This window comes from Drosophila persimilis, unplaced genomic scaffold (genome assembly GCF_003286085.1).
Source record: "Drosophila persimilis strain 14011-0111.01,24,50 unplaced genomic scaffold, DperRS2 tig00000191-arrow-pilon, whole genome shotgun sequence".
In the NCBI taxonomy this organism is placed as follows: Eukaryota; Metazoa; Arthropoda; class Insecta; order Diptera; family Drosophilidae; genus Drosophila; species Drosophila persimilis.
Genome location: NW_020825298.1, coordinates 1794981 through 2048810, shown reverse-complemented (window position 1 = coordinate 2048810; position 253830 = coordinate 1794981). Strand labels below are relative to the sequence as shown.

At 44.2% G+C, this 253830-nt stretch overlaps 29 protein-coding genes and 3 long non-coding RNA genes across 43 annotated transcripts; 17 read left to right on the top strand and 15 right to left on the bottom strand.

The window, feature by feature from the left end:
• Positions 1–16484: 16484 nt before the first annotated feature.
• LOC6595657 (casein kinase I) lies at positions 16485–17468 on the top strand. The gene has a single exon (XM_002020743.1). The coding sequence runs from the start codon at positions 16485–16487 to the stop codon at positions 17466–17468; it is 984 nt and encodes a 327-aa protein (XP_002020779.1).
• Positions 17469–18560: 1092 nt separating this feature from the next.
• On the top strand, positions 18561–20005 carry LOC6595658 (casein kinase I). Its single transcript, XM_002020744.2, has one exon. It carries the CDS (start codon positions 18674–18676, stop codon positions 19796–19798), a length of 1125 nt encoding a protein of 374 aa, XP_002020780.1. The 5' UTR covers positions 18561–18673; the 3' UTR covers positions 19799–20005.
• Positions 20006–41337: 21332 nt separating this feature from the next.
• LOC6595659 (cilia- and flagella-associated protein 91) lies at positions 41338–44693 on the top strand. Its single transcript, XM_002020745.2, has 3 exons — positions 41338–41592; positions 41666–41906; positions 41979–44693. The coding sequence occupies exons 1-3, from the start codon at positions 41373–41375 to the stop codon at positions 44674–44676; spliced, it is 3159 nt and encodes a 1052-aa protein (XP_002020781.2). The 5' UTR covers positions 41338–41372; the 3' UTR covers positions 44677–44693.
• Positions 44694–45216: 523 nt separating this feature from the next.
• On the top strand, positions 45217–48484 carry LOC6595660 (cilia- and flagella-associated protein 91). The gene is made up of 3 exons (XM_002020746.2): positions 45217–45546; positions 45604–45841; positions 45904–48484. Exons 1-3 carry the CDS (start codon positions 45258–45260, stop codon positions 48392–48394), a joined length of 3018 nt encoding a protein of 1005 aa, XP_002020782.1. The 5' UTR covers positions 45217–45257; the 3' UTR covers positions 48395–48484.
• Positions 48485–48690: 206 nt separating this feature from the next.
• On the bottom strand, positions 48691–77051 carry LOC6595661 (dynein heavy chain 7, axonemal). 2 transcript variants are annotated; one of them, XM_026988117.1, is made up of 24 exons: positions 76819–77051; positions 72594–73137; positions 72313–72537; positions 70001–70163; positions 69700–69933; positions 68061–69640; positions 67861–67983; positions 67486–67639; positions 66112–67407; positions 65607–66053; positions 65438–65551; positions 63863–65376; positions 62996–63782; positions 62741–62923; positions 62320–62666; positions 61414–62253; positions 60986–61351; positions 57072–57359; positions 56594–57009; positions 56354–56532; positions 53951–55327; positions 53220–53469; positions 49440–49591; positions 48691–49301 (listed from the first exon to the last, which is right to left on the bottom strand). In XM_026988117.1, the coding sequence occupies exons 2-24, from the start codon at positions 73127–73129 to the stop codon at positions 48795–48797; spliced, it is 12078 nt and encodes a 4025-aa protein (XP_026843918.1). In that variant the 5' UTR covers positions 73130–73137; positions 76819–77051; the 3' UTR covers positions 48691–48794. The 2 variants fall into 2 exon arrangements, with proteins under 2 accessions (XP_026843918.1, XP_002020783.2); XM_002020747.2 differs by lacking the exon at positions 76819–77051 and adding an exon at positions 73391–73445.
• On the top strand, positions 49714–53218 carry LOC6595662. Its single transcript, XM_026988118.1, has 3 exons — positions 49714–50080; positions 50159–50396; positions 50455–53218. The coding sequence occupies exons 1-3, from the start codon at positions 49810–49812 to the stop codon at positions 53147–53149; spliced, it is 3204 nt and encodes a 1067-aa protein (XP_026843919.1). The 5' UTR covers positions 49714–49809; the 3' UTR covers positions 53150–53218.
• On the top strand, positions 73521–74914 carry LOC6595663 (elongation factor Ts, mitochondrial). The gene is made up of 3 exons (XM_002020749.2): positions 73521–73846; positions 73920–74168; positions 74236–74914. The coding sequence occupies exons 1-3, from the start codon at positions 73673–73675 to the stop codon at positions 74764–74766; spliced, it is 954 nt and encodes a 317-aa protein (XP_002020785.1). The 5' UTR covers positions 73521–73672; the 3' UTR covers positions 74767–74914.
• On the top strand, positions 75461–76323 carry LOC6595383. Its single transcript, XM_002020750.2, has one exon. The coding sequence runs from the start codon at positions 75474–75476 to the stop codon at positions 76215–76217; it is 744 nt and encodes a 247-aa protein (XP_002020786.1). The 5' UTR covers positions 75461–75473; the 3' UTR covers positions 76218–76323.
• A 404-nt stretch (positions 77052–77455) lies between the features above and the next one.
• Positions 77456–89462, top strand: LOC6595384 (villin-like protein quail). 2 transcript variants are annotated; one of them, XM_026988869.1, is made up of 7 exons: positions 77456–77823; positions 86366–86575; positions 86633–86835; positions 86898–87810; positions 87878–88897; positions 88951–89151; positions 89215–89462. In XM_026988869.1, exons 1-7 carry the CDS (start codon positions 77797–77799, stop codon positions 89326–89328), a joined length of 2688 nt encoding a protein of 895 aa, XP_026844670.1. In that variant the 5' UTR covers positions 77456–77796; the 3' UTR covers positions 89329–89462. The 2 variants fall into 2 exon arrangements, with proteins under 2 accessions (XP_026844670.1, XP_026844669.1); XM_026988868.1 differs by lacking the exon at positions 77456–77823 and adding an exon at positions 83473–83713.
• On the bottom strand, positions 89394–89887 carry LOC113565767. Its single transcript, XR_003408778.1, has 2 exons — positions 89637–89887; positions 89394–89566 (listed from the first exon to the last, which is right to left on the bottom strand). It is a non-coding gene; the product is annotated as an uncharacterized LOC113565767 (long non-coding RNA).
• Positions 89888–90239: 352 nt separating this feature from the next.
• On the bottom strand, positions 90240–90649 carry LOC113565687. The gene is made up of 2 exons (XM_026988480.1): positions 90451–90649; positions 90240–90326 (listed from the first exon to the last, which is right to left on the bottom strand). Exons 1-2 carry the CDS (start codon positions 90509–90511, stop codon positions 90295–90297), a joined length of 93 nt encoding a protein of 30 aa, XP_026844281.1. The 5' UTR covers positions 90512–90649; the 3' UTR covers positions 90240–90294.
• Positions 90650–90738: 89 nt separating this feature from the next.
• On the bottom strand, positions 90739–91761 carry LOC6595385 (mitochondrial inner membrane protease ATP23 homolog). Its single transcript, XM_002020752.2, has 2 exons — positions 91063–91761; positions 90739–90993 (listed from the first exon to the last, which is right to left on the bottom strand). Exons 1-2 carry the CDS (start codon positions 91726–91728, stop codon positions 90793–90795), a joined length of 867 nt encoding a protein of 288 aa, XP_002020788.1. The 5' UTR covers positions 91729–91761; the 3' UTR covers positions 90739–90792.
• A 706-nt stretch (positions 91762–92467) lies between these two features.
• Positions 92468–94503, top strand: LOC6595386 (glucosidase 2 subunit beta). Its single transcript, XM_002020753.2, has 2 exons — positions 92468–93542; positions 93614–94503. Exons 1-2 carry the CDS (start codon positions 92525–92527, stop codon positions 94249–94251), a joined length of 1656 nt encoding a protein of 551 aa, XP_002020789.1. The 5' UTR covers positions 92468–92524; the 3' UTR covers positions 94252–94503.
• On the bottom strand, positions 94478–95039 carry LOC6595387 (ragulator complex protein LAMTOR3 homolog). Its single transcript, XM_002020754.2, has 2 exons — positions 94955–95039; positions 94478–94884 (listed from the first exon to the last, which is right to left on the bottom strand). Exons 1-2 carry the CDS (start codon positions 94996–94998, stop codon positions 94542–94544), a joined length of 387 nt encoding a protein of 128 aa, XP_002020790.1. The 5' UTR covers positions 94999–95039; the 3' UTR covers positions 94478–94541.
• A 173-nt stretch (positions 95040–95212) lies between these two features.
• Positions 95213–97708, top strand: LOC6595388 (conserved oligomeric Golgi complex subunit 5). Its single transcript, XM_002020755.2, has 3 exons — positions 95213–95875; positions 95930–97012; positions 97069–97708. Exons 1-3 carry the CDS (start codon positions 95270–95272, stop codon positions 97645–97647), a joined length of 2268 nt encoding a protein of 755 aa, XP_002020791.1. The 5' UTR covers positions 95213–95269; the 3' UTR covers positions 97648–97708.
• Positions 97709–100313: 2605 nt separating this feature from the next.
• Positions 100314–101501, top strand: LOC6595389 (small glutamine-rich tetratricopeptide repeat-containing protein beta). The gene has a single exon (XM_002020756.2). The coding sequence runs from the start codon at positions 100337–100339 to the stop codon at positions 101399–101401; it is 1065 nt and encodes a 354-aa protein (XP_002020792.1). The 5' UTR covers positions 100314–100336; the 3' UTR covers positions 101402–101501.
• A 344-nt stretch (positions 101502–101845) lies between these two features.
• On the bottom strand, positions 101846–104687 carry LOC6595390 (apoptosis inhibitor 5 homolog). Its single transcript, XM_002020757.2, has 7 exons — positions 104590–104687; positions 104321–104482; positions 103717–104250; positions 103453–103653; positions 103185–103387; positions 102931–103117; positions 101846–102863 (listed from the first exon to the last, which is right to left on the bottom strand). The coding sequence occupies exons 1-7, from the start codon at positions 104656–104658 to the stop codon at positions 102627–102629; spliced, it is 1593 nt and encodes a 530-aa protein (XP_002020793.1). The 5' UTR covers positions 104659–104687; the 3' UTR covers positions 101846–102626.
• A 1306-nt stretch (positions 104688–105993) lies between these two features.
• LOC6595391 (zinc finger protein 239) lies at positions 105994–107303 on the bottom strand. 2 transcript variants are annotated; one of them, XM_026988551.1, is made up of 2 exons: positions 107238–107303; positions 105994–107153 (listed from the first exon to the last, which is right to left on the bottom strand). In XM_026988551.1, exon 2 carries the CDS (start codon positions 107147–107149, stop codon positions 106025–106027), a length of 1125 nt encoding a protein of 374 aa, XP_026844352.1. In that variant the 5' UTR covers positions 107150–107153; positions 107238–107303; the 3' UTR covers positions 105994–106024. The 2 variants fall into 2 exon arrangements, with proteins under 2 accessions (XP_026844352.1, XP_026844351.1); XM_026988550.1 differs by lacking the exon at positions 107238–107303 and adding an exon at positions 107208–107225.
• A 685-nt stretch (positions 107304–107988) lies between these two features.
• Positions 107989–112385, bottom strand: LOC6595392 (gastrula zinc finger protein XlCGF57.1). 3 transcript variants are annotated; one of them, XM_026988949.1, is made up of 3 exons: positions 112333–112385; positions 111947–112251; positions 107989–109617 (listed from the first exon to the last, which is right to left on the bottom strand). In XM_026988949.1, exons 2-3 carry the CDS (start codon positions 112245–112247, stop codon positions 108317–108319), a joined length of 1602 nt encoding a protein of 533 aa, XP_026844750.1. In that variant the 5' UTR covers positions 112248–112251; positions 112333–112385; the 3' UTR covers positions 107989–108316. The 3 variants fall into 3 exon arrangements, with proteins under 3 accessions (XP_026844750.1, XP_026844751.1, XP_002020795.2); XM_026988950.1 differs by lacking the exon at positions 112333–112385 and having other exon boundaries at positions 112135–112184; XM_002020759.2 differs by lacking the exons at positions 111947–112251; positions 112333–112385 and adding an exon at positions 109714–109869.
• Positions 112386–113283: 898 nt separating this feature from the next.
• Positions 113284–116926, bottom strand: LOC6595395 (zinc finger protein 501). 3 transcript variants are annotated; one of them, XM_026988951.1, is made up of 3 exons: positions 116854–116917; positions 116684–116800; positions 113284–114824 (listed from the first exon to the last, which is right to left on the bottom strand). In XM_026988951.1, coding segments are annotated over exons 1-3 (1410 nt in total). In that variant the 5' UTR covers positions 116856–116917; the 3' UTR covers positions 113284–113533. The 3 variants fall into 3 exon arrangements, with proteins under 3 accessions (XP_026844752.1, XP_026844753.1, XP_002020798.2); XM_026988952.1 differs by lacking the exon at positions 116854–116917 and having other exon boundaries at positions 116684–116830; XM_002020762.2 differs by lacking the exon at positions 113284–114824 and having other exon boundaries at positions 115375–116800; positions 116854–116926.
• A 598-nt stretch (positions 116927–117524) lies between these two features.
• LOC6595396 (gastrula zinc finger protein XlCGF57.1) lies at positions 117525–119458 on the bottom strand. 2 transcript variants are annotated; one of them, XM_026988948.1, is made up of 2 exons: positions 119407–119458; positions 117525–119336 (listed from the first exon to the last, which is right to left on the bottom strand). In XM_026988948.1, the coding sequence occupies exon 2, from the start codon at positions 119319–119321 to the stop codon at positions 117621–117623; it is 1701 nt and encodes a 566-aa protein (XP_026844749.1). In that variant the 5' UTR covers positions 119322–119336; positions 119407–119458; the 3' UTR covers positions 117525–117620. The 2 variants fall into 2 exon arrangements, with proteins under 2 accessions (XP_026844749.1, XP_026844748.1); XM_026988947.1 differs by having other exon boundaries at positions 117525–119325.
• A 1169-nt stretch (positions 119459–120627) lies between these two features.
• Positions 120628–122327, bottom strand: LOC6595397 (gastrula zinc finger protein XlCGF52.1). Of its 2 annotated transcripts, none has more exons than XM_026988953.1 (2): positions 122268–122327; positions 120628–122197 (listed from the first exon to the last, which is right to left on the bottom strand). In XM_026988953.1, the coding sequence occupies exon 2, from the start codon at positions 122180–122182 to the stop codon at positions 120887–120889; it is 1296 nt and encodes a 431-aa protein (XP_026844754.1). In that variant the 5' UTR covers positions 122183–122197; positions 122268–122327; the 3' UTR covers positions 120628–120886. The 2 variants fall into 2 exon arrangements, with proteins under 2 accessions (XP_026844754.1, XP_026844755.1); XM_026988954.1 differs by having other exon boundaries at positions 120628–122186; positions 122268–122284.
• A 627-nt stretch (positions 122328–122954) lies between these two features.
• Positions 122955–124256, bottom strand: LOC6595365 (zinc finger protein 501). The gene is made up of 2 exons (XM_002020765.2): positions 124214–124256; positions 122955–124143 (listed from the first exon to the last, which is right to left on the bottom strand). The coding sequence occupies exon 2, from the start codon at positions 124126–124128 to the stop codon at positions 123109–123111; it is 1020 nt and encodes a 339-aa protein (XP_002020801.1). The 5' UTR covers positions 124129–124143; positions 124214–124256; the 3' UTR covers positions 122955–123108.
• Positions 124091–126093, bottom strand: LOC6595366 (zinc finger protein 501). The gene is made up of 3 exons (XM_002020766.2): positions 126076–126093; positions 124976–125991; positions 124091–124132 (listed from the first exon to the last, which is right to left on the bottom strand). Exon 2 carries the CDS (start codon positions 125985–125987, stop codon positions 125007–125009), a length of 981 nt encoding a protein of 326 aa, XP_002020802.2. The 5' UTR covers positions 125988–125991; positions 126076–126093; the 3' UTR covers positions 124091–124132; positions 124976–125006.
• Positions 126094–128743: 2650 nt separating this feature from the next.
• LOC6595367 (protein bicaudal D) lies at positions 128744–146412 on the top strand. Its single transcript, XM_002020767.2, has 8 exons — positions 128744–129732; positions 142811–143176; positions 143243–143380; positions 143442–144289; positions 144354–144571; positions 144634–144888; positions 144951–145125; positions 145441–146412. The coding sequence occupies exons 1-8, from the start codon at positions 129511–129513 to the stop codon at positions 145556–145558; spliced, it is 2340 nt and encodes a 779-aa protein (XP_002020803.1). The 5' UTR covers positions 128744–129510; the 3' UTR covers positions 145559–146412.
• Positions 135416–149015, bottom strand: LOC6595368 (UDP-glucuronosyltransferase). Of its 2 annotated transcripts, XM_002020768.2 has the most exons (6): positions 148903–149015; positions 148799–148848; positions 141940–142202; positions 137007–137156; positions 136865–136952; positions 135416–136796 (listed from the first exon to the last, which is right to left on the bottom strand). In XM_002020768.2, exons 3-6 carry the CDS (start codon positions 141961–141963, stop codon positions 135460–135462), a joined length of 1599 nt encoding a protein of 532 aa, XP_002020804.1. In that variant the 5' UTR covers positions 141964–142202; positions 148799–148848; positions 148903–149015; the 3' UTR covers positions 135416–135459. The 2 variants fall into 2 exon arrangements, with proteins under 2 accessions (XP_002020804.1, XP_026844459.1); XM_026988658.1 differs by lacking the exons at positions 141940–142202; positions 148799–148848; positions 148903–149015 and adding an exon at positions 137305–137470.
• A 111-nt stretch (positions 149016–149126) lies between these two features.
• LOC113565717 lies at positions 149127–149986 on the top strand. The gene is made up of 2 exons (XR_003408739.1): positions 149127–149490; positions 149567–149986. It is a non-coding gene; the product is annotated as an uncharacterized LOC113565717 (long non-coding RNA).
• Positions 149987–156154: 6168 nt separating this feature from the next.
• LOC113565716 lies at positions 156155–157234 on the top strand. Its single transcript, XR_003408738.1, has 2 exons — positions 156155–156738; positions 156815–157234. It is a non-coding gene; the product is annotated as an uncharacterized LOC113565716 (long non-coding RNA).
• Positions 157235–169378: 12144 nt separating this feature from the next.
• LOC6595369 lies at positions 169379–175130 on the top strand. The gene is made up of 3 exons (XM_002020769.2): positions 169379–169459; positions 171716–171851; positions 174084–175130. Exons 2-3 carry the CDS (start codon positions 171716–171718, stop codon positions 174644–174646), a joined length of 699 nt encoding a protein of 232 aa, XP_002020805.1. The 5' UTR covers positions 169379–169459; the 3' UTR covers positions 174647–175130.
• LOC6595370 (U2 small nuclear ribonucleoprotein auxiliary factor 35 kDa subunit-related protein 2) lies at positions 175131–176913 on the bottom strand. 2 transcript variants are annotated; one of them, XM_026988623.1, is made up of 4 exons: positions 176066–176913; positions 175901–176004; positions 175630–175786; positions 175131–175565 (listed from the first exon to the last, which is right to left on the bottom strand). In XM_026988623.1, exons 1-4 carry the CDS (start codon positions 176893–176895, stop codon positions 175151–175153), a joined length of 1506 nt encoding a protein of 501 aa, XP_026844424.1. In that variant the 5' UTR covers positions 176896–176913; the 3' UTR covers positions 175131–175150. The 2 variants fall into 2 exon arrangements, with proteins under 2 accessions (XP_026844424.1, XP_026844425.1); XM_026988624.1 differs by lacking the exon at positions 175131–175565 and having other exon boundaries at positions 175729–175756; positions 175876–176004.
• A 2505-nt stretch (positions 176914–179418) lies between these two features.
• On the top strand, positions 179419–246831 carry LOC6595371 (limbic system-associated membrane protein). The gene is made up of 7 exons (XM_002020771.2): positions 179419–179805; positions 243529–243723; positions 244256–244366; positions 244457–244597; positions 244703–244855; positions 245467–245961; positions 246029–246831. Exons 1-7 carry the CDS (start codon positions 179763–179765, stop codon positions 246247–246249), a joined length of 1359 nt encoding a protein of 452 aa, XP_002020807.1. The 5' UTR covers positions 179419–179762; the 3' UTR covers positions 246250–246831.
• A 1030-nt stretch (positions 246832–247861) lies between these two features.
• On the top strand, positions 247862–249749 carry LOC6595374. Its single transcript, XM_026988782.1, has 3 exons — positions 247862–247919; positions 247979–248115; positions 248172–249749. Exon 3 carries the CDS (start codon positions 249185–249187, stop codon positions 249674–249676), a length of 492 nt encoding a protein of 163 aa, XP_026844583.1. The 5' UTR covers positions 247862–247919; positions 247979–248115; positions 248172–249184; the 3' UTR covers positions 249677–249749.
• Positions 249750–253830: the final 4081 nt, after the last annotated feature.

Here is a 253830-nt window from a genome sequence, read left to right as displayed (position 1 = left end):
GCATAAAATATTAGATGGTGCAGTGCAATTGTTGCCATTCCCCGTTGCGGGCGTTGCATTGTCTCTACTCGTGTGCAGATGTGGCACCCGCTCGACGTGGCTCGACGTGGGTCGACGTGGGCGTGTGGGCCAGTCAGCCTATATTTTCCGCCATTGTAACCGCCACCCAGCGTGAGCCCACACTCTGGCTGAACCACCATGGCCGCTTGTCTCTTGTTCGTGCTGTCGCATTACTCTTCCGCATTTGCTACCACTTTTCTTTATCTCCACTGAACAGAAGCAGGCAGCAGGCAGCACCAGAAGCAGCACTAGCTGCTCTTTGGCCTCACAGCACCCTTGACTGGGTGTCGTGGGCCTGGTCCTGGGACTGGTCCTGGGACTGGGGCTCCTCCATCCAACACAGAATTCAATATCTCGTGTTACATTTCATTGCATGCCCCCAGATTTATTGTAGCGTAATGGAAAACGTTGCCTGAAAGCTGTGTCTGTGCGAAATTCTCCTTTTCGTGTTATTAGAATAGGATACACAAGAATCCGAATCCGAATCCGAGTCCGCATCCTCATCCGCATCCGAATCCCGGGCATGTCCATGTCTAGGCAGCTGAACAATGGTGTAAGCTTTTTTAGCTTAGCTTGCGATTCCATTCCCCTTTTATTCGTCTGCTTTTAATGGTCTCTGGGCTAAATTTTATGATTTTCGTAGCTTTTCTTCTCCGGCTGCGGGCTTTGCCGGTTTATTGTTTCGAGTATGACACATGAATGTATATATCTTTATGACATTTATAAAGCCAGGAGATTTCAGTTTGTTACGCTTCTGATTGCCTAAGCATTGGCATTGGTCCATCGGTCTGTGTACAACCTATGTATCCTCGATGGCCTTCCGCCCGATTGATTAGGCAACTAACTGAGAATAATGTTCATTTTGCAAGTGGGTTTTCTCTTTGAAATAGAAGATTTTTCAATTGCAATTTCCCTGTTCTGCTCGGGCGGAAAATTGTAATTTTCCCTTGCACAAATATTTGATTTATTTCGTGAGCGAAATGAATAGTCTTCAAGGCGAACCCTGCACTCAGCTTCCCCGGCCGTAATCCGAGCCCGAATCGAATGCAATTTCCATTCGATGCAAGCCGAGAATTTACTTTTAGCCAAACTCTTCATTATTCTGCAATTCATGCTCGCATATCCTTTTGTGCTGCTGCACACTTGTGAGGCATCTTAATTATAGGCTCACACACACACACACACACACACACACACTCGCATGCGGAAACATGCAAAAAGGATACTTTTTCGCATGCAGCCACAAAATGCAATATCCTTTTGAATGCATGTGCGTGTGTGTGTGTGTGTGTGTGTGGATTTATATATTTTCAATTTCCGCTTTTATGAGTGTTGCAGAAGCGAACATTTTCATAGACGAGCAAATCAAATGGTCTCGACAGGGGCCAGCTCCATAATAAACGGCAATAGCTACGACTAGGCAGGATTTGATATACGAGTGGTGGGGGGGGGACAAACACAGCTGCACATATGCTCCAGGATGGTACGCCATTGGCGGTTGAAGTGCTCGCACAGACGAAGACGAAGACACACCACACACTCCTAAACCAAGGCCCATCCCCATCCCCATCCGCATCCCCATCCCCATTTAGATGGAAATGCATTGAACTGCTTATGCAAATGCCAATCAAAATGCGGTTGCCTGCTGCAGGCAGCCGCCCAGGGGGCTGGAGGCACAGGCATAACTGCTCGCAGGATGCGGCCCAGCCCAAGCCCTTCGAATATTTCGCATGGCAGGAGCTTGAAAACGCTGAGCCAGTCATCGGCTTAGAGACTGCCCAGAAATTGTTCCTAATGTGATTGGATACAAGCATGCAGAAATTATTCCCTTTCAAGACAAACAAAGTTGTTTTAATTATTTTAACTTCGCTTCGAGAAATTGCTAAACGGCTTAACTAATGGAAAGTCCTAGACTTTTAAATGACTTTAATGAGCTCTTTCTAGAACCATTCATTTTCCTCTTAGGCAACCAAATGAAGTCTCAAACTTTTGAGTCGTTGTAAAATCCCATTTGATCTTCTTGGATGAATCGTTTCAATCGATTCAGTGGTTACTTTCTCTTCAAGTGTCAGTTGAAGGCGATTCTCGACAAGCTTTCATTGCCGTTTCATCAAAATTAGGAAGAAAATTCAGCACTCAAGGAAAAGTTCTTCTAAGAATATTATTTGTGCAGATTTTATAGCGCAATAAGCAACCATTTCCCATGAGTGCTACTTGCTGGAAATTCTAGGAAATTGTGGCTTTAATCAAGTCTACACATTTTTCGTAGAATCCGTGTAATCATTCCACTTGGTGCCCCGCCTGGAGGAAGGTCTAGGGCTCTGCCTTTCGCCAATTTAAACTTCATCGAGCACTCTATGCACTTCAGGGCACCAATATCAAAGAATTCACTTTAGTTGAGAGGCCCGCCCTGCTGGAAAGTCGAATGGCTTTTATGGGTTACCTTATTTTCAAATTTAAACCTCTCTCAGCTCCTTTATGAGTATCCCCCCGAATATATTGCAACAATTTCGCTTGATTGGAGGCCCAGGACCCCATTCCATGCAAATAATCTCACGAGTAATCCGCATTGAACAGTTATTAAGTTTTCGCAACCCAAAACCATCCTCCAAGGGAAAACATAAGCTAAAACCCGAGCAGGGATATGGGGTATACACAAAGGACCCAGCCGAACCGAGCCGAACCGACGCTGAACGGATCTAAGCGCCTGGAGGCAGGCAAACAGGACGAAAACAGAGCCCAAGCCCCAAATGCCTCAGCATTTAATGCATACATACGTATGCGAGCATATGCGAAGTGGAACGCACACGGGCGGATGCCCAGCGGAGCGGCGGAACCCCAGCACCGGGCACTGGGAGGTGGAGACGGTGGAGACGTGGAGTGCTACGGCTTGCCTTCATTTTCATGCAGGCGAAATTTGCATGCCAAAGCGTTGAGGCCACCAAAAAAAACAAAAATGAATGAAAAAAAAAAGGAAACAACAACAACTGGAGTAGAAAGCCCCTCAGGCCCTCGGGCCCTTGGGCGGGCGCATGCACAAGCATGTGAGGAGCGGAGCTCAGAAGCGCGTAGAAAAGCGCAAAAATAGAAAAGAACAAATTGCACATACATATGTATATCTGCGGGCACGTGTGTGTGTGTGCACTAGAGGGTGTGGATGTGTGCGTAAGTGAGTGAGTGAGCGGGGGTGTGGGTGTGGCTGTGGGTGTCGCATGAGTAAGTAAAGTACTTACAGCCGCACCACCCCTTCACTTAGCAGCCCAACTAAATCTCAGCACTCTGGAGAGCACGCCCATGTTATTTTTACATATTTATAATCAGTTCACTCTCGATACCCTGCGGAAAGGGTTTAAGGATTCTAAGGAGTTGCTTGGAAAGGAGCGAAGTAACTATTTCAATATCCCTTAAAGAATACTTTATCAGAAACCTTCCATAAAAATAATGGTTCGAAAAACGTAGTTTTTATGTGCAATGTTGCGTTAAAAGAAACTTTATAACAATTTCAATTCTATATATTTTTGGACCATTCGGACGATTCGGACCACTTTATCATACTGCGATAACATCAACGATTGTTCCAAAACCGAATCCAAGTAAGAACAACCCCTTTTCAGTAGATAATACAGCAAATTCTTGGATCTTGCAGTCGAAAATGTACATAAATATATTTACACATCTCTCTACTTAAAAAAGTTCTGGTCGTCGTGGTCCCGATATTTTATTTTGGGTCGTTTTAGGCCCGATCTTTTATTAAAGAAAAAATGTGGGAAAGAATATTTGACCGCCCTAGTATATATATATATACATATGTACATATATATATGCATCAATAAAATAAATCCAGACGAGATCAATATCGGCAGACTATTTGAAATATCTTCTATAGGAAAAAATCGTTAAAAAATAAAGATTTTGGGGGAAACAATGTTGTGTCTTAGAAAGTCCCAAAAATATTAAAGTTTCAAGCTTCATACATATACAATTTTACCCATGCAACTTGGCGAAACCTTAATCGAATGACTATACGAAAGACTATACGAATGACTCCTAAGTAACTTCTTTTTCAAGGGTATCTAAAACATCGACTATGGAAAGTTGTCCTTCCTTTCGTTGTTTTCGTTGCATTTTTGCATGCCGTTTTCTGCCAGCTCAGAGATTTTTTCTATTAAATTTCCTTTCTCTCGTGTTTTTCCTTTAACTAAGAGGCACTCTGTGTAAAAAATTGCAAATTTCCTACTTACCAAGTTTGCTCGAAGCTGCTCCTTTTTCTTTGTCAACTTGGATGCTTGACAGCGTCATTCGTTTCGCTTTATGAGTTGGGCGGCAGGTGGAAATGGGGAGATGAGGTTAATGCAACGTGCCACCTGGCGTTGTCCTTGTCGCCACGTCGTGCATTTTCATCCTGTCTGGTCGCCTTTCCGGGCGCTCCCACTCCGGCTCCTGCAGGGACAGGACCCTCACTAAGCCACGTCTAATGCATATTTGTGCGACGGCTTTTGCATGTAGCTGACGTTAAATTAATTTCCGCTAAAGAAATTATAATCTGGCATCCTGCTTTTCCTCCTCCACCTCCTGCACTCAGCTTATTGGCATATTTAAGATGGCATGCGCATCCCCCAAGTTATTCGAGAAATTTTAATAAGGATTTCAAATTGAATGGAAAGGAAGGGCGGGAAGGGCGGGAAGGGACGGGGATCACTTTTTCATAAAGGAAACTTTATATAAAAGTTTGTAAGTATTTATTATTAGATATACTTCAAGAAGAGATTGGGAATGTGGAGGAACTACCTCGTTGACTACAGGATGGTGCCGTCTTTATGTGTTTAAGGTGAATTTTCTTTCATCAACTCTTTTATAAAGAGATTAACTTTTCGCTTCTAAATCTTGTAAATTCTTAGGAATTAAAAGTTGTAAACTCTCCTAATAAAATATATAAATATCAATTCAAATAATATGAAGACTGATATAATAGACAAAAGTTACACACACTGGAATTAATAAGGAATTCAACCAATCTCCAGATGGGAGAGATATCTAGAGAGGAAACTAAATCCATATCCAGTTACTGTTTCTTATGATATAAAACACTTTGTTAATCCAAAAGTTCTGCAGAAAATCCTTATTTTATACAGGCTTCTTCTGGATTTTCCTGGATTGTTCCTTGTTAAACTTTTATTCACATTTTCTTAAACACTTTTGGCGTCGTTTGCTGTTTTTGATAGTAGAGTTTCGTCCGCTCTTGGCATTCACCGCGTGCCTTATGGTCGAAATACATATAGGCCTACAGTGGATACCAGGAGAAAAACGTACCAAACGACGAGCACTGAGAAAAATGGATCCCCCATACAAGGCGGGACCACGGGAATATCCTTTTGCGCGCTGCCCCGAAATGTGACCGCATGAGGTCATCAAACGAACCCGAACCGGTTTGATGTCTCAAGTTCCCACAGTCTTTGACGTTTGCACTAGATCCGAGGCGGTTGAAGGTTGAGGGAGATCCTTGGTGGGGAGCGCGATCTGCTCGATGCCGAAGACGCGATCGAACTGCCCGAATTGGCGAATGTGCCACGATACAAAACCCTGATGCCGGCCAGGGCCTTAAGTACTCACGATCGCCGCCGGGATGTCTGTGCGGCCCGCCTCCGTTTAGGGGTTGAACGGTTGGGAGATTCGTCCTCGTTTCGGTAACAGGATCACGCTCACGCTCGTGCGCTCTCTCTTTGTGCGCTCCGAAATCCGGTTTCGGATCGGATCGGATCGGCTCGGTTCGGTTCGGGCCAGCAGAACAGCTGCCTCCTGCCTGCCGGCCCATCCCCCCTTCGAGCCTGCCGGGAATACGTATATCTTGGTCGTAGAACATTCGAGTGCGCCCGGCGTTATTGTTGTGCTCGCTGATTTCACGATTATCTTCATCGGTGTATCTGTGTGTGTGTCGTATCTGCTTCTGTGAGCGGCGTATCTGCATCTGTGTCTGTGTGCCTGTTTGTGTATCCTTTTTGCGTTGCTTTTTTATTGCCATTGGCGTCTACGTCACTGGAAATGCATTTTTATATCCTGTTTATTCGCTGTGATTTCCTCACCTCCTGCCCCAGCCCCGGCCCCTGAAGGTGGCAGCTGTGGTCCTTGGTCCTGCTGTAAAGGTGAATGCGCTCGGGGATCCGGCTGCTTTGTCCCGACGTGAACTTTGATTTTGTTTATTGTCGCATTTTGTGTGCTCTTTTTGTTAAGTTGCAGCATTCGGTTATTGTGCTGATTGTTCAACTTTCACAAAGACAAATTGGTAAAAGTTTAAGCTTGATTTAAGTTGGAGATCCGTTTCAAAAAGAAAGGAGAGTCATATGAATGAGAGCTGAAGGTGGACTGAGGGTGAAATAAAGCCATAATTTCTTAGAAAGATAACAGATTGAATCTAAGCTAATTTTATTGATACATTTCTCCCATTCAAAATAAATGTTTATTACAAATCTTAAATCCTGAAACCAAAAGCAAAACGATCCCCCTTTACAAATAATATTTTTTTAAATTTTCGTATCAAAAAATATATAGATCCTGTATCATAGAACTAACAAGCTATTGGTGTCATCATGAATATCTTAAGATGTATCTAAAATTTAATAAAAAGTTCCGAAATATGGCTTATCTAGAAGATTGCCAAATTAGTTTATATAGACAAAAAATGTACATTCCGAATAGATTATTCCCTTCAGTAATTTTCTAAAAAATACTCGTAATTTTCTTGGTTAATCTCTAAACATCCCTAAAACATGAACCACTCAAATCATTAGTAAATGCATTAGTTAATATGGATATTAATTACTAATCCCTAATTCCCCCAACTATAAAACCAACAACCGCGTTTGCGATCCATAACCCGCGTCCCAGTGCCCGTCCCAGTCCCCGCCTCCATCAGAAATACAAAAAATCAGTCACACGACCCCTAAAGAAATCCGGCCTGCATCTGGAAAATGCTCAGCAGAGAAAAGCCGAGAGTGTGAGCGGGAAGGGAGGGGTGGCTGCAGGCCAGCAGAGGGGTATGGGTACGGGTATGGGTTGCCGATGGGGATGGAAAAACAAGATGCATTGTCCGCATTGTTGTCAACGAGAGCAGCTGATCGACAAACGGCACAGGACAAACAGCAGACCAACTGGCAATCTGAATAGGCCCGAAACTGAATAGAAAACTGAAAGGCGAGAGCCGAAAGCCGAGAGCCGGCCCATGGCCCATGGCCCGTGGCCCGTGACACACATTTGCAGCAGTCGTGAGTGGGGACAAAGGAAATGCTGGAAAAACGCTGCCCCTGAGCGTTTTCCGTGCACAAAAATTGGCGCCCAAAAACGGCAACAATGAAAATTGCATGAAATCAGCTGTTGAAAGCGAGGCAGCTGCCGCATGCCGCATGCCGCTGAAAGGATGCACAGAAAAACAGCTGAGGACCCGCCGCCTCCCCTCCAATATTGATTCTGTACCGTGTCACAGTTGCAGATATTTAAATTTCACTTCTCCTGTCAGCCACGTCTCATATTTTAGCTGTGGGCTGCTCGATTTTTTATTGATTGCCCGCCAGAGACCCAGTTGCTCCATTGAGCATGAGATCTGCCTCTGGGCTGAGAAAATATCTCACCAGAGCGAACGACGTGTGAGCGATGGGCTTCTATAGATGTGGAATGTGCACGGGCCTGGCTGCACTCAACGAAGAGGGTACGTGGATTTTGGCATAAGATTTGAAAAGATTTTATCCTAGGGAGGGCCTAAAATAATATAACAAAGCTCTACAGACTCTATACAAGCCAAGCCATAGCTGAAATGGGAATAATATTCGGGATAAATGATAAAGAAAATTTAGATTTATGATTTTAGAAGTTTATTGAGCGGCCATTGGATCTTAAACAAATTTGAGTTTAATTCGAACGCAAATTCATTGGAATAATATGATGTATATAAACTCTATTCCGTAAACATGATAGAGAGTTGGAGGACCTAGTATATCGAGTATATCCCTCCAGGAAGTTCAAGTTCAGTTCCTGAGAGATTTGGTATTGAAAGCTGACTATCTTTATAAACTTTTCTCTCTCTTTTCTCTTTCATGGAAACTTTTGAACTCTTATCGCACTTCCGAAGAACTACCTTTTAAATAAAATATAATCTTGTCGTTTTCCTTTGTAAGTCATTGCCTTAAACATGACCCACTAAAGATAATCATTAGTTGATTCTTCCTCCAAAGGGAGTTCAGAGCTCATGGTCTATGTCCCATAAAGTGTATGCCCCTCTTCGGCCATAACTAATGAGCTATACTCTCCATTTCAGCTGAGTTTCGCTGGCACAGAAATGGTCCTTTTATGGCAGAGCCAGCTATAGCAGCCATCTGCGCCGTCTAAGGTCTGTCCCGTCCTGCTCCGTCCTGCTCCGTCCTGTTCCGTCCCGCACTGCTCTGGGCTGTCTGCCCCACTGTCATTCTATTTCAATGCCTGACAATTAGCTGGCTTTATTCTTGTTGTTGTTGTTGTTGCTGTTGCTGCTGTTGCTGCTGTTGCTGTCCTGTCGTCGCTGTCGCATTGCTGCCACATGAGCACTTAAGCATGATTTTAATGTCAATGGTTGCGCTGAGGCTGCCGCTGCTGCATGCCCCGGGAAGCTTCTCTTTTTTATTGCCTCAGACAGGAGCAGGACAGAAGCCGGGCACAGGGAAAGGATAGTTGCATTTGCGGCAGTTTGTTTGCAAGCAAAGAAGATGAAAGTGTTAGAGGTCATAGCACTCTTTTTATAGGTTCTTTTTTTAAAGCTATTATATGAGCAATGCTGATGTCAGGGCTGCTGTGGGTTTCTTTTTTTTTTGCAGGTTTGAAAGGAAGTGAACAAGTTTTCTATGGCGAGATTATGGCCTGCTAATGGAGGGGGCTAACAGGGTGGGCAATTTAAGTGTGTTAAGGTTACCCAGAAGGATTGAAAGGCACTACAGATATTCATGAATTGGTCCTCCTAGGAACGTCTGTATCTGCGGCGACATATCTTTAATATTGAAATGTGTACAATCAAGAGAAGAGAAAATCCCTAATAGAGAAGATATTTTCTCGTTATCCTTTATTATCAGTACTGATTATGAACAGATTTGGCTTCTTTATGTGCAGGTTTTCCTTTTTTACTGACGTTTGCTCCAACGATCCCCTCTAGCCTGACGGTTGCTCCCCCTCAATTACCCTTAAAATCCATCAAAAAACGAAAGGCAGATACTTGAAAAACTTGAACAACTTTGTTCTCAAAGCAAACTGAATGAAACTATTTTCCACCTGCACGAAAAGTGCACGAAAACCATTTGGACCACGCACAAAGCTAAGCCCTAACAAGTGCAGACAACAAAAAAGCAGCCCGAATGAACCCCGGAGATGGTAGAGCACCACTCGTACGAAAACAGAGGGTAGAGGGGAGAGGGGAGAAAGGGTATAAAAATGTGTGCAAAAAAGGCAGCCAACAAATTTGTATGCCAGCGAAGCGTAAGAGATAGCGAAGAGCGGACTGAATCAACTTGTGTCTGTGTATCTGTGTATCTGTGTGAGAGCCTGCTTTGGATGGCTCTGACATGGCTTTAAGGTATCTGTGGCTGTGTGCGACTGCTCTGGTCCGTGTCTGCGGGTGTCGGCGAGAGTAAAGCATAAAACACAAGCAGCTCGGAGCTCGTAGCTCGCATTTTATGCAAAGCACGTTTCACTCCTTTTTTTTGCACCCAAGCAAAAAGTTCTTTAGCGGAGGATATACTCGTTCAGCGAGTGCGAGTGAGGACTCTGCGGAGGGAGGGCGGCGGGCGGAGGGCCAAGGCGAGACGCTCTCTGGGAGACACATAAAAATGTCATTTCCTTCCGCTCGCGTACGCCGCCGCTCCGTGCAACCTGCCCATAAATGCTCCCATATGAGCAAACCCTCGAAAAAACTGCCCCTACAAATCATCGACAGTCGGGCGGAGCACCCAAGCATCCTTCTGCATCCATCAGATCCTGAGCTCGTCAGAAATTCGCGTGGCGAAAAAAGTTTTTTGGGTGCGGTCCTTGACATCGCGTACGACGCATGACACTCATCTGTGTGTGTGTCTGTGTGTGTGCCTGTGTGTGGGTGGAAGTGTGTTTGTGTGTGTGTGTGTGCTTTTTCGGATGGCATGCCTCTGGGTGGGTGCTTGAGATTCGCAGGGTTGCCATCCGTTTGCGGCTTCTCGTTTCGAATTCACGATGAACTCGATTTTACGACAGGACCAGGACCCCATTGCCTCCATTCTCCATTCTCCATCCTCCATCCATGGACCAGGGCAAGGCAAGGCAGGAGCTCGGCAGACGATGGCCATGCCGATGTTGATGCCGGCTCTGTCCTTGCCGGTTCTGTTCTGGTAGTTCTGGTAGTTTCAACCCAACGCCCTCGCAGAGCACACGGTGTGCGGTGCTATGCTGTGCTGTGCTCTGCTGTGCTGTGGTGTGGGTTCCCTGGCCTCAGGAATATTTGATGAGTTGTACAATTTCAGCTCGTTGAAACTTTTCTGTTTGCAGTTTTCTGCTTTTCTTGGTCTTGTTCTAGTATTCCCCCCCTCAGCCCCCTCAGCCCACTCTCTTCCTTCCCTTTTGAGGTTACATTTGATTTGTACTTTCAGCAGAAAATTGTGTTTGCCCCCGCAATTTGCTGAAATAACATTTCGCTTAGGTCATTAGTAGGAGATCTCCTTCAATTAATCATTTTTATGGGGAAATTTAAATAAGACTATGGTATCTATGGGGGTTATTCCACCACGTCAATAAAATAAATATGTAATAAAATATAATATAAATATATAACAAAAATAATACAAAATATAAATTCCATTAAATTCTTAAATGGTCTAATATCTTATCTACTATTGTTACCAATTTAAAACTACATTTCTTAAAATGAACTGAAACAAATAAAACACTAGGAATATGGATCCTTATCATCTGATAGGGGCATTCAGGAGAGGTCAAATTTGTTGGTTCAATGGTGATTTTTGGTTGATAATATACTTTGTCCTTTCAACAACTTTTCTCCTTATTTTGACCTTGATTATAAGCCTAATCCCTCATAAAAAATATATTTTATTTTTACAAGTGTCCCAACCACAAAACTAAGTTTAGATTAAAAACTATCTAATATCCGCAGGCCCAAATCTCTCTTATTTTATCTTAAATTGTTGCTTATCTTCTTGATCGTCAAAACTTGGCTTAAACTAAACTAAAATTGAATAATTCATAGAAAATATTTGGTGGATACTCACTCAAGCTATTGTTGTACATTTTGATCATATTATTCATGATCATAGTTAGGATCTTGGGATCTTGTGAGTATTTACGATACGATTAACATTTAGGCAACAACGACAATTACAACATGGACAACAGTGACAACATTGACAACATTGACAACATTGACATTGACATTGACATCGAAACGACACCAAAAATGTGCATGACAAATAGTAGACGTAGTAGTAGCATATTCCATTACAACATCAAGTACATACCCCAGTGATTTTTACATAACGCGCACTTTTCAGAACGGATTTTGAGTTAAATATTTAATCATTTATGGTGGCATTGGGCCACTGCTTGGCGGCCTTGGGCCTTTGTACACTTTTATATCAACTTATGTTAGAATTATTTGCACAGCATTTTCACTTTTCGTTTGGATTCGCTTTTCATACGGTTTTCCTTTTGCGTCGAGGGTCGGGGGTCGGAGGTCGAGTGGAGGTTTGGGCAAAAAATATGTGGCTGTATCGGTCTCCGAAAATTAAAATTAATCATTCGGCGGTCGCTCCTTTGTTCTTTGTTGTCTGTCTGACTGTCTTTCTGTCTGTCCGTCTGTCCGTCCGTCTGTCCGTCTGTCTGTCTGTCTGTGTGTCCGGGTACCATGCTGCGGATAGTTAATAGCTTTTATCTCTTCGTTACATGGTGCCTGCTCCTCGATTTATGGTGTATGTGTGTCCTGAATGTTGTGAGTAGTGGTTGCGGCAGTTGCAGGCAGCTCCTGGCGGCAGATGGTGCCAGGATACAACGCTCTTCTGTGGCTCAGATTCGCTCAGCACTCGGCTGAGCGCGTGTCTACGGGTAAGCGCAGCACCAAGCGCACTAGTTGACGCCTAAACGTCTACTACGAAATGCGTTTGTTGTAGCGAACCCCAATTTCGAAAAATTCCAAATGGCGGTACACACACACATGCATACAGTGATGCTCGGTGGCTGGGAGTGCACCCATACAGATGTATCTGAGCAGAGCAGAGCAGGGCAGAGCAGCAACTGCGCAGCATCCGCCTCGGCTCTCCGTCTGAGTCAGAGTCAGAGTCTCGGTCTCGGTCTCCGGTCGCTGCTTTGTGATTTATGTACAAAATGGCAAAAAGCAAAAACAAAATAATACAAAATACGCTCGCACACACACACACACACACACACACACAGATACAGCTCGGCCACTCTCACAGATGCAGCATCCTTCTCTCACAAATGCAAACGCAGCCTCTGCCGCGTCGACTTAATCCCAACAGTGTCCTGCTTCAAGGGGTGTGGTGTGGCCACCCCCTGGCCAGCATCAGCCCGAGCACCAGCACCCGGGCACGGTTCTCTTTATTACATAGTTACTTATGTACTCCGCTGGCCTCTGTGTGGGTATGCGTGTCCGTGTGTCCGTGTATCCGTGTATCTGTGTGCTTGGCGTATATATAGACAGACTGTTGCTGCCGGCTTTCTCGTTGAGGCCGAGCTTTTTTGAGTGAGAGAGAGATTTGAGTGGAATTTGAGAAGCACTCGGCATTGTTTTATGATTTTTGACTATCACACTCCAATTATGGATGCTTAACATGTGATTTTAGTGGGGATTCAAAGGAAAGTCCTTGAAAAGAAACATATATATATAATATATAGGCCTCCAAGAGACCAAAAATGTGGTGATAATTCGTAGGGTCTTAATAAATCCATGTATCGTTCGATATATCGCACTCAAACTCCCAAAAATTGTCCATGAACTATGCTGCTTCACACCTCGGATCATCCCCCAGCCACGACGATCCCCTCTGCCACTGCCCATTCATTCTTGAGCCCAAGGACCTCCCAAGGCTCTACCAAGACCCAGATGAATGAACAAACTTTTGCTCAAAGCTCCTCCGCCCCCGAAAAGGAGCTTTAGTCCGGACTCACTCGAAAAAGCGTTTTTTATGTACGTGGCGCTCGGAAGAGCTGGAGGAAAGTTTTTGGTATCTGGCTTTTACCTACAAAACACCAAGGTGAGAGAAAACTCTGCCGGCAGAGATAACAGCAGCAGCAGAGCCATCAGAAGTAGCAGCCACGGCAGCAGCAGCAGAGGTATAATAAAAATCCATTTTTATAGTCCCGACTGAGCCCGTGGACCCAGCGACTGTTGCCTGTGGGACGTTGGGCAGAAACAACCCCCCACAGATAGGGAGAGCAAAAAAAACACAGATTTTGTGGAGTGGAATGGGAAGGGTGGAAGGGTGGAAGGGGCTGATATTGGTGGTGAATGGTGGCGACGGTGGCGACGGTGGCGATGGTGGTGGTGGTTCCCAAAAAATGTATGAAATTTTACTGCCTGCCAACGTCAAAACGAACCTCAGGCTCGCTGCCACAGCCTCTGTGGCTGCAGCAGAATCTGTGGCTGCCTCCTCTGCTGCGCTGCCGAGGTTGTTGTTGTTGTTGTTGTGGAGTGCCTCCGAACGAGCGCGTGGAATGTTGCCATATGCCGTCATATGTATGTACATCTACTCTCCACTTAGATTCTACATAGATGTGCGGAACGGTGTGTGTTGTTTGCGTACGTACTACGTTTGGTACAGTCGCCTGGCAGCAGCGGCAGCGGCAGCGGCTGCGACTGCGACGCGGACAGCAGCAGAAGCAGCGGCAGCGGCAGCAGCAGCGGCAGCAGCAGCGGCAGCGACAGCAATAATGTCCGTCCGATCTGCTCAGACGAACAGACTTTTGACTGTGCGACGGGGTAACCACTTTTTTGTGCCTCACGATACTCAGGCTTGCTGTTGTTGTTGTTGCTGTTGATGTTGCTCTTCTTTGATTGCAAAAAAACAGGGTGCCCTCAAGGATTTTAAACGATTAGGATTGGAGTTTTTGAGCTGATGAAAACTGAAAACTTTCCAGAAGGAAACTTCTTAGCAAGTCCATCTTTTGATGGCCACAATGATGTGCTGAAGATCCACATATCGCACCACTATAGAAATCTGATATTTCTGTTGCTTAAAGATTAGATACGTACCTTGCGGCACCCTGTACCTGGCCATATTTAAGTTTAACAAGTGTGTAAGCACATAAACATAGAAATGGAATTAAGTTTGCATAGCAAAAGAAAATAAACTGCTAAAATTATAATAACACGTCGGGGAGGCGGCAGCGGGGGCACGGGTGCGGGCTTTAAAATTGAAACTAGTGTAAAGCAAAAAAGAGACCAAATTACACACACCTACACGGCACACAACGGAGGGGACGGAGCGATGGAGCGACGGAGCGACAGGCGAACATTGACAGTGACAGGGGACGACCAGGCGAGCAGACCGAAGGAGCCAAAAGGCAGGTGGGGGGAAGCGAGAGGGGAGAGGGGAACATGGTATGTAATTTATAATATCCTTTGTCCTCTGCCGGCTTTTGTGCTCTGTGAAAAGTGAAAATGTATCTCTTTGTGTGTGTGAGCGTGTACCACACATACATGCGCGCGGGCTGAGAGCCGTGTGGTGTGTGTGTGTGTCCTCACAGATACAGTCACTTTGGTTCGCACTGGCGGAGATAGAACTGCTTTGGTCCACAACAGAACACCGATATAGCTACAAATTCGTTGCTCCACACAAAAACACTGTCACTGCCACAAACACGGCTGCAAATTCTTTGGTTCACAGTTGCAGATACACAGATACAGATACAGGCTCACTAGTGCCCCAGCGCTTTTTACTTTTAGCGTGGATTTTTCCCCGTTTCGCCGTTTCGCCGTTTGTGCCGGGCAAATAGTTAAAACTAAAATAAATTTAGTTGTTGTGAGCGACACACACACACACACTCACAGACACGAATACAGTCGTACACAGACAAGGGGGACCAGTAGAGAGACAGACAAAAGATAGCAGCGACGCCATCTTTGCTTTGCTCTCGCGCTGATAAGTATGCTACGCTTGTTTGGAGGCTCCTAGCCCCCGCCCCCGCTCCCGCCCCCGCTCCCGCCCCCGCCACCGCCCACGCTCCTGCTTCCATTTCGACTGCCGTTGCACGAAATCTCATTATATTTGTTTTATTTTATTTGGTGCCACGTCTTCGTCGTTTGCAGCAGCTTCTTTGCTACTTTTGGTTCTCCTTCGCTTTTGGCTTTTATGTCTATTTCCTATGCTTTTGTGGCGGAGGGGGGGGGGGGGGGGGGGGGAGTACTTTGGTGTGCACGTAACTAACTTCTGGCCATGCCCAGGACACTTGCAGGTCCTTGGCAGTGTCCCTGGCTCACATTGTCATCTACTTACTTACTACTTAATGCGTGCTTAGTTATTGTTTTAGTGTGGCCTTTTGTCTCAAAATTATTAACAATGGACGTTGCCTGACAACCGCCCGCCTTCCGCAATCCGCCGACTCGGGTGGAGCTGGCTTTCGATGGGTCTGGCTCTGGACTGCTTCCACTCGGGGCTTCCAGGAGAAAGACCCACGGTAATAGCATTTAATGCACCTGCACACACACACACACACTTGCAGTTAAGTTGCTTTGTTCCCCGCACTGGCATTGTCTGCCACACGCACACACTTGAGAGACGCCATCATCATCAACATCATCATCGCCATCGTGGGGCTGGTGCTGGTGCTGGTGGCGGCCATCGTTATCATGATTGTAAGCGGCTTTATAAATGCTTCATTTTACGTGTGTTTGTTCATTATTTATTTACCTTTAGTAGCGCTTAATTTTCACTCACTGCCGTCGCACTCTTCTGCCGCTGCACACCTGTTTCGCTCCCCTTACGTCCCCCTGCCATCCGTGAGCCTTTAGTTAAATTGCCAAATGTAAAGCTAATGATCTAATTTCATATTTATATCCCGGCTATTTTCATTATAATGATGCTGCATTAAAATATTGTATTTTACATTGAAACTTTCAATATTTAATTCCCGTTTTATGGTCTTGAATATTGAATGATTCCAGGGGGGCGACCTTTAGCTGTAGATTTAAACTGTGTTTTGATGCTTTCCACATTAAAGATGCCAACAACCAGGTAGCATTTGAAATTCTGGGATTGTTACAAGTTTAGAAGTGAAACAACATTGAATTCAACGACAAAATCAATTAGTACAATTTCGAGAATAAAACCCACGGAAATTACATTTAATAACAAACACTTCCGGCACCTATTAGTTCGTATAAAGCAGTCGTTTGTCCTGTGATCCTGTGAGTGGCCATGGAGAGCCGATTGGTGGGCGGCAAGTACCGGGCGATCGAGCGAATCGGTGGGGGAGCCTTTGGCGAGGTATACAGTGGCATTTGCGTGGAGGACAACACCGAGGTGGCCATCAAGATTGAGCCACACGATTCGAAGAGCCAGCAGCTGGCGAACGAGGCCAAAGTGTGCCAGAAGTTGGGCGACAGTCGAGGGTTTCCCACCTTCTTTTACTACGGCAGCGAGCAGAACTTCAAGGTCATGGTGGTAGAGCTCCTGGGGCCATCGCTGTACGATCTCTACCTCAAGTGCAGCCGCCACTTTTCCCTGAAGACCATCCTGATGCTCGCCAGCCAGATGATGGCACGGCTGGAGGCCATCCACGCCATCGGATACATCCATCGCGACGTCAAGCCGGAGAACTTCCTGATGGGACGGGGCGACAAGTGCAACAAGGTGTTTCTGATCGACTTTGGAATGTCGCATCCTTACAGGGATTTCGCCACGAACAAGCATATCAACTATTCCCCGACGTGCTCTATATTTGGCACCTTGCGCTTTTTATCCGTCCGTGCCCAGAACGGCAACGAGCAGTCGCGTCGCGATGACCTGGAGTCCCTCATGTACTGCCTGATATACTTCTATAAGGGCCTGCCGTGGATCGGGCTCTCCGCCGCCAGCGACAAGCAGAAGACTGAGATGGTCGCAGAGATGAAGAGGAGCACGAAGATCGACGATCTGTGCGGCGGGTTTCCACCCATGATCGCCATGCTCATGAAGTACATCCGCAACCTGCGCTTCGAGGACGAACCCGACTACGTGTACATGCGCATGATGCTCCGCGTCCTCTCTCTGGATCTGGCCCACGTGTACGACCTCAGATTCGATTGGACCCAGCTGGAGGAGCAGCAAAACAGAGACCATGAGTCAACGGAACCAGAATCCACGGTACAGTCTTCCTCTGTCTACAGGTCTTGCCTCAACAGCCCAGATGTAGGGGTTTGACTATTGAACGCAGGGTTTGAATCGATTCCGGAACATTAAACACAGATTACGATTCAACTTTGTTTTGTTTTGAGAGAAGAAGTTTTCAAGGACACATTCCCGTTTGTCTTAGGGCTAGCAATGGGTTTCCACACAATAAAATTCCATACAACTAAAAAATTAGTGTACTATCGGAAGCGCTGTGAGGCGCGGCAAGGGCCGCGGCTCGACCCGGCCAGTGTATAAGTGATTTAAGTAACATATAACATATATATTTTATACCTAAATTTCCAGGAGCACGCTCTATCTCTCTCTCTCTCTATGCGGAGGGGGACCTCTCGCCGATGTCTTTGAATTCTGCTCGCAGGTCTCATGAGAGATGGGAAAAAATGGAGAGAGCAAGAGTGGAACCACCACCACTAGTTATGCTCCAATGTTAGTTGTTGCACTCCGTTTATACTCTTTCCTGTTTTCCTCTACTGCCGCTACATCTGTCCCTCTCTCTTTCTCTCCCTTCTCACAGCAGCAGCAGACATTATTACTCGCTCTCCTCCGCCAGAGGGCGAACACTGCACGAGGAAGAGTGTGTGGGAGTGATGGAGAGGGAGAGTAAGCACATGGAAGGAGAGTAGCCACTGCAATTTCTTTTGTTTCGATCTGATCCAGCAAAGATTCAGCATTCTTCTCGATAATGTAATTTTCTATGATTCCCCGTTTGGATGCCATAATTATTCATTCTTTGGGGTGGTGGAAGGAGTCGGGGCGAAGTGCTGCTGTACACTTGTAACAGCGTGGTATCACAGGAGTCTACACCCAAAATTTGGTTCTAAGAAGACATAGTTATATCGATACATGATGATTTAGATGAAGTGGGGCCTTTGTGGGGCCCGGAAACGCTTCCTTTTGGAGTGAGACTTTTAGGCCTTTCATTGGAAATATCCCCAAGAAATGTCTCTCCTCTCCAATAGTGTGGCTAGACTCCTACTAGCCCAGTATACTACTTCTTTGATTACGAATATAGTGACCAGAGCTCCCCCACTCACAAGTTGATGCCCAAAAAAAACAAAAATAGAGCAAAGCTTGACAGCCAGAGCCATGTGTTAAATGTCAAAATCCGTACAAGTACAAAATTATTTCCAAATAAAAAAGGCCAGAGCTCAGTAGATTGCAATTCAGTCGGCGAGCGAGCTGTGGCTAAAGAAAAAAAGAATTCAGACGAAACCGAGATGAAGTCTCAGACACAAGCACCGATGGAGGACAGCACTCCCTCTGGACGCAACCGAAAGCCGTCGCTGCACTTGGACAACCAGCTGGTCGGCGGCAAGTACCGGGTGGTGAAGCGCATCGGGTCGGGCTCCTTTGGCGACATCTACCTGGGGGTCTGCTTGAAGGACGCCTCCGAGGTGGCCATCAAGGTGGAGAGAAACGAGGCCAAGTATCCGCAGCTGGCGTACGAGGCGAAGGTGTACCAGAAGCTGGCCAAGAACCCGGGGTTTCCCACCCTCAAGCACTTCGGCTGCGAGCAGCACTTCAAGGCCATGGTGATCGAGCTGCTGGGACCCTCGCTGGAGGAGCTATTTTCCTCGTGCAAGCGCCGCTTCTCACTGAAGACGGTGCTGATGGTCGCCGATCAGCTGCTGTCCCGTCTGGAGAACCTCCACTCCATCGGATTCATCCACCGCGACATCAAGCCGGACAACTTCCTGATGGGCACGGGCAAGCAGGCCCACAAGCTGTTCCTCATCGACTTTGGTCTGTCCAAGCGATACCTGGACGCCGAGTCGCTCCTGCACATACCCTTCCGCAAGGATCGCAACTTGACGGGCACCGTGCGCTACGCGTCCGTCAACGCCCAGAAGGGGATCGAGCAGTCGCGGCGCGACGATCTGGAGTCGATGTGCCACTGCCTGATGTACTTCAATCTGGGCAAGCTGCCGTGGCAGGGCATCACCGCCGCCAACAAGAAGCAGAAGTACGAGATGATTCTGGAGAAGAAGAGCGGCACCAAGATCGAGGAGCTCTGCAAGGCGTTCCCCTCCGAGTTCGCCGTGTTCATGAAGTACGTCCGCAGCATGCGCTTCAACGAGGATCCCGACTACAACTACATGCGACAGCTGTTCCGCCTCCTATCGCGCTCCCTGAACTACCAGTACGACAACGTGTTCGACTGGTCGCTGCTGAAGCAGCAGAAGCTGGAGCGGCAGCGCGAGCGCGACCAGGAGCGGGCACGCGGGATCACCGGGGCGCGTCTGTCGCAGGCCAAGAAGGGCGACCACTTGCCGCTTGGCTCCGGGCGCAAGTTCAGCCACTGTGCCGTGGGCGATCGCTCGACAACCTGCATCAGAAAGTGATTGTGGGCGGGGACGCCAGACACTGCCTTCCCAGACACTCTCAAAATTAGTTCTTACGTAGATACAGTATTTTCATTTAAAAGTTCAATTGTTCGGGACCCTTGACACGAGTGTTGGAGGAGCTTGAGGCTGGCAATCGGTGGACACTTGATTCAACTGTGTTTTCTTATTTATATTCCGCATTAAAGCTAATCGAAGTAGGCTGCAGTTGTCGTTGAAAGTTGAAAGTTGAAAGGGAAACCATCTGAATATTGGATGGTAAGTATTCATGCTGCTCCCCGCTCCATGGGGAACACCTCTCTGGGTTTTCCATTAAGATGAAAGTCCCCCTGGGTTTTCCGTGGAAAGGGAACTTAATAAACTGTCAAATTGTCATGTAAACGGGACAGGGCTGCCAACCCAACCGAAAGTTTTCCACCTCGAAAGGAAGTCGCCGGACTGGCCCGGAGGCCAGAGTGCCGGGTTTATTTACGCTACTTATTTATTGAGTAGCGAGCAGCGGACAGGATAGTGGAGTGCAACCACAACATTCCCGAGCTATGGGAACACCAACTATGGTGGTTTCACAGTGGAAACCCCACCCCACAAAAGTTCCCACTGCACACGCCGAAACCCGGCAAAATGCAGTTCTGCCAACCGCAAAGACCATTTTATTAGTTCCTCTAGCGCGGCTTCCATTTTTGTGGCAGCGGAAATAAGTGGAAAAGTTGGGTACACTTTACCTCTCATTTTTCCATTTCTATATTTATTTGATGTACTCAGTTCTGTTACTGCTACAAAGGCTTGTCTTAAAGACGGGGTGGCGACACGGCACCTGCCGCCAAATTAAATTCCCAGAGGACCATAGCAAAACGGGAGAAAAACTACATGGCCATGGCTAGGGTTATGGCTCTGACTCTGGCTATGACAGACTGGAAACTTCAATAATTTATGATGCAGCAGCGGAGGAAGCGACGGAATCATTTTGCCATTCGGAGTAATTTTTCTTCTTTCTCTCTGATTCTCTCTGTTGCAGAGGGAAAACTTTTCCCGGCAAACAGAAAACATAATTAAGTGTTGTCTTGAGTTGGGTGCATAGTTGACATGACAAACAGTTGATGAACAACAGAGCAACAGAACGCGAGAGAAAGGAGAAAGGGCACTGGAAAAACGGGAAAAATTGCAAATTCCATTGGGGAAAATCGCACTAGAATTGTGGCTAATAAAGCGGCTTGACGAGTGGCAAGTGCAAAACAAAATGCCAGACAACTGTGAGAGGTCCTGCCTGTCCTGCGCTGTCTGGGCCGCTCCTCGTCTTGGCGGCGACACCTTTCGCGGGCCCTGACAATGACAGCTGCTATGTGAGCGTATGATGAATCGCTCCACTGACAGCCGACTTGAATGGTATGGTAATTTTGATGGAAACACCTTCCTCCCTGCCACCTGCCACCTGCCACCTGCCACCTGCCACCCGCTGACACCTGTGTCCTGAATGGGCGAACGGGTACAGTCCCGTTCAGTAATGTAATTGCACATTTCGTTTCGTTTCGTTTCGTTGTGTGAATGCAAAAGGGAGGTGTTTATTTAATTGGCCGAATGAATGGTGACTACGTGTATGCCATTTGCTTATTCAAAGTTTGTCCAATTGGATGTGACAATTTCCAGTACTTGCCTTCCCCTCCCTTCTTCCCTTTCCATCCCTTTCCAAATGGAAAATAGTTAGCCATGACTAAAATAAGTGAGTGGAAGGTGCAGAATACAAATGGAAATGGACTCAAATCGAAACTTGCGAAAGGGCTGCGAATGTGAAATGTGAAATGTGAGCAGAATGCAATGACATTGAAGAAGCAGACGAAAACGTAATTTAAACTTTTCCATGCCCCACACAAAAGGCACAAGGAGAGTGGAGAGTACAGAGAGACCTTAAATAAGAAACGTGAAGAAATGTATTCCACAAGGTAAATGGGAAATATGGGAATCGTATAGGAAAGTCGCATATCTTTACGCTCTTCTTGTCGATCGCTGAATCAATCGCATATCTAACTTATCTTCACTGTAAAGCTCTCAGCGGGGCCCCACATGGTAGATGCAGTGGGTAGTGGCTGAGTTTCTCATTGCTGTCCTTGCGCATGATTTTCGAGGTTCTAAGGGAGACAGGCACGTACTCGGCTCTCGTATTCGCCAGCCCGACGCCTTCCTTAGCTAGTACGTCCGCCGTCTCGTTTCCTTCGATGCCCTGGTGGCTGGGAACCCAGTAGATCCGCACTGACTCTGTCGTGCTTAGGGTATCTAGTGCCTCCCTGCTCGCCAAGACACTTCTGGAACTGACCCCGGACGACTGCAAGGATCTTATCGCCGAGAGAAGCGACCTCCGCTGCTTTCCTGATGGCAAAAAGCTTATATGACAGCCTTATCTCAGGGTCTGTACAGTATAGGCCCGCTCCTACACCTCCGTCCTCCCTCCATCTTGGATCCGTCCGTATATATATGGAGGTGCTCAGTGCTCAGCTGTAAAGTATCGCATAAGACTTAATGGTTATGTGTTAATATCGGGGATCGATCAGGGTATCGGTAAAGGTACTACGGGTACTCCTAAGGCGTTGCCCTACATAGTATAATCGAAAGACGATAGCACGCCCCGTAAAATACTTAGTTAAGTGGATGGAGCAGACATTTGTATGGGTATCGCAGCGGAAGTACCTCTCAAGGGCACAGAATGGACCGCATGGCTGTGTTTTTTAGTGCAATATTTCACATTTCGCGAATGGATTATAGATTGATTTTTTCAATAAATATAAAACAAGTCCATTCGCGCAGGAGATTTATGAAAGAACAAAGCTCTTTTAAATTGATGGGTTCGTGTCGGATCCAAGCGGCGGCGAATAATGCTTTTTAAATGTGCAGAAATCCATTTTAATGAATTTCCGGATTAGATTCGCAGCGGCCATCCATTGTTGTGCCGTTCGGCCCGCTTAATTCCCTCGAAAGTGTTGAGCTGAAAAATTGCAAAACTAATCTATTCGACAACTTGCGGTGGAAACTACATACCTTCCTCGAACCGCATCCTCATCCTCATCCGCATCCGCATCTGAATCCGAATCCGAATCCGAATCCGTTCAGCGTTCGGGTAGACCATTAACATCAGCAGTGAACTAGTGGAAGTGCAGGAGGTGGTGGGGGGGGGGGTGGAAAAAGTTGTTGTGAAAGCTGGAAAACGTGAAACGCAATGAGATAATACACAACCAGAAGCACCGCAGAGTAGAGTGCCGGCAACTCTTAACTTCCAGCGGCAGCCTCAAAGTTTTCACTCAAATAATTGCTTTTACCTTGCACTAATAGATGGGGATTTCCACAGGCAACCCGGGCAGCACCCCTTTTATCTGCACAATAATCCTTTTGCCAGGACAAGTCGCAAGGTAGACGAAAAACCCTAAGAAGTAGCGCGAATTCTGTTAGTTTTTTGCTTGGCTCCCACAACAGAGGAGCTTCCTCTGCTCCCATGCTCCGCTGCTCCCCTGCTCCTCTGCTCCACTCCTTCTTTGTGCCATTTTCGGTTTCACATGCAGCCCGAATTATTTATCAAGTGCTTTCTCCGAGAAGAAGAAAGTAATTACGTGCAATGTGGCGTATGCGCAATGTTCAATGCCATTTTCCGAAAAGACATGGCAGAGACATGAAAATTAATTAGTTTACCAACAGCAGCGATTGCCTTTGTCCTGGTCCCGGCTTTTGTGTGTGCGGAGCTCTGTTCGAGGAATCGATTTTCGAGCACAGGTGCTCGGCGGCTCGGGCGTAGACCTTAAGCAGATTTCACTGTCTGTTGGTCGAAAAGTGTACGGAATGAAAATGAAAAGCCCATCAAAGTGGCCGCAAAGCAGAGCGGGGAAAGGGAGAAAGGTGGAAAGGGATGCCGAAAATAATGCCTCATGCTGTCTAAACAAAAGGCAGAGCAGGCTTTGGGCCATGGGATAGACACACAGGAATCGAATGTCATTAAAAGGCGACTGGCGGATGGACGGCCACAATGGGGGGGCTCGAAGCATCATGTTGAGAGCTCATTAAAACGAATACGAATTTAATGGTACTTAAAGCGGAAATTGCCTGGCAAGTTTCCGCCGTGGTAAGCACACAAGCGGCAGCAGCATCACTCATAGACACTCAGGCTGAGTGAGAGACAGTGGGAGAAAGGTGGAGAGCACAAGAGCACAAGAGAGAACTAACTCTGGAGAAGCCAAGCAGCCAAGCAGCCACGCCAGCCCAAGTCAAGCCAGTAGCCAACTTAGATCGAAGTGCCTGGACCAAAGCAGAGGCACAAGAAAGCTTTTACGAGCTGAAAAACTATTAGTGGCAGCAACAGCAACAGCAACAACTAGACCCACAATAGAGGCAACACTCTGGCAACAAATCCAGACAACAAACACACCCACCTGGAACACCTGAAAGCCGAGCACCCTGCTCACCTACGAGTGGGCGGCTATCGTTTTATTCCTCCCCGCTCTGTCAGGGTTTTCCTTTTTCTATGCAACGCTTTTTGTGTGCTAAATGAAGCCATCGCACACACGAACAAAGCCGGTCGGTGACTGCAGGGAAAAACAAAACAAAATTCAGAGGAAAACCTAAGTAAACAGATTCCTGGCGATGGCAATGAAGCCGGGATGCCCTCACAGGTCTGAACTTTGTGCAAATACAAACAGGTTAATTAAACTAATTTGTGAGAAGCAGAGGATCTCCACAGCTCACTCATAGCAAGAAAATTCAGCAAAAATTCAGAAAAGTTGTGTAGACATCCTGCAGCTGGGAGTTTTTATTAGGCTTATACTTTCCCATGGATATTTTTCCTTACTTACCCGAAAGAGTGTGCCGATAACAATATAAAAAGGGAAATTTTCCAGCAATGCTGACCGTGCAAAAGCGCCGAGCGCCGAGCACCGAGCACCGAGCACCGAGCACCGAGCACCGAGCAGCAACAGTGTGAAAAACGGCGACGCCATTTTGAGACTCACAAAAGTATGCATTAATTGAATGTTTGTTAGCCTGCCACAGGAGCATCCGCAGCGGTGGTACAGTAACGCCGGTCTGGCCCGGTCTGCCCTCCCCCTGCCTCTGCCCTCTGCTCCGCACACAAAAACCATATGCACAGGGCATATGCAGGCAACAAAATGTTTCAGCATTCGCCGTACATAGTCGTACTCCCACTTGTAGATGGCACCCATAATGGCAATACCATTCCATGTAGTTTGGGTTTTCAATTTAGGCTTTTGGCCAGCTGAATTGCCGAAAGAGTAGGCGGAGCAGAATGCAAAGGGAAAACATATGAGAGCCAGCAAATGGAGACCACGTCCCTTCGAGCTTTGGCTTTCATCTGCCAGCCATTCCGATTAGTTTAGGAGGCCTCTAGGGGCAGGGATACCCAGTATTGAGAGGAAGGGAAGAGCAAAGGAAGGAAAATCGATCAAAAAAGGCAACCTTTCGTTGATCCTCATAGCTCATCGATTCTCGTTCATATTCCACTTTGTCCCTTTCTTATGGCTTTCCCACTGCCCAGAACACTCCACGGTTACAGGGTATCGAACATATACTGCCCTATTTCACCTATTTTTTGCCCATTACGGTTTAGGTTACCTGTCTCGAATCGAACCCAAGCGTACAGAATTTTCTGCATCAGTCAGCCAAAAAGTTGCATCGATATGAGGGATCGAACGGGGGACGGGACGGGACGGGAGGGGACGCCACGGGGCCCTTTTGTTTGGAGCTGTAACATTTTGCTTGTCTAGGCAGCTTTGACTGCCAAATCAACGATATGAAATTTTCCATTTGCCATGAATTGTGTGCAGATTTACGGGGCAGGCGGCAGAGGGGGGGGGGGGGGGGGGGGGGGGGCCCTGATAACTTCTGCCATCCATCTTCTGGCAGCAGAATGCATTTCCTTTCGTGAGGAATACACAATTCATAACGGGAATACACGTGCAAGCGAATTAGGGAAAAATAAAGCTCTTGGCGATTCCCATCCCCCCATCCCCATGTCCAGGAGCAAGAAGGAGCCATGCCGCTCCCCTGGAATTAACTACCGCCCAAAGGACGAACCATTCACATGGCAACCGCCAGAACATACACAACCGACTTTCAAGTGCACTTAGTTGCCAAAAAGTTAATAAAAATAAGTGCCTCTTGGCCGTTGCCGAGGGCCTTGGTGGAGACGAACCCAGGGTCCTGGGTCCACGGTCGGGGGTTGTGCGAAGTGCCCGACTGACTTGGACTTCTGCTAGTTACTGGCACGGACCGGCATTAGTAATTTAGATTGCTGGCGAATAACTTTTGCCAGCTGCAAACCGTTACTGTCCGTGTCCACGTCCGTGTCCACCTCCGTGTCCGTGCTCTTGTCCGTGCCCAGTGTGCGTTCTTCTCGAGGCGCCAGCATTTGTTAACTTAAAGCTCAAGACACGAGGAATACCAGAGAGAAGCTACCGAAATCGTAATAACAATTTCGGAAGCCCTCGAAGGCGGTCGGGCGGAAATTTTCATGCCACGCAGGATGTCGGCCAGCCATTGACAATAATTGTTGTTGTTCGGCAACAAAAATGTTTGCCAAAGAAGAAAAATAAAGTTGAAACTAGCCAAATGTCGGGGAGAATCTCGTTAAAGTATGCAAATAAATAGGAGTTTCTGAATTGCCTTCTTGGGGTTCATTTTCGGTCGGCATCCGTTTTGGAAGAATGTTTTTAGATTTTATAGTTGAGCCCAAAGCGGAAGCTTTCGATGTACAACTTTTTGGCAGTCCATAAAATGTTTTTTGAGAACAGCACAGAATAGAAACCATAATTGAGAAATTGGAAAAGTTCCAAAGTTTGACAAAAATTTAATGGGAGAGAGTTCTTAAGCTATAGACAAAATTATGGAACTATATATATCTTAAATGAAGCAGAGGCCAAGCTCTCGATGGTGGAAACCAAAATATCCTGATATTTCTATATTTTGAACCAAAGAAAGAAGAGAACTCTTTAAAATATACCCTTAAATCCTTGCAGAATACTTGGAAATTATTTTGAGACTAAACCCTAATAAAATATAAATAATATAACAATTAAAGAAGCTAATTACGCTGACTTTATGGCACATTCTTAACATATAAAATGTTAACGGCACAGCGCAAATTTATGTGTGGAAGGGACAGGATACGGGCAGAGGCAGGGGCACGGCATCCAAGAATTTAATTTACTTAGGGCAAATGTGGCAACTAGAGAGGAGAAGAAAGGAGAAGAGACCAGAAGAGAAGAGTGCACAAGTCAGCAGCTAAGACCTGGTAATCGCATTTCTAATTAAGTGCAAATTTCTAGCACACGCAGCATCCAGAGCCTTCGTCCTGGAAAATTGTGTTGTCGCCTAGTTTATTTCTTTCTTTTTTTTTTTGTCCTTCGCAAGCTGAATTTAATTAAATTTCCACACTTCAAAGCGCTGGCAATGTGTAAAATGTCCTCAAACCGTGTTTCACCCCAAACCGAAGCCGAAACCGAAGCCAAAGCCAAAGCCAAAAACCCCAAACGAAAACGAGAAAAGCCAACTTGAAAAAGAAATAGAAAAGACGATGGATGGGTGTGGTGGGGTGGGGAGGAGTGGGCTGGGGTGGGGTGGCTGTTAGACAGAAGAAAAAAATGGTTATAATAAAAAGGAAATCTTAATTTTTCGTCCTTCGTTATTTGCGCTTCCTTCAGGTTACGAATTCCTGCAGTGACTCTGCCTCATTTGGCGCCTTTCTCCCTAATTTTCCTTCGTTTCCTCCTTTTCCCTAGATTCCTTTTTCTCTCCTTGCCTTGATTCATTTTTTCCTAGGTTCCTCCGCTCTCCGTTCCCCGCTCTCTCTTTGTCTTTTGCTTTGCTGGTTTGCTTTAGCTTCCCGTACTAATTAATTTCGATTCATTGAACACTTTTACAAGAAATTGCACACCCACTCAGAGTGGGGGTCTATCTGGGTGCCACAATGTATCTACTAGTACGTGCCGCATTCCCCGTTCCACGCCTGTTCCCTGCTCGCATTCGCATTTCGATTTCGATTGCCATTGCCATTGCCGTTGCCGTTGCATTACTTTTCACCGGGAGCACGGCAGCCTTGCTTCATCTTCCTTTGGCCATTTTCCCCCTCCGGTGAGTGCTTCCCTTTGCCAGGGTTTTCACTTGCAGCAGAGGCAGCAGAAGGCAGCAGAAGGACCGGCACCATCAAAGGCGGTCTCTGAATGCCTCAACAAATGAGCGTTTCAAATTGTTGCCAACAAATTTGCTGCCATTGAAGAAATTGCTTTCTACTTCTGTGCGAAAAAGTGAGGGGCCAAAGGAAAGCTCCCCAACAATGGCGCCCTGCACTTCCCGCCCCCCTGACCTGTGTAGGTGTGTATTTTTTGCGCGAACACTTTCCTACTCCTACATTTTCCCTGTTGGCCTTATCGATGTGTCAATTAAATGGTTTTAGTGTAATACATGTGCTAGAGCTGGCATTAAGCTCGAGTATACACATCCCCGGCCTGTCAGGGATCTCACGGGCTTAGCCCAACCGACCGAGACAGTCGCTATCGCTCTCTGACATTTCGAATGGGAAAAATGGAAAATAATACCAAGAAATTGGCAGGACTAAGCCGCATAAATCAATTAGAGATAGCTGCAAGATACTCGACCCCAATGATCAACACGAATACTTGGAAGTACCAATTAAATGGCCTTCAATTAAAAACTAACGCTTCTGAAGAGCTTTAAACTTCAACTCTCCTTTTTGCCAAACTTAATTTATTTTGCATAATTATTAGCGCGGAAATTGTGCTGAAATTTCATTTTAGAGCACGAGGTGTTTGCTCATATGATTGTCGGCTGTCGGCTGTCGGCTGTGGGTTTCATTAGCTGGCTGCATATTTATTCTGGTGGAAAGTCCAAATTAGTAACCGTAATATAATTACCATAAAGTTTACTCTTCTTTTCGCAGAATCTCCAATTGGGTTCGTTTTCCAGTCACACCCCCATTTTCCCCCCCGAACACCCGCCGACGCCCACGCTGCTTAATTGAAGTTTCTCCCCCAAACTTTAATTTGGGGGAAAAAATGAAAAGAAAAATTTAAATAGCAAACATGCCGGCGCAAAATTTCTGCACCCAAAACTTTACATTAACCGAGAAGCCCCCGGAAAACCTCAGACCCAAAGGCCCGTGCCCGAACGGAGGGAAACCCAGACACAGGCATCCATAGAAAAGTATGCTCGCAATACGAGAATGTAATAAAATGGCGAAACCCCACAAATGCAAATTAAAATAAGGAGAAGAGCAAAAAAAAGGGGGGAAAAAATGTATATAATGCAAACTATGTTTTACTGTTTATTAAAATTCAATCTATTCATATTTTGTAGGAATTCGTTCGTGTTTCCTATGCAAATTCCTATTAGAATAGTTAGCTTATTAAAAATAGTTTATTTGCATGAACACGGGAAGGTTTTCTCACGGAAATCAGACCAGATATTTATTCCACATACATAAATTTAATCATACGATTGATTTTCCCCAAGCCCAAAGGGAAAAGCCTCTCACTCATAAATAAGAACCAAGGAATATCCTGCTAATTCTGAAAGGCTTCATTACATGATAGAGACATTCTGTCCATAGAAAATGGCATAATACCCTTGACAGGAGCGTAGTATTGTGGCACACAAAAAGAGAGAGCGAAACATCGCCGTGGCCGCCTGCACGAAAAATGTATTAAATTTTTAGCATGCTCATTAAAAAAATATTAAAATGAAATTTCTATGGTTACCGCTCGACGCGAACACACACGCATGCACTGGCACACACACGCACACACTGGCACACACTGGCACACAAATAATGCCCACGTGTATTGTAAAAAATAAAAATATAAAAGAAAATAAAATAAAATGGGAAATTGTCTGGCTGATGGCAAAAACACGAGCTGGGCCACCCCCCCACGCCCCGCCTCGTCAGTTGTTTTGGTCTGGCAGAAGGGTGAACACGAGACCACATTAAAATTGGCATCACACACACACACACACACACACACATACAGAGGGGCATTAAAACAACGCCGTGCTGCCCCTGCAACCCCCAGTTTTGGGCAAGTGGAAAAAGATATCACAACATGAATAGTAGGCTAGAAGCACAGCCGAAGATTTGAATACACTTTAAAGAATATACTTTTAGTTCCTATGGAAGATCTCCTATGGATCTATGGATCTGCTCATAGCTTCCCCACGATCTGTGGTCCAAGAAGTGCGATTTTTCCGACAAATGATCAGGAATACTTGGGATACTTTTTGGGATCTTCTCTGCCTTGCACCCACCTGGTCAAAATAATGAAACTCCCTGCCAGGGTGCCACAGAGAGACCAAGTGGTAACCGCGGGCTGGAGGCTGGAGGCTGGAGGCTGAAGCAACGATATGTGAATATCAAGATTTAATTTAAAGTTAACTAAGTAAGATTAAGCTTTACCCACGCTCAAACACATATGTACTTGTGCACACACAGATAGAGCTACAGCTACAGACACAGATACAGATAGACAGTACAGCGGGAGAGAGGGAGAGAGAGAGAGAGAGCCAGTTGCAGGGTGCAAATGTGTAAGGAGAGAAGTCCCGGAGAGATGGGGTGGTGTGGTGCGGTGTGGTGCGGTCCTATGTGATGTTATGGTCGTGTGGATATGGGGTGTGGGCTGGGATGGGTCCCTTGTATCAAGTAGAGCAGAAACTCTTAATAAAGCAATTGCCTCTGGCAGTCAAAAAGTAAACGTCGACGTTGTGCAGCAACGTGATTACAGGAGCAGTCGGGTGTGGAGAGAGTCATGGGTGTGGAATGGATCTGTGGGACCAGCTTTTCGGTCCAGGGCCACGACCTCAAAAGTATGTGTGTGTGCGTGTGTGTCTGCCTCCCACCCTCCTATCGCTCCTTTCTGGCTATGTACGAGTGGGAGTGGGAGTGCGAGTGGGAGTGCGGGTATGGTCTGCACTGAAATACCTTTTAAATATTTTTTCCCAACTTCTTCTGGCTTTTGCTGCAGCCCTGACAAAGACCGAGTGGGTGGCGGCCCTGGTAGTGATAGTGATGGTGCTGATGGACCGAACATAGGGCTGGATAGGGCTGTGCAGGGCTGTGCAGGGGTGTGTGGACTGCAGCAGCTGCAGATGAAGCTTACTTACGTCCAGAAATATCAACTAACCAGAATACATAATAATATATTGAATAGAGAGAGAGAGAGAGAGAGAGAGCTAGAGAGCACTGGAGGAAATATGAAACGCCAGACGAACCATAACGAGAGTATGAACTGAATTTAATTAGCTCCAGAAGTAGGGATTGCATTGCACAGTGGTCCACACAGTGGGCATTGAGGGCGAGGGCGGGGCATTAAATAGGGGAGTATGCTTACGGATATCTGTATCATTGTATCCAAATCATTTCGAGTCTATCCCACTGTCCCACTGAAAGCCAGAGCTGCTCAAAGAATGCCGTGCATAGAAAGATATTTGCAGCTTCCACCCTTTTCCGCTTTCATTGAAAATTCTTCAAAATCCTTTCCAGTCCATCCCATCGTCATGGCTGTTGCATGGTTGCCTGGCGAAACAGAATCTCTGCAGCTAAAGGCATATTATATAGCAAATCGGAGCCACAGTGGCAGCGGCAGCATATTATTTGCAGTCACCAGAACTTGGACACATGAAATACATCTGTAACAAGCGGCGGAAAGCAACTCTTGGCAGTAAAGGGCCACCCGCCGAAAGAAAGCGAACTCTTTGAGCCATCTTACCCAGTCATTGTGAAGCTCAGGAGCATATTGACTGTGCAACAGTCCCAGAAAGTCCCCTAAGGGAAACTTCTTCCTGCAGAGATACTAAAATGTATTCCCCGTTTAGTGGGTATCCTTTAGTCGGTACGGAGTGCCCATTTCTATGGCATTCTTTACTTATTTGAAATCTAGTTTTGCATACGATGGGCAGGGATGGGGTTGGGGGGGCGTATCTAACCAGTTCGAATGGCTAAAGGATTGGGCAAGGGTTGGAATCGGTCTGCATTTGATGATGCTGCGTCCCTCACTGCGGAGGGTGCGGTGGGTGCGGAGGGTGCGGAGGGTGTCGGCGGTATCCTGGTGACAGTTGTCAGATACATAGAGCCATTTCGCCGTGGGCCTTAATAGAGCTTGGGTTACTCGATTGGGTTCGGTATTGCACTCACTCTGTTTTTCTCTGTTATTCCCCCCCAGTGCGCCGCCCCTGGCTCTTTGTGCCTTGTCAAACGGAAATTTCATATGATTTTCAATGCTTCGCGCTTCGTAAAAGTGTAGCCTTGGCAACAAAACACGGTCCAAAGAGTAGGCAGTGGTTGGGGCTTTAAAGGCCTTAAGTTCCCCTTTTCCTCGACAGGAAGTATTCTCCAGAGCTGTGGGCTCTTGATTAATGTATCGTCGAAGCTCTGGCAGAAAAAATAAAAGTGAGGAAGCATTTTTGGCACTCCTCCGAATTTGCATGACAAAGTTAGTTCGTTTAAAGTTTTAGCATAAATTTGTCATCCGAAATGACATACAAAAACGAACAGAATATAATTATAGGAAGGTATGCATGTGTCTTTATAGAGAACGTTTTGATCTTTCGCTTCATGGGGTCAGGGTGTTTTTTTTCACAGACGACATTATGATTCATCTGAATAGGATTTTCGTTCCGCTTGCCTAAACAGATCACACTTCAAAAATTATTGCCAATGTTATGGATAATATGTTCATACATGGCTGGCTTTTGGGAAATGCAACGGCATGAATATTTAATCAAAATAAATAGCATTAATTTTCATATTTAATGAAGCAACACTTCATTTAAAACGCACCACAGGTGTGGTGGGAGCGAGTTTGCTTGCCATTAAAAAGGTGAGCACTTTTCATTAATGCTGCATAGCAACTTGCCTCATTATGATGCAGAAATACGGAAATACAGCAATACAGAAATACAGCAATACAGAAATAAAAATACAAGCACAAACACACAAATCCGCCGCCAACGAAACCAATTAAAAAAAAAGAATAAAATAAAATAAAAACATTGAACGCATAATACACAATACTATCCATATACCATATACCATATACCATGTTCCACATATACATATGTACACCCGTACATATGTAAATATATGCGTACACCCGGGAGCAATAAACGCATACGCAATTTAATTGCGCACAAAATGGCTACCAGGACAGACGAGGCATAAAAAAATAATGCAAAAAAAAACCAGAACGAAAATTACATAAAATAAAATAAAACACCAAAAATCTCGTTTTTCAATAGCGTAATAATTAATATAAAATAAAGTCCGGATGTGCCTGAGGAAGGAAGGGAAGGACGTGTGCGCATATATCATTCGGGGGCATATTATTAAACGGCGGATGTTTCAAGTCTGGCATTTGTTGGGGAGTGTAATATTTGTACCCATGGCAGTGCACTTAATAATCCTCAGAGGTGAGGTGGTACTCCTATCCAAAAAGGGAACCGGGCGCCTATTTATATTCTTTAATAGACTAAAACCATCTTAGAAAAAGGAAGGACAGCAAGAGTTTAAAGCGCTTAAAATGATACCCAGCTTTGCCTTCTTTTTTCCTTTTTTTGAAGTCCGATAGTCAGCTTGTCAAGGCCTCCGCCCCCTAATGCCCCTTAGTTTCCATAAACAACCGGATAATCTTGAGCAGATTTAATATTCCTGTTTTTGCTGTGATAAATGTGGCAACATTTAATGGGGCTCTCTCGCAGATTTCAATTAAATAAATGCCACGACTATTTAGTGCGTTCAATCCGCTTTTATAGGCGGGCATTAGCCCGGCCCGAAGCCATCTACTCTCTCCATAAGGCTTTCTGCTTATTAAGAAATATCTTTCTGGGGGTGTGTGCGGGGCAGGACCTTTTCTGCCAGCCTGCGGCGCCAGTGTGCAATGTTTTTCCTCATTTTCATATTGCTCTTTACCGGCTCATCATAATATTGCCCCAGAAGCACCCATTCCAGCCTCAGCTTCAGCTTCGGGACCAGCACGAAGGAGCGGGCAGGGCCAGGCACAGTGCGCCAAAGGCCATTCTTCAGTGTCAAATCCAACGCACGGTCTTGTGCCCCCAACCGGTCTCTCCCTTGTGTTACTTGGAGGCATACGTTTTTAATGCGTGTCGCTCACATTTTATGAGCTGTCACAAAGCACAAGGAGCCCAGAGAGGAAAAACAAAAAAAAACCCTCGAGAGGAGTGCCTCGACATTGGGATACCCGGTAGTTGGTGGAGGCCAGTGACAGGGCAGGGTAAAAGGCGACATTCGAAAGGGTAATTCCGAAGAAATTTCCACTGTAGTATCTATGAGTTTTCTCAAGGGTATTCCCCCATAAGATAGTCTCGATTGTTGCATCTATTGAGCAAAAAAACCATCTAACCCTCCTGCTCCGTGATCACTGGATATAATAAACAAGAAGGAAGTGCGCACTCACGCAGCTGTGACCAGCATCGCAAATAAATGAAAAAAGTTAGCCAAATAAACAAAAAAGCAAAAAAGGGAAACATGAGCACCAAAATGTAGGTGGAAAAGTTATGCACTTTCCCCCAAAAAAAACCCACTCCACTCCACACCACTCCCCACCACTCCATTTGGACCTCCCTCGTCCTGTTCGACCAACTGCGGCTCTTATTTAATTAAATGTCAAATGCTGGCCGACAGTTCGTTTGATTTGAACAACATTTGGCGGCTTTACCCGACTGGACTGGCCCCGAACATATTTGATTTATTCCATTTCGTTTGTCTGTCAGTATTCGAAACGAGCACTGAATGCGCGTTTACGTGTAATTTGATTTTTTCCATGGAAAAGTGAAGGGGAGAATAAATGGAAAATGTGTCAAATTTGTAAGTAGTTCATTGTTCGGCCCAAAAGGTAAGACCACCATTTCAAACGGTGGAATACTGGAATAATGGCTGTATAAATGTGCACAAATATCACGCATACGCCATGATGGCCTCGACTAGAACCGTTCATCCAGGCATCGCTTTGCCATGCACGGATTTAATTATCAACTAATTAATTTGCACACCCAAACCCTGTCCATCCGGGCACAATATTCCCCGCAAACGAATTAGTTTTCAATTTCAAATACATATTCGAGTACGAGTACACGAGTAAGCGAGTACACGAGTATATGTGTGCTTGCTCGTTTATTCGCATCCATCCAAGTGCAGTGCTCACGGCCCCTCTGGCAATCATTTGTGCAGACATATGTATGCATGCAGGGGGGGGGAGTGGGGAGGGGGCAGTGTGCTGTCAGAAATTCGTTTTGCAATTTGTTCATTTTCCATTTAACCTCTTTTGTGGCGCATTTTCCACTTCAAAGCGCAGGAAATGTCCTGTGCAATTATTTGCATTGAAATGATTGTATTTTTCATTCATTTCATACTTCTGCAGACCTCGGTGCTGGTTTTTTTCTGCCAGTTTATTATCACATGAATGGCAAAAGTAATTTTCTAGTTAATTTGTAATGTAATGAGACATTCGCTGGCACAAGGAGCAGCCACATGAAATGTCCAAAAGCATGGCCAGAGCAGCGGCAGCTGTTCCAGCGGAATGTTTTCAAATAATCTTGCTAATATGTGACTACATTTAATTAACCGCGTTTTCCGAGCAAGAGCGCATCCCCCTCCTGCCCCTGCTGCAGGGGCTGCGGCATGACATCAAAGGCATTCGCCCCCCACACCCACTAATTAGACGTGCCCTGACATACGCCAAATTATCAATAATGCACAGCAATTCGCCTGTGTTCGTGGTTCTGTTTGTCCTCCTGGTCGTCCTCCCAAGCTCCACGTTCTGTTCTGTTCTTGCACGTTATGTTGGCTCTTCGGTTGATTAACCAAGGAGCTCGCAGCGGTTGTTGCTTTAATTAACACTAAGCGAAACCAGTCACATTCGATCGAGTCAAATCAATTCGATTGTTAACGCTGTGGTGTATGCCCTTTATTTTCCCATTCCGATTGCCTTTCCCATTCCCTGAATCCATCCAAGTAATTAGTGTAATGCACTGGAGGTTAACTAAATGTGGCTGCCACAAATGGAAGATGAAGACTTTCTGTATACACACGAGTACCGTCAACCAGCTGTCAGCTCGGTTTGAACAGCTTGTCCGCACTTCCCTCAGCCTAAGCTCCTTGGAGCCCATCTTAGATGGAAATATTCCGAAAAAAAACATCAAACAAATGCGATAATTGGAAAAACCTCCATCAAAATATCAACACACTTCTGTCGCTTTTCATTTTAAAGTAAACACAACTTGATCGACAGGGAAAAATGTGTGTAATTGCATTGTATTTGTGTTTGGGCTTTGACCAACTCCAAACAAGTTGTTGCTTGGGCCTGCGGTGGACTAAACAATTTTCCAAACTAATACCCCGCTGGGAGCCCTGGGAACACTGGGAGCTCAACCACACATGCGAGCGTACGTAGAATGCCCCACAAAAATGGTCGAGAGAGTCGAGGGGAGAGTACGAGTACGAATGAATGAACCGTATGAAACGTGGCAGAAAAAACCGAAATCCCAAAAATCCCTTGATTTATTTCTAATACCCATACACACACACACACCCGGGCACACGCACACACATGCAGAAGGCAGAAATATCCTGGTAAATAGAGCAAGTGAAAAGTTCTACCGCACAACAACAACAACAGCAACAACAACCAAAGAAAAGAAAGAAGAAAAACGCAACAACAAGAGGGAAAACTTTAGCATTTCCCTGAGGAACTAAATTGTGCCACCGGCGGTTTGTTTGCTTCCTTTCAACCGGGGCGGGTCCTTTCTCCGAAGCTCCGAAGCTCCGTATCTCCTCCTCTGTTGTGCCTACTCCAAAGGCCTCGAACCACTCAAGGATCTGTGGCACGGACACGGAGACGGTGGCAGAGCGGCAGGCGGGCATGCAAAGTGAAGTAAAGCTAAACGAAAGTGCCTCAATTTAAGTTGTAAGCTGATTTGCCAGACCGTAATATGGCCGCCCCTAACACACTCAGACCATTCAGAAACCCATGTGTATATATGTATGTACATGTGTATGTATCCTCGCACTCCTCTGCTGTGCACATATGTGCCTGGGCCCAAGGAGTACATGAGGCAGTCGCCATTGAAGTAGAAAAACTTTTTGGTCGGAGCAGCAACAGAAAATGCTCCAAATTAAGGCAAAACTTTTGGCAAGTATTCCCTTTTTTGTCGATGCCATTGGACGGAGAGCATCATGCATTTGTAATGAACTTGGATGAGTGCGCAAAATAAAGGGAATACATAAATATTATTACAGATTGCCACTTTGCTGGGCAGCCAACAAAAGGGATACACTCGTTTGGGGCGAGGGCTTTCCTTGACATTTCCATATTGTGAATGGTAGAACACGTTCGTTAGCCAAGCGAGGAGGACTTTTTGCATTCTCATCTCAACCTGTTCAAGGACTCCTGTATCCTGCACAAGGGTGGGGGTATGATCACTTATTAGAGAAATGCTCTCGAGTCTACAAAACTGTTCATGGGTACTTCATTTTCATTAGTCAAATATGGAAAACTATATGGAACTGTCATTGCCTTGTCTCACATCTTAAATATCGCACAATTTAACAAACGGTACGAGTAGATGGGGCCAGCCTCAGCCGACTCTATGAAGAGGATCAAGTATTCCCCACAATGCACACGGACTTCCTCTATTATAGACTCCAAACGAAGGGGGGGGGCAGAGTTAAGTGGAGCCTTCTTGTGTTTGAGCGGGCTGTTTTGGTCTGATTTTGACACAAATCCCTTTGGTGCTAAAGCAATTTATGCGGTCTCAAGGCAAGGCAAATGGTATAGGACTAACCGCCGACTACTACCGCCACTAGACTCCCTAACAAACACACTCAAGATGTGCGCTCTGAATGCGAGAATAGTTTTTCCGTATCCCAGGGAGTGAGAAAAGAGGGATTACCGGGAAGGAAGGAAGGATGTGGAAGGTCTGGGTCGGGGTCGGGGTCTGAATCGGGCTCCGAGCAACCCCCATGCACTTGGCTGGGCTTTGGTTATGGCTGGTTGGTTATGGTTAGATTGGTTGCTTCGCTGGATGCTGCATAAGTGCAATTTTATGTTCTGGCCCCGAAAAGTTCCTTCGCAGTAGTTGATAAATGGCTCACCGACGATGGTCGGCCCCCGACGGAAAAATGTTATGGAATTCTCAAAGCCAAATCCCCTCCATTCCCAGCAACAAAGCATAAAAAAGGCAAAAATGTAAATTTTCCTGCATAAATCTAACAATTTTCAAACATATGTATACGTGTGTACGTACGAGTATGTCCCATTTCGAAAATAACCGAGAGGGGAAGGGAAGGAGGGGAAAAAAGGGCAAACAAAACCACATGCCACGCCTAACAAGCCGCCAACACCACCGCCTACCTTTGTGAGTGGTACATGGCCGCAGATAAACCGCCCAAAAGTAATGCCAAAACATTTCGTGTCATAAATTTTACGACATAAGCGCGAAAAGCAAAACAACACAAAAGCCAACAACCCAAAAAATGGAAGGACAAAGGAAATTGGAAATAGGAAATGTCTAGCGTCAAGAGGGCGAAGAAGCAATGCCCTTAGGGGGATATTTATAGTACTCGTATAGAGTATAATGATATTCGATCTTGGTCATTGACTGAAAAACATATTAGTTTGCCTACGCTAGCCATAGACGGAGCTGTTTTTGAAACATTTGTCTACCGTCTCTGAGCATCGTTAGAAAACTTATAGTACCCCTAATGGTAGGGCATAAAATACAAGCAATGTGCATTACAATAAATATTGATTTACAATTTTTTGCGCTTAGAACATTAATTTATCTGAATTCAGAGGCGTCGCTATAAAAGGATCAACAAAAAGAGGATAAATAAGTGATGATAAAAGCACCAAAATTATGAGTATAGAAAGTAGAGTATCAAAATCAATACTTAATTGGATTTTAATAAAGTTCGAATTGGTCTTACTTAGCTACAAATTCCCCACAAATTTGATTACATTCCGAACGCATTTTATTAGCAGCCCCTCCCCGCCTAAGCATCTGCCTGCGGGAGGCCTATAAAAGCCTCTCCACTGATATTTAGCTGTTTCGGATGGGCTCTGCAGGGCTATAAATTAATTTAAGTGCCTGAAAATATTTTTGATAACATAAAATCAAACCGAGCGAGATCCCTTTCCCGTTGGCCTGCTGGTCGTGCTGTGCCGTTGCGGTTCAGCCCTGGAAATTTAAACGGCCTGGCCATTAAGCGGGCCGAGCTGGATGTAGTTTAATGGCTTTATTTCGGGGGAATGGGTGGGACAGGGTTCAGACGGCTGTTTCCCAATACTCGGCCGCACTTTGGCCAATTCTATTGGTCTTCTGCTTGAAGATTTAATTAAAAAAGTCGAGAGCATGCAAACGAAGTTTTTTAAAGGGAGTGGAAGGCAAGATTCGGCTGGCATAAGCCAGAACTTCTTGAGGGCTGGTGGCATACCCGCCACAAAGGATGCGCCAAAGGCAGTCAACAGTGACGGGCAGAGGCAGCGCCAGGCAGCGCAAGGCAAGGCAAACTTGGGAAAACTTATTCTTGGGAGCATCGTTATCATCGCCCATCATCAGGCCCGACAGATACAATAACAACAGCAACAGCAAAGGCAACAGCAAAGGCAACGGCAAAGGCAATGCCAGAGAGAAAAGATATGACAGCCACTCGTCGTCTTCGATTCCTTCGTTAGCAATACTTTTAAAGTAAATTGCGGCAAAAAGGAGAAGCCTTCAAAAGGAACGGGGAGTGGGGGCAGCACGGAAGCTCTCCCGCACACGTTACGGCACTTTGCCTCCACTCCACTCCGATCCGTTCCGTTCCACGCTTCGTTTGGCTCTGATTTTTCGCTGCTCGTCATGGTCATGATGGTTTTTGCTTGGAAAATTAATTGCATGCAAATATTGACAGAGCGAAAGTAAATATAATTTCATTGTTTACTCATAAATACGCATTATTTGGAAAATGAAAATAGAAAAGCGCCTTCCCTAAGGCTGAACGGAAAAATGGGAAAAATAAATGAAGAAAGAAAGGAAGTGGGGAAAAATCTAATTGCTGCTAACCGAAGATGGGAGTATACTTTTCAGAAAAGGTATATAAATATAAAAAATTACCAGTAGACCTACCTGGTGAGCGGCAAAGACTTCTCACATGGACAATACTTGAAGTTAAAACAGAGATTCGATCCCACTGGAAGGGTATCCTTTGTACAGGTTTGGAATATAAAATCACGATTTTCCGGGGTGGATTTTGTGCGGAGATAGGCTGGATTTTGACAGTTGCTCGGTTAATCGGTTTAAACATTTCGTGAAAATGCTGCTGCCTAATTAGCATCATTATTTTTGATGGGGTCACGCAGGCAGCAAAAAATACTACAGCCGGAAGGCCGTAGGAGGAGGACGGGGTGCCAAACCTGGACCTGATAAATAGGCAAATGCTTAGCAAAGGTAATTAATGGGAAAGTGCAAGCAAGATGGAGCTAGACTGAGATAAAAACGAGGCCCTCCAGTGATAATTAATGTGCCTTCTAAACACGAACATGAGACTCCGAATGGCACCGTGGAGGAGGTTATCGCTATCGCCAGAGCTGATATCAAATTGAAGCCAATTAAAAGTTACCAGTCTGTGAAGCTGCCAAAAGGCAGTCGGAAACGGGTCAGGTCCGACCAGATTTCATCTGATACCTCTTCTTGTTGTGGCTGGCTCTTGGCTTTTGAACAAAACTTTCACGAGCAAAAATAGCATTAAATTGCACACAAAAGAACTCTCAATGCTTAAGACCAAGACCCGCCGGCCGGGGGCCAAAACAACAATTTACGCTCTCCAACTTGTTCGAGTGTTGCGCTTAATCGTCAAAAACACTTCTTATCGAAGAGCATTTCCCACTCTCCCAAAGCCAACTTTGCTCATAAATTATTACACAAAATTAGTTGCACACCAGCAGAGGAAAAGGACGATGGAAGAATACAGGAGAAAGGAGATGAAGAGTGCAGGGAGAAACATCTCAAAGGACTTAACAAATTTAAAGCTCGAGGAAGAACATGAAATATGGCTGGGCCAGGACAAAAAGCTAAATAATCACAGACATGTAGGATAATAAATGATTAACGTCCTGTCGAGACTCTGGGTGGGGCCTGGGAGGTCGTTTGTATATATCTAGGTATGGCATCTCCCTCCTCCGCTCGAGGATTGACGAGATTGCCGCCAAAATGTTGGCCAACTCAATGTTTTTAAATTGATATTGATGAGCTTTGCCCATTAGGCAGGGCCTTGCAGTACCAAATTTACCCTTTTGCGGAATATAATTCAATTATAATTGAGAAACATTTACCAATGATTTTGAGGACAAACAAAATAAAAGATACTTCATTGCAAATAGTGCCATCGTTACAGTAAATATCCCAAATCAAGTAGACTACATCAACAACTTTTAAACGAGATCTGTCTTATTATTTAAACCTCCAACACCAGATATATCAACCTGATAATATGTCAGCTCAGAGGGAGCTTCACCGAAGAAAGCGAATGCTTCATTTCCTGCAGGAAGAAAGAGAAACGAGGGGAAATAATAGAAGCCCATCGTCTCCACTCAGAATAGAAAGGGAGCAGAGTCCGAAACTCAGCCAACATGCCACATTCAAGAATCGAGATCCCGCACATCTTAAGGGCGATTACAGTGGAAGCAGCCAGAGCCTATCATCATGTCTGATCACGAGGTCTCCGCTGCGGCCACGATTGAAAAGCGGTAGGTACGGAAGGATATGATATCGAAAAGGGTTTGCTAATCCCATTTCTCGTGTGCTTTGGTCTTCCTATAGGTGCCAACAACCCAGCGGAGCGGTCCACCGGCAGATTGCCACGCACAGACAGTGAGTGCCTGTTCAAGGCACCGGGAATCGACTTTCTCACAGAAAAGGATACTAATACAACAACCCATGAGGTCAAGCTGGATTCCTCGGTTTATCCTCGGAAAACACCTTTAAGGAACAAGTGCGACTTTTTTCCAAAATACGTGTACAACCGTCCATTCAAGGAGCAGGCAACCCAAACGCTCTACAGGTAACGCTCAATACTAAACGGGGACCTATGTAGGTCTTTGTAGCTAAAACTTGTACTCCTTCTGATTCCCAGGGAAGCCTCGGCACAAACCTTGGCCTATTTGCCGGAGACTGAGGACAAGGAGATAGATGAGCATCTGGAGCTTTTCAGACTGGCTTCAGCTCTTCCTGGCGATAAGCCCCCGGGACTCTATGAGGTAGAAGTCTTGGAACGATCCCGCAAGCGTTGGGCATTTAACAAGGCACTGAACACAAACCTAAAGAGGCAACTGCAAGAAGCCCGAGAATTGGCCATGGAAACGAAGTACAAATCCATACTGGAGGCCTTCGAATGGGAGAGTTGGATCGAGCGGGAGGAGTGCATACAGGAGTGTCAGAAGAGGCGTCTGGAAATCGTTATAAAGATGTTCGACAAGCGCGAGAAGGAGATGCATTTATCATCCAAAAAGCGCATTGAAATGGCTTGCGAAGGTATCGCGGAGCGCCGCCAAGCTGCTCTTCATAAGAACGAGATAGAGTATCAGCGAGGCAAACGCCGGCTCGAAATACAACTCGCAAAGACATCCCGGAAATGGCAAAGGCAGAGTCCCCTGTATTCCTTGGGATCACCGTGCTCCGAGTTCTATGGACCACTAATCAGACACGGTGTAGATCCGGCACGTCGTCACTTTATAGGCGCTAACCGCAAAGCCTTCGATATTAGGATGGACGACCTGGAGAAGCGCGTGAAGATGAACAACGTGACGTGTCCGTTCCGAAAACTGAAGGAATTGTCCAAGCCCAGAGAGTATGTTAAGGAGTATGAACAGAACTTCTGCTCTGAAAAAAAATTACAAAAGCTTTACGACTCCTTGACGGCATTACGAAAGCAGCAATACGAACACAAAAATCCTCCCAAGAGTCTGAAGAAACGACACAAACCACGCGTTCATTCAGTTGATGCACGCATGAGCTCTTTTTCAGGCTCGACCACTATGTTCTACAATCCTAAAAAGTCAAGGATGGAGCAACCGCAAACGGGGCATACAGTTGAACTTGATCGATCGAGTGCACTCGCCAAGAGCTTACAAGACGATAGGAGGCAAGTAGACTTAGAGTATCTTTTGCAAAAGTACGAGGGTACCTATATTGGTTGGATTATGCAGTTCCTCTCTGAGGAAATGGGGCGGCTGAAGGAACAGCGAAGGCTCCACTTCTTTACCATTTTGGCCCAAAAGGAGAGATGGCGGCGCGAAGCGAATGAAGCAGGATTGCGGCAGAAGGAGAATGAACTGAGAAGGGTATACGACGAGCTGTTCCAGAAGTGCAACCCTGCCAACAAACAAGTTAGCAATGAGTATCTCAAAAGGATTCTTACAACAGATTTGATCCACATAGCAGACCATGAGGCCACTAAAACGGTGACGGGTCTTGCAAAAGACATTGATGCCGATATCGAGCGTTGGTTGGAGAGCTTCAAGCTCATTCAGACGCCACTAACCTATGCTCCACTGCGTCTCATGCTACGTGACATGGTCTCCCCAGACATAAATGCTGCTCTCGATCGTCATGAGAAGGCTCTTATCGCTAATTATATTGTTGAGGACGTGATATTTGGCAGAGTGTGGGAGGAGCTAGAACCATTCGACATATCCACCACCCTGACTAGCGACTTCATTGATCGCCTCATCGACAACGATCTCTATCTATTCTCCACGGACAGCGAAAGTGACACACCGCAGAAAACTTCAAGCTACGAGGCTAAGGCTATTATACGAAAGCTTATCCGCCAGGCAGTTCCCGGACAGCGCTGGAAAGATGAAATCGAACGCATTGTGCACGAGAACCAAAACGATCTATTCGATGATGTCTTCGCAGCAATCATGAACAAGATTGAGAATCCACCACCGGTGCGACCATCCCAGTTAATCGAAGTCGGCCCAATGCTATCGCACACTGTCATTAAAACGGAGGATAATATTCGAGCCATGGAGATTTTAGAGTTCGAGGCCATGAGAGATCAAATCCATACACAGTATTCGGAGGAACTCAAAACAACAATCCTATCCCTATTCAAAAAAATTACGGTGGATCATATTACCAAAAAATTGGAGACCGACGAACTATTTACTGAAGATGAGACCATTCCAATGGGCGAAGACGTATTCATGAAGTCACAGAGCTACGGACCTCCAGAATCTGATCCGAAATTAGATTCTGACCTATACAGCATTATGGGGATTGTTGATATTTGTAAAGAGAAGAACTTTAATTTGCTCAAAGGAACCGGGCATCCCAAATTGGAATACAAACTGAATGACTATATTTTTCCATCGCAAATAGTCGTCTGCGAAAAAGATGATGTAGAGGAACATGAGATAGAGATGGGGATGGAGATGGACATAACGGGTGAGACAGACATAGTGACTGAAACGGAGATGACAGTGAAGGAGGAAATGGCGATATCAATTGAAGACAAAATATCGATTGGTTTAGAGGAAGAGATGAAGATGGAGGCAAAGATAGATGTGCAAATGGGTAGAAAGATGGTGGAAAAGGTAGAGTCGCCGAAAATTAACAATCCTAGTCTGACTGAAAAAACCTCCGAATACGATGAAGAAAACTATGAAATAGAGTCTATTGATAATATCGAAGCCTCAATAGAATCGGATCATAATCTCATTAAGAACCTCATCGAAAAAGCTCAAGAAGAAGATGAACTGGATACGTCGTCTCTATCTAAGAATTTGTTAAAAAAGAACAGCTTTGAAATAACTGCATTAGTTGGTTAACTTTTATTCATATTTTAGTACAGTTACAGTTCGAATATATATGTATTTTTCTACTAATTAATACACACAATGAAATGACTTTTAATAGTTCATAGGTTTTTTTTTCATAAGATAGTATGTATTAAGTAAATATTTAGATACACTTCTAATAGTGCTTATAATCTAATAGTGTACAAAATTAGATTTCTCTAGCTCTTATAGTCTCTGAGATCTAGGCGCTCATCGGGACGGACAGAGCTATATAGACTCAGTCGGAAACGTTACACTCATCCACATCCAAAATAGATTTTCATATTCCCTTCTTGCTCGTTCATTAATCGGGGTCTAACAGCACAGCGGTTGCTGGCGATTTCCTCCCACTGCCTGATCTACTTACAAGCCAAATGTTTAGATTACCTCCGAATACTCGATGCAGAAAGTCGGTAGCACAGCTGCCAAGAGAATTTTACCTAGTATGCTGGTTGAAAAACATTCAACTCAATCACGAATCAGACATCAAACATCAAACATCTAAACATTCACGATATATCTCACATTACAATAGACAATAGTTTACCCAGTAATTAGGGAGCCACACAGAAATGCCAGAGCAGAAGAAACGAACCTTAAGGGAGCTTCGAGGCCATCGGGTGCTCCATGACAATCACCAGACCGGACCAACCCGTTTCGATAGTGCACAACATTTACGCCAACCCGTTCCTCAAAAGGAGCAATTGCCAAGTCACACCAAACGGGTCACTTTTGGCAACAAACTAGGCAATGGAGGTAATGACCAACCACCGAAGGCCAAAAAAGGTTTCATGCAAGCTGGAAAGGGCCTCACATCAGGTCTGATCACGATGTCACCGGTGGGCCAACGATTACAGGCCGGTGGGTGTAAGATCAACATTTTATTCTTCCATTTATTCTTCATCCCTTAATATGTAGGTGCCAACAATCCTGGCGAAAGGTCGGTGAAAAGATTGCCTCGTACAGACAGCGAATGCCAGTTCAAGGCACCGGGTATCGATTTTCTAACATCACGGGATACTAATATAACAACCCATGAGATCAAAATGCGTCCTTCGGCGACTTTGATTGGGATTGATTCTACCAAATGCGATTTCTTCCCGAAATTTGTGGACAAGCGACCATTCAAGGAACAGGGAACACAAACGCTCTATAGGTAAGCCTATATGACTTTGACCATTATTTCTAGATGAGAGCATTACTCTGTCTGATTCCCAGGGAATCCTCTGCACAAACGGTGGCCTATTTGCCAGAGATCATGAACAAAGAGATGGATGAGCATCTAGAGCTGTTTACCCTACCGGCTTTGCTGCCTGGAGACAAGCCACCGGGACTGCATGAAGTCGAGATCCTTGAGCGTGCCCGCAAGCGCTGGGCCTTCAATAAGGCAGTGAAGACAAACTTTATGAAACAATTGCATGAGGCTCGGGAGTTGACAATGCAAACCAAATACAAGCACATACTGGAAGCTTTTGAATGGGAGAGTTGGATCGTGCGGGAGGAGTACATACAGGAGTGTCAGAGGATGCGCCTCGAGATCGTTATAAAAATGTTCGACAGGCGCGAGAAGGAGATGCATTTAGCATCCAAAAAACGCATTGAAATGGCTTGCGAGCGCATCGAGATGCGCCGTCAAGCTGGTCTTCACAAGAACGAGATAGAGTATCAGCGAAGTAAGCGCCGGCTCGATATACAACTCGCAAAGACATCCCGGAAATGGCAAAAGCAGAGTCCCCTGTATTCTTTGGGATCACCGTGCTCCGAGTTCTATGGACCACTAATCAGACACGGTGTAGATCCGGCACGTCGGAGTTTCTTAGGCACTAACCGCAAAGCCTTCGATATTAGGATGGACGACCTGGAGAAGCGCGTGAACATGAACAACGTGACGTGTCCATTCCGAAAACTCAAGGAATGGTCCAAGCCCAAAGAGTATGTTAAGGCGTATGAACAGAACTTCTGCAATGACAAAAATTTGCAAAAGCTATACGAGTCCTTGAAGGGCTTGAGAACGCAGTCGACTATGGAAAACCGGACCGAACCGAAGTGTCGTAAGAAAAGAAAGCAATTGACCTCGGATAAGTACGAGAAATATCCAAGTTACACCCACATAGATTTCTATCAGGCAGCGCCAAAACAGATTCAACCGCCAGAGCCGACGCAGACGCCCGGTCGTCTTCCAACAAGAAGAGGCACATTGTATGCAAAGCACTTGGAGTCTCAGAGAAGAAACGAAGCTTTTGAGAATTTACTGAAAACGTACGAAGGCACTTATATTGGTGGCATCATGCAGTTCCTCTCTGAGGAAATGGGGCGGCTGAAGGAATATCGAAAGCTCCACTTCTTTACCATGTTGGCCCAAAGGGAGAGATGGCGACGCGAAGCGGGTGAAGCAGGATTGCGGCAGAAGGAGAATGAACTGAGAAAGCTATACGAAGAATTGTTCCAGAAGAGTATTGGGGCACACTATCAGGTCAGCAATAAATATCTCAGCGCGCTTTTAACAACAGATATGAGCCACATAGCAGAGAGCGAGGCCGCTCTAACGGTGACCGGGCAGGCCAAGCAAATCGATTTAGATATCCAGCGATGGCTAGAGAGCTTCAAGCTCATTCAGACGCCACTAACCTATGCTCCACTGCGTCTCATGCTACGTGACATGGTCTCACCAGACATGGATGCTGCTCTTGATCGTCATGAGAAGGCTCTTATCGCTAATTATATTGTTGAGGACGTAATATTTGGCAGAGTGTGGGAGGAGCTAGAACCATTCGACATATCCACCACCCTGACTAGCGACTTCATTGATCGCCTCATCGACAACGATCTCTACTTATTCTCCACGGACAGCGAAAGTGACTCACCGCAGAAAACTTCAAGCTACGAGGCTAAGGCTATTATACGAAAGCTTATCCGCCAGGCAGTTCCCGGACAGCGCTGGAAAGATGAAATCGAACGCATTGTGCACGAGAACCAAAACGATCTATTCGATGATGTCTTCGCAGAAATCATGAATAAAATCGATAATCCTCCACCGGTGAAATCGTCTGACCTAATTAGTGTCCATTCGTGTCAATCTCAGGGTCACATTTCGAAGACTGACAATTTTCGATCGTTGTGTAATAATGACCTCACAATGTTCCAAAACTCATTGCCAAATTCTGAATTGGAGCGCATTCAAATACTATCTCTACAAAAAAAAATTGAAAAGGACAATGTTACCGCTGGGTTGAAGACCTTCGATAAGTACCATGGAGATGACAATGCACCTGAACAATTGGATATGTTTATAAAATCAGAGGTGTTTAACATCATTAATGACTCACAGGAAAACGTACCAGAGGATGTGTTCGGCGTCACTGGAGTGTTAGATCTAAGCAAGGAGAAGGACTTTAAGATGCTTAAGCATGCCAAAGAAGAATTAGAAGTAGAAGTAGAGTTTCATGTCCTACCGGTCAATTTTTTGGAAGACCCTAGCAGTCTCCAGGAGGCGGTCTTCGAGGAAGAAGAAGGTATATATAAAGAAGAGGAAGATATGTCCGATAAGACTGATTCTAGAGCTCACGCGACACCGGAAGACTTTAGTCTTCCCTTTACCTCTCAAGAAGGCACTGAAAATGTGGAAGATGAATATTTTCCCAAGGAAGAAGCCGCCTCGGTAACCGCTGAGACAATCGTGGCGAATTCTCAAATATTTAAGTTCAGATGATTTTTAAATTTCGTGACAGTTATTATTAATTTCCATGAAAATGGTACTTTGTCTTTAATTCCATACATGTGCAGTGGTTGTAGTGGAATAAAAAAATACGTTATAATTAAAAATTAAGAAAGTATACAAAATAATTTTTAATATAGATTGTTAATACCGAGCTGCATACCCCAACAATACTGCTACAATGATTGGTCCTTCCAAATAACAGACTTTCTAATTGGAATCCTTTGACTTAGGATATACCCCAGTAGGAATCCCGAGCAATAACCAACCGAGAAATTACACTGTCAATGTATATAACTAAACACTTGACTTTTACTTTTATTGCAGCTTCCAAAGGCACTTTCTAAGACATAGATGTAGAAAATATATAATTTAATCAAATATATCTGGAATATTAGAAACTCAGCTGACAGAGCAGCGCCGTGCCACGATTAATCCAGTGGGACGTAGGGGTATTTGGATTGCAGAGCAGCAGCATGGCCACCACAAAGTTGGTACTGTGTCCCGTGGTGGAGAGGACACCGCGGCGTTCGGCTGTCTTGTAGAGCGGACACAGATAGTTGTGACGCTCGGGGAGATCGGTCCGCTTAAGGGGCTTCAGCCATATCAAGGGCATGGGGTCGAACAGTTCCCTTGGACGCGACTCGGCCAAATATTTGGCCGTGCGATCCCAACGGGCACCCTCCAGGTAAATCCCATACACAAACACTCCATCGGCGGGTGCAGTGATACCCTTGATTTGGTTCTCCTCCAGCGAGAGCACCTCGTAGTCAAAGGCAAGCAGATCTATGGAAATGACATACTTTCGTGCATAGTTCTGCTGGGCGCCAGTGAGGAAGGCCTGGGTGAAGAAGAATCCAGACAGCCAGAAGGTGGAGGGAGCGCCATGGTCGTACCAGTGCTGAAATGGATGGAACACATATGTTTATTTCAGGTACCCGTTATCCGTACCAGGGCACCTCTTATCGATTGGCGCAGCAAACAAATGTCGGCTCCCTAGCAGCGCCTCCGTTGCTAACTGGCAAAATGCTTCGCTTACCTGCAGGAATTCCAGGCGATGTAGAAAGTCGGTTACGTAGCTGCCGAGTGGCTTCAGGCTGGGATACGATTTACCAGCCCACATTGCTGGTATCTTCGCTATCAGGACAGACTTGTAGACGGCCTCCACAGCGGCAGACATCACCACCAAACCTGCATTGAATGGAAAAAGCACCAGTTATCATAATACAGTAGGCTGTTCACGAAACATATGGCATATGCCAAATGGAAAACTGGAAATTAAATTAGTATAAATAACACGTCAATCCCCAAACACTTAAACAATACACCATAAAATAATCGTGTGTTGCGGAAAAATTTCGCGGTGACCCTACAAAGATAGGTAGATAGATAGATAGGTCTCATTCAAAATGCCAGCACATGAAAAGAAACTGAACGGGGCCCAAAAACAAATGGGCCTCCTCGAAGAAAAAGAGAAACGAAATACAATTACAAAGGTGGATGCTTCCACATATTCACCTGGACGCCAAAGGAAGCAGTCGCCAGGGCAGACCAAACGGGTCACATTCAGAAAGCAAAGGTCTCATGGAGAGTCGCCACAGATCCCAAAAGACGCCTGCCTTCAGGGACTTACATCTTGTTTGATCACAAGGTCTTCATTGGATCGTCGACTACCGGCCGGTAAGTGCAAAACGGAAGCAGAAATGTTTTCTCTTGATCACTATTTGAACCTTCACACATTCTTGATACCCCCTGCAGGTGCTAACAACCCGGCCGATCGGTCTACTGGTAAACTGCCTCGTACAGACAGTGAATGCCACTTCAAGGCACCGGGAATTGACTTTCTCATAGAACGAAATACAGATGTAACTTCTCACGAAGTCAAGATGAGTCCCTCGGTGCCTGTGGTGAAGAATTTAAAGAACAAATGCGATTTCTTCCCGAAATATGTGGACAAGCGGCCATTCAAGGAGCAGGGAACCCAAACGCTCTATAGGTAAGCCGAGGGAAAGTCTATATTTCTAGATGATAGCATTATACTGTCTGATTCCCAGGGAGTCCTCTGCACAAACGGTAGCCTATTTGCCAGAGATCATGGACAAGGAGATAGATGAGCATCTGGAGCTATTTTGCCTACCGTCTTTGCTGCCTGGAGATAAGCCACCGGGACTCCATGAAGTCGAGATCCTTGAGCGTGCCCGCAAGCGCTGGGCCTTCAATAAGGCAGTGAAGACAAACTTTATGAAACAATTGCATGCGGCTCGGGAGTTGACAATGCAAACCAAATACAAGCACATACTGGAAGCTTTTGAATGGGAGAGTTGGATCGAGCGGGAGGAGTACATACAGGAGTGTCAGATGATGCGACTGGAGATCGTCATAAAGATGTTCGACAAGCGCGAGAAGGAGATGCATTTAGCATCCAAGACGCGCATTGAAATCGCTTGCGAACGAATCGAGAAACGCAGGCAGGAGGGTCTGCACAAAAACAAGATGGAGTATCTGCGTGGCAAGCATCGTCTCGAAAGCCAGCGTAATCCCACGTCCCAAAAGTGGAAGAGGCAGACTCCTATGTATGCTTTGGGATCACCGTGCTCCGAGTTCTATGGACCACTCATTAGACACGGTGTTGATCCGGCGCGTCGCAGCTTTGTTGGCACCAATAGCAAGGCCTTCGACATGAGAATTGACGATCTGGAGAAGCGAGTGAACATGCAGAAACTACAGTGTCCGTTCAGAAAGCTCAAGGAATGGTCAAAGCCTAAAGAGAGTATCAAGGAGCACGAACAGAACTTCTGCTCTGATAAAAATTTGCAAAAGCTCTACGACTCCTTGAAGGGCTTGAGAACAATGGCGCGGAAGGAGAAGTCACAACCAAAATGTCTCAAGAAACGACTGATACCCAATGCTGAGAGAAAATCCTCGATACATTATGATTTTGAATACCAAGATCCAACTGCCACATACGGCACCAAGCGAATCGCCAAGGAAGATTCCTCAGAGATCCTATCGCCAAACCAATCCTCCTCTCCCTATAAAGTTAAGTCTTCTTCACCAGCACTAAGCTCAGTGTTCAGCAAGCGGATGCGAGATGAGAGAAGCAGTCAGGAACTAGAGAAGCTATTGCACACGTACGAAGGTACCCACATTGGTTGGGTCATGGAGTTCCTAACCGAAGAGGCGGGACGATTGAAGGAGCTCCGAAAGCTCCACCTATTAGCCATGCTGGTCCAGAAAGAGCGATGGAGACGTGAGGCGGGCGAGGCAGGGCTTCGGCAGAAGGAGAACGAAATGCGAAAGCTCTATGAAGAATTGTTCCAGAAGTGCAATGTGGCCAACAGAGAAGTTAGCGATAAGTATCTCAATACCATTCTTACAACAGATATGAGCCACATAGCTGAAAATGACGCTGCTGAAACCGTGACCGATCTTGCAAAAGTTATTGATGCCGATATCGAGCGTTGGTTGGAGAGCTTCAAGCTCATTCAGACGCCACTAACCTATGCTCCACTGCGTGTCATGCTACGTGACATGGTCTCCCCAGACATGAGTGCTGCTCTCGATCGTCATGAGAAGGCTCTTATCGCTAATTATATTGTTGAGGACGTAATATTTGGCAGAGTGTGGGAGGAGCTAGAACCATTCGACATATCCACCACCCTGACTAGCGACTTCATTGATCGCCTCATCGACAACGATCTCTATCTATTCTCCACGGACAGCGAAAGTGACACACCGCAGAAAACATCAAGCTACGAGGCAAAGGCTATTATACGAAAGCTTATCCGCCAGGCAGTCCCCGGACAACGTTGGAAAGATGAAACCGAACGCATTGTGCACGAGAACCAAAACGATCTATTCGATGATGTCTTCGCAGAAATCATGAACAAGATCGAGAATCCACTACCGGTTTTACCCTCTCAATTGATACCTTTACATAGTATCGTATCAAACCGTAGAATCCGCCTAACGGACGACATTCGTAAGTTAGAAAATATTGACTATCGGGCAATCAGAGATCAGCCGTCACTGCCAGACACAGAACTGCTCCGGATTCAGTTGCTAAACTTGTTTAAGAGAATGACAAACGACAAGATCACCAGGGAATTGGAAACCGTTGACAAATACTATGAGGATGACCACGTCCAAGAAGATCCCGATGTACATATACAAACTCAGATTTTGCACAGCCCTCTCATCAAATCAAGTGAGGTTCGCGAAGAGAATTCCGTAAAATTGGTGGAGGATGAGTTTGAAGAAGAATCTGAAGGATGGATTGAAACAGAGTCTGAATTTTCGGCTCAAGTTGAGGGTCATTTTGAGCCTTATTATTATATGTCTGAAGCCGATGATGAGCTGGAAATTGAACATTTTGAATACGACACATATAATGAAGAAGTAGAAGAAGAACATTTATCTCCCAAAGAAGAGGTGCCAGAACTTGATGGCTCGACAATAAAAAAGAAGTCCCAGGTTAAGATTATTACCCTAGAAGATGACGAGAATCTCAACAAAACACCGATACAGCTTCTCGATCCGAAAGAACATGAGGCTGACCTTAGGCCCGGCGGGTCCGTCTTCAAAACCAGCTTCAACACATCGGCTAGCCGTGTGGCAAGTGAATACAATTTGATTGAAACCATAGAACACCGAAGCTCAGATCAAATTCTCCCCACAAAGCCAACCACCTCCCATGAAGTTGAAAAGGCTACCTCAGATACTGGGTCGAACCGTTCGCGGCGTAAATAAGGCGCAAAGATGTTCTGGTTCACGTGTTTAAAAAAATTTGGAAATAAATTTTCGAATTGCGTAAACTTACCCTTGATTCCCTTTCTCAGTGTAATTAAACTCGTGCGGATGGTGTTCAGCAGGACATTGAAGCGCACCATTTCCTGCACCAGCACAGTATTCATGCTCTGATGGTATATGGTAGGATACTTGAGCAGGGCCGCATCTCGATCGAAGAGCTTGGGTAGTTTATCCAGAATATCGGTGGCCACATTGGTCACCACCTCCTCGGGTGTGAGGGCTTTCGAGTCTTCCTTGTCATCGGCAGAGGCACTCGTATCCTTCAGGGGCAATGGGTACAGGGCAAGGAAGGGGGGACTTGTGGGATAAGTGGGTAGGGATAGGTTCTCGGGAAAGCGTTTACTAAGCAGTTCTACATAGACCCTTTGTGTTTTCTCCAGTTTCTATAATGCGGCATGTTGGCGGAGCGGAATAAGCAAAAATATCCATAAGGAAGCAAGCTTCTATCAAGCATTAGCTGGCACTTACACGTCTCTCATAGAGGTCCTGTTTCGAATGCAATGCGGCAATTAAAGCGTTAAATTTATTACATTTTGAACTTAAGGAAATACTTTGAAGAAGCTTACCCAACGATCCTTTTTTTGGCAAGCAGGAATGTGTATAAAAAAGCAATGTAGGAGTGTTTCATAACAAAAGTATACAAATCGTATGTAAATGAGAGGACATACGAATGTTCTAAGCCCCAATTTCAAGTATAAAAACTATGCAATTCTCTAAAAGCATGATCAGAAATGGACTTACCTGTGTCAGCAGAGTGTGCGAGAGCAACATGTCCGTCTCCTTTTGGTCCCTCATAATGTCCGCATTGGCGTGGAAGCCAAAGATGGCCGGTGACGAGATCTGTGGCAGCTCTCGGGTATAGGTCATATACAAATCGACCTCCTTGAACACGGGGATATAGTACAACTCTGAGTCGTCCAGATAGTATGGCTTCTCCAGGTCGATCACCGCGGGGCAGTAGTAAAGGTCCAGTATGGTCTTGAGGGTACGGCGATCCCAGTCGTCGGTGACACGACCTCCATAGTTACACTCGCCCGTGAGATAGCGCAGAGCATCGTAGTTTACCGACTCGTACTGGTTGAGGAACATGCGCAACTGCATCAGGGATATGCGTAGATCGGTCTCGTTGAACTCGTAAGGTATGTTCCAGCCGATCGGACCGAAGGTGCGGCGCTCCTGGATCACAGCATGGAAAAAGCAGAGCGAGTAGATCAGCTGCTTGAAGATTCGCGGCTGGGTGCAGGACTCGTACCACTCCGGGTCACTGATCGGATCGCTTAACATCGACCGGAGAATGTTAGAGCGCAGACCCTTGGGCGGTTCGTTGGTCATTTTTATGCCATTCTGCAGCACCACCACCGGGAAATGATCGGCCGGATATGAGGTAAGCCATAGACGAAAGTCCGGATGCGTCGAGTCTGGCAGCAAGTTCTCGCAGATCTTTTCCAGCATGGGCATAAAACTAGCTGCCAAATGGCAGTTCTGCAGAACCACCCAGTTGCCCATTTTGACACCCTCATCGATCATCTTCATGGCAATGGGTCCCTGGCCCTGGCCCAGGGACAGAGAGAACAGACGGTTCGTGCCGAAGCCCTGATCCTCGGCAAACTTCAGCAGCGTGGCCGTGGGGTCGGAGCCAGGAGTCAGAATGAAAATCAGGGGTACACAGCAGTGCGAGTCACCGAACGAGGCCATCAAATCGAATTGCGGTGGGTCGACAAACTTGGCACCCAGCTGTCCAGACACAAAGTTAAGTACGGCTGGCACCAGTTTATCCGGTCGAAAGACCCGCAGCAGCAACAGCTTCTGGAAGACGGAGATGCGCTTGCTCCAGGCAGCGGGTATGTCCTTATTGTCCTGAGGCGTTTTTGAATCGAAAAACATTTTCCAACTGCTCGGATTCGCAACCAAATCCTCGCGTAAGCCCTTAAAGTTGGGCAAATTGGTCAGCCGGCAGACCTCATCCCAGTTCTGGACGCCCAGCCAGGAGGTGGGATTCTTGTGCGGATTCTCCAGACCAATGCCTCCAGTCAGCAGGAACATCCATTCGGCATTGTCAATCAAGTTATCGTGCTTCATCAGGTTGATGTTCAATATAAGCGAGAACAACAGCTTATCCTGTGCAAAGGCCAAGACATTTCATAAAAAACGAAAAAAACGAGAACTCAAGTCAGGGATGTCAGGATGGGATGTGTGAGTGGGGTCGCTCAGGCTCAGGGTCATCGTTTGGGGCTCGCTCTCGCATTAAATGGGTTACAGCAAGCCAAAAAGGTTGCCCTCTGAAATCAAAGCATTTTCCGAACCAACCCAAGCGGCGATGACGCTTCTCTGATAGCAATTTTGTTCTCCTCGTTTTTTACTTTTTGCAAAAGAAAATTAAAAGGCCGGGATCAAAGGTTAGCTCATGGCTGGGTCGCGACAGGAGCCGTGGAGCCAGTGGAAGGTTAAGGTATAGGGAAAGGGCATGGCATAATTGACTGAAAACAGCATAAAGCTAGCTAGAACTTGTTTGGATTATTATTTCCCTTATTTCCTCTTTTTTTCTTCCACTTTCCTTTGGCAAGGTACATCCTTTGATTGCAGCAGCAACGTAATAATGTTATTCGAGCAGCTCAAAAGTTGCACGGTGGGCGAGGTAGAGATGGTCTTTGGTTATTAGAATCACAAATTAGTTTCAAAAAGTATGGAAAAATGGAAAGGATAGTATAGGTAGTTGAGTGATGGAGTTAGCAGCACTTTTCTGGGGTTAATCAGGAGAGCCACAGATAGATAATTTCCTATTTCCTACAATCTACATTTTTGTCCTTCAATCAGAAGTTAACATCCACGGTGGCTGCAATTGCAGCCGCTGCCTTTCATTGTCAGTTGAAGTGGCATCAAGTACTATGTACTTGGAAGTAAAAGTACTTAAATATTATTTAAAACCAAGTCAAGGCAAGTCAAGTCAAGTAGAGCACGAAGCTCAGCCGCAAAGCAACTGATACGCAACGCAAAGGAATACGCTTCAAATGTCACATTATTAGATTATGCGCAATTACGGAGCTAACGAGGCTAAAGGCTACAGCCAACGGATACCAACCAACGGATGGACGGATAGACGGCTGGAAGGCTTGACGATAATTGGCATTAGCCATGGGCACTCACACGCTCGAACAGACTGCGACAGATGTTGACATACAGGCTGTAGGTGAAATGATTCCGCAAGTCCTGCAGACGGGCCACGATGTCGTCCACCTTCTCCGTGTTGTCGATGGAGGCCATGTACAGGTTGACAAACCAAACCAAACTGTACTGGTACATGGGATCGATGTTGGCCAATTCCACTGAAATACAAGAAGACTGTAAGACAGATTGATTACATATACAGTAGATGGAATGGATTACCTATTGTAAAGAACAAGATTGTGGAGTGCTCGGCTATTGGTACATAGCTCAACCGGGCTATATCAATCTGCTTTTCGGTGGCTTCCGTGATAATCTGCTTCTCACTGATGTCATTGGCCAAGGCCTTGGCCGAGCTCAATATCTGTACGGCCGTCTCGTCTTCCAAGATATTATCAGCAGAAGAGAGCACTTCGAGGATCTGGTCTTCAGTCTCCTTCAACATGCGCTTGTTCTCAGCTCCCTGGACAATTAGATTGTTCTTCTCCGCCTCCAAGTCGGGACGTTCTCGGGCCACCGTAATGCCCAGCAATTGATCCTGCAATCCCTGTGTGGTAATCATGAAATTTAGTAGGGTTACCTTAACAGCCACCTCGGGTAGATAATGCGGATTTCGCAGCTTCGTTGTCATATAGAATCTGAAATAAAGAATCATTTTAATGTTGCATATTGGGAGGAGCCAATCGAATTCCGTATCCACCTAAAACTATGATTATACTCAATCACAGAGTCGCCCAACTTGATGCAGAGAGTACCACCCTGCTTGAAGAGCTGCTTCAGCAGCACCGACTCCAAAATGGGATCCAACTCTTCGCCAATATTCTCCAGCAGCACTGGCAGACCGAATTGAATGGCATTCTCCATGACGCGAGTGTAATCGGGCTGATTGAGACGTATCACACAGAGCTTATTGTTCTTCTCATAGTTTTTAATCCATTTGTTGGCCTGGCCCTGGGGATCAATCATCAGTGGCCAGCGACGTGCATTCCTGTAACACACACACAAAATCAATGAATGAACACACGTATAATCTCGTATCTAAACACGCACTTTAAATGATATTACAAATGCAGGCAATTTGTCAACATGCACCCAGCATGGACTCCAACGAGCCCATCATTTTGTTGGAAGTTGGAATATTAAAAAGGAAAATACCGCATAAATACACATTCAATATTTACGTCAATAATTCATAAGCGTAAATAATTCTATAGAAATGTTTTTGCTCGCATTATGTGGAGATGTACTCGTGGGCGGGTGGAGGTGGATGTGGATGTGGAGGTGGAGGGGTCTGTCGTGCGGGTTTTGTGGGTTTTGCAATGGAAGCAAACCTCTGGCTTCAAATATGCCAATACATCATGCAAACGCAAACGTTAAGCCACAGACAGAACTATATTACAAAAGGAGCGTAGTCGCCTTTAGGCTTCCAAGGGGGTTTTGGACAGTTTCAAAAAGAGATACCCATTTAATGTTCTTACTAATTCCTTTTGTTTTTATAACATGTCATGAAGCTTCCTATCTATCTTTAGCTAGAAAATTAACTGTAATTTCCTAATGTACATTAGAAAATATTTTATGGGATTGCACATTTATCTTCTCTATATTCGAGAGCTTTTTTATGATGTTTCAAAATATGAGCCCACGAAATACACAAAGTATAAAGCACTATCCGATTGGTTGCTATAAAATGTTTCGAAATATTACCTCAATAAACATACTGAAAATATTTGAAATTTTAAAATAATGATTGGAAGACACTTAACACCCCAACGGGGGGTTTTGGGGCGCCCCTGAATGATATATGCATCTATGTATATACATATATACAAATATATATATTTATGGATATGTGTGCATACGGCGATTGTGGTTGTTTGTGTGTGTGTTTGGAACACTGCATATAGAGAGAGGGAGCTATTGCGATAACTCAGAGCCGGAGTGGCAAAAACGAAGAGGGGAATGGGAACGGGCACTGGCTGTGGCTGTGGCAGTGGCATATAGAGAGTGAGATAGAGCGAGAAAAACAACAATAACTTGCAGCAGTGGCAACGTTGATGGCAACAGCGACGGCAGCGGCCAACACATGACAAATTCACACCGAATACAAATTGCTCGTGCGAATGAATGAACATTTTTGTAAATTGAAAACTTGATGAATGAAAAATATTTGATGGAAAAACAAAAGAGCAATGTCCCGGCACCGGTCCTGGTGCCGTTGCTGTTGCCGCTGCCGCTGCCGGTAGGAGTCCTAGGCCGCTGCCTGTTTCCCGTACGGGGACCCACGATAACAAAAATTTTAACAAATTTTATACAACGAATTCCAGCTCCAAACTCCTATACAATAGAACCCCATAGAAGTGGGACGGTCTGTGCAATGGGCAGGCAGTTGCCATATGAAAAATTGCTAAAGTTCAGAGCACACCACCCGTGGGACCAGCTAGAGATACGGTTTTTAACTGTTTGTCACAGAATAAAAAGGAAGTTTGCACGAAAAATAGTTGTGAACACAGTCAAATATGCCATTCAACTGCATCCAGCATTGCAAATCTGTGCAGAATCCGTTGATTGGTGTTGGGGAATTTCACTGTTGCAATAAAACCCAAAAAGGGAATCAATATTTAAAAAAAAAACCTTATCAAATTCAGTAGCGAGAGTTGATAGCTATAGGAATTGTTATGGATTGCATACTTTGGGGAGAGATAAATATGTTACAGCTTTAAATTTTGTTGATAATTCAATACAATTAGGTAAGCCTTCCACTCTCATAGTTTAAAGATTTGCAGCACTTTTCAGCTCACTTTCCGATTGCTGCTATCCATTTATCCAACACTAACGACGCAGTCAGGAGCAAACCATGTTCTCACTTCAAGCTCATTACGCATTCTGTAAGGTCTAGAACATGGCGACCCAAAGCGAAGGTCTACAAATTGTTTTTCCCTTTTTCAAATTAACATTATTTAATCAAAGACATGCCTCCCAAACCTACGCATAGAGGCATGACCCGAAAAACCTGTTCTACACCTGATACCCAATATACGAACATAGCATTTTATGATGCTGACGAGAGAAAGCTGGAGAGGTAGATGTAGAGGTATAGGCTGAGTCAGAGGAAAAGACTGGGGCAAAGAGGTCACCATATGTGCTACGTGTCACCCGGAATATTAAGCAAATGAATGTTAATAGTAAAGACAACACAAGGAACCCAGTGAGTTCTATCGAACACCCCAGCCATCCCAACCCTCCTGGCTCTCGGCATATTTGCCAAATACAAATACAAATTTCTCTATACGAGTATGTACTATACACATAGACCAAGGCCCCGAAACTACAGTGTAAGTCCCAAAGGATGTGCAATCGTCTGCTGCTGCTGCTGCTACCCCTGGGTCGATGTAAAAATTAAACCTAATCCGCTCTGGGCGCACATTAATCAATTGCTTATAGAGGGAGAGTGGTCCTGAAGCTGAAGCTGAGGCAGCCCGCATGCCCCGGCGGTCGCGTTCACTCACTCACTTCTGGGGCCCTCAGGTATTTTCGGGCATGCTCCAAATTACTTTGAACACTTTCATGGAAAGCGGCTGCCGAAGCAGCAGCCAGGAATTTCCTTTATTAAATCGACCAGCGACAGGACGAGAGACGGAAGACGAAAGAAGAAAGACGAAAGACTGGAGATGTGGAGTGGCATTTGGCCCTGCTCCCTGACCTCAGAGAAACCCACCAGATGCGTAATACACGCATCAAACATGAAATTTCTGCTCTGCCTCCATCCCCCTTGCAGCTTCTTGTGCCCTTTGTACCTTGAGCTACAACCACCAGGCTACTGGCTGGCTGCTGGCTGCTGGCTGATGGCTGCTGGATGGCGTGTCCTGGCAACGACTCGTTCTGGCCACATGCGGGTGCACCCTCCCTAACAACACCTACCTACCCCCAGCTACTGTTCCCAGTTCCCATTTGAGACCGCGTTTGCTTTCGCGTTCCGGTTCCCCTTCCCCTTCCAGTTCTAGTGCCACTGCCACGGCTACCGTGCAGCATCCGGTGCTGTTCTCACACTCACAATCGCAACGTCTGCACGAGGCGTATCTTTAATTTTCCTAATATGCGTGAATTCTAACGTTTTATGTTTCGTAATTAGAAAAGAGGCAAAACAAAAACTCCAGCTTCGTGTCTCTGACAGGCAGCCCAGCGCATTGGAGGAATGAAGCACGAGGCAGGGCAGGCCCCATAATTACCGTGTCAGGTTGTTTAATTGATGCGAACAGAAGACAGAGGGGAGGGATGGGATTAGGATTAGATGCTAGATGTTGTCATAACTTGGAGTAGTAAAAAGAAACTTCAACTACAAGAAAATCCTCTGGTGCACTTTAACAAAATATGACATGAAATCGAACATTGTTTCATGGTGGTGTTCCACAGTACGACTTACATCTGTCAAAATTGTTTTAAGACACAAACAAGTAATTGAATCAACGAAGAGGGCTCTTCCTCGTAACACTTCTACACTACGACTAAATGTTTGATTGTATTACCCTAAGAAACAATAAAAGTCCTTCAATTTCGGCAACGAAAGCCACTAATACTCTTCCATATCGACTCAATAGAATTGTAAGTTCTACTCACTTCATCATGATGGCACTCTCAATGGAGAACGCATCCGTGGGCAGGCCACAGATATTCCAGAAACGAATCTCCACCGGTTCGCCCAGGACAACAGCCAGCTGGAAATCGGGTGAGCAGACGACGCCATAATTGATGCACTTAACGACCCATTTCTTGATTTGTTTGACTCTAAAATCGATGGTGAAAGGCCCTAGATAGGCCACCACCCCAGAGGAGATCAGCACATCGCCGGTAACGCTCTTGAAGCTACCCTGCAGCATCTTGGCCGTCTCCGACCAACGAGTGCGTTCGCCACCCAAGCCAGAGATGAGCTCCTGGGCGCGCTGTAGTTTCTTAGTACAAGCCTCATGCTCGGCCAACAGAACGCTAGAAAAGAGAGTGAGACCATCAAAATGAATCAATAGAAATCGATAGATTCCACTACTTACCCATACTGCCTAAGCTGCTCGTCGAGAATCTTCTGAATAGCCGCCAGATTGGCCTCAACTCTGGCCAATTGTGCCAATTTTTCGTTGAGCGTCTTCATGGCCGCATCATAGGTAGCTTCGGCCTCGGCCAGGGCTATCTTCTTGGGCGCCACAATCTTGGCCACAACATCGTACTTGGACAAGGCAATGACCCATCGACACAGGCCCTCGCAGGCTGTGGAGGCCGTCTTAATCTTATCCGGATCGAACGCCTCATTGTTGAGGATGCGCTGGTGCAGCTTCTTCATCACCTCCAGCGGAATGTTATCTTTGTCGAAGTTGAGAAGACTGTCCAGGAATTTCATGTCGCTGAGCACTCGCTTGGAGGGACCCCAGTAGTCCTCCACAGTGCCCAAGCCACTCGGATTGGGCACCTTGTCCGGCTTAACATCTTTGAGAATGCAAACGGCCTCCATGACAATTCGCACGCCAATGGGCGGACTCTTCATTGTCTTGACCACAGCAATGTCCGCCGTGGTTAGAGTATTCAGGGCGGCCAGAGCTGAATTCAAAATGGGCAGGGCCTCGCCCAATTTGGCGTCGCACTCGTCCTTAATCGTTTGAGCAATAGCCGCCTGCTCCTTGGCCGACTCTTCGTCCTGTTTGACAATCTCCCTCTGTTCGGCTGCAATGTTACTGTCTGCCGTCACTTTTGCCACTTGCTCGGCCACGATTTCAGAGGCTTCTTTCAATTTGGGCTCGAGCGCCTGCAGTTGCTCCTGCATTACACCCACTTGCTGGGCGGCAATGTCCAGTTGGGAGATGCCTGTCAAGTAGCGATTGCGATTGGTTGTGATGTTGCTGAAAAAGAGAGAAGATTACATTCAAGATTTCATTCAGAACTGAATTTCAATAAGTTCCAGTTACTTTCTCTTCTGACTGAGGAGAGACTTGAATGTTTGGATCAGCTCCAAATACGAAGTGGGGGTCACGTAGTTGTATCTGTGCAGTCTGGAAAAGAACTTCTCGGATAGCAGCTGCGTGGAGGTATGGAACTCCATGCACATATCAATGGCTGTGCTTCGCTCCAGGGCAGTCAGATCCTCGGTGGCGAGGAAACGCGTCGATACAGCCAGCAGGGCATCCTCCGGCCAGGATTGGAACCAATCGATGGTACAGCAATTGACAATAGAAGGGAACTTACGAATACGATTGCGCAGGGCCTCGCCAATGGGGGACATGGCCAGCACAATATGCAGCTGATCTTTACAAGTCTAAGGAGGAATTTCAGGTGGGAAAATTAGTTTGAAAAGCAGATATTTGGTTACAGCTCGTTCTGTGATCCCACCGTAACAAAGAAATTGAATAGAGCCACGGGACTGCCATCAGTTTGGACAGCCTTATCGCGTTGCTTATCGATCTGTGCCATCTTCTCGACCACCTCGATCTTCTCTTCGTTGGTAAACAGATTGGGAACCTCACCCGAGTTGAGCAGATTGTTGATGTCCTCCAAGAACGATTCATCCTTGATCTATAAAGAGTCTAAGCGGGTTAGAGAAACCAAGCCCCAGGGAGAGAGCAGTCCACAGCCAATTGTTCCCACCTGTACGTCCGTAAAGAGAAAGACACCGTGCATCTCGGATGCCCCAATTTTGCGTAAGATTGTCTTGATATCCTCGTGATACTCATAGGGACCATACAATCGAGTAATTTCCACTTGAAATAGCTCATAGTCGCATATATGCGAAGCCAGACGAGTCAAGCTCTGGCGTCCGGAGCCGCCGACCCCAATGAGCAGAGCATGACTACGTGGCTGCTTTATGATGCGGCATATGCGCGACAAATGCTCGATGGCGAAGCGGAAAAGCACCAGATTCATGGGTTTCTTCGACATGTTGTTGTACTCCACCAGATAGGCCTCCACCACATTGCGCAACTCCTCCAGGTCCTGCACCTCAACATAGTTCTTGGTATCCGCTTTCGGATTGGTGAAGTCACAGTAAATCAGCTGACGGAAGTCGGACTCCTCCAATTTCTTGCCTTTGCTCACAAGCCGCCCGAACAGCTTCGAGGCATCAATGTTGAAAGCGTTCATCACAGTGGTGCAAACGTTCTCAAACAACCAGCTACGATCGGCATCCTCCACCAGCCGATCCCCATAGACCCGCAATACCTCGTGCACCCACAGACGACGCATCGAGTTCATGTCCTCCGTGGCCTCGGGCACCGACAGTAGCACACCCTGTATGACCCTAGAGAAATCTCGCAGGTTGAACAGATAGTGCGACTTGGCCGGTGTGGGCAGCAGATTAAGCTTGGCATCATTGTAAATGGTCAGCGTGGCACTCACAATCTCATCTATACAGGGATCGAATTCTTTGGAGAAGCCCCTAAAGTCAGGCAGGAAATATAATCAAGGTAAAGCATGAGTATTCCTGAATCAAATATCATTTATAACTTATAATCTCACCTGGTATCCAAATGCCAGAGTACAATCTTGCTAAAGATCGTGGTCATGATCTCGTTGTTGAAGTCATCGATAGACACCACATTGAAGAATCGCTGGAATCGTTGTGTCACTGTATTGCCCGTCGAAGGCGGTCCCATGGCCGTAATCATTTGCAGATCTATCAGCTTCATGGGCACTATGTTCTTCCGGTCGTACCACATCATGTGATCGAGCATCATGCGAAGCAGCTCGATAGGAGGCTGGGCCCCGTAGTTCTCTTTGAGCGGCATGGAAACATCATCCACGAAGATCACAAAGCGCTTATTGAGCGGAGGACCGAATACACCCTTTCGCCGTTTGTCCAGCTTGGACATGATAATGTCCTGGGTCTGATTGGCCGAAGTCTGGGCTGAAAAGCTGATCAACAGCGGCTTGTAGACATTCAAGTCCATTCTTTTCAGCATGTAATCGATCACATATACACTCTTGCCCGTTCCCGTGGGTCCCACTAGCATCAGGGGCTTGGCGTGACGCACCAGCAGATCTAGAATGGCCCCAATGCGAATACTTTCGTTGGTTTGTATAATGATCTGATTGACGGGTATGTCCCGAGGAATGGGCGGAGCCGAGTTCACGTCGTCCTGCCAGGGCTTCCACTTGCCTTTTCCCTCTTTAATATAGCGATAATCGAAGACAGATCCCTGCTTTGGTATAGGGAAAATAAAAGGCTTTGCCAGCACATCCACATAGAGATCGGGTGTGACACCATAAAGGTCATACAGGCTCTGCGGGAACGTCTTCTCCATTAGAGCCCGAAAGACGATGTTGAACTTCTCCCGGCTGGGGGCATCCAGTGATCCGCCGAGCGACCAAACGGCTGAGAATAAGAATATTCCCTCGAGTTGGGCTCGGAAGTCCAGGTCCGATATATTGGTCACGTATTTCTCGTCCTTGAAGTCATCGATGAAGCACTCGAAAAAGTTCATGAGGCTCACCATAAGATTGGCATCCGAAGTCGGTGCTATCTCCTTCAGACCCTTTCGCACGATGTATAGCAAGATAGGACAGAAGCGCGAGATCATGGTGGAGATCAACTGCTTGCTGACCGTGTGAAAGGCGGCCGGCAAGGTATTCTTCCACGAAGCCACCAACGGCTCCCAACCCAGGGAGCTGGGCTCCAAGTAGATCATTCCACAACGCGACACTGTGGCCGGTGAGGCCACCTCCAAGTCCATGGGTTCGAATATCAGATTTGTGCTATTCGACAGTTGGATAATCTCGCCGGACATCAGGCACAGCTTCTTGTTGTCATCGAGTACAGTGTTCATGTTCTCGATCCAAATGGCATCCACTGGCCCGTCGAAGATCAGCCACTTTCGGTCGGGAGAATCAGACACAGCGAATATGCGATAATTGACGGCTAGAATGCCATCGCTCCACTCGTGGGAGACTGCATCGAACTGTCCGTAAAGTTGACCCATGGTAATGGCCTTCGGATTGATGACCGTATATATGGCTTTATTTTCGGAACCATCCTATGAAGTTTCGGGGAAATTGAATGCAACATATAATTTAAATCAATATTTGCGCCCTTACCTTTTTCTCCATGCACTCCAGAGCCTCTGCTAGGACACGATATGTCGTAGACTTTCCTCCAAATGGATAGCCCACCAGCATAAGTCCGTGCCGCACCACAATCATTTCATAGAGCTGTCAAAGACGGAAGAAGAATATATAGAAGAATACTTCAGTCTTGTTCACCCACCTGTTGGACCTTCTCCAGGACAAATGGAGTGCACTGTTTGTTCTGCCTTTCGCATGCCCATTGGGTGCACTCATTAAAGAGGACGTAATCGGCTTCCGGCAATGTTACCCCCGGGAACAAATCAGATGTGATGCCCTGGAACAGGGGAATGTCCTGATTGAGGAACTTTGGCAAGTTGACATCTTTGATAGAGCGAAGGACGAGTATGTCCTCGTTCTCATTGCGATATCGTAGTTTTAGAGCGCCCGCTGCCTTCAGCACCGACTTCACAGCCCGCATGCCATAATCGTAGTGACATTGAGTACTCAACTGCTCGGAGCACAGACGATAGGTGGCCACAATCTTCACAGACAGAGGTTTCGCCGTGAGGAAGCCATAGGAGTAGAGTTCTATCTCAGAGATGAGAGCGTAGTCCGGTACCATCATAGCCACAGAACGGAAGAGTGCCTAAACAGAAAAGAAGAAATTTAAACCAAGAAAACTCAAATCGAAAGATAAACCCTACCTTTAGGTTATCAGGCAATTCGGAACGACCAGCATAGCCAGGATTCATTGTGATGAACACGGCGCAAGTGGGATCCAGGGTCAGGGTGGTACCCTCAAACACCAAAGTGGGACTGCCAGAGTTGATGCCCCGCTGGATGGTCATAATTTGCTGGGCCACGACCGACAACACCTCGAGATCGATGCGATTGAACTCGTCGAAGCAAGACCAGGCACCACAAGAGGCCAGACCCTTGAAGAACTTGCCGAGAGCCAGGTAATCCAGGCCGTCCGAGCAGTTGAAGACCACACACTGCTTTGCCACGGCCTTGGCCAGATCCTTGGTGGTCTCTGTTTTGCCAGTGCCCGCAGGACCTTCGGGGGCACCACCCAAATGGAGATTCAGGGCTGCAAACAGGGTGCGATAGCAACGATCCGTCAGTGGGGTGACGACGAGTCGGGTGGTGTTGCCCAAATACTCATAGCCGTATGGCAGCGAGCAGTTTATCATCCTCGTGTCCAGGTTATTTTCCTCCCAGTAGTATCGCAGCTGGCACAGCCACTGGAAGTCCTGTAGATCCTCCACCTCCTTGTCCACGATGTCTGCCAAGACATCTCGAGCATGCACATCCAGCACCACAAGGGCGCCCAGTGTGATGCGGTTCTGTGTGTTTAGATCGCCGCGGACCAGATCGACGATCTTGTTGATTTGCTGGATGCATTTTTGCAGATATTTGGCCAGGTTCCCCTTCGGGTCGTCACTCTCGAAGCACTCGGTGATCTCCAGCGTCCAGTAGGTCAGCGATATGGACTGCACACACTGACCCGGCCAGGTGAGCACCCACACATTGCGCACAATCTTCAGGTAGCTGTAGAAGGCCTCGGACATCTTGTGGTGTATGCTCTTCTTCATATCGATCTCCAGTTCCAGCAGCCACTTCTCGACTTGACCGCGAGCCTTGGACGTTGAGATGACGTCCACCAGGACCACTTCCTCACGCTCCGAGGAGCGCATGGCCGTCACATCCAATTCCTCGGTGAAGTTCAGCGTGGCAATGCCCTCGAAGCACTTCTTCAGATGTGGCTGGACGCGTGTAGGGTCCTTCGTCTCCGAGAGTATCTCCAGTAGCTCGTCGTTCGACAGGAAGAAGAAACGCGGGAAGTACAGACGCTTCTTCTCCAAATAGGCATTCAGCCCCTTCTGGATAATCTCCAGCAAGCTGTATGCCTTCTTCAGCTTGTCATTCATCTTGTCGATTTGCACAACGGTCATGACGCGTGGATCCGAGGCCACCTGCTTCATCAGCTCCTTCCATATCTACAAGACAACCACAACCACAAAGAAAAGCAGTGGGATGCCAAAGTCTCTTAGGGATGGGGCACGGCGCACACTCACCTTATCCACGGCACTAAAGCGTCGCCCCTCCTCGGGCATCTGTTGCTGAATGTCCGGACTACTGAATATGGGCTCCAAGTACATCCAAGTCGACTGCACCCGCAGCCATTCGTCCAGGATCTCCTGCAGCAGCATGAGTTTGGCCTCCCACTTCCTGCAAAAGGCCAACAATGGTTAGCATGTGTGACTTGTGTGCCTCTGGCATTGACAGCTCAATAAATAGATGGAGAAGTTAGAGAAGAGTAGCGACAGGCCACGGCGACACTCTGATTGCACTGCAACACTCTTACACACCCAGGGGTAAGAATATTAACATTTTGTGGAATATAATAAGTACCTCCTTAATAGAGCTCACAGAACCTCAAACATACTTACAGTATATCCGCCTCAAATGGCTTGATGTAGGGTGAACTCTTCATCGTCTGCGTCTTGATGATTTGATCGTCCAGCAGTATTTGTATGTCATCCACGGAAGACAGCTTAAAGGTTCCGGAGTCCCTGTGGGAGACATTTCAATTACAGTAACATGGACATGAACATAGTGCCTCCCTGCCCCTCCCTGCCACTGTGGTTACCTGTATGGCGAAATGGTAAACTCAACGCCCTCCCATTCGTTGACCATCTTGGCCATGGCTTTCTCCAGATTGTTCTCTTTGGTGGCACTCTCCGAAATGGCCTCGAACTTGGGCACATACTCATCCAGCTGGTATTCGATAATCTTCTCGAGCGTCAGCTCCGGCGACACCTTAATGGGGAAGCCAATAATCTCGGACACTTGCTCCCAATGACGGGCCTTCATGCCCGGATTGCCCAATGTATTGATGATCGGCATGTGCTCACGGAAGGCCTCAATCTGCTCCTTAACGTCGAGTATCAATTGCATTGTGGTGGGATGATCTCCCATTTGCTTCTCAAGCTTCTGGATGATACGATGGAAGTTGGACACATCGGTATCGATCTCGTCGGGATCGAAGGATCCCACTTGGGAGTGCATCCAAAGGTCATATTTGTCCATAAAGTCTTGGCCGGCGTCAAAGAGATTCTTGTAGGGCTTCAATTGATCGTGGGCCTTCTTGCGCATCGGATACTGCGAGAGATCCCAGCCATAGGAAGTTTCCTCCTCGTTGATCTGATCGATAGTCTCCATGGCCTGAACCAGACGCTGATCCAGTAGGCTGGCCCTCTTCTTGTACCGCTGCAGCTGTTTGATGTCGCCCCATGTGTCGTAGGTCTGCACCTGCTCGTAGTAGTTCTGCAGTTCGCGCCGGAACAGGTCGATGCGCTTCTTCAGCAGCTCCTGGTACTCGATCATCTTCTCGGCTATGATGGCGCGGTGCTGCTCGAATACGGAGGGCAGCTTCAGGTACCACTGGAAGGAGTTGCTGTTGTTCTTGATCTCCAGCGGGGAGTATAGCGTATGATCCATTAGCCACAAAATTTCCCCCATATTGACCTTCAGACGGGCCTCCATCTCGGGCACGAGATTCTCCTCTGCATGCACTACATAAGCCTTCAATTCCATAAGCTCTGCGGTGTCTTTCGGCACAGTCAAGGCCTTCTTTGCGATGGCATCGTATTCCTTGCCCAATCGGGAGATTCTCTGCTGCTGATCGGTCACCATTCGGGTGAGTAGCTCGTTCTGCAGCTGCCTCGCCAGTGTCTCAAGATGCAGAATGAACTTCTCGCGATGAAACTCGTACAGGCCCATGCGTATAACGCTCCACACTTCCCTAGCAATGCGATCCTCCTTCTCTTTGTACTCGTATACCATTTCTGCATACTGATCGAAGGTGGCTTCGCCTTCCATAAAGTTGGCCACACGCTCCGCGTCGATTCCATTAATGAGATCGATGAACTGATCAAAGTCCTGCAGCCGCAGCTCGGGCCCAATACGCTGTTCCTCCAAAAGGGAACAAATCCGGTTCTTTGTGTCCTGCACTATACTATCCGGCACGGCGGGCGTGAGGAACATCTTCTTGGATATCACCAGATCCGTGTAGAGCTTGCTTTCAATCCGTGGCAACATGGTGACACTCATCACAATCGAATCGATGACACGTAGCAATTCGCTTTGGATCTTCGAAAAGCCCGGATTAAAGCTGATGGTATCCTCATCGCTAAGCATCACAGAGATTTCAAAGCCAGGATTTAGATGCTGTCGAGGGGATGGCACTTCATTAATCTATTAAACCTTACGAATTGCTCTTTACTCACCCCGAAATCGCAAACAAAGTCGGCATAGGCCTTCAGACTCCTGATGCAGATGTCCTCCAGCTGCTGGGTCATCAGTGCCGCCACGCAGTTGAAGAAACGCTTCACCAGGGTCACTCTTCTGATATCCGGCAACTGTCCGCGCTTGCTGGCCTTCAGCAGAGTCGAGTGTATCTCCCCATACCATGTCTCATCCAGCATGGTCTTTACTGTATCTATATAAGTTCCACATTGGTACTGCCAGGCGAAAAAACGGAACCAATTTGAAGGTGGATTGTTACGGTAATCCCTGCTCTAATCTTACCGCAAATCCGAACAATGTGTATGGGCCCTCAGCCTTGCTAAGCTCCTGAATGTCGACCAAAGTTTTGTTGATATATTTCACGCTCCACAGCTCCAAAATGCTGGCCACACTTCGATGTATGCTGAACAGCGTTTTCATCAGTCGATTGCGGTTCTCATCATAGCTGGAGGAGATAGGACGAGAGCGTGGCGTTAGTTGGCTATGCAAATTATCTGCTATCGTCTTCGCTAAAACTTTTCACTCGAGGTACTTCGTCACAGCCCATTAAGCATGGCAGGGAACCACAACCATTCCACAGCACCCACGCAACCACGCAACCCAGACGCCAGAGGCATTCTTAATGATGCCAAATGCTCAAAGGGCCATAAATTACCGAAGCGAACCTCACACGGCTGCGGGGCTTCCACACATATACATCGATATGCCGTCGCCCAATTTGCCAAGCGACCCACTTAGGAGCGCCTGATAATGGTATTATGACATTAGACTTTGCTATAGCTAATAATATGAAACAATACATACATATATACAAAGATATCTAATATAAAGATGAGGTATGAAATGGGCTAAACCGATTGCACATAAAATTATAAATTATTTATCCATTTCTCGCTCTCTGATGCGAAGGCAAAGACCATTCTGTGAGAATCGGCTTACACGCACACATTCAAACTCGCTGGTGCAAAGAGGCGAGAAAAGAGCTCCCAGAGGTCTAAAAGTTCTGTTGAGACATTTCGCTTTTATGAAGTGATACAGTTCATCTATGTTTATAAAGTATGGTTAGTGGTTAGATGCTATCGATCTACCTGTCATCTCGTTTCAGAACACTTGCACATCGCTAGCCGACACAACTATAAACTATACCCTCAAAATGCGGTGATGTATCCCACAAGAACCGCCCAGCCACACTTCCACCCACCCCAAGCGGCTTACTACTCAGTGTCAGAAACAAGTTCAATTCATTTTTAAGCATATCCTTTTTGCAATTTATGTCTCGCCCCCGTGCTCCCGTGCTCCTGCTCCTGACCAAATCCCAACCCAAAAACTCGCAGCAAGCAGCATCTTCCATCTTCTCTGGGCTTCCCTCCTTCCGCCTCCCCTCCTCCAGCAACTTCCAGTCAGCTTACTGTTGCTCATCAAATGTCAAACCAATACACAGGAGGACTTAACTTTCTGTTGCCGCTGCTTTTGCTTTTGTTTGAAATACCCTTGACGAGGTATTGATGCATTTTACAAGAAGTTTGCAACGAACGGAAGGACCTATGTGCGACCCCATTGTGGTTATTCCTTATCCATCATCAAACTCGTATTTCTTAGTTTTAAATCTGTCTAATCCGTCTGAAACTTGACACGGAGTCTTAATCTTAATCGGAATCGTCAATTGTAAGCTGTGGTTAAGATCCACGGATCTCTAAGAGTATCTCATGGTTCGACCCCCTTTTCTAGCCTTTCTTTAAATTTGTTGTTGCCTTGGCCCTGATGCTGTGGTGCTGCTTTTTCCATTTCCGTGGCATTGTAGTTGAAAAAGTGCGGTTAAAAAGTTTTTGGCACGCCGCAAAGCGATTTCTCGCGTTTTCCCCATTGCAAGAAGCTTTTAATAATGTCGCGCGACTTTCGTTATTTTCACTCCCAGAGAGAGGCAGAAGGCAGGATCTCCGGGCAACTTTGTCAGCGTCAGCGTCTCTGTCACTGCCGGCGCAAATTGAGATGAGGTTATTTTCATAAGATTTCGCGCGTTGCCGCAACTCAAAGGGCGGCAATTCATTTCATAAAAATCCGATTGGGATTTTAATCCACAATGAAGCCAGCCAGCACACTTCCACACATGTGGGTGGTATCCAGATCCGGATCCGGTGTGCTCGAGTGTTTGTGTGGATGTGTGGATGTAATTGCATGTCAATTGCACGCTTCTTTTCGGAAAAGGGGAAGCCCCAACGCTCGCATTCAATTATGGCAACTTTTTCTTTCATTTCTACTTTTTTTTGTGTGGCTCATTGTAAGCGCACGATTTACTTGCGGCTGGTGCGGGTGCTGCTGGGTATGGGTATAATTTATTTTAATTAAAAAAATGAATCTCGCATTTTCAGAGGAAGGTCGAAGTTCATTTTCGATTCTCAATTCATGGCGAAAACTTATGAAATGAAAATAAAAGCTTTAGGCTTTTTAATCAGAAGAGATTATAGATCTTTGTTCATTTCAAATATGATGATTTCCGATTTATGATGGGGAAATCTGGATTTATATTTCATATTTGGCATCGAAAAATGGTGCTTACCTTCTTTTTTTCCTTATAATTACGAAAGAAAACTCACCGAAAACGCCAATGATTTGTCAAAAGCTTCACTTCACGACGCTCTGGGGTTTCCAAAAATTTAGTGGCACCCTCTTTTGTCAGCCGATCGAGAGCCGTGTGACGTAGCACGTAGTCAACGACGGCCTTCTTCATGGCAAACACATAGTCCGCACGCACCTCGGCAATGTTCTCATTCAGAGCTGTTTGCCATTTGTTCAGGAACGCCGGCACCAGGTCCGTAATCCTGCAAAGAAATATGGGTACAAAGGGAATGATATATTTCGAAACAGATTCTCGCACCTCTTGAGGATCTTTCGGCTGAGCGGCGACACATGGATGGTGTCGATGCCATGCTTGATGTAGTAATAGTAGCGCAGGGTCTCCTTCTCGTCCTTGTCGGGAAAGGGTATCTGACACTCGCCCACATGCTCCGCGTCCTGATCATCGTCCATGTGCAGAATCAACTCGACCAGTTTCCGGCGGAATAGCTCGCGCTCCACCCGCATCAGCATGTAGTTGGCTTTGCCTTTCCGCTCAGTCTCCGCTTTCTTCTCCTCCCGCTTGCGCCGTGCACGCTTTTTGGGGCAGAGTATGCTTTCGGGCAGCTCGGAGAGCATTTTCCCATCCAGTAGCCCACTCGTGCACTCCGGCATATTCAGTTCGTACCAGAGGCGCCGGGATTTGTACTCGGGATTGGCCTTCGACTGGAGGATACTCTGCAGCACATCCGGCTTTGGCCGGGTGTAGAGCATTTTGGACTTTTCGCATATGCGGCGGGCGCCGCAAATGGACGTAAAGCTGGGTATATCCCTGTTGGGATTTTGTCGGTTCTGCATGTTGCGGTCTGTAACAAGAAGCGAATTTGAATTTACATTTTAATTATAACCGGTTCATGAGGAAAGTGGTGGTTGTAGTCTTCGCTAGTTGCTGGGTGGCAACGCCGGCTTGCAATAGTATCGATAGCAATCAGCTGTCGAACACATGATACCCGGCTGCTGCCTTGCCACCACTAACACCCACAAAATTGTGCAACCCGGAAAATTATAAATTTCTTTTTAAAATTACTTCACTTAGTTTAGGTTAAAACATCGACTTACCAGTCGTAATTCTATTGCAGCACACAAAATTGTTTATTTAGTACGCGCCGCAACGCGATTTTTTCGGCTTTTATTTTATCCGAGCATACGAGAACGTGTTGAAAACAAATGCAAATGCCACACGTTTCCTGTTTATTTTGAATTGATTTTGGAAAAGTCGGAAAAACAAGCAACCGGCGTTGCCCATAGCAGCAGCCGGCCCAGAGCAACAAGTCACCCCATACCATACCCCTAGGTCTCTACCAGAAAAAAAGTAAAAGAAAAATCAAATAAAAACCTGCAATGTTGCTACAAAAGTTCTACATGCGTGCCCTGCACACCACGCGAATGGTGTATGCCAGTGGATCAGGCGCCGGCCTGGAGAAGAGTGCCCTGTCCGCCCTACGCAAGAAGACCGGCTACACATTCGCCAACTGCAAGAAGGCCCTGGAGTTGCATAACAACGATGTCAGTGAGGTGAGTGCCCAATCATCCAGAACTCTATTCTCGCAGAGATTTTAATACCAGTCTCTCTCGCTTTTTGGAACAGGCGGAGAAATGGCTGCATGCACAGGCACAGAGTCTCGGCTGGACCAAGGCAACGAAAATGGCAGATCGTGCCACTGCCCAGGGCCTCGTTGGGGTTCTTGTACGCGGCAATCTGGGCGCTATGGTGGAACTCAACTGTGAGACCGATTTTGTGGCACGCAATGATGTCTTCAAGCGCTTCGTGGACCATGTCGCACGGATCTGCCTGCAATACACGGAAGCTATCGAATTTGACGGAGATCTCTGGAAGGTAATTATACATTCCTGTTTTTTGTTCATCTTTCGTTTGCTAACACTTCGAACCTCTATTTTATCAGCTTGGTTACGAATCAGAGGCTTTGAGGAATCTTCCTACGGATAAAGGCCGCAATTTGGGCGATCATTTGGCCCTACTTATTGGCGCCGTGGGGGAGAATGCCACCATCAAGCGAGCCATCTGCTTTAAGGCCAAACATGACATTAATTTGTGCGGCTATGCACATCCAGCACCCACCAATGTGGGCACCACTGACGACACCACACAAGTGGGCAAATACGGTACCATTATGGCATTCCGTTCCGACATTAAGTATCCGGACTATGAGTTCCAAAAAAGCATTTGCCAGCAAATTGTGGGCCTGAAGCCAAAGAAGATTGGTGAATACGACAAGGACAAGCCGGTCGAGAACAAGGACGACGAGACGTGCCTCATTCATCAGGAGTATCTGTTGGACGCGGACAGAACTGTCGGAGAAATTCTCAAGGAGCACGAGACCACTGTTGTCGACTATCATCGGTACGAGTGCGGCGAGGCGACCAAGGGCAATCTCGACGAAATTCTTCGCTCCCGAGAGCAGAGTAGCAATTAAATAGATCTAAAACCAGACGACTGTAGCATACAACATTGTTATACACCAAACATAACATTACACACACAAACCATGATTGTTAGACCGAAATTCTGGACAAAATTTGCATGCTGAGTAAGAACAATAACTACCACGAACCCAAAGTGTACTTTGAATACCATGAGTCATGGCAAAAAATTGGGGTAACATGCTGGCGTGCGCCTGCGCAACACGGGAAGCACGCTTGAGCGCCTTCCGGCGGCAGCAGCAGCACTAGCAGCAGAAGACTGGACAGTAGAATGAACTGTTTATGAACGTATTTTGTTCCGTAGCCGGTAATTATCAGCACGTCAGCCAAAAAGGGGAAAAGAGCCAAACAGGTATTGGACGATCCTGGACGTGGACCGCCACCACAAGTTCAATGAGCCCTTCAGGTCACGTGTGGCGTTCATATGAAGCTGGAAATCAATGTTATATGAATTTAGAATCTCTTGATGTACAAACAAGAATTCCATGGCTGGATAAAGTTGGATACGATTCTATGCAATATAATAGCGTTGTGTCATTTGCCATTTGTGTCATTGCCAGCTTGAATCTGAAGCGTATTTCGCAACATTTTTTCCGAAATGTCAAATTTTTTCAGTCGGGTACGATTTCTTTCACATTTCATTTAGTCTGCTCGAACTGAAAGATAAAATTACGCATAATTTACGAGAAATACGAAAAATATGGACCTAGAATCGTTTCGCTCAAAGTATAGCGATCTAACAGTCACCGCTTTGCCTCCTGGCGGAAAGAAGAAGGAATCAACGAAGGCCAACGAAGAGGACATCAAGATGGCAACTGTGGAGGAAAAACCGCCACGCGTTGAGATTACTCGTGTATCATCTGGTAATGGCACTGCATACGGACCCCCCACATCAACTTTTTTAGGCGGTTCCTCATCGTCCTCTGCTGGCGGACCAGCACACGGACCTAGCTCTGGAGTATTTGCATCGAACCACCGCGGCGGTTCTATATTGGAACCATCCCCATCGACCCCTGCTGACGGGTCTGGCTCCTTGCGCACCCGATCGCGGCAGCAGACTGCCGCCGCCTTGGCCTACGCCTGCGAGTACAAGCAGGTGATGGCTAAACTGGATTACACGAAGTTCATGCAGGCCAAGCTGAAGCAGCTGTCCGCATCGCAGGGCCAAAATAACGCCGGAGCAGCTCACAATAGTGTGATGACATCGGAGAAAATCGTCGTTGCCGACGAGGATGTCCAAGGGAACATTGTGGACACATTTGACAATCTTGTGTCCGTTGTGGGGAAGATGAAGGCCGTTTTGAACCCCACCGTCATGGGGATGCGGTTCGCCTCGGAGCGTATGCTGCATGAGATAACCAATGCCCGTGTCGTGGTCAAGACGGGTCAAATAATTCTAAAGCGCGAAGAACTGGATACTTCAGTTACTCCCTCCGACGAGTGACGTCATCCGGTGCAGGTTCACCGCCACTCGTTTTACGACATTTTTCAGTGAGTGCCATACTAAAAGAACAATAAAACAATAACAAAACGCGGGGAGTTCTGGGAACCCTCAGTCAGCACATGAAAAGAGTTTGGTTTGTGTATAGATGGTAATGTCTCTGGAGCGCAGTGGCCGGCATTTTGACACTAGCGAGCAGCGGAGCGCAAAACTTGTCCCTCATGAATGGTTTATTTTGTAAGGGGAATTGGGTTGGGGTCGCCTCCATGGTACCCTTGGTTGGAGTGGTATTCCATTCCAAATGTAGATACCTAGCTTATATTGGTCTCTTGTTTTGCATACATTCACAACAGACATTCCTACAGCTGTTATAACATAAGAATCTGCTAAAATCGCTGAAATTAGTGTTCGCAGCCGTCGAAGAATTGAAGCACTATTTGTGACAGCATTCGATAATCAACTGGACGCATATAAACATACGTATCTCTCACTCTTACTGCATTGTTTTCACATAAAGGCTGTCTCTGCTTCAGCAGCTAGTCTAATGTCATACAGGGTGGTAGGGGCACAAGGTGGCAGGGCAGCGGCAGAAATGTTGACTTACCTCATTGGGGGCATATTTTAGGCAAAAATAGTGCCACGCTTCTTCGACTTTCTTTAAGTGTAGTGCCATACTACCACAATGCCAAATATCGATGGGCAGGGATACGATTACACGTTTACTGCACTCCTGAAAAACGCATAAATTTCAACAAAAGCAAGCCGAAACTTTTCACAAAAGTACACTTAACTTTGCATTCCACTTGCCTAATATACCCACTGCCCGGCCACATCCGCACCTGGAAAGGGTCACCACTCCACTCACTGACGCCAGCGTCGTTGCCCCAGCCTGCTGCCTTGCCATGCGATCGCGCCGCTTCAATTGAAGTTTTCCAGTTCGGGGGCTTCAGTCGTAAGCCGACTTTTCACGGGGTTAAAGCCAGATCTGTAGCGACCGGATCGCACGCACAGTACTAATACCTGGCTTCACTTCACTCCTGCGCGGGAACAGCTGCGCTGCCTTATTTACCGCTGGCTTTTGCTTCCGGTTTGCAAATACATACGTAATTCGGGTTAATTTGTTTGGAAAGTGCGGCAAATAGTTTTTGAGTTTTTCATATTTTTGCAAGCCACAAAAAGTTATTAACGAAACGCCGGGCGGTAATTGCAGAGTGAAAAAACAAAACACAAACAGACTCCCGGGCTCTTTCACTCTTTGGTGTGTTTCCCAGTCTCTCTCTCTCGGCTAAACGGTAAACTGCCAGAAGTGGCCAGAGCGAATAAGGAAAAAGACGACAAAAGCAAAGTGGGAGAAGAAGGCGCCGAAAGCAAATCAGCGAAAACAGCCAAATAGAGCGCGCAGCCAGCAGAAGAAGGTGACAGCAATAAACGAAGCAAATGTGTAAGTGCGAAACAATTAAAATTGTTTGATTTAAAGTTGCAAAGCGCCGGCGCAAGAGTACAAGAAAACCGAAGCTGCATTAGTGTTGCTGCATATCGCAGAGATCTGCGTCGCGGGAGCCGCAACAAATTGGACAACAAAATGCCGCCGTTTAATTTCATCAAGCAGGTGAGGAGTGTGAACAGGTAGCATTTAAATGTTTGGTGTGAACAGTAGCACTTAAATGTTTCAATTTGCATTTTGCATACGAGTGTGCGCGCATACGAGTGTGTGGATGCATTTATTGCGCGTCAAGTCGCATGTCAACATGGAAAATTAATTAACCTTTATGTGGTCACTAGATTAACAGACATTTGTTGGCAAACTGCAACGATGATTGCAGTGGGTATCGATACCAAGAAATATCCCAACAAAATGTTTTCTATCTAATTTCATTGGAAAAACTATGTTAGTTTATGAGTGTAATGCAAATTAGCATAGAAAATGTATTAACCTTTATGTTGTAACTAGAATAAGACGCCTTGGTAAGACTGGCAGATGACTGATTACACGCATGAATATGTGTGTAGGTTCCGATACCAAGCTCATCCATGGAGTAATATGTTTTCCCAGCTAAACGCAGTGGAAATACTAGATTCTATTAGGATTTTGATATTGATCCAGCATTTTGCGAGCATTCCAGATTCAGACTTGACAGAAACAATCGCCCTCTGTAGATTCGTACAGTCAGCCAGTACAAGAAAGCATCTGCGCAGAGAAACGTTGCTTCTGTCCAGATCAGGAAAAACTAGGTAAACTCTTGCCCCCTATAGAATGCCCCATGGCTCAAAAGACCCCGTTATGGTTCAAAGTGTCTGTTTGTGAAATCTCCTTCCGAAAATTACTTCTGGTATGCAAATAAAACTGGTATATATTTATGTTCCCATAGGGTCAGTCTGCGTACATCCTATGGAGGAAAATTGTTTTTATTTGATACATCTCAAGCTCAAGTTCTTTCTTTTCTGCGTATAGAAATCGTTTTGCAATTATGTACTATTTCATGATTACATCTCGCTATCGTTTCCACTGAAACTCCAACCAATTAATTAGAATACGCGTAGCACTAGTCTACCGATAAAAGTAGAACAGCACTGACAAACGAATGCGTCAAAGCCACGAAAGATAGTAGATAGAAGTTGACACATTATTCTCCACAATCAATCATAATGGATCCCAGTGAACGACAAGCGACAGACAAGAAACGTGTCTAATTGGCCGAAATTCAAAAGCAAATAATAGGGGAAACGAAGCCATAGGCTTGTCTGTGGATGTGAATCAGTTTGAATAGAAAACAGATTTATCCAAATCAGGGGCCCAGCTGGAGATGAAATAAGACAACCGAAAAGAGATTTTCTGTAATTAAGTTTGCCTCTTCAGATGCTCGGCTCACAGATGGCTTCCGGTGATTAAATGTCAGAAACAAGACCAACGGAGGTACCCCAGAACCACGAATAAACACACGGCATCCCATGCTGGGAACAAAGAAAGGAAAAGGCCCAAAACAAACCATAAAGGTGGGAACAATTTCTACGCAAACCCATACCATACCCATAAAGAATACCCCTGCCCCACCCCACCCATCGGAGCTTTCTTCTTTCTCCACTAATTTGAGGCACCACAAACATCGTTTGTCTGAGACTTGGTCCGATCTTGGACTTACCAAACAAATTCAAATGGGTCAACGGACAGTGTTTAAGAAGCTGCAGACCAACCCGGGGGGGAATACTATGATTATATTACGAGTGGTTTTTGGGGGCTCTGCCTAATGAATTTCCAAGCATTAAGGCAACATTTTGTTTAATTTTCGTGGCTTTTCCTCACCGTGTGATAATTAAGATGAATGACCCCGAGTCTATGGCTGGTTAGAAAGTTATTGCACCACATTTTATGGATAGTTCGGGCTCCACATTTTGGGGCTTATCTCATCTCAAGAGCAGCTGAACCCGAACCGAGAGTCTGGCCTGGCCCATACATATTTGCATTTTTTAGTATTTAACGCGAGGTTAATTGCATGTTAACCAACAGTTAAATAACAGTTATTCGTGCAGCTGCCGCGTTTGTTTATGGCCCCCAAAATGTTCATCCAAAATTGTTCAGCTTCCATCGCAATTGTTGTCCCGGCCTTTTCTCCGCAATTGTCTCTTTCTTTTTTTTTAATGAAGAAATTATTTTGAACTTTTCGTGTTACTCCGTGGCTTCACCCACACCTCTGCCAATGGCCTCTGGCGTGGGAAGCTGTCGACTGCGACTGACTACCGCGTCTCGTTTTATTCACTCGATGCCAGATCGTTATTACGAATGGCAAAGGAAATCCAAGCCAAACAAAAAGTACAGCTAAAAAACCAACATTTGCGGCGGCAATTTTGTGAAATTTCGCAGGAAAATCCATTCGGGCTTCGCCTTTCAAAATCCATTTTGATTAATGATCGCCATTTGTTCCATGTTATCATCGTTAATTAACCATTTATTAATGCTAAATCAAATGCATCGCCAGCCCAAACACCTGTTATTGTTATTGATATTGCCGTTTTGCTTTACCATTCTACATGGCCGCAGTGTTTTGTCAGTGGCCTCATAAAAGGCCACCAGACGGGGAAACAGCGACGTGGCCATTGGATGCACTTCGAAGAATTTTTAAGATTGAACAGATAATTTATACATATGCATAAGTAATGCCACAGTTCCATTCTTATCATTCAGGGTTTACTCGTGAATGCGGTACGTTTTTGTCGAGGCACTCGATATTTCGAATGTGCCGAATGGTCGGTCTATGAGAAATTTTCACAGCGAATCCACGACATTTGAAAAATGTGTCTATATGTATCCTATGATGTATGTTCCCAAAAACACATTCCCAAAACTATTTATATTTGATCAATTGCTGATACGCTTTCTACGTTGCAGGCAAATCTTCCTACAAACCTATCACTACCCCAGTCCCAGTCCCAGTCCCAAAGGAAGAGCATCCCATTCCCATGACGGAGAACACCATATTTTGTAAAGTCAGCTGGCTTTGTGGTCTGGAATCGCTGGCAATTAATGTGGGCTGCTGTTTTCCAGCCCGAAGACCGGCCGACGAAGACAAACTGCAAAAAGAAGCTGCAGCAGCAGCATGTTTGCCATAGTTTTGCCATCTTCAGAGCCAGAGTCTGCTGCATCTTCCATGGCTAATGAAAAGACAGCAAAAGAGCATCAGAGACTCGCGGCAGGGAAGGGGAGGCAGAAACAAATCGGCACAATCACCGCTAGCGGGGATCCATCCAATCCAGCAGACGGAGAAGGAATACTGAAAAAGAAATAAAGCAGTCTGAAGCGGTACATTGCTGGCCCGTTTCCCGGTTGCAGCTTGCAGTTTGCAGCTACAGATGTGGCAAATGCCACAAGTCAATGTTGCATTGTGCCTGCTTTGTGTGCTGGCTTTTTTATTAGTCTCAAAGTTTACGTAAATGTCGCGTGTGTTGTGCCACAGACAAACACACACAAAACGCTCTTAATGGGCTTGGGGTTTCACAGCAAACAATCAAACTGTTTCAGGCGTTCGCCTTTTGTGTTCGCCTTTTATTTGGTAAAAGGAAAAGTCAATTGTTTGGACGGGGCGTCGTTTGTCTTTTGCAAGTTGACGTGTGTAATTATCATAAATTTTAAAATTGTAAAATTGCATTTCCATCCATGCTAAAAGTCGCACATTTTCAGTCAGTCCTGGAAAATGCTCTTTGCATTTCGAATCGTATCTCACATTTCGCAATCCGCAATCCGCATTTTACATTTACATTTTTACATTTGCTTTCATTTTTTCCAGTTCACGCCTCAACCTCAACGGTTGATTGAACTTGTCAGAGATTTTGAGTCGGAAAAACATGAGGCATGGTTCATGACGGAGAAAGAAAGAGTTACCTGCGATTGTTTTGGTTTTTGTTTTGTGTTTTGAAAGGCACTGCATTGTCTGTTGCCCCGAGATACTGATACTTACAGTGTTCTCCCGTCAGCCTGGAAGGAGGGCCCATTAGTGTCGTTCACGCTTTGGAAGACACACACTTTGGAAAACCATTACCATACATTTTCGGGGGCCTTCACAGAGATGAACACACAAGTACAAGTACAAGTCCAAGTATGAAAATGTTGAACAAATCACTGGCAAAATACTCGTAGTTGGTCGAAATAATTTGACTACTTTCCTCGCTCGACTCCAATTGAGGCCCGTTGGCTGTTAATGATTGTGCCACACAAATGCCACAATCCGCCTGTCTGCCACTCAAAACATAAATCATAAAAGTGAAGACTCAAGGCAGTCAAGCGAGGCAGCAGTTGACAAAAGGCAGAAGGAGGAAACCCACGAGATGCAAATCGACGGACGGGTGTCTGCTGCATCGATGTTTGACGCTTCCCTCCCTCTCTCTCTTTGTGCTTGATTGCCTCTAGAGAATGTCAATGCAACATCGGAGTGTGGATGGAGACAGCTAGGCAAGAAAATAAAGCAGGCGAGTTTCAGAAGTAGAAGATGGGATACTCTTTGAAGGAGGAACCCACTAAAACTCGTGGAAATACTATGTGGAAATATTAGTTACAGTAGGAAATGGAAAACATTCTCGTACATTGAAATGTTTTCAGTGAACACTCTTCCAGGGAATGTCTGAGAATGGGTCTACAAAATTTAACCACCTTTCTTCTTCAGAAGAAGTGGAAGCCCACTTATTCCAGGAATACACTGGAGTATAATTTTATAGCTAAATATCGTATAACAACATTTTGCACCAATTGATAGCATCATTCCTATTCCACACTAAAGTTTGAGTAGGTACCAATTGTACCAATGGAATATCTTGAAATATTCATATACATGATGCGTATTTGCATATAGATCAAAATCTACACTTACAAAATCTACATATTTCACCCCAAGACGAATACTCTCAAGCCCTAGATCCTCCTCTTGTGGTCACTCAACCGAAAGAAGTAGAAAATCGTTTAAAGAACCCAAGTAACCGACTCATAAAGACTAGTGTGTCTGTCCACACATGGCTAATGGAAAGAATTAGCAAAAGACCAGCAAAGAATTTGCTTAGACCCTTTTGCCAACTCTTCCGTGTGGCCTTTTGCCCGCAGCCAAGTTCCAAGTTCCGTTGGCTTAACGCTGGCCCAGACCCAAACCCAAACCCAACCCCAACCCCAGACTCGGAGCCCCGCAACTTGGCTCAAACCGGGGTGGCAGGCGACAGTAAACCGCAACAAAATGCGCTGCGCTTTCTGCTTTTCTTCATTTCGCAGTCTCGGACAGCGAGAGACAGAGGCCACCGACAATATAACTGATAATTTTCATTCATGTTCCAGTACCGAAGTCACAGCCGATTTCTGAGTCACAGTCACCGCTTCCCACCTGTTCGGCCGCTCGGGGCCCCTCTCGAATGCGGCTGCTCTGCTGCTGGCCCGGCCATAAACTTGGAGTGCCGCATTTTGCGTCGACCAGTCTGCATTTGGCTTTCTGCCTAGCAAGTCGTGCAGCCACATCTTGAAGATCTACGTCTACGGGTATTCGCGTCTGATCAGAACTCTGAACCGGGGAAAAGGCTCTCCACGCGAGTGAGTGCGCTCTCAGATCGGCCATAGGCCAGGGCACTAAGCTCAGGAAAATCGAATCGAATGGGATTTTCTTTTACTGTCTTTTCGATTCTTTATCGGATCTATCGTAAAATTTGTTGATTCAAAATTTTCAAAGTCAGATAAAATACAAAAAATACAGAATTCTGAGTTGTGTGGTGCTGTGCTTCGTGAAATTTCTATTGATCGCTTTCGATCGATCGGTCGGTCGGTGTCCGTCGCGACATTCGCTTTTCAAAAGGATTTCACTTTGAGCTCGCTGCCAACAGAGCCGGCAATTGGAATTGCCATCAATTTGTGAGCCAAAACTAGTTCAAGGCTGCCTCCGATCGTCTCCGAGCAACAGTTCCAATCTGCAAGCTTCTTCTCTGGGTCGGTCTTCGGTCTGTCCAAAATGGAGCTATCGCTGTCACCAAAAGAAACGGTAACTACAGGCTTTTCATTATGCATACAACAGTCCAGTCTTCCCTTGTCTCTCTCTCTCTCTCTCTCTCTCTTTGCATTCGTTCACTCTTTTACATTTTCCTCCGTCTTCCATTGCGTCGTGGGTCTGTTTTAGCCAGTTTTCCGTTTTCCAGCTGTTAATTACGAGCTGACAATTATTTGTTTGGCCATTACCATCATTTTGGTTCCTGATTATGATGCTCATATCTTTGGAGATCTATAGTAGAGATTGGAGAACAGGAATTGAATGATGATATCTGTATTTTATGAGGAGATTATTGTATTATTGAGCTTTGATTGGGTTTTCACTTTTATCTTTACATTTTCTGTAGCTTTACCGATTTTTTTGTATTAATGAACATTGAGCTCTGAGTAGAACAGGAACAAGGCATTTGTATTTTATTATGTCTATAGCTGATCTGTCTATAACACATTTAATTTCCATAATAGTCTGTAAGCTTTCACATGGTTTCATAATTCCTTTACTACATTATTACAACCATCAAAACCCATGTTTTTGCGGAGGCCCACCTACACCTACATTCTTCTCTTGTATCCGATTTATTTTATTTATGACTCTACCTGCAGTGTCCCTATGTTTGCAAGATTGTAGATACTAAAAGATTCCGCGATTTCCCTTTCATTATGGACTCACTTTACATTGACTTTAGGCATCTTTCCAAACAAAAATTTAACTTTGCTTTGAACTTTCTTGTTTTTTTCTTCCTTTTTCATACAACGCATCTTCTAAAGCAAGCAATTAACCATTTTAGGGTTCATTTCTCAAACTAATGGCTTGTATTCCTCTTCAGAGATCTATGAGAATATTATATTAAATTGTTGGCATTCTGCTGAGAACATTTCTTGGACGCTGGGCATCAACCAAACTTTCATGGCTTTCCATGCAGATGTCGCTAATTGGTGGCTGTGAAAGTCTCTCTTTGGGGGCAATGTCTTCGCAAAGACAAAAGCAACAAAAAATATACCTATAATTTCCTATATGTATCTGGAAGAAAGAGATTCCGTTGTACCAGTTTTTGTGGTTGTGGTGCCATGACAAATGTCGTTTAGCTGTCAACACACGCAGTGCAGATCGATCAATCTTGATGATGATCGTTGGAAAACCTGGTTAACCCATCCACAGCCCCCACCCAAAGCAATCCATCCCGAGTTATTTTCCCATTTGCAGACAATAATTAAAATGTTTCCATGCTGCACATTTTATACATTGCTTATTTATGAGAAGCGAACGACAAGATGCGTGGGCCGAAGGCATTGATACCCTTGCAAGATCAAACATTGCACAGAGCATCAACTTGTATCATGTGCAATGCTTAAGCCAGATAAACACACATTTTATAAATGCACATGACTGCTACGAAACGGCTGCCATCCCTTCGTTCTCCACATCGGAATACCCTCTCCTAGAGTATAACACAAACTAAAGCCAACAATTATGATTGTGATTTTCATGAAATGTCGCTATGGTGGGGCAGAATTCACTGCCAGGCGGAGCATGAACTTGTTTTTGGTCTCTGAACACGAGAGCTGTAATCAAATGATTGTGGCTTAGAGGTGTACCCCCAAATGGAATGGTGGTTCAGAGTCAAAGCATTAATTACTCAACGGCCACCTAATGACCCCCAACCGTTAGCCAAGATCGAGATGAAAATGCAGACGCCCCAAACCCCAAAACCCCAGCCCAGCCCCCAGTGCTCTCAACCACTTTCCACTTAGCTGCGTTCCATAAATACAATAAAACAACAAAAATTAATCTTCGAAACAAAAACTGGCCTGAAACCGCACCATAGACGCCGGCCGCCGCGCACCACACAAATGTGGTTCAGTTTTCACTATCACTTGGCCACCAGCTCTCAAAGATGCAGAGGAGAGGCAATCGGACGCAATCTGTTCAGCCGCCAGATGCAGAGCACTTCCCCAAGACCTGTCCAAGTGGGTTGTTATTGTCGGGTTTTCTTTTCTTTTGGTGTGGTGCGGAGTGGCGTGGTGTGCAGATCCTTGGCGTCTGTTTTGAGGCTTTTTCGAAAATTGTCTCATGTCAGTGACAATTGGAGGCCATTTGAAAGGTGTTTTAATGTCGATCGAAAATGCTGTTCGAGTGGCCCGTCATCCCAGGCATTGTCCACCTTTGGCGATGTGCGGTGAAAATATAGAATGGTAATTGCAGATGAAATTTCATCAAATCAAAACCTGCTCACATCGAAGAGAGTCGAGTAACGCTACGTGTTTGGGATTGAACTTCAAACTGAAGCAAGAAATAAGAGAAGTTTTAGTGAAGAGCTGAGACGAGTTCTGCGATCTAGCACGTTTGAATACATGTATATTATTTAAAGCGTACAAGATGTGAGACTTAAGATTTATATTTCCTTAGTGTTAACTGACAATTCCATCTAGTTATTTCGTCTTACTAAAAACTGAGCCAATTTCGAATGCATTATTATTTTAGAGCAGTATTGCAGCAAATATAAACCAGTAGGAACGTTTAAGTCCGTTCACGGGTATTTTTACGAGTGCTGCCGATGGCGAAAAAGAGTATACACCACTACAAACACTTCTAAATCGAATTTATAAAAACTGTATAAAATAAAACCCCTCTCTTAAATTTTTTTAGGAGGTCCGTCCGAACACCATACCGGATCCAAAAGTAGATGCCACCTTCCGTAGAGTGGCCAAAAATGCAATTACCTTTTCCTTGTGGAAAATTGATGAGGATCGCCTAGAGGCCGTTGCCCGTTCACAGTACGGAACGTTCTACGACAACAGCGCCTACATAATATACGCAGCCAATCTGGTGGGGCACTATGCCAATCATGAGACCATCGTAGGTAGCCCCAAATATCCACATTAATGGTCGTTCTAATAGGATTTTGCACTTTAGACACGCGAACAGAAGCCCAATGTGGTGCTGGAACGATACATACACTATTGGTTGGGCGGAAATGTCAGCGAACAGAATCGTTCCAATGTGATGCACAAGATTCAAGAGCTGGACTCGTATCTGGGCAATGCGGCGGCCATCTACCGCGAGACACAGAACCATGAGAGTCCGCGTTTTTTGTCCTATTTCAAAAAAGGATATGAGTAAGCCCATCTATGATAGAGATTCCCAGTCATAATGATCTCTAATCCCAAATCCCTTTCAGTATTCTTTCGGGAGCTTTGATCAACTCTCCACAGAGGCCACGCCTGTATCAGTTGCGTGCACGGAAATGGCTGCGTTCCATTGAGTTGGCCACCATCGAGTGGTCGCACTTTAACTCGGACTACATAATGGTTCTGCAAACGGAGACCACGACATTCGTCTGGATCGGACGTTCCAGTTCGGGCATCGAGCGGCGCGGCGCCTTGTCCTGGGTGCAGAGGCAGACTAGCGGCTGTCCCATTGTCATTGTGGATGATGGCTACGAACAGGCCATGACAGCGCCACAGAAGGAGCTGTGGAACGCACTGCTGCCGCTGCATAAGCGAATGGTCTGCCAGGCCAGCCAGCTGGTCACCGACTATACGGACTGCAGCAGCAACAAACTCCGCATCTACAAATGCAATCTGCGTGGACGTTTGCATCTGGATCAGTTGGATGTGGGCTTGCCGGCCAAGGATGATCTAAGCGATGCCCATGGGGTCTACCTATTGGATAACTATGGCCAGAGCGTTTGGCTCTGGGTGGGTGCCCAGGCCCCGCAGGCGGAAGCACTCTCAGCCATGGGCAATGGCCGTGCCTTTGTCAAGAAGAAGAAGTATCCGGACAACACTTTGGTGGTCCGCGTCGTAGAGGGCCATGAGCCGGTTGAGTTTAAGCGTCTGTTCTCCAACTGGTTGAATGTGTGGCAGGAGAATACACGTGGCCACAAGCCGGTGTCCACAAAGTTCGGCAAACTGGATGCCCATTCGCTGTGCGAGCGTCCCAAGATGGCAGCGGACACACAGCTGGTAGACGATGGCAGGGGAGAGCGAGTGGTGTATCGAGTGTTAGGAGACCAGGTGCAGGAGCTGCCAGTCTCAAAGACGGTGGTCTTCACCACCAATGCCAGCTATGTGGTCAAGTACAGTGTGCAGGTAAATATCCACTGCACTCCATTCTTAAATCAGCTTTGAAACTAGGACATTCTTTCTCCATCTGCAGTGCGCAACTGTTGTGCCGGCAGATCTGGCTTCGGTGGGAATTCAGAACATCATCTATCAGTGGAACGGCTCGGAGGCCTCGGCTGAATCCATTGCCACTGCGAATAAAATTGCCATGGTCGCATTTGAGGCGCTCAAGGAACCCGGAATGCTAGTCCAACTCTACGAGTTCGATGAGCCACCGCATTTCCTGCAGATCTTCGACGGCAAGCTCATCATCATGCGGGGACAGCGCAGCGACATACTGTACAGCAACAACAACAACGGGGACCTCAAGACCAATGTGATGCTAGAGACATTCCTGCTGAAGGTCTACGGAGACGCCAGCTACAATTCCAAGGCAGTGGAAGAGCACCCGCTCTCCTCGATCACCTCCAAAGATTGCTACGTGATCAAGACGAGCCATGTGTGGGTCTGGTGTGGCCAGAGCAGCACTGGAGATGCCCGCGAGATGGCCAAGTCGGTGGGTGCTCTCATGGGAGAGTACACCCTGATCCTCGAGGGCAAGGAGAGCAAAGAGTTCTGGCAGTCAGTGGCCATGTACTTCAACCAGGCACTCGTCATCAATGGCCATGTCAACTCCTGCGGTAGCAGCACCACCAGCAGCAGCAGTGGCGCCGGAAGCATGTGCAACGGAAGCTCCAACGGTGGCAACGTCTCCCCCATATTGAGCAACAATTGCTATCTCAACACTTGCGTGCCGTCTAAGCCAAGACCACCGGTGCAGCTGTTTCTTGTCTGGTGGCAGCAGAACTCCTTGCGCTACGAGGAGATCATTGGCTTTGAGCAGCAGGATCTCAGTGCGGATTGCACCTACATACTGGACACTGGCACCCTCACGTATGTCTGGCTGGGGGCCCAGGCCCAGCAGCAGGAAAAATACACGTCCATTGCACAGTGCTATGTCCAGAATGCCCCGTTCGGGCGACGCTCGGCCACAGCCTTGGCCGTGGTGCGGCAGTATCAGGAGCCAAATGTGTTTAAGGGCTTTTTCGAATCCTGGCAGAATAACTACGGAAAGGTAAGCTTTAGATATCTCAACTATTCCAGAAATAAAATCAGATTTTGTTGCAGAACTTCCTGTCCTACGAGCAAATGCGCAAGGAGCTGGGTAGCAGCACAGCTCCCAGTAATATTAGCGCAGTCAATGGCACCACTCCGCTCATTTTGGACGATAGACAAAAGGATTTTGATGGGCATAAGAAGTACCCATTGCCGGTGCTGACTCAGGAGATGGATATGCTGCCGTCCGAGATTAATCCGCTCAAGCGAGAGGTCTGTTCCAGTACTCAAATCAACCAGAAACATCCCCATTGAAACTTCCTTTTCTCCCTCCAGGTGCACCTCACTCATGATGATTTTGTTTCTGTTTTCAAAATGTCTTTCTACGATTTCGATGAGCTGCCCAAATGGAAGAAGACCGAGCTGAAAAAACAGTACAGATTGTTTTAAGTCAACGCGCCGATTGAGTGTATCCGTGTATCGAGTGCGCACTGTACATAATCCACATGAATGAATAGTAAAACATATTTGGAGCAATTTATGTTACATACTATACACACTTTACGTAGATATAATAAAGAAAACTCTTTGAATTTCACAAGAACGAGAAATATAAATCAAGTGAACTGCTAGAACCATCAGGTGGTTTCCACCTCCTCGGAATCCGGCTCATCCCCGCTGTCCGAACCTGGTCAAACAGAGAATTTCATCATTTCACAGATCGTAAATTTCCACACATTATAATCCCCACAACTTACTGGGAAACAAAAGCCCGAAAATGAACTCGAAAATTCCACCAAGTAGATCCCAAAACATTTTCGATCTGCTGTGCTCAACGTTTTGTAACTAAGTGCAAAGACATTACGGATCGGAAACGATTTTGAGTTTGATTTTGATTTCATGTGGCCCAGACCCCATTTAATGAGCCGCGACCAAAAACGGAAGAGTAATTCGGGCTTAATTCCTAGCCAAAGCGATTGCATGATCTAGGTCAATCATGGCCTATTGAAAAGCATTTAAGTGGTCATATCAAATTTATTTGTTTGGTTTCATCATGTTCTTCAGATTCAATTTCAATTTTAGTCGTAATAGTAATCACCAAAGTAATCCTCGTCCGCTTTAAGAAATAAGGTATTACTAATTACAATTCCAACTACAGTTAGAGATACTACGCAAATTACTCACTTATATCGGAGAAGAATAAATCGTTGAGGAAAGCCAGAAATATTTCAATAAGCTCACAGCAATCCATGGTGTATGATATAATTCTGGATACTTGCGGGATTTTGTATTTATAGTAGATAAACGTTGAAGGTTAATGCTTTGGATGACCATTATTAGGAGTAATTTAATAAATGTTATAATATTCATTTTAGCATTTTATTGTGGGACATTTTTATAATGATTCCTATCGCACTAAGAGTTGTAATCGTCATCGCTGCTTTCAGCTGGAAATTCAGAAATGTTTGGAAATGGTTTTAGTGTATGTCGAATCAGGAAAATCGAATGTTACTAGTGTTGATTTTATATATTACTTATCCAGTTCCTCTTCTCCTATATCCTCCAACTTACAGCCGAATAATACGTCTCCAATGAACTCCAATATCATTCCAATTATTTCACAATTCTCCATCACTTCGCCGTTATGATTTACAAACTTTTACTAAACCTTAGAGCCCTCAACAATGGTTTTATATACAATTTGGTCATACATTTGGCCTTATAGTATGTACTATATGTATATACGATTATCTGTTTTGAACTTGGTACATTTCCATGGCTAATCGTACATACTTCATTTAATGGCAATCCATTTCGCTATAAATACAATTATTTTGGTTCAGCATGATATTCCAAACGTTTAAAGATTAAAACATAGTTTTATTAAAAACAAACACATCCATTACAGCCATTTCAATAAACGTCATAGCCGTACATGGGTCCCTCCATGTAGGCTTTCTGTTGGTCCGTGGAATTGCGACGGATTCTTCTGCCGATGGGCTCTAGATCCGCATAGCACTTGGGAAAAACCCGCTCCACAGCCGCAATGGCATCTGATTTACTTATATTCCGCACAGCCAGCACAGAGGCCAAGGCCTTGGTCTTGACGCAGTTCTAGGGATCATAATAGATCAGGATAAAACGATTTTGCATACGAATTTACTTTGAAATTGATTCACCCACCTGATGCGCCTCTTTTACGTTAAAGGGTGAGGCATCGCCCTGGAACATGGCACTCAAAAAAGAGCAATGCGCCAGATTGGCCGCTCGGATCTCCGTACACGCCAGGTGATCTACATTTCGGAAGTCCAGATCGTTGTTGCAGTAATCGAACATGTGTATCATTTCATGCGTAAGCACGCCATGCACCATGCTTTTGTTCTTGGCCATATTCTGGCAGACCACAATCTGATTCAACTTTGGATCGTAGCCACCAGTCACGGAAGGATCACACACCTCGCAGGAGATGTGCCGACGCAGGTCGATGGGGCACCCGGAACTCTTCAGTGCTCCCATCATTAGTTTGACCAGTGGACCGTTCTTCACACACCAATAGACATTCTGTTCACATTTATAGCGATCAATGTTCTCCTGACCTTCCATACCAAAGAGGATGCGTGTCCACTTGGGCTTGAAGGTTACGCCGCGTCGCTCCGGATACAGATCATAGCCCCAATCCTTACTCTCATTGCTGGGCGTTTGGTCGTTGGAGAGGTTGGCGTCCTGAACATCCTGGGAATCGATTGCAACGACGGGTGGAGTTGGTGGCTTTGCCTTTGTGTCAGTGGGCGTTTCAATATCTATAGGCGTGGGCGCTTCTTTGGCCCACACTTTTGTCAGAAAATCCATAGTTTAGAGGATTTCTAAATCTCCAATTGGTTGAATAACAAACCGGCAGCTGATTTGGTCAGCGATACCAGACCGCTACAAAATTAAATAGAAGGGGCTTAAGAGTGCTAAGTTCGTTTTTCATCATACGCGGCGCTATATTGTTGTTGAGGAAACAAATTTGAGGAAAAAACAATCCAAGTAATCGCCGTAGCAGGAAAACAAGTCAAGCATTTAAAATACGCCAGTCAAGTAGAAAATTGATTCATTAATCGGATAAAATTATGCGGGCAGGGCTGAGAGATCTATCTAGCCAGTAATACTTGACGGAATATCAAAAACGAGGAATACGTATAATAGAAATTGAATTCATCAGTATATTTTAAAATGAGGCGGTATAATTTGGTATATTTCAGAGAGTCGGCACCAGTGCTGCCGACTTTTTATCGGAAAAATTGTGTTTCTAACTTGAAGAAAACGAAAAAAAGCTGAAAATTATTAAACCATTTATTATATTTGAAATCAATTTTGGAATATTTTCAACTTTAAGGTAATCCAAAATTTTGTTAATTAAATTTTAACGGAAAAAGGTTCTTTCTTTTTGTGTAACATGTGGCAAAATCAAAAGATCCAGAATTCCCGCTTCCCGCAATTCACAAATTTTTCCCGCATTTGGTCTTCACAAAAAGCCAGATCTAACGGGAAAAAAGCTTAATCGGCAGCACTGGTCGGCACTGCTGCCGGCATTTATTATAGCAAATACCACGTAAGATTACCATTCCACACTCATACATTAGTCCCAATCACACAAAGTAATATGCACCGTGCAATAAGCCAGCAGTTGTTAGCGATATTGGCAGCGATATTAGCTTTAAGTGTGATTCTGTGTGTAGCCACCGAAGTTCCACGCCCCCGCGGAGTATCTCTAATTAAGGCAGCGCTGTATCAGCCTCGAGGGGGCGACAATAGCTGGACCTGCTTGGATGGCAGCAAAACGATTCCTTTTGTACAGGTGAACGATGACTACTGCGACTGTCCCGACGGGAGCGATGAGCCAGGCACATCCGCCTGCGCGCAGGGCCAATTTCACTGCCTCAACAAGGGCCACGAGTCTGTGGACATTCCCAGCTCGCGTGTCCAGGATGGCGTGTGTGACTGCTGCGACGGCAGCGATGAGTCACAGGTGGTTGGGTGTGCAAACACCTGTGCGGAGTTGGGCGCTGCAGCTGCCATCCAGCGCAGGAATCAAGCAGAGCTCCACAGGCAGGGTGCTGAGAAGCGACTGGAGATGATTGCACGGGGTAGACAACTGAGAGCAGATAGGGAAACACGCCGAATGGAGCTGGAGCGACGTATTAAGGATCAGGAGGCTCTGAAATCCGAGAAGCAGCAGATTAAGATCAACGCCGAGGCCTTGGAAAGCGATGCTCTGGAGGTCTTCAAGGAGCAACAACGGGAGCTGGATGCGGATACCGTTCAGGCCGAAGAGGAACCCCAGCAAATGCGCCACGAAGCTTCGCTCAGCTTTGCGGTGTACGATATTAACAAAGATGGCTTCGTGGAGGTCACCGAACTGATGGTGGACATCAATCTCGACCGCGATCGCAACGGCGTGGTCACCGTAGAAGAGGCCAAGTACTTCTTGGATGAACGTGAGCGAGTGGATCTAGATGCCTTCGTCACCCTGGCCTGGCCACGCATCAAGCCCTTGAAAATGCTGGCCGAGGGTCTGTTCCAGCCCCCGCATGCGGAAGAGCAGGTTCCTCCAGTCGGAGAAGTGCCAGTTGAGGCGACCACTGAAGGAGTCCAGCCAACGCCGCCCCAGCCCACCGAAGGTAGGAAGATTTTCACTTGAAAATTATCACCATCGTTAGACATTTTTATCTAATCAGAATTAAATTTACAGAACAAGTCGACATGGAAGATAGCACGGATGGGGAGGCTGATGAAGAAGGCGACGAAGATCAGTACGATGACGAGGATGGAGACGTGGGTGTGGGGGAAGCCTCGCCGGAAGTGGAAGCTCCTGCACCGCCTATTTACGATCCAGAGACACAGCGTCTCGTAGAACAGGCCAATGAGGCCCGCAATGCCCTGGACGAGGTTGAGCGTAACATACGCGAGATCGAACAGGAAGTCAAGGAGATTGATGAGCAGAGTTCCAAAGACTACGGCCCGCAAGAAGAATGGGCAGTGCTGGACGGCGAATGCTATAACTTTGAGGATCGTGAATACGTTTACACTTTGTGTCCGTTCGACAGGGCCTCGCAGAAGCCCCGAAACGGTGGAGCCGAGACAACCCTCGGTCGCTGGGAACAATGGATTGGCGAGGGTTACAAGTACTCAAAGCAGAAATACGGCAATGGAGCCGCCTGCTGGAACGGCCCCCAGCGGTCGGCCATTATCGACATTAGATGCGCTCTGGAGCCACGTATCACGTCAGTTGGCGAGCCCAATCGCTGCGAGTACTACTTTGAGTTTGAGACACCAGCCGCCTGCGATAGCGAAGCTCAACAGGCGGAGAACGTGCACGACGAACTTTGAGAACACGATGGAACGCAAATGTGTCGATAGCCCGAAAAGATCAGAGATTTGAAGAGGATTGTATTTTAGTTGTAGAGAGTGGATTCTTTTGAAATATCATATTTGTCGCGATCATTCCCATGCTGAAAGGAGCGAGGGCGGCCAAGCGCGGGCGAACGTCATTAAGAAATATAGTGAAATCATTCAGTCTATGCATTTAAGCAAAACTTAAGAAAACATGTTTCAATTTGAATAAAGTGTAAACAGTTAGTATTTTTAAAAGATATTTTAGTTATTTAGTAAATCTGTGTCTATGCGTGTGTCTGTGACTCGGTGACGGCCTGCTTGATGTCCTCTAGATAGCCGTCCACCTGCTGCTCCAGGGCGAGAATGTGCCCCGTATTGCAGTTTTCCGCCCCAACAAAGGTCAGGATCAATGGCAGCTTGTTCATTTGGACCACTTGATAGTTGGAATACATCGATATGATGGTCTTGTTGCGACCCAAGCCCAGCTTGCTGGCCTGATCGCAGGCTGTCGTGAATGTGGGTATAAACGAGGGCATCAGGGCGAAATCCACATTCTTCTCCTGACCCACACGGAGGAGGGGAACGCCGTCACGATCTGTTATCTGTATGACGTGCAGCCCGCTGACCCTGCAGTGAGGAGAGGCGGATAATGATACATGTCGTTTCAGCAATGATACATTACTGATGCGGGACATACTTCTCCAGAAGGCCATTGAAGTACGTCTTAATGTCGTCCGACATGGATAATGAGCAAAATGGCGACGGAGAAGACTTAAAACTGTTAACTTAACTTTTTTTTCAACATTCACAGCTATTTACACAAAACAAACCAAGAAACAGCTGATCCAACTATCGATATACATTATACATATATAATATTTAATATATCGGTAAGAGACCGCGGACTGCTGCGTGGAAAATAGTTTTTTTTTTACTTTTCTTAAATTCTTAGCGTTCGAAAACGGGTTAAAGTAGTCATCTAGTAGTCCCTTAGCTTCAGGTAACTTCCACTATGGTGACAGGAGATCCCGGGGCCACAAAGCCCACATCTTCAGCCGGTTCAGATGATGACGACTACACATCATCCATGTCCCACCTCACCATCGGCCAGCAGATACAAGAGCTGTCCAAGCGGCTGCAAAACACCACTGAGGAACTGCATCAGCAAGTGCGTGACAAGCACGGAGCGCTGCTACAGCAGGCCACCCATGCAGGACGCTTTGATGCTGCTCTCAATACGCTAGCGGAGGAAGTGCAGCGGGTACGAGAGACCGGACATCGCCTCAAGGGCCAAGTGGATACGCAATACCAATTGGTGGAGAATCAAACTCAAGTGCTGGGTCGCCTTCATGATGTCAGCCATTTACTGCGCTCGGCCGGGACGCTTCTTGCCCTGACGGCCAAATTAAAGAGCACCAAAGATGTGCTACGTCAGGCGGAGCTCCATTTCGAGCTGGCGCAGCTAATAGATGACAAGGACCTGAAGGACATTGAGTTTGTGCAAAAGGAGCGTGCTTTTGTAATCAGCTCGGGCCAGAAGATTCGGAATCTAACGCAGATGCAGTTGGTTACTGGACTCCAGGAGCGCAATCAAAATCAAGTGGTTAATGCATTGAAGGTGGGTATTGAAACAGTATTGGTGGACCTGCAGATAATCATTGTTTAATTTTAGATCTTCATGAACTTCAATACACTGGAGAAATCCCTTGAGAACCTGTTGGCCACATTCATAGCCGACATGGAGCAATCCCTCAAGGAGTGTTTTGCCGGAAACGACATTTCGGTGCTCAACAAGTCGCCCACGCAAGGAACTGGCAGCTCCACGGTTAAACCTGCTGCATCCCGTGGCCCAGGCAAGACGCCACAGTTGACTACAACGCAAAATTTCCGAGCAAAATTCTGGAAATCTTTGCACTGGCTTCTGTACGACGAGCTCTACGAAAGTTGCACCCAGATCAAACTGCTCAAAGCGGCTCTGGAGCAGATTAATCAGTTTGGTTACACTTCCGAGTCCTCGGATCAATACATACCCCGGCGCTTTTGGCAGAAAGTGCAACAGTTGCTGCGAAAATCCTTCGATGAGTGCTCACAACATGTCACCCAGACCCTGCAGGAGGGTCTGTCCAAGTTGCTGACTTCGGCACGCGGCCTGGAGCAGCGTCTAAATGGAGAATTCAAGTTTGAGAACGAACTATTTGCTCCACTGGAGGTGGGCTACGTGAGCAAGTGCGCTGCCAACATGAAGGCTTGCCTGGCCGGCGTTGATTTGCCAGGAAATGAGACAGTGGACAACTTTATACGCGTGGCTTCCACTGAGCTGAGTGCTGCCTTGATTGATGGGCGTCTGACAAATTCGATAGCGAATGTCTTTATCGCCTGTGGCAAGGAACTGTGCACCAAACTGGAGGCGCAAATCAAATTAGGTGCCGACTCCAAGCAGGTGGTGGACCTGCCCAATCTTCAGCAGCAGCAGAATACTACGCTGGCAAATGTTCTGTATTACTACAAAGATTCAGTACGACGCATGCTGAGCGATCTGCAAGTGCAGTTCGAAAAGACCCCAGGAACGGCTAGGGACAATATTTTCCGCTCCCTGGAGCAGGCAGATTTGCTTATTGGAACCATTTTGCAGCAGATTATGGAATCAATCATTACAACTATAAGCATAATTATCCTGAGCATGCATCGTGAGCCGGGGCTAAACTCGGAGAGGCTGTCCACCACGGGTCCCTCAATGTACATGAAGGAATTGCAAGTGAGTAATCCTTAGATTTGTAATTTTCCTTCTGCTAAAAAATCGTTTGATTGAAGGAGTTTGTCAGCCGTTCCTGGTCGAATCACATTGCCCTTTTCGATGATAAGCCCATGACGACGAAATGTGGCCACGAGTTGGCAAAGCGTTGCATAGAGCTCTTCCTACACAATGTCTGCATTTTGCGTCCCCTGAGCAGAGCGGGAAGGCAGCGGCTAAAGCAGGATTGCCAGCATATGGATCAGGGTCTAAGGCCGCTCTGTGCCAATCTTGCCGAACTTGGCAAGCCCTCGCGACTTTTGCGCGCCATGTCTCTGCTTATCGTTCAGAGCCCGCAAGAGCTGGTGAAGCAAACGATCGGAGAAGATTCTCTGGTTCCCAGTTACATTGTGCTGCTGCTCCTATTTGGCCACGCCGGAGCGGACCTTCAGTCGCCACACACCACCGCCAATTGGTCAAATGAACGTCTGATCGAGTGGTTGGATGGACATACGGCGGAAAGGGAGAAATTGGAGCTGATATCGGGGGCACTACAAAGATATAGGGATAATGCCAGGCGCAAGAATATTCAACAATATGACGAGGTCTATCCCATGATGGTGGATTATTTTGAACAGGCCCTGAAGGCTATTCCATAATTATTCTTTATAGATCGTAAAATATTTAAAATAAATTATGTTCATAACACCCTTTTAAAAATCTCTTGAAATCACTTCATAAAATCAGCAGCAAGCAGGCAAGCACAACAAAAATGGAGGGTATCATTCAAAAAAGTGCCAGCCGGCTAGGAAAATTCAATAATGCAGACAAATGTATCCTTTTATATTATTAAGACTAAGCTATAAAGGAAAGCATGATATCATAATATATAGTGGATATATTTTTAAATATATCTTCCTTCACAGAGGACTTATGTACTTATGATTTCCCCCCGCCAGATGGTATCCTATCGTCATTCTTCGACCTGGCCATCGAAAACGACTATGGCAACCAAGGGAGGAGCTACGCGGCCTAGACTCTAAATAGATCTCTGTGTTGTTAGGTTTAAGGATATAGATAGTACGGGTAGATACAAATGTTTTCCATTTGTTTATTTATTAATACTAAGCAAAGTTATGATAAATACAAATGTTAAAAAATAATCCTTGCTGTATTCCGTTTCGGGGAAACTATCCCGATTAAAAAAAAGGCGTGGCCCAGATCGGTTCGCAAATAGCGCAAAAAACTAAATATAGTTGATTGAGGAAAATGTCCTTGATCCTTGATAAGGACTCCATTAACTCAGGGACATTTTTTCGATCACAGGAAAGTATCGCATGTCCAGATCGGGCAACAAATTGCCGAGAAATCTAAATATGTATGGTTTAGGTTTTTGGAGTCCTTACCGAAGGATAAAAGAAAATTTTTCTGATCATGGCGGGCCAATTCACCGCCGATCAGGCCTCAAATAACGGAGAAAACATAACGGGTTTGTAATTTATTATTTTTTAATATGTAGTTCAAGAAATCACCGATAGAGACGACACCGTACAAAAAAAAAACTCGCGTCAATTGGCTGGGAATACCAGAGGAACATAAATCAGCAGAAGGTAGCTGATTTCTTTAATTTTAAGTGCCCCAAAAGTATGCTACACTGTTTTTTGCATTTGCTACAGTTGCTTGCCACTGATTTCTGTTCGCCTGGTATTCCAGCCATTTGACGCGAGTTCTTTTTGTACGGTGTCGCCTCTATCGGTGACTTCTTGAACTACATATTAAAAATAAAAATTACAAAACCGTTATGTTTTCTCGGTTATTTGAGGCCCGAACGGGACATGCGACGGCTTCCTGTGATCGGAAAAATGCCCCTGATTTTAGGAAGTCCTTTTCAAGGACCAAGGATCAAGGATATTTTCTGCAGACATATATATCTTGTTTTCTCCCTTATTTGTGGCCCGATCGGGGCGTGTCATGGCTTCCTCTGATCGGAAAAATGTCCCTGATTTAATGGAGTCCTTATAAAGGACCAAGGATCAAGGATATTTTCTACAGACATATATATCTTGTTTTCTCCCTTATTTGTGGCCGTATCGGGGCGTGTCATTGCTTCCTGTGTTCGGAAAAATGTCCCTGATTTAATGGAGCCCTTATCAAGGATCAAGGATCAAGGATATTTTCTCCAGACATATATATCTTGCTTCCTCCCTTAGTTGTGGACCAATCGGGGCGTGTCATGGCTTTCGTGATCGGAAAAATGTCCCTGATTGTTATTTAAGGACTCCAACAACCCCAACCTTACATATATTTCATTTTTTCGTCTATTTTTTGGTAAAAATGTTGTTGGAAAAAATTTCCCTGATTTAATGGACCCTTATCAAGGATCAAGGAAACTTTCCTTAATAAAAAATATCAAATTTTCTCCGCTATCTGTGAACCGATCTGGGCGTGCCCGCCCTTTTTTATCGGGATAGTTTCCCCGAAACAGGATACAGCAAGGATGATTTCTTAACATTTTTATTTATCAGTATAAATAAATAAACAAGTGGAAAAAATGTGTATCTACTATCTAAATGAGCGCGTATATCCTTAAACATGAGAACAACAGGATATGTCTAGAGTCTAGCCCGCGTAGCTCCTCCCTTGACGATGGCCTTTTACGATCGGATCTTGCAGGGTGTGCGGTTCTGTCCTGCTGGGATAGGACTGTGTCTGTCTCAAATACGCCTCGGTAATGCTTGGATAGGTCTTCGGATACAACTCGGCTTGCGGCAAAGCATCTTCAAAGTCCTCTGTGAAGAAAGATATAGTATTTAAAAATATATCCAAAGTTATATACTGAATTACTTACGCGTTTTGCAGGGGAAGCCCAGCGTTTGATTCGATGGCGTTTTAATGGGGGGTTGCTGACATTATTTCTAGTGGGCTTGTAGTGGGCACCAACAATTACGCCAGGAGCACATCCCTTGGACCTCCCGAAATGACAAGGAGCTACGGCGGAATCACCCGCGGAGGAGGTACCGACGCAGAGGTGACTGGAAAGTCGGAGAAAACAGCGGACCCAAAAGGCCCAGTGTTCAGGTGCCGGTGGGCAGATCAGCAGATCAGGTGAAAGATACCGTAGTTTATTTTGTTAATAGTTAAAAGTTAGGATGTATTATTTTCCACGGTTCCACGTTTTTACATCGGTATATTCTGGTATATTTTGAAAAAGAGACGGTATATTTCGGTATATTTCTGAGGTTAGACGGTATATTTTTTTCGATATGCCAGAGTGACATGCCAACATAATTTTTTTCCAAATTACCGATTTAACCAAATAAAAACTAAAAGTTTAATAATTTCAACAAGATGCCAGACGCCGTGCAGCAAAGTTTTGTCCGTTCCTTCATAGACTATTTGAAGAAGCAGCTGGATCTGATGTCCCCCGATCAGAGCGAGAGCATTGAGGTGGCCATCCAGTGCCTGCAGGCGGCATTTGATGTTGGCGAAGAGGAAACGGAGGCCGAGCAAATCGAAGCCACCGCACAGAGCACAACGAGTTCACAGCCCGGCACAGATGCAGCTGCTACAAGTAGCAGCACATCCTCCACCACTGCCGTGAACACCAAGAATATCGACATGTTCGAGCTCTTCCAGTCGCTGTACATTGAACGCAATCCAGAGTCCCTGGCGCTGGCCGAGTCAATCAAGAACGAGGGCAACCGCCTGATGAAGGAGTGTAAGTACAACGAGGCCCTGCTGCAGTACAACCGCGCCATCACCTTCGACCCCAAGAACCCGATATTCTACTGCAACCGCGCTGCTGCCCACATCCGTCTGGGTGACAACGAGCGCGCTGTCACCGACTGCAAGTCATCCCTTCTCTACAACAACAACTACAGCAAGGCTTATAGCCGCCTGGGCGTCGCCTACTCGAACATGGGAAAGTTCAACGAGGCGGAGCAGGCCTACCGCAAGGCCATTGAATTGGAGCCGGAAAATCTCGATTACAGGAACAACCTGGAAGTGAACCGCAATTCACGCAATCAGCCCCCGCAACTTTCGCACCTAACCGACGGCCTGAACGCAATGCTGGCTAATCCCACGATCCGCAATCTGTTCAGTAGCGCCGAGATTGACCTCACGCAGCTGCAATCGATGACCCAGAATCCCATGGTAATGAACACTATTGGCCAACTGTTTGCCACCATGGGCACCCCAGGCGTCGGCGGAGGACCCGCTGCTCCCGGTGGGGCTGGCCCTGGCGGTGACGGTGGTGGCGCCGCTCCACAGATCCCACCCATGCCCAACGATATGATGCAGCTGTTCCAAGCCTTCGCCAGCCAACTGGTGGGGCCCCAGAACCCAGGCGCCGGCAATCCCAATGCTGGTAACGGAGAACAGCCGGGCAACCAGCCGCCCCCGAGCATCTGAAAAACAAACTATAATTACTGTATTTTTAATGTTTAAAAAGTTTCGATTACACATAACATACATATACATAAATATATATTTTTATTGATGGTAATAAATATATACCTACAAAAATATGATTTTATCAGAGAAACATAGAACTTTCTCGAACATTTCTTCGATGAGAAACTTTTTCCATGGAGATTACATAATTCAGCGGATAATATTACTTATTCATCCCTCTGCCAAACATAAATATATTCCTTCTAGAAAATATAAATGGCCGAAGCATTTGATACCCTTCCCAATATATCGTTCTTGCTTTCATTTGAAAATTTAGTTGAAGAAACACATTACCTAAACTGCACCTTGTTTTCTTCTGTGCTTTGCAAACATAGGCTGAAAATCATAATACCCTCGCCAAAGGGCTGGCAATAAAACGGCTTTGATTTTTGTAAGTGTTCGTTCTTTAATGTTGCTTTTATTGGATTCAAAAAATTTATATTTTGCGGTTTGCAGCTCTCTAAGTGGTACAATTATTGATTATATGTTAAATAAAAACTAATAATTATGCACGTATTGCTTGTAAAAGAAACAAAAGCCGGTTCAAAAAACTCCGTGGCACACAAATAGAATTGGTTGCAATGCCTCGTTGGAGAACAAAGAATCGAGTTTCAAGATTATGCGGTTATTGTTATTTATGTGGCTTTAATTATGGATTACGTTTAATTAAGTTTATAGTTTGATTTTGCAAGAATTCTTTTGGCTGGCTCTATTTTTAAATCTTATAATAGACAGAATCGAGTTGGTGGAGCGTGATGTAATTTGAAACAAGAGCAACGTACGCACGAGTAATGATAATGAGAAGAATGAACGTGGAGCTTGGCGGTTTTTAAAGATTTTATAGCCAAAAATCTTTCACAAAACAATAAAAGCAATGCGAGCTAGTGTTGAATTTTTTTTAAAAATGTTGCTTGCCCTTACACTCCGGGGAAAATTGTGCAATTCTGTAACAAACCAAAGGGAGAAAGTTAATTGGAAAACTGACATTACTTACCAGCCGCCGCCAAGAGAAGTCGATTCGTTTGCTTTTGTTTTGTTGTAGTAGACCCTGGCCTAAAGTCAGGACTATTGAAGTTGTTTTATTGTGGACGAAGATTTGGGATATTCTAATCTCTGGTAATTGATTTTAGTTTTAGGACTAGGAAAGACAATCCATGCAGAAAGGTGCAGAGTGGCTGGTGCTTCAATATCTGTTGTAGCGTCGATTCCTGTAACCACCGCCACCGCCACGCTGCCTCCCGCGGTTATTGTTGCCGTAGTTTGGATTAACTTTGTGCGAGTATTTTCCAGATGGTGGCGAATAAAATTTCTGATCGTTGGATGGTCGCGACTTCTTCTCTACGTCCTGGTCTTTCTCCTTGCCGTTGGCTTCGGGTTTCTCCCCGAATGTGATGGGTGCATGTCGTTTGCCCAGCTTGTTCTGGATATAAACAGAAAGTTTGAAGTTTTTTGATCTACAGAATCATATAAATTGTTCATATTCTTACAGCTTTTGGCACAATCCAGGATAATACAATATCATGCTTGAATATGGGTGGTGAATGGAACAAATCGCGTATCAATACATTGATATTTGATGTTGTTTTCAGCGCCGTTTGCTTCAGTTGATTCTCCTCTGTCTTCAACTCCTCGGCTGATTTTCCCTTTAAAGCCTCCTCTAGTTTTTTAATATACCTGCCAAAAGATAAGGAAAATTGGTATTCATTCTATTGATTATGTCTGTATCGAGTGTGATGCCTACCCCTGTGTTCCCCTGGCTAGATATTGCAATCTAGCACGAAAGTCTTTCAGTTTCTCAGCGTCTTCTACAAAACTTAAATTAGTTGGATGTTTCTTGCCAAGCGTGTGCAGTGCATAGAGCAGGCATTCGGCATGCGAAAACTCAAACGAGGGTGGCACATCTACCAGATCCACCTCGCTCAGCTTGGGCAATGGCATGTACTCCTGTAAAATCATCAAAAGGCGTTAAAAATTAAATAATTTGGATGAAGTATGTTTGAAATACCAACCAGTAATACATTATAGACATTATTGATGCGTTCGTTAGCATTCTCGAGCTTGTCCGTGTTGGTTATCATCTCGGCAAATACTTTAAGCAATCTTAATTGGATTTGATCTTGTGACACTGCTGTGGCGATCATGTTCCATGTCGGAATAGGCAACAGTTTGTCGCAGACATGGGCAACGAAAGCAGTCGATTTGATAGTTTTCTATGGGTAGCATAAAGAAGAGGTTTAGATTTGTGGATACTTAATGCAAGTCCCTTTACTCACCGAAAAGTATGGTGCAGCAGCAGTGGCACATTGAACGAAACGTTCCACAACCTCATCATCTACAGCAATGATATCTGTATCTGTGTTATTGAGCTCTGCCTGTTCCGTTGCCAGCTTGACAAGCTCGGCGTGTCCGGTAATGGTGTTGCCCAGTTTTGTGGCACCCAAAATGGTCATACACAAATGAAACTCATCGGCCGTGACATCCTGCAGGGCCTTCTTGATCTCCTCGACAATGTATTCTTCAATTTCCTTGGTTATAACAGTGGGACCCATGGTCAACAACTTGGTTGAAATAAACTTGAAGCAGCGCTCTCTTGTGGGCTCATCGCCCGTGTTGATTTGTTGGAATATACCGGTTACAACGCTCTTTGTGTCCATTTTGATGATACTTAGCAGTGAATTGTTCACTTGCTGCAGCTCTGTGGCATCGTCCAGTATCAGCAGCTGAGCGAGAGTGTCGGCCACGCGCGTAGTCGCATCCGGATTTCCCTGACATAATTTGGGCAAATCTTTAATGGCCTGACGGCGAATCTGGAAAATATGCCATAACATAACATAATGAAGTTAATCGAGAACGAGGAGAGCTCATGTGCGTGCAAACCTGGTTGTCATCATCTTCGCAAAGATCGAACTGTGCATCAATAGCTGTTTCGGCCAAATCGGGGAAGTGCTTAAAAAAGTTTCCAATAAATTGCGATGCCAAGCGCTTCTCCTTTGACGAGCCTTTTACAGCCTTCAGTATTTCCTTATACTCATCCACGTGCTGTAATGAAATGCAAGAACATAACATATTTATTTCTCGCCAAATTCCACATAGCAACTACAGTTGTAGTGCCGCGTCTTTCAGCAATGGCGGACCGAGCCGCGTACCTCAGAAATTTTATCGCCCGCCTCGGACAATATCTCGTAGCATTTGTAAAGTCGCTCTATGTTGTCCATCTTTCTTAATCAATATACTTCAATAATCACAACAAAATTACACTTTTGCAGTCACTTTTTCACAGATAAACGAATTTTATAAGCGACAAAGTCCCCACTCCACTTTTTTAATTCCAAAATGGTGAGCAGATTGTCGATAAAATATAATCCAGAAATATACCAAAATATACCGTCCAATTTTAAAAACATACCGTAAATATACTGACGAATTCAAGTTCTGTTCTAAATATTCCTCGATTCTAATATTCCGTCAAATATTACTAGCTAAATAGATCTCTCAGCGCTGCCCACATAATTTTATCCGAATAATGAATCAATTTTCTACTTGACTAGATCTTTTTAAATACTTTACTTGTTTTCTTGCTACGACGATTGTTGTTTTTGCTCCTCAACAACAATATAGCGTCTCGTTATGATGAAAAACCGAACTTAGCCCACTCCACAGCCCTCTATTTCAATAGTTTAACTACTTCAGGTAAATGGCTGAAAATACTTACGATTGTAACTTATTGTTGTAGATTCCTGCCATCTTTCATCTGAACTTAAAAATAACAGCACTAACTTTCACCTGAACTGCGCTAAAATTATTAAATGTTCATTATTTTCGGTGAAAAATTGAAATACCCCTATCGCTTATAACAGGTTAATCGTTCTCCGTCAAGGATTGAAAACCATATTGCTCAATTTTGATGTTCCGTCGAATATTATAAGCTAGATAGAACATTTAGCTATGCCCACATAGTTTTATACGATTGATGAATCAATTTTCTACTTAACTGCCTTACTCTTATTACTTGCTTTTATTGGATTTTGCGTAAAAAAGGGTTTTAGAAAAAATAGAGAAACAATTTCTCAATTTTGGTATTCCGTTGAATAATGCTGACTACCTAAAACCCTCTGATCTACAAGATTAGCTAATTTTAAGTACTTCTTTTCATTATATTGTGTCTAATACAAAGTTGAAACAAGATCAACAAAAACAGTATGTATGGTGACAACAGTGAGTATGGAATGTACTGCGAGGACGATTTGGTAGCGAAAAACCTGCGAATGGAAGTTTCTATACCCTATCTTCCTTAATATACATTTAATAATTAAATGTAATATATTGATGAAATTTATCAAATATGCCATTATACACCAATATAGCGTACATATACCGTCTGCTCAATTTTCAACTCAAAAAATACCGTTTCGATAGCAATACCGAAAAAGGTACTTTCGATCTATAAACTGGATGGTAGCGCTTTTTTTGATTTGCTTCATATTCATTAATGATGTTTCCAAAGCTCAGCTAAATATGATAAAGTATAAACATTTTTTTTTTTGCTAGATATGTTTTAATTATGAGGTAATTAAAAAATCTTTACACAGGTTCATTATATAGGGTTGCAGCAGGAGAAATTGTAGTGTCGACACTCAGCGTGCTTGCGGATATGTTGTCGAGGGTTTCGGAAAGAGGGAAGGATGACACGTTCTTTGTGTGAATAAGGGTATGTCTTTTAAGAATACCTTTGAGTTTAAAAGATTCGGGGCAGTAGGAACATTTGTAGGGCCGTTCATCTGAGTGCGTCCTGATGTGAGTCAAGAGATTTCCTCTCTTGCTAAAAGATTTCGAGCAATACGAACACTGGTGTGGCGAGAGTTCACCTGTGTGAGTACGGGTGTGCATTTGAAGATAGTAGTTTTGATTAAATGACTTAGGACAGAGAGTGCACTTATATGGTCGCTCCCCGGTGTGTGTTCGGATGTGTACCTGGAGGTCGGAATTTTGTATAAAGGACTTCGAGCAGAGCGAACATTTGTAGGGTCGATAACCAGTGTGCGTTCGAATATGACTCTGAAGAATGTCAGATCGAGTAAAGGACTTGGAGCAGTAAGTGCACTTGTAGGGTCGCTCCCCCGTGTGGGTGCGGTTGTGTACTTGGAGATGGGACTTTTGTTGAAATGACTTTGTACAGTGAGAGCATTGATATGGTCGATCACCTGTGTGATTTCGGGTATGTGATTCAAGATTGGATTTTTGGATGAAAGACTTTGAGCAGTGTGAACATTGGTAGGGTCGTTCATTTGTATGCATTTGTACGTGTCTCTGCAGATGGAATTTTTGTTTGAAACTCATCGGACAATGAGGACATTTGAACATCATGGCATCGGCTTTAAAATGGTTTGACCGCTCACTTCCACTAGCTGACATTTGCCATTTCTCGTCTTCCAGATTATAGCATAAATCTTCTTCTATATCGTCCTCCATCACTGGGAAATATAGTTGATGGCTCTGCTCATAGGTTTTTATAAGATTGAATGCATTTACAGCATCCTCAAGGCAAGGCGGACATATGTTCTCTGATAGTAAATCGCCTCGCCTTACCTCGTACCCAGTACACTGTGCTATCATGTCAGCAATGCAAGTGTCCCATGTGTGTGTCTCATCAAAAATGTTTGCGAGTGCTCCGGAGTTTCCCATGCAAACTCTGCACATTTCCTCCATTGTCCTGCAAGTAAATGAATCGTAAATAAAGGGAGTCTAGGAACGCAACATTACTTGCGGGAATCGAGTCGACATAACAATAACCAACCAAATTGTGCGGCTTCTTCGAATTTCTAATGTTTCCTTGCTCCAATTTGTTTTGTTTCAAGAAAATTTTTACGAAAACTGTGCTGTTAGGCGCCAAAAACATCTGTTGTAATATTATGTTAGCGGAATAATTCGTATGGGCTGGTTCTTTTAAAATATGGGTATGCCTGAAAATGAATTAGATTGGCTTGGTATTAATATTGCCTTCCTGCTTCGCAACTGTGTTGTAGCGTTCTGTGGACCTCTCAAAATTCTATTCACAAATTCGCTGTTAACGGGTCAGTTTATTGGTAAGTGGAAAGCTGCCACGATTACGCCAATTTTTAAGAGAGGTACCAAAAATCTCATTTCCAATTATAGACCAATTGCCAAACTCAGCAATGTTTCAAAACTTCTAGAGCGAATCATTGCCAGAAAGATCACCTTCCTCATGAAATCGTACATTAGCCCAAATCAGCATGGTTTTATGCCGGGTAGATCAACAACCACTAATCTCATTGCTTTCAGTAATTTCTGCACTCGTGTCTTTGAAATGCACTCTCAAGTCGACGTTGTGTATACTGACTTTGCTAAAGCCTTTGACAAAGTCTCCCACTGTGCTTTAATAGCCAAGCTGCATCGGTTGTGGATTCATTCCTGCCTGCTCAGTTGGTTTAGGTCGTATCTTGAGCGGCGAGATTATGTCGTATTGATAAATGGAAAGCCTTCGGACCCATTCTTGGAAAAAAATTAAAATCTACTACAAGTCGGACTTAGAGATGATTTCTTGTAAGATTTATTATATACGTATATAATTCCATAAATTAATTTTCTTCATACATGTATGTTATGTATTTATTCTTTAAATCGAAACTGTTCAGAATAATAAATCTAATCTATTATTTTTCCATATTCTATTGTATTGTGTTTGTTATATGTAGTCAGCTTAGGTTGAAATTGTGACGGATCTTTTTTGAGGATCCCAATTGTTGACCATCTAGATAAAGTAGTTCCTCAGTACCGTCCTAAAGTACCTTAATTAGCGTTGTATCCCATTCAAATAGTTTCAATAATTCACTCGCATTCGAATCTTCGAAGTCTTTAAAGAGGTTCCGGTTCATCTTTGAAGGGTAAGAACTCGTAGGGTTCAGGAATGACACATAAGTCATTGTTTGTGTGGGTAAGGATGTGCTTTGTGTAGCTTTTGTTTTTGTGTTTAAATGACTTGGAGCAGTAGGAGCATTTGAAGGGTAGCTCCCCCGTGTGGGTACGACTGTGTCTTTGGAGATGATATTTCTGTTTAAATGACTTCGAGCATTGAGAGCATTGGTAGGGTCGATCCCCTAAGTGAGTACGGATGTGTGCGACAAGCTTAGATTTGCGTAAGAAGGACATTGAGCAATCGCTGCATTTGTAGGGTCGTTCATCCGTGTGCATTTTGTCATCGCTTGTGTGAGTAAGGATGTGTTTTGTGTAGCTTTTGTTTTTGTATCTAAATGACTTGGAGCAGAAGGAGCATTTGAAGGGTAGCTCCCCCGTGTGGGTACGAATGTGTCCTTGGAGATGAGAGTTTTGTTGAAATGACTTCGAGCAGTGAGGGCATTTGTGGGGTCGATCCCCTGTGTGAATACGGATGTGTGCATCAAGTTTTGATTTGTGTAGAAAGGACCTTGAGCAATCGCTGCATTTGAAGGGTAGATCATCCGTGTGCATTCGAATGTGAACTCGTAGGCTTTCTGGAAAGGTAAACAGTTTGGAACAGTGAGGACACTTGTAAGATTCTTCTGTCTCCTTCGAGTGCGTGCGGATATGCACTGTGAGGTGCTTGGATTGGGCATAGGCCTTAGGGCAGTGAGTACACTTAAACGGTCGCTCTCCCGTATGAGTACGGATGTGTTTTTCGAGCTCGTAGTTATGCTTAAAAAATTTTCCGCATTGGGAACATAGGAAGGTTCGATCATCTGTGTGGGTACGCATGTGTTCTGTGAGATAGGATTTTTGTTGAAAGGATTTTGTGCATTCAGAGCATTTGAAGGGTCGTTCACTCGAGTGCGTACGGATGTGTCTTTCAAGATTTGATTTTTGCGGGAAGGTTTTCGAGCATAACGAGCATTCGTAGGGTCTTTCACCAGTGTGGCTACGCATGTGTATTGTAAGATCGCATTCTCGTGGATAGGACTTCGAGCATTCGGAGCATTGGTAGGGTCGCTCGCCGATATGTGAACGGATGTGAACCGAAAGTGTTCCAGCCTGGGCAAAGCACTTAGAGCAGTGCTTACACTTATAGGGCTTCTTTTCAGTGTGCTTACGGATGTGCAATTCAAATTCGTCTTTGTCCAAAAATCCTTTTAAGCAAATCTCGCACATTATATCGCTCCAATCTTTATTAGGTTCCATTTTTCCTGTAAATAAATATATATAAATAAATAAATATATAATATAAATAAACATAGTTCAGGACGCACAATAGCGAATTTAGGCGAACATAAACAACGTACCAAATTGTGCAGCTTTTCTGTATTTAATTTTATCTTTTTATGGATTTGTATTACCTCGCGCCCCTTGAGTGACGTGAGATTATTTGGTCGCCCGCCTCCGCGAAGGTGGAAATTACCAAGTCAAGGAATAGTAGATGTTAGCATTTGACATCAATCATTAAGTTCATTAACTCTTGGTACGCGCTGACGTTGTTTTTTTTTTCAAAGAACTTGTAAATATCATTATATTTTCTTAGAGATGGGAAGTTTTTCCCTGCTGTGATGTACTTGATACGATTAAAAATAGTCGATACTATCGCAAATAGCACACATGTTACTTGGAACAGTCGAACTTCCATACGACGCTTTCTATATAACGAATTTATTTCCAGAATACTGATTTTTTGTACATGCTTTTTGACAAATGTGTGCCTATTTAATGCGTTAGCGCTGAGCAGTCTTTTGCTTCTTTTTTATGGGCATGAAAATCACTAATAATCGGCACTTTGTAGAAGCTGGTGTAACACCGATGTATGCGGACATCGATGCTTTCGATGTTCTGATAGAAAAACATCGATGAAACACCTATGTTTTTAAAATTTTCCGTTCAGATTAGGCCATAGTGGGTATGAAATGAATATACTAATAAATTGTGAAATACACTTGTAACAGTGTCTGGATACACAGAAGTCTGGATAGAAAATTTGGATGCTCTAGCTCTTATAGTCTTTGAGATATAGGTGCTCATGAAGACGGACAGACCGACATGGCTATTGATGCTGATCAAGAATATATATACTTAATGGGGTCGGAAATGCTTATAATTTAATATAATTTTCTAAATCTAAAATACTCCTACACTCTTTGAGTATCGGGTTTAAAAACAAGGGTGCCCACAGCCGGTAACATGACGGCGCAATCACAATAAAAATCACTTTTTCTATATTGTGCTCACAGCCACTACACAAATGCATATATTTATTTCGTTATCAACACGAATACTGCGTATTCTCAACAAAGACGACTCACAATACTAATATCAGTTCCCTAGTTCCTTCTGTGAATACTTAAATTACCGTTGTATTCCCTTTGAATAGTTTTACTAATTCTCTCGCATTCGAACGTGAGCCCAAAAGTTTAATTTGTTTGATCTGAGCATAAAGATGCAATTTTTAAAATCTTTAAGGAACTTCAAGATCAAACTTGAAACATTTTTTTACAAATGTGATCTAAAAGAGTGCTGGAATGGCACACTTGTCGTTCTTTGTGTGAGTAAGAATATGTCTCTGGTAGCTTTTGTTTTTGTATTTAAATGACCTGGAGCAGTGGGAACATTTGTAGGGTAGCTCCCCCGTGTGCGTCCGACTGTGTACTTGGAGATGGGCGTTTTGTTGAAATGACTTCGAGCAGTGAGAGCATTTGTACGGTCGATCCCCTGTGTGAGTACGGATGTGTGCATCAAGTTTGGATTTTTGTAAGAAAGACTTTGAGCAGTTGGTGCATTTGTAGGGTCGTTCATCTGTGTGCATTCGAATGTGAGCCCTTAGGTGTTCGGGCAAACGAAACAATTTTGAACAGTGAGGACATTGGTGAGGTCGTTCATTCGTGTGTGTTCGGATATGAGCTGCGAGATAATCCGATCGGACAAAGCCTTTAGAACAGAGACTACATTTATACGGTCGCTCCCCCGTGTGTGTACGGATGTGTACTTGAAGATCGAAATTTTGCGTAAAAGACTTTCCACATTGGGAACATAGGAAGGGTCGTTCACCCGTGTGCGTACGGATGTGTAATTTAAGTTCGTAGTTTTTTATAAAAGACTTAAGGCAGTGGGAACATTGGTAGGGCCTTTCGCCGGTATGTGTACGAATGTGGTCTCTGAGATGTGTACGTTGAGAAAAAGATCTGGTACAGTGGGTGCATTGGTAGGGTCGCTCACCGGTATGCACACGAATATGATCCCGAAGAGTTCCGGCAAGGGAAAAGGACGAAGAACAGTAACTACATTGATAAGGTCTCTCCCCAGTATGAATACGGGTGTGTAATTTGAGTTCGTCTTTGTGAAAAAAGTCTTTTGAGCAAGCGGAGCATTGGTAGCGTCGTTTACTCGTATGAGATTTTATGTGTCTATATAAGTTGGATTTGTGCTTATACCCATTCGGACAATGGGGACACTTAAACCGAATATTCAAATCCTCATCAGCTTTATATATTTGTTCATTGGTGGCAAAATCAGACTGCACGCTTTCACTACCTGACATTTTCCAGTCTTCGTCTTCAAGATTATCATAGATGGCTTCTTCTATATCCTCTTCCATCACTGGGAAATAGAGTTTATGGCTCTGCACACAGAGTTTTTTAAGATTGAAGGCATTTACAGCATCCTCTAGGCAAGGCGGGCATATTTTTTCTGGCAGTGAATCCCCTCGCCTAACCACGTACCCGGTACACTGGGCTATCATGTCAGCAATGCAAGTGTCCCATTTTTGTGTCTCATCAAAAATGTTTGTGAGTGCTCCGGATCTGTCCATGCAAACTCTGCATATCTCCTCCATTGTGCTGCAAAAAACGAAGTTTAAATAAACGGAATTTAAAAACACACAATTACGAATTGAGGCGAATAAAAAACAAAAAACGAACCAAGTCGTGTGGCTTTTATAATTTGCAAATATTTTTTTTCGTCACAAATTTGTTGTGTTGACCACAGAGCATACGGATAGTGCTGTTAAGCGCAAAGTGTAAAACAGATGATTGCTTTTATGTGCTGTTAGGCGCGAATGAAATCGGAGGACTGTATAAATATTTTATTATCGAAGTTAATTATTTTGAATATAGTGTTTTTATAAACTATTCGTTTGCACAAATCAGAACTAAATTATTTTATTTTCATTCCAAAAAACCTCTTGAACAAAGGATGTCTTTCTGTGAATTTAGATTCATTAACATGCACAAAACCACCGCATTTGAATTTGGCTTGGGACAGGTCAAGAACAAGATTAGCAGTTTTAAGAACTTGAGAGTAATCATAAACACATAGTCATTTTGGTATTTAAAAGTGATACGATCTCGCATACATAGCCCGCAATTAGGGACTCTTCTTAAATCTTTTGGTTATTGATGCCTACGGTTCGGTAGAGATCCTAATCCGGACAGGCAGCTATGTTTTAGCTCCTTTGGATAGCAAAAGTAGAGCTTTTGTCACCTTAAATTGACTTTTGACGAGTCCTGACTGGGCTTTTGGCATTGAATGGATAGTCGCGTCCTTCTTGGTATATGGATAATAGGGTATGCGCTAATCAGCATCCTGGGAACTATCTCTGACAGATTTTACGAAGTGGATAGATTCTTCCGTATCTGTCATCCCCCGTCAATAACACTGTATAGTTTATAAGCCAAATCCCGATGAGTGCATGGTCTGGGGGCATCACATAGCATAAGAAAAATATGCTGGCCATCGTCCATAACATCACCATCGACCTGTGCCATATATAATATATAATGTTATGCAAGCCTTTGCTGATAGATGGCCCACTCCAAATCGGATTCCGAGCCCCAAATCAAATACGACAAATACAAATAATGGACAATAGATTACTACAGACCAATCGCGAGATGAATTTGTATTTAAATTAGTACAATACATTTTTGTCTTTTCGGGAATAACTAAAGTTAAATAAATTATCGAATCGTTCTGCATTGTATGATGAGGGGATCCGTTATCAGTATCTTCAGCTGCACACTCTAGTGTGCGCTAGACCTAAAGGTCGTGGTTTAGGTGTTGTATAGATTTTATGTCGAAGAGTGGCTAAATGAAGAATTACATTTTTCCCTTTTTTACACGTTAACGGTCATTTTTTGTGTGAGTTCGGGTGTGCTTTTGAAGATAAGAGTTTTGTTTAAATGTCTTTGGGCAGTAAGAACACGTGTAGAGTTTCTCCTCAGTGTGGGTAAGGATGTGTTCGGTGAGATGGTGTTTTTGCTTGAATGACTTGAAGCAGTGAGTGCACGAGTAGGGTCGATCACCTGTGTGAATACGGGTATGTATTTGCAGATGGTGGTTTTGTTTAAAGGACTTTTCGCAGTAAGAACACTGGTACAGCTGTTCTCCAGTGTGCGTACGAGTGTGCACATTGAGGCCAGATTTTTGCTTAAATGATTTTGAGCAGTGAGTGCATTGAAAAGGTCGATCTCCGGAATGACTTCGGATGTGCGCTTTGAGGGTGTTATGTTGTGTAAACGCCTTTGAACATTGACTGCACTGATACGGTCGCTCCCCAGTATGCGTACGAATGTGTAATTTGAGTTCGTATTTTTGTATAAACGACTTTGAGCACTCGGAGCATTTGTAGGCTCGTTCGCCGGTATGTGTACGGACGTGCACCCCAAGAGTTCCAGCTTGGGAAAAGGTCTTGGGGCAGTGCGAACACTTATACGGTCTTTCTCCTGTGTGAGTACGTACATGTGTTTCCAAATGCTGTTTTTTGTTAAAAGACATCGTACAGAAAGAGCAATTGAAGCGTTGATCACCTGTATGTGAGCGGATGTGATCGCTTAGAACTCCGGCTCGCGAAAAAGTCATCGAACAGTGATTACATTTATATGGTCGCTCCCCAGTGTGAATACGGGTGTGTTCAATGAGATGGGATTTTTGTTGAAACGATTTAGGGCAGTCGGAACACTTATATGGTCGGTCCCCTATGTGCGTACGGATGTGATGTTGTAGGCTTGACTTTCTTATGTATGACTTCGGGCAGTGACTACATTTAAACAGAAGAGCCGCATCCTTATCATGAATATTTTCAGTGCCGGAACAATCGGACTGCTCGCCTTCATGACCTGAAATCTCAGAATCCTCGTCTTCAATGTTTTCACAGAGATCTTCTATATCCTCCTCCATCACTGGGAAATAAATTTGATGGCTTTGCTCACAGGTTTTTATAAGATTGAATGCATTTACAGCATCCTCAAGGCAAGGCGGGCATATGTTTTCAGGCAGTAAATCGCCTCGCCTTACTTCGTACCCAGTACACTGTGCTATCATGTCAGCGATGCAATCTGTGTGTGTCTCATCAAAAATGTTTGTGAATGCTCCGGAGTTACCCATACAAACTCTGCACATTTCCTCCATTGTCCTGCAAGTAAATTAATTTTAATGTGAACTATGTGGAGTATCATACGCACAAGCAACAAAATTCTACGGGCTTTATAAAAACTACATTGCTAGGCACAAATTGTTTTGTTTTGAGAAAATGAGAAACAAAATGTGCTGTTACGCGCGAATAACATCTGTAGGACCATGCAATCGAATATTCGGAGATTTTAGATCGGGTAAGAATATGGGTAGTCGTTAAAGTTATTTGGGAATGTTTTGGATTAATAAAAACGGAAACGAAAGCATCTGCATCTAAACCTTTCGCCCGTCTTTTGTAGGTTACGATTGAATCAATCCGTCTACAGATCTGTGGATATATGCAAGGATCTTGAGCGGGAAGATTTGACGGATTTTGACCTTCTCGAGCCACCTTGTCCACCAGTAGCCATAATGCTTTGCAGGCCTTTAAATCTGGCAAGCGGGTCTTTGCACACCCAACTCGGAGCCACTGCCCATTACGACAGATGAAAGGAAGGGGAAATAAACAATCTTGGTAAGAGTATCCTGTTGAAATGAAACCAATTTGTAAGTATTTGTAATATAATGAATTTGCATTTCAAATTAACAATATATTTTTTGGACTTTCGAAAATCAACTTCTTTGATTTTTTCTTAGCAATATAATGTTTATGTCCGTTCTTAACCGTTCATACACCACGAATGTTCTCTCGAATAGTAAAGGTATAATTGTGTTTTCGAAGATCGACTGACTTTAAGGGACTTTCCGTCATAAGCACGCTGCTACAGCTGTTTTCCAAAATGGGTTTTCATGTGCGCTTTGAGAATATTAGGTTGTGTAAATGCCTTTGAACATTGATTGCACTCATACGGTCGCTCCCCAGTGTGCACTCGCATGTGCAGCTTAAGTTCGTGTTTGTATATAAACGACATTGAGCATTCGGAGCATTTATTGGGTCGATCCCCTGTGTGAGTACGGGTGTGTGCATCAAGTCTGCATTTTTGTGCGAAAGATTTCGAGCAGAAGGAGCAATTCAAGGGTTGATCACCTGTGTGCGTACGGATGTGTAATTTGAGTTCATGTTTATGTATATACGACTTTGGACAGTCGGAGCATTTGTAGGGTCGATCCCCTGTGTGAGTACGGGTGTGTGCATCAAGTCTGCATTTTTGTGCGAAAGATTTTGTGCAGAAGGAGCATTTATAGGGTCGATCACCTGTGTGTGTCCCGATGTGTAATTTGAGTTCGTGTTTGTGTTTAAACGACTTTGAGCAGTCGTCGCATTTGTAGGGCCGATCCCCAGTGTGAGCACGGGTGTGTATATCAAACGTGGATTTTTGTGGGAAGGACTTTGAACAGTAGGAGCATTTGTAGGGTTGATCCCCTGTGTGCGTACCGATGTGTACTTTGAGTTCGGCTTTTAGTATAAACGACTTTGAACAGTACGAGCATTTGTAGGGTCGATCCCCTGTGTGAGTACGGGTGTGTGCATCAAGTCTGAATTTTTGTGGGAAGGATTTCGAGCAGAAGGAGCATTTGTAGGGCCGATCACCTGTGTGCGTACGGATGTGATATTGGAGACTGGATTTTCGCATATAGGACTTCGGGCATTGAGGACATTTGAACCGAGCGTCCGCATCCTTATCATCTTGATGTATTTTTTCATCGCCAGAAAAATCCGACTGCTCGCCTCTACTACCTGAAATTTCTGTGTTCTCATCTTCATGATTATCAGAGAGGTCTTTATCCGTTTCCCTCAGTGTGAAATATAGTTTATGGCTCTGTTCACAGGTGGTCTTAAGACTGAATGCACTCACTGCATCCTCAAGGCAGGTCGGACATATGTTTTCTGGTAGTGAATCCCCTCGCCTAACCACGTACCCGGTACACTGGGCTATCATGTCAGCAATGGAAATGTCCCATGTTTGTGCCTCGTCGAATATGTTTGTGAGTGCTCCGGAGTTTCCCATGCAAACTCTGCACGTTTCCTCCATTGTCCTGAATGTAAATGAATCTTAATAAACGGAATACAACGATATTTATATACATACATGGGAAATCAGAAAAATCAAACCCACAAGCAGCAAAATTATGAATGATTCCTTGGCGTGAATTGTTTTTGTTTTACTAAAATAAATACACGAAATGTACTGTTAGGCGCAAATGCATCTAATCGAATGTATTATCGAATGTAACAAAATGTTTAGTCCTCTAATTTATTTTTTCTTTAGACTAATTTGTTGTTAAAAAATGTAATTCAGATTTTTGCATTCTAGTTCTAGCATTTATTCTAGTTGAGGCATCTCAATTTTGTGTTCACCAAAAATGCTTAATTGAGATTTGGAACATATAATCACTCTCATAGGGTGATAACAACGCACAATATCAAACGTACAATCTATTTTAAAAATTTGTAAATAGATAATTCTTAATTAGGGCAGTTGAGATATTTTCTCGATGCCCAGTTGGTAATGAAACTCTTGAGTAACGAACAAAATTCGTTTGAAAAGTACACAAATATCATACAATTTTATGTCTTTTAAAAATACTTCTTACAAAAAGTTTTTTTTTGTATCCTATTTGTAAAATTATTTTATTGGGATTAAAATTTAAACCGGTTTATAAAGGCCCCATATAATATGAAAAACAGAGTGGTGAACATTGTTCATCTTCGCCAAAAGCAAAAACATTGAAACAGATTCATCCGCCAGCGATTTTTCAATATCTTTATACATCATTTTAATGCAGAATTTTCGCAGTAAAGATAGTGGAAATAATTGAACATACCAAGCCTTTGTTCAAAAAAAGCTTAAAAATCTTATTCTACACCTTCCATTTTCAGTGTTCTTATGGAAGTGATCTCGAAAAGTGCCGGAATGGCATACTTGTCACTCCTTGTGTGAGTAATTACGTGTCTCTGGTAGCTATTATTTTTATATCTAAATGTCTTTGAGCAGTGGGTACACTTGAATGGGCGCTCCCCTGTGTGAGAACGTATGTGCACTTGGAGATTCGATTTTTCTTGAAATGATTTCGAGCATTGTGAGCATTGGTGGGGTCGTTCATCCGTATGCGTACGGGTATGTCTTTTAAGATTGGATTTTTCTCTAAAGCATTTCGAGCAGTGGGAGCATTTGTAAGGTCGCGTGTGAGTACGGATGTGTGCCTCAAGTTGGGATTTTTGTAGAAAGGACTGTGAGCAGTCACTGCATTTGTACGGTCGTTCGCCGGTATGCATAAGGGTGTGTTTTTGAAGTTGGGATATTTGTTGAAACAGCGTTGAACAGTCGGTGCATTTGTAGGGTCGTTCATCCGTGTGCGTACTGATATGTCGCCGGAGAGATCCGGTTCGAGTAAAGGACTTTGAGCATTGGGTACACTTGTACGGTCGCTCCCCCGTGTGTTTACGCATGTGTATCTGGAGATGAGATTTTTCTGTAAACGACTTCGGGCAGTGAGTGCACTTGTGGGGTCGGTCAGTTGTGTGCCATCGACGGATATGAGCCTGGAGATTTGTGGCGATGGAAAAACACTTGGAGCAGTCGGAACACTTGTAAGGTCTCTCCCCCGTGTGGATACGATTATGTCTTTTAAGATTAGATTTTCGCTGAAATGACTTTGGGCAGTGCTGACATTGGTAGGGCTGTTCCCCTGTGTGAACCCGGATGTGTACTTTGAGTTCGCTTTGAGTAATAAAGGACTTTGAGCAGTCAGAACACTTATAAGCTCTCTCCGCAGTGTGGGTACGACAGTGTCTTTGGAGAATCGATTTTAGCTTAAATGACTTTGAGCAGTGGGGGCATTGGTAGGGCTCTTCCACTGTGTGAACACGGATGTGTTCTTTGAGTTCGTTTTCAGTTTTAAAGGAGTTTAAGCAGTCGGAGCACTTGTAGGGTTGTCCGTCGATATGAGTAAGAAAGTGCCGCTTCAGTGCGCTCATGGTTACGAATGACTTTGAGCAGTGGACACATTTGTTGTGTCGCTCCTCCGTGTGATAACACATGTGACTTTGAAGACTTGATTTTCGATTAAACGACTTTGAACAGTGACAGCATTGGTAGGATTGTTTGTCCGTGTGCATACGGATGTGATTTTGCAAATTGCATTTCCGTTTAAAAGACTTCGAGCAGTGAGTACACTTAAACAGAAGATCCACATCCTTATCACCTTTACATATTTTTTCATCAGTTTCCAAAATCGTCGCTTTTTTTCTGCTTATTGACATGTTCCAGTCGTTCTGTTCAAAATTATCACAGAGATCTGTTTTCACATCCTCTTCCATCACTGGAAAATATAGTCGATGGCTCTGCTCGCAGGATTTCTTAAGATTGAATGCACTCACTGCATCCTCAAGGCAAGGCGGGCATATTTTTTCTGGCAGTGAATCCCCTCGCCTAACCACGTAACCGGTACACTGGGCTATCATGTCAGCAATGCAAGTGTCCCATTTTTGTGTCTCATCAAAAATGTTTGCGAGTGCTCCGGATTTGACCATGCAAACTCTGCACATCTCCTCCATTTTCCTGCAAATAAACTAATGTCAAATAAGCGGATGTCAGTACGCGCAATAACGAATTGACGGGAATATAAATCAAACAACAAACCAAGTTATGGCTTTTATAAATTGCAAATGTTTTTTCTTCACAAATTTGTTGTGTTGACCACAGAACATACGGATAGTGCTGTTAAGCGCAAAGTTAAAACAGATGACTGCTTTTCTGTGCTGTTATGCGCGAACGAAATCGGAGTACTGTATAAATATTTTGTTATCGAATTTAATTATTTTGGAAATAGTGTTTTTATAAATGATTCGATTGAATTACAAGTTTTTTTGGAACACATTATTTGAATTACACTCCAATAAACCTTTTCGAACAAAGGATGTCTTTCTGTGGATAAAGATGGGTTATACGCACATCCCTACCGCCTGGGTTTTCGTACCAGGCGCTTTTGATTTTTGGCTTGAGGCAGGTCAAGAACGAGATTATCAATTGGGATACATAGTCATATTGATATTTACAAGTGATATGAACTCGTATCCTTTCCCCGCAGTTAAACACGTTTTTTCACTTCAGCTCGAAACGCAGTATCCAATAGGTGCCGTGCCCTGAATTCTCCTACAATCTTTTATTAAGGAAGGCCAAGGGTCGGTGAAGATCCTAGCCTTGGCAGGTAGCTATGTATTAGCTCATTTGGATAGCTGAAAAGGGCTTTGAACATTAGCACAAATTTTGTCACCTTCAATTGTCTTTTACCTTTTCTTTTCTTGTAAGCTATTTGGGCTCTGAGTCTCACCTACAATGAGCCAATTCACGCATCGTATACTCTCTGTACCTATGGCATTGATTTGATTTTCGCCTTCTTCTTGATATCTGAATAATACCCCGGTATGCTCCAATCAGCATTTCGCAAACTATTTGTGGCAGATTCTACGATGTAAGTGGATCGATTTATAAGTATCTGTCATCGCCTGACAAAAACAGTGTATTTCATTCGATAGATCATCAGGAATACGCTGCTGCCAAATACCGACGTGTGCAATGTCTGTGGGCATCACAGAACATAAGCTATATATTCTGGCCATCGTCCTTAACTTCACCATCGCCCTGTACCATTGGGGACTTTTTTCCAGGTATAATATGTTATGCAAGCCTTTGCTGAGGGATGTCCCACTCCAAACTGCGCTGAGCTGAAAACTTAAAAAGCTCTCCCAGATCAGCTTTGATCGAGCATGCCTCAGCAAGCGAGGTGATGATATCTACCATCATTATTTCGTTACTATGGAAACTATAGGATGATATAATTATGTTATGTACAAACATGTGTATAATTACAGAAATAGGATTTTTGGGCTGATTATCTTTAACAACAAAGAAGTTTTTCATAGAACAACTTTTTTATGTATGTACTCTTAGATCGAAATGTCCGACTCGCCAGATTCCGCCAAACTATTAGGAAATCCGTAAAATATAACACTGTGTATGCCATATTTCGTTGAGATAGTTTAAAAACTCAGAATGGTTTAATAGAAAAAGAAGGACGAATAGCTATAAGATCAGAATGAAGAATAACATTTATCCAATTTTAACACTTTTTTGTGTGAGTTTGGGTGTGTCTTTGAAGATAAGAGTTTTGTTTAAACGTCTTTGGGCAGTAAGAACACGTGTAGAGTTTCTCCTCAGTGTGGGTAAGGATGTGTTCGGTGAGATGGTGCTTTTGCTTGAATGACTTCAAGCAATGAGAGCACGAGTAGGGTCGATCACCTGTGTGAGTACGGGTATGAAGTTCAAAATGGTGGCTTCGTGTAAAGGACTTTTCGCAGTAAGGACATTGGTACAGCTGTTCTCCAGTGTGTGTACGAGTGTGCACACTGAGGGCAGATTTTTTCTTAAATGATTTGGAGCAGTGAGAGCATTGGAAAGGTCGATCTTCGGAGTGAGTTCGGATGTGCGCTTGGAGGTTGTTATGTTGTGCAAACGCCTTTGAACATTGACTGCACTGATACGGTCGCTCCCCAGTGTGCGTACGAATATGTAATTTAAGTTCGTATTTTTGTATAAACGACTTTGAGCACTCGGAGCATTTGTAGGCTCTTTCGCCGGTATGTGTACGGACGTGAACCCCGAGAGTTCCAGCTTGGGTAAAGGATTTAGAGCAGTGCGAACACTTATACGGCCTCTCTCCTGTGTGAGTGCGTGAATGTGTTTCCAACTGGTGTTTGTAGTTAAATGACATCGTACAGAAAGAGCAATTGAAGCGTTGATCACCTGTATGCGATCGGATGTGATCGCTAAGGGCTCCGGCTCGTGAAAAGGTCATCGTACAGTGATTACATTGAAATGGTCGCTCCCCAGTGTGAATACGGGTATGATGGATGAGATGTGATTTTTGTATAAAAGACTTTGAGCAGTGGGAGCATTGGTAGGGTCGTTCATTCGTATGCAATTTTGTGTGCCGCTTTAGATTGTATTTATGCGAATAGCTTTTCGGACAACGAGAACATTTGAATGGAAGATCCATATCCATATCATCTTTATAAATTTGTTCGTCGTTTTCAAAATTTCTTGACTGCTCTTTACCTGAAACTTCCGAGTCCTCGTATTCAAGATTATTTAAGAAGCTATATTCCATATCCTCCTCAAGCATTGAGAAATATCGTTGATGGCTCTGCTCACAGATTTTTTTAAGATTGAAGGCATTTACAGCATCCTCTAGGCAAGGCGGGCATATTTTTTCTGGCAGTGAATCCCCTCGCCTAACCACGTACCCGGTACACTGGGCTATCATGTCAGCAATGCAAGTGTCCCATTTTTGTGTCTCATCAAAAATGTTTGCGAGTGCTCCGGATTTGACCATGCAAACTCTGCACATCTCCTCCATTTTCCTGCAAATAAACTAATGTCAAAGAAACGGATGTCAGTACGCGCAATAACGAATTGACGGGAATATAAATCAAACAACAAACCAAGTTATGGCTTTTATAATTTGCAATGTTTTTTCTTCACAAATTTGTTGTGTTGACCACAGAGCATACGGATAGTGCTGTTAAGCGCAAAGTTAAAACAGATGACTGCTTTTCTGTGCTGTTATGCGCGAACGAAATCGGAGTACTGTATAAATATTTTGTTATCGAATTTAATTATTTTGGTAACAGTGTTTTTAATAATAAAAAACCTAATATTTATTATTATAGGTTTTGACCTTAAAGCCAATGAACGTCTTCGAAGAAAGGATTCCTTACTGTGGATTAAGATTTGTTAATATGTACAACACCACAGCCTGGGATTTCGTACCAATCCAAAAAAGAAAGGAAGGGAATCCTTTGGCGCATCACATTATCTAGTGGAAGTACCTGGGAGCAAAGACTAGTTAGTGGATCGGCAGCATAGATAAATACATGATCATATTGGTGTTTACAAGTGAAAAGACTTCCATTCCGCTCTTAAATGCATTCTTGCCTTAAGGTTCAAATATCGTCGAGTGCAAGGTCTGAGGCGAACATTACAGAACTGCAGTAGTAAATGCTGCTACTTTGTTTAAGCCAACAACTAGGGACAAATATGTATATCCGGCTATAATGCTATGATGGCCTAATACGACAGATGAAAATAATGGAAAATATCCACGACCAAACATAACGCTTCAAATGAAATCAATTTCAGATTAATTGTATTGTATTTAAAATTATCAATACATTTTTGGGACTTTCAGTCAATTTGCTTACATGTCTTCGGCTATCGCAATCATGTGACGAATCTCTGCTCATTATACGTGTGTGCTCTTGGAGACCTAACGTTATCGTTTCTTCATTTTGGAATTGCAGTCGAAACAATAGAAGGGCTATCTATCTGGTGGTGCATCCATTTGGAACACGCGTGACTGCGAATGTGTTTTCGAAGATAAGACTTTTGCTTAAAGGTGTTTGTGCAGTAAGAGCACGTATAACGTTTTTCCTCAGTGTGAGTAAGGATGTGTTCGCTGAGATGGTGTTTTTGGTTGAATGACTTCGAACATTGAGAGCACGAGAAGGGTCGTTCTCCCGTGTGAGTGCGTACATGTGTTATCCAAATCTGTTTGTTGTTAAAAGGCATCATACAGTATGAGCACTGATAGCGCTGATCACCAGTATGCGAGCGGATGTGATCGCTTAGAACTCCGGCTCGGGAAAAGGTCATCGAACAATGACTACATTTATATGGTCGCTCCCCAGTGTGAATACGGGTGTGATCAATGAGATGTGATTTTTGTTGAAAGGATTTCGAGCAGTCGGAACACGTATAGCGCCGATCTCCTGTGTGAATACGGGTGTGTGCATCAAGTCTGCATTTGTGTGGAAAAGATTTCGAGCAGAAGGAGCATTTGTAGGGTCGATCATCTGTGTGCGTTCTGATGTGATGTGGCAGACATGATTTTCGCCTATAGGATTTCGGACAATGAGGACATTTGAACCGATAAACCTCATCCACATCATCTTTTTGTATCATTTCATCGGCTTTACAGTTTTTCGACTGCTCATTTCCACAAGTCAAAATTTCAAAGTCCTCGTCTTCCAGATTATCATAGCGATCTTCTCCTACATCTGGCTCCATCACTGGAAAATATAGTCGATGGCTCTGCTCGCAGGATTTCTTAAGATTGAATGCACTCACTGCATCCTCAAGGCAAGGCGGGCATATTTTTTCTGGCAGTGAATCCCCTCGCCTAACCACGTAACCGGTACACTGGGCTATCATGTCAGCAATGCAAGTGTCCCATTTTTGTGTCTCATCAAAAATGTTTGCGAGTGCTCCGGATTTGACCATGCAAACTCTGCACATCTCCTCCATTTTCCTGCAAATAAACTAATGTCAAATAAGCGGATGTCAGTACGCGCAATAACGAATTGACGGGAATATAAATCAAACAACAAACCAAGTTATGGCTTTTATAAATTGCAAATGTTTTTTCTTCACAAATTTGTTGTGTTGACCACAGAACATACGGATAGTGCTGTTAAGCGCAAAGTTAAAACAGATGACTGCTTTTCTGTGCTGTTATGCGCGAACGAAATCGGAGTACTGTATAAATATTTTGTTATCGAATTTAATTATTTTGGAAATAGTGTTTTTATAAATGATTCGATTGAATTACAAGTTTTTTTGGAACACATTATTTGAATTACACTCCAATAAACCTTTTCGAACAAAGGATGTCTTTCTGTGGATAAAGATGGGTTATACGCACATCCCTACCGCCTGGGTTTTCGTACCAGGCGCTTTTGATTTTTGGCTTGAGGCAGGTCAAGAACGAGATTATCAATTGGGATACATAGTCATATTGATATTTACAAGTGATATGAACTCGTATCCTTTCCCCGCAGTTAAACACGTTTTATCACTTTAGTTCGAAACGCAGTGGTGGAGTTCATAGCCCTGCCAGGCAGCTATGTATTGCTTATTTGGATAGCTTTAAACATTAGCACACATTTTATTACCTTGAATTGGTTTTAACTTTTTTTTTATGAAAGCAATTTTGGCGGTGACTTGTACAAGCCCACTAACAGCCAACTGTATAAGTTTGAACACAAGTACTCAGGTCCGGCTATTTAAAACTAAAATTGAGCTAAATCAGCCCAGCCGTTCTGAATTGACGATATCCCATACATTTATATAGAATAGATGGATTAACAAATACCTTTTTGGGATCCCAATTATGTGACGAATCGCTATTCATGACGGGTGTGTGCTCGAGGAGATCGTACATTATCAGTATCTTCAATTTCATCTTTAAATGTAATTTGGAATTGCGAAGCATCCATTTGGATCACGTGATTGCGCGTATGTTTTCCAAGAGAAGACTTTTGCCTAAAATTCTTTGTGCAGTAAGAGCAGGTGTATAGTTTTTCTTCAGCGTGAGTAAGGATGTGTTCGCTGAGATGGTGTTTTTGCTTGAATGACTTCGAGCAGTGAATGCACAAGTGGGGTCTCTCTCCCGTGTGGATACGACTGTGTCTTTTGAGATTAGATTGCCGCTGGAATGACTTTGGGCAGTGGTCGCATTGGTAGGGCTGTTCCCCTGTGTGAACACGGATGTGTACTGTGAGTTCGCATTGACTTATAAAGGACTTGGAGCAGTCAGTACACTTGTACGGTCGCTCCCCAGTGTGAGTCCAGACGTGTAGCTTGAGTTTGTCTTTTCGTTTAAATGACTTCGAGCAAAGAGTGCACTTATGCGGTCGCTCCTCTGTGTGAGTGCGGATGTGTCTGGTGTGTTGGTATTTTTTTTGAAAGGTTTTTGGGCAGTCGGGGCACTTGTAGGGTCGTTCTAGATAATCCGTTTTATCGGCATCATTATGACGTATTTTTACATCGGTTTCAAATGGGATTGATTGCTCAGTTTCACTATCTGACGGTTCCCAGACCTCGCCGTTCAGATTATCACAGCAGCTATCTTCTATATCCTTCTCCACCACCGGGAAATAAATTTGATGGCTTTGCTCACAGGTTTTTATAAGATTAAATGCATTTACAGCATCCTCAAGGCAAGGCGGACATATGTTCTCTGATAGTAAATCGCCTCGCCTTACCTCGTACCCAGTACACTGTGCTATCATGTCAGCAATGCAAGTGTCCCATGTGTGTGTCTCTTCAAAAATGTTTGCGAGTGCTCCGGAGTTTCCCATGCAAACTCTGCACGTTTCCTCCATTGTCCTGCAAGTAAATGAATCGTAAATAAAGGGAATCTAGGAACGCAACATTACTTGCGGGAATCGAGTCGACATAACAACAACCAACCAAATTGTGCGGCTTCTCCGAATTTCTGTTTCCTTGCTAAAATTGTTTTGTTTTGAGAAAAGTATAAGAAAACTGTGCTGTTAGCGCCAAAAATATCTGTTATGTTATCGGAATAACTCGTAGGGGTTGTTGCAGAATATGGGTATGCCTGAAAAGGAAATAGATTTGCTTGGAATTGAAATTTTTGTATATGACTGTGGTACTTTTATGGTAAAGATACAACAGAGACTCAGTCTGGATTTTGATAAAATATATAATAGAAAGAATGTTGAAATCATGATATGATATGAAAATTTATGGGCGAAATTATTGGGAAACGAGCCAAACCCAAAACCTTCCATAATTTATCCCAGTGGATTGCAGTTAAATCCTTGTCGCGCATTCACTTTTAACAAATTTATATTATTTATTATTATGGGTTTGAGACAATGTTGGTCATCTCAAGCTCCAACATACGCAGAAACTAGTCAGTCTGTGTTTCAAATTATTTCAACGATATTTTGCGGCTTATTGTCTTCTTGCAGAGACCAAGAATAAGTATCAGATATATATACAAGATACTAGTAATATTCATGAATATGTCTAAAACATATCAATTGGAGAAAAGGTCATTACAAATAACGTTTTATCTTCATATAAAATTAACGAAATAGGGTATAAAAATGCCTATACACGCATCATGTCTTCAAATACCAGCAGCATTGTGACTGTTTTTTTGTTGAGCTATTTTGTTTATGCCTTGTTTTTGTTAAAATACACTAAAAGCAAGGACTAAAAACTGGCCAGTCAAGTAGAAAATTGATTCATTAATCGTATTAAATTATGTGGGCATGGCTAAATATTCTATATAGCTTGTAATATGCGACGGAATATGAAAAACGAGGAATATGTAAAATGGAACTCGAATTCGTCAGTATATTTACAGTATATTTTGGTATATTTCTAAGGGTCATACTGTAGAAATACTGGTTTTCGCCGCGCTCCCATGGTATTTTTGTCAATTTCATCAATCTATTAATTTAATTTTCAATTTTATATAAAAATCCAATAAATGCAAGTATTTCGAATAGACCAATCATGTATAGAATTGATTTATCAATCGTACAAAATTGAGTGGGCATGGCTAAATGTTCCATATAGATAGTATTATTCAACGGAACAAAGAATATGAGGAATTGGTCGTTTTTTTGAATCGAATTTGAATTCGCCGCAGTTCGCTTTAGCAACAATGAGTCCCATTCCATACACAAACATGTTGCTAACATACCCTGGGGGAAATGGATGTTATAGAATTGAGGAAAAAGGGTATACAAAGGCCTATACAAGCGTTATGTCTTCAAATTCCAGCGACATTGCAACTGTTTTTTTGTTGAACTATTTTGCTTAAACCTTGTTTAGTCAAAATACAATAAAAGCAAGGACTAAAAACTGGCCAGTTAAGTAGAAAATTTATTCATTAATCGTATAAAATTATGTGGGCAGAGATAAAGGCCCGGTTGACAACATTTAAATCCTTGTCGCTCACATTCAAAAAAGTTCGATTTGGCGCGCACCACTCGGTATTTTTTTCAAATGAGACCGTATATACTGTAGAAACTGGTTTTCGCCGCGCTCCCTGAGGTGTTTTTTAGTGCTAAATGGTATTTTTGTCATCTATTAATTTAATTTTCAATGTTATATAGAAATCCAATTAATGCAAGTATTTCGAATAGGCCAATCATGTATAGAATTGATTCATCAATCGTATAAAATTGCGTGGGCATGGCTAAATGTTCTATATAAATAGTATTATTCAACGGAACAAAGAATATGAGGAATTTGAATTCGCCGCAGTTCGCCCCATTTCGCTTTAGCAACAATGAGTCTCATTCCATACACAAAAGTTGCGGCAACATTTACTTGAAACCCGTTTTTTGGTCAAAATAAAATACATAAAGGTAATTAAAAGAAGCAATCTTGTAGAAAATGCATTTATCTATGGGATAAAGCTAAGTTGGCAAATCTATATAGCTTGAAATATAGGCAATACCCGATTCGCCACAGTTTCGCTATTGCAACAATGAGTCTCATTCCATACACAAACATGTTGCTAGTTCCAAGCACACATACCCTGGGGGAAATTGATGTTATAGAACTGTGAATACGTTTGTCTTCCAACGCTCAGTAGGTATCAGGATCGACATAAATATATACAAGATACTTATAATGTACTTGAATATGTCAAAAGAATATCAATTTGAGAAAAGGTCGTAGTAAATTGCGTTTGATCTACTTATAAAATTAACGAAATAGGGTATACAAAGACCTATACACGCATCATGTCATCAAATACCAGCAACATTGCGACTGTTTTTTTTGTTGAACTATTTTGTTTAAACCTTGTTTTAGTCAAAATACAACAAAAGCAAGGACTAAAAACTAACCAATTGTATAGAAAATTGATTCATCAATGCGTTAAAATTATGTGGGCACGGCTAAAAGTTCTATATAGCTAGTAATATTCAACGGAAGAAAGAAAACGAGGAATACAATAGAACTTTCATTCGTCAGTATATTTACGGTATATTTTTTAAGTGAGACGGTATATGTCGGTATATTTCTGAGGGTCGCACGGTATAGCGGTCACACTGCTCTGGACGTGATTGCGGTAAAAGTTTTTTGTTTTTTTGGATTTTTCGGACAAATTACGCCTTCTATATTGCTATATATATCGAACTTGTGCAACGAAAATCGTAAACGAAGCGGCACTCTGGCTGCAGGCCACAAAATAAAAGATATGGGCACAAATTTGTACTAAAATGAAAGTGGAAATCGTGTGATGTCATGTTGGCGACAAAACTGTGCTCTGCCGTTTTTGGTTAATTGAAATAACTTCCTGCGCTGCTGCGCTGCTAACTGCTTTTGTGTGGGTGTGGGCGAGTGTGCAACACGCGCCTGGAATATAATTGTTGTTTTAAGTGCGACAAGTGCAAAGACAAACACATTTCGGTTTGTGGATAAAGAATTGAATTGAACAGAAATTCCAATTTTCATTCCACTCCACTGAAGACCAGCACAAAAGAGAAAAGGTAAAACGCACACGCACACACAAGCGCAGCGCAGAGCTGAGAACATCACAGTGTGTGTGTGTGTGTGTGTGGAGTTATGAACGCCTCCCCACATTTTGCATGTGTGTGTGCGTGAACGGGAAGCAGCAGAAGCTCCAGCAGCGCTCCCACAACCCCCCGCACTCCACGTTCGGGATAAACAAAGAGAAAGGAACAACTTTTATTGATTTCCCTCCAAAAACAAAAATAGAGGGAGAACAAGAAATCTACGATTCCGCCCAAGCAACAGGAGAGACAGGAGGAGCCGCTGCCACGCCTTCGGGCTGCATTTACCGTCCGATCCAGCCACATTCCCCCCTCCAGAAGCAGCACCCCGTGCCCACCAGCCATGTCCAGTCCCAGCCAAACGGAGGGGAGCCAATCCCTCGAGGAGCTGCGCATGGAAGTGGAGCGTCTGACCCGGGAGCTTGACCAGGTCTCCTCCGCCAGCGCCCAGTCGGCGCAATATGGCTTGTCCCTGCTGGAGGAGAAGTCGGCGCTGGAGCAGAAGTGCGAGGAGCTGGAAACGCTATACGATAACACACGGCATGAGCTGGACATCACGCAAGAGGTAAGAGGAAAGAGGTGGTCGGGAAATGGGTGAATACAGAGTGGGACATAGATAAGTTGTACAACAGAGTCGAGGAGAAAATGAATACTCAATTAATACAGTGAAATATCGATATGAGAAATGTGTTTTAATTGAGGTGTTTTTAGAAAAAAGCTAAAGTCTTTCATGTTCTTTAAAATTCATTGTTCAGTAGTAATTACATTTCGGATCTCCATCCGGCTAAGTTCTTATCAGACTATTTAATGTTCTCGTAACATCTTCGTTATACATAATGCCGGGGTCTTCTTTAGCCAGTGTCCACTGCAAAAAGCATTCTGATCTGTTTCCAGGCATTTGCCGCCGCTTGTCTGCTATCTTGCTCACCCAACTATTTAGCACGCACACAGACACAAAGCAAAGCTTTTTCACAATCGCCTTCAATTTGTCTTGCTGGCAAATTAACTCGCTCACCTGTTGGCCAGTCTCTCTCCTCAGTCTCGCTTTTGTCTTTTGCAGCGCTCTCTTTTGGCTTGTCTGCCAGGTCTAGCTGAAATAATCGCCGATCGAACCGAGTCCGACGTCCATGACCATATGGTCACGTGCTGCTTTTCAAAACTGGGCTTGCGGTACTCTTAACCGATTCAGTGAACGCCGCACTCGTCTCCCTTACGCGTTCTAACTCTCGATCTGTATCGCTCTCTCTCTCTCTCTCTCTTGTAATCGCGGTTAATTGGAAAATTCAATAAACATAAGGGATAGGGAATAAATCGATTAGATGTAATTGAAATCACTATCGGTTTTCTGCATAATTCATTTCATAAACTAAATACTTACAAAATGTAAGTTACTGTACAAAAAAAAAGCAAAAACATTGTCAAGAATACCTCCATTATTTCAGCTCTCTTGTTTTTGCACGGTCAATCTATTTTTGCCGTTTCATTTTGCACCTACGTTTAGCGCTGTATTCCCTCGCTTTACCCCGCTCAACTCATGCCATTCAGTATGGATAAACTCTCTGCCAATTAGTCGTCGCTACCGCTTGGCATTTCCGCTGGCATTCCTACCGTTTGGGGCCCTAGGCGGCTGGATGGAAACGACAGGAACCGGGCATAGCCAGACGACAGGCAAAGTTTTGTCCCTTCGTCTGCAAAAATCAAATGGGGGAACAATAATCATTCTGCCTTCTATTAACATTTCCCTATTCCCTTTTTTGCTTGCCTTTTCGGAGTCTACTTTTCTTTTTTTTCTGTAGATAATTAAAGCGGTTGCTTGGGCAAACGATTTTTGAGGACACTGACTATCAGGGGAGATAAAGAATGGCTAATAATGCTAGTTATGCGATAATTTCGAATTTTTTTCAATGGAATGGAACGGAAAATCAAGTGACTTTGGCATGTGAACCAAGAGCTTCGCTAACTCAAACCACATTAGCAACACATACGAATCATAGATAGTTTAGAATATGCACATTATGATAATTTTCAGCATCGCAATCAAGCATATAGTGCCAGGAATGATACATTTTGTGATGAAATTGCACATTCATGAAAATAAAGTGGCGCCCTAAAGTTTTTTAATTAAATTATAACACAAAATATGAATGCCCCTACACTGGTTCTGGCTTTAATTATATCGTACATAACTGCAGGATTAACTTTTCAATTATGCAAAGTTCAAAGATCTGGGGTAACACTCCCCCAGGGGACGTCTACACCTGCATATTCAGGAAAATAACAAAAAGCCTGCCAATGCCAATTAATTGTAGTTTGTACTTGTGCCCCGCTTGATAGTTTCCAGCTTGTTGGATTTGAACTCAACTGAACTTTTCCGAGAACACAAAAAAACGAGTGCGAGGGGAAAACCCCCTGAATGCCGCCTACCTCTTTCATCCACCCATGCACACAGTTATACAAACACATTCATACTCTCTCCCACTCACACATTTTAACGGATGCTTAAAATTAAAAAATGTCAAAAAGCTAAATGGATGCGCAACGACTTAAACATACCCTTTCATTTGGACGAGCAGTGAAAGTTCACTTTTCAGCTACTTGAATTTCAAAAATCATTTGAATATATTGATTTCTATGTAGTATTTTACTGGTATTTTTCAGGTATTTTTTCTAGTATAAGAAAAACACCGTCTCATATAAATGGAATGAAATATATTTCGTTCTATGCATTACAAACCTCTCATTAACACGAAAATACTCCGAAAGAGTATAATAATTTTCGCAACGTCGACGACAACGTCACTGCGGGCATTTTTCGCTAACTGCAACTCAGGGGCTGAGGCTGGGGCTGGGGCTGGGGCTGAGACTGTGGCGCATCAGAAGGGGGGGAACATATTTCCACTTGTAATCAAGATATCAGCCGTGGGCGACCTCACCGTGAAATGACACAAATCAGAGGGGAATGGTACGGTACGGCACGGAATGGAAAGTTTCCGCCCTACTGTGGCTCCAGAGACCTGTGCCCGGGGCGTGAAATTAGCTTACTAAAATTAATTTCGTATAATCGAAAATTTAGCATGAGACTTGGCCCGGAGGTGAAAATTTTCCCATTGAATGGGTTTTAATGCAATGAGAGTTTCGATCTCGGGGTTACTGCAAATTGGCCACAACTGCAGCCACAGAACAAATATTTGGGCAGGAAAACCTGTCAGCCACAGAGCCAGTTGCCCATTTGGCAATTTATTCAGTTCAGAGGGAATCAGAGTTAGCCCAACGCGCGGGCGGAGGGAGAGGGACACACACGATGTTGTTTGGACGTTTGTAACTGCGGCAATTAAAATGGGCTCCGAAACAAGGGCCATAAAGCGAACGATGGACGCAGCACTCCTCCCATCCACCCCGTACATGAATTTCCTGTCCTGTTCGGTGCTGTCCGGGCGCTCTGTGTGTGTGATGGCCATAATTTATGGCCCACACCGAGGACATTCCGCCGTAGTTCTGTGGGTTCTGTTCCTATCGCGGGGCCTGCTGTGTTAACTTTGCTACTTTTTGGTCCGTGGTCGAAACCGAAAAGTTTTTAATACAAATTTAATAATTAATGCCATTATTTGTCGTGGTTTCGTGTGGAATTTTCCAAAGCAAAGGAATGTCGTGTGGAATGTTGAAAAAGTGACAAGAGGTGGAAATGAAAGAATTTAAGTGAATTTTCGAAATGGAATTTTTTCGTTATCTTATAGAGCAAATTAAATTCACATATACATATTTATGTGAACTATATGTGCCTCGATTAATTAAACGAAGCCACTTTGCTGTTGTACTGAATATATCTGGATATAACTACTATATATTTCTCTAATAAAATTTAGATCTTTCACATAGATCTAATGCCATGTATCCACGGATTTACCGGAGATGAACTTCAGAGATCATTAAAATCCTTTTCTACTAAGTGCTATAACAGCCGTAATTAAACTTTTTTGAATAGGGAAAATTCACGAATTCAACTCCCATTAGGGACTTCGAATTGGTATCCTAATTAATGGCTATCTCCGAATAAACAATTTCCAAATCAAATCCCAATCAGTCCCATAAATATAATCCTCCCAGCAGTGGTGCTTGAATAACCTTAAGCTTAAGCTTCATTAATTTATGGCATGGCCCTGCGAATCCTTGCCAAATGCTCAACCAAGCGAAATCCTAGGCAGACAATTACAATTAGAAATGCAACAGCAACATGAAAGCCACAAAAAGCAGAAGTACGAGTAGGAAAAGGACCAGGCCCAGGACCAGGATCTGCAGAAGGAGCAGGATTAAGAGCAGACAACGAAAAAAAGGGAGAGAATTATAATGATTTGACACTGATGTTCTGTTCTTTTGGCGCAAATTGCAATTCCACGGCAATCAAACTGGCAACAGCAACAACAATAAGAGGAAGAGCCGCAACTGCAAGTGGATGCCACACAAAAGGGGAGGCCATGGGTTGCAAGGGGTTAAATGTGGCGCTTGAGCACTGACAAAACATGTTTCCGTCGCAGTCAGACAGCTGCATTGGCATCAGTGGCAGCACTGGCACTGGCAGTGGCAGTGGCAGGAGCCGCAGTGGCAAAAGGAAATGAGTAGGAAAAAAAAGTGTTGTATTTCCCGCCAAGCCCCCACAGCTAGACAGCTCCGCCCCCCTACCATTTCCCCAGAGGCCGTTGCAATGAATTGCAAGCAATGAAAATGTAAAGTACACAGAACTTGTGACGATGATGAGCAAAATCTCGGCAAGGATGCTGGGGCGCACACAGGACAACTGTTGTGACAATTGAACTTTTGTAGTCGCAAGTCCTGGAGGGCGTCTGGGCGAGAGCTGTCGCCCAGGATGGGGCTCGTTTGAGAGATGGAAATCTGTCTGCTTGTGGGTCTGGCCAAAAGATGTAGTCCTGCCTCCTGGAGGTGGCTGTGCAAGAAAGATATCTCTGAATCCTGAATGGGGTTTGGGGGGAGCCCTAGATTGGTTTTTCCTGCATAATAACTGTGCCATTTATTTGCGTATACTTTTTGGCGCATCCCCGTTAGGGTTCTGTCTCCTAATTTGACCTCGAGTGGTGCCATTCCGCCATTCCGTTGCTGGATGCCTGCCAGATGACATTTGCATGGCAATCATCTCCACATCGCTTTCGAAACACTGTGCAAATGTGCAACCAGATGGATGCAACGCGCCATGACTATTGGCTGTTAAATGGGAGCGAGGATTCCCGCATTCGTTGCATTATGCAACACACATTGCCAGAATAGATATTACTGTGAAGCTGGCCAGCAAAAGGAGGCGGAAGAGAACGCTGCTGCTCTCGGAATATTTATTATTATTTCGTTTTATGTGGTTCCGCTCTTTCAAGGATCTGTGGCAGTCCGCCCCCCGCTGTGTTCCATTTCACATTTCCTGCGTTTTTCTTGAGAGCGCACTTTTTCTCCGGGTTTGTTTAGGTTGCGGAAGTTCCAGTTCTCTTTCTAAGAGTTTAAGAGTTCCTGCAGCCGTAAAAAATGTGAAGTGCATAGAGCTCCAATGGATCTCTTTTTAGAGATGAATTTAAAACTCGATTTCCTCCAATTGCCCCAACTTCTGCTTTGACTTGAGCTTTAGTTTCTTTTCCAAATAAATATTCGTTAGGACTCGTAGAATATTCAATATAAGACAGGAATTTGAAATTCCACTTGTATGGACACGTTAGGACACCCCCAGGTATGCTTAAGCTCAACAGGATTACTCCCTTCGCGTCCTGGCACTTTAGAGGGTATGCCACATTCCACTTGCCCTCGCAGTTGGCAAATCTCACGGATTCCCATTTCGTTGAGGGCGTAATTTGAGTTCTTTTATGCCACAGTTTCCGCACACACACACACACACACTTTTGTCCTGCGGGGATACGATTCTGTGTGGGTGGAATAAGACTCGGTCTGTCACGAAGACGCCTGGGTAATGCTCGGAGAGGACTCCGTCTGGCGGGGGGAAATCGGATACAGCTCGGTTTGTGGCAAAGCGTAGGGTACCCAGTAAGGGTACCCCAGTAAAGGAAGATATACATATTTTAGAATATGTCCACAATTATGTACTGATTGACTTACAAGTCTCGATGCTGAATCGATTCGACGAGGAGCTACTGGAGGGATGGTTGGCTCATGATGGAGCGGCGGTAGCCGATGATGCAGGGAAGAAAAATTTGAAAGAGCCTGGATTCTATACCCTATACCTTTTAAAATTGACGTAATTTAAATAAAACCACAAATGGCGTTCAATACACTGTATTTCAGACTAATTTAATTTGGTGTTCTTGGTAGAAATTTTTTTTTGCCAAAAAAATATGGCCACAAGGCACAGACCCACCAGCAGGCCAACAAAAAATAACGCCACTCCAAAGTAGAACAAAAACAGGTCGAAAAGGTGCAACTGATTCGAAGAGATGCCAACACCTCGGGTTCTGATCGCAGCCCCCCCCTTGTGTCTGGCCACATAGTTCACCCAGAACATAGCGCTGGCCAGGGCGCCCAGAGGTCTGTCCCGAAACTCGAGCGATACATCCCGAATCGTAATTTGATACTGCGGCTCCAGCAGTAGCCTGTCTACCGCCCAGGACAGGGACGCAATCGTGACATTCTCTTGCTCCAGCTTCAGGCCAACACCTAGTCTCACTGCCAGCTCCATGTTCTGCCGCTCGTTCTGGAAAATCGGCAGCCCCAGAGTTGGCACATTTCTGACGATTGCCTCCTGCAGACTGAGCAGATCTCCGTTCATAATGAAGGCGTTGACCCGGGGATGGGCCAAGATGTCGATCTGCGGCACCGCATGTTGGATCATCACGTTCTTGGGCAGACCGTCCAAAGTCTTCACGTCGTGGCAGGACCAAATGAACCTTTCCTTGCGGGAGTCAAAGAACCCTAAGAGCGCTTCCAACTTCAACTTGGGCAGCTCGCCGCATGGCTGTTCGTTTCCCAGCTGCAAGTATATGGCTCCGGCACGGGCTTCCTCCAGAAACCTCTTAATATTCCATGGCAGCTCCCGCGGACCACGAATGTGAAGGCCACCGGCGGGCACAATGTGCTGCAGACTCGGACGAGGCGTCATCAGGGGCACGTGGCTGTTGACCAAGAGCAGAGAAAGCTGATTCGCCTGCAGCTCTGGCACAGACGATTTCACTTTAAAGTGCTTAGCGATGAGCTGTTCCTGTGCCCCGAAATGATCCTTTGCGAACTGCTTCCTGCGCGAGATGCACTCCCGGATGTTTCCCAATCTCGCCGAGAATCCCAGCGAAGGAACATAATGCTCAAAGTCAATGGGGGAGCATGCCGCTGGCACCATGGACTCCTGTACTGCCTCCATGTAGTTGCCAAAGTCCGTGCTCACGATGCCAACGATAGGCTTCTGGTGGAATTGGCCCAGAGCCAGTAGAGCCTCCGTGTAAAAATAGTCCAAAATTATCACGTCGAAGTCGAAGTCCAATGGGGGCTGCTGCAGCAGCTTCTGCAGGGGCTCTTGGCTGAGGAAGTGGTCCAAGGCGTTGGCTCCGACGACAGCCAGGGACTTGCGAAGAGTTGGAATTGACAATCTTCCCAGATCGGCCAGATTACCTTTGGGTGCTGCATGCTTTTGCACTGCTCATGGAAAGAAGAAACGCACTGAGACTTATGGTTCTCGTAGTTCTCTCTCGACGCTTACTCACAGTTGCTCCAGAATGGATATTCGGGAATAATCGTCTCCGACACGTTCTCCAAGCGCTCTCCCAGACCGTGTCCAGTGTATACCGTAACCTGTTGGAGATTTCAAATGACTTCTAATCGTTCTTTCGCCCATAGAATACTCACATTGTGTTCCCGGCTGGCCAGCTCCGTGACCAGAGTGCGCATCACCGCAAAATGACTCTCGCTGGCATGTGGGAAGAGCACAAGAATCTTGGCTGCTTGGCCGGAGCATAGACAGATCAGGGAGAGCACGATCACCTTAGTTTGCATTTCCTGTGGGTACATTTTTTATACACATACATTTTCTGACTCAACTTCCTATTGGTACACATCATCATTGAACGGAAGATGATCAAACATTTGTTATCAGCTGAGCGGATTGATTGATCCCTCAATGAACTTTTGTTCTCGCATTACCCACCATTCTAAGATGTTTCAACCTCTACAGAAACTATAGCTAAATCCAGCCGAATCCCAACTGCAATTTCCCTGGCAAGTTCTTCCGCTTCTGTCCAGAGCCCAGTTCCTACGCAAACTGAAATTATCTCTATACGCCTTGACTCCACACAAACAAAAACTGATTGTGCTCAGAAAAATAATCTTAGAAGTGCGTCCAGAATTTCTGTGGTTATGGAGGAAACATATGTGGCACATGAGACGACTGCCACCAGACACCAACACATGTGTACATGCAGGCACACATATGTAGATTCCTATATTGCTTTCATTAATATACATATACAGAGTGAATATGGGAACGAATGGGGTAGAACACAATTGCACTAACTGAGTCAGGCACTCGTGTAGAAGAGGCATACGATTCCTTCAAGTTGAGCGATATGAGATCGACTTTCGAGTCGTTTGTTTCTCGCTCAAATGAAGAGCCCGAACATATGTACATATATTGTATGTACATATGAGCATGTGCTACGTACATTTGAGTTGTCTGGGAACTCGATTGCTCGCTGCCTTGGAAAATGAAAGTTCATCAAAAAATGTTCATTTACTAAAAATACTAACTAATCATCGTCTCATCTCATGAGAACCCATTTCATTATAATTGTTTACTGGCAACTCCCCTAAAATGTGGACTTGCACCTGTTTCAATCAATTCTCACGAGTCTCCACTGGGTTTATTTAAATTTAAGCATACATATGTACATATCAGCTGTATGCTCTTTTAATTGTCGCAAATGTATGTAGATGGACACTCACACAAAAGAGTTGAATGCCGTTTCTTTACGTAGAACTGTTGAATAGTTGTTGAGCGTATTTGCCTACGGAACATGAAAAACGAGGGGGAACGTTGTGAGTTGCGGCGGCGACCGCTACTCTACATTTATACCCGATACATAGTCAGTACGGCTACATTGAGCGACAATGTGTGCGTGCGGGAGAGATAGAAAACGTGTCTGAACATGTCGTCGGGCGCTGCTTAGCCACTGAAAATTAATTTATTCCTTTTGGCTATACAAATGATCCGATCTGATCCAGATTCATCAATCTCATAGATACGGTCATTCTCTATGATTGTGCGTTTTTAGTTTTCTCGTATCTTCAATATTGTGGATGCCACAGATTTTCGTCCTTTGTGTGGGTCCCCTTCCACCGAAGGGTATATACGTTTTATAGTGAGATCTAACAGGAGTGTGAAAAAAAACACACATTATTTTTTCTTGCAGTTTTCTCGCTTTTCTGGTCACCGTTTTCTTTTCTCATTTTATTTTATTCTTTTTTGTGGGTTTTCTTTTTTCTTCTTTTCGACGGCATTTCAAATTCAGAGAGTGTCATGCCCGTGCATTGACATGGCTACAAATGTGCGTCAGTCCGCTCTCTCTCTCTCACTTTATCCAGAGTGTGTGTGGATCTCTCTCTCTCTCTCTTTGTTTGTGCATTTGTTGGGGTTAGAGACTATGCCAGAGACCATAACAAACGGTACACTGAGGGAAAATCTTTCGCTATAAAGCTCTAAAGGTTCATGCTTGGAATATATTTATACATATCTTGAAAAGAGATAGATAGATGTTAAAGATTAAAAATGTTTAAAAGATAGTTTGATCTTCCATCTAGATTACTTAAAGATAGTGTAAAGATAAATGGAAGATACTCTGAAAATAGTTTCAAGATAAATGGAATATAGAGGAAAGAAGAAGGGACGGAAGATCATTTGAAAATAGTTTTTAGATAGATGGAGTATAGATTTCTGATGGATTAAGTGTGTGCACCATTTAAGATATGTGGAGGGTGTTTTCACCCGTACTTTCCCTGTGTAGAAAACAGTTTATTGTTGACAGCTATTTGTGCTGTATTCCTGGGCTGTTACCAGATTTAAATTTACTCTGGTGCGTTCCACGAGAGTGAAGCGGCCGTTGCCGCCTCAGTCGTCGGTTAACGAGATGGGCGTGGTGTCGCCCCCATGGAATATACAATATATACAATCTGTTCAGTCATTCATGGCATACTTTATCAGCATTGGGGAGCATAACCACCCATAACAGACCCACCCTCATCCAGTTCTCGTAGCCGTATCTCTGTACCCGTGGAATTGCAGGCAGAGGGAGAGGAGGAGGAAAATTGTTATGGTCGCCCATTGCCGGTACGGACCTTACCCTGCTGCTCCCACCTAAGTGCTCAGCAACAGTGCGCTCCAAAATTCTGCTCATCGCCGTCATAATGTGGGCAATCTGGTCTATTTTTAGTGCCTGTTCGGCCAGGAGGAGCTGTGGCAGTGGGAAACCAAACATTGCAACATCATTCCACCCAGAGAGACAGAGAGAGATGACGGCAACAGCTGTTGCAGCCACTGCCTCCTGTCCCTGCCTCCCCACTCTCAGCTCACTTGAACGGGATCTCGCTGCGTCTAATCCAACCGCAGATACATTGTGAAATGTTCCATCAGATACGAGGATGGGGGAATAGGCCCGGTGTCTGGTCTGGCGCCATACTATGTGGAGTGCCTGCCTCTCTGTTTGGCCTCTTCTGAACTGTGTTAATATTTGCTCGACTTAATTAAAAATCTTTTCTAATTTGCATAAAGTTTATGCCGCCATTTGTTTGTGGCCTGTTGCCCGGTACATGGCGTCACTTTACATGGATAGTGAGGGTGCACTGTGAGAAATATGTGGGGTACTTGTGGGAATATAAAGAATGGCAGAACGAATGCAGGATACGGGATTCCATTTATGGAGTGCACATGGAATATTTCCGAAATTTAAACTAAAATATATGTAAAATGGAATTAATTTTTCTTAATTTCTAAAAGGCAACTCCTGAGTATTTACAATAAATAATTAGCGGTCGATTAGGACTATCCTAAAGTATCCAAAAATCGATCGAAAACATACATTTGTTGTGTCCCAGATGGAATAGAGATCGTCGGAATGGAATGGAATGGAAATGGAATTCCATTTTACAATCTTGAAAATTAGATTCGTTGCTTACAATATTTTGCATGCTTTTCTTATCTCTGAGATGTAAATGTTGATTATGTGAGAGGTTTACTTATAGAGCACGTAACGTGATGACACTCTGGAAAATGTCTCCATAGAAACAAAGGTTTTTGAAGACCGTTAAGATCTCTATTAGATTTTATACTTCGTACACGTTACCCGATCTGCATAAGAATAAAACAATTTGGTTTTAAAAGAGCAAAGTGTCATGCTGGATGCTGCACTTGGTGCCTATTTACCTCTCTCTTTGCTGCCTGGAACACTGTCCGCGAGTGTTGACCTTCCACAATGTCACGCCCTTTCTACCATGTACCATCACGCTCTCGTTGAATAATGTATGGATCTCAATTAGTTGATATATCTTTCACCATGGATGGAAAATCCTGTTTAACTGTACAAACATCTGCCTTTAAGAAGTACCATCTATAAGAATATTATGATATGCACCTTCTCGAAGAATATCTATAAAGATATATCTCTATTATATGGATAGTACACTCGGTTGCATTTGAATGAAATGCTTCTGAAATCCGCCCTCATTTCAGAGTCTTTGTTGGTTGATTATCTCACACTTGCCCCGCCATCTCTCCTCCCATCTCCTCCCCTTCTAGCCATCTCTCTTTCTCTATATCTTTCCCCTCTTAACCTAAGAGGCGCCTTGCAATTCGGTTGCATGAACGAACGTGCGACAGCTTTTAGGCAGCTGAAATTCCATCCGACGCTTGCCTTGGCCTTTTGTTTGCTTTCTCTTTTAGGTTGGCCCAGCCCCTTTCGCCCCCTCAACCCCCCTTCCTTCCGCTTCACATTACACTAATTAACGAAATGCACTTGGCTTAAAGCCGACTGCCGCCCGAGTGGCTGGAGAGGGCCGCGAGACGGCCGATTGTGGGTGTGTGCGATTGTCAAATTGAGATTGCAGAAACAACAAGAGGATAGGCGTTGGTTGACGTCGCCCCAGAGCCGTCAACGATAATTACACGGCCATAGTGAAAACTAAGGGAAATGAAAAGAGCGGGCCAGCGAGACCCGGCTTATCAACGGGTTAAGGGTAGACACGACTGGCGTCGTTTGGTTGCCTCCGCCGTCTGCTAATTACACAGCATTTAAAACGAGATGCAGAGCAGAGAAGAGGACCCAAAAGAAAAGCCCGAACGAAACTCTTTACTGGTCCTTAATGCAGTTTCCTCTATTCTCGCTTTCCTTTTCGTGGTCACTCCTCGTGGGGCAATGCGGTGCTTCTCTGTGGCTCCCACTTTCTGGCCTTCTCTCTGGCTCTGAGGTCGGCCTGCAGAAGTCCCACTCATGATTTCTGGCCGCGTTTTGATGATGAAACTTGTGAAGCACGTACTCGAAATGGGCCCATAGAAAACTGGCAGACCATCAGACGGGCAGACGGGGTTTGAGATTTCAATTAAAGCCGCCAGAAGGATTATACACCCCCGAACACGGGAGGAACACACCCAATCAGTCCACCCACTCCCTGACCATATGGACATGCCGCATGCCAACAGTCAGTGGCGTCTCCAGCGCCCAGTTAAGGGCTTGGCTTGGCCTGGCCGGGCCCCATAAACATTATGTATACTCCTCGTATATTCGTACATATTTACCTTGTTGGCCAAACAGACGGCCATGGCTCTCGTCGTCCTGGGTGCTGGGTACTGGGCACTGGGTGGTGGGTACTGGGTACTGGGTGTGCCCCCATTAACCTTTATGTGCTTCCGAGCGACTTTAATGCGCTTACCGACACTGCCTCTGCCACTGCCCAGGCTCGCAATTAACGAAAATCCAATAAATGACGACGACTGAGTCCCGGGAATCCCAGGGAAGAGCTAGCTGCTGCATCTGCCCCTCTGGGGAGACCTGCAATGCCCTGCAGTGGGAGGAGAAAAAAATAAGCGAAGATGATTAGGAAATATTTTTCAATCAGAAAATGGATATACTCTTTCCTACAAGGGGGTCTTTGAATTGTGGAGAAACGATGTTAAATGGAATATATTTAAAGGGAATCGATTGTAAATCATTCGCCTGGAAAAAAAAACCTCTTTTCTTTCTATACTACTATATTAAAAAAGAACCTCAACAATCATTTATCCTTCACTTTCGACCAGTTCCCTCTCGATCCTTACATACCCAAGAGATTAAAGCCTACTGGTGCTACGGAATTTAATGAAAAACGAAACCAAGTGCAAGGGAGGGAGTGAGCCACAGCAAAGGTCCCTAGTGGTAAACGCCTCTCCTCGAAGCAACCAAACCCAACCCAGCCCAACCGAACCACACCCATCCGTGCAGCCATTCCCCACGTAACTTACACATGCAAATGACTGCAATAAAAATCCAATGGCTGGGGCTGCTGGAAGGAAACTTTTATGATTACTACTTACCGTGGTGTGGTGGGGTGTGCCATCAGCCACGTCTTTACCCCGCCCCATCTGACACCTCGCTCATCTCGTTTGTCCGTTCTGTTGTTATCCGTTTCAGGCCCTTACAAAGTTCCAGAGCTCACAGAAGGTCACCAACAAGACGGGCATCGAGCAGGAGGATGCACTGCTCAACGAGTCCGCTGCCAGGGAAACCTCGCTCAATCTGCAGATCTTTGACCTGGAGAACGACACGAAACAGCTGCGCCATGAGCTGGAGCGTGTGCGGAACGAGCGCGATCGAATGCTACAGGAGAACTCGGACTTTGGTCGGGACAAGAGCGACAACGAGGCGGAGCGACTCCGTCTCAAGTCCGAGCTGAAGGATCTAAAGTTCCGCGAGACGCGTATGCTTAGCGAGTACTCGGAGTTGGAGGAGGAGAACATATCGCTGCAGAAGCAGGTTTCCAATCTGCGGAGCTCGCAGGTGAGTCCATCAGATATTTATGCGATAGAAAGATGTAATAGCTAATCGATTTGTGTTCTCCCTCAGGTGGAATTTGAAGGTGCCAAACACGAGATTCGTCGTCTCACCGAGGAAGTTGAGCTGCTGAATCAACAGGTCGATGAGCTGGCGAATCTCAAGAAGATTGCCGAAAAGCAAATGGAGGAGGCGCTGGAGGCATTGCAGGTGCAGCATTTGAATGGTTAAATGTGTCCTTAAATACAAATTTAATACCATTCTCCAATAGGGGGAACGCGAGGCAAAGTATGCGCTGAAGAAAGAGCTGGATGGCCACTTGAACCGCGAGTCCATGTATCACATCAGCAATCTGGCCTACAGCATACGCAACAATATGGAGGACAACGTCAGCCAGAATTCGGATGGCGAGGAGGAGAATCTAGCACTGAAACGTCTGGAGGCTGACCTGAGCACCGAACTGAAGTCTCCCGATGGCACCAAATGCGATCTCTTCTCCGAAATCCATCTGAACGAGTTGAAGAAGCTCGAAAAGCAGCTGGAGAGCATGGAGAACGAGAAGACCCATCTGACGGCCAATCTGCGGGAGGCACAAACGAGTCTGGACAAGTCACAAAATGAGTTGCAGAACTTCATGTCCCGCCTGGCACTATTGGCCGCCCATGTGGATGCTTTGGTGCAGCTGAAAAAGCAGATCGATGTCAAGGACCAGACGGCTGGCGAGGACCAGAAGGACGAACTGCAGCAGCAGCTGCGGGCAATCATCTCGCAGTACGCGAACTGGTTCACGCTCTCAGCCAAGGAGATCGATGGCCTCAAGACTGACATTTCCGAGCTTCAAAAGGGCCTGAACTACACGGATGCCACCACCACGTTGCGCAACGAGGTGACCAATCTGAAGAACAAGCTTCTGGCCACCGAGCAAAAGTCCCTGGATCTGCAGAGCGATGTGCAGACCCTTACGCACATCTCCCAGAATGCCGGCCAGAGCCTGGGCTCGGCGCGCAGCACTCTGGTGGCCCTCAGCGATGATCTGGCTCAGCTTTATCATCTGGTCTGCACTGTCAATGGGGAGACGCCCACGCGTGTCCTACTGGATCATAAGAGCGATGATATGAGGTTAGATTGGGATCACAAATATCATTTAACAGTTGCTTAAACTCGTATTTTGTTCTCTTGGTAGCTTTGAAAACGATTCGCTTACTGCCATCCAATCACAGTTCAAGTCTGATGTATTCATTGCTCGTCCTCAAATCGTTGAGGATCTACAGGGTTTGGCTGATTCTGTGGAGATCAAGAAGTATGTAGACACGGTCAGCGACCAGATCAAGCATTTGAAGACAGCTGTGGAGCATACCATCGATTTGAACAAACACAAAGTTCGCTCCGAGGGTGGAGATGGTGAGTGGGCCTCTCAATATGATCAAAGATGCATAATTTATAGGGATTATCATCTATTACAGCTGTGGAAAAGGGCAACACCGAGGAAATGGAAGAGTTGCAGGAGCAAATAGTCAAGCTCAAGAGTTTGCTGTCGGTGAAACGCGAACAAATCGGAACCCTGCGCAATGTGCTCAAGTCAAACAAACAAACCGCCGAGGTGGCTCTCACCAATCTCAAGTCCAAGTACGAGAACGAGAAGATCATTGTCAGCGACACCATGTCCAAGCTGCGTAACGAGCTCCGTTTGCTCAAAGAAGATGCAGCCACCTTCTCCAGTAATTATCCAGCAACAGGTTTCTGTACGTTTCGTATTTAATCATTGCTTTTTGTTGCTTAGGTCTGCGTGCCATGTTTGCTGCACGCTGCGAGGAGTATGTCACTCAGGTGGATGATCTCAATCGCCAGCTGGAGGCTGCCGAGGAGGAGAAGAAGACTCTCAATCAGCTGCTGCGTCTGGCTGTCCAGCAGAAGCTGGCCCTCACCCAGCGTCTGGAGGAGATGGAAATGGATCGGTGGGTGCATTTGGGTCGCTAAAAGTCAGCCATCAATCCCCTACACACATCTGTTACTGTCATAAAGTTTATGTTCTCCCTTGTATCCCTCCCAATTTTTGAGACTCCAGCATTCGGTAAGCATTTGCAAACTGCAACCAAAAGGCTTTGCATGTCTGCCGCCTGCCTGCCTGCTAACCCGCTGCTGGAATCCACCTAATCCCAAGAAAATCCCGCTGCGCGCAATCAAAATTTAAATTGTTAAAAAACTGCCTTTTTAATCTCCTATCTACTCACAAACTAACAAATTTTCTTCGTTTCCTTTCCCCCAAACAGTGAAATGCGTCATGTTCGTCGTCCGATGCCACCGCAGAGCGGCACACGCGGCAAATCCTCGTTCAGTACACGTCCATCGAGCAGGAATCCAGCGAGCAGTAATGCCAATCCCTTCTAACATAAAATCAGCGTGCAGCGTAAACTTTTGGCTTTAGTTTATACTTTGCTTAAGTTGTAAGTTCGTTGGAGTTCCTTCAGAGAGAAAGAGATCATATATAAAGAGATCAGGCTGCAGCCTGCAGCAATACACAAAAATGAACTGCGGATTGCAGATTGAGAACGAAGCTATAACTATTCTCCATCTAACTACTATAACTATATATTTGTTTCTATTGTATTTGTATTTATTGAAAGTTTAGTTAGAATGAAAGTTTTGTGTTAGACAAGATCGAAAGGAAGCAGGAAGCAGTAAATGGTTATTAACGGTTAGTTACTTAAACGTCCAATTAATTTAATTAAAATGAAAACGAAAGATGAGTGTGAGGTCACGAGAAGATGTAACGTAACGAATTGTATTTTTATAAATGCGAATCGAATGTACCATATCGATTCGATAGCGTCCTAGTTTGATTTCAATCTGAGTTTTGTTAAGTTTCGCGTTGAATATTTGATTTTTGTTATCAACGCTGTGCGCAAGCAAACAAAAGAAAAACGAAAAAAGTTGATAAAGAATGTTGATGTTGAACAAACGAAATGGTATTGGCAATTGAGGAATCATGTATTAATTGGCCTGCCCTGCCCGATAACCAAGAGTATTTTCACACGGGTTTACAGTCGTACCCCTAAAAACGTACGTAACATGAACAAGAGGAGACCCTCCCTCCTCGCCGAAATGTATATTATCGATGGTGTTTGGAAGCCATTGTAGTACCAACACAGTAGCAAACAGTCTACAAAGTCTCAAAGACGATTCTGATGATGATTATTTGTATTTATAGAGCGCCACTGGGGCCTCGCCAAAATGATTGAATTGTAGGAAATTAATTATTGTTTGCAATGAAGAAAAAACGTAGTTTTTTTTGTGGTTCACACTTAGCATTAATTGCAGAAATAACATATGATTTGTGCATTATTATTTAATTCAATTAAAAAATATCAAAAACACATAAAACTATCAAGCAAGTAGTTAAGAATTTGTTTTCATTTCGAATGAGTTTTTGTGTTTGTTGCTGTACGAAAATGTACAATTCCTTGTGCCACGTCCCCCAATGAGACCATTAGACGAACCTTTTGTCATATATGTATTCTTTCAGCAGCAACAAGCTCTAATGGCCTTAATATGATATATGGTTTAACACACACAAAATAAATAACTATGGTGATTACCAAGCAGCTTAACCAACATACAAAATAGCAAGACAAAGCGTTAAAGTTTAAATAAATATTATTATCGTAGCTAATTAAACACGAAAGTAGTGTCCAGCAACCAGAGCACATTATCTAGTAGCAGTCCCCGTCCCCTCTACCCTACAAGAGATGGAAACTTACAAATTTGTTGCTTCTTTTTGGGTTCACGATTTTTCGTTTTCGTTGTCAATCGGAAGAGGTGGAGATTCTACATGAAATTTATATATACAAGATCGTATATTGTGTAAATTACCGAGCCATTAAATTGAATTTATATTTAAAGTACACAAACGACACTAAATACACTCACACACACACACACACACACTCAGATACACACACACAACGTCCATTCATGCATTCACAGATAAAAACTCCCAAGAGTTGCCTATGAACAAATTATTTATGAAACAAAAAAACCAAACTCTAACCAATTGTAAATATATTTATATACATATGAAAGTTAGTAGAGATATCGAGCCAGAAACAAACAGAAAATGCATCCATATTTCAAAATAATGATTTTATTGTAATTTTTACCGTCCCTTTTTGCGAACGAACTAAAAAATACAAAGTCTATTTATGCAAAACAAAAGAAATCACTGAACCAATAACGAACAAAAAATGCAACTTTCAGTTCATCAGAGATCATATATTAAGCTACTCAAATACCATAAAACTACGTACATACATCGATTGATCGTTCATCCAACCAGCCAAAATATTGATAGCCAATATGGATACTATATTAAAACATACATACATATGACATAAAGACATTTCAATTGCGGGTAGCGACCATGGATGATAGCCGCCGCCAGAGAGATTGGAGTAGGTGGTGGTGGTGGCGTCACGAAAAGCAAATAGTTTTCTATTTCCCCAAAACCAAAACACACCGAATGTAAGAGTAAAGCAATTGAATTTAAGATTTGAAGGATAATTAATGTAAGTTTTACGATAAATTGCCGGCAAGTTGCAATAACTTTGCATGTGGCAGCTGTGGACATATGAGAAATGCAACCCAATGTGCAAGGGATAAACGGAGAGCTGAGCATAAATTATACAAAATACTTATTACAAGATATGTGGAAATAAAGAAATTAGCAAATACATTTTAGTGTTTTATTTGGAAGCAGGTTGTGGATTATCTAGCATTCAATTACGAGTTTCTTCTCAATCAGTTTTGAAAGAAGACCTTCGGACGGTTGTGGTTATTGTCAAACCTAAATGACTTTATGCAAATGGTGTCCATTTGAGAAATGCAGTGCATAAACGTCGGTACTAAGAATTTAAGTAGTTAATTGCTCTATGATATGTGGGTATTCTTGTACAAAGTACATATATTTAAATATCTTTAATCACCACGATGTTCGTCTGTAATTCTTATCGGTGCGATTTTTAAATATTTGGTGAAAACAATGAAATGTGCATTTGACAGATGGTGGAAAGTAGAGTATGACTGTTGCTTACTTATTTCTATGGTAAATATCTAGAAGATATGTTATATATTGCTGGATGGAACCTGGGAGTAACATGTTTTGATAAGTTTCGGAATGGATGGTGGGGACTATTACATTTTAAATTCTGTAATCACCTCGATTTTGAATGCCACTTATTATCGGCCTGCCATTATCGAAATTTACTTAGCGAAATTAATAAAAAAGAAAATATTTTTGAAGCTAAATTTACATTATGCTTGGTGTGCTTGATAATATTGTTGATGGAGGATTGTTTAAGTTTAGGTAGACAATAAATAAGTCAAAACAGCTCTTGCATGAATCATCGTTCATTTCACTTCACGTCACCGATACCGATTCTTACCAAAACTCGATGTGGGAGTCACGAGGCCAAGAAAACTACCGATATTTCGGCCAGGCAAACAGAAATGCATAGATGAACGACCTTGGCCCTATCGAGAAGGCAACAACAAATTCGATACACTCGTGCATTAAAGCAGACGAGCGATAAACATTTGCATGGGGTAAGGGTAAGCCAAACAGATGTTACGAACCTTTGTTTTTCTTTGGGGCAAGGCCGGTGGGGATTTTTCACGCCAAAGACCTAAAATTGTAGCGAAAATTGCAGACTGGGGACTTCAGAGTTAAAAACACTCACTTAAGGATTATCAGATACGTGGGTGTAAGCCTACGTTGGGCGCTGCAAGATCCTCCTAGGCACTGTAATGTCCGAGAATGCCAGCATTTTTGGTGAAGGTGTAGCTCTTCGATGTTTGCGAATAATTCTCCGCGGCCATGGTCGCTCGAATTTTCGCTAGGTGTTGCATGCGAAGATATCGATAGGCGAGACCCTAGAAGCGCTGAGAGGAAGGTATTTTTTTGAACAGAGTGGCAGGGCCAAAATTTAAGGGGAAAGGTTAGCGAAGAGTGGCCACCTGGTCCTGGAGAGTTAGAGTTCCGCGCGCTCTCCGGAGCCGTTGTGAGAGGATTTCCGATCTCATCCCATAACGGAGTCCCGAAGCAACTCACCCACACCCAAAAGAAAAGAGAGCCGCCAGCAGCCCGAATCAGGCCATGCCCTTGAACCTAGTTCAAGGGCGATAGAAGAGAGAGCGATGGGGATCGGCAGCCGGGAGCATTAAACAGAACATCCAAGAGGGGGGTCAGAAAGAAAAATTCCCGCAACGGAGGAGCATGCGCGCCGGGCACAGTGACTTAGCGATTTTTTTGTGTTCTGAAAGAAAAAGTGAGTGGGATGAGGATGGAGTAGTGGCCATCACCCTGCAAAAAAATGAATAAAAGATAAATAAATGTGATTCCAGGGGATCCAGATCAGGGAAAGACCAGGAACCAGGACCAGGAAGCATAAGAGGAATAGGTCACAGCTCCGCCACCCTGGCTTGTTTTTCCTGCTGGTCTCGAAGGATCAGACCTGGCCACGTAGTGCGGGACCCTCGCCCACTTAGGGAGAAGAAAAAAAGCACATCAACTTATTTACTCCCATTAATTATTTTTGTTAGACGTCTCTAGTTATAAGTATATGTAATTTAAGTCCGTCCATATTTATTATATATATGTAACCTATTTATTTATATTTATTATATTATTTATTCCTATTAATCTAATTATTTATTAACCGCCAGTAGTACTAAGATGAGGGGGGGATGAATAGGCAGGCCTAGTTTAGAAATGATATCGTGTGAAAATAGGGAATGAAGTGAAAATTATAACGAAGAAATGAATTGTTAAGCGTTTCGTATGGGGGGAAGAGGAGCCACAGCAACGAGAGGGTAAGGCTTTTGCCAATGGCAGGGAGATCCGGAACGTGTGATTCAGATCTCAGGTAGGGTGGGTGCGTCGGGGGTAAAACATCGACACCTCGACCTGGTCCAAGTCTGTGTTGAGGGAAGACTGTAATGTTGTTTGTCGAGTAGAGTCCGTTTTTTTTCAGTTTTTTTTTGTCGGTTATTTTTGTTGTTTCATTTTGTTCGAGATGTCCAATCAGTTGGTTGTTGTGCGACCTGAGGGCTTGGGAAGTATCCAGCCCTGGGATGACTGGCTAGCCGGCCTTGCCCCAAAGAAAAACAAAGGTTCGTAACAATAATGGCGCCCAATCTGAGACAGGGAAGTGGACTCGCAGTCCTGGCTCGACCATCAAAGAGGGAGAGTACGGATGCGAATCATACGGAAGTCGAAGAAATTATAAATATCCAGCAGAGAAGATAGATCTCGAGTGGTATTCTGCAATCCGGGGTCCATCGGTGTTCCGGTGGCCTGTGAGGGACTCGACGAGTTGGCTCACAGAAGCACGGCGCGGGGGGACCTGAGGATGCAAGAAAAAAATCCACAAAGTAAATAGTTTTTTTTGATGTTTGATGTTTCGGCACTTATCTGACAACGGGGAGCAGGCAATCTCAAGAGGGGATTTGGTTTGGCACTGGCAGAGGAGAATCCAAAAGCCAGTTAGCAACCGGCCCGGTGCCTGGTGTGCAAAAGGAGAACCTGAAGAAAAAGAAATACCCGAAGTTAGGAATGGTCAGAAAGATTTCTGTTTTTCGCTTCCCCTGCTTACCGCTGGATGGAGTCGGGAGAGTAGATTCTCAAGGAGATTTTTTGTTCTGAGTGGCCCGTGGGGACAGATGTCGGCCACGCGTTGCACTCGGAGCAGCTACAACATCCCGCAACGAACATTCAGTAGGGAAGTAGGCGGAAACAGCGACTGTAGGGAAGTGAGCGCCCTTGACTCTTAATCTTTCAAGGAAGATAAGATCAGTCAACAGCGCTCGCCAAATTCTAGACGTTGGACAGGAAAAGACGTAGAACACCATGTGCAGAGTTGGCCCTAGTAGTAGTTGTGGTTCCTTTACCCCTTATTAGTGTTTTTGCCGTATTAAACGTTTTTGTGCTGAAGATCAGTGAGTTGGCGTTATAGGTAATGTTTATGCGATTGTTCTGAAAGAAGAGTAGATAATTAATTGTATTGAATAAAAAGATAATTAGGATAGTTCGAGGTAGGGAAATACAGGGCTAGGTTGATGAGCGCGTACAACTTGCGGTCTAAGCTGAAAATGACTCGCAGGACTCCTCCACCAGGTAACCTCCAAGGACAGATGCAAGGCGGGGACACACAGGGCGCTGAGGGGCGTGAAGACGACAGCTGGAATTTGCCAGGCCAATCGAACGCACTGCCCTCCGAGATTCTCTCAGGAGTAAATGTCGCCATAGCGCAAGCACAGGAGACGTGGAGAGGCAGCATGGCAGATACCCTGAGTAGGACGTTGCAGGAGGAGATCCGTCGCGGCTTTATGGAGCTGATGGGGGCCATAACAGAGGTGATGGCGCCTCTGCGCCAGAACGTGGAATTGATCCAAGATCTGAGATTGGAAAGAGACCAGGGTGAAAACAACGATAATAATAATGGCGATCAGCAGCCTCTAGCTCACCTCAGGCAGAAGCCGAACACAGGGACCATGCCCAAAAGACCCAAGGACGATGACGCATGGAATTCACAGTCGCCTCCAAGGAAGCCGGCGAGGTTGAGCCAGAACTGGCGCCGAGGAATAGCCGATGCGGACCAGGATCCAGGTGCTGGAAGGCAGAGACGGGAGACATCAGGAGACGGCGGAGGTCCAACAGATCTGCCACCATATGAAAGGAGAGATGATTGGAGAGGAGCGAGATGGGGGCGCGTCGACAAATGGGAAATCCACTTCGACGGAGATGGAGATCCAAATAAGATGACGGTGCAGGACTTCGTGTTCAGGGTCGAGTTCCTCCGTAGGCAGAACCGACGGTCGTGGGACGAGGTCCTTGACAACTTTCACCATCTCGTCAAAGGACAAGCGGCGGAGTGGTATTGGCAATTTGTCCGAGAACGGCCTCCGGAAGGATGGGAGGATTTGAAGGACGAGTTGGTGTCCCGGTTCCGAGCAGTGGGTGGCGAGTTCGAGCGGCTACGCACCTTGCATGAGCGAAGACAACAATCTGGCGAATCTGTGGAAGAGTATTTTAGAGCGATGCGCAGACTGGCAGCTAGACTCACCACACCTTTGGTTGAGTCCGAAATGGTGCGAGTCTTGAAGAAGGGGCTCGATGATGAGATCGCCCGCTACGTTTACGCGATCCGAGTCCGGAACGTGGAGCAGCTGAGGGAAGAGTGCCTGGAAGTGGAGTACCACTTTCGCGGACGCGAGCAGAAGTCGACGTTCCGTCCTGTGCCGAAATTCCAATCAGCCGGGAAGCGAGTGGAGGAGCTAGAGCCGGAAACGGAGTTTCTGGATGAAGACGAAGCAAGGATGGTGGAAGAAACTCACCTGGCGAACAAACCCAGGCTGTGTTGCTGGAATTGCGGCCAGTTCGACCACGGATTCCGAGACTGCGTGGCGAAGGAACGCAAAATATTCTGTTACCGCTGCGGGAAACCAGAAATGTTTACTCCAACGTGTCCCAATTGCTCGGGAAACGCACGAGCGGGCATGATGAAAGCGGGAGATCAGCGCTCGGGACAGAAGCCCGCGAAGAAATGAACGATGGTCCACTAATTAATATAGAATTTAAGAATAATAGCCCGAATAAATTAAATAAAAATAGTTTGAAGTTTGTACCGGCCGAAGAAAGGATGAGGAGATACATACAAATTCGAAACCAGATCTTTGATGACAGGCAGCTGGAGGGGATGCGCGGTGTCAGTCGTAGACTCCAAAAGGCCCGTTCCAGATTTAAGGAAAGGCGACAGACTCGCAAAGAGGTGGCCGAGGCAGTCAGACGAGGAGCAGGACGCGATCCCAGAGTGTTTGCCGAAGTGCAGATAAGAGGACATCGGATTGCTGGACTCCTAGATACTGGGGCATCCGTTAGTGTCTTAGGAAAGGGCAGCCGTGAACTCCTTGCCGACCTTGAGGTGGAAATGGACAATTATGTCTCGATCATCAAGACAGCCTCTGGAGAAGACAGGTCCATAATCGGCAAAACCAAACTCTGCGTAAGATATAACGGAATGAACAAAGAGATCGTGTTTTACGTATGCCCGTACCTAGAGCAAGCCATGTACTTGGGCATTGATTTCTGGAGATCCTTCGCGCTGGCTCCCACAGTCCTCGGAGAAGAGTCCAGTAGATCCAGCGAGGTCCAAGTAGGCGAGATCCAAATGTCACAAATCAGCCAGTACGCCGAACATCGCCCGGAGGACGTGGAAGTGGAAGCTTGGGCCCTGGAAGACACGGAAACCGAAGAGCTGGAGAAGGTAAAGAAGGAGTTTCTGACCTATGAGGATGCCGGATTGGGAACAACGACGGTAGAGCAGCATCGGATCCAGTTGATCGAGGGCGCAGAACCATTTAAAGATCGGCATTACCCTCAATCCCCAGCGATGCAGGAGGTGATCTGGACCGAGGTGGATAAAATGCTGGAGCTAGGAGTGATCGAAGTTAGCGATAGTCCATGGAGCAATCGGACGACGGTGGTGCGAAAGCCAAACAAAAATAGATTCTGTTTGGACGCGCGGAAACTGAACCAACTCACCGTAAAAGATGCTTACCCTCTTCCTAGTATCGAGGGTATACTATCCAGGATTGACCAGACATACTACATTTCTAGCGTCGACCTCAAATTCGCATTCTGGCAGATTAAACTGGACCCAGAAAGCCGGAAGTGCACCGCATTTACCGTCGCAGGCCGTCCGCTGTATCAATTCGTGATGATGCCCTTCGGTCTGTGTAACGCTGCCCAGAGGTTATGCAGAGTGATGGATAAGGTAATTCCAACTCAGCTCCGATCAAACGTTTTCGTTTATTTGGACGATCTTTTGGTGATAGCCCCGGATTTCCAGACGCATCTGCGGTATCTGCGATTGGTGGCCCAGTGCCTGAAAAGAGCGAATTTGACGATAGGCTTAAAAAAATCCAAATTCTGTTTTAAGTCGCTAAAATACCTAGGGTTTATCATCGGAGGTGGCACGCTGCAAATGGATCCCGATAGGGTTGTGGCTATACAAAAGATCCCGAACCCGAGTTCAGTGAAGGAGCTACGGAGCTTCATAGGAACCGCAGGATGGTATAGGCGCTTCATCAAGGACTTCGCAACCATCGCTGTACCGTTAACAGATGCTCTGAAGAAGCATGCGCGCGGGAAGTTTTCCTTGCCAACGGAAGCGAGGGCGGCCATAGAATCCCTGAAAAAGGCCCTCACCACGGCTCCTGTATTAGTCCATGCCGACTTCAAACGCCATTTTTACATCCAGTGCGACGCCTCAAATTTTGGAGTGGGAGCAGTGCTTTTCCAGCTGGATGACGACAAAGCAGAGCGTCCAGTGGCATTCTTTTCTTCCAAGCTGAACAAACACCAAATAAATTATTCTGTAACGGAGAAAGAATGTTTAGCTGCGGTATTGGCGATAGAGAGATTCAGGCCATATGTGGAATTGATGCCGTTCACGGTAATTACTGATCACGCCAGCCTCAAGTGGCTAATGTCACTCAAGGACCTGAATGGGCGTCTAGCGAGATGGTCATTGCGGCTGCAGAGGTTCGATTTTGAGATCGAACACCGCAAGGGAGTCGAAAATATAGTGGCGGATACACTATCACGCTGCATCGAGGAGGTGATTCTAGACCCAACGGAAATCCTCGGATTCCAGACGACGGAATTCAAGTCAACGGAATACCAGGAGCTGAAAGAAGAAATCTGCAGGAACAAAGAAGTATTGCCTGACCTGCGAATAGACGGGGACCTAGTATTCAAGCGAATGGCCTTCGCGCAAATCGACGACCAAGTGGAAGGTTCCATGTGGAAATTATGGATTCCCGCGGCATTGACGAAAACCCTCATCGCAAAGGCCCATGAAGACCACACAGCTGGACACGGTGGAATGAAGAAGACCTTGCATAGATTAAAAAGGCACTACTACTGGCCGGCGATGACGGCACAAGTGCGGGAATACGTCCGAAGCTGCACCGAATGCAAGGAATCCAAAGCACCCAATTACCGGAGCCAAGTCGGGATCGGTCAGGAAGTAACCACGGAAAGGCCATTCCAAAAGCTCTACATAGACTTCCTTGGAAAGTATCCCAGGTCGAAAAGGGGACAGGCCTGGATTTTCGTCGTCGTAGACCACTTTTCGAAATTCACCTTCTTGAAGGCGATGAGAGAGGCGACCGCGGCGAACGTCATTCAATTCCTGGTGCAAGAGGTCTTTTACAAATTCGGGGTGCCAGAGGTGATCCACTCCGACAACGGAAAGCAGTTCCTGTCGAAGACTTTCATGGACATGGTCAGCGGCTTCGGGATCCGACACATGCGCACAGCAGTATACTCGCCGCAAAGCAATGCAGCCGAGAGAGTAAATCGGACGATACTCGCTGCAATAAGGACGTATTTGGAGAAGGATCACAGGGACTGGGACATCTACCTACCGGAGATCGAAGTGTCAATCCGTGACTCCGTGCACGAAGCCACAGGCGTCACGCCGTTCTTCGCTGTATTTGGACAGCAGATGTTCCTGAATGGGAACTGCTATAAGCTGGCGAGGAAGCTGCAGTCTTTGACGGAACACGAAGTGCACGCATTAGATCCCGCGGATAAGCGACACCTCATTCGCGAGCAAATTAAACGCAGCCTACACCAAGCGTATGAGCGGAGCAGCCAGCGTTATAACAAACGGGCCCGAGTCTTTTTCGCCAGACCTGGCCAAGAAGTCTACAGGCGCAACTTCACCCTCAGCGACTTTGGCAAAAGCTACAACGCCAAGTTCGCCCGGAAATTTCTAAAATGCAGAGTCGTACGTCCAGTAGGGAATAACGCCTACGAGCTGGAGGATCTGTCGGGGAGGCCGGTGGGGATTTTTCACGCCAAAGACCTAAAATTGTAGCGAAAATTGCAGACTGGGGACTTCAGAGTTAAAAACACTCACTTAAGGATTATCAGATACGTGGGTGTAAGCCTACGTTGGGCGCTGCAAGATCCTCCTAGGCACTGTAATGTCCGAGAATGCCAGCATTTTTGGTGAAGGTGTAGCTCTTCGATGTTTGCGAATAATTCTCCGCGGCCATGGTCGCTCGAATTTTCGCTAGGTGTTGCATGCGAAGATATCGATAGGCGAGACCCTAGAAGCGCTGAGAGGAAGGTATTTTTTTGAACAGAGTGGCAGGGCCAAAATTTAAGGGGAAAGGTTAGCGAAGAGTGGCCACCTGGTCCTGGAGAGTTAGAGTTCCGCGCGCTCTCCGGAGCCGTTGTGAGAGGATTTCCGATCTCATCCCATAACGGAGTCCCGAAGCAACTCACCCACACCCAAAAGAAAAGAGAGCCGCCAGCAGCCCGAATCAGGCCATGCCCTTGAACCTAGTTCAAGGGCGATAGAAGAGAGAGCGATGGGGATCGGCAGCCGGGAGCATTAAACAGAACATCCAAGAGGGGGGTCAGAAAGAAAAATTCCCGCAACGGAGGAGCATGCGCGCCGGGCACAGTGACTTAGCGATTTTTTTGTGTTCTGAAAGAAAAAGTGAGTGGGATGAGGATGGAGTAGTGGCCATCACCCTGCAAAAAAATGAATAAAAGATAAATAAATGTGATTCCAGGGGATCCAGATCAGGGAAAGACCAGGAACCAGGACCAGGAAGCATAAGAGGAATAGGTCACAGCTCCGCCACCCTGGCTTGTTTTTCCTGCTGGTCTCGAAGGATCAGACCTGGCCACGTAGTGCGGGACCCTCGCCCACTTAGGGAGAAGAAAAAAAGCACATCAACTTATTTACTCCCATTAATTATTTTTGTTAGACGTCTCTAGTTATAAGTATATGTAATTTAAGTCCGTCCATATTTATTATATATATGTAACCTATTTATTTATATTTATTATATTATTTATTCCTATTAATCTAATTATTTATTAACCGCCAGTAGTACTAAGATGAGGGGGGGATGAATAGGCAGGCCTAGTTTAGAAATGATATCGTGTGAAAATAGGGAATGAAGTGAAAATTATAACGAAGAAATGAATTGTTAAGCGTTTCGTATGGGGGGAAGAGGAGCCACAGCAACGAGAGGGTAAGGCTTTTGCCAATGGCAGGGAGATCCGGAACGTGTGATTCAGATCTCAGGTAGGGTGGGTGCGTCGGGGGTAAAACATCGACACCTCGACCTGGTCCAAGTCTGTGTTGAGGGAAGACTGTAATGTTGTTTGTCGAGTAGAGTCCGTTTTTTTTCAGTTTTTTTTTGTCGGTTATTTTTGTTGTTTCATTTTGTTCGAGATGTCCAATCAGTTGGTTGTTGTGCGACCTGAGGGCTTGGGAAGTATCCAGCCCTGGGATGACTGGCTAGCCGGCCTTGCCCCAAAGAAAAACAAAGGTTCGTAACACAGACAGAGACAAATATGAGTTCCAACAGAGGTAAAAACAACAAAGAAATGTATACTGAGAAATCACAGTGCACAGTCGTAGATACAGGGTAATATTATACAGCTAATAATTTATATACAGAAAGAGAAGACAGTGTATAATGCGATACGGCATTGCATTAAAACTCCTTTGAAATTACAGAAGGATCATTGCCGGTGCTTATAAGCTATAAAAGTATTAAGTTTTTTATACATATGCCATGGAACTTATCGTATTCTCAAGTTTTTTTTTCCGTTACAGCCTTACGATTAGATATCTGCTATGGTTATGTAACTTCCCTTGAAACTGACTAAAAATGCGGGATAATGCAAATAAATATTTACTTGTCTGAACAAATAGAGAATGCAGGAAAGTCACTGCCTTTGAGTAACCCAGATAACTTTTAGTAGCGAATAGAAAACGAAGCTATAGGGCGATTATCAAAATAATAAGAATTATTACAACATTCTCTTATTCTTACTAAATTACATCTGTAGTTTAAATACAGTTGAAAATACTCCGATCATCACAAGGAATGCACAACACAATGCCGTCACAATTGCTTCAGTTTATTCAATCTCGTGCTTCTGTTTCTTGAGAAAAAGCTTTAAAATAAGAGTTTCCCATGGCTTTCCGCCATAAATCGTTTAATGATATCCGAGAGATGCCTGACTCGATCAGTCTTACATTCAAATGGCCAAAAAATGATGATCGGGGAGTGCAACATCATGTACTTTATCGATACCGATTCCAATCAATGGCGATGTCACGCGGCCAGCAAAACTACCGATATTTCAGCCAGGCCAACATAAACCCGCAGATGGAGGAGACGTGCTCTATCGAATCCAAACGAAAATGAAAACACAAAACTCACGGATACACACCACACGGCACACAGATAAACAAACTCACACACACTTTGGCAGTGAGTCTGAAAATTCATGCCGCTGGGACGCCCGCCCGTACGTGACGTTTCCAATTGCGAAGCGATGCGGATGGATGCGGGCGTTTGTGCCTGGTTTCTGCTTCTGCTTCTTTTATTCGTCGCCGCTTCGGTTGGTGGGTTTATACAGTTTATTGGTCGACCAGTGCCTGCATGCGGGAGTTCGAAAAATTTGTGTTGGTCGAATGGCAGAAACCGAATACCAGGCGCACAGCGACATGCAGATGGTGGTTGCCCTCACATAGTTGGATAGCGGCTCTTATTGGCTGCCGTCACAGCTGCGATTGTTATACTGGGTAATTTCACAGAACAAGGGTGTGTTGTATTCGTTGGAATATATGCGACAGTCATGGAGGAAGTGTTTCCCATTCCATTGATTCTTTTGATTTATAATCGACTTTACTCTTAGTGTATAGAATCTTTATCTTTCTTTATGTACTCGCAAAATGTACAGCTAATTATCTATGGCCTCCCCTGACTACCAGGTATCTTACAGTTGATACTTCCAACTATTTCGTTTCCCTCTTGCTTTTAAATGATAGCGCGTCAAGGCTGGCGTCAGCTGTTTACTGTGACTGGTGCGACGGGCGCAGACCAACCAGAAATGCTTTAAAGAGGGATAAAACCATTACTGGCCAAAGTGGCCCAAAACGACGGACCGAAACCGGGAACCAATAAGTTCTATTAAACAAATGGCAGAGAGGGGGAAAAAGTTCTGGAACTGCAATCGAAGCGATCTTTTATTCGACAAGTTGGTGCTGCAAGAACATGAACAGGGCCAAGGAACAGGTTTATGTTGCAAACAGTCGCATACATATATGTATACAGTCGCAACAGTACAAATATACAATGTAGCAATGGTCCTCTCCTTTCAAAGCCCCCCAATTATGTGGGTGGAGTTCGAATATCATGTCGCATTGGCCATTGTTTTTGGCCATTGCATTCGATGATAGGTCCCCGAGCCTATTGGAAATCACAATTGTAATTGGGCCTGATTGGTGTCTGATTGAGTTCTCGCCGGCGCATGAGAGTGGGGGCCTTGGCCTGGCTACCTACCCCACATTTTGCTCAACAGGTTAGCAGTCTTTTGGGGCAGAGACACGTAAGTGTTTGGCGTTAGAAAAATGCGGCAAGCAGCAAAAATTCTCGCACCACAGACACACACACTGAGCCACTGACTGGCACACACACGGTTTGCTCGATGGCTGCGACTTTTTCCGCCTCAAATTTGTGTAGTGCGATTTGTTGTATCGCGCGTCATTTAACAGGCGCGCAGCGGTTTTAGCAGGCCATTTTTTAGAAATTTTTGTCGCCGCAGTTGTTTCGAGAGCGAGATGACCATAGTTTTGCAGCATATATTATATATATGTATAGCTGTGCGCTAGAGCGGGATAGCCTTACTGATGATGCAGCTTTGTGTGGTGTGTGTCTTGGGTAAATGGAAAGCTCGCAACTGAAAGTAAAAGCTTTAAATATTGAAAAAATAACGAATTTGAGGAGTCTATCTATTGGATATAGATAGTGCATTGAAAAAGGCAGAAGCTAAAATCTAATACTATCAATTGGTATAAACGAAATCGGGTAAAAGAAAAGTATTTTGTGCCTAAACTATTTGAAACAATCCCTTAGTCAATCACACCCATATTCACACTTTTGAGTAATAAGTAAAATGAATATTTAATCAAGCGGCAAAGAGGTCATACAAATTTACAACTGCAAATATTTAACGCATCTCAAATTTAATTAAACAAAATTGAAAACTGAAGCGTAGACCACCGCACCACCAATCCCCAGAATGTGCTAAGGTCAAGCGGCACACATGATAAATGATTCCATTATGTATTTTTTTATGTTATTTTGGGATTTTTCAAATAGTCAGAGACTTTGAGATGCCCAGCCTAAGTGGGAAGTGGATTCGTTGCGCTCTTAAGGTTTTTAAGATCAAACGTGATAGAGGTGTTTACCAATTTGCAACGTATAGAATAGGTAAGTGTTATCGATGGATTGCCAGGATTATATACTTTATCATGTATTTTAGTTTCCGGGGTTTCAGGGTGTCCAAGAACTGATTAATAGACGTGATTAACTATGAATAAAATGGTCCGATTTAAGGTTCCCTTTTGGGCATATTAACGTCAACTTAAACTAATCAATTTGATAGAAACGTATACATACCATATTTTTGTGTTTTTTATAAATTGTATTAATTTGGTTGGTTTTATTATGTATCTTTGTTTGTTCATTTTAATTAATAATATACATATATTTATGCATATTATATTTTACCACAAATATTTCTCACTTGACAGTCATTTTTCATTGTTTTATTGCGGCTGTTCTCAAACTGTTGCCTTATTTTGACTTTGCATTTGATTACATTATTTATTTCTTGAGTATGTATTATAAATATTAATGAAATATCGCATGAGATATGTTTATTTGATTTACTTATGTTACGTGTAGGTGTTTGAAATATTATCTCATTGAGATGGTCTCGAATTTCCAACCTGTTTTGAAGGTTTACACGTTATTTAAATAAAACTGAAATATGGGGCGTATTAAATGATGGAATGTGGCAGATATCATATGGACATAAAAGGTACAATGAACTATAAGGCACTTTCTCAAATTTGGAAATGCTAAGAATAACATTATTTTCCTTTTACAGAAAGTTGACTGGACTGAAATATTAATACATGTGGAATTGATGGAAAGTTTTGCAAAGTATCGGTTCGAATAAGCTGAATGAAATGATATCTTTATTTGGATATGATGGAAATGGTTCGTTAATCGTAGTTGTATGCAGATTTTGATTAAAGTAAAAATGGTATTGTTCCAAGAATTTAAGATGCCCAATCCTGCAGTGAGAACTGATCGATTTATCCGGAGTTGCATTCTTTTGCAGATAGGTATTTCTTGTTCTCCTGCTTCGAGTCTACATATATTATTCATTGATTGATTGATTGATTTTTTCTTGATGCCCTTCAGATATACTTTATTTACGATCAGTGATTCTCTTTAAATTCAGGATCAAAATTTCCACACTGCTTACTTATCAATGAACGAAATAATATGATTCATCTTGAAACTGTTACCAACAACAATCCAATGCATTGTTTTCCGTATTCCGTATCATCGCCACCACTTCTCAGGCAGAGCGCATCTTGATGGCTGAGATCCAAAAATATTATTTAGGTTCAGAGCGGAACAAGTCACAAGCTGGTTAATGGTTCTGTCACGTATCGGAGGCGGCAGCGGTAGCGGCAGCGGCAAAGGCGGCATCTTCTCGCTTCTCGGGCAACGTCATCGAGTGGCTTAAACATTCACTTTTTTCGCATCCGCGTTATCGTGGCGACAGCAACAACAAAGTTACCAGCGACGGCAGAGACGGAGATGGAGATGGAGACGGTTCAAGAAGTGCTCTTCAGGGTACTGGTAAATCTCGTACCTCGCACTGGGTACGGGTACGCAAATGTTGTTGTCGCTCCGCTCAAGGTTGAGGCAAACTGGTATCATCATCCACATCCACATCCCATCCACAACATTGTTGGTGGTGTCGGTCGGAGCCGCTAAACTGTCGAGAGCAGTGCGGTCCGAGATGCGAGATTGTGTCTCATGTGGTCGCCTCTTGGCACGAGTCGAGTCTCCATGGATTAATTAATATCTCCGAGAGTATGGCCAGCCAAAGAAGATGTTCTTGAAGAACTAGAAGCCTTTCGCTTGTCATAAATTTAACCAAAAAGAAAGATTTGTGGGCTATTTGGGGCTTCAAGTTGTCCTTGAACTGAAGACTAAATCGGGCAGATCAAAAGCCACACATGGAGTCTGTGTGTACTATGTACATTTTGTACTCTTTGTACGAGTACACTGTGAAAAAAGATGATCCATTTCAATGGGTACAAAGGGTACAGCGTCTGCAGGGCTAGTAAGCTATGTTTTCATTCTTGTTTTCATTTGAAAAACCAACCAAAAGATGTATTAGATGTACTACTTATTTTTTTCTCTGTGTGTTGTACATTATTGTAAACAATAAAAATATTGTTAATGACTGTGCGGAATGCACTTAGCACTTCTTGAACGTTTTACATTTGAAACTGGCTCGTCGCTGTCGTTCGTCTCTCTCTCGCGTTGGGGTTTATGATTTATGAACAATTTCTAAAGTGCACTTGTTTGACCGCAGACCTAACAACAAGTTGGACAGGTCTGCTGCGTGTTCAATTTTGTGTGTGTGTTTCTTTTTTTGTAACAACAAAATTGTAATAACAATTTGACTTTACTTGGCACGCATCTGCCAAAGGGGTCGGGGCAGACATGTGACAAGATCTGACAAACGGCTGTGATCCTCTCTGCGTTCCGATGTTTGTAGATGTTGCTTCTAATTCTGCTGACAGATGAGGTCGTGTGACGCAGTTGTGGCCAACAGAAAAAAAAAACCAGCCAACCCTGAAACTGTTAAGCGAACTGCAGTCCCCCGAGCAGGCTACAAAAACACATCAGATGCCGCAGCAGCAGCAGCAGCGGCAGCAGCAGCCACATCTGAAGCAGCCACATGAGCAACATCATCTACAAAATACCCGGCGACCCATGAACTTTACACAACGCAAGTTGCTTTTGGGTTGAGCGGACAGCCGCGGATGTTGTGGGGTTAGCAGAGGTGGAGGTTGGGTGGAGTGAGACTGACTGATGTTGGCTGTGCAACAAGTGCGTTGCAACAACCCAAGTTGCAACTGACCAGACAGCAAGAAAAGATCATCAATTTCGACTGTTTTTGTTTTGGGTAGACCTCGAGGCAGGGATTTTCCGTAGGAAAGAGTTAGCAATTGGATTTTAGGGTCTACTGTATGAAGAAGTATCCGAATCACAGACATAGACATCAGGTGCTTTAAATTGGACTTGGAGGTGAATAGAGAAGAATAGCCATAGACTGCGGTATAGAAATGCGATGGACTAGTTAGCAAATTCTAAAGCACTTGAAATTCGAAGAGAGAAGCTGAAAGAAGTTAGCTAATTCTAGAGCAATTCAAGCATGGGGAGAAGCGAAAAGAATCCGATCATTTAGAGCCACCATTGAGATACATCACCCGAGAAGCGGACATTACAATGGCGCAGAAGACCAACCTCATTTGGAGCCTGTAGTCCCAAAGTCTCCAACATCTATCCAGTTTCAATTAACGACCTGCAGCAGTACTTGTGCCCTCCAGCAGACAAAAGAGCGAGAGAAGTTCGCGTTCGTTGCCTAAGTCTTTTGTCTGGCGGCGGTTCTCATCTGTGGGGTGCTGTAGAAAATTGTCTGACTAAGCGCTTCTGATTTATGACTATACGAGTGTACGAGTGTACACTGCCGTGCGCTGGCCGAAACATATGTTCAATTGATTTCATAAGCATGACACCCCAGAGCTGAATACTCGTACAACAAAAACCAATTTCTTGCCTTATAAATATGCAACTTCCTCCACGACGACAATGCTGAACGCCGCCCGCTGCCGGATGGTATGATGATGATGTAAAAATTACAAAAATATACATATATACATATAATACTGAATGTAAAACACTCACAAATTATGCAAAGTTGAGCTATTGCATATTCACGGAGACTCTCTGGACTCGGATTGGGTGGCGCATTCTATGGTACGGCTATCTCAACGTTGCCACATCCGCATCTGCCCCTGACTGACTGACTGACTGAATCGTCTGGGTGTCTAGTTGTCTGGTTTGCTGTACGTCTGGCTGTTGGGGACGGGACCCAGAGTCGAGTGGGGTTCCGCACACACCTACTTTTTCCCGTGGAGTTGCTGGAGACGTTTATATAATTTGTCGGATTTATGGCGCTGATTAGACAAATGGCGATTCTAAATGAACTAATACAAGGCACTGCACTCTGGGCCCAAGTCTTGTGCAATTAGCCCGCCGGTCGTTTCTTTATGTTGCATTGTGTTTGGCAGCATTTAATATGGCCACAGCCAGATGTGGATGGGATGGGATGGCATGGCTGGGCTGGGGTGGGGTGGGGTGGTGTGTTGTGTTGTGGGCGACTCATTCATAAACAGCTTTCAGATACAAAAATTCTTCTAGCTGTAGCTGTATCGGTATCTGTATCTCACTCTGTGTGTATGCCAAATGTGTGTCAAAGTTTGTTGTACTGTGAATTTTCGCAATCATCTCTTGGGCCGTTGATGTTGTTTCAGCTTTTCGCATATGGAAAATTTTTGTCACGTTTTCCGTGACGAATTTAAAATGTGCCCGGGCACTTAATTCTTTTGTGTCACAACGAGCAGTCGGTCCGTTTCTCGTCTTCTTATTTTACACAGATGCGCTAAATTGCAGACATCAATCATTTTGATATTTCTTTATTTTTGTTGGTTGTTTTTTGGATTTTTGATTTTACGATCCATTTGCTCGTTGCGTAATCTCTGGGAGATACTCTTTTTGGGGGCTGAGGTTCTTCTTCTTGGCTTCGCACCTAGCGCCTGAATAAAAGGTTTCATGATTACTCTCCGGCTGGGCGATTCGGAACCGAGCTACGGATGGGGCTGCTGCTGCTGCTGCTGACGCGAGCCCCGGCAAGGTCTTGATTAATTTGTTGCCAATCACTTTTCGTGTGGTGCGACAAAAGCCAAAAGCGCCAACACTTGAACAGCATACAACAAACAAGCAGCAGCCAACAGCCAACGCACAGCGCACACACAAAGAGACAAACAACTTTTGTTGCTGCATTTAAATCTCAACTAATGTGCAAATGAACAGGCGACGGCCGGCCTCTTGGGGTCAAATTTGGCAACATTTCCCATCTGATGATCAGGCAAAAGCATTTAAAAAGCATTTTTAATGCCCTAAAAGAGGGTATTATGAGTCTGAGAATATGTTTGGAAAGCGGAGAAGGCAGTGAAAGAGAGAGCAAATATGTGGGTACCATTACATCTACTACTCTCCCGATATAAGTTCGAGAAGTAGGTGGGAACCAATGTCGTTTACCCGTTTCTATTCAATATCCTTTTTGAGGCCAGCCAAATTGAAATCGGAGAACTGTATCCCACCAATTTTATAGAAAACAGCCAGGTCTTCAGTAGTATATTATATCTGAAAGAGTATTTAAATCTTCGACGCCCCAAGCTATCCTTTCTCTCTCATTTAATGTTTAGTTGTTGATTTTTGTATTTTTTGATGGCTACAGCTATGTAGCAGAGCTTCTTGGCCGTAAAACAAGTTGCAATTACGCACGGGCCCCGGACAGCCTTCACGCATTCCCCAGATGAGTTGAGGTCCGCACTGCTGACGCTGACCCATTCAATGTTAATGATAGAAATTCTATATGGCCAATCAATGCTATCTAACCAAAACCAAAAAAACCGCAAGCATAAAACGAAAAGTGAACTAAAGTTCAATTCAAAAATTGAACAGCAGCTTCAAGTCGAGTCTGAGACCGAGTCCGAATCGAAGTCCGAAACCGATCCAATCCAATCCAATCAAATCCCATAATTCAAGCTAAGGTCAGCTTCAGGCTATTCTTTGGCTTGTGTCTGTTGTTTAAATAGATTGATTATTTTTGTTGCTATTTGTGCTATTGTTGACTCGACAATTTGCATCTTGATTTTGTGATTTTGTGATGTGTGTATTATGTATTTGTTTCTTTATTTTTGCTCAAACGCAACGCATCGCATTGAAGCGGAAGCCTCGCGGAATCTGCTTCAGATCTTAAGATACTGCTGCTGGTGATGCTGGGTGCTGGTGCTGCTGCTGCTGTTTCTGGTGTCGACGGGTGCTTCCGCGCTCAGGGCAAACTGATCTTGTTTAAAGTTGTATAAGTTTTTTTGCTTTCGAACCGCTCTTCATGTTTTGCTTCAGATTATGGAAATGCGGTGCGGGCCACATCTGCGTAGATACATAGAGATACAGAAATAAAGCATGGATAGCCATTCGCGTGCCATTGTAGTTGCAAAAGGTTTTATGTTTCGGCGAAGGTCGGGCATCGCATAAAACTGTCAATCAATTTGCTTTTTTGAATGACTAGCTCACGATGCGTATTAGCAATGTTTTTCAGAAGAGATCTCCCTGAGATGACTAAACCGATTTGCCCAGAATGTATCACATAGCCTCTTCTGTTCCAATTGACGCTTGTCAGGTCTCGTTTTCCAGCGGCTTTTGAACTTCACAAGGTCGATCGGTGGCTGGCGAAGGCAGAGCCGCAGGAAGTGCAGGCATCTGTAAAAAAACACACACAAAAACCCGAATTCAAAAACCAGATTCAAGGGCGAAAATGTACAATAACTGACGTCAAAAAAAGGGGAAAAAGGAAGGAAAAACATTCAACGGATGCAACAGATGCAAAAAGATGTTGAGATTTGCGGATGCAAGCTTCAAGAAGCGTCAAGAACATTGTCGATTTGCATTCAAATTATTAAGTGGAAACAATGGCTGTAGATGATTCTTGGGAAGGGAATCAGAGGCATTTTGTTGAGTTCTTTAATTGCAGAGCGCCACAGCGTTTTGCTACGAAGATTTCCTGGCAAACGGAGAAGAATCAAACATAATTATATTTAATCAATGTGAAATAATCTACGCCAAAATGTCCTTTCAAGGAAAGAGACGAAGGATTATATATATCTATAGTCTAGAAAACTGAGGAGATTTGTCAAAAGCGATTCTTTCAATGTTGAAGGTAAGGAATGATGTAGGCAAAGATATAACTGGAATGCGACGATGAATCACCAGAGGAATCGATGTTCTCCGAATCGGTCAATCGAACTTTTCGGAAACGGAAGACCTTCAAAAGAACTCACAAGAAAACCGTCAATAAAACCCCCAAGAAGTCCGAAGCACCCGTGAGAGCCCCGCCCAAAAATCGATGTCTGATGAAAAGACTGGACTCTGGCCGTGCACCAACAAGAAACTTTCTTGGGTTTTTTTTAGGTTACAAACATAATTATAGCCCAAATAAAACGATGAATGTAGTATCACATGTTGAGCGAAGTCTGAGAGTTATGTGGCCAAATACCTTTGTACTTCCCCTGCGATTCCATCCTTGATCAACGTGACCAGCCTTCGTGCTAGTCACCAACCGAAATGTTTCCCAATCGCACAAGTATTATGTGTATTTTTCTTCTTTTTTCTTTTGTATTTTTTGGCAATTTGAACTTAGCACCGAACAGCTAAAGTGTAATTAATTTGGTGTCGGTGTTAATCTGTTGGGCCAACACCATTCAGGGCTTTGGCACATGGCCCCTCCCCAAGGCAGGTGACTGCCGGACTTTAAAAGAGTAATATATTAATAGGGCTAATTAAAATATGCAAAGGGGCAGGGCTGAGCTCCTCCCCGTGGAGAGGGAGCAGCTGGAATTGGAGGTGCTGTGTGGCTGCGTGTCTGTGTGTCTGTGTGTCTGTCAGCAGCCCCTCCTTTTGTATGTTCGAACTTCAAATCCGCTTTCAAAATTAGTTCGCTATTAAATGCCACTAAATGGCAAACAAAAGTGCCGCCCAAACAACTTGGCTGAAACATCTTCATGGTCAATTAGCAGACAACAGAAATATAACAAAAATAAAAGTAACAAAACGCACACAAATACCTAAATGAAAATGAAAGACGGAGTCAAAAGAGTCACCCGTCACCAGTCACCCAGTCGCTGGCTGTAAGGTTAAACATTAGAGCTGTCCAAGAGTCACGGGTTCAAAATCCGTCAAATGTCAAGTTGATGATGACAATTAAACAGGATTTTCGACTTGAACTTGCCCCCGAGATGCGTCTTGCGACACAAAATGCGAACCAAATCAATCCCAAATGATTTCAGCGGGGTAGTGGCTGAGGGGATTTACTCGCACACAGGCACATAATAAATTACATAATCAAGAAATTAATTTGCATATTTATGAGCGAAAATAAAAAGTCAACACATAACATAAAACTCTACAACCTTTTAAGAACAAAACCCGAATAACTCTCAGATCCGGCTGGCACTGCCAAGCACGCAAGGGGGCCCCGTCGAAGCGGGGGCGTTTACGAGACCCAGTCTCTGGGGCCATCCTTTCCCCCACAAAACAGCCAGTTCATTCACATGGCAATTAAACAAAAATGGGCAATTTTTGTTTGAGCATTTTGGGAAGGAGAAAGAAAAAAACCCATGGAGAAGCGACCAAATCGAACCGCTTTCAGCGCGTGCGCAAAGGCCGAGCGCGGAAGCCACAAGCCGAAAAAAGAAGCCAAATCATCAGTGTTTTCTGTTTTAATGGCATTTCGAAAGGCTTTTCAAGATCAAGGCCTAGCGCAAAAACACTCTACCAAAAAAAAACAAATTTGATATATGGTATGTGGCAGGCAGGGAGATGGATGAGCAGAAGGTGCGCCAAGTGTTTGCATAAATCGATTCGTGAATACTATAACAAAATATTGGGATATACTCGGGCTCGAATCGAGTGCCATGCACTACAACGATCACTACTTAATGGATCTATCCGAGCTATAAAAAACGATCAAACTACAGTTTGGGCTGAGACAAAAGCTTGCTTTAAATAAAAAGTAAATAAATAAGAAAAAAAAACGCTAAAAAAAAGAACGTCTGGGGGTATAAATATTTATAGACAAGAGTTGTCGCCATCGTCTAAAAGATGTTCTGGCCAACTCATCTCGTGGAGATTTTGTTGCTTTAAGCCAGAAAGCTTGACGAAGCTGCCGCTGCCGTTGCCGCTGCCGCTGCCGAAGCTGAGGCCGAGAGCCGAACTCTGAAACGCCGTCACCATCGCAGCTTTTCAAGCTGCACGAAGTGGCACCTGGCAGGGGGATCTCGACTATAAAACACTTTGCTGCTGCCAATTGACTTTTGTTTTCGTTTGCGTCTGGTCTCGTCTGGTTGTCTCCCTTTGAAAGAGTGGACAATACAGCGGTGTGAAGTGTTACCCGAAAAGCAAGCAAAGGTAAGCACCAGACCCGCGTTCAAGGATATACAGTGTCTCTATATACATACTGTGTGTGTATGTGTGTGAACAATCAAAGGACTACCAGACAAGTGTGTGATAAAATATGCCTAAACCCGAAACAATTGTAGTGCTGTGAGCTGTTGAAGGATATGATATGGAAGCTTGATAAACCCATTCCCATCCCGACACAAATGAAAAAAACCCCATTCAGAACTTGAAAGACCAGAATAAATGAGAACTAAAGTTGATTTCACGGGAGAGTCTTCAGAAAACGAGTTCGTTGCCTCAGTCATTTGTTGAAATGCTAATGTTTCTGTTCTGTTCCAAGAACAAGGAACGTGTGATCTTGATCATTTAAAGAAAGAATCTTAAAATGAAAAATTAGCCTAAAGATTCCAAGAATTTCCCAGCTATACACATATATCTTTCTGTTCAAACTTTAAGCAGTTCTGTTCCCACTAAAAAGTACACATTCCATGGCTGAAAATTGAAAAGTTTGCGCAAGCTGCAAATGAAAATGTTCATAACCCATAACCTCTCGAAGAAAAGGGCCGAAAAAGAGAAACACACGATTATGTACGACCACGGGCTGTAAAGGGTACTGACTGACGTCTGACGGAACGGCAGTGATCTGTGGAACCCCAGAGCCCAATCTATATAATTAAATGCATCATCAGCCGCGTCGACTGATGGATTAACATGCATGAAACGAGGCATGGGAGACGGGGACCGTGGAGTGGGAAACAATCAAGTGCCAAGGCGCTGATGGACAAATTACAAAACGCAACAAATGAACAAACAAAATAACGATAAACCAAAAAAGAAACAAAAATACCCGTAGATATTGAAATGCATATTTCCAAACGCGTTTGTTTGACCGATGGATGGACTGATGGACGGGCTGAGAGGCGCGTTTCACGTTTGAACTCTTCAGTTCGGAAATGTCGCTGCCGCTGTCGCTGTCGAAAATGAAATAAATAATGGGCAGGCCATGCTTCGAAATCCACTTTTCATTATGCATGAAATTGATCTCTTTGAATTTCCAAACCAGCCACTGGCCGCCGTTGATAAGCGGAGTCATTAATGATTTATAGTTGCCAAATCAGCGGACAGCAGGCGGTCAAATCAACGCGATAAATATCAATGGGAGATACGCAATCAAATCGAAGCGAATTTAATTAATTTCATAGATCAATCCCTGTCTGGGGACATTGAGCCCCGATGAATGAGCATTGCATTGCATTAGCATAAGGAATAGAAACAGCTTAGAGTTTAATTAAAATGCTAAAGACGTGGAAGGTTCTAGCCCGGCCGGACCTGCAGACACGCAACGTCGGAAAGCAGGCGATAAAAAGTCAATAAAACCAGTTAAGGTCAGCCCCAGAGCCCCAAAGCCCCCAGCTTGTGTAATCAACATGTTTGCTGTGGCTGCCGCTAAAGCTGATGCAGATGCTAAATGAATTTGTACACCCTACTTTGTGCAGGCCATAACTATTTTGAAGTGGCGTTTGTCAGGCGGAGAAGGAAACACTTTCCGATGTGATGCAGATGGAGACCGCCTGGTCCCTTAGTTCTAGAGGTGTCTTGTAAAACATCATCGAAAGCTCCCTTAGGAATACGGGCTCTACAAGGGTATCTCTTGCTGCGGTACACGCATTTATGTTTCTTATGAATAATGTGATGTGCTGGCGATGATCTGGCCGCTGCTCGATGCTCGATGCTCGATGCTGATCACGTTGCCGCTGCGCCACAATAAAAATAATAAAGTCTCAAGTGTCGTCGCCACCATCAGCCATCAGCCATCGGCCAGCAGCCAACGCCAGCAGCCATCGGCGCTTGGTAGTCAGTGTGGCAGTGTGTCAGTGGCCGCTCTCAAGTGCCCCCGGGGGCAACCGGTTGCGCATCCTTGACATAAAAACCGATCTCACACGCCAGCTTACATCTTTGATTCGCCATCGAGTTGAAAAATTATACAAAATTGCGTATACGCACGCATTGGTGAAGCGGACAAAAGGGCGCGGTGCGGAATGGAATGGCATCTTTATCGCTCAATAATCGTGTACAAATTTATGTTAATGACAACGTGTTAACAATTTACATATCCGTAGCTGTAGCCGTATCTCCATCTTTAACTGTACGAAAAACTTGCCAAATCGGACAAATGAATGGCTGGTTTTACCATATTTTACTTTGACTTATTTACAAACGTTTTACTCACGCTTTTTCCACCCATTCTTGTCTTTGTTTTTGCAGATGAAAGTCACTTTGGCGATAGCGGCTTTCTGCGTGGTGGTGGCCTGCGGCAATGCGGCCAGAACCACCACAACGACCACAGCGACCAAGCCGGGTCGCTTCCTCTCACTGCCCGTGCCCGCCAAGTGCGCCAGCCGTAAGTATTCCAATCCAAATCTAAAGTTTAGATATAAATGGGCCTCAAAAATGCACTGGGCGAAAAGTAAAAGTGGGGAGACGTGTTGAGAATATTAAGCCATTGTCAGTCGGCTCATCGTTTTCCAAGTTTGCACTTGAAATTGTTGGGCAATGCGACGTGTGGGTGTAGCCACAGCTCCACAGCGCCACAGCACCACAGTGGTGCGGGGGCTGGCCTGAAGGTCGCTGACGTGTTTTGTTAGCATTTGTTTTAATAGTTTTAACACACACTTTCTTTGCCTGGCTATTTTTAAAAATTAAATTCCACAAAGCTTGTTTAGGTGCGGGCTCTGATGTGAGCTCTAGTTCAACGGGAGCGGGTCCTACACGCAGAACCAGTTGCGGAGTATTTCTTCATCAATTGCGTATGTTTTCGAAAGAGAACTTGTTATATTTGATTACTCCATGGTAATACCTAATCGTTTCTGCTTCATCTGGCACGGCATAGCTTGACCGAAACTATCAAGAACCGAATAAACTAGGTCCTTGTGCGAAACACTCTTACTTCCAGTGCAAGAGCTGCCTGCTGTACGTAATCGGTGCTGCCAGTCATCGCTTGAGATTGCACAAATTGCATCAGGGTTCAGACGGGTAGGCGGCCAGGCGGCCAGGCAAAACGCTTAAACAATAGCATCATCATCACCACTGCATATCCGGTACACTAATGAACACTTTGCAGTTATTGCTAATTAGACAAACCCTAACACACACCCAACCACACAGGAAAATACATATACAATATGTGTGGTGTGCAGTCATATACAGGTCGAGCAGTTAAACATGCAACTTAATTTTGGGGCGTCACAAAGTTGCATTTCCAGTTTGGTTGCTGCTGCGATTTAGATCTTTCATCTTTTTAGAAACTTCCAGTTATACAGGCGCAAGTTTTTGTAGGTCTCAAATAGTTAAATCAACTGATTAACTATTCAAAACTTAATTGCCTTTTGTGGACGAACAACAATGGCACTCTCCCAGGCATGCATTCGCCTAATCATTAACATTCGAAAACGGTCTGGTTTTTCTAAGTCATATTCGACGAGGTGCTTCGTATGTATTTCTAAGGTATACGTTTACTCGACCAGGCGCTTGGGGCTTTTTCTAAGCCATGTTCGAGAGACGAAAAGGGGGTTTTCTGTGGAAATTAACAGCTCATTTACAGATGCCAATCGCAAAAACTGAAATGCTGCAAGCGCTAGCGCTACTACCTGATTATTATGCAAGTTTTTTCAAGCTAGAGGAAAATAGTATACAGCCGAAGAAAGTGAGGCATTGAGTATTGAATGTTGGGTACTTTTTGTTTATTGCCTTGACCCGGGTGCCACACCACACCACAGCACAAAGGAGCCTGGAAATGTGTGATGGGGAAATTGGAAGCGGCAGCTTAAATAAATAATAATGTGCAAACAATGGCAAATAAGGCCATTATGCGGGGACTTAAGCTGATTTGACGTGAAGTCAGAGGCTGGAAATTGCAAAAGTGACGGCTGCAACTGCGCCGCCCGCCCGTAAAAGCGGCTTAAAGAGCGACGCGGCTAATGACGCGTGCCAGCAGCAGTGAAAAAAGGCTATAGGCTAGAGGGGGCCAGGGACCAGGGGCAAGGGGCGTGGGGCGTGTGCTTGGGGCGTGGCATATCGCACATATAGCTAATCAAATGGAAGCTGGCGAAAAGGTGCAGTAGCCAAACGGAGGCAGCGATGTGAAACAAGTTCGAGAAAGAGCAGAAGAAGCAGGAGACATGGACGGGGACTGGTGGCACAATGGCCCCACAGATGTGCCTCCAAACACCACCACTGGCTTTTAGGAAGCGCGGGGGCCTCGCCTCCCATTGTTGCCCCGTAGACAAACAAAGGCACACAAAACCTTTTGCGATGCACAAAACAGAGGCAGACAGTAGCTCCAGCTCTCGGTGTGGCAGCAGTAGCAGTAGCAGCGCAAAAAAGAAGCATGCTGCATAAATTGCGAAGATTGCGTAACCTCTCGGGGCCCCGAGTGGGGAAGTTGTGTAAGGCCCGTGGCGTTTTTGCTTTTTCGCCAATGGATGAGGTATCCGACGAGGCATCGGAGGTACAGAGGTACAGGTACAAGTCCATTGCTTTGGGACTCGCATTGAAATTGAAATTGAACTCGGGACGATGATAACCGGTCTTGAGCCACACCCAGGCTAATCGCACTCTCTATCTTTTGTTGCAGGCCCCAAGGAGTTCTCCTACCGCGGCAAAAACATGTTCCTAACCACCCACGTGCCCGCTTTGGCCAACAAGAAGGTCGACTGGCTGGATGGCCGTAACCTGTGCCGCGAATACTGCATGGACCTGGTGGCTTTGGAGACCCAAGAGAAAAACAATCTGATCTTCCGTGTGATCCAGCAGAACGACGTCCCATACATCTGGACAGCGGGCCGCATCTGTGACTTTGCTGGCTGCGAGAACCGTCCCGATCTGGAGCCCAAGAGCGTCTATGGATGGTTCTGGTCCGCAACCCGCGAGAAGATCCAGGCCACCAACCGCATTCCTCAGGGATGGGGCTACAATCCCTGGTCGCAGACCGGCCACAAGAAGCGTCCACAGCCCGACAATGCCGAGTACGATATCAACCAGACCAAGGAGCAGTGTCTGTCCGTGCTGAACAACGTCTACAACGATGGCATCGCATGGCACGATGTTGCCTGCTACCACGAGAAGCCCGTCATCTGTGAGGACAACGAGGAGCTGCTGCGCTATGTGGCTGCCACAAATCCTGGCATTCGTCTATAAGAAGGTCGTGTTGTTTGCCTAATTTTAAAGCTACTTATTATAATATTCCTTAAACGAGTTTTTGTATAATTTTTGTTTGTATGTGTACGACGAAAACGGAAGAAAGCAAGACAAATAGACTTTAGAATTTATAATTTCCGATCTTACCACCTACATGCACACTACCACCACATATGTATATGTGCTCCTTCTCTCACCCCCAGCACCCACTCGTACTCCCTTCCCTTATACTATATTTCACTTTATCGTTCCGAAACTGCCAATTTTACACGTAGAACCCCCTTCCGTGGTAAACAATTGAGTCGAATTCCGACCACTGCACACACAAAGTGACGAAATATTTATACTGGACCTTTGCTCTTACTTTCATCTATACAACACATTGAAATTGAATCTCTTTAGTATTCTTGTTTGAGACACTCATATTTCCACCTCCTCCCATAAAGAGATTGAATAAAATTTTGTAAAGTCCCATAAAACAAAATTAAATAAATACCGTGGTTTTTATTTTCGAGATCTTTGATGGAACTGAGGGGATCTGGAGCAATTGTGATCTCTGTGGAAACTCAATTCCTGGTGGGATCTAACCGATGTGGGGGACTTTTCACCATATATTCTAGGGCTAGGACTACTATCACGATTCGATCTGGAGGAGTGGCAATCAGTATTTGATTTATATGAGCTGCGATCTCTTCTAGAAGAGTATTCGCGATTAGATCTGGATGAGCTGCAGTCTGTCCTACGATCACTGCCATTTCTTGCTCTGGAATGATGCTCTGTGCGGCGGGGACTCTTGAGATCGTGCTCTCTTCTCGACGTCTGAATATGATTGCCCAATCCCTTGGAGTTCTCCAGTTCTAATTCAGGACTCTCCGACCAGCGCCAGTTCCTGGCTCTATCATCGTCACCGTCATTCCAGCTGCAAAAATTAAACATATGTATATTTAGTACTTATAGAATGGACGAACTATATATGACCTTACCTTGGAGTCTTCGGCATGGGAGACTTTCCTGAATTGCGGGCACTTCTTGGTGTATTCGTGTACTCCAAATCCTTGTTGAACAAATTGTTCGGATTGCGAAACAAATGCAGATAGCCGCAGCTATTACCTTTGGGACATTTGCGTGTTAAGGACAAACCTTTAAGAATCAATAGATTTGGATAAAAATGGTATAATAAATAAGAGATGCGTGATTGCAAATGATTGGTTTGTTTTGTCAAAGGATACGGCTCTTGGCATGCAGTTCACGTACCGCAGACCGCGCCACGCCAGGTGTGAAGATTAGAGAACTCCACGTTGAGGCGCCGGGACGCATAGTAACGACCTTGCAGATTGATAAAGGCACGCAAGGCACACCTGAAAAGGAAGAGTAAATTAATTAACGGAACTCGTTTATGGATTGAGGGGCTAGACAAACTTCTCATTCGCGTATTCCACAAAGACATGACCACTAAGATGTTCCAGCGTATTCCTCAAAGCACGAAAATTTACAATTTTCCCAAATTTCTCCAGCTCTGTGACGGCATCATTGAAAAACTCATCATAGTCGCTGCGCAGATCGTGCTCAGTCATCTCCAAGCCTTCATCGCCGCTGGCGTACTCCTTGTGCACTTTCTTGTCATGCAGCAGCGAATGGCTGAAAAAGTGGCGGATCAACAAGATCCTTCCCAGCATGGGTCGTCTGTGGTTAAAGGTGCAGCTGTGGCCGTAGCGGCAGGAGTTTGTGCGAGTGAAGAACTCGCATGGTCGCTCTTCGGGGTGCGTCTCCACCATACGCAACAGATGATCCGGAGGTTTTTCCAGCTTTGCGTTGTGCAGATATTCGTCCATGCTCTTCATCATCGATTCGAATTCGTCGGCAGCTCTTTCGGCCAACGTTTGTCGTTCCTGGCGCCGCTTTTCCTGCTCCTCCTTTCGTTTAGTCAGCGCCTTTGCCTCTTCATCCTTCAAGCGTTCTACTTCCTCCTCCTCCTGGCGCCGCTTGGCCGCATCCAAACGAAATTGCCGCTGGGCGAGTGCTTCACGTCGGAGCCAGGCTTCCTCCTCCTCCTGCTGTTGGCGCTCGGTAGCCAAACGCTGGAAATTCTCCAGCTCCGACTGCTTTTGGAGCCATTTGTGGTATTCGGGGTCTTCCAGTCGCCTGGCTTCTGCTTCTTGCTCCTGCCTGTCACGCTCTTTGGCATGCTTCTGTCGTCGCCATTGCCTTTGTTTCTTCTTTATCAACAGTCGTCGGGCTCTGGAACGCATTCCAAAAGTTTTTTAATTTTTTATTTATTTATTTACCAGCATTTTATTTATTATTTTACTTATCGATAAATATCGGAAATATACCGAAACATACCGTCTCACTTAAAAAATATACCGTAAATATACTGACGAATTCAAGTTATATTTTACATATTCCTCGTTTTTTATCTTCCGTGGAATATTCTCGGCTATATAGCACATTTAGCCATGCCCACATAGTTTTATACGATTTATGAAACATTTGTCTACTTAACTGGTTTATTCCAAATACTTGCTTTTAGTGTATTTAAACAAAAACAATGCATAAACAAAGTAGTTCCAAAAAAAAACAGTCGCAATGTTGTTGGTATTTAAAGACATTATGCGTGTATAGGCATTTTTACACCCTATTTCGCTAATTTTGTTATTATTTATTAAGACCTTTTCTCAAATTGATATGTTTTTGACTTATTCATGTGTATTATTAGTATCTTGTATATATTTATGTCGATCCTGATACCTACTGAGCGTTGGAAGACAAACGTATTCACAGTTCTATAACATCCATTTCCCCCAGGGTATGTGTGCTTGGAACTAGCAACATGTTTGTGTATGGAATGAGACTCATTGTTGCAATAGCGAAACTGTGGCGAATCGGGTATTGCCTATATTTCAAGCTATATAGATTTGCCAACTTAGCTTTATCCCATAGATAAATGCATTTTCTACAAGATTGCTTCTTTTAATTACCTTTATGTATTTTATTTTGACCAAAAAACGGGTTTCAAGTAAATGTTGCCGCAACTTTTGTGTATGGAATGCGCAACATTTGTGTATGGAATGAGACTCATTGTTGCTAAAGCGAAATGGGGCGAACTGCGGCGAACTGCGGCGAATTCAAATTCCTCATATTCTTTGTTCCGTTGAATAATACTATCTATATGGAACATTTAGCCATGCCCACGCAATTTTATACGATTGATGAATCAATTCTATACATGATTGGCCTATTCGAAATACTTGCATTAATTGGATTTCTATATAACATTGAAAATTAAATTAATAGATGACAAAAATACCATTTAGCACTAAAAAACACCTCAGGGAGCGCGGCGAAAACCAGTTTCTACAGTATATACGGTCTCATTTGAAAAAAATACCGAGTGGTGCGCGCCAAATCGAACTTTTTTGAATGTGAGCGACAAGGATTTAAATGTTGTCAACCGGGCCTTTATCTCTGCCCACATAATTTTATACGATTAATGAATAAATTTTCTACTTAACTGGCCAGTTTTTAGTCCTTGCTTTTATTGTATTTTGACTAAACAAGGTTTAAGCAAAATAGTTCAACAAAAAAACAGTTGCAATGTCGCTGGAATTTGAAGACATAACGCTTGTATAGGCCTTTGTATACCCTTTTTCCTCAATTCTATAACATCCATTTCCCCCAGGGTATGTTAGCAGCATGTTTGTGTATGGAATGGGACTCATTGTTGCTAAAGCGAACTGCGGCGAATTCAAATTCGATTCAAAAAAACGACCAATTCCTCATATTCTTTGTTCCGTTGAATAATACTATCTATATGGAACATTTAGCCATGCCCACTCAATTTTGTACGATTGATAAATCAATTCTATACATGATTGGTCTATTCGAAATACATGCATTTATTGGGTTTTTATATAAAATTGAAAATTAAACTAATATTAAATGTCAGCGATGTTTTTTGAACTACAGGTGGAGAACTATCGATTGCACTGTCGATGTTTTTCGAAAACCTATCGTATACTATCGATGGTGTCCACTATCGATTGCAGTGCCGATGTTTTTCGAAAACCTATCGTATACTATCGATGGTGCCCACTATCGATAGCAGTGTGACCGCGGTCTTATCGTTAAAATATATCGTCCCACAGAAATATTTCAAAATATACGGTCTCATTTGAAAAATATAACGAGTGGTGCGCGCCAAATCGAACATTTTTGAATGTGAGCTCCCGGTTATGGTTGCAGCTCGGATTCGTCCATCGTGGCGCGGCTTATGGAGTCCGAGGCGACTCTGTTCAAGTAATGCACCCGCGACGCGTCTCGAGGACGAGGGAACGTCGCAATTTAGTGTTAGTGGGCTTTCAAAATATGTATAACTTTATATATTTGAGCGGAAAATGGAACGGAGCCGCCATATAGGCTTTACTTTAGAGCTATTACATTGCACTGTAGCCACCTGGCGTAAAATAGTACTATACAGTGTTATTTGTTATAAAACCAAGTTTGCGCCTATCTTTGCGCCTTGTTTTATATCAGGTTTTATAGCAGATTTTATACTGTTATACTATTTGTAATTGTTATATAGCTGCTATAATTTGTGCTATAATTATATAGCTCCTCAAAGCTTGAAGCTTTTCACCATGAACTTTGCCCCTCATTTCGAACTGCGATTGTGTTGCAACAACACTTTCATGCCCCAAATGTTGCTCGGCTCGACGGGAGAAAATGCTCGGAGAAAAAAAAATCACATTCAATTTCTGAAATTTGTGCGCGTTGGTTCTGTACACTTCGTCTCTCTCACTCCCCCACATATAGTGTATCGCCGTCTCGTTCTGTCCGGTGGCTCCATCTCGCTCTCGCCGGCTAAGCTGGTCGTGAGATTTCGCTCGGATCCGACTCTCCGGTGGATCGGATCCAAAAAACAACAAGAGGCAAACAACAAAAACTGCAAAACTAAGTCAAAACAATTGAAGTGAAATTCTCGCGGCACAATTTTGATATTAGATAAACGAGATAATTCTTCCCGCCGCGGGCACTGCGAGTGGAACTGAAATCTGTGGCCTAGAACCAGAGCCACATCAAATATTATTAATAACAATCAGTAAAAGTGGAAAACGCGATGCGGCTAATTGGATTTATGCTAAATTTGGCAGCCCTAACAGGTGAGTGACTTTTCGGCCCAGCCAGTCCAGCCCTGGCCTGACATTGGGGTGGTGTGGTGTGGGGTGGGGTCCCGTCCCGTCCCTCCTTCCCGTTACGTTCTCTGTTTTATTTTCGGTCTCATGGACAGACTTTATTATGTTCTTTCCGTTGCCTTTGAACAGTTACGAGTTTTAGGTTCATTCATATTGCTGTTGTTTTCTACCCGATATTCGTGTAAAAGAAAGAACGAGTAATATTAAAAGATCACAAAGGTACAACCACAATCCATGAAAGATATGGAGATATGACTTGGTTGAATTGTATAAATATAAAAGAAATGAGGAACAGGTTTTTCTGTTGAGGGTATTTCTTCGTCGTACCATCAATAATATTCTTTCTTATTTTTGTTGCAATTTTCCTTTCATTTTCCACCAGTTCCGTTTTTATCAATATTTGCTGTCGGTATTTAGTTTTCTAGCTCAAGTGTCTCGTGGCTAATAGAAAATCGATGCCACATTGTTGCATATGAAGCCTCTGCTCTGTATCTAACAGATATGAAAGTATCTGTTGCACTTCGACTCGTACTCTGCTGTGGCGATATTTGCCCTCTGTCTTTGGATCAATTTCTACGGCACTAAAAGTTCGTGGGGCTGTTTTTTTTTTTGGGTGGTACTTCAATATTAAGCTCCCTTTGAATGGCATTTCCATAGCCTGGCACATGCTTCTGATTTTCCAACGGGCCGGCGCTTCCATTTTCCCATTTCTGGCTGACACAGCCCCGACACTTCAATCTGCATGCTCCACATTTATGTGGCACTGCATTTTTGCTCTCTTCTCTGACTCTTTCCTTTGATTTTATCTCCTTCTCCTACCATGACTTGCTCTCTCTCTCTCTCTGGCTCTGATTGTTTTTTCTTCTTACTCAGCCTCAGCCTCAGAATTGTTCCTACAAATATTTAATTTAAGTCCTGTGTCATCTCTTGCCAAAGGGTATCATCAATTTATGTCACACTTTGTAGTGCAATTAAGAAGCAGAGAAGAGTCGAAGGGATAAAGGAGTGAGTAAAACCATTCCTTGTTGCACATTTCAATGTTCTCCACTTTGGGAATACAGATATGGAAAGATATACACAAAATTTAGAAGCTGAAATGAGTCTACATTGCTCCTTCATTGTTTATATTTTGTAGCCTCTAGTGAGAGTAATCATTCATCAGTGTGCAACATTGATGACTCGCTTGTAGTGAGTGCACTGCATCTGCCCCGTCCGAAAACTTTATTCCCTTTGTACTCGGACTATCCGCACTTATATATTATATATACGATGTATATGTACGTATATGCTCTTAGCAGCGGCATCCTCTGCTCCCAAGAACTCGTTGCTGTTATTCCTGTTGCTGTGTCCCACTTGCGGTTTTGTTTAATTACGCATATTACTCCGTCTTTCCCAGTTCCCTGACAACCCGTTCCGACTCCACCGCAACGCCTGTCCTTTCCTCCCACACCGACCACCCACGGCTGCTGCCACTGGTGCTGCCACTGGTGCTGCCACTGCTTCTGCTACTGCTGCTGCTCCTGCCACTGCTGCTGCTGCTGCGGTCACTTACTGACGAGGACGAGTGTCTTTGGTTGGGATCTCTTGAGGCTTGTCGGCAGCAGAGAACATTTCCGGGGTCAAGTCCCGTCAACCGCCCTGCGGTTGTCAAGCATTTCCGCCAGGGATTGTCGAGTGACCAACTGCCTCGGATTGACCAGCAGAGTGACAAAGCCAAGCTAAGCCAAATCGGGGCTGGTTAATTACTTTCCTCGGTTGCCGGGATAAGTGTTCCTCTCTCGCCCGATCAGGTTGCACTCTGGCCAGCTAGTCGGGTGGAATTCCGCTCGAGTAGTCCTGCTGCCTTTCCTTCTCCTGTATTTATCATATTTATCCAGTAAATTCCACAAATTAGAATCAATATGAAGCCCGCACGGGCCCAGGCGCAGGCACAGGCACGGGAACGGGGCACAGTCATTAATTATACAAGCGGCTGCTGTCGCTAATGAGGTAAAGTGTCGACAGCAACGCCTCTGCTGAAAAAGTGTCCCATTACTTTTCGCCGGCACTGTGCCTGCATTACGTTCGTATGTGTGCGCTTTTAATTGAGGGAAAGGTCAGCGCCGCATCGATTTTAATGCCAAACGAACTGAAAGCAAACAGCGCCACGCGGCCCCATGCCAGCCGGAAGAAAGGCGAGCGGAAAATGTGTAAATATCCAAATGTTCTATTCGCTGTGATATCGTTGTAGCAGGTTGGTAGTTTTGACAGATAGTGTACCAATAAAATGGTGTGCAGTTTATGGAGATTTTTACTGTTTTTACTCAGCTGTTAGAGGAGGAGGGGACAATAATCCCCGAATCGTAATGAAAACTCAACATTAAGACAAACAGAAATGGTAGGATGGCAAGACAAACAGCAAGACATGTTTGGATAAGTTATTATATCTTGTAAATATATTCGATATTGAGTGGAATGGGGCTTGTGCACACTATTGAAAACAGGTAAGGGGAACGGGGTGTAAAAGCGATATGTAAAATTCTGATTTTATTTGCAAACAAACACAGAGTAAGAAGTAATCTAGTTAAGAGGTAATCGAAAAGGTAAATAAAGAACTACTTCCTATCATAGACATTAGAAAACACTAAAACAACATCGCCCATTTATGGGAGCCATAAATAATTGTTTACTTTCTGAGCAAGAAGTAAATAAACCTCAAACCATTCATTGATAAGGAACAATTGATTTATACACAAATGTCTGTTACTCGTAAAGGTGCCACAAATGCAGCCCTCTCTCTCCTATGAAATATATGTATATACACACAAATCACCTTGCATTCAATGTCCAGGGGGCTCAAGCGGCAGCGTTTGCCGCTGCGTTTGCTGGGGGCGTGTCAGCAGAGCAGCCCACGCATAGTGCGGCGCTGCCGTTTCAATTTAGTTTGCCACTTAACCCCACACTGTGGCCCTCGCAGCGGTGGGGCCCGGGTCCCGGGTCCCGGCCCGCCACCTTTGGCAGCGCGGGGCGCTGCGCTGCATTGCATGATAAATTGCCACTTGACTTTGCATATTTGTGCTGTCATCGGAGATGCCCGGGAGGGGCTATCGGGGATGGGCTGGCAGAGTGGCGACACACAGCCTCTCCATCATAGCCAGCCACAAAATGGTTTCAGCTCGCCTGCTCTATTGAATTTGCAAAACTTTTGTCCGAACTTTGACTTGTGCTTGGGGTTCGCAGACGTGTGTGTGTGGGTGCATGTTTTCCACAGATACAAACTCATCAACCTTGACATCTCTTAAGTTTTTCGGGTTTTCCGGCTCTCTAGTAGCAGCGGGAGACCCAAAAAATACAAGACAAGGAAGAAATAATAGTTTCGGAGGTCGAAGCTTCAGATACCCTTGCAGATCCATCGTTCTTATGAATGCTTTACCATATAGACATACCTTTACCTTACCTGTTTCCTTCTCTGCATTGGCAAAGATCTGCTTTAAATCATAATACCCGTCTGGAAGGACATCTTAAAGAACTAGCCATTGTTCTGTGCGGCTGGGTGTGTGGCTTTTCATTTAACTGACACATTCAAAAGTGTCCTGTCATCCTTGGTAGCTTTTGCTACTGTTTTCCTCCACCCCTTTCCCACACAGCGCCAGTCATGTTTTCCCATTTTCCGTTTCGCTTTCATTTTGCATGCATGATTTTTGCTTTCCATTCTTGTTGTTTTTGTTGTTTTTTTTGACATTTTCCGTTCGTTTTTGTTATTATTTTTAAAATCCGACAAGCACTCGCTGCTGAGTGGCTGTCAGGTGTCGGGCCGTGCATCGTGCATCTGAGTGTGGAAGTGACACCACGAGGTGTCGCCCCATTTCCCATTTCCCGCCTCTGCACAGCACATCCTCTTATCTATGGTGCCACGCAGAACGAGCGTTTCCACCGAGAGATACTTTCTGAATACTTAATAGGTGTACAGATAGCCCCAGAGGGCCAGAGGCCAATCTTAATATTTAAGCATCTTACGAGCTTGCTGCTCGTGACATCTCTGCTGGAACTGAGAGAGCTACGACCTCTTCAATGATATCAATTGAAAGATTTTCCATTAGAATATTCATAAGAAGAATAGGATTTAATGAGAGTGAGTTTTTCTATATATATTCAAAGGCTATCTAGTCCACAGTTTACAGAGCCTGCTCTAGATTCTCTTGCCACACCTATCTATCCACTTAAGACCATAAAAAGTACGAGTATATCCGCACTTAAAGTCTGCTAGAATTACCATCATAAGTAGATCCACTTCGACCCTTGTTTGCAGCCAAACACCCAGACAAGTTACTGCCTCTGGCATAATAAAACTAAAGCCCAGAGTATCGTTCCCCGTAAGAGTAACCATTGCACTATATTAACAGTTAGCGTCACCGTCACTAGCACCGTCACCGTCACCGTCATAGTCCCATTCATTATCCAGTCCCCCTGGTGGAATGTGGGGGCCTGACAAGTTCGAGTGCAGCACAGTCCGGAGTGGCAGGCACTCTGACATTTCAACAAATTGCGGCAACAATTACAACGCACCGAGAGTCAAACGTCGACGTCCATTTGATGTGGCATGTCCAGAAATCATTGCACTTGTCAGAGAAACAGAGACAGAGAGAGAGAGACAATGTCGGGGGAAAAGCGAAAAGAAAATGCAGATAGAACGGGAAAAAAGTAGTGAAAATGCCATGACATTGTTGAGTATTCAATTTAGATTGTATGATTGTGTGACTGGGTGATTGGGTGTCGCTGGGGTGTCCGTGCGCTGCTTTGTTTATGATTTAATCAATTGCTCATTAATTAAATGCCTTTTCAGCTTATTTCTCAGTTCTTTCGCAACGGAGAAAGGGGGCGGCGATGGTTCAATTTGTGTGGCTCACTCACACATGGTGAATTTATCATCAATTAACCTCTGACCCCGTGGGGGAATTACTGGTAGAGCCACACATCTCATATGTACATATGAATGAGAACCACGCCGTTGGTCAGTGAGGCAACGTCAGTCAAGCGGCGCCACGGCCTGGGGTTAAAGTCCCTCAAAAAAAGCCAGAAATTGTACACCTATTGAATGCACTGTACTACGAGTATGTATGTGTGGGTGATTGTGTGGGTAATTTAATTAAATGTTTAAAAAAATATCTGCATACATCCGTATCTATTGCTCCGACAAGAACAGCCCATTTAAAATACATGCCAATTTTTCAAGCGCACTTAATTGATGTTTATGCCTGGATATCGAAATGAATTGGCCATCGGGGCACAGACCTTGGCAGTGGCACTGCAAAAAAAATATTGGCAAAAATCGTTAATAATAATCGATTTGTGTGTGTTTCCAATCAAAAGAAATAAAAGGAAAATAAATATTCGGCGCGCAGGCAATGCCGATGGTGGGGACTGGGAGTCCGCAATTTAATCGCTGTGTCCGAACCAACTATTTTATGGCACGGCCTGACATTGGTTTTATTTGTTGTTTGTGCCGCCTTTTGTTTTAACCCATTTGCCTTGGCGGGGATTTATTCGTTTAACATGGAAAACATTAAAAAATGAATTAAAAATGTGTCAACAAATTGAAGCAAAATGCTCCCTCGGTAAATACCTAAATGTGGATACATTGCGGTCGTTGTTGTTTGACGACACAATTTGTTGGAGATCAATAATCCCAGAGCGGCAAGAGAAAAGTGAGGAAATTCTGCTCCGGAAAAGGTTTACTATAATGGGAAAACGCTTTTTTTCTTGTATTTATTTTGCATATACATATGTACATAAGAGTATTTCATGCATTTTATTTATTTAATTATTATGTTTAATAATGTTGATGGTATTTATTAAGGAATGAATTTGAGTACTGGAAATTATGCATATTTTGTGTATCAATGTAGAATATATGTTTGCAATATTTTTAATGTAGTTAATCCATTATAAAAACTGCAAAATAATACGTTAATTCGCTTAAAAGGGTTGAACATGAATTTTTATTGATGTTGTTCCTATGTTTATCGGAGACCGAGAGTTCTCCCATGCATCCTATGAAGAGAAATGCATGATCAGCATTAAAAAAAAAAACCCCGGAGCAGTATCAGTGCGTTTGGGTTCTGCCTGAGTTTTGGGGAAATGCCTGATCAGCAGTTTTGGCAGCTACAAGATCAGCGCTCAAGAGGCAGATCTTGTTGCTGTGGAAAGGGAATGTGTAACATAAACAATTATTATTTATGTCCCTGCGTTTATATACGCTTTATGTACAGATATGTACATAACAGAAACTAAGTATTAATAGGCTACTTGGTTTCCTGGCAGTTAAATATTCCACAGCAAAGGGAAGAACCCAGCCATAGTAACCCCCAGAGTAAACCTTTTTAAGTATAATTTACCAAAAGTCTTTCATCAGAAACGTTTTACGTTTTACGTTTTCCGTCGGTAGATGCGAAAAAAAGCATTTTAAACTCTGCGGCCAATTTATGTGGCGGCTGCGATTCTCCGGCAATGAAAGACGGGAGTGGGGCTTGGGTTGGGGCTGGGGCTGTGCCTGTACTTACGGGCATGTGTATGCATATGTGATAAAAGGCAGAGCGACTCATAAAAAATGCACCACATAATGCAGCCTGACCCGGCCGAGGCACGCCCACATGACACCCCCACAGGCATGTATGGAAAAGAAGGCGAAAAAACTGAATGAAATAAATGCGCGTATTGTCTGGAAAAAAAGAAGAGAAAATGTGGAAAAAAACTGAAAGGAAATAAAGCGCAAAAAAATGGAGAAACAGCAACAAAAGCTGATGAAGAAAAACTCCAAACCGACCGACCGACCGACAGTTATTATAAAGAAGGCAGCCAGACGGTGTCCTTTTCCACTCTCTGTGTGTGTGAGTGTGTGTGTTTGAGTGGGAGGTTGTGCATCTACATCTCTGGGCCAGTGTGGCAGTGATGCCAACCTAGTTTATGACAGAGTTTAAATTATCCCTTTGTTTTTGCACCAGTGTGTTTTTCCGCTCGACAAAGAAGAGAGAGATAGAGAGAGTCAAATGCTCCTGCCACACAGCACTCACCTAGAACAGTGGCATGCAATTGTATACGCACATATGGGCGGGTTAGCGGTTTTAGCTCCACTCGCACGAGTCTGTGTGCGTTAATGGCGACTCTGCTATCCTGAAATTGCATATTAATCAAGTGAGGCAGCTAGGCTGCAAAAGAATGGAATTTTCTTTAGGGGTAGATACTATGATACCCTTTAGTGTATGGAATACACAATGTAGATGACGGAGTTCGAATCGGTTTTGGAATTTAACCTGCCCAAAGCATGTGAAAACCCAATACTTTTCGAGAATCGAGCTATTCTGGGAACTTACTTAGTTCTTACATATATGCCCCACCACCTAAGGGGCGTCATGCCCTAAGAGGAAAAAAACGTTATGAACCTTTAATGATAGACCAAATCGTGTGGCGCATTTGTTGCTCACGAATGTGTGGGTGTGAGTCCGTCAGAATGTGTGTCTGTGTTACCTCTAATGGTGTCTCTCTTCCCCTCTTCCTGACTATTGTTGTTGCTCCCAGCCATAAGCCATCTCTGGAGTATGACAAAGTCTTTATGGCCACGCAATAAACACAAATTGCTTGTCATATGTGCGCTTTATATAACGAGCTCGGAAAGTCATGAAACTTACCAATTTGTCGTCAAAAAAAGCGGTCAGAGAGTGCCTACATAGGGACAGGCGGTAGACAGCGTATAAATCTACTGGCCCCGGGTGGGTGGGCGTAAGCCCCATACGAGAGAGAGGGTCCAGCCTTTGCTGAGGAACAGCAGCAGCTGCAGCAGTACCGCACCACTGACAATTGAATTTATTGAGCTGAAGTCTATCAATCAGTAAATACGAAGCCGCTGGACCACCGCCTGACAGTTGCCATTTACCACAACCGGCCTGACTTTGCCAGGACCAGTACAAGGACCAGGATTGGGAGTGGAGTGATGTCCATTGGTGCCTTGTAATGACAAAGTCGTAAGGAACCCGCCCGCAGTCATTGTAAATTGCTTTGTCTGCACAGTGGTCTGGGTTTTGGTGGGAAAGCATTTCTCTAAATATCAAAACAAGCTCCCAGAATATCCAGAAAGCCGTGCAGTAAATAATGGATAATAAAATGGTAACTCTGAAGCATTCGAGCCCCTTATCCAATTAGGGAACTACTTGTACGAGTACACGGAAACCCACTGTTCCTTGAGGGATAATGGGTCGTATGTGTAATTCTCTGTAAACTGAAGCTGAATTATAGCCGGAGGGGAGCACTTGAAAGGCTCGTTTAAGGCACGATCTCGTTATTTTTCGCACCTTTTGTTTGTGTTAGTGTGTGTTAATACAAAATACCAGCAATAAATGGTGATATTTTATGCAAAAAGGAAGCAACTTTATACAAAGTCAAAGGATAACCCCCATGGAGAAAAGCCATTTGGGGTCCTGCATGTCATAACCATAAGTGCACTTGTTTGCTGGCCATGGCCAACAAAGTTGTGGTCTGGGGCATTAAATATTTAATGAATTGCATTAGCCTGCGAATGGACCGAAAAGTTTAGTCTAATTAAATGTGGTCCAAACTTTGGCAACGACTTTCGGCCACGCCCTCCTGCAATTTGTCACTTTTAATGACTTGTCAGCGAGGCGCCTCCGTGCACATGTTGCTGCTGTTCCCGGTGCTGCTCCTCCTCATCGCAGTGCTCTTGAGGACCTCTCTACCTCATCGTCCTGCTCCTACCCCAGACATCGACTGGAGAACCTAATGTAATTGAAAAGTTTCAGAGCACACGTCAGGAGAGAGGTTTGGTCTAGGGTCTGACTTAGCCGCAACTGCAGGGTTCCGAGCCAACTCAAGTCAGGCATCATCAATGCATCAGCAACAAGAGCGGCGGCAGGAGTAGGAGCGAGCGGAGCGGAGGAGCAGTAAATGGAGCGTGGCCATGCCATGAAACAACAGCACGTCCCCGGGCAAATTCAATTTGTCAAAAAGATGCTGTCACGAAGGGAATGCTGAATGCTTGCTTAATTCTTCCCTGCCAATGTGACGCGTCTAACTGCCAGACCAGAACCAGAACCAGACCGAGAGCCAGACCCAGACGCAGAACTAGAGTCAAACAACCGATGAGGAAAAGCTGAAGAGCTAAGGCAAAGGGAGGAAAATATCATTTGTTAGTTGCACGTGAACAGTTAATAAATGCCATGACAAATGCATCGAAGGATGCCAAAGGAGTGCGTGCTGCAATTACAGCACTCTCTTCCTGTCTGCCGCTTGCCGTTCCTTGTGGTGCTGCCATCATTATGACTTATTGTTGCCACTGTGTGTTTACATGGCGTATGAGCAATGGAAACTGGAACAGGCATCGGAAAACCACTCCAAGAAATGGGGAGACGGCATAACATATTTCCTTTTTCTGGTTAAGGATTTACCATTTAATGAAAACATATGTGCGCACACTGAGGCAAATAAATATATGACGTCCGACGTCGTCGGAATGTAATAATTACTCAGCCGTGTATTACTTAAGCTTTTTTTCTACCTGAAGACCGGCAGGTAGTTTTTCTTTGAGTGCACACACATGCTCATCTCGTGTCCTTTACGGATTTCAAAAAATAAATGCACTCGATTTATATGGCACTTGCCAGGTCCATGCCTTAATAGCTGCTTGAGGAAAGCAAAGCGGATTTTGATGGCTACACGTTGCCAGAGCCCTACCATCTCTGCTCTGCCACTCTCACACTACTTTCGCACCACTAAAGATCAATTTCGCTGCAATTTAAAAATGCATTTAACTTCGAGCCCGAGCCAGAGCCGCAGTGTGAGTGCGAGTGGGAGACCGAGTCCGCCCCGGCAGCTCATAAAACTATTGAGGCGTCGCAGCAGCCGAGAGCTCTAGTGAGTAACGCAGCAGCGCCAAAACGAGTTGAGGGAAAAACCTTTCAAACTTCTTATGACTTTTGCTGGCAGAGGAAAAAACTTTTGGCTGTTGAATAACAATAAGCTGTGAAATGGGAAAACGCCTCGGCTTCAGAAGAGAGTGGATACTGACTAGAAAAAGGACTGGAGTGGGTTGGAGTGGAGTGGAGTGGAGTGGCGTAACTGGCAGAGGAAGTGCAAGTCGTAGTAAATGGCCTGGCAGATAAGAGCTGGTAGCTCTGGCAGTGGCAATGGCAATGGCAAAGCGTTTATCTTACCTGGCCCCACACAGACGCTTACACACAGGAGAGGGCTAAGATTTGGTGGGAAAACGGGCCGCACTCTGCTCTCAGCTTGGATATATGTATCTTTTCCGACCAGGAAGATTTCGTATGACTTATAACCGGATGACAGATTGCTAATTATCTCTTAAGCTGTGGAAAAGCACATCCTGCCCGGGTCAAAAGATGCCATAAAGCTTGCAAGTTTCGTGGATTATCTTCAGCTACATTTATCAGAAATGTAATTTGTCCTTTGGTTTTACTACAAAATACTTTAATTGTCTAAAGAAAAAACATCCCACCCTAGCTAAGTTTACCTTTAAAAGATAGTTTCATGTGCGAGGACGTTCTTTTAGAATCAAAATTCATTACCGAAAGTAGCTCTTTGGTGTACCTGTGACAAATAAACATTACTTTGAGATGTCTTATCCCAGTTAACATCCCACCTACATAACAATGTCTTGTGCTTTTGTCTAGTGTTTCCTGGAATGGGATGCTGAGATGTTTTTCGGGGAAGAACAAAGCCTAATAGTGTTGGTCAAGGTTGTTTTGCCATTTGCTAAGAGCTTCTGGCTTTCGTATTATGGAAATTAGGCAACTCGTAATTAGACAACTGCAAACAGACAGATGAAACGGAGAACCTTTGCAAATAGAATTTACATTTACATTCCCCACTAATCCTTTGGCCCGCCTGTCATTTGCACTCACAGCCGGGGCCGAACGGCCAGAACGGAAACGGAAATAGAACTGCAGCCTTGCGTTGGGCTGGCTGGCGCATTCGTTTGTTCGTTTGCTCGTTGTACATTTTCATTTTCAACACAAAGTTTTGTTTTATTACCCCGAGGACACGAACAAGACTTTGTAACTTACAAGCCAAATAACAAGTTGGGCCCAGAGAGAGAAATAGAGGTGCAGCAGTACGATAGAGAGGTAGAGCGGCACAGACAGAGGAGCCAAGGGGCCAAGGTTTGTTGCAGTTGTTAAAGTTGGATTTGATAATAAAATTACTTTTGCTCTGCTGTTGCTTCTGGTACTAGTCCTCTGATAGATGTTGTTGCTTCAGTTGTTGCGCCCTGAATAAGTCCATAAGTCCAAGTTGGCCCAGTTTGCATCGTGACTTTGTAATGAGTCTCAGGCTGCGTGACTTAACCTAGTTAAGGTCCGAGTTCGAGTTCGAGTCTGCATCCAGCAGCAGGTCCACTCCAGTACTCCACCAGTCCACTCCAGGAGCAATCCCAGTCCCAGCCCAAATCAATCATACTTACGAGCTCTAGCACACTCTCAAAATCAAACATGAAACATCAAGATATGCAATTAGTGGCATTATACTTGAATCTCTAATGCACTGCCAGCTCCCACGACTCACTTAATCTTGCACATTATGCAGAGTGTATGAGTATCGTGTGTTTGTTCCATTTGGTCTAATGAACTGGCTACTTAACAGGAGGCGACTCCCATCCACGATGGCCACTCGAGGTGCCTGGCGCTGGCTCAGGCCTGATCTGTTAATGGCACAGAAAGGTCAACAGTTTGCCAGACAGAAAGTAGTTTGTTTTACCTTACCTTCGTCGAGTTGGTGTCGAGCAGCTTATTGTAGGCTCTAATGCATGATTTATGTAACTATTTGGCATATGGTTTCTTGGGCTGGATTGAAGAGTGGTCTAGTCAGGTATCAGTTCTTTTGTCTGAGTGGAAAGCTAATCAAGCTTGTATTTGAACAGTGTCAGTGGTGCATATTTCTTATCATTTATCTTTGAATCTACGTCTATTAGTTTTCCAGGACTTAACCTATTATCAAGTCTGATTTCCCATCTATCTTTTGTGGCTTGCCTCTTCTTTCGTCTCGCTTCTCAGAATGAAAGCTGCAGTAACCATTTCGTTCGATGTCACTTCTTCAGCTAACTTATCCCAATTCCCATTCCATTCCTGCCATCATTTGCATGCTGTCGCACTGCTGTTAATAATCGTAAAATGTTTTCCTTTGCAAATTGTTCGCACTAACAGCTTCCATTTGGCAAATGCGAGTCGAAATAAGTGTCTGTGAAGGACATTTGGTCCCTGGTGCTGCTGCTGTTGCTGCTGTAGCTGCTCTATCAATAAGTGACTCTTAATAATGCAGAACAACATCCGAGAGGCACCCGAAAGAGGAGAAGCCGAAACAACATCCACAGCAAATGCGTTTAATGTGTCGGACCAGTCGAAGGCAGAACGCAGGAGGTAGCCTTTAGACCCACTTTTTCGTTCATAAAGAGAAGGTCTGCAGAGGGTGCTTGTGAAGTGTTGCATGGATTGATGATTGAAGCGCTTGTTGCACTTGTTCCCTGCATTTGCTGCCTTGTCGTTGTCCTACAAGGGGCGACCGTCACCGGCTATTAGGCAACCGTGCTCCAGTCTATGCATGTCCTGCACGTCCTCCATCCATGTGCACGTCAATCAGGCATAGCAGGTGGTAGTACTGCACCAGCTGCAGGTCCCTCGAAGAACAATTGGTATGTGTTTGGGCATGGGTACGGGTGCGGGTCCTAGTCTAGGCATTCGGTGCTTAGGTGAGACGCGCTTTGTTTGGCCAGGCACCATCGTGACAACTCACTTAAAAGTGCTCGTTGCGTAACGTCCAGCGGTGGAGGTGCTGGTGGTGGTGGCTCTGATGTTGGTTCTGCTGGTCACGTCAAGAGCCTTTCCATCTCTGGCCGGCATCCTGTCTCGCTTTTGTGCCTCTGGGCTCCGGGGCACATGTCCTTTGCTTAATGCCCGTTGCTTTATAAAAGTGTTGCCGAAATGCACTACAATGCCGGGTCGGCTTTTTCGCACAGCATGACAGCAGGAGAGCAGGAGAAACACTGCTCCTGAAAGAGTGCACTTAAAGCATTTCCAACATAAAGGATGTATCATCCGCTTTAAGGCCCCCCCATTCGTCATTGTCTATGCATGCAATTTTCACTCTGCCCGAATGCGTGTGTCCCGGCCCGGTCCCGGTCCCGGTCCCGGACCAAGTGAAATATGCACACGCTTAAATTGTTAATCATACGCAGCGTGGTCCAGCAACTACTGCTGCAATTGCAGGAGCGGCGGTAGCCGTGTCGCCGCTTCCTGTCGCGCTCAACCAATTCCCGAGAGAGCTGCTCTGGATAAGGAGTGCGAGGTGGCGGAGCACTCAGAGGAGTTATGGCAACTGCAGAGCCAATAATTCACTTTTCCTATTTAAAGAAAACATTCGATTAAATCTGCTCTTATTGAACAGCTTTTGTAATTATACAGATTTAAGTTGGGAATTCTCTTCCATGGATAATCTCCGCTAGTTTTACTGGTTTCTAAATTTCGTTAATTAATGTCTCGACCGAAGTTTTGCACACATAATCAAACATGTCTCTGGCTGTCGCCAATTTCTGTGCTTCCCATAAAAAGAGCACAAACAAAACGTGTTCCAGCTTTGTTCCGCATAATAACACTAATCTCGGCCCCAATTATTAGCATTTTGTGAGCCGCAGCTGCTGCCTGGAGATAGATCCCTTTGATGTTTCAACAAGTTATCGAAAGGGACATTCTGTCGGTGGCTCATTAGCCGCCTTTGGGCAACTTTGTTGCCGCCCCGTGGCGCCGCCCAGTCAAAGTCCCAGCCCCTAATGTCATTATCCAGCCTGATGACAGTAATTACTGGGAAAGTGGCCCGACAGAGTTCACTGCACCGCTAATAGAGCGCTGCGATAGTCCCGGGTCTAGACAATGGCCACTGCGAGTGAAATTGATTGTTAAACAAAGACTTTGGCGCATAAAAACGTCTTGGCCATAAAAAAAATGTCCAAGGAGACGTATAGAAGGTGGGATAAATATTGAACTTTCTTATAAAAATTCCCGCTGTTTAATGGCAGGATCACAATATCTGTTCGAACAAAGACATTATAGGGTGGCGGAAGGGGATTCGAGGATATTGTTGTCTCTGAGCTGCAGGGCACCTTTGATCAGCTCTATAATCCGCTTATTCCAGCGACTAGCCAAGACTCAAAATTAATTAAGCTCAAATGGCAATAGGGACACGGCCAAGTGGCCATAAATCCCCCAAGGTGGAGACCGTCTTCATTAATAATGCCCCAACAGCTTGACATGTTTTCGCTGCCATTTGCTGGCAAGACTTCAGCCTCCGGTGGACATGCTGAATGGACTGTATGGATGAGGCATTCAGCGGATATTGTCATGTAATTATGCACAACTTTGGACAACTAATTATGTTTTAATTAGTAAATAATACAAACCACATTTGCATATCTAAGTGAAATGCTATATGGGCAACAAATCGGATACATTTCCAAGATTTAAATCAACGGAAGCACAACCACACCTCTTGTGCATGAATGCCGGGACAAGCAGGATTTGTGTCGATGGAAAAATATTTCTCTTGAATACCTAACCGGCTTAGCCTTATGGTGGATACAAGGAGGTGGAGCTCTTAAATATTGAATCTGTTTATTTTCAGTATTCATATGTTAATTTTCTGTGTACAGAAAGTAGTCGCCTTTTGCTAGCATTTTCTGCGTTTCAACTTCGTGATTACTCAGCAAAGAAAGAATAATTCTGGAGTAATTAAATAATAAATAAATAACAATTAAAATCCTGCACAACTCATATGCGAGCACTGTGAAAGTTTCATTTTGTAGCTGCCTGCGCCTAAAGGTTACGCAATAAAAAATGGCTTAATTCTTTTTTGTTCGTTAACTCCCTTTCTCAACTTTTGTGTGTTAACTTTTTACGCGTGGGGGTCTTTCGCGGCAAATTTACACGCGCAGGTGTGAAATGTAACTGCGCTTAAGTTGAGTTGACTCCGCGTGAGGCACACATACACCCCCCGAAACTCATGCACCACACAGACATACCATGCAACACACAGATACATACACACACTGAGTCTCATGCAGCACACATTTGGCTTTGGTGCCGCGCGAACTTTAATTACTTTGGCCAAAGTTAAAGGCGTGCCAGTTCTCGGATAACTTTTTAATTAGTTGCCTGCCATCGCATTTCGCCTTCAAAGCAATCAACGCGTCAGCAATTGGAGAAGGCACGATTCAAGTTCCAGTTGCCAGTTGCCAGTTGCCAGAGCCAGCTGTGGAGACCTAAATGGTTGTCCTCGCGAGCATTACCAACATATACGATGTTAACATGCAAATGAAAGTGCACTGCGAAATAATCACAAGAAGGGTAGTATAGGCCCTGCGGCAGCATAGCTATTGCTCCCATACGTGTATATATAAACTATAGCCTCAAGGTTTTTGATGGAGATATAGAATTGCAAAGACCTGATGATTGGGTTGAAATGATCATACTGTCTGCGTGGATATAATGAACCCATTTGGCGACACCTTTGCCCCTGCCTTGCCACTGATGCCACTGTTGGAGCTGTCAATAAAATGTGGTCACCAAGTTGGGTACGGGACCAGAGGACCCGCAGGACCCGTAGCAGGAGCCGCATGGCCCACAATGACAATGTGCCGATGGCTGGCGGCTGCAATATGTCTGATTTATTTATGCATCGCTGACACTGACACCTCACCCCATCGCCCACTGCAATGGAGTCTGCCTGACGAATGGCGTCTGACAACTCGGACTGGCACCGGCACCGGCACCGGCATCTTAATCAAGTTTGTGTTATGCATGAGCCCCTGACTTGGGGCCATATCCTAGGGCTGTAATCAGCTGCGGTTATGACCGGGCTCAGCTCGACTTGGTCATGGCTCTATTTGATATGGGCCCTCATTCCGCCAAAGCTGGCTAATTTGTTGTTGCTGTCTATGGGGCTCATTATTGGCCTGAATGCGGCCTAGCGCCGTCATGGCCTGCCCTGGCCGACAAGCAGCAGAGTGCGTGTGTGGGCGTGTCTGAAATGAATATAAATAAGGTTTAACTGGCTTCCAGGTCCGGGCACAAGCCTCGCAATTGCGAATGCTTTATGCAATTCGGCCTAAAACAAATCACACAGGGAACAAATGAATGCTCGATGGAAAAGCAATTGTAGGTTCCGGAAAAGGCCAGATCCGAAGGTGTATACCCTTTGTGATGGCTTCAAGAGATTAGAGCTCAGGATAGAGTTGTATCCAGTGGGGTTTGTGGGGAACCTTTAAACTGTAGATCCAATTGCATTCTAAAAAGTACAACTTCGACAGGAATTTAATCATCCGTCTAAACGTTTTCCAGAGAGTATCTATCGTAGCTGTTTCAGTGGAATAAGCGGATTCTGTGAGTGTGTACGCGCGTACGTGTGTACGTGTGGACGTATGTGAGTGGTAGTCAATCAATCAGCCATTCAAGCCATTTAGTCAGTCTATCAATCAATGCGCTCCGTTTCGGACGTGCGCGTCATTCTAATCGAGTGAAATTTTTCCCCTTTTCCTTTCCTTTCCTTTAAACTGTTTCACCAAATTGCAAATGCCAGCGGGCGTGTAGCCAATATTGAAGTTGCTCCACAATATCTGCCAGAAATATAGTACTTATGAAGCTAAGAAATTGGTTTAGCTAATGGCAAATAAACCATAATCAGAAGTCAATTTGGATAAGTCCGCTGGCAAATTATGGAAATTGCAAATTATAGCTTTCATCAGAGTTAAATTTTAGTTTGCTTATGCAATCCCCTCTGCTGATACAATCAGATGCATTATATTTCATATTATTATTTCCTCCACATGCTCAGATAGCACCGCATTGCCATGCCACATTCACCTGGTTTCGGAATGTGCTGACCCGGCTGTGGACAGCTTTATTAGAATCTCATCATCTCATGTGGTTGCTGCACACATTCGGTTGGCAAATGGAAAATGGGAAATGGCAAATGAGAACGTTATGAAATGGTTATGTGCAAATTATGAAGCAATTTCATCAGCCCCAAAAGGGTAGCCAAGTCAAATCCATTCCTGAAGCCACTCCAGGCACTCCAGACACAGCCTTGAGCATCTCCGACTCCGGTTGACTATCCAGGCCGCAGAGCTCTCGGCAAACATATAAAAGTGTCCCACAAACGGGATATGCGATATGCGCACTGCACTTGGCTCTGAATTGTGCCTGGAAAAGGAAAGAAAAAGAATTAATAGGATGAGGGATTAAAGTTTGGGGTACAAGCTGAAGATGGAATACTCTTTCCAAAGTGGTTGTACGCAGACAGACATCTATAAGAGGACACTCAAGATACAATTTAATATTTGCTTACCAAAAACAAATGAGGATTAGGCGATTATCTTCCCACACTACTCTAGCATCAAACCCCATTTAAAAACCATGGTATTAATGTTTAGAAAGCGTATCCTAGTGCGAAATAAGTTGTCTGTCAGCAACAGAGATGGCGATGCTGATGGAGAGAAAAGGCCACACAGAGGCGTGAGGGGAGCAATTGAAATGGCATTAACATTTAGCAAACGGCAATGGCAAAAGATAGCAAAATGCCGGAGAGGGAGACGCAGCTGCACTTGGCCAAAATCAAACAATTTGGTAGAACGTCTGTGAAAATTGCACGTCTGCAGCTATGGCAGGGTTTCATCCTAAAGTCTAGAGCACTGTTTGAGTTGGATTTTTCGAAGGAGAGATGCGTGTGTATGCGCCGTGGCACGTTTCGACTCCTTTCGATTCGTTTCGTTTCGTTCCGTTGGATTTCATTTGATTTGCCGCCTCAATTGCGCACTTTTGTGTGGTCCAAGTCAAATAGTCAATGGCAATGGCAATGGCAATGGGAATGGTTCAAACAATTCCTCTTTGCCCGGCGCAATCACTCGAATATTGAGTTTTAATTTCCGCCGTCTTTTTGCCACGTTTGCTGTCGACATCTGCACGCCGCAGGATATTAAAAATGAGTTGCATTTTTTGCCAAGGCATTTTCCCCCTGCCACATTCATTGAAATTAGAATCTTTGCATTTCATTTGCATTCGAAACTAGATTCTCGGGGGCGGCCAGAAGTCAGAGCCATTGTCAGACCACAAAGTATGCGTAGCTCGAGTAACACTAATGAACTCAAAGAAACTCCAAGGCTCTCTGGTATTTATTCAGGTTTATGGGTAGTAAATAACTTGCGCATTGCCTTGCATTGCATTGCATCACTGAGTGCAGGCCTGCAGGGTCTTGCGGGTCTGCAGGTAATGCCAAACTTCCGGCCCTGACTCCGGCTGGGGGCCATTTTGCATGCCACTTCATTAAGAGCTGGGCACGGAGCTGCTTCTGTCTCTCTGCCTCTGTCTCTGTCTCTGGCTGCAGCCGGAAGGGAGCTGGGGGAGCTGGGAGCTTGCGGCGTCCTGGCCCATTCACAAAACCATCAAGCTTGTGGCCAGGGCTACTGACCAAAAACCATTATTAAAGTCGAGCAGCTTAAAAATATGCATGGCTGGGCGGGGCCAACCACAGCACAGCACTGTACAACAATGGAAAGCAGCTTTCGCACAACATTGCGTATACGTAACATATTGCTCTCGGGCTATTTAAATGTATTTATGCAAACAGCAGCCACAACACTAGGGCGTAGAGAATGCAGTATAGAAAATGGCAAAGCAGATGCAAAAGCAGCCAACGGACTCAACAAATTGTCAAAAGCTGCTTACTGTTCACCATATAACAAAAAAATATACTCGCAAGGGAAGATTCTCGCTGAGAGATGCAGTTGAGTTATCAGAGATGAGTGCATCTGAAAGAAATAGTGAAAGGGATTATAAAATGAGACACGCAGGCTGGGTACGTATCCCTGAAGATGCATCCATCTTATTATCTCTCAGCTTCGAAAGACTGTCCAACTTTAAGCCCAATTTAAGTTTAAATGGAGCAAACCCTAACACCTCAGATACATTGGGTTATATACAGGTAAGGACAGGATAAGCGTGGGATTGCAATAGGATATCCACTGTTGCCGCAACAATGGTTTCCAGGGGAGCGAGAGGGGATGGTTAAGACGAGAGTGGCATGTGGCCAATAAGGTGTTGTGCTTAGCGAGCTCGAAAATGTGCAACAGCTTGGAAATAGTCGGTTGTTCCACCCGGCGCATACGCAACGCTTTGTCAACTTGTTGTGGAGCTGTCGACGCTGCGGCTAATGGCTTTCGCCGCCATTCACTTCCCTTCCATGCGACTGCCAGTGCCACATTGCCTGCAACAAATGCTGCAAATGAGCTGACAGAGGTTATGATACTGCACAAACATAGATACACACGTATCTAACTTGGGTCAAAGTATCTGTCGTGATGTGCCGTATCTGGGCGCGGTTCGGTTCGGTTCGTTCGCCCCCCCATTATCCATTACACTATTGCCATTCCGGGTTCAATTAAAGTGCCAGCCATTAGGGCAAGGACCGGCATTTACATGATGGCTTCGCGTTCACTTAATGGCTTATGCGTCGCCTTAGCACTCACTTAATTTTCATTTTCCCTACCATTTGCATTCTCATTTAATTACGCAAAAACACTGCACACCTACAACTCTGCATTATTAGACACACTCGCACATTGTCTGCCTCCTCCTCCGCCTCCTCCTCCCAGACAAAGTTGAAAGTTGAAAGAGTTCCCCATTCATTTGCGTAGCACGAAGAGCGAGAAAATATGTAGGGAGGCGTGTCTGCTGAAGTTGCAAAAGCCATATATCGGATAGCACAGTGGTGTGGGATATTAAGGGAATGAAATGAAGTAAAAAGTAATCTAGATGTTCCCAAATATAATACAGTTTATTGATCATCTAACAAATTAACAGTTGGATTCACATTCTTGTGTAATTAAATATTCCCCAAATGATTCACTTGTACCTTTCCGGCATATCATTTGGTCTGGCTTAGATTCACCGAAATCCCACTGTTACTTAGCATACATATAAGGATGGGCTGGGTGGGGCACTAAGGATCCTTTTGTTATTGCATTGTTTATGTTTTCAAGCATCTGATATATTGGTAAAGTTTTCCCAGGTCTCGAGTGCATCCCCACTCCGAATAGAATGCGGCACAGACAGGGCCAGGGCCAGTGTCAGTATCCCATGCAAATGAAGCAAGTTTGTGACAGCCCTGGTGCTCCTCAGCCCCACTACTAAGCACTCTCTTTCCTATTCCGTTTCGCTAAGGACTTTTCTTTGTAAGAGTCGTACCTGCGACTGCTGTCCCCTGTGTGCTGTCCCACTAATTGCCTAAAATATTTAGACTGGTAATTCCTCAGCATGCCGCCTGAAGTGTGCCTCCTGGTTTAAATTTGATTGTACAGGTAAATATTTGCAGAGAGCACTCTCCTGTGGTGTACCGGGAACGAAATAGCGGGCAGTCCCCATGTTCTATGCGGTTTTTACGGTTTGTTTGTGCGCACGGCTTTCGTTTTTATTGCATTTCCGGTGCCATAGGTATTGCCTTTGCCCAGGCCACTGCCCCTGCCATGCTGCATGCTGCACAAAGTGGCTTAGCAGCTGGCCCAAACCCCCATTCAGCCATTTGCCGACAAATGCGTTTTAGGCTCTATCTCAGAGGTGCAGCCACGGCAGGAAACCCAGGAACTAGCCGCTTCCAAACAACAACAAAAAATCAATAGTCACCGGGAAAAAATTTCGGGCATGGCCCCAAAACAAAACGCAATCCAACGGCTAAAATAAAATATGCAAAAGCCAGCCAGGCGGTGTAAATGCGGTAGATTTATTTTTATTGATGCCAACAAGCCGCAGCGTAAAGCACCTGAGCCTGACTAAAAATATTAAACAAAATAAAAACTGCAGCCATAAATTCACGGATGAGAAGATACATAGGTGCAACCCACATAGTAAAATAGATTCCGGCAGAGTTTTCGAACGAATCCAAGGGATCGAAAATTGCTTAGGACTTGAAAATTATTCTTTATACATTTAATCCTTTAGCTAATGTATATTTTTCGAAAAACCATCTGAACCAACTTGCAGATTCACGTTAGGCTGAAAACTGTATCGTTCCCGTAACCACAAAATATTTGTAAAAACATTTCATTGTTGCAAGCAAAACATTCCTGCGCCGTGTCTTTCATTTCGTATTCAATGTTGAAAAATAAAATATAAAAATATAACTAAAACACATTCCTGTTCAGTTTTGCCAAAGGCAATAAAATATTTCCACACTATCTGCATTGAAAGTTGCTGTTGGCCTTATCAAAACTACAAAAATACGAACAAAAGCTTTTGTAAAAAAATACCAACAGAAATGTGGATGCCCTTTCCGAAGGAATACTTACCTTTCTAGGTCAAATTGTTTATACTTAAAGCAGAAAAAATCGCTATGTAGAAGCACGATTGTTGGAGATACTTACTCCACAAACTAGACATTCTTCCTAATTACATAACATGCCATATTCCACACACCTTCCGTGCTTTGTGAGGGTATTTTTAAGGAAAAATTATAATTTTTGTCGGCAAAACTTGCCCTGGCTCCAGCCACTGACACACATGCATACAGGTACTATCTCTGTTTGGAATGCCGTTTTATTTATTTTATTTTTAGCTTGTTTTCCGACTAAACGCGATTTTTGCGCTCGAATCGCAGCGCAGTTAAATGGGCCAAGCGGCTTTTACCGCGGGCTCCAGCTCGGTCTGATGTAAAGTCAAATCGAATCCAACATTGATAGAAATTTATGCGAATTTTATCAAGTGTTTACGTGGCATGAAAAATAAAGCACAGTCCTCATTCAAATGCATGCAAATCTCACTGCAGAAGGATAACGAGCAGCTCAGGCAACTCTAACTCTATCTCTATTCCTACTATGTATACGTAGCGCTCTACGTATATGTACGCAAAGGCTGTTAAATGAATGTAGATTTAGGGGCTTGTCAGTTTGTGTCAGACTCTCAAGTGATGGTTATTGTTTTCGAAGTACCCATACCATCCGAAAGCCGCTTAGAAAATGGGGGAAGTGTGTACAAGTATTTAAAATGGCGTCGGGTCCTTCGTTGGCACGTAGCTTAAGAGGCAAACTTTTTGGCAACTGACAGACGCACCTCGGAGGCCTTGCCGGCAGAGGCCGTGTAAATGATGAGGCACGTGAGTACACCTTAAACTTTGTTTAACTTTTTCTTAGCTCTCTGAAAGCGTCAATTAAATGCTTATTAATGTTAAAAAACTTGAAAGGATGATGCTGACACTCCTTATTGTGGAAAGGAAACTTTTACTTAAAGCTCCTGTTACAGGTTTTGTTTCTTTATCGATGCTTCCTGAGAACAAACACGAATCGTTTATTCTGAAATTCTGAAAAGAAAGGAACCGACAGCAACTTGATAGCAACTTATTTCATTTCGAAGCGAATCGCACGAAAACTAGGCATACATTTTGATATAATTTCAATTAATTTTTGTATTACCAACACCACGGTGATCAGAGTAATTAAAGCTTAGTCTTCCCCATATTCTCCTGGTGAAACCCACTGCCGATTCGATTTCGGTGCACTTGTGGCAAACATTTTTGCGGCAGTGGCAGGACGAGAACGGTTCGTCCTGTTTGTTGTTTCACATGCTCGACTCCATTAACAATATGTTTTCCTTCTGCAGTGCACAGAGCTCTGTCCCTCTCCCGCTCCCGCTCTCTCTCTTTCTGTTTCTGTTTCTCTCTCTCAGTGGCACATGTCGCTTCAGTTGTGTCGTGTCTGTGCGTGGCTGATGCTGTGGCCGGGACCGTGCCGCACCGTGTTTGTGGTTGCTACACTGCCTGCCACTTCCCGGCCAAAAAGCCTCCGAGCCGGTTGCGACATGTGCCTAGCGAAGCTAGTAGTAGCACCAGCACCAGGAGCCAGAGCAGCCATCTGCCCTGCTTATTTTGCCAGCCTCAAAAAATGTGTATTCGCTTGGAAAATTAAAAAAAAATTAAATGTGTTTATATTTACAGTGGGGTTTTTTTTCGGTATACGGACGACAAGAGCTCTCAGGCACATCAAATATGCAAAATCATGTTTTCTCTTGTACGACTTTTCCTTTTGCCACATTTAAAAGCAAAGCTTTAAGTTATTTCTAGTTGGAAAGTGGAACCTAATAACTATTTTTAACTGATATATATTAGGATAAGGATGAGATTTTCACCATAATCTAATTTTTCTATATGATCTCATTTCCAATTTCCCAATTAATGCACATATTCTACGCATTCGACTAGACAATACTCGAATTAAATAATTTTGACAGGTAAACAAAAATGAGTTGAATGTCAGCTCCAGAAAGCGAAATATAATTTTAATTAACTATTATACCATTAATTATTTTGTTGACACTATAAGCTATTAGCAGATATTATTTAAATTATAATTTGTTGATTTGTTTGTTATTTGTGTATGTTTACACGACGCTTGCCATACACCTGTTATAAACGGAATACTGCGGAACCCATTCCGCTGCCTATCGCATCCAGTACATGCCTGGCAGCGGGTAAAGTTACGTGCATCTGACAAAGATATTCGGACCCTTTAGTACTTGGCTTTAGGGCTAATTTAAGGCCACATTAAAATCCCTCTCGTATGTTGTGATCCTTGGGCCGCTGGCAATCTTTACTGTTGCTCTTGGAAGTGGCCATTTAGCGCCTCGTATATGGTCCTACCATCCGTATCCTCAGTCCAAGTGACAAACACAACACAGACATGGCACATTCTTCCCAGTTTCCGGTTCCCTGGGAGTGGATGTGGATGGGAATGGGGACATCGAAGGCTTAAGGAGATAAGCCAAAAACCACAGCCAGCCTCAATTTATGCAGCCGGGCGAAATCTGTGCATTTGCCAAGAGCCAGAGCCTGGCCAGCACTTTAAGTCTGCACTCGAGAGTCGAGGCATTGGGGATGCTGCTGCTGTTGCTCCAAATTATATTGTTGCCGAGGCAGACTTTTCATTTAAATTGGTACGCATATTTTATTGCAAAATGCATTTTGCCATGCCACACTTGGCTGGGCTTATTGCCTCTGGGGAGGAGTGGGGAACGCTCTCACACGAGGGTCTTCATGGCTCTACTGCAATTACGCTCAAGTGCGTTTAGCCATTTTATTGCAATTGCAATTTTCGTTTGGGTTTACGTTCGGGCCTCCTTTGAGTCTCCTGCTTGCCGGCCTGCCTGTCTCTATTTGAATATTTTCCACATGTCAAAATCGGCTTAGTTAAGTGCGACCGAGTTTTGCTTAATGCGCTTTCAATATCGAACCCATGCGAGCCCAAAATATGCGTTGTGTGTGCCAAAGCGTTGCAGTTGCCAAGTTCCTGATAAGACGGAACCACTCTTCGGTTTCCTCTGGAAGGAAGTGCGCCAGGGTAGCCATAAATTTTTGCCTCGTTCTTTTTTGCATAAATAGTACTTTTGTGCAGCTTTATGGCATGAGGAGGCCGGGATCCGAATCAGGATGTGGCATTCCAGATACAGTTCAGGCTCTATCTCCTGCCTCAGACTCCTTCTTAGCCTCCGTCTCAGCTTCAGATCCAACCAAATGCGTGCAGGAAATTGCGTAACTCTTGCCGAGAGTTTCGCATGGAAACTTGACACGGAACTGGGTTATGTCCCCAGGGAGTAGTTTCTGTGGCATTTGTGCATCTTTTGATAATGAAAAGACCGACAGGAATTCTTTGAATTGTAAATTAATACAGCTATGCAATTTATGGCAATTTGTACGAGAAAACAAATTTTCTGAATAAAATATCACAAGTGAAGGAAGAAAAACAAAAGGTTGTACATTTCTTGGACATATTTCATGCTTCAGTTGGCTATTGTTCATTGACTAATCGTTTCTTTTTTCTTACTTGGCAACAGCTTACCAAAGCCAGATGACACCCGTCATAAAGTTTAGAAAAGACATCTAACAGAAATGCGCAACTTGGCCAATACTCGAAGCACTAATTGCACTTTTTATACCCGGTACTAGTGGGATAGGAGTATGTTGTGTCTGAGGAAATGTTGGCAACAAGGCAGCTACCGCAGAAATAGAGCCAATAGAGTCTCTTTGCCAACTAAAATTACCTCCTCTATTCGAGTGATTCCAAGACTCGTTGTTGCTGATATATTCTGATAAAGAATATTAGGTATCTTATAGTCGTAATCTCAACTATCGGACGTTTAGTTGTTCATGCGGAAAAATGGCATTTAGGAAAGCCATATGTATGTAGTTTTAATTAGAGATATTTTTCAGAATTTCATTAAATACGAAAAACTTGAAAGAAGCTGAAAAATTGTCAAGGATTCATGTTGTAGGCAATGTGCCAAGTGCATGGCATGTCCCTGTCCCTGGTCTGTCGCTCGAGCACAAACAGAACCCAACAGACGCTAAAAAGTAAACTTTTAGGAACTTTTAACGAACAGAATTAAGATGAGCGGCGAATAAACGGAAGGGAGTGGAAGTTTTGCTAAACTGCAAAGGACCCCCAAGTTGCCATTTAGAAGGACACACACATGCACGAAACTTTTGCTGAGAGTAATGCTTAGCTATATTCTGCTATATAGCTGCTGATATGCCGCTTTTGTGATCCACTTAATTAAATTCATTAAATGAGCGCACGTATCACGTATACGTCATGTTGTCTGGGCCAGACTCGTAGCAATTAGCTTTGCTATAATGCTGTTTAGCAACCGATACTCGTCAGTACACGCACTATTAGCCAGGCATAAAACAGATATATACTAATTTAAATATCTTGCGCTTCTGCCTGACTGACAGCCTCATCAGAGAATCGACGTCGACGTCGACAACATCCGGCTGCAAATTCTAATTAAAATACATAGTAGTTTGAAAGTTTTCTCTCCTCTTCGCAGGCTTTTTTTCTGCTGTGACTTTTGTGGGCGGCTTTGGGCTACAAAATCAATAGACAGCATTTAATCAAATTCTATTGGAAAGAAAGCGAGCTTCAGAAGCTGGAAAGCAGGAGACGAAAAACCTTGATGCAATCAAAGCGATGAGCTCCTTAGGACTACGCCCCGTTTGAGCAAGATCAGAGTAGCAATTTCGTTAATAAAACGACGGAAAAGCATCCTCGAAGCTGCCAATAAAATGGAAACTTAAGGCCAAAGGAAATCTATTAAATGTACTTACATAGGTCTTTAGCTTGTATGGTAAGCGGGCTCTAGAAAGCAATAAAATGGAAAGAACGAGGAGGAACGGAAACCAATGAAAGGGGCATGGAAAGATGTACATCTTCGTAGCACACAAAGCTATCAGCTATCATTAACACATATCACACAATTCAAAACTGACTTAAAATAGTTATAAATACAGCATAAGTGCACTTAATTACATTGCTCAAGAAGTAATTCATTTGATTATACTTAACAGGCTCCATTTCCATCTCTCATACATTCCAACATTTTACGGCATTGCAAACGATGCAAATTTGTCCGACTTCAATTTCCTTATTGAAGTTGCATAGTTTTGGGTTTGACAAATTGCCAGACGATTGGTTTAATAGCTGGATGAGCAGACCATGTGGCTGCAATGCAAGTGCCCTGCAATGGGATGGATATGGTATGGGGTTGTGTGTGCGAGGGATGGCTGGAACTGCCACTGGTTTGGGACGTGTCCGTAATTGGGGTCACGAAGTGCATATCAAAGGACAACATTGTCGAGCCGTCGCCATTTTGTCAGCAGCAACGTGGCGCGCATAAAGTTTTCGACAAGTTATGCGCCTCAAGTGCCCGAGTGTGTCTGCAACAATGCCACGACCATTACCCAGAACCCAGTACCCAGAACCCAGAACCCAAACTCAATTCTATGTGTAGAGGGATCCAAAGCACACACCCAAAACCAAATCCTGAGCCGATGCCAGGCCCGTCGTTGTAATAAACTTTGTTTATAACGCGTCGCCTGCTAAATTTTGCAAACATGCAAACGTCGAGGGAAATGCATAGCTGAGATCGCCGTGGCCATGCCAGCGGAAAGGCATCGCTGCTTGGCTGCTGCCGTTGCTACTACTGCTGCTGCAGCAAAGGAAGCGGAAGTCGAATGCAATGCACACTATCAGCACTCGGGACACAGCTCCCCCAACCCACCAGCACAGTCACCACCCAAGGCTGGGCAGTGCCTTCCAGTTGCGAAGTCGTCGAAATGTGCATTTTGTTTCGCTTGTTTAACGCATTTTAACTTTGATTAACGACTGACGGGCTTTTCGCCGGGTGGGAGCTGGCAGCCAGGGCCTTTCCACAGTTCTGATTTGAGCAAACAAATTGCATTTGGGTGAATGCTTCAGCAATTCAGAATTTTGATGTGTTTACAGCATTTTTCACTTAAGCTATTAGTGGCGGCAATTTCATGGACTGTAATGGGGAAATTTTGATTCTTTCATACAAATAAATGGGAAGAACCTACACCTTTTCTGTTGATAAGCTGATTCCTATCTGTATTTGAGAGTTTTTACAGTTCACAAGTAAACTTGAATCTCCTTTTAAAGGGAAAACGAAGCAAAAATTCAGGTTTCAGCGGCACACGGCTTGATCGCTTTCCTGGATAGGGAAAATACCCACAGCTTCAGATTTTGTGTTCGGTTTAAGCATTGCCTGAGTGACCTTCTGTTTAGCTGCTTTCCATTTTCTTTTTAAAACCCTCCACCCCGCTCAGTCCATTTCAGAGAAGGAGCTTCACATTGGTGGCAGTGCGCAGTGTTTTGCTCCCTGTCTGTTTTCCGAGCAATTAATTTCATTATTTTTCATCTCGATGCATAATTTTCATGAATGGCAAAATCGAGTCCACTCCGCATTCCACATCCCGCATTCCACATTCCGCGACTCCGCGATTCCCGGTACGCGGTACCCGTTGCCCGTTGCTCGGTTTCGAGTTATCAGCGGGGCACTTCCCCGTGGAAGCAGCAGCAGCTGAACAAAGCAGCGCATGCTGTGCAAATTGTTAGCGCTGATTTATTATTTATTGCTTTGGTTTGGTCCCTGATTTATCCCAAGTTGGTTGGGGGAAAAATAGCAGGAAGCGGCGATGCAGGCACAGAGCTTAAAGCCTTCAATCTTTTGTCCGGCGAATTCCTAGAAAAATCATGTTTCTCTCATTGTTTCAGTATCAAAACGTTGCATCGGGGTCAGGCAATTAAATGATTCATGCCTTTATGTATTTATTGTTCTGTCATGTGATGCCATCGCGGAGGGAGGGATTGGAAAACCAATCAATTTAAGCCTCTGGGCACTGCAATTCTCTTGTCATTTGTTAGCGCCATGCCTTACACGAATCGCAACGGATTTGCATTAAACATGCAACAAGAGATGTTTAAATAACTAATAATTATCTTGTCGGCTTTCCAAAGAGCTTCAATGTCATTTGCTGTTCTGCCTGCTATGTATTCCATTTGCCATTCGCTATTTATATGCATAAGCCGCTTAGTTGAAATTAATTAACATTAACAGCCGCAAAACAACTAGTATCGTTATGGTGGGTATTACGACTGAAAAAATCCCTGTGTGAGGGTAATGCAAATCAAGTAGATGGCAAAAATAACTATGTCGAACACAGGAACTTGTCTGCCTCTTATACACATTTAAACGTTTCAAATACACCTTTATTCTCTCCGATTACTAGGTACTAACAAAACATGCAACTGAAATTTAGTCGTACACAGAGCTACACAGAATTTAGGTGCACCAGTCCGTTAAAATATTTATTGTTCGCACTACGTATATTCGCCTCTTTTTTCTCGCCCTGTGGTCGTTTATTTTTAATGACATTGTAAGCCCAATTAGTTATTTATTCATGTGGTTTCCATTTTTATGGCAACACCACCAATTGCATCCAATAAAAATGCTAAGCTCAAAACATTACCAGTGTTTTAAATGGGGTTAATGTACAAATACAATGTTTGGATAAGTATTTTCTATATAATCTAATTTTAATTAAATTTTTTTTTTGTTGCAAATATTTGTTTTTAATCTATATTGTTTGTTAATTAAATAAACGCTCTTTGTGGGCAGTCTGCCATGGATTTGACATATGTAAATATTCAATGAATTCTACTAGAATATTATCTAATTTAATGATTTTGTCAGGTAAAGTGTCAAAGCTTAATATTCGCGAAAGTAGTTTTGTTTGAAAAAGTAGAGATAGCATTTTGCAAAATGTTAATAATCCTTTAAATAGCAATTATTTTGTTGATGCAAGTTTGAGTAAGCTTTTCTATAATTAACACTTTGCGCGATACATTTAAATCAGTATTTTTTGATTTATTGTGTCTGCTATTTGTATTTGTAAGAACTTAAAAAATTTCAATTTGATGCAAAAAATATTCGGTTTACATATATCAAAGAATGTTTATTTTATGAATATTGAACGGTTCTTAAATATATATGTACATACATGTATACGGTTCTGGTATTGAACCCCCCACACTTTGAAAATCTAGCTGGCATTTACTGAAACCTTGTCCTGTTTTGTGCCCAGTGAATATATTTTCAAAAGAGATACAACAGAGGAACTTTGTTTGTTTTTTTTCAAGAATTCCTGGCACCTCAATTTCTTTGTGTTGCTCCTTGCCACTCAGCTTATAGGGTCCTCTCCACTGGCTCCAGTGCTCTCAGCTTCGTTTTCTCTTGAACATTACAATGTTCATATATTTCCGAGGGAACACAAAGCATACTTAGGGACTCCATTCAATAGGAGGAAAGCAAACACGGGGGCATCCATTCCGCACCGCCCGCAGTCCGAATGCCCGCGGCGCTGCGATGCTCTGCTTAATCAGCACTAGCTGCGGCACATAACTCAGACACATCCCAAAACACGGACGAGGAGGCGCCCCATGGTCCCTGGAAATGGGGAATACCCCTGTGCAGGAGGTCCTCTGGTCCTGCGGAATAGAGATACTCCTGTGCAGGAGAGAACAAAGACAGCTCCTGATGCAGCTGCTTACTGATGCTTCTGCCTTCTGCTGCACTGCACTTTAATTTTAAAACAAATGCAGGCGAGCTCTACATGAAATTTGGCAGTCAGTCAAGCGAAATGAAAGGAGACTTCGGGTTGAACCAGCAAAATAGCAACTGGGCAGCCGAGCGTGCTTGAATTACACTTGCAATCAAATCTTAGAGCTACCGCAAGTGCACGCAACATCAACAGGGCTGTCTCTTACAAAATTAACCACAACAAGAAAGGATGGAAGTGAAACCTATTCGGAAACCGAAAGATTGGATACCCTTGTTGAGCTATCATTTCTATGGAATTGCCGCAAGATTCAGCGACATATTTGCACTTTAAGTCGAGAGACTGATCAAGAACATGTAATATTCGTATGGAGTAGGAATGCTTCCTTCTCAGTATTGCAAACGACTAGTCAAAAATGGGATACCCTGTTTAAGGGCATATTGAAATGGAGTGCTTCCACACTCAGATGCAATGGTTGAAGTGGTGAGTCGTGGGCTGGGTGGAGGTTGGAGTTCGGATATGTTGGATAGTTGAATAGTTGGTCGTCTGACATAACCGCACCCTGGTGCTTCGAGCTTGGATTTTGTATGGCAGACTGGTCTTGCTCTGTCTCTGTGGTTTGTTAGGCAAGTTATTAGATTAGCAGGATGGGGCAATGTCATACATTCCCTCATCAGGCGGGTGCAACAGGCTATTTGACCACGAGCCTTGCAACCACAAACAGCTGTCAGTCAGGCCCTTACATACCCTTTGATAAATATGATTAAAGTCTCTCCTACCGATCTCTCTGCCTCTCTCTCTGAAACCCTTGCCTTTGACAAATTTAAAGGGCCCCATGCAGGCCATCAGTCTAATGACTCTGAGCCAATGCCATAGACGCCAGTGCAGTAGCAGCAGCAGCAGCCAAAAGCTTTCGGGGATAAAACAGAATGTGAATGATATATGTATACATAAAAGGATATTTTAGTTGGGGGGCCAGCTATAGATGACGGATAGGGTTGGCGGGGCCTCCGTCTCCGTGTGTGTGACTGTGGATCTGGCAGCGCAAAAAAGTATGCTATGAAATTTTATTTATGCCACTTTTGGGGCTTCATGTCACATGTGCACAAAAGAGCATTGTCGGTTGGGGGCTTAACAAAAACCAAGAACGAATCATCTTTATAAAAGGCTTGGTGGATTGATACCCTGTAATAAGTTCATCGAATAGTTTCAAGGGAGTCACTAGAGATAATATATAATATTTTCTCTTTCTTACATTTTTAACCCATGTCATATACACCCTACTACAGTATGCCCTCAGATTATACAGAAAAATACGTTGCTAATTTGAAAGATGAATTAGATTTCCAGCATTCAGAGATTCGCAGCGTTGCGGCTTTCCAGCTTTGTCCAGGGGCAGTCAGAGGAGCTGGGGAATCGGAGAACTATAAATTCATTTGTCACAGCAAATCCCCGGAGCGGCTTACAATGAAGTTCATTTCACAGGCATACGAGACAAATGGGAAAGACATTTTTACGTAGTTTGTGGCAAAGTCAAAAACAGCATAATGCATGTCACGCACACACACATAGACACATGTACACAAAAACACACACACTGATTCGCACACATGCATTGTATGGTTGAGACAGCTGACACAAAAGCCATAGAGAACAATTTAGATATTTTCAAAAGATTTAAGCGCTCTACAAACGCCTCACAGAACTCGAGTGCGAGGGCTACATGGGGAAGTTGTCGACAGTTTCAGTTGCATAACTCCCTGCGTAAAAATGGAGCCGACTAGAAGGTGGCAGTCCTCCTGCCCGATTGTCTATTTGCTTGCCATTTAAATAAGCATACTTCCCAGCCAAAGCCAGAAAAAAGGGGAAACCAGAAGAAACTCCATTCATATTCATGTGACTAACCAGAGAAGCTCGACATTATTACTTATGTTTATTTGTTGTTTGTCTCCTGCAGGTACGTACTATGCATAAAAAGCCAAAGGTATCCGGGGCCGTGCCGGAAGGAGATACAGGAGATACAGCCCCCTAAGTGGCTTTCCAGCGCCCAGGCCCTGTATTTGCATATGAATCCGCAATCCGCAATCCGCAACTCTGTATCTGTATGCATGTGGGCCTGTCTGTGTGTATGTGTGCACTTGAGTATCTTAAGTTCTGGGGTAAGTGTGGAACTTTTTTTTTGAAATCCAGCAAGTTGTGGCCTCTTCAAGCGGTTTCCCACCCTACCTTCCCAGCCCTACCGCTGCGGTCTCCTGGAAGTAGTGGAGAAATTGTATAGTATACTCGTATGTATTTGGGTCCGCAGACGGATTTCTCACACAATTGTGACCTCAATTGGACCCAAAGTTATGTGTATATGGAGCGGAAATTCAAAGGTTGCACAAGTATATGTGTTTATGCAGCCCATGAATAAATAAATTAAATTCAGTTCTTGCTTCGGTTTTTGTGGGGGGTCTTATAGGTGTTGAGATGCACCAGGCGAAAGGGAGTCAAGTGGGAGCCTCTCTGGTGCAACGATATTGCAATGTCAAAGAATTTGACCAGAAGAGGGAAGTTACTTTGTTTTTAATAATTTTGATTTAATCTCCGTTTTCATAGCACGAAAGGCATACGCTGTCAAAGAAATGTAATTGAATTAATTACCTGGAATTTACACATCTCTTTCAAGTTGGCTAATTTTCTTGGATCCCTTTGCTCGCCAGACCAGACCCCCATCGTAATTAACCCACTTGCATGGCTGCTGCACCACTGGCAAATCACCGTGGCAGAGGGATGCACAGCGGGATCCACGGCCGTATCCAAAGCCGAGGCACACCAATGCGGTGCTGGTGGCCACAAAGAAAAGCGCCAGAAATCCGCAAACGGCGTGCAAAAATTTTCTCCGCTTTTAATGGCTCACACACATGTGTGTCTACGTGTGGCTTTCTGGATGTGAATGTGCGTCCAAAAGAGCCTTAACTGACCAACACAAGCGAATACACGCACACACACACACGCAAACACCCTCTTTGGAACAGCCAACGACTGAAGGGATCTGTCCTGGCAAACGCTTTAAAAAGCCATTTTGGTGTTTTTACTGGTCCGCCGCCAGGGTGCCGCCGCGGATGGATGCCACGTCGTTTAAAGCGGCCACAGAGAGAAAAAAAATAAGGGCGGATTATAAAACACTTAAACGATTTTAAGCGCAATTATGCTGGCACGGACAAGTAAATGCCGAGCATTGCCAATGCAGCGCATTTTCCATTTAATTTTCAAGCACTTTCAAGTGGTTGGCTCATTAGGATTTCAATTTAAAGGTGCTCTGAGAGTAAGAACTGGGCAAATTCGTTCTAAATAATTTAGGAAAGAAAATGAAAAATAATGCGAGCAAGAGGGAATACACCAGTTGAATGAATCGACTACGAGATATCGCGGGGAAAACCTTCATAGGACAATGGCGTACGCTTTTACCTAAAAGAAATTTACGCTTTGCTGGAAGGTCCGTATTCAATACATTTTCGATTGCGAAGGTTCTTGAAACACCATCTATCGATCAAGGTGGCACTATCACCTGCTTGCTCTTAAGCACCTCTTAAGTGAGTGAAACATACCCTTATTTTCAACAGCTACAGGGTATTGTAATGAAGAGCCGAGAGAAAGAAGCAGTTGGGGGCAGATAACCTGGAACAACAGGAGCTGGCAACAATTAGAACGTCAGCTTACCGGAAAAAAGTTTGCATTTCATTTATACTCGAAGGGATTTGTTCTGTACAATGCCCAGCGAGAACTAGTTCTGGCCGAGCGTTGTCCGTTCTCTGGACACGACAGAGATGGTGGTGCATCCGCTGCCAAGCAGGCTCTATTGTTGCAACAATAAACTTCCGGCTTTAAATTTCAATTGCCTGCCCATGAACAGGGGAGTTGGTGTGTGTTGGTGTGGGCGGTCTAGCACGGCAAGTTATCTTTCGCAACGGCTTTTGACATTAATTAGCCAAAACATGTTGACCCACGGTACCACCGCCAGGATCCGGGAAATCCAGGCAACGGCAAAGTTTTTGGCCATCTGCAGTCTGCTGCTACATAATGGGCTGCCTGGCTGCTTGGCAGCCTGGCAGCGTGTTTATTATGCAATTCGGCCAAAGGTCGAAAGTGCTGAATACGTGCTAAAGTTGGTCAGTGTTCGCCTTGAACAAATGACATTCTACTGTCGAAGTTGAAGCTTAATCTGGACATCTGCGTAAATCAACCGAACTTTTGAAGTGTTTGAAGTGAAGTGATCCCACAGTGATAGCGGGAGGGGTAAATAAAAACAGAAATGCAAATTTAAAATCGAATATTTAGTCTGAAATGCAACTTCCAATTTTCCAAAGACAATACATATTTCATAATTTTGAACTTGACAAAAATACAACAGCTACAAATTACACACTTCCAAAGGACTTATAAATTTCAAAATGTTCGATTTTAAGAGACAAATTATTAGCAGGAGAAAACTCACTCCAAAGAAAACTGTACAATTTTGAACTTTTTCACCAGTGTTCTGTCGAGAATCGTTAATTTTTGTTGTCTACGGGTAGGGCCTCTGTCTCGTCATCTTCAGTCATCTCCGGATGCATTAAGTCTGGTTTCTCTGGATTCATTACATCCAGCTTCATGGCCGCTTCTTCGCCTGTCATCTCGGGCATATCATTTTCTGTCATCGGCTTCTCCTCACTGAGATGAGCACCGTCCATCAATACGGTCGCGACGGGTTGATCGGAAAGCATATCGTTGTTCTGAGTTGTCTCCTGTTGGCTCCATGGCCAGAAACGGAATTTCTTTTCTGGTTCAGTTTTTGCTGCTTTCTGCGCTCCGGCCTTATCATTTGGCATTTCAGTTTTTCCCGGTTTCGGCATGGTTTCCTTTCCAGATTGATTTGATATGGGCTTGCACGATTTGGATGGAGGGTTTGTTGGCTGCTTCGGTTTAGACTTCGATGTTGGAGATGGTTCTTTTTTGGTGCTACATGGGGCCCCAGCACTTTTCGATGGCAAGCGTTTGTTAACAGAAGTCTTCCGCTTTGGGAGGGCTTTCTTAACGTCTTTTTTGGGTCTCCCTCCTCCCGTCCGTTTTGGGGTCCTGTGGATAGATTCGATCGAGTAATCGTCACTATCCGAGGAGGTTTTCGGCCTACGCCTGACTGCGGCTGTCTTGCGCCGTTTAGCCTGTAGTGGCATGTTTATGGACGATTCTGAAGTACATGCCATCTGGTCTAAGTCGTCGGAGCTGCTGCAAGATCGCCTTCGTTTTTTATTCCCTTCTACAGCAGTACAAGATTCGTCCGAGTCTGTGGTGAGCTCCGACTGACTGTCTTCATTAATACTAACCATCTTCGTCATCTTACGTTTTGGGGGCATGTTGAAAATACTTTTTGCTGAATATATTTTGTAAATATTTTCGATGTTGTACGCTTGAATATTCGGTTGGGAATGAACCTGAAATATGAATCTAGTTAATACCTGACGTATTATATACGGCCTGCTTGAAATTTAGAAAGTTTATTCCATATTCCACGCCACCGTTGACGATTTACTCTGTTTTTGTGTTTCAAAAAAATTGCATTGTTTTTGTTAGCTTCGGTGTGTTTTTAATATTTTAAAATGTTTGTGGAATAATTTGTTCTTTTTGCGTCCCTTATTCAATTGCACTAATTTGCGGTCAAATGTTGGCGAATTTGTCAAGGATTTTGGGGCGCCAATTTAGTGCCATGTCCTCTTTGAGTTTCCTTTGGAGCTAACTTTATATAATGGCAGCAAAGTTCACACTTCCTTTTGGCCAAACTTTGTCCACAGTCGAGCCGTCGGGGCCATATGGTTGTTGTGTCTGTTGAACTTTTGTCCAAATAGAGGCTAGGCTCTCTTTGCTATTTGCTTTTCCACCAGCGCTAAATATTTCAAACAAAAGCCGAACAAACAGCTGACAACTCCAACAACAAAACGTCGGGCGGAAGGAAGCTCAGCTTAAATAACGGATATTGGCTTAAATAAACAATGGCGTTCGGCATCGACTCCGCCATTCCCTTCGCTATATAGTATATACATACATACATATAAGCCAAACTTTTGCTCTCTGCCATGGCCAAAGTGGGCGGCCACTTAGACGATAAGGGAATGCCAGGGCGGAAGTCCCCCGCCCTCCATTTTGTGGCTGGCGCTGCAAAGTTCTGCTTGCCATAGTTGTCCGTAATGCTCATCATCTGCGCGCCACAGCTGTGTTTTGAAAATAAATTTCCATGCTGTCTTAATTGCTTGTTAATTAGCATAGTTTCGAATGGTATGCGGATGTACATATGTATGAGTTAACGGAGGGTATGGTTTTAAAACGTTTGGGAAAAAGTATAGCTGCCAGTGACGTGTGTCACTCCGGTGTGACAAGCCATTGATGGAATTTAACAACAGTGCAAATATTTGACAGCTGAATGGTTCACTGGCTCCTTGTACACACTCACACGGGGCCCCTGAAACCCCAATCGGATCCCAAATCGGTCGGTGACGCGTGAGAGTGCGAAAATTGACGGGATTTTAGTCGCTGCCTATATACACGAGAATTCCAGACAAACATGCCATGCAGGTCCATAAGTGCCTATCCTACCTCGCAACTGTGGAACTGTCGGAGCCTCTGCACTGTGGTTCAATGGATATTATCGATGCTAACTTGCTCCTTGAGATATTATGCTAATGAGCAAACTTTTGCGGTGAATCATACTTACATATATTCATTAGGGGAAACTTATCCTGAAAAATGTGCGGCAGAGTTGAAAGTATAAATTGAATTTGACAGCAAAATAACAACTGATGGAAGAAGATTAAAAGCAGATTAAATGCAGGATGACCAAAGAGGGAGAAACAAAGAATAAGACTTTCTCAAGAAAGTGTGGCAACGGAGAGGAAGAATAGGACTAAGACTAAGAAGAGTTGTATTACAAAAGGGAATATAAAGAAAAGGGAATGATAAAAGTGGAAAACAAAAGAGTGAACCAGTTTAAAACGAGTGCCAGAATGATGAACGAGAACAAGAGTATCATAGTAAATTTCGAAGGTTTGCTCTTCTCAATCTATATATATAAGTACATAATGGTAACTTTGGAAAAATTTAAAATTAAACCACGGATCTATTTTTAGCTTGAAGTTAATTTTAGTTAAGCTTTAAGTTAAATGCCCTTCTCAGGTCTCACTTCCACTGTGCCACAACAAATTCAAATTATTGTTACACCGAAACGACTGCGATAGGGACAATATTTGCACAGCCGGCGAGAAAAAAACAAGACTAAAGAGGAAAATGTTAAAACGGCATAGTGGAGAATGTAGAGTGGAGGGCAAAACTCTAAGCGAATGCCCAACCGTTGCTAAAAGGATAAGCACATTAAGGCATTTACTTTGCAATTGGAATGCGAATCAGGCAGAGAATCACTGCAAAGCGCATTAATATATAGAAGCAAAGCGGTATTGAAAGTCGACGGAAGGGACTTGCACGCTTCTGGCGGGTCGTCGCTCCTCGAAACCACTAGAATGAACAAGGCATACACATGTCGCCATTTCCTCGTACAAGGACTTGCAGTTGCCACTGTTGCCTCTTGCCCGGGCTGTTGCTGTTGTTGTGGACACAAAAGCGCAACAAACAAGCAACAGCCTGAGGCGGGGACTGCAATGACAAAGGACAATAACGGCAGACGGCCTGGCCACAGGCACAAGCCCACTGCACTTTGGACCCACTTAATCCTGCCCATTGTGTTAGCAATATTATGACGCCCAACATGTCGCACACGAGAATTGTCTTGGCCAAATGCGGTTCGACCTTTCAACTTGGGTTCGTACCTCCCGAAGGGCACTATGAACCCCAATACCCATTCCTATTCCTGCGTTCAATTTTCCTTTTCGAAAGAATAAGCTGGCAAAGCTTTTATGCTTTATCTGCAGGACTGCCGCCGTCGCCAAAGGAAAACTTGTTTGTTTTTCCTACGCTCCGTCTCTCGTAATGAACGTCCCTGTCTGTCTATTGTCTGGGCTCTGGGGGTGAAACGGCCACCTCTTCTGTTAAGGTTACAATTTGTTTTCTGCTCTTCACGGAGCGCCGCGACCAGACGGCGCCAGGCGACCCTCAACCTCCTCCTGGCATTGAAGAGGCTAGCCTCTATAGAACTTTTGGCAGCCATGGGAAATCAATAATAACGCAATGGAGTCATGCAGCTAAAATTATAACATATTTAAAGGGAAGTCCTGTGAGGGCATTGCTTAAATGGGGGCTTTGAATAACGACTGAGCGAGATGCTTGATAAAATATACAAATTAAAAGAGATTTATGAAAAAAGGGAATTTTGGAATTGGAATAAAAAAGAACAAAGAAAGCAAAATGGATCTTCAAAGTACTCCAAATTTGAATCTTTCTTTGGACAGTCTCATAAGAGTTTGCCTTAGATGACATCGCTTTTCCTCATCGGGGCAAACAGGACCTTGAAAAAGTAGGGCCTTAAATGTTCAAATTTGTTTTTATTTGAATTGGCCTAATGGACAAAAATCCCTTAAATCATTTAATGAGAGCACACACTGAACCTTCCACAATAATGATCTCTTATGCAATAAATTTGTGAGATGAATTTGAACATAAACTAAATTCAAACTCAATAAAGTTAACTTCCAAAAGATAATTAGATTTATCTCGAATGTAATTTATGGATCTCCACGATTTCCCGCAAAAAGTCCTTAAATATACATGGTAATAAACCAATTTAATGTGCATCAAAAGAACTCTTGTGAATGGCTTAATGGCGGTTGCACACATATCTGGTGTTAAAATGCTTTTAATCAGAATTAATTAAAATTGATTTCTCACTCACAAACCAAAGACATGCCAGGGCACATTGAAAACAGTTGTCGATTCCTGGGTAAATTGGCTTCAATGAAAACTAATTAAATTATAAACATTACGCGGCCACGGCAGTTGGCTTTAATGAATGCGTTCACCATCAATCGAACGCTCAATCAATTTGCACAAGCAAAAACTAATTATATACTGCAAAAATTGAATGCTAATAAATCAATTCATTATAGCCGCACACGCATGAGGCTTCCTCCGATGCCCATTCCTCAAGGAACCTTCCCGGACATCGTCCTTTCCCCATTCTCCAGCAGACACTCTCCTTTCCCCAGTCCTGAAGTTTCGTCAACTTTATTTTTCTAGGTCACGCCCAGACGGTTTTCCTTCTCTTATTTTCTGTGTATGTGTGTTGCTTCCTATTTCGGCAGACAAATGGCGTCGCAGTTTCGTGGCGCCACCAGTTGTTGCCACCGCCACAGAAACCGTGCCACTGGCAGCTTCCACCTCGTATACTGCTCCTTGTCACTGCCAATTTTTACTGCAGCCATTCTTTTGCCGGCCTGGCTGGGAATAAATCCCGCGCCCTGTTATCGGGTTCTATGTGTTGCTCTGGGATGTTTAGCAGCAGGACGAGGACGATGGCGAGGACGAGGACGAGGACCATGATCCAGGATCCAGTATTGATTTCGCTCTTGTGCCGCACCCGTTCCCCCAGCATTAAAGTTGTAGCAGGCGAAAGTACCAGCAACACGGATAGTTATAGTCCTGTTTGCAGCTCTCTCCCATATCCATCAGCAGCTGTCAAACTGCTTGGCCCATTCATGGCTTTGTGTCGAACAGAATTTTTGCAAGCAGCTCGCTAGAGGAAAGTTTTTTACGAGCTCTAATAGCTGTTGTTGCTGTTATGGTGCTTTAAAGTTGATATAAAAATTAGTTTTTGGACTTTAAGGCTCCCATGAAGGCTTATATTTATGGTGCTTGAGTCTTCTGGCTTGTGCTGATATTTGGGTTTGTTTGGAATGCACCACCATTTTGATATTTTTGTATATTTTCTTTATATTATTTGATTGCCTTAAAATGGCCCATGTGTTTGTAAAGAGCTAAATTGAGTTTGAGCCAGATTGGTATTCATTGAATCCAGGAATTCCACAAAGTTAAACAAAGACTCGTAGCTTGTTTGAACTTCAATTTGTTATTCTATCGGCACGATGACATGCTTACTCCTTTTCCCACTTTGTAATTGATTGGCATAACGTTACCCTATAAAACAGATTTCACTTGGCTTACACTCTGCACAGAGCCATATGACTCGTCGTTTGCCGGTCTCTGCCAGCATTTGTGGTTGAATGCCTCGAGTTCCTTCCATCAATTGACATCTAGAGCAGAGTTATTGATAGCTTTTATTGCCATGCACGTTTCATTTGTTCTGTGTGTGTGTCTGTATCTGTGTGTGATAGGATGCGGTAGAAAATCTTTTCATTTTGTGGCACATTACCCATGCCAAGTGCTCGACGTCAATCACATTTCCTTAGTAATAAATCCGCTGCCACAGCGCTTGTCGCTGGCAATTGCAGCTTGCTGCATTCAACATTCCAGTGCACATGCGGCTTTCCTCAGCGTCAGGAGCAGCATCACATTCGAAGCCCGCATCAGCAGCAAGTCATGTTGAATTACGTGCAATTAAAATCTAATGCACACTGCACGGTTGGAAGGATTGGAGGGCACCAATAGATAGCTGGATGGATGCTCCATTTGGCAGCCGGGGGCTATCAACATGGCTGCGGTGATTAATAAGCTACGCTCTGGGCACGGGTGCGGGTACGGGTAAGGGTACGGGTACGGGTACGGGTACGGAAGGCAGGCTTTGTGGGTCACAGCTGTAGCTCGACTAAACTATTTATACAGCAATTTAGTTTTCCCAAACAGATTTTCAATTTGGCCGCGCGGCAAACTAAATTTGTCGAGGGACTCGCATGGCATGGCAGAGGACTCAGGACGCAGGCCACAGACAGGCATGCCAAACGGCGACAGTTTTGAGCTCCTCTGCTCGACCCCAAAAATTATAATCAGTTAATTTGATGCCAAGGGCTGGTGGTCCCAAATGACGACATCTTTGTATCTGCATGCCTAAAATGCTTTCGAAAAAGCAATTTCAATTAGTGAGCTGCTCCACACCCGGAGGTGACTGGGGAAAAATGAAGCCATAAACTTAAAATTTAATCACCAGCGAATGGCACTGGGATCTGTGCAAACGTTTTTTGGCAAATGTCACACAAAAGCTCCACAATTAAACCGAAAGTGCAGAACAGACCCGAAACTCGGGCTGAAACATCAAGTGGATGGGCAAAACTCATTTACCTCCCAAATGTTAACCATAAACGCAACTATTTTGGCATCTCATTTGCTGCGAACGCCAGCAAATTGCAGACATTTGTACGAGTATTTCTGCAACTGTATGTGAGTGTATCTGTGAGAAAGTTGGGTGAATGTGTGACAGGCGACAAACAGGCGACGACGTCGAGGCAGGGGCAGAGGCAGAGGCAATGGCGACGTCGTCAGTGAGACAACCGGAAATACAAAGGCAACTTCCGTGTCGGTGACGCCGAGTTGGTTTGATGTACGGATATATGCGACTACTGTCTGTCATGAGTGATGCTCTCCCTCCCTTCGGCTGTGTTTGCCAGAGGGGGTGTGTGTGCAAGCGAAACTTAGTTTATGCGTTTTGTTTTTTTTTTGTTTTTTGTTGGGTCCTATGCTGTAAGATAATTCCCTTGAAGATTGCATAACAGATAATTCATTAAAAAATTTGACAAATTGATACCTCGCTTCCATTGTCTTCCACAAACGTTGCTGTCACTGGAAATTTGAAGGAGGAAACTATTAAGTGATTGCGACTTTTTATAGGATTTATAGTTCATTCGTTTTCATATGTTTCTGGAAGATGAAGCTTGAAAAGGGGATATTGCTAAGACAAGGGGTTAAGGGGCCCAAGGATGGAACAGACAGAATTCCACTTATATTACGAATGAGATGGAACACGTGCCCTGCTTCGTCTGGAGTCTGCGGAGTCGGTATATCCTTCCAGGTGGGGAGGGGGCATGACAGTCACACACACACACACACACACATATCCACGCAGAGTCATGCCTTTTTTGGCATGCAACTCTGTCTAGCATATTGGTTGATTTATGTGGCAATAAGCAGATGCAACCTGCAACCTGCAACCTGCAGAAAAAAGATGGCGGCAAAAGGCAGGAACGGAACGTGCAACGCGTAACTGATATGCAACGATTAGCACACACACGCACAAACACATGCGAAGGGGCAGCTCCTAGGAGCTGCTTGTGTCAGCCAAACGGAAATGCAATTGGTTTGGACTTCTCGAAAATTACGAGTACGGGATGGGAAACTGTTACTGCAAGTCCTGATCCAGAGGAAGGTTCTGCCCCTACTCAGGCTTCCACTCTTGTGTCTGCCACTGCTGCAACTCCTGGTTTATTGATTTTCGGTGAAGGCTAAGAAAACTATAACTCATTGCAACACATGTTTGCTGGCGCAACTTTTCAGCCAGCACCAACACCAACACCAGCACCAGCACCAGCCAGCATCCTCCTCTGCTCTGCGTCCTTGTCAATGTTTTTTTTTCTGTATGGCTAACAAACTTATCCATTCACCGCAGCCCTTTGAACTTTTGCCTTGGCTGTAAATACGGAAAGTTTAGTGGCAAAAACCGCATTCTGACATTTTGCCAAATTCGATGGTTTTTGCGGTTTGTCCGTTATATAAACAAACAGTTCGGATCCCTTAAACGGCCATACCACAGTGTATATTTTTGGGATGCCTGAAAAGTTAACTTAAATTTAGAGACATGCCTGGCTGCGGCGGGAGGATTTGTTTAAGGGACATTGTGTTGTTAAAAAAGACGTTTGATTTCATTTAAAGTGAATCTTACTTTAAATATTTATTCGATATAGTTCTGGGTGAGTTCTAAATACTCGTCCTGTCTATTACTGCATATTTATGCATGAATTCAAATGGCCAACACATTTTGTGTGTGATTTAGTTGCTAACGGCCTACCCAAATGACCCCAAGCACACTATTAGTTATCATAATAAGTAGCGATGGGGAAAAAGAAACATTTGTTAAACAGCCTGCCCTTGGGGACACTGACAGATTGCTGGCCGAATAAAGTATGGTTTCACTCGATTTAAATGTCAATGTCAGACAGTGACAGTTGGCTTTGAAGTCCTGTCCGTGAGCTTATACATATTAAAGCGGCGACCGGAAACAGAATGTCAATTGCTGAAATTGAGACAAAGTTGTGGCCTAGGCCAGAAGGGAGCGAAGACTAAGCTGCTTAGCGAAGGCCGGTGCTGGTTCGTCAAGCATAACCACAACTATGTTGCAGCTGGTAATGATAGTCGGGCACAAAAAGGATTAGACGGGACACATTGTTCCGAGAACCACGCGACAGGCGCAATGAAGTCATAGTAAGGTAATGGGGCGAGGACAGCACAAGGGGCTAAGCCCTAGTCGGTAGGTTTGCCTTACAGGACGAGTGAGTGATGGCGTGATGACAAATTGGTAGAGCTTGCCATCCAAATGGAATGATGATTATGCAACACAAAGTCCGAAATATTCGGTTCACTTCTTAAGAGGCAACAGTTTCCTGGCAAAACCCTAAAGCCGAAGCGACATTGATTTGCCCTTGCAGGCGCCACTCAAAGGAAGCTCACCAAATGTCTGGTCTAGGAAAAGGGATTTCAGCGGTCAAGTGCCCAGCCCCCGGGAGGATGAGAAAAAAGTGTTCAATCGCCGGAGCTCGAGGCAAGACAGGGCAAAACAAGAGAGAGAGAGAGAGAGAGAGGATAGCTGCAGGGGATGACAGAGTAGATACCCTTCCGGGCTATGTTTCCGTTTAGATTCAATTGGATTGCACTATGTAGAAATGCATTTAATTGTGAAATATCTATAGAATAATGCAAGTTTTTATCTATCATCTAGGCCATTTACATGGCACGCATGTTTAAGTAATCCGATCTTGGCGGCATTAGTTCTTCATTCCTTAGAGATTTGTATATACCCTCTTCAAGGGTATAATAACCCAACAACCTCCCTACTGGAGCCCGCCCAGTGAAATGTGAAAGCTGATAAAGGCATTAAAGGGTTAAGCTGGTGCTGGGCGCTGCCAGTGCAAGTTCAAAGTTCGCAAACAGATGCAATTCCCGAGAATGGGTGAGACAGCTCCCTCTCATTGCCCTCCTTTGGGCCCATCCTCTGACCGCCCGATTCTTTCTTCTATTTCCCGTTCAAGTGACGTTGAACGGTCATCAACGCTGGAGGCTTAGCTTTGATTTACTGCTACACTTTGACTTCTCAAAAGTGTTGTCCGAGCTGCAAACTTTTGCGCCTGATGCGACGATATGATGAGGCCTTTATCAGGGAATTGGACCTGCCCTCCCATCCTCGCTTGGGCATGCAGAGCACGTTCGGGGCCTTTGATTAAAATTGATGTGCCCTGGGCTTTGTCCGAAAATTTCGCATGCCGTTTATAGTCAAACATAATTTGACCTAAGCCAAGGCATAAGCAAATGTGACAGGCTCCAGTCAGGCATAAAAGCCTGGGTCTCACACATCCCACCGACTCCGACTCCGACGATAAGACATAGACATACCAGGTCATGCCTGCCTCCGTAATTGAATGGAATAGCAAAAACTCTCGCACACCAGAAAATGTTCATCTAAATGCATGGCATATTCGTACGAGTATGAGTGCGTGGTCTGGGTGGAGAAGGAGGAGGAGGGTTGGGCCAAGGCGGGTCGGCAGTGAGGGCAAACGCCTGCACGACTGCAACCCAAGTTGTGGACTATAAAAAATATAAGCTGAAATAAAATTAAATCGAAATTAGCACAAGACTGCCGTCATCCAGCCAGTAAAAAGCAGCAACAGTGGAATAAAAGCAAGCCAAATAGAAAAAGTGCAAATCTGAAAGAAGTGTCACGATTCTGATACCGCACAAAGTTAAAGCTGGTATAATTATTATTTGGAGTCATTTTTTACTTAGCTTTCAGAAAGATAAATCGCTCTGGGATTTTGGATTTAATGTGGTCTGACAGGATCTAACCAGTAAAAAGTAGACAGTGGGACGAAGCAGAGAAAATTGCAGGACACGGTAAACATAAAAGGTTATATTTTTAAAATCACACTAGGTAATAAATACACCTTGCATTTTTCGGACTGGCAGAGATATATAAAGAGTTATATGTAGCTATGATGTAAAAATAAAGTAACGTTTTAGTAGTGTTCTTTCTACTATATGTATAATGCCAAGTGGCACCCACTGTGCAGTGGCATTTTTATGGGACATAAAAACTTCTCACAACTGTCGCCGGGGCCACTAAACGTCATCATTGCAATGGATTAGCCTTAATGCGCGACTGTAATTTAGCACTGCACTCGTAAAAAAAGAAACTGCATCAGGCCATAAAGCAGGGCAAAGTCGTGCCGGGAGCTCATTTGCATGCGGCCAAGGCAGCAGTAACAGGAACGGAACCGAATCCTCTGGATCTGGCACATGGTCAAGGAGGTTGCCCCCCTTTGGCAAGCTTCGAGCGTGAATTATTTTTAGTGCATTCTTCTGCTTAAACGGTAGACCAATTGCTGCTGAGTGCACTGGCAACAAAGAGAGAAAAGAGAGTGCCACAGTAACTTGGAGAAGGCCAAGAGGCTGTTGCTGCCACCACCCACAGACCGGCAAGGGCAACAAGGACAAACAACTTGCTGGTTGGAAGAAATGGAATGAGATTGGGTCCAGCTATGGTTCTGGTTCTGGTTGTTGGAGTGCTGTCGTTGGCTTGCCTGTTGGCAGTAGAAATTGAGCAACCAAAAATGTGTAAACAAGTTTGTTTGGCCCAAGTGTTACGCATTGGTCTCCTTCCTGGGGCCCTGGGCTCTGGTCTCTGGTATCCTGCTATCGATGTCGGTGTTGGGCTGGTCCTGCTTTTGTCAGTTCTCGACACTGGGCTGTGTATGAAAAGTTTTCAAAAATTATTTTCCTGCAAAAAAACAAAATGATATTTTCTCTGCTGTCTGGGAAGACAATATTTGCCGAAATGCTGGACACCCGGACAAATTGCCGGCTAGCAAGAACACATAAATCAGAGAACGGCAAGTGACCAATTAGTAGGGAACCACAAAGTACGGAGTCTGAGTAGAGTGGAGTTTTTGGCGGCAATACGAGAATGTCAGACGAATGAAATATGTATGTGTCTTTTCCCTCTGGCAGAATGTAGTCCGCTCCCAAAAAAAGCAATCAATTATTGTAACCAACTGATGGAAGGAGGGAAGATTCCCTCTAGATACATCGATAGGCAAATTCAATTCAATTGTTTTTGGTAGACATATGTAAATGAATGAGCTAATGAAAAATATGAGAAATATGTCAATGAAAAATGTATTGCTGGAAGGCCGGAGTAAGTGCCACAGCGAGCGGATAATAATATTTTACCATTGAATAAACAAACCAAAATACCTTAATAAACGTTTTTTGTGACATTTTCAAGTCCAAGCTTTTTCAAGTCCAGTTTGTGTACACCATTCCTTATTTCACACACATGTCTACTGGAATTTAATTTTTTGATGGAAACCAATTTCTGAAAACTCTAATAGCAGCAATTTCCTTGTAGTTCACAAGTTTCCTGTTTCGTTTTCAGGCGACAAATCGCTCCCCATTTGACACGCAGTTTACATAAATTCCCCATGATATGTTCTCTTGAGCTAATGACAAACCCAGATGACAACTACTACTCTCTCTTTATGTGTGACCCATGACATGTCATGTCCCATGAACAAAGCAACGCTCCCAGGGAACAGCCCGACATTAGCCAGGACATTCTAAATTGCAAAAAGGCATAGAGCTTGCCGAATTGTGTCAAGTTGATGCTATGCGAATGGCAGAGTAAGAACTGCAGCCAAACTGCAATTAGAGGCAGCCAGTTGTAGTGACAATTGCAGGCATCAGTGGAGCCATTTTCAGGCAAGTTAGTTTCCCATGCATGTACATACGAGAACATGCACGAGTACGAGTACATGCACAATTTAGCTTGTCACAGAGCTGAGTTTCAACTAAGTTCCGACTAAATGAAAGCAATCAAAGGAATGAGAGAAAGTTACTTTTTCGATGTGTGTAGGCAGTTCTCAGAATTTAATTTCAGAATTGGCAATGGCTTTGCTTTTATTGAAATATAGTTTTGTCTTGTACAGTTTTTCACTGAAATTTCGTTGATTTTTACCAGTTTTTCTAAGCGAAGAAATTCCGAGTGTTATCCATGATACAGGCATCCGACGTGGAAGATCAAGGTCTTGAAAATGATTTGCTGATAGTAAGTATGTCTCCCCATTTCGTGCCAACAAACACCTTTAATTTCGAACCGTAAAACCATGAATGTCATTCCCCGTGAATGTCAATGCCCTTTAGTACCGGCCCACGGACATTATTCACACGATGCACAGCATTACGCATACGCACCGGGTGTCTGGGTGAAACTTCAATTAGCGACTGCGGTGTACCGCATATGGTGTTTATTCGTACGAATAACAAACTACACGCAGGCCTCGCCAAATCCTTTGTCAAATGATTTATTTAAAAGGGCAGCGCGTTGATTATTTCACAAACAGGAAACTATTTAGCAATTAGATGGCTCGACATCCGACAATCGTCGGTCCTAAAAAGCATCCGAAATATTGTGTGATTGCAAATGCGGCCCCAATTGAAATTGTAATTGCACTCGAAATTTTGTTTGGCACATATGGATAAAACTCAGACGCACACGCCCGAGCATAATGCGGCCATCAAAGCCGTGTGCTAATTGAAAATGAAAATGCCGCTGACTGGTTAATGGAACATAGCAGCATTATTATGGCAGGTTGGAGGGGAATCATTTCCATAAATACGTAATGTTTTGGGGTCACATTTAGACATACTAGCAGAATAATATCCACACATTAAAGTTCTGTGTGCTATGTGGCTACCTGATTCCGCATTCTCTATGCGTTTTAAATTCCTCTTTGAAGTTCTTATTGCTACCATTTCCAAAGCATTCATGAGGTAAGCTGTAATTGAAACCACTCTTAAAATCCCCAATAAATCCCCAAGAACCAAATCAACTAAAACATATGTACGAGAGTATCCTCTGCTGAGCACCAGTCTATGCTTTGAGGTTCTTTGCCGAAAATTCCCAAATGTGCACGAATTCAATTTGGAAGTACCGACAGATGCCGAACAGAACGGAAAAGTTTGTCTGATGCACAAATCCATTGGGTGGCCTTAAAGTTGTATTGATTAAAAAGCAGCGAAAAGAATAGCTTCTGCTCAATCGTTTCACTGCCAGTTGCGAAAAGGAGACCAGACCCACACCTGGCACGGGAAAGTTGTGCTCGAACTTTTGTCAGCGTACTGCCATTAGTTGTGTGCTTATGCCATTTACAGGAAACATTTGCATAATCCAATCAGGGCATCGAATCTATTCAAATCCAATCAAATAAAATGCAATTTGCACATAATTGCATTGACTTTTGTGTGCTCATTGGCAAATGTCACAATTTATGAAAATTTAATTCGATTGAAAACATTTCGTTCCGTTTCGCTGATCACAAAATGGGTTTCCGGCCAGAAGTCTGGGTTGATCAATAGCCTGCTCTTCGGCTCGAAGATAATAAATTCCATTCACGCAACAGATTAGCAAACATGTCGCAGGACGTTGGATGAGCATCTCCACCTGAGTGGCATTGTTGAGCAAAATGTTGGCTTCTCGACTCGGACTTGGCCCTGGGTCTGACAGCGGGTCGTCGTGCTCTCGCATAATTCGTGCCTGTCATGTCGGCAGTTGATTAACAATTGCTGGCCAAAATAACAGCCCACAAGCGACCCTAGGTGACTTGTGATTTATGTCGGCTAGTGTATCTCTTTGGTTGTATCTACTTTGTTTGCCCTGCTCCCTCAAGTGTGGGGCCAGGACTCGACTCGACTCGACTCTACTCGACTCGACTCTACTCGACTCGACTATTAATGGATCCAAGCAGTTGAGTGGCCACAGAATTTCCTCTGTAAGTTGTGAATTCAATTTTCGTACACTACTTGCTAGTTAGCACTGAGCTGGCCGCCTGGCTGCCTGACTCCCGGGCGATATCAATCATACGCACTGTTTGCCGCAAAACGTTTAGCCATGAATCAGCTAAAATGCTGAGGGCAGCAGAACATTGTAGCCGCCGGCTAACATTTGCAGTAAACTAAATTGCTTTTACTGCTGCTGCTACTGCTTATGCTGCCTCTCTTGCCACATGCATGTTAATAAATGTTCCCACCTACGGACCAGCACACTATTACGAGTACACCAATGGATTCATAAATGCACATGTAAGTATGTAGTTGCATGTCAAAAAGCACTTAGGACTCCTGTTTCTCTGTCTGCGCTGCTCCTGCTACTGGTCCTCCTGCTGCTGATGCTGCTGCTGCTGCTGTGGTTGTCGCATCGGCAACTCTGGCAACAGCTCAAACAGTTTGCGTACGCCACTCAGCAAGTAATTACATAACAACAAACCAAAAAGGGAAACAGCCTTGTGCCACAGGCAGACTTTTAGATGCCCTGAATAGTAGGATGCTGTAAGAAATAGGTAATGACTGAATGAAAAACATATAATAATAGCAAGTCCCCCAAATGAAAGAGTCATCTATGGAAAATCTACTTCCTTCAAGAACAGTATTCTTGTTCTCCCTGGAAACTCCAGAGCAATAGCTGAATACCGGGTCAGAGTGCAACAACTGATTGAGGGACTCTGTGACTGAGGAACTCAGTGAATGAAACACTGACTGACTGACTGACTGACAAGCTAACTGCCTTGCCCCAAAGTATGTTGCAATTATTAGACTCCCCTGGCTGCACTGCTGTCTGACTTTTTTAAGCTACTGGCCAGGGCTTGGGTCTTTTGAAGTGTTGCCGCTGCAGGAGATGCGCGAGAGTTGCAAAACGCATTTCCCCGTACTGCAACATTTCTGACCATGTTGCCGAATTGCAATTTCGCTGGGGACTGAGGTGCTGTTATTTCCCGGCTTTTAAGTTGATTAGAGAGAGCGAGATCGAGGCTACGCAAAAATATTTTACGTAATTAAAACTTGGCTGGCGCTGACGTTGCATAGGAATGCATTTTTTGTTGCCCAACTACAGGCGCTGCAACAATAGGTGGGAGCTGCAGCATAGAGAGGGCACTACAGCTGGGAGCTGGGAGCTGGGTGGGAGTGGAACAATGTCTGAGCTGAGGATAGGAATAGAGCTAGAGCTTAAACTGGGAATGGGACTGGGAGCGTGTGTTGCGTAAGCAACATTTTTCGAAATGGTTTTTGCAATTGCATTGTCTGATCCAAAACAAAGCGCGACCACAAAACTAGCGCAACAAACAATAACCAGCAGCAACAACAGAAACAGCAACGAATATTACATCAGGAAAGCAACAAGAACTACACACAACGACACACAAAATACACACAAAAACACCGACCATATGCCACAGTCTGCGGCTTGTTTGCGTGTGTGTTTATCGTGTATGCCACAAACTACTAAAAACAAGCGCTACAGTTGACATTACGACTCAGAGATACCCGGTACTAGCATTTTGATGTGGAAAACAAAGCAAATCACTGAATTTTTAGTCAAAAATTACCTCTTAAAATGAAAGCCCTGTTTATAGATTGATGCAATTAGTATTAATCTTAGTATGTCAACTTTTATAAAAATTTCAAGTCGAAGGGCCTATATGTGTTACTTTATAGACATAGAGAACATAGATAGAGCCTTTGTTCCTTCTGTAACATGCCTTTCCAAAAATTCAATATACCCCTGGACACCCGAAAAGTGCACAGGATAATTACATATGATGGGTTTTTGTCCGGACCTCTTACTCGTAGGTCGTGGCGAAAGGGAGGGCCCCTGAACAGGTTTATTTGCCTGGCTAATGTATAACTTTAAAGTTATAGTTTTGCCGTGACATTTTAAATGCAAATGTTGCACAATTTATGTCGCATCAGTTGGCAATTTGCATAAAAATGCTGTTTCAAAATTTACGAGCAGATACTTGCGGTTAATTTGTGTAGTTAATAAATCAAATTTTATAGTTTTCTGCCTGCACAAACTGACCATAAAACCAATTGACATAATTGCATTTGAATGCTGCACGAGTTATTTGATAAACAAGTTTGTGGAACACATGGATGGGCACATCAAAGGAGCGGTAGGGAGTTTTAAAGTGTGGAAAGGATTTACAATATATGCTCGTAATAATTTAATCAACCATCACTCTGTTGAAGCAAGGGCAAATTGGATTCGATTACGTAACGCACTTCTCTCTCATAATATTTCTTTTAGTTTAAGCCATTAATGCCTTTTGTGTGTAGCAGAACTTAATTTAAGTAAATAAAATGGTTTCGTTGTAGCTCTAAAATGGCATATATCATATAACCAACCAACTGGGGCCCCATTCAGTATCAACTTGTCTTCGACTTGGCCAACAATGGCACTTGGCGGGAAACTGAAGACTTGGCCCTCTGTTGCTTCGCTTTGAGAACAAAAGTTTTGGGACGGCATTCAAGTGGCTGCTGCTCCTGCTGCTGCTTCTACTGCTGTTGGACAGGGGCTCCCGGACAGATCCACTCAGCCTAAAATCGAGGACTTGACTTTCGTTCTGAAGCTCTGGTCCGGGGTTCTGGCTGTGTCTCTTACTCTGCCTCGCCGCTGATGCAGGCTCTGGCGAAACTCAATAAAAGAAATATTTTTGTTAGCTCACATAAAGTACTTTCATAGTTGGATGAACTGAAACTCTTGCATGGGGCAGGCGTCGTGGCCAAAGTTATAATAGTTTTTCAAGCAAAGCAAATGCAATTCCACTTTTGGAAAAGTTCGTTCAATGGACCAGATTCCACCACACCAGTTCCCCAGGCTTCTGCTCTTCTGCATCGCCATCCCATTCTGGGGCCCAGTTGTCGTCGAGTGGACTTTGGCCAACAAACAAATGAAGAACATGCGGGTCTCCACTCGAACATTGGACACTGAACGCTGAACAATTCGGCCAGGCACACAAATTGCTGCGACACTGCTGATAAAACTTACAAAGTAGTCTTTGGCCCAATCCCAATCTCCTTGGAGCAACTTGAGTCAATATTTGAATACGCAAATTGCTGGGACAAGAGCTCTGCAAATATGTAAGCACTCAAGCCATATTTATATTTTAATTATAATTTAGATGACCGCAAACCGAACCACAATCCATCGCTTTGTGCAGCAAGAATGTGGATCAGGGAGCTAAACCTCAAATTAGTGGCTTTTTCTATTATTCTCTTTGCAAAGTTTATGTGTATTTTTTCAGCAACGGCATCAAAGTGGATTAGTTCATAATGTTTAAATAGTAGATATTAACGCATGGGTTAGTCGGGGAAGTTTGAATGTCTATCTTTGAAAGTGTCAAATGTTATGGTAAAGCAGTTCGCTCTCTGATGTTTTAAGATAAACGGGATAAATCACATGTGAGTCCTGCTCATTGATTTCCCAAACCTCTGAAAACCTATTCAAGCCCTCTACCGAATAGCTACGACTTATGAAAACATATGTCTCTCCTCTCAATCGCGACATCGCTAGGAACTATAAGTCTTTAGCTTAAGCAGAACACTTTCTATATTTCAATATCGTCTTGCCCCGTGAAGCGATTTAAACATAGGAATACAAAATTGTGGTATACTTTCCAGCGCTTACCTTCGTCAAACTTTGCTCCCTACTCTTGTAAGGATTATTTACCTGCACTTGTATTTTTTTAAACGCCAACACCTGCTCTGCTACACTTTGAAGAGTGGCTCACAAGCAACAGCATGGAGGCTTAAAAAGTTTACCCCCACAGGAGATGATGGCAAGGAGAAAAACTTGTAAAAATAGCCCGGGGTCGTGAAGGGCAGTCGGGCTTTAATGATTATGCGGTGTGATTGCGCAACCGACCGCGAGGCGAAAACAATGAGCGATGGCCCAAATCCGGGCTGTCTGCCTTTGACCCGGAGGTTTTCGTTAAATTGTAATTAATCTTCTTTTATTTGTAACTTTTACAATAATCCAGTAATCAGCGCAAATAAATACGCAAATATTTGTGTGTTGTAATCAGTTGGCCTTTTGTTTGGCATAAATTAAAAATAAACTCGATTAATTATGCAAATATTCTGTCGTTACATTCTGAAGCTCCGCCACTTGCTCTCACCTGAGAGAAGAGCTGAATGGAGCAAAAGTAGAGCATCCTTCTCCGTGCACAAGTGTGTCATGTGCGTTGGAAAATGCTGAAATTCAAAAATTTATAGAAAAGCAACACCGAAAAGTGAAATGCAACTGTCTATGGCTGTCTTGGCAGTCAACGTGCTGCTTGTTTGTTTGCCTGACTCCTTTGTGCGACTGAGGGTCTGCACGTGTGTGAGTGTATGCCTTCTGCTTACGCCATCTTTCTTGCTCAATTTGTAAAACAATTTTGCATACAAATTGCAACAGCAGTCAGTGCAGCCCAGTCCCCCGCCCCAGCCCCCAGCCCCAAGCCATAACAGGGCCCCAGACAGGGCTAAAGAACCGGAGCAAACCTGCCAGCCACGATACATTCTATAAAAATTCAACGCCAGCCAAGCACAACACACGAAAAAAAGAGGGAAGGAATGAAAGAAAGCGTGGCAAACATGCATGACAATGCATGACAAAAGTAATGAATTACTTAAGTCCCTCGCCCACTGCACACACAACAAGACATATGGCCCCCGATCCGGGACCCCATCCATGCGGTTGGGGGCTGCCCCCACAAAAAAGAACACGAAAAAGGTCGTGCCGCTCGGGCGATGAGATGTGAATTTGTGTGCATTTGTTGGCTCGATTTGAAATGAGCGACAAGCGACTTCCAGTTAATGCAACAGCATCCTTTTTATCCGGAGAAGGATTGCCGGAGTGCAGTGCATTTGCATTTTTAAATCAGAGACCATGATCAAGACGAATCGGTAACCGTTTATTTGGAAAGTCATGCCATTCACGCTGTAAATCAGAGGAAAGTGCATTTGCTATACATTACGGAAAGTGGAGAAAAGTGGAGAAAAGAGTTCCCACCAAAAGGAAATTCAATGCAAGCCGAAGTGAAAAGAGTACAACTTGAGATGAAGTTTGTGTCAAATAAATGGTAAATAACTTTTGAGCTTGCAATAAATGTGAAAGCATCATCAAAGGAAAAACAAATTTGTATGACAGATGCTTTGGACGCAAGTTGGTTTAAGTCAAGTACGAGTATTTCAAATGTTGGAAAAGTTTGATCAAGTGTACGAGCATCAACGTCTATAACTATGTTGAAGCGGAAATACATTGAACTGAGTATATTGCGGCTCTTAAATCTATCAAAATTGAGCATTTCATATATTTTTAAACATTTCCGACCATTTAACACACTTGTATATTAAATATTATTATATCGACCTGCAATTAAACGCTTTTCCAATAAATATGAACTCTATGTTAAAGAGAAAATATATTTATCAGATCGATACGAGCTTACATGCTGTATTTCTGGGAAAGCAAATAATATTTTAAATACGAGCATTGGTGATATTATAGCAGTGATATTAAACATTTTGCAATATTTGTTGTATTTAAATAGAGTCTCGATAACCAATTAAAAAAGGAAAACTGCTATTTTCATTACAAAAATGTATCCTTGAGCGTTGATAACCTCGCTTGTCAGTCAATATGTGGACACGCAAAAAAGCAGCATTTTATTCACTCATCAAAATGCATTTTTTCATCAAAAATGATGTGCGAGTATCTCTGCAGCCGGTACAATTTATGAACACAAATTTTAAGTTCTCGCCACACATATTTACATAATTTAAGGGATTTCTCCGTCAGTAAATTGTTTTTAATGGCTCTTTCACACTCAACTCCACTCCACTTCACTTCACGCTGCTTACCTGGTAATAGTGGCACTCATTATGGCGCTGTAATTAGCTGCAGCTTGAGGACCAGCAGAGCCGCTGGGTGATCCGGTCCTGGATGTGGTCGATGTTCTGGTCCTGGTCCTAGTCTACGTCTACGTATACGCCTGGCAGTGCGCTGAAATATACCCTGAAGCCATCAAAGGCTTTGCTTCCTTTTTCTTTTGTGCTGTCTACAGGCCCGTCCCTAATGAACCGCATGGACAGGAGCCACCAAGGGTTTGCACGGAAATTTATATAAATACATATATATAGAAAGGGTGCATATCCTTCGAATATCCTGTAGCGCACGGCGCTCGCAAATTAAAGGTTCCCAGCATGCGCAATCTCTTCGCACCGTGGCCCAACAAAATTTCCACTCGCTCATCTGCTTTAGATAGAGTTAAGGCATAAGCTTAACCTTACCCCCTTACACCCACGCCACTCCACACCACACCTCACCCACCCACAGCAACGGCCCACCTCATTGCCAATGCCTGGGAGCTGACTCCAGTTGGCGGTGGAAAATATTGTCGCATTTTTCAATATGCCAGCTTCCGCTTTCCCGTTTTTCCGCTGCACAAAAACTTGTTAAGTGTGTGGTTAGCCAGAGCTTCTCTCTATATGCCAGAGTGTGTGTTTCGGCCATAGATTCTCCCTGTGTCAAGGTGTGTGCGAGAGAGTTTACTGCTGGTATGAAAAATTCAATTTGTTACACTCTTTATGTTGGCTTTGGCTGTTCATACTCGTAACACCCACAGACCGTTAAAAGCTTAGATATACTCTTAGCGGGGCACACATTCTGTATGCGAGTGGGAACATCCTGTTTTGGTTGAGATTCTAATAGTTTGGAGCATAAATTAATGGAATAGACTCTGCAGAGTGTATGTTAATCATGGTTAAAGAGAGAGTTGTGGATTAAATTAATATCTTTAATAAATCGCTAAATAAATTTCACAATTGCCTCCCCCTGATGTCATTGTGCCGCGGAAAGGTAAATTTAATTTAATTTCCCTTTCCACATCATAGGTTGAAATTTCATCAAAATAAAAGCCCCTTGAAGCCTCTATTAGACGATGCAAGCCCATACTCCACTCCAAAAAAAGGTCTCCACTTCAGTAAACTATTTTAGGGGTTAAGAGAGACTCCCACTCTACGCCTACAGATTCCACGAAGTTAAAATAGTTGGAGGAAATTTTGCAATTGCGAAATGCACACTTAAGTTTAATTAAAAGCGCATTAATTGTGGGCCGCAACTCAAGCTACAACGATGCCGGATATAAATTGCAGCGAGGCCAGTCAGCCAGTCAGCGGGAGACTTTTTGCCGAGCACCTCAGCTATCTGCACCCGCAACAATTCTTAGAAACTTGGAAAGCAATTTGCGTTCCTCATGCTCGCAGGAAAATTTATAGCACCCCATGCCGTATTGTTGTTGGGCCGGATTAAAAGTGCCTCCGCCTGCATGCTAATGAAAAATGCAACAAAGTGCCACGGCTCAGGTTCCTAAGCGAGTTAATCGTCCATGAGCCAGGAATTTCTCCACGTCCCTGACTCTAAAGGGCGCACTGAAGGCAGGGACAGGGACTCACCGGAATTGTGGGCTATAAAGAAATGGGCGTGTCCTTTGTTTGGTCAAATTGAAATTAAATTAGCAGTATTGCCGGTTTACTTTGGAGTTAACTACAGTCCATATAATTGCCAGGATATTACACAAATTACGGGGTTAATGTTCAAGCACAAGAAACACATATACGAGTATGCTAGTACTGCGAGCAACACGTATTAAGCAAACGCTTACATGCATGAATATGTGTACACAAAGAACAAAATTTCACTTATTCTGAGATTCAAGTGGAATATTCTGAGTGGACCATTAATAAACCTGACGAGCATGTTATCTTAGCATTCAAAAATTTGTTTATCTATTTATTACATTAGTTTTGCAAATTTAAATACGGACATAATCACACATCTTTTATCTACAGTTCAATATCCGCTTTTTTGAAAGCAATAAGATAAGCAATAAACGCTGAATGCATTGACATTCCATTTCCTGTTCCTGCGCTTATTATGAGGCCATGCCCCCAGTTAAGTCCTTGGTTGTCCGCACAAATGTTCCGCAATTTGTTGGCATAACGAAAACAATTCGAGTGGATCTGGATCCACAAAACTGACAAGTTTTTCTTATAGCGCACTAAAAATGAAGACACTAAAGGCGGGGCAGGGCCACAAAAGCTTACCCATGGTTGGGGCCAGTTGTTTCTGTTATTGTGCTGTAATGTGGCATGTAGGAAGCAGAAGAAGTGGCACACACGTAGCTACTCCATGCACAATGGCATCAAGTAAGTAATACAATAGAAAAAGCAACTCGCGTATACGTGTATAAAACTTTATTTTTACGACAAAGTGCAAGCAGCAAAGTTGTTAGCAAAAGACTGAAAAGCAGCCCCAAAATAAGAAAAAGAATGGGAGGCTAGATTCGGGAGCCGTATCTATAGATACTCTTATGGATCTATCGTGGCAGTACCGTGTAGCAGCTACACATATTATTTGCTGTCATAATCATTGAGTCTTTGATTTCTAAGAAGAAGGCATAGATCTTCCAGGGATTTCATGCTTATAAGAAGTAAATCTATCTATACGTTCAGTCAGATGAGAACCTCACGCTTATTATACCCTGTTCGAAGGGTATACAAATTCCCAAAGGGACATCCTGTAGCCGTTTTTGTTGCCCCGCAGTTGGATTTTAATTTTAAGCAGCGACACGAGACAAACTTTTAACTAAAAATTGCATGCCAGCAACTTGAACAGTAGAGGAGGCGAAATTTGATTTTTATTTTTACAGCATCGCAATGTCAGGGCGCTTGTGCTCTTGTGGCGCGTAACACGCTGCGTATACGCAATGTGCACGGAACAGTTTCAATTACAACTTCATGAAGGTGCGGCAGAGCGTGGCAGTCTAAAAAGAACCACCTTTGGTATAGTTTCTTTTCGTTTCTGTGCCACCCATCTCACCTTACACAATTAGCCCCGTCCCGACACTTGATACCTCGATTACAACGATTTGATGGTCCATGATTAATGCGACGCCTGTCATGTTGCAACTTTCCGCAAATTTGCCTAACAAATGATCTAAGCGATGGACACACCCGGAGAACAAGTAATAATGTATTCAACTTCACCGGGGGATGATGGAAAAGTGAAAATGGGAAATGTCACAGTGGTCCGAGTGTCCGGAATGAGTGGAAATGAATAACAAAAGGAAGGAAAAAAAAGTTGTCTTGATAAATGTGAAGATATGAGCTATGAATAATGGTTTATATTATTGTTTTCTTTGTAAAAACCTGGGATTTATTTGTTCTGCATTCTTTTGTGTATGTGAATACTTCGCTTAAAATTGTCATTTATTGTAACTAATGTTGGTAATTTCGGCGAACAATGGCAAAGGCACAATGGTATTGGGCTTTTATTTCCTTCAAAGGTTTGCTGCCTCTCATTTAAAGATTGCTTTACAGTTCTCAGCAATATTTTAATCAACTTCGAAGCCCCGAAATGAATTCTCGTATAATCCATCCAACTTATTTTCTTGTTGACACATCCCTAAAATACACCAAAAAGCTTCAGGACTCGTGCCAATTTATCTGTTTCCGCTTGGCCTGCGGGAGCACTGGGGGAATATTTTATATTTCTGACACAAATCGCAATCGCAACTGACACTGATCCACTGTTCGCAGATTTATCTATAAAATGTTTAAAATATTTAAGTAGCCCAAAGTTTTATGGAGCTGTGCGACAACGTCATTTTAAATTGTCTGCTTCCCCCGCCGGCTCGATTCCGTGTCCTCCTCAGAAGTAGAATGCAAAGTTTGTCAAACTTTTGTTTCAAAAGTCAAAGGCGCACACTTTTGATGAATGAGTTGAAGGCAGAACCGAATCAGTGGCAGTTCTAGAAAAAGAACAAGCAGTAGGAGTAACAGTAGGACTGGACCAGTAGTCCAGCAGTCCAGGAGTCAGACTCCTTCTCTTTCAGTTCTTATCGCCAGACAGTTGCAAATTTATATGCAGCAGCTTCCTCAAAAGCCAGTCGGGAGTCGAGAGTGCCGAGAGAATTATATGCTGCCAAGCATTTAAAAACGCATAAATGTATTTTCCGGCGCGCACTCACATAATGGAAAATTTATGAACTAACTGCAGCTGGAAAAAGAATTAATTGCTGAACTAAAACAAAAACTGGGAGTGCGCAAGTACCAACCAAATTTGTGTCAGCTGCAAAACTATTAAAAAGGCATCTCTGGGAAACAGACATAACGAAGCACCCACAAATCGAGCAGCTCCTGCAACTGGAGCAATTCCGAGGGAACCCCACCTGCATTTCCGCTGGCCACAAAAGCCACCTCCTGCAAAAGGAGGATCCAAAAACCCAGAACCGAAAACCGAAGCTGACTTCCTGTTTTGTGCCAAGCTCCAACGTTGCACCGACGATGCTCCGAAAATGCGGAAACGTCCATTTTATAGCGGAAATATATTCTTATGCGGAGACGCGGTGATGATTTATGTATGTTTTGGCATTACGTGCTCTGTACCAGTGCAGCTTCTGGGCACTCCTTAGACCCTTTGTGTGCGTTTCGAATAAATTCCCTACTTGGAGATGTCAAACCACTGGATCTGAATGTGGATAAAATATAATTCTGAAAACTGCACTTTTTATGTGTACCAGGTAGCCAGTAACCAGGTTATTGCTCCGGTATGCAGTTAACGGGTTGTTTTTCAATTGAAATTAAAAATGGAAAATGTTGATCTGTTGGCAGTTCGTCTGTGTCTGGCTTTTGATAAAAACTTTACCTCATTTCCCAAACTTTACGGGCAAATTTTCTACACCCTCCCAACAGCCAATGGGTATCGGGCGGGGGATGTAGGAGGTACAATCCACTGACAGAAATGGGTTAAGCTCATACAAATGCTGCAATTATTTGCATGCTCGAGTGTCGAGCATTTTTATTTGCCCCGTTTTTTCTATCCAGTACATGTGGAGTAAAAAGGTATATTGAATCTCTGGACATGTATGTAACAGTCAGAGGGTGGCTTGAAGGTCTTGGATCAACGACAAACGGCTTTTGAAAAATGCGCATAGCACACCTTCGTGCATCAAGAGCACATCTAAGGATCTAGAACTGTGTGTTTGCCTAACAGAAAGAAAAGGCCTGACTGAGTACTGGGTATCTCATTCACATGACTGTAGCCTCCTCCTGTGGCTTACGTAATGGTGGCCAGAAGGGGAATGGAAAATACAAGCTATGACCAGAATGCGACACAAGCGGGACTTCCTCTGTGCGTGTCTGAGCAAAGCCGCGCATAATTCAGGTTAAGTGCGCTTCATGTGCGTTTATGCTGACATTAAAACACTCACACACTCAAATACATGCACTCACATGCGCTCTCAAATACCCACATGCACACTCGTTCACATGCTAATACACTCAGAATGGATGCGTGGTTATTGCTTTCTCTATTACAACTGGAAAATTAAAACTTTTTTATTGAAGTTGAGAGCATGCGTGCGCACTGGCAAAGTAAAGGAAAAAATCCAAAAATAATAACAAACTTTTTTGCCGGAGTAAATGCAAAACAAAAATTGTCGCACAAAAAGGAAAGCTTGCAGCATTTCCCAACGAACAAAAAGTTTATGCCGTACCGACCCCATCCTCCGCCGTTAGGCATCGGAAAATAATTAAAAAGTTTGCCGTCGAACTAATGGAAATTGAATTGCCAGCTCGCCTTGAAGAATGGCCAAATTTCATTAAAATCCATGCTGAATAATTTAAAAACAAATGAATACAATTCGAGCTTGATTTGCTAGCCGGGCCGGGGCGGGGCTGGGACCGGGCAGCAGTACTAAATGTCAAATGATGTCACAAGTTTTTGCATTTCACTCTGCAACAAAAAATTATAAAATTTCTACGGATTTTCATTGAGACTTTCATATTATTGAGAGGAAACAAAAAGTTTTTTATGCCGCATATTCCGCATTTGTTGTTAAAAATTTGCGGCCATGGCTCAATAAGCCATAATTCGTTTAAATATTTTAAAAATATTTTAAAAGCGAGAAATGTATGTATGTACAGGGCATTGTTGAGAATAAAGCTGGCAAATGAAAATAAACTGGCACGCATGCGAAACATATAATGAATTCCACATAACGAAATTTCCAGGTTAACACGCTCCAACATCACCTAAAGGGGGGACAACGCACCCTTGGTCCTGACGCTGCCACCTCCCCTAAAGGGGGTCCTGGCTGGACCAGTTGGCATCACACGTCAGTTCACAGGACGTCGCCCACGCGTTGCATGCTTGGTTGCACTTTTTGGCAGCTTGCACGTGCTACCGCTCAACAGCTCCATCTTGTACCACCCCATAGCTGCATACGATTTTTTGAGTGCCTTTACAAAGGGTATACATACTTTTTTTTTGGAACTAATGAAGAGAAGAAAGCATTCCTGCAAACATTTGTATATTTGTCATAGATCTGTCTTTCTGTAGACTTTCTACAGAAATTTTTTGTAAAACTGAACTCTACGTTTTCGCAATAATACAACTACATTTTTAAGGGTATTCCTATCTTCGCCACCCCAATCCCAAATCATTCTCCGTTCTTCCCTGCTATTTTTCTTTCCACTCACATTCGTTGGCTCTGGCAGTGCACACGAGTACCTGGCATAATGCATTTATAAAGGCCGCTGAACAATGCCAAGAGCGAGGCAGATAATTTCATTTTGCTCCTGTGGCTGGCCCTGGTAATGCCATTTACCGCTAACTATTTGTTTTTCTCACATTTGGCAATGCTTTACATTTATTTTCGAGCTTACTCCAGCTCTCGCTTCCTCGTGCTCTCGGTTTTTTTGTGGCCCTGTCATTAAGCTCGCATGTGCCGTGACTTTGGTTTGTACATGAAATTTTATGACGGGTGTTGTGCCGTCGCCTCCCCAGCAGCAGATAGCGGATCCGCTGACAATGAGCAGCAACAGGAGCCCAAACCAGAGCGACAGCACGGGCAGAGAGACAGATGCATCAGTCAGTGACACTGGCACTGGCGTCTGCAGGTGAAGGCAAACAATGCAAATATTTGTATGGCCCCCATAACTATATAGCACATAGGTGTACTTGTATCAGAGGTGTATCTGCGGTGCCATACTCGTATGAGGAGTGCCAAGAGCGCGATAAAAAGTAATGTTTACCCATTGTTTGGCAACTTTAGCTGATGTCGGCATTGATTTTCCTTTATTTTCTGGGCTTCAGAAACAACCAGAGTGTTGTTATATCAAGACATTAGGGCTTAATGTATACGAGTATGTCAACTGATGTTGAAAGATGTGAACTTGAACTATACGGGAAAACTAAAACGAGACTTGTGGAATGCAATGAGTGAGTCGTAGAGCGAGATATTTTTGCTATTGATTGTCAGGGTCTATCAATCCTCTTCTTGTATGTACAACTTTCTAACCCTTCTCTATTTTATAAATCACTAAAAGGCTATCAAATTGTTTCAAAACTTTCATCTTACCGAACTTTGCCTATATTTTCCCCGACTTCCAATTTTTCAATACAGAAAGCTTCAGAACTGCTAATTAATATGAATGAAGTTCTTGCAGTTTGAGCGTAATTGCCCTCGCCTTTGCTTTAGCTACATTGTTCATAATATTCCACTTAGATGGTTCTCACTTTGGGCCATGCTGTGGGTTCTTGTGGCTCCTTTTTGCTGGCTCCATGTAATGGGGTATATATGTATTTCATTATATATGTATGTAGCTGCATAATTTCAATATGTCCATACTGTTGCCAATAAAATTTGCAAAGCAGAAAAAAGGCAATGGAAAAGTTTGGCCAACGAAATGAACGATGCAATCATGTTTCCCTCACTCCGACTCGGGGAGTGTTTCGCAGTTTGTGTGTTTTATTCGTTCTTTGCCACTTTGGGGCATGCAACAAACTTTATTAAAAAGTATGCAAGAAATTTTTGCATCTATACATTTTACCAGAATACCCACAGGGCTGCAGAGGTATCCGGTCGTAGCCGAAGTTTGGAGATGGTTGATTTCCCAACCCCTTTTCCATTCCCATTCCCACTCCTTCTGTTTCTGTTTTTCTGTCTACAGACTGCAGCCCGTTTTCCCTTTTCCTCCACATTTTCCTCCACAGATTGACATGAATTGGCAAAATGAAATTGCTGTTTCTTGTGATAAATTTCAATGAACATTTTTGCCAAGGCGCAAACATGAAGTGAAAGTAGAAAGCACGGGCCACGGCAGGAATTTGCATCCGTTGAGTGCAGTTTGCTGTGTGGCCCGAATAACAGGCTGTGAGGCATGCTAAGAGCCATTTTTGAACGGAACGAGTCCCGACATAAATGGCACGGCGAATAAATTAAAAAATATTCACAAGCGGCTGAGCTGCCTCATAATATATGATAGAAAGTATCTTGAAATTTGAGAAAAATCCACATGCACATATTTAAAGATGGTCTTGCAATCATGGGTTGTCTCTCTTTGTTCTTAATATTGACAATTCTTTTCAAAGGAAATGTGTGAGCGTAATGGCAGGAAAAACTGTTTGAGTTGTTAAGAAAATAAAACGCACGGCTGCACTGTTTTCGTTGTTATGCAAATGCGATTGCAGTGGCAATGGCAGCCATTGCCAACGGAAAAACTTGGCCTTAACTTTTCAATTCCCATTTTACGCGCTGCAGACACCCCGACCCTTCCCATCCACTGCAATTAACAAGCTATTAACTAGAGTATACCCAGTCTTTAAACCTTTGTCGCTTTCCGTATCTCTTCTTGCAGCTGTCGTCTTGGGCAATCACCATGAGAGCCTGTCGCTGAGTCCGGCGGAGCATAGCGTTGTGCGCTACACAAACGAGTCCCTCATTGTGCAGTGCCGGAGCCCCGATCCGGACGTAAAGCTGCATTGGAAATCGCCAAAAGGGGAAATTATACGAGAGCACAAAGGACGCATCCACATTGAGCAAACATCGCCAGGTGAGAATCGGGGTCAGAACCCCAAGTGGGGTGCTGGATAGATAAAATCGAGCAAAGCACTAAAGGCAGGTGCGCCAGATGGACGGAGGGCAAGAGTAAACAATGCCACAAGCACAACAAACGCAATTAATTGCAATTCCCCAACTACATTCTTTCCATCTGAATTCTCGAACCCAAAAGGGAATTCATGAAGTCCAGTGGGAAACAAAAAGGGGACTAAAGTATTCCGAAATAAATTAGTGAAATATCCCCTTCAAAACCACTTCAAAATATGTATTCAAGATCTATATACCCATTTTGTAGCATTCTCACTTATCTGACAGTGGCGCTTTCCAGTTAAGAGATATTCAAATTCGATCAGCAATGGGTATCCTCTCGTCGTCTCTTAAGCAATTCATTCCAATTTTTTTTTACTCTACGCATTCGGGCTTTGGCCTTTGTTTTTCGAGCCCCATTTAACCTTTTTCCAACATATACTCTATACACAATTTGGTCCTTTTTTACTCTCCTGCTCTTTTTCTCTGCCACACAGAACAATTGAAAATCGTTTTCGCCCACATCGCACTGGCGGACAAGGGCAATTGGAGCTGCGAAGCTGCTGAGGGCCGTCTGCATAGTAAATCCTTCGATTTGATTGTATATCGTAAGTGCTGGAATCGTCCACAGGGGCGACCACAGTCGGAACTGGTGGGGCAGTCATTAATATTGCATTGTTTTCTTGCCCCGAACACAGAGAAAATTACGTTCACGGAGAACGTCAGCGTGATAACCGTAAAAGAGGGCGACAAGGACAAGACTATATTGTGCGAGGTGAAGGGAGAACCGCAGCCAAATATCACCTGGCATTTCAATGGGCAGCCCATTAGTGTGGATAGTGAGTTGGCCGACGATAATGAGCTTTGCATTTTACACGACCCCAAATACCAAACGTTCAATTTTCCCTCCCTTCATTTCGCCCATTTTCCATTTCCCCCTGCAGCGGCAGATGGCTCCAAGTATCGCATCCTGGCCGATGGTTTGCTCATCAACAAGGTAACACAGAGTGACACCGGCGAGTACACGTGCCGGGCATACCAAGTGAATTCGATTGCTTCCGATATGCAGGAGCGCACAGTTTTGATGAAAATCGAACGTGAGTGTGATTTATGATTTCCAAACAAGACCAATGGCACTCTGGGACCAGCACCAGGCGATCATGAGATCGGAAGGAAAGCTGTACTTTCATATGTTCCACGAATTTTCACCGCCATCTTGTCCCAGTGTGCAATATTTTGGGGGCTGCAGTGGAATTACTTGAGCGTCATGCGATTTCTTTTCTGTGGGATGATGGATATAAAATTTGTGTGTGCGCTTTGTATGCGGCGCATTGGGCGGTAAATAGTTTTTGAGCACGAAAAATGCTGGAATTACATTCGCTTAGAGCCGCTTTTTGATGAATGCTGATGTTCGCTGGGAGGTCTGTCTGCCCTGGTCAGTGGGGGCGTGGCACACATGCAGCTAATGGCTTAACTTGGCCAAAAAGCTCGAACCCCGCAGCGAGACCGTGATTTATGGTTGGCGCACATGATTTTTCCATTTTCCTGCCATACCTTTGAGCGGGAGCGTCACTTGTCAGCTGTCAGCAGACCTCATCCCCACTGCAGTAGACGTAGACCTCAGGCTCGTTGCAACGGAGCTCGGCTTCTGTTCTGCTTACTGCAGAATTGTGGGTGAAATTTAATTAAATTAATTGATTCCGCACAGACAAACCATTTTGGACGCACAAACAGTTCGTGAGCATGCAGTATGCGTACATCAACGGGACGGCGTCCATCATGTGTGAGGCCCAGGCAGAGCCGCCGGCCACCTTCACGTGGCATCGGAAGCAGAAGCGACTGCACAGCAACGAGCGGCTCTACACGATCGAGGGAGACCACTACTGGTCGCGGTTGACCGTCCATGTGCTGAACGTCAGTGTATTTGACAACTATCGCTGCCGGGCCACCAATCATCTGGGCAGCATCGAGCGGACAAAACGCCTGGAGCAGGGCGAGAAGCCCCCATCGCCCATCACGTTCCAGCTACGCGGCTTCAACTCGAACACCTTCGATGTGGATGTTAGTGCCCCGCGTGGGCCCGAGGACCGCGGACCCATGGAGGTGAACGGCTTCCGGATCGAGTACATGTCCGAGCTGGAGTTCAAGTCGGATGCGGGCAAGTGGACCAATGCCAGGCGCAAGGACTTCCCCTTCGAAGAGGGTAAGTGATACGAGTAGCTCGTGACCCTCACCATAATGCCTGTCACACGCTTCGTTCCGCCCGACAGGTGCCACTTTCCTCATTACCAACTTGGAACCCGACACCTATTACCTGATGAGGGCCGCCTCCCGCAACCTTGCCGGCTTTAGTGACTTTACCAAAGTAGAGAAGTACAAGACGCTGTCACTGGAGCCGCGCGTGTCTTCGGCGCACCCGCTGCCCCAATCCACATCTCTGTGCTTCGGTTTGATGGCTTTGATGTGTCTGACACTACGGCTGGGATATTGAATCTGTATCTGCAGGCGGATGACGGATAATGGATGAGAGATGACGGATGACGGATGATGGCCGATGTATGACGTATGAATTTGGACGGGTGATGCACCTAGCGGAACCGTGGCGAGCCCTTAACCCCCATGTGCTTTGTTTAGCTTTAAGGCGTGTCCGTGAGGTCACATTTCTGTCTGATTTGCTTGGTCTAAGTTCTTGGTTTATTCCACTGTTGATACAACCCAAAAACCAATGTTATGTTAAGTTTAGAACGACTCTCTCATTAGCTTTGAACTTGCTTAAGGATTATGACTATAGTTGAAAAGGATAAATATTTATGCAAAACACATAGGAATATTTATATTTAAACAAATCCTCATAGTGCTTAACTGGAATACCAAACTGCAACTTAAGATTTGCGATACAGTGGGCCAGAAGCTGTTCAAGCTTCCCAAAAAAGTACCAACTGAAGCCTCTATCATAACGTTTGCTCAACTTTTTTCGGTATGCAAATCAGAAAATAAATCTTAGCTGAATAATTATCCAAAACTAAAATTATTCGTTGTTGAGCTTAGGCCCTGGCGCCCACAAGATGTTTTGTTGCCAAATCATAAAGATTTAATCAATAAAGTTGCCAAACCGCAAAGATCTATTTCAAAAGTTGCCAAAAAAACATAATATATTCTACATATGTATTTAAGAGAAACTGATACAAAAATTCCGATAAACATTTCAACTTAAGAACACTCATTAACTATATAAAGAAGATAAATCGTTTAAAATCTTCCTCTAAAGATCATAAAAAGTAAACTATCACCACAAAATCTCTTACAAAAGAAACGTGTGAGCGCATCAAACAATAAATAAGAGCATAAAAGAGCTTAAAAAGCATTTGAATTTTCGTATTACATATACCCTCCTCTCTTTTTTAATGTTCCGAAGCCAAGGCCAACATTTATACATGACCATTTCAAAGAAAACATAAATTTATATAAAGAAATACGTATCTCACAATAAAAGGGGATGCCAAATGACCGTATACCATACACGAATATATATTACAAACTACAATTTGGGTAAAAAAGTTCAACCTTTATGAGATACAACACTTCAAGAGGAGTGTAAGACGAATGTAACCTAGCCAAAGATTAAATATTTTGTGGTTTTCTTTTGACAATTGTGTGTGAGCCGAAATAAAAGTTATTATGGATACCAAGCATAAACGTAGTTCATGTGCATATTGCGGCAATAATATAAAATATTCTGCATTGCAAAGGTAAGGTGGGCAATGAGGTGAGTATAAATATTGAAAGAGTGTGTTAGCTGGATCGATGGGTTTTATTGGATGCTTATTTACATATATATACTATGTATGTATGTTCACTTTGAATAGCCTTTTATTTAGAAGACTTAATTTCTAGCCACTTAAACTATCATCGGATCTGCCTGTTTCTACATTTCAAATTGTTTCTGTGTACTGTTTCTCTTTCGTTTTAAATAGTTTCAGGTATCCATTTGACAAATTGTGTGTTAAAAATTGTTGGTATTTTCCCAAATTTGCAAACAATGCTAATCGTCGACAATCCTTGTAAAAAATCAATCGGAATTCATTGTTTAAGCGTTCCTAACGAAAATAAAGTCAATAAGCATAGTAAATACCATTCAGATTGGCTGAAGCTTCATGAAAGGTGTGACTGTCATACGTCTTAGGCGTTATAATCGCAACTATCCCTTTTTCTTCATTCAGTGACCGCTGTGCAACAAAACGTGACAATTCCAAAGGATTTAAGGTGGCTGAACACGGTGGCCATGACGAGAGGAAGGTAAATACCTGCAACAGAGACATTGATAAACAATACAGATATCGTTCAGGGTCTGTCTCGGGTAAGCTAGATACAAAGCCAAAAGTTTGAAAGAGTTTCTAAAACGCTTGTTTACAGTTTCTGAAGCAATCTATAATCGATACAATGCAGTATTGAAGCGCGTAGAGGATTTATCGTCTTCAGCAGTTACGGAAAAAGAAACACATAAAGTCAACCCTCCACGTATATTCGGTGGCGCATCCAGCAATAGTAATCCGAGCTCAAATACAACGCAGGACACAGTCATACCGCCATACAAGACCGATGTACCTGCCAAGCCCCAGCATCAGCCAAGTTTTTATCTGGAACCAGAAAAAAACTGTGGCCATTTTGAACCGAATTCTGCAGCAAAGCCCGTTCTTAAATTTTTCGAAGAGCCACATCCGGATTCAGTGACTCAATGGAGAGCAGTGCCACTACTAGAGTCGATATCTGAATCCTCGAACTGTTCGCACTGTACGTTCACTCTACCATCTAAAACCCACACTTTTAGTCAGAAAGAAAAATCATTTACCCGTTGCCATTTGCCCAAAAGACCTATTATAGTAGTGGCCTCGGGGAAAGGAGGTCCAGGGCCACACTTGAAGAATGGCCCCAAGCCGAAGAGTACAGTAATTGATCGTCCCGTCCATTCCGCATTAAAGGCCAAACCGAAGTGGTATAAAAGAATCGATATTAAGGGGAAAAAACCAGAAAAAGCCCCTTTCGATTCCCAATTTGTGCAACCGTATTTACAGACGGAGAACCTTCAGGATTCTTCCTGCTCATATCCCATACGGGCAGATCACGAGAGTTATTCCTTTGATCTTGGGTTAATATCTGCAATATCGAAGCAGCTACCCGAGCCGAAGAATACAGTAATTGATCCTCGCAGCTATTCCCCATCAAAGACCAAACATAAGTGGTTTAAACGAATCGATATCAAGGGGAAAAGCCAAGACAAGTCCCGTCTCGATTCCCAGTTTTTACAGCCCTCGTGCTCATATCCCACACAGGCGGATCCCGAGAGGCATCCTTCCGAATTTGGGTTAATATCTGCCATATCCAAGCAGTTGTTCGAGCTGAACAAGAAATTGGATAGATTGAAAATCATGAAGATATTCGATATACGCAATCATATGGATTCCCTCATCGCCAATGTCAAATCGCTCAATCGGGAGTTTCAGGACAAGCAAATGGATGCAAAGAGGCCAGCTGAGCTAAAGAAAATGTCAAATCAGAAAAACTCGAAACTTAAGGATCGTTCATCGAGTCATTGCGTGTTCTGTAAGGACAAGAATCTACCAATTCTGAACAGTTTTCACCGCGAGCTTATCGAGCTGATTGGCGGCCTCAGTTTCAGTGAGGTTTTGATGTCGGTTTTGCTGCGGTGCGATAATGTCTACCACGTGAGAGTTCATGACATGATCCACGATAAGGTCCTGGGCTGTTTCTTGGTAACCGATGAAGGCATCGAGGAGGCCATCAAGCTGGGTGTCTTCGAACAGACATTGACATTAAGTGTGGTCGATTTGCGAAACACACTCAAGCCAAGAAAGCGTCCCCTGGGCATCGCTTTCGAGTACTCAGACGTGAGGCGATAGAGGGAGAACGAGGGTATTGTGGAGACGGATACCTGAAGGACTAAAAAACTAAAGATTAAATGATTCCAGCAGTACATGCATCTCTAGTAATTGTTAAGTTGTAGTAGTGTAAAGGGTTTACCTAAGTACAATTCATAATAGCCGTGTTGCATGGTTAGCAGAGAGTTCAATAACTGGAATATCTGCACCTCCTAGATACATCACCACAAATGCAATCAAACCAAGTGGCAATATTGACTGCCTCACCTTTGTCAGTGTCTGCCGTCGAACAACAGCAATTTTTGATTTGTTGCACCGCACCACCAGACCTCTAGGCCGCCCGACCGCATGTCAAACTCTTCATTTTGGCAAACAGCGGTTTGTCAATCAGCCACGTCAACTAGGCTCAACCGAAGACCCGCATATGTCTGTATCCGCTGCCTTTGCTGACAGCCGCATAAATCAGATGAATTCCAAACGACGGCTGCTGATTCGGATGCATCTGTGGCTCCGATGGCATATTGTGCGCACTGACTTTTATTGCCAGACCACGCGTTAAATATTTTCTCTGTGCCCGTTCCTATTTACCAGTCATACACATAGACATAGCAATGGATGCGTCTCATCAGCAGCTGAATTGCAATCCGCATTTACCATTCGCATCACAATGAACCATCAACAATAGACGCTTACGTTATTTAGTCTGAAAACAGGCGCGGTTCAAAACAATCTGCCCGCTTCTTAATTCCACGCACATGCACACATTTTGGAAAATTGTTTTATATTGCCAGAACATCAGCTAAGATTGAATTTAACAAGCGGATCGTCTGTTACGGATAGTGGGGTATTAGCGAGGTGATTCCAAAAGATTAAGTATCTCTGCTATTGCTTTTTAATGTTTTATGTTCTATTCGTTCACTGAATGGCTTAAATTTTTTAAAGTGTTGTTTTAAGGGTCCAGTCTTTATATCTCCCAGTCAGTCCGCTTCTTTTGAAGTTCCGTAAGTTATCGTTTTAAAGTCCGAATATTTTTTTTTTTCGTGACTCTGCCGACAACGACCTCTTTAAACCATCTCTGGCCATTACAAAGGGAATAGAAAAACCTATCTGCCGCGAAAAAACACCAGCAGGCGGCAATCGAGAGCGAGAGCGAGCAGTGGCAGGGGGTTTTAACGGATTGCCATGTGACGACTGGTCGTTGGTCTGTGTGTGTATGTCCACGGTATGAGTACGTGGCGAAGCAAAGAGATTCTCATATACAAAAAGCTGACAAATTGCAGCAGCTTAAAGCCACAAACTAACGGTTATTAGAATGAAATCTGTAAATTGAACAGAACAAACTCTTGTGTTCTCATTCTCTCTACCCGTACCTACTATAAGAAGGAAGGTAATTTTGAGCACAATCCCGTTGGGATATACCCTGGCACTCCACCTCCGACCGACACAGATGGGGTATAAAAGGGCAATTGAATCCAAACGAATGGCTAGCTCAGGTCAGGCACCGCGCAGGCTTTCAGACCAAATCGACGCTTGGCACCAGTTTATTTTCCCATCCGCCATCTAAAGCCACTCGAGAGGACATCAGCAACTGGCGCTGTCCATTCGGGCAATGCAATTTCCATGTCGGCGGCCGCCTTTTCTCTTTCCATTTCTTTTTCTCTTTTTTTTTATTTCTCGTCATCGTCGTTTCATTTGGCTTATCGATAGTGCAACACTCAACATCTTTCACCCGCATATGGGCTGGCCTTTAAATTGAAATCAAGTGTGAGCGGAAAAAGAAAAATAGACTTTATTGTCAAAGTTCAATGATTCCTTGACTAATTGTTTAAACTGAAATAATTTAAATAATATGTTACGTACCATATTTATTGTCAGCATACTTTTGTATTTTATACTTCCTACAAGTTTTTGTAAATAGTTAATGCTGAAATTTTTCAGTCGACGGTGCAACTTCGAATTAAAGTAATGTGTGGGAAATACCCGACCTTCTTTAAAGGTCGTTGTTCAAATGGATACAGAACTATGCCATCTGGCTGATAAATCAGCACAGATCCTGATCGGATGAGAAATGGCAACAGGCAATATCCTTACTGCTTCCAAACGATCGGCGTCCTCTGGACGTCTGTTTTGTCTGATGCCAGCCGATTGGCAGGACTCTCTCGATCCCAAAATGACATGCCACGCCACCGATCGGTCCATAAACAGTCAAGATATAGAAAAGAAAGAAAATATGGAAATTAAAGGAAAGGAAAACAAGGAAATTTGTTGCATATGCCGCAGTCAACATTCCTAGCCTTAAATACTTAGTTTTCGCCTCCAGTCATACATATTTTTATCCGATACTCATGCTAGTTACCCAAAACTCGAAGTGAGTAAAGGGGTATGTTAGAGTAGTGGTGAAACTGGACGTGTGGATCCAGAAGGAAGCGTTTATGACCCCATTAAGTATATATATTCTTTAACAGTATCAATAGCCGAGTCTATATAGCTATGTTTGTATGTCTTTCCGTCCCGATTAGCGCCTATATCTCAGAGACTAAAAGGGCTAGAGCTATTTAGACTTCCTGTTAAATCACACAATTACACGTGCACTACGCCCTCTTCCGCCCGCACAAATGACGAAAATCGGGGGCTCCCACAATTTTGAAGAATATCCGTAACTATAGAGTCTATACCCAACAGATTGCCGAGTCTGCATCAGATCTGATTGAACGCAAAAAAAATTTAACAGTTTTAGAAAATATGAGTATAATCACTGACTGTCGAGTCATCATGAGCCAGTCATGACGCCCATTCATACGCCGCCAAATAAACCGCTGGGCTTCAGCTTCGAGACGCGTAAATGACTTCACAGAGGACTTATGTCGAGTCGTATCTGATTTTAGCAGACCACATCCCAGAACTTTATCCCAGCAGGACAGAAGCGCATTGCAAGATCCGAACCGAACAAGCCATCATTCCTCGACCTGGCCGTCGACATTAAGGACTTCGACCAAGGTCACCAAGGAGGGGCTACGCGGTATACTAGACTCCAGGTAGATCTCTTTGGTGTTAGGTTTATATATAAATACGAGAATTTTATATATTTGATATTTATACTAAGATAAGTTTCGAATAATAAAGCTATTCAAAAATCATCCTTGCTGTATCCTTTATCGGGGAAACTATAGCGATTACAAAAAGGCGTGGCACGCCCACATCGGTTCACAAATAGCAGAGAAAACAAAATATTTTTGATCTTAGTAAATGCTCTTGATCCTTGATAAGGATTCAATTAAATAAGGCACATTTTTTCGATCACAGGGTGCCCTTAAACGCCCTGAAATTTCACGTTTTTGCCCATAAAACGTCCGATTAAATATGTTTGGACATTTCTTTGGCCATATCTAAACTATTTATCTGCCTATTTGGGCATATCTCTTCGTCATCGGGAGAGTCCTGCCAGTCGACTGCCATCGGAAAAAAGGACATACATTTTTTCACGATTTTCGCAAAAAATCATGATGGTTACATCATTAAATTTGACAAAAATCGGCCTCATTTTCGTAGTCGAGATTTTGATGCCGTTCGACAGTTTGGATCGTCACGATCCTGGCAGAGTTGGTCCCTCATCGATCTGGCCCTATTTATCTGAGATATAGCCTTCTGAAGATTAGGATTGCATATCATTCAAATCCTGGATTCTTCTGTACGCTATATCTGGGCTATATATGGGCCGATCGGGGAGTGGCATGTCTTTCCGTAATGGGAAGAGTCCCGCCAATCGACTGCCATCGGAAAAAAGGACATACATTTTTTCACGATTTTCGCAAAAAATCATGATGTAACCATCATTAAATTTGACAAAAATCGGCCTCATTTTCGTAGTCGAGATTTTGATGCCGTTCGACAGTTTGGATCGTCACGATCCTGGCAGAGTTGGTCCCTCATCGATCTGGCCCTATTTATCTGAGATATAGCCTTCTGAAGATTAGGATTGCATATCATTAAAATCCTGGATTCTTCTGTACGCTATATCTTGGCTATTTATTTGCCGATCGGGGAGTGGCATGTCTTTCTGTAATCGAGAGAGTCCCGCCAATCGACTGCCATCGGAAAAAAGGACATACATTTTTTCACGATTTTCGCAAAAAATCATGATGTTACATCATTAAATTTGACAAAAATCGGCCTCA

Excerpts from the sequence above, each read along its gene's own strand:
- LOC6595657 (XM_002020743.1), top strand. The coding sequence starts at position 16,485 with ATGGAGAGCCGATTGGTGGGCGGCAAGTACCGGGCGATCGAGCGAATC.
- LOC6595658 (XM_002020744.2), top strand. The coding sequence starts at position 18,674 with ATGAAGTCTCAGACACAAGCACCGATGGAGGACAGCACTCCCTCTGGA.
- LOC6595659 (XM_002020745.2), top strand. The coding sequence starts at position 41,373 with ATGCTTCATTTCCTGCAGGAAGAAAGAGAAACGAGGGGAAATAATAGA. Across the intron at positions 41,593-41,665 it reads GCGGCCACGATTGAAAAGCG|GTGCCAACAACCCAGCGGAG; the intron begins GTAGGTACGGAA and ends GTCTTCCTATAG. Across the intron at positions 41,907-41,978 it reads GCAACCCAAACGCTCTACAG|GGAAGCCTCGGCACAAACCT; the intron begins GTAACGCTCAAT and ends TCTGATTCCCAG.
- LOC6595660 (XM_002020746.2), top strand. The coding sequence starts at position 45,258 with ATGCCAGAGCAGAAGAAACGAACCTTAAGGGAGCTTCGAGGCCATCGG. Across the intron at positions 45,547-45,603 it reads GGGCCAACGATTACAGGCCG|GTGCCAACAATCCTGGCGAA; the intron begins GTGGGTGTAAGA and ends CTTAATATGTAG. Across the intron at positions 45,842-45,903 it reads GGAACACAAACGCTCTATAG|GGAATCCTCTGCACAAACGG; the intron begins GTAAGCCTATAT and ends TCTGATTCCCAG.
- LOC6595662 (XM_026988118.1), top strand. The coding sequence starts at position 49,810 with ATGCCAGCACATGAAAAGAAACTGAACGGGGCCCAAAAACAAATGGGC. Across the intron at positions 50,081-50,158 it reads GGATCGTCGACTACCGGCCG|GTGCTAACAACCCGGCCGAT; the intron begins GTAAGTGCAAAA and ends TACCCCCTGCAG. Across the intron at positions 50,397-50,454 it reads GGAACCCAAACGCTCTATAG|GGAGTCCTCTGCACAAACGG; the intron begins GTAAGCCGAGGG and ends TCTGATTCCCAG.
- LOC6595661 (XM_026988117.1), bottom strand. The coding sequence starts at position 73,129 with ATGCAGAACCGACAAAATCCCAACAGGGATATACCCAGCTTTACGTCC. Across the intron at positions 67,408-67,485 it reads GCTTTAGTGCCGTGGATAAG|ATATGGAAGGAGCTGATGAA; the intron begins GTGAGTGTGCGC and ends GTTGTCTTGTAG. Across the intron at positions 55,328-56,353 it reads GTCGCAGTCTGTTCGAGCGT|GATAAGCTGTTGTTCTCGCT; the intron begins GTGAGTGCCCAT and ends GCCTTTGCACAG.
- LOC6595663 (XM_002020749.2), top strand. The coding sequence starts at position 73,673 with ATGTTGCTACAAAAGTTCTACATGCGTGCCCTGCACACCACGCGAATG. Across the intron at positions 73,847-73,919 it reads ATAACAACGATGTCAGTGAG|GCGGAGAAATGGCTGCATGC; the intron begins GTGAGTGCCCAA and ends TTTTTGGAACAG. Across the intron at positions 74,169-74,235 it reads TTGACGGAGATCTCTGGAAG|CTTGGTTACGAATCAGAGGC; the intron begins GTAATTATACAT and ends CTATTTTATCAG.
- LOC6595383 (XM_002020750.2), top strand. The coding sequence starts at position 75,474 with ATGGACCTAGAATCGTTTCGCTCAAAGTATAGCGATCTAACAGTCACC.
- LOC6595384 (XM_026988868.1), top strand. The coding sequence starts at position 83,684 with ATGGAGCTATCGCTGTCACCAAAAGAAACG. Across the intron at positions 86,836-86,897 it reads TATTTCAAAAAAGGATATGA|TATTCTTTCGGGAGCTTTGA; the intron begins GTAAGCCCATCT and ends AATCCCTTTCAG. Across the intron at positions 88,898-88,950 it reads GGCAGAATAACTACGGAAAG|AACTTCCTGTCCTACGAGCA; the intron begins GTAAGCTTTAGA and ends ATTTTGTTGCAG.
- LOC113565687 (XM_026988480.1), bottom strand. The coding sequence starts at position 90,511 with ATGGAGAATTGTGAAATAATTGGAATGATATTGGAGTTCATTGGAGAC. Across the intron at positions 90,327-90,450 it reads TGGAGACGTATTATTCGGCT|CTGAAAGCAGCGATGACGAT; the intron begins GTAAGTTGGAGG and ends CTGAATTTCCAG.
- LOC6595385 (XM_002020752.2), bottom strand. The coding sequence starts at position 91,728 with ATGGATTTTCTGACAAAAGTGTGGGCCAAAGAAGCGCCCACGCCTATA. Across the intron at positions 90,994-91,062 it reads ACGTAAAAGAGGCGCATCAG|AACTGCGTCAAGACCAAGGC; the intron begins GTGGGTGAATCA and ends TATGATCCCTAG.
- LOC6595386 (XM_002020753.2), top strand. The coding sequence starts at position 92,525 with ATGCACCGTGCAATAAGCCAGCAGTTGTTAGCGATATTGGCAGCGATA. Across the intron at positions 93,543-93,613 it reads GCCGCCCCAGCCCACCGAAG|AACAAGTCGACATGGAAGAT; the intron begins GTAGGAAGATTT and ends TTAAATTTACAG.
- LOC6595387 (XM_002020754.2), bottom strand. The coding sequence starts at position 94,998 with ATGTCGGACGACATTAAGACGTACTTCAATGGCCTTCTGGAGAA. Across the intron at positions 94,885-94,954 it reads TTCAATGGCCTTCTGGAGAA|GGTCAGCGGGCTGCACGTCA; the intron begins GTATGTCCCGCA and ends TCCTCACTGCAG.
- LOC6595388 (XM_002020755.2), top strand. The coding sequence starts at position 95,270 with ATGGTGACAGGAGATCCCGGGGCCACAAAGCCCACATCTTCAGCCGGT. Across the intron at positions 95,876-95,929 it reads AAGTGGTTAATGCATTGAAG|ATCTTCATGAACTTCAATAC; the intron begins GTGGGTATTGAA and ends GTTTAATTTTAG. Across the intron at positions 97,013-97,068 it reads TGTACATGAAGGAATTGCAA|GAGTTTGTCAGCCGTTCCTG; the intron begins GTGAGTAATCCT and ends GTTTGATTGAAG.
- LOC6595389 (XM_002020756.2), top strand. The coding sequence starts at position 100,337 with ATGCCAGACGCCGTGCAGCAAAGTTTTGTCCGTTCCTTCATAGACTAT.
- LOC6595390 (XM_002020757.2), bottom strand. The coding sequence starts at position 104,658 with ATGGACAACATAGAGCGACTTTACAAATGCTACGAGATATTGTCCGAG. Across the intron at positions 103,654-103,716 it reads CTGCTGCACCATACTTTTCG|AAAACTATCAAATCGACTGC; the intron begins GTGAGTAAAGGG and ends TGCTACCCATAG. Across the intron at positions 103,118-103,184 it reads CTAGCCAGGGGAACACAGGG|GTATATTAAAAAACTAGAGG; the intron begins GTAGGCATCACA and ends ATCTTTTGGCAG.
- LOC6595392 (XM_026988949.1), bottom strand. The coding sequence starts at position 112,247 with ATGGAGGAGATATGCAGAGTTTGCATGGACAGATCCGGAGCACTCACA. Across the intron at positions 109,618-111,946 it reads CGAAGACTGGAAAATGTCAG|GAAAAATGGAACCTAATAAA; the intron begins GTAGTGAAAGCG and ends ATTTATTTACAG.
- LOC6595395 (XM_026988951.1), bottom strand. Across the intron at positions 114,825-116,683 it reads ATGATAGCCCAGTGTACCGG|GACAATGGAGGAAATGTGCA; the intron begins GTACGTGGTTAG and ends ATTTACTTGCAG.
- LOC6595396 (XM_026988948.1), bottom strand. The coding sequence starts at position 119,321 with ATGGAGGAGATGTGCAGAGTTTGCATGGTCAAATCCGGAGCACTCGCA.
- LOC6595397 (XM_026988953.1), bottom strand. The coding sequence starts at position 122,182 with ATGGAGGAGATGTGCAGAGTTTGCATGGTCAAATCCGGAGCACTCGCA.
- LOC6595365 (XM_002020765.2), bottom strand. The coding sequence starts at position 124,128 with ATGGAGGAGATGTGCAGAGTTTGCATGGTCAAATCCGGAGCACTCGCA.
- LOC6595366 (XM_002020766.2), bottom strand. The coding sequence starts at position 125,987 with ATGGAGGAAACGTGCAGAGTTTGCATGGGAAACTCCGGAGCACTCGCA.
- LOC6595367 (XM_002020767.2), top strand. The coding sequence starts at position 129,511 with ATGTCCAGTCCCAGCCAAACGGAGGGGAGCCAATCCCTCGAGGAGCTG. Across the intron at positions 143,381-143,441 it reads AGGCGCTGGAGGCATTGCAG|GGGGAACGCGAGGCAAAGTA; the intron begins GTGCAGCATTTG and ends ATTCTCCAATAG. Across the intron at positions 144,290-144,353 it reads CATAAGAGCGATGATATGAG|CTTTGAAAACGATTCGCTTA; the intron begins GTTAGATTGGGA and ends TTCTCTTGGTAG.
- LOC6595368 (XM_002020768.2), bottom strand. The coding sequence starts at position 141,963 with ATGGCCGTCTGTTTGGCCAACAAG. Across the intron at positions 136,953-137,006 it reads TGGCCAGCCGGGAACACAAT|GTTACGGTATACACTGGACA; the intron begins GTGAGTATTCTA and ends AATCTCCAACAG. Across the intron at positions 136,797-136,864 it reads ATATCCATTCTGGAGCAACT|TGCAAAAGCATGCAGCACCC; the intron begins GTGAGTAAGCGT and ends TTCCATGAGCAG.
- LOC6595369 (XM_002020769.2), top strand. The coding sequence starts at position 171,716 with ATGAAAGTCACTTTGGCGATAGCGGCTTTCTGCGTGGTGGTGGCCTGC. Across the intron at positions 171,852-174,083 it reads GCCCGCCAAGTGCGCCAGCC|GCCCCAAGGAGTTCTCCTAC; the intron begins GTAAGTATTCCA and ends CTTTTGTTGCAG.
- LOC6595370 (XM_026988623.1), bottom strand. The coding sequence starts at position 176,895 with ATGCGTTCCAGAGCCCGACGACTGTTGATAAAGAAGAAACAAAGGCAA. Across the intron at positions 176,005-176,065 it reads GTGGAATACGCGAATGAGAA|GTGTGCCTTGCGTGCCTTTA; the intron begins GTTTGTCTAGCC and ends CTTCCTTTTCAG. Across the intron at positions 175,566-175,629 it reads CCCATGCCGAAGACTCCAAG|CTGGAATGACGGTGACGATG; the intron begins GTAAGGTCATAT and ends TAATTTTTGCAG.
- LOC6595371 (XM_002020771.2), top strand. The coding sequence starts at position 179,763 with ATGCGGCTAATTGGATTTATGCTAAATTTGGCAGCCCTAACAG. Across the intron at positions 243,724-244,255 it reads CATTGAGCAAACATCGCCAG|AACAATTGAAAATCGTTTTC; the intron begins GTGAGAATCGGG and ends TCTGCCACACAG. Across the intron at positions 245,962-246,028 it reads GGACTTCCCCTTCGAAGAGG|GTGCCACTTTCCTCATTACC; the intron begins GTAAGTGATACG and ends TCCGCCCGACAG.
- LOC6595374 (XM_026988782.1), top strand. The coding sequence starts at position 249,185 with ATGAAGATATTCGATATACGCAATCATATGGATTCCCTCATCGCCAAT.